The following is a 288,358-nucleotide window of genomic DNA, read 5'->3' on the forward strand; positions in this document are numbered from 1 at the left end:
CAAGGCACAGCTGGAGCTGAACTTGGCAAGGGAAGCAAAGGGTAACAAGAAGGGCTTCTATAAGTGTGTCAACTAGAAAAGGAAGGTCAAAGAAACTGTACCCCACTGATGAGTGTTCACCCCCATGGCGACCTTAGATCAACAGATGAGAAGGCTGAGGTACTTAACAACTTCTTTGCCTCAGCCTTCACTGACAACCACTCTCCTTACCCTTCTTGGGTCAATGGATAATAAGAAGGGATAATAACCTCTCTACTGTAGGGGAGGATCAGACTTGTGACCCCCTGAGGAACCTGAACTACGTCAATGGCTTTTCAGAAGTCCAGATAGATTGTATCCGTTGCTTTTCCTGTGTCCATCGATGTGGTCACCATACTGTAGAAAGTCACTAGGTTGGTCAGGCAGGATTTGTCCTTGCTGAAGACATGCTGGCTGTCTCGAATCGCCTCTCTGTATTCCATGTGCTTTAGCATAGGCTGGACATTAGGAAAAAATTCTTCACAGAAAGGGTCATTGGGCACTGGAACAGGCTGCCCAGGGAGGTGGTTGAGTCTCCTTCCCTGGAGGTGTTTAAGGCACGCGTGGACGAGGTGTTAAGGGGCATGGTTTAGTGTTTGATAGGAATGGTTGGACTCGATGATCCGGTGGGTCTCTTCCAACCTGGTGATTCTATGATTCTATGATTCTATGAAAAGTCTATGGGACCTGATGAGATGGATCCCAGAGTCCTGAGAGAATTTGCTGATGCGATTGCCAAGCCACCCCCCATATTTGAAGAGTCATAGCAGTCAGGAGTGACCAGAAGAAGGGCAGCATTGTGCCCATTTTTAGAAAGGGTAGAAAAAGATGACCCTGGGAACTACCGACCTCCCAGCCTCACTTCTGTGCCTGGGAAGATCACAAAACAAATCATCCTAGGTGCTATGCTAAAGCACATGGAATACAGAGAGGTGATTTGAGATAGCCAGCATGGCTTCAGCAAGGACAAATCCTGCCTGACCAACCTAGTGACTTTCTACAATATGGTGACCACATCGATGGACACAGGAAAAGCAACGGATACAATCTATCTGGACTTCTGAAAAGCCATTGACGTAGTTCCCCCACAACATCCGTCTCTCTGAATTGGAGAAATATGAATTTGATGGGTGAACTGTTTGGTGGATAAGGAATTGGTTGGATGGTCATATTCAGAGAATAATGGTCAATGGCTCAACGTCCAGATGGAGATCCATGACAAGTGGTGTCCCTCAGGGGTCTGTACTGGGGACAGTGCTGTTTAACATTTCCATCAATTATATAGATAACTAGATTGAGTGAACAGTCAGCAAGTTTGCATATGACACCAAGCAGAGTGGTGCAGTAATCACACCAGAAGGATAGGATGTTATCCAGAGTGACCTAAAAAAGCTGACAAGTGGGCCTGTGTGAACATCATGAGGTTCAACAAGGCCAAATGCAAGGTCCTACATCGGGGTTGGGGCAATCTGCAGTTTCAGTACAGGTTGAGGAATGACATGAAGGAGAGCAGGCCTGCAGAGAAGGATTTGGGGGTGGATTGGATTGATGAGAATCTTGACATGAGTTTGCATTGTGTGCTTGCAGCCCAGAAGGCAAACTATATTCTGGACTGCATCAAAAGGAATGTGGCCAGTAGTTCAAAGGATGTGATTCTCACTCTCTGCTCTTGTGAGATTCCACCTGGAGCATTGTGTCCAGTTCTTGAATTCCCACTATAAAAAGGATACGGAACTGTTTGAGCTGGTCAAGAGGAGGGCTACAAAGATGATCATGGGACTGGAGCACCTCCTGTATGAGGACAGGCTGAGAGAGTTGGGGTTGTTCAGTCTGGAGAAGAGAAGGTTCGGGGGACACCTTATAGTTGCCTTCCAATATCTGAAGCGGGCCTACAAGAAAGATGAGAAAGGACTTCTTACAAGGGCATGTATGGGTAGGACAAGGGGGAATGGCTTTAAATTCGAAGGGGGAAGATTTGGATTAGACATTAGGAAGAACCTCTTCACTGTGAGTGTAGTGAGGCCGTAGAAAATGTTTCCCAGGGAACTTGTGGAGTCCTCCTGGCTCAATACCAGGCTGGATGGGGCCTTGAGCAGCTTGGTCTGGTGGGAGGTGTCCATGCGCATGGCTCCAACATGTCCCTGCACATCTAGCTCCAACGACCTAGATGATCTTTAAAGTCCCTTCCAACCCAAACCATTCTCTGATTCTATGATTCTACATGCAAATGGGATAAGTAGGTTAACATGAGGGTAACTGTTTCCCTAGGATTCTGTTAAGCACCAAGTTTTCCCTGTAGGTCTGATTAGTCTTCTCGAAGGGAAGTTTTTTTACTCGATGTAACAGGAATGAATAGGACCAGTGGTGTGGACCATTTGACACTGATCTTTTTGTAAATGTCTTTTTGAGGTCTTAAGTAATTTTCATTTTCATTTTCCCTTTCAAGTCAGATTTTTTTTCTTTTCTTGAATATGTACAGTTCTCATTTTATCTTGCTATGACATATTTAAATATTACTGTCAGTATTGGTGACAATTTTGTGGTGAGAGGTACTGAGTACATGCTTTTTCTCTATCTCTGAAAAATCTTTTTCTTATAGGTAGGTTAGGAACAATATCAAATGTTCTTATAAAGCTTTTCATAATTTTCACAGTAATACAGGTTTAGGAACTTAATGAAATCTTTAGGATTTTGATTAGGAAGGCATACTTGACATACCTGAATGTGTATAATAAATGTACACAAGATACTGGATACTACGGAAACCATGGTATCTACCTCTGATGACTGATTTTTCTCTGACATTATTATTACATTGATAAACTCTTTGTTAGGCTCTCTACTGATTTATGTAAAAGGAAGAGACCAGGAAAATAAAACTGCCATGTTCTGACCCCCAAACATCTTATATGTGAGGGTGTCCTTGTTCCTCTTGTGGTAAGAAAACCATATATTTTTACTGATGGGAACCATTAACCTATTAATCTTCAAATTTATGTTACTTCCTTTGTAAACACTTTCTGATTCTACCTATAACTCTCTGGTAAAAAATATTAATATTTGAGCAACTGTGTTTTGATAGCTGATGAAATGGTATTTTTCATCTTGTGTCAAGGGCTTTGTGTACTCTTTCAGTGGCTGAGGTATCAGTGTGTTAAGTACTGTTCATTTAGGAAATAAAATTCAAGTCAAGAAATATAATCAAAATCATTTACTCCTTTGTACCTAATTCAGCTGAACCTGTATTAGAGGTTTTGGTGACACAGAGCTAATAGTTATTCTTATGAATTGCCTAATGCATTACAGTAGGTAGGCTGAAGTCTGAGGAAAAAGGAGTAATTTATCTTTATCAGACTACAGTTACAGCTGTGTTTGAGAGAATCTGAGAGGTTACAGCACTCTAAATGGATTTGCTGTTGTATTGACTGAATCCTACAAGAAGACACCCCTCTTGCCCAAAAAAGTTAAAATAATAAAAAGAAAAGACAGAAAATCCCTGGGGCTCTGTGCAGAATGGAACAGGGGAAACATAACCAACACCAGATAAAAGAAACCCCTTAACTTTGAAATCTACAATGGATTTCCATATATGTTCAAAATCCACTATTAAATGTCAGATTTGCAAATAAATTATCCCTTTTTAATTGAACTTGGCATCACATTTTTTAAGAAAATATTGCTTAGGCCCCACCTGAAAGTGAAATTAGGAGTCTTTTCAGTTTCAAGCCATCTGATCTTTCTTTCAGAGCCCAGAGAATTGATGCATGGGAAATAATTGAAAATTTGTCCATTTCATATGCTTTTGATGCGTAATATTGAAACTACAATGCCTTAGTCAAAGTATTTGTACATACTGTGCAATATTTGATAAGGATAGTGGGAAGATGCTCATTTATTCAGCATCTCATGATTGCTAGTGTTCACTAGTGAAAATACAAATATGCAGTCCCAGTTTTTACCTTTACATCCCTTCCTGCTGCAAAACACAGTTCTAATGTTAGTGAAGTTAGGCTGGGAGTGAGAACTACACAATGCAATGAGATGGTGTTGAAGATGGTTTTGAATAGGAATGATGGGGAATAGAGATATGTCAAGGGCAATTGATTAGGCAGAGGCAGCTGCTTTGTAAGTAGTTTTCTGTGATGTACAGGAGGTCAGCCTGTACAATTTTTGGCTTATTAAGAAAGTGTAACAAATAAGAGCAAAAGTATATCTAGTTAAAGTACAAAAAAGTGTTAATGAAAAAAATGCACCAACAGAAAATGGATAAGGCAAAAGTTGAATGTGCATGGAATAGCTGTAGAACATTTTAAAGGTAGAGAAAAAAAGTTTGATTTTTTCACTGAAGGAGGTGAAGAGTCACGGAGACTAATGTCTTTTGATGAATATATTTTGGAAGGACTAAAAGATCTTCTTAAAAGAGGCTCATTTCAGAGGATAGTCACCCAGCCAACAGTGCTGTGACCTCTATTATTTACCTGTACATTGTTGAAACATTTATTCTTTATTTCATTGATATATCTTTCCTTCATTATCTCTTTAACTTACAGGGCATGTGAAAGAAATTAGGAAACTATTATGATTCTTGTGTTCCTTTCAGTAATACATTCAAGTGATCTATAATGTAGGTGATAAGTCATTTTGCTACACATCAGGTTCCATTCGTCTACAACATGTTTGTATAATATAATACAGAGAAGGCTCATTGCTACTTTTACAGCCTAGTAAATCACAAACTCACAATATCACTGAGGTTGGATTAGAATGAGGAAAATATTTAGGCTTCATCACCAATTCCTAAGATTCATATCAGTAGGATGTTATAGAACCCCCCTCTATCTGTATTATGAACTTTTCTGCTTCACTTAGTTGCGTTTACTTACATATGTGATCCAGTTTTTATCATACAGAAAACCAATTTGCAGACAAGTGAAGTAGTTCCCAAGTAGAAGTAGCACCACTTTCTGAAGAGCTTTTTTTCTCTTTTTTGCCCCTTAGGATGCAACAATCAGATCTGAATGAATAGCTGAACAACTATTCAGAGCATAGCACAATGCTAACAAACCCTCTTTGCTGAGACCACACACAAATCCATAATTAAATCAACCTGCATAGTCTGATCATTTATAATTTCATTACAAATTACTTAAAAGTGAAGTACTACCCACATTTTTATCATACTGTGTTTCGGACAAACAAATACATTCAGTACACAATCTTATTCCAAATAGTTTTCCAGAATTAAATATATGTGTTAGATGCCCTAACAGCAAAAAAGACATGTTGCCTAAGAAACTGTCTTGAGTCTGCCAGCAAAGGTTTACAGCAATATTAGAATTACAGCCACATTGCCCCAGCAATGCTGGTGAAAATAGACCCTTGGGACTGAATGATTTCTCACAGAACCAACATTTTGTATATGTAAGATTATATGAAGTAGGAGCACCAAATTTAAAATTAGGAAAGCAGAAATGTGTACTCTAATTTTTATGTAGAGAAATGGCTTTAAGCTGTTCTTCTGCAGTCTGACTGCAGCTCCTATTTGATTGTACCACATGCAATAATATCAGGCAATAATCTACAGACATACGATTTAGGTGACAAAATTGCTAGTTGTAGATAACTAATGTGACTGAAGTGTATTAGTCAATAACTGGATATAAACTCTGATTCCAACTTGAATGATAGGCATAATAGTCAGTGGTGCAAATAACAAAAGTTTCTGAGAAAACTAAACTAACACACTTAACAATATGAGGCAAATGCTGTATAATTTTGGTGACTTAGGCCTCTGGTATAATTTAGGACATGTTTCCATCTCTTCTTATTCTGCTTTGCTCTGTGATGCTTGAAAAGCTTTCTAGTCATACAAACAGTCTTAACAACGGAAGGACGGACTGATAGTAGTAGCTGAGACTGTGTGTTGCATATAATGAACTTGTTTTTAGAAAAGACCGGGTTGATACCTTTTGTATGTCTCATTTCCACTTGCAGTGTAAGCTGGTAGAGAAACCAGGAAGGCCAAGGCTTCCTGCTAGACCCCAGTTACTTTCTATCACTCTGCTCAGAAAACTTGGGCTTGCTGTCAATGTGCTTCAGGGAAGTGACATTCTGCAGCCTCAACAGCATGCTGCTCATTGCGGCCTCTGCTCTGCTAAGAATCAGGTGCAAGATTACACTTTTTCATTTTCCCTTTTTCTCAAGCTTTTCTCTGGGTTTTAGGAAATTAAAAGGATGAGTAGGTAGCTGCTTAATTTATTTTGTCAGCATGACTTTTTGGATTTAGATTTCCAAAGCTGATTAGGGGATTAAGCTGCACAACTGCCATTAATGTCAACCTCCTTTTAGTTAGTTTGAATCTTAAAACATACTTCTTTGGGTTTTGCAATTTAATGATGGTATAAATTTTATATACAAATTACGGGATTCTGTAACAGGGAACGTTTGGGACCAACTTTTTCTCAGTCAGTTCTACAAGAAACTTCTTCTGGACAACTGAGAGAACAGGTCAAGATGAAAGGAACTAGAATGTGTCCACAAATAATAAATTAATTAATACAACTTTCTGAATGTTTGCAATATATGTTTACTAGTCAGAAATAAAATTTCATTCACTCGTATCAGTGATAATTAAACTACTGAGAACCCATATAAGAAATCCTGATTTTAGGAAAGCTTTGAAAAAATTATGAACATAATTTTGTAATAAAATATTTAGAAAATATGAATCTAATTTTAAAGATTGTTGTCCAAATGAAACAAAAAAACGGCTTCTGTAATGAATCAATATTTGTTTAATTTATTTTATTTGTATTTTGTCACATTGATCATACTTACAAATGTCACACTTGGATCTATATTTTCAGGTTCCATAAGAAAGGTTCATCAAACAAACATTGCATGATTTGACAGTACAGTACTCTTTTGTTCCTGAAGTTCAAAAGAATAATTAATTACACTGATGCCTAGGATGTTTGACTTTTCATTTGAGATGTTCCTATTATTTCAATAACATTTCTTATTTATCGTCGGGACTGCCATTGGATTTGAATGCAAAGAATGAGAAGTCTGTTTTGTTTTTCTGGCCATCATTGATACAGATGATTTGAACTGTTCCCTTAGTTATTTTTTTTTAAATATATTAATATCCTTTAAGCCTATTTAGCACAATAGAGCACTTAATTGCAAAGAATTCTGCCTGAATGTCTTTTTTCCTTTCCATTCATCATAAAAGGTTATTTTCAATGATAATGAAGTAGCACATGGAACAACAGTTTAACCTCATCATTGCTATTTAGAAATGTCAATTAATCATTGATAGTTTATTATGGAGAATCACATTAATGTACTTGTACATATCAAAAACTAGCCATTATTTCCATGAGATGTTCAGAATATTTTACAAAGCTCATATAGGGAAAGAAAATAATGAAAATACTTTGGTAATGTGTTTGGTTCATGTGTATATATACATATAGGGGAAAGTAAACGTTTTGAAGTGTGCATCCACTTCAGTCTGTAGGAACGATGTACACAATATACAGATACACAAAATTAAACAGCTTCGATTTTGAGATCAGGCTCAGACTAGAAGAATATTATAGCTACTCTTTGTAGCAGGATGCTCTTCCTTCATACAAACACTTTATAAAAGATGAAAGTGTTGTTGATTTTATTGATATTTTTAGGCACTCAGCAAATTAATCAGGAAGTTAGTTTCAATGAGAAAGTGGATCTTATATTAATTTGCTTAGTTATGGTTTCAGATCAGTATTCTATGAGCATATTTTGACTCATATTATGGTGATGAATTTTGATTTTATTTTTTATTCTTATGCTATTAATCCACAGCGAGATTCCTCAAATTATTGCAATAGAAATTATGTCATGTTTGCACAGAATGAAATTTTTGGAAAGGTTGAACGTCAAATGTACTAAAATTTAAACCAATAATATTGTAAGTAAGTGCAGTTGTTTCAATTGGTAGAACAAAAGAGAATCTTTTCTCAGTCTCTGGGAATCTATCATGAATTCTGTGAAGTCCTCAACAACACTTTGAATTTCAATTTCAGTTTCACAAATAGAAATTAAACCCTGGGTTTTAAACTAGGAAGCATTACATTTTTTTCATTAAACTGTAGAAAATTAAACTAACAAAAGAGCAATTTTATACATTACCTTAATCTGACATTTTCTGTTGAATATCAAAAAAGACCATTTTGTACAAAAGACATTTTTTGTACATTCTGATGGGCAAAATCTTGTTGCATTATGTACCAACAGGATACTATGGATGATATCTTGTGTTGTTATGTTATTATAGGTTATACAAGGCAAGCTAAACCAAGTTGCAAATCTAAGTCTACAGCTGAAAAACTTCGTATATACTTTTATATCAAAATATTGTTTTCTGGAAGCAATGGCATTTGTAAAAATTAAATCATGTTTTCACAATATTTTGAAAAAAATAGATATGTAATAGGAGGCAAGAATACAAACAATAGTCTCATGAAGACCACAGCTCCTCACCCCAGTTCCATAGAGCTCCAGGAATACATCCTAGCACTAAGGGAGGTGAAAATAGCTCTAGAACAAGAAGCAAAACAGTCAGATTTGAGTGCTATAGTTCTGTCATCTACTAAGACCTCCAGACTACTGAACATGTATCACTTAGACTTTCAGAGCTCATATTTTGAGGGTTGATTTTGTGCAGCAGTTTCACCCAGGACCTTTTATTCTACCATTGTCATGGTTGTTGGGAAAATTAAACAAGCAGTAAAGGTTTTCTGTTGTGTTCAATTATTTTTTAAGTGGTGTTTGAAACTTTTCGCAGTGAGATTAGCACACATGACACAAAATTAATTTTACCATCTTATGGTTATCAAGGGATCAACTGCATTATTCTTTAGAATTTTTGCATTAAAATGTACATTTCTATATATGTCTATGATATCCCAGTCTGTTTAACAGACCTCTCTCCTTTTAGACACCTCTGAAGTCAATCCTGTTTACACTTTCATTATGAAAAATAACATTCTAGTTTGCAACTTAAAAGTGGATGTGGGCAAGATGGAAAGTTTTGGAGAATCTTTAATATACAAATAAATGAAATCACAACAGTAAGTCAGGATCAGCCTTTTTTTTCCACAAGGCATGAATATTACACTCTCTGAAAATAACTCTCAGAAAAAATTAAAATCAGGGTTCTGGTACGTATGGTTTCAAGTTACACAGCTGCAAATCCAATTTTGGTTGTATGTTGTGTTCTATTCTCCTTAAAAAAGGCCATCTGCAATAACTCTGACTTGTTCTGGACATTTGAACAAATTTTGCACCTTGCAACAAACAGTATCTACTCCTAGTACTGTGCGGACTAGTACTGTGTGACCTCTATGAAATTTAAAGTTCTGCAAGCCACAGCTGCATACCAGTCATCCTAGGTACATTTTAAATAGTCATGATTTTGTGCATCCCATTATAGCATCTGCCCTTCTGAGGAACACAAAGCAAAACAAAATCTCCTTTTTCCTCTCAGGAGTCTCAGCTAGCATGTCAGACTGCAACGAGACTAGCACACAAAAAAGACCTAAATCTAAACTGCATTTCTGTCCAGCCAGCGCCTGCCCTGATATGCCTCAGCCTCTCTTTTCTCACCCCACCTTCCTCCCAGCTGAGTGACCTCATGCATTCTCCCTCCTGGGTACAGTGGTTTTTCTTTTCTGTTCCCTGAATAATGACTTCTTGTTTGTGAGAATACTAATTGACACAGATTAAACTTGTGGCGAGGATGTGCAAATAATTAATAAGTTTGAACCACCAGAAGCCCAGGCCCTAGACAGAAAGTTCACCACTCCCTACATAACATACCTTCCCAGAACTCCTCCTGGCTGGCTGAAAGCTTTGCCCTACTTTACACTAAAAGCTTTTGCTTTTAAACCTCCTCATCTTTGCCAAAACCATTTCTATTCTCCCAACACCTGTCTGTTTCCTCTATCCCCCCAAGTTCTAATTCTCCAGAAATTCTGGATAAAAATAACGTAACCTCCTTGTTGCTTTCCCTTGCTGTTTCTTTCATTCATTTCCCAATCTTGTCAGTGTTTTGTCATCCTGTGAATACATAGCGTCTTTGTGAGAAAAACTATATACATTGACAAGTTGCTTCCCAAAGCTAGACTACACCATAATACGCACAGATTGTGAAGTCATACAAGAAAATGATTTCGAACAACTGCTTTCTCTGCTTCTGCACAACATGATTAAGGCCCACAATGGGTCACTAATTTGAGTTACCCTGAGGCCAAAGTAGAAACATACCTTATAGACAAGTAAATCCAAGAATTTACTGTTAGTGTAGCTAAAATCTGAAGAGTGTAGTCATTATTAGTGCACCTTTAACTGCTACAGAAAATGAAGTAACATTGCAGTTTACATGCTGCTTAGTTTCCTCCCCTTTTCCTGGTTTTATGCCTACTATCTCCCTCTCCCAATGCTGTTCTGCATTATATGGTTGGTAGTTTCACTCTGCTGGTGGAGGTCAGAGGGTATTTTGATTTTTTCACACTATTTTTACCATATCAGGACAGTGTACCATTAAGGAGCTTTTCTAGTTTTGCCAGAGCTGCAGCAGACTTTAGTGGTCTGTATACTGATATTGGATCTGACAGTATACCACAGCTATCCTCCTCAGTATCTCATGATATCCCTGCCACTGGCTAGAAATTTATGTCTGAGTAGAAAGATGGAAGGACATTGTTTGTTTTTTTTTTTCTGGCTAGAATACCTGGCTAAGCAAGACTTTCTGGCACAATTGCCTAACACATCTTACATATCTGTAATATGCAAGTCACATATCAAGGCCGGCTGCATCCAAGTGGTGACCTCACTACTCTTGTCTCCAGATCTGTGTGCCATTGTTATTATTGCCTGTGTGGAGCTATGCATGAGCAGTGAGAACGAGTTGTAACAACAACCCACCTCAGTAATTTTCATGTATTTCCTTCAGCTCTGAGTGCATGCGCCTATCTATGTAGGATAGCTTTATGAAGCTTTTTCTGCTGGTACTGAATGATTGCAAAGTTTCCTGTTTATCTTAGTTGACTTTGCATTGACTCCTTGATGATTCTTAACTTCTTATAGTATATAACTCCTTATACCTATATTGCTTAGCTGAGCCAGATGCATATAATTTATTTGCAAGTCTGAGATATCTTTAATGGATTATACAGAATTTATACAACTACTCACCATGCCTCTGAGCTGAAAGTATGCTTTTTTCTATTATTATCTGTTATTACCTGTGACTTCTTAAAAAAAAAAGCAATAAAAAAACCCAACCAGAGCCATCCAACATTACAAATAATAAAACTTGTAAAGCAGACCACAGACACAACTTTACCACACAGACTTTACCACAAGAAAAGTATATATTTTGAAAAAGAAGAACATTTTGATCTGTAAACTTGATCTTCCATTCCCTTTTCAAAATTAAACTGTCTGTTTCTGTCAGTCTGTATCTTCTTTCATACACCTCAACACTGTGTTCTCAGACCAAGCTCCTTCACCAAGGGTGCTTCCATGGTGTGGTGCCTAAATATACTTGGAATATCGATTAAAAATGTGAGGCACTACTTATCTCTATACAGATAAGACAGCATTGAAAAAGACCTCCTAATATTTTCCTGTTTACTCTATTAACTAAAACAAGAACAGCATCAAGAGTGTCCTGCAAACCACAGACTTACTGTTCCTTTTTTTTTTGTCTTAAACACTTTTTCAAGCCATGTTTGAGAGATGAAGTGATTGAAACTAGCTTAAAAGAACCAAAACAACGAGAGTGGTTTTCACACCTGTTAAAGTATTTGCACCAGCATGGCAAAGAGAGATCACACATCGATCACTGCAGTTTCAGAAGGGGCTCAAAGGTGATCAACAGTAAACTAATTTTAAATATCAGAATCTACCTTTTCCACGAAAAGATATTTATTGATTCACTTGTAGTTAATGTGGAGGATATACATCAATGTACATTATAGGTTTCGGATTTCTGGAAAGTGCTTCTTTTATGTCAATATGGAATGGGCAGATATTGTTTCTAATTTGTGTCCCTACTTCTGCTTGTAATTCACTAGCACAAAACCAGCCTCTCTATACTGAAAAATGTGAAAGGAAGAGTAAAATAACAGATATTAAAAAACCTTTAAAGATTAATTTATTAACATGAAAAATAGTCAAAAATATTTTTTATACAGATGTTCATACTTAGGATGTAAATTGAACATTTATGAAAATTAGCCAAAAATACATTATTTTTTATTCTTGGATTTATATTGAAAGTCATAGAATCATAGAATCATAGAATAACCAGGTTGGAAGAGACCCACCGGGTCATCGAGTCCAACCATTCCCATCAAACACTAAACCATGCCCCTCAGAACCTCTTCCACCCATCTTTTAAATACCTCCTGGGATGGTGACTCAACCACCTCCCTAGGCAGCCTGTTCCAGTGCCCAATGACCCTTTCTGTGAAGAATTTTTTCCTAATGTCCAGCCTAAATCTCCCCTGGTGGAGCTTGAGGCCATTCCCTCTTGTCCTGTCCCCCGTCACTTGGGAGAAGAGGCCAGCACCCTCCTCTCTACAACCTCCTTTCAGGTAGTTATAGAGAGCAATGAGGTCTCCCCTTAGCCTCCTCTTCTCCAGGCTAAACAACCTCAGCTCCATCAGCCGCTCCTCGTAACACTCGTTCTCCAGCCCCTTCACCAGCTTTGTTGCTCTTCTCTGGACTCACTCCAGAGCCTCAACATCCTTCTTGTGGCGAGGGGCCCAGAACTGAACACAGTATTCGAGGAGTGGTCTCACCAGTGCCGAGTACAGAGGGAGAATAACCTCCCTGGACCTGCTGGTCACACCATTTCTGATACAAGCCAAGATGCCATTGGCCTTCTTGCCCACCTGGGCACACTGCTGGCTCATGTTCAGTTGCTGTCAACCAACACCCCCAGGTCCCTCTCCTCCAGGCAGCTTTCTAGACAGACTTCTCCTAGTCTGTAGCACTGCACAGGGTTGTTGTGCCCCAAGTGCAGGACCCGGCATTTGGCCTTGTTAAAACTCATGCCATTGGACTCTGCCCAGCTGTCCGGCATGTTCAGATCCCTTTGCAGAGCCTCCCTACCCTCCATCAGATCAACACTTCCACCCAGCTTAGTATCGTCTGCAAACTTCCTAAGGGTGCACTCGATGCCTTCATCCAGGTCATTGATAAAGACATTGATCGGGGCTGGACCCAGCACTGAGCCCTGGGGAACCCCACTTGTCACTGGCCTCCAGCTGGAGTTAACTCCATTTCCCACCACTCTCTGGGCCCGGCCATCCAACCAGTTTTCCACCCAGGAGAGTGTGCGCCTGTCCAGGCCAGAGGCTGACAGTTTCTCAAGCAGAATGCTGTGAGAAACCATATCAAAGGCTTTACTGATTTCCAGGAAGAGGACACCCACAGCCTTTCCCTCATCCAGCAGCCAAGTCACTTTGTCATAGGAGGCAATCAGGTTAGTTTGGCAAGACCTGCCTTTTGTGAACCCGTGTTCTGTGAATATATACATATATATATACATATAACAATATATATTCACAGAAACTGTGAATACAGCCAAGAAAACACAACAGCAACCGTATTTTGTTGTCACATTCAGTACTAAATGTGCTATCCAGTCTTCACTGTATCTTTATTTTTTTAAATATAAATCTTTACACAGAGCCTGAAAAATAAAATATCATAAGTGCCTTTATCCCATCAACAATAATTCTTATCTCTTAGCATAGAATTATTAAACATTGAATTCTAAGTTGTGTACACACTGGGTTTCTCTGGTGCCAGTGCATAGCAAATGAGAAATCATCCTCTACCTCCATGAATATTTCACAAGGCCTCCATCTTTCCAACTGCTTTCCAGTTATAATAGCTACTGCATCTCAACTTGCAAGCAGTTGAGTAATATCTTTGCAATTTTTTATCCATACAGCTTCTTCCTTCAGCCTTGAAATTTTATCATAATTCTTATACCACAAGTGATATTTGAATCACAGTTCCTCAGGTTTCAACGAACGTGCCACAGATGCTCTCTTGGTTTTTGCATTGCTTCACATGCTGTGCCCTTGAGAGCTTTTATGTGCATTCCCTCAGTTGTCTTCTCGGTGCCTCTGACTTCCTCAGGAATGTCCCATGATCCAGCATTCCTGGTCACTGTACAATATCACCAATATTCTCCTTTCACCAGTGGTCCATTCAGGGCTCCAAGTACAGCTGTCATCACTGTGCTATAAATGACACTAGAGTAATCAGACTCATCACAGAACAAAGAGAAGAGCTTGTGGTGCTGCCCTAGAATAGACAGATGCACAAAAGGCTGGAAAAGTTAGGCTGTCTGTTCTTTCCTGGTATTATTTCAATTATTACTTCTATTTCTGACTATTACAGTCCCTGTTGAAGGAACTGCAAAATTCCTTGGGGACTGACATAAGAAATTTAGACTGTTCCTATTTGGAATGTTTCTAATGTAAAACTAAGAATAATTAAATCAGGGTTCCCCTCCCTCCGCTCCCTCCTACTCCCCACCCCCCACCCACCCCGTATACTTCATGCAAACACCGTATTGGTCTAATAAATGAAAGGGATCTAAATAACAGATACTAAATTTTTGATTATATTCTAACATTACGTACTGATGCCTCTAAAATATGTATATGAGGGACCAGCTTGGTATTTTCTTTATTAGCAGTCTTTCTTAGATTTCCTACTGCAATTCCAATTGACTGTGATGTTCACAGAAATGAAAATGTAGATATAGAAAAAGTCTTGTTAAGTTCTGTGGTAAGTCCATCTGCCTGCCAGTATATGGTTATGCATTTTATAGTGACTTTTGCAAGCCATTTGAAAATGATTCAGACAATAATATTTCAGCCGTTACTATGCTGGAAACAAATAGAATTGCAGGCAAGTAACCTTCTCCTAGTAATTCCCTCTTCTTTTCTGAGTTCCCTCTAATCTGCTGCTGCTTGTCCTAAATTGCTGGCATATAAATACTAACATATGCAAATATATATATATATATATACACACATGCCTCATTTATACTTTCAAAGTAGATTTCAGTTGTTGCTTAGGTTATCTGTAAAATTTTGTTTCTTTATTTGTCTTTATAAATCAAGCACTGCAGTTTCTGATAGCTTTCTTATGCTTAAGAAGAAAACACATGCAGCTTCAGCTTAGTGTGCTCTCCTTCACAAGGGTGTGTAAAAATGCTGAGGGAAAATGTATGGTCAGCTACTGTGAGTCAGAGAGAGAGAGAGAGAGAGATCATTTTATAAGAAGATAAATACTTCTGATTGTTTCAACAATCCCTTTCTTTAAAGAAATTTCAGAAATGCTAAAAAGCATATAACACTATGTCACCTGGAAAATATTGGTGAATATATACATGAGAAAAAATATAAGCTTTCCTCTGCTTCTTTTTGTAACGTAGTTATATTTAAAGGTGAAATCTGTTATAATGTTTATAATTACTGGCATCTTTAAAAACTATGAACTGTACTCTAGCTAAATGTTTATCTCTGAACATAGTCACAGAGATACTAGATTAACAGTGAATACAAAAAATTTGACACATATTTAAATATCATAAAAATCTGGTTTCATTCAACTGTGATACACATGTGAGACCATATTAAAAGAAACAAAAGGTTTTTATTTTCTGTATAACAATGAACTGACTCTAGAAGACAGTAACACCCGGTTTATTCATTTTCTTTTATGACTTAAGTAAAATTTTTGTGGAAAATATATGCATATTTATTGAGTTAAGAACTCAGCATGTTTCCTCTGGAAACTCAGTGATTTCCCAGTAGTGAAAGCTGTGCTGCTCTTACATGAAGGTGGTTAGAATGAAAAAGGAATAATAATTAAATGTGGGCATCACTTTTAATGCAGACTGATGATGGAAATAGAATTAGCTTTTAGAATTAGCAAAGGAAATAGTTTTCTATTTATAAAAACTTGCTGCTCTACACTGTGCAATAAACCTTATTACACTGAAGACATACATTGAGACTACTGTTTCTTCCTAAGTGTGAAGAGATGGCGTGAAGTGCTAAGATATTCCCACATTGACCAGAAGAAGAATAACTGCAAAAGGTCACTTACTTATTTAAAAATAATTAAAATACTTTTGACAAAATTAGATAAGAATTTTCAAGTGGAATTCGCCCTTTGGTAAAAGAGTTGGTCCTTTACCACGGTTCTTGAGGACTGCAGTTACACCTTGCTTATCTTCTGTGACTCTTAGGCATGACTTAAACTGACTTCCCTTATCATTTCCACTCTATTTCTCCCATTAGTTATTCTCCACAAATACCTATAAATCCAGTGACCTTCCGGAAGATATTTTGAGTTGATATAAAAGGGTAAAAGTATGATACTTTTTTCCTAATAAAAACAAATTAAAGAATCTCAAATAAACTGTGGTTCAAAGTTTACAGATAGGAGAGGATACATCATAAAGTCTGTTTGCACATTCATCTAGAAGAAAGAGAACCTGGCAGCATATGGTTTATTTCTTCAGAATAAGGAAATGTGGGGTGATGCTGGCATGTAATTTTGGTTAGTAAGTGAATTCAGGACAAGACACAAGAACACACAAAATGGTCAGATGAACTCAAGGTTTGTCTGCTTAAGCAACACCTGACCAGAAATAAGTTCTTTAAAGCAGAGTAGGGAATAAAAGTTGCAGCATTTCCCCAGACTGTCCTATCAGCTTCTACCGATCAGCAGTTGAATGTAGACAGCCATATAAAATCCTCTTGGTGCCAAAATTGAACCACAGCTACATATTTAATTTAAGAACAGGAAATAAATTCAGGAGAACGAGGGAAGGGAAACATTACATGACAGTATGCTGGAAAAAGAAAACATGAGAAAAAAATTACAGTAGGAGAAGAAACACACAGTAGGAGCGTAACTTGGGTGCGTTATAAAATTCTGTTTGTTAATATTCTATTGTTAATACACTATTGCTAATCTGAAATTTTATTAAGATTTGGAGCTCCTGTATCTCTTTATTTCCCAAACATCAAATGCTTGTCCAGCAAAGGATTAAGCAGTAAAGATAAAATACTAAAAAAAAAATCTCATATTTTGTCTGCCAAACAAAACTTACATTAAGAAATGCAAAAATTAAGGGTAGGTAAGGCACCAAGCTCACAGAAGTGTAATGTGGCATCTAAGAAAATTTAAATGTACCGGGTTTTATCTTCTTCACAGACATGAGGAGTCAGCCTGGTACATTTCTGATATGAAATTTCAGATGAAATTACAGCTTAGGTTTTATCAAATGGTTTATTTTGTACCTTGAATTGCCTGGAAGCTACAGAAAATCTAGTGTGCAGAGGAAAGGCTTGAAACAACCCTAACTGCAGCTGAAGAAAGGTATGTCTTTCTTGCTGAATAGTCAAAAGGCAGAACTTTCTGCACTTGATGGCCTTGCTACCTCTCTACTCATCTCCCTGAAGGGAAACATTATGTTTCTCAGCATGGCTTGTACTACAGCTGTTTTCAGTAACTATGGTTTTTACCATCGGTCATGCTATGTTATTTCCATCCATTTCCTTTCTCATTTATCCACGATACTTTGTTACAAAGATGATCAAAGGAATTTTAGTAAAATTCTGAGTTAAAATCTATGGTTCTACATATGCAATCTATACTACTAGATTATAATTATAATAAAGTTGCGTTTCATCATGTTCTTTTCTGTTTCTAGTTAAGGCGAAGCACTTCAATTTAAGCGTATGGTTACAAGAACAATGTAGATGTATAATTTCTTATTTCTGAGAGGAAATCCAAGGTTATATCTGAGATATGGAAATTCCAACATGCATGATGTTTTCTGCATTTACTCTAAAGAGGTATTATTAGGTAATACATCTGTGTATTTTTCAGAGATGACAACTGTCAAAGCCATGATGCAACTCGTAGTTAACATTGACTTAAGTATATTTCTTCTTTCAGATATGAAATGTTTCTTTAAAACACAGGATTTGTTAACAGAGAGAAAATGAAGATGAAAGGCAATGTCTACATGAAATGCGAGATACCTACAGAATTTATAGATATAACAGATTAGTTTGTGTACCTTTACAAAGCTGCTTACTATGCACTTAGACATAAACGTACGAGTAGGCCAGGAATGTATCTTGCTGATGTAGCTTGCTGTTTAACCATTATATATGCATATATTTTTTAACATAATATATGAATAAAAATACGATTGATTTAGTGGTCACACTTCTGTGGTTCTTTTATATGACAGAATTATTGTTTGCTCATAAGAGGTAATTTTATGAATTTTTTCTTTTTACCTAAGAAAATACATTTTTGTGATAGTTCAGTGCTAGGTTTTTTTTCCATCCTGGAGGGTACCTGAAAATGAATACCATTTCTTTCTGGTAACTTTCAACAACATTTTCCTTGCTTTCTCCTGAAACAATTTTGCACAGTTGATTTCTATCAGGCATAGTGAACCATTAAGAAACATAGTAAACTATTAACAGAAATAACTTATCAAAATCCTAATCTTTATGTTTATAGAAATTTTATTTGAATTATATTAATTTAATTCAAAACCATGAACGTGTCACAAGTCATATGCTAGACCAAAACCATTACAAACGCACCTAATAAACAATAGATATAATTTCTAAACCCATTGCTGCAGTAGGTGCTATCAATAATTTAAAAATAGTATTGTTTTTCTTGTGTTTACACTCCATTTTAATTTATAGAGAAAGGTACGCCCAGTTAGGAAAGGTATAACATTGACTAAAATGGCATAAATTAGCAGAAGGGACAGCAAAGAGATTTAGTATTCATGAGAATAATATTCAATTAGTGAAAGCCAGTTTCCAACTGGAAAGGTATTTAAAAAAGCCATGGAGAAACAACTGAGACATTTATACTGTAATTCAGGGATCTTTAGCATCGAAATTATACTAGGAGTACCAGCATCACAGATAAAATCGTAGGAAGGAGAGAGCAAAATATGCTGAAGAAGCAAGCATGACTTGAAGTATCTACTGCTTAAGTAAAAAAATTTGTAGGAAAGCTTTGTAACTGAGCTGTTCAGTACAAATGAGAAATGAAAAAAATAAAACCAAACCCCCAAGATTAGATTACCGTTTTTGGAGAGTGAAAATGGACTTGTATATGGAATGTAAAGGGATTTTTGAAGATCAATGCTAAAGACCACCTGATATCCCCTGAATTTTGATAAAGATAAATCAAATACAATAGCAAATAAATTTCTTAGGCCAATACTCATTAAACTACCTGAACTGCAGAAGTAATTGTGAGGCTTTCTTCGTGCAAGAATGTTGAGATTTAGGAGAGCATGGATTGATATAGCTTATAAGAAACAGAAGAATCATTAACGTTGTAATTTACATTGTAACTTACGTTTTCTTATTCAAACAAAAAATGTTGAAAATATTGCAAGGCTAATAAAGTCGATTGGGAAAAAATAACCTAACTATGAGAAGTCTTGAAGTCTTTTTCTTCAGTCTGTATGTCAACACTGGGCAGGAACTTACATCTCAAAGAACTGGCGAGGATGGTATGCAGGTCTGCCTTAAGGCTACCTAAAATAAGGAGTCAAATCTGCTGGTGAAAAAAATATAATACTTACCAGTAAATTACACTTCTTGGGAATATGAAATTTACTCAGAAAATTCTTTGTTTATGTATTAATTTCTTTTATGTGTTGTAATTGGCTTCTTGTATCCAGAAGTATGCACAGTGGAGTTGTACTCCCTGTGTCATTGCAGACTTCTATTAAGCATCAGTCATAGGCGAAAGGGGCTACATTTTGATAACAGAAAGGCATATATAAAAATACTGTATGTATTGTGTTCAGTTTAGATTATGTCTCCATAGGATGGATATAAAGGTTAATTTGAACCTCCGTGTCCACCATTAAAACACTATGGAAAAAAAACAGAAGGGCATTCTAGCTTTTTACCAGTGAGGCAATCTGTCATCACTGTAACTGCTGATGTCTGTTCTGCAGTTTTCCACTGCCAGTCCTATGCTCAGTTGCCATTTGTCAGTCCTCATTAATTGCTATCCCGTTTATACTACTACTCACTCATTTTTCTTTTAGGTAGCTATCAGTCAAACTTGCTGATGTTTTTTAAATTATCAGGTTTGAAAACACCTCCTAAACAAAACCTGAAATCTATTGAATTTGGGGATCTGGAATAATGGGATTTTTGGAAATTCATGGTATATGAAAAGGGAGTTATGTGGTTACTATAATTGCAAGGCACGTTAATGTCTTAGATGCTATAGTGTAAAGAACAGACTTGAGCTTCTGACTGTTGTTATGCGTGTGTGTGTGTTACACCTGCTTCCCCAAACAGATGACTAGACACTCCCAATATATGAGGAAACCTTCAAAGGCCAGCAGTACACACTTGACTAGTTGCCTTATCCAGCAAGACTAGTCATGAGTTTTTGTAAAGGGTGGATTTGTGATTTTAAGAGCTCCTGTATTGCTGCAATTCCAGATCGAGAGAATATGCCTTTAGGATCTATTGATAAATGGCAAGAGATGAGGAAGCCCATAGATTTCTCTCATTTATCCCCAAAACCAGACAGACCCTAGGCGTCTCACTTGCCGGGTAGTTTGAATTTCAGAATCTATGCCTAGATTGCATCACAGGATTTTGTCTTTCAATTGAGCTTATGAATTTCATGATTTGAGATCAACTAAAGTAATTTTCTGGTCACCTGTCTCTACTTTTCACATCCAGCAGTTGGAAATGAGAAAGGCTGTTTTATTTCCTGTGTATTATTTCAATTAGGTTTTGAATAGTTTATAGCAAAAAGCACACATTTTATATTTCTAGTGTGTAAGAGGCATACCAAGACATTTTCATGCTTGATCACGAGTGTTCCACATGTAATAAACCTAGTAACAGCTAGATGAACCAAAAGCTCTAAATTTGCAATTGAACATTCTGCATAACTAGCTCTTCAATTTTTATGCATCAATTGTATAATACTATGAGCTTATATGCAATTATTTTGCCTTAAACCAGAATCAAATTAAACTTACACTCTCGAGTAGAAGTTGTCTTTTCTAATGTGCCCTGAAGTCTATCCAACTAGAAGTTAAAGAGCTAGTTGCAGAGCTTGGCAACCCAGCCTCTAGTGAAGAAGCTCTTTACCATTTGTACCACACTTAAGCCAACAATCCCTGGTAAGTCATGACCATTTCTTGCTCTCAGTTACTGCAGGAATTGAATATTTTCTTGCCTCCTACACTCAAACTATTTAGGGCTGTGTAAGCTAAATAAAACTGCTACTGGGTACTCAGGCACCAAGAATTACATGATGACTTTCCTTGTGTAGCAAAGTCAATTTTCTCCTAAATTGGTCGCTGTTTTGGCAGATTATTAAAAAAAAAAAATTATATTGCTGGTTCTCTATGCAGGGCAGAGTCTAGAAATACATTGGTGTTGACTTTTCCTGTTCCTGATCACCCAGATGGAGTCAGATATATTTGGTATTCTTTGACACTTGGAGATGAACACTAGTCTGAAAACTGACAGAAACAAAAAGTTTGACTTCATTTCACTCTTACCAGCTTAGGTTAACAAATGCTTCCACTGACTTTTGCATTGCAACCCCAGCTTTATCCAGAGCTTGTTATTCTAAAAACTTCAGCCTTACCTTCCTGTCACGTAATTCAGAAAAATTAATTCGTGATCAATTCACATAAATATTGCTCTTAATCTTTACAGATATTGTGAGTAGACCAACTAATTACAATATATGTAAAATAAAGCATTTGTGCCAGGCTTTATAAAATAAAGACCAATAATGTTGCCTATCTATAAGCCAGGACTCCACAATCTAACTCAAGATCATTAAATATTTACCAAAAATAAAACCATTAGTCGCAGCTTTAAAATGTCATTCTTCAGCTGGTATGGAAAATGAGCCCAACAGATTATGCAGGGCAAAAGATTACACTAACAAATTACGTCCCTGTTTACTGGAATCTATCAAAAGGTAAAGAATTTGCTATTTCTTTTGCAGATGCTTCAAAAATTAACAGGATTATTAAAACTATATGTGTTGTCATAAATTTTTAATCTATCTAGTTTTAATTTCTACCAACTAAGAACTCTTGAATTCCTTTAAATGATCGTCGTTGGTGAGGTATCTGTGAAGATACTAATTTAAATCTTTTGAGACTTCTCTTTACATTCTCTGATAATTGAAACACATGAAACTTTCTATAACTTTTACTGTAAAGATTTTTTTTAAGCCAGTATATTGTCTATCAATGGCTTTATTTCACTGACTTTAGTCTTTCAACATACTTTTTAAAGTGCGGATGCTACTTCGCTACTTTCACTAGCAGTTTCAACTGTTCAGTATATTTTATTGGATCTTTTTTCCTATCCCTGTTCATTGTCCTTTGTCTCCAAGTCTGCAGGATGCTTTTTTTCTTTTTGCCAGGGAGTTGGCCAGAGTTATTACTTCTGAACCTATAATAACTGTTCTGAAGAATATTCCATATTTTTCTCCATCAAATGATTTGTCCTTTTGCGAGATGTTATTATGGTGATTGAAGTAAAATGAATAATAAATTTGAATAACAAATTACATAATTATTTTTTATCTGATCTGAAAATTGGAAGTTCCAAACAAATAGAAAACTATGGAAATGTCTTTAGCTTCTGATTGTCTGGGAGATGTTTTCAGTTTGTTTATAACAATCTGTAAAAAATGCATTGGCAGACTCTTTGAAATGTTTGTTATAGGAGAATTTAACAGATAAACAAAGAATTATTTTGGTTTTTTGAGCTGATGTATTCTAAAAATCGTGCTAATAAATATTCTTAAAGAGAACTTATTGCTTACCTTTTTAATCAGGATTTTTTTCTTTTTTTTGTTCATACATGATACTACAAATGGAACAGGAACAGGAAAAATACTAAACAAAGCCTTTGCTATCTGGTAAAAGCTCCCTGTTACCTGGAACCATAAGATACTGGAACATTTAAATTAACTCTGGGCTGGTTCCTTCATGCTGCTACTGATCTGTTTGGGATGACCAATCTCTTAAAATTGTGGGTACTATAGTGAATGGATATTTCAGGGTTTCATGGAGGCAGACTACTCTTCTCTTGACATGTTAATTTATTTGAGACTGCTGTGAAAATTCACAGGAAAGACTTTTTATTATCTTCTAAATACAGTTACTTACAAACAGTGAGTCATACAAGAGTTGCGTGATGCTGGTGTTCTTAACACACCTCTTTTGAAGCTGCAAAATCAAAACTAAAGTGAAATAAATGCAGTTGTTTTCACACAGTTAAAACTCCTATGTAGAAAGAATAGAATTTTCTTGGCTGAATATAAATAAAAATAATTCTGTCATTTTCTTTATTGAAAAAATAAAAAGACCCTCAAGGTGCTGCAAGATCATTCCTATTATTGTTATAAATTTATCAGACTTAGTACACGATTGTTCCTATGTAATCCAGAAAACATAGTTTAGGCACATATCTCTATCTTTGTGAATCAAGAAAAGATTCGTAAATTCAAAGTTTAAAGTTAAATCTGTAATAGATTTAATTAAATCATTTTTTTCTTACTTCCCCAAATTATAGTACCAGTAAATATTTTACTTTTCTGGCGATAATCAGATTCTGTTGGCACAGTGTTATTTGTTTTAAATAAACAAACAAATAACAAACCTCCCAGTCTGTACTGAAAGTTTGCTTTGTCGAACCTTTTTTTCACATCAGCTGTGAGAATTATGACACTGGTACCCAGAAGGTTTAAGTATCAAGCTGTAAGATGTGTGTTTTTAAAGCAAAATATTCCTCTGAAAACTGGCATTGAAACTTTTAGCACAACTCTGCCAATGCTGTTTTGAAGAAAGTTTTCTATTACTTCTACTATTATATACAGTTTCCCCTTACTTAAGAGTCAGTGGCTCACTCAGTTTGATTGCACAAAAAACACTTACCTGTTCATTGCTACTTGTTTTCCTGAACCTCAATCCTACCAGTTTTTCTTCTTCCTTTATCTTCAAGCAGTCATTAGTCTTCACTTCCTTTTTTTTCCTTCCATGCGTCCTTGAACAAATACTTCTCTAAATGTTGCCTTAATTTCCAAGCAAATTTCTAAAGTTTCATTTCATTCTTTTATGTACACTGGTTAGGTCTCATTCATTTTTTTTTCCAATTTATGTTTTTAGTATGCTTGTTTTAAGAAAGAATGTATTTCATGCTTTTCTTATTCCCGAATCTTTCTCTAAGGTTGGAAGTCTCACAAACTTATCTAGTTGGTGCTGAAACTACTGCCTTTGAAATTTGTTTTTTGTTGTAGGGATCACTTGTGCTTTTCCAGCTTCTCAGTTCCTATGCCATAGATGTCCTTTTCATGTCTAATCTTTTTCAAATGTTTACTCAATATAAACTATCTAAGTCAAACCCTGAGCATAGGTACAAATCCCTTCATGCTGCTCAAAGTTTCCTGTTCCATCACTATTGCTGGATTTTCCTATAATAAATCATTTCGGTGGTTGCAAATTCATATAAAATCTATTTTGCTGTATTATGAAATTTCTCTAGTAAAGAATTAATTAAAATTGCTACCACTTTCATAACTCAAATTGCTTATGTGCCTGTCACCATGTTGAATATATAATTGCATAAACATTGCCACTATAGCTGATTGTATGTAGTTTGATCCTGCCACTTGAATCATTCCATTCTGACTGTAATAAAGCTCATGCTTTGTCTACATGTATTGGAAATCCCATTTCAGTCATTGTCAGGCATAACTGTCAAGTTCCATCAAATGCCAACTGTCTTGATGAAGATAAAAAAATATATTGAATGATCACCCAAATTACTGAGTGAATTAAGGAGTGAAGTTTCTTATGATCCTGAGCACTTATTCTGTTTCCCATTATTCATATTCAGCTGATATTTCCTGCTGATTTTGTTTGAATTCTTTCAATATGATTCTACATGCATATAAACACTGGGGGATGGGGTGGGGTAGTGGAATATGCTCACCCTTTCCAATCTGTTTTCTTATTTTACTTATTAGTACAATTTTATTTATTAATAAAATTATTCCTTCTTGTCCTAGTATTGTCCTGCATCCATACAGATCAAATGAGGCTCTGCATTTGCATGCAGAGTGAGGAGGTCCATTATGTAGTGAATGATCTCAATATGTAGTATTTTGTTCTTGGTCTTCTAAATCGTGAGTCCTCTTTCAAATTTTAACAATAGTGATACAATTTCTACTGATCAGTCAATGTTACGGAGGAAAAAAATCAATGTTAGATATAATATAAAGTAAGAATTTTTATCTTTATTTCTCACTATTTTATCTGGAAAGAAATAATATCACTGAAGGGAAATAATATCACTTTAACTCTCCTTTCTAGACAACAGTAAGATTTTTAAATACAGTTCTGGCAAATCGTAGTACTCCTCTCTGCCTTTCCTTCCTTTCTATCTCTCCTTCTTCCTCACAACCTTTTCCTCCCCCTCTGCTTCCATTCCCCATCCCTATCATTACTGATACCCATAAAACTTGTTTTTACCACATGCAATATTACAAGTGTATATATTAAAAATACTTCACTTCTAAAACATGCATTGAAATATTTGCACTGTCGCATGTTCCAAAAGACAACTATGGAAAACTGTATCTGTCAGGTGGATGAGTCGCATCGCTTTTGTTTTACAGCATAACTCATCTTTGAAGCACTTAATTTGGACAAAAAAATGAAACTGGCCATTTTTTGACAGAAAAGATAAATGCTTAGAATATTCTTAACGAGTGTTCTTCAACAATGCAAGTCTTAGCCTGCTTCATAGTTAACATTTACGTATTCAGGAATATAGTAAGTCTGTTGTCTCTTAGTCAGTCAGTTTTCTTCCAAAATTCAGATTGTTGTTTTCCACTCTTCCATGGCTCGCTATCATGATTTTAAAAACTCTTCCATGACTTAATTCTTTTAGCTGTTTCAAGTCTTTAACAAGTCCTTTTTTACCTTACTTTTACTACTCATTGGTCATTTTAGTGTCATTGCCTTTTCCCAGGACTCACTAGCACTCTTCTATTATTGTATATATACAGCTTTTGGGTTTAGGTTAACTTGTTTAATTAGCAACAAAAATAATTTATGAAAGAAACATTTTCTGAGTGTTAATTTAAACTAGGCTTGTTCCAAGTTCTGACTTTGCTAAGCAATAAATTTGCACGTACTTTCCCATGGAGTGGTGGAATCAGTTGAATGTGATGCAGGAATTAATACAACGAAAGAGATGTAGCAATTTTACATTTTTCTGCAGAAGGAGGAGGAGAAAAGAAGAAAGGCAGTGTCTCTATGACCTTTTGACTGATTCTTTGTAAGCATAAAATTAACAGCCTTTTAAAAACCTGTACTTTATGCATTATTTTTTGGCTTCTTGACTAACAAAAATTCAAATGTGCTTTTTTAACTTTTTGTGAATCAAGCTTTTTGTATCATAGAGATTTTTTTGTGTTTTCTTTGAGAGAGATAAGAAAAATCAAATCGTAAATGAAGAATTTCACCAAAAGTAACACAATTAAATGAAAAAAAAACAAAGACTCAGAAAGATTTTTGAAAATTTTCTTGCCCAGTACATGAAACTTCTAATTCAAAAAAGCATTGTCAGATATTTGTATGTTAGGTTTCTAGAAAAGAACATTAAACTTAAGAACAAGTAACTTTTCTTCTGGGTGAGTCATAGGATAAATGAATCTGCAAGTTAAAAAATAGGAAAAATACAACATAAAAGAAAAAAATCTTTCAATAAAATAGAAATTTTACCTTCTTTCAGGAGCTTTTGTCTTTTATAAGGACAGAAAATGACATCAAACACAGCAGGAGACTACTTAGAAATAACTTTTTAGCTATTGTCTGAGAGCTCATAACCTTGATACAGACATAAAATATGCAGAAATTCAACAGATGGAAAGAACCCACATTAACTCCAAGTCTTAAGTATTTCTTTTTGTATTTTATTAATGTCAATATGCAATTAAAATGGCAATAATATTTCTGACATAAAAGATACAGTATTTCAATAATTTATTGTTGCTAGGAGTAACATGATATAGTCTTCATTTAGTTTAATTAACAGAGAACAGCTCCTTTAATAATTTCATGACAGCCAATTCATTGACAGCTCTTATTGAGAAAAGACTGTATTTTCTCTACAAACTACATGAACTAATCATGATTATGAACTAATTGAATTGCCTAATAAATCACAGTTATTTTCATTTCTGACAGTTACCAAAAATGTGTATCTTTGTCAGTAATATCACTAAGTACTGAGCATTGTGATCGATAGCTGTAAAAAAAAGGAAAGGTAAACTTTGTTTTATTTTCTAGATTTGGATATATTTTGTTTTTCTGCTGAAGATCTGAGTGTTTTAATTCAGATGTTGTCACAACTCTTCATAACAAGGGCAAGAATATGTATCTTTGTACTAAATTGTCCTCTTGTAAGTTATTTAAAAGAGCTGGTTTTATCTGTTACTTTGTTAATCCACTGAGAATCCATGTTGATCAATTGCTATTGTTTCTGAAAAACTGTGACAGAATCCTGTTATCCTGATTTCTTCAGCACAAGACCATTGACTGCACTGAAATTGCTATTTTAAGACATAAAACAGAATTGAAATTTTCTAAATGGGACACCAGAAAAATGGCATCCATTGATTAGACTGAAATTTTACTGTTCTTGTAGTGGAAGAGAAAGAAGTGAGTGAGTTCAGTTATCTGAGATGTTATCAAAGATGGAGACATCAGAAAATAATCCTGAAATAATCCTTTGAAGATCACTTGTCTCTTTTGAAGGTACAGGATCTCTTGAAGGTGAAGAAGTGTAATAGATATTATTAGATACTTTTCCCTTTTAGGATTTTCTCTACCTGAATCTTTGCTAAAATAAGATTCACAATGGAAGAAGGCTGTCTCTTTTCAGAGCAGATAACGCTGGAGCCATGCTCTTATCCTATGCATAATAAACAGCAGGATGGAGAAGTTGTTAGACGAAGAATATTGCACTCCTCATTCTGAGGCAAACACGCAGCAAAGGGAAGATTGAACAGAGGAGGGGGAAGAGGGCAACTTCTGCTGATCCTGTTAATCCAGTCCAGTCTGCGGCCAGTGAAAAAAGAGTGGTAATGGTAACAAGAAAAGAAGTCACTTTGTAACATAACTTAGTGGACATGCTTCAACATGCTTCTACAAATCAAGTCTCCTATGGCACACATAAGCTTCCTCACCACCAGTTTATGCAGAAGATTGCTGATATTGCTGTGTTTGATGCTGATCTGCCTACATTAGCTGCGCAACAGCACCTGAGGCAATACATAGACATCTGCTTCCCAGAGAGCCTCCCGTGAAGCATGTTAGTCAAGCCAGAGACTTAATCTGGGAAACTAAGTAAACCACAGAATTTGGAGGTGAATGATTGTAGTATCAAGTTCAGACAAGATCCCAAATAACAAACTCTTGATTTCTGAAATACATCCCACCTATGATTACTAAAAATACACAGAAAGCTCATTGTGTTCTGCTGAGATGTATAGATGAAAATTAATATGGAGACAATAAGATAAAGCTGATTTTTTAAAGAATGTGCGTGGTCAATGGCCTCAAGAAAACCAACCAACCCTGCTCCAAACCATTTCTTATATCTAACAGCTCTATGTTTTGATAACATGATTTTTTGAAAATAAACAATAACTTTAGTGCTCAGTCATCAAGACTACTGCAGAAATTTTGCTAGTTTTATTTTTCTTAGTGCTTCTACAGTAAGGTAGAAATCAGTGGAACAGTAAGAGTAATGAGAAAGTGGATAACCATGGAGGATGAAGACTATCAGGGGAGGGAAAATAAATAAGAGATAAAGAAAAGGAAGAAGCAGAAAGAAAGGAAAAGGAGACTTGAGTGAGCAAAAGAAGAGAGAAAAGAGATTAAGAAAAAAAATCAGTTGCATAGGGCTGGAAGATAGAAGATAGTGAGATACTACAGTGTTATAAAAGCTATAGAAATGATTGTATAGGCTATGCAAGAAAACAAGATAAATAAAGTGAGACAGGCTCAATGGGAAAGAATGACAGCTCAGAAGGGAAGGGAGAAAGAAGAAATCTCCTTTGAAAACTATGAAAACTATGGCCTGTAAATCTTGAGAGCAGATTTCAACATTCACTTGCTTTCCTTAGGATAGGACTGAGAGAAAGAATTTTAGAGATTAAAAACTTACAACTAATGAATACCCAAACACACATGCTCAGTGACATATAATGCAGATGTAAAAGAAAAAGGAAGCAACAAGTGAAAGAGAAAAGAGAGAAGATGATGTCTTGAGGAAAATGCAGTAGTGTAGGAGATAAAAAGGTAATGTACTGTTAAGTTTTAAGGCTAGAGTCTGATCTTCGTGACACTGGCGAAAAAGCTGACTAACATCACAGCCCATTCCATAAACACCCTCAGACTAACCCTAATTGTTTGAGTTGTTAAAGGAGATTGGAAGCAATAGCAGATGTCCTGCTTAAAACAAATTAGAAAAATGTACTGTTCCAACAACCTGTACTAGAACAGGACAATAAATGCATTAACTATTTTTCTTTGCACGACAACAGAGGAATAGAAAGTACCCAGGTTAGTACAGGGGAAACTCAGTAGGTATGATATAAGTAAATAAAACTTCTATGACTATCATAACAGAGGTCCAACAAGGTGAAAAGTTCTGGTAATGCAAATCATCTGTCAAAAATTCCATGCCAAGTGTATAAATGTTAATTATTTTGAGATGTTATAATTATCTAAAATAAAAAGTAAATTCAAAATATGCAGAATATAAAGTCTTGTAAAGATTTGCATGCTTATAAGTTGGCACAGCAATAAATCTACTAAGTAACTGTAGAGAAAATGAATGGAAAATTACAAGAAACCAGTAGATATTGCTGGGAAACAGATGCGTCTGTGTGGGAATGCACCAGGGACGGAAAAGGAGAAAAATTCAGAAACTTTTGTACTTTCCAGAGGAGAAATAGAACTAAAATGGTGCCGAAGTATTGCAAGTGAGAAACTAACCCATGAAGAGAAATTTGTGAATAAACAGTCTTCTAGAAAATGAATGTGTCAGCTATGCTAAAAGAGGGCACAAACAATACTGTGGCTGTATACTTCATATGGTCACAAAAACACTCTATAAGAGCAAGCGACTTAGTATTTAACTGGATACTTTTGTAAAAGAGTCAAGGAAGGATGCATCTTGAGTATAATTTCAAGCCCAATTCTTTTACTAGAGTCTCATTGGCATTAACACAAGGTTACACACGCTCTCATGTGTTAAATCAAGCCTAAAAGAGATAGCTGCCTGGAAAGCAAAAGAGTAAAACTGGGGAGAAATTGCTAGAAAAATGGGTGATTTGAGTTTCTAATGTAATAGTAGGCCTGTATGTAAACAGTCACCTCTGAAAAGCAAGCATTTCCCAAAGAGAATATTTGATGGTGTAAAATCACTATACTACTGTATGAATTAGGAAAAAAACCTCTCTTTTGCCCCCATAGCTTTGTTCTGCAGTCCTTATCAACTACGAATAGATCTAACTTACAGTAAAACCTTGAAGGCACACAGAATATCCGTGTGAGCAATTCCTGAATGTTTTCTGCTGCTTCAACAACTTAGGAAGGGGAAAGGAACATAAAGTGCAATATTAAATGTCAGATTTAGTTCACATTTCTTTTTTATTTTTTAAATTATCATATTTTTCCATGAATTTAATTCTCAGGAAGATAGGCAATTGAAAGCTTTGAAGACTTAAGTATGTGGTTTAGCACAGAAACAGTATACCATCTCCAATTAATACTGAGCAAATAATTCATGAACAGTTTAGAAAGTTCAAAGAGAGGTTGTCATCATCTAAGTTTGGTGCAGAAGGTATAGACATCTGAGAAGACATAGGCAACACTTTCACTGATTGGCTATCTTCCCTATCTATATATTAATCCTACTTAATATTGGCCAACATGTAATCATATTACAAAGTTTTAGTCATCGAATCAACTGCAATGGTTAACCTGTAGCTTTTGTAAGTCTTTCTTCAGCACTCCATGCACTTTATGTAATATGTACAACAGGGACCTGGAATTACTGTATTTGGCAGATTCTTGGGAAGCAGTTTTCTAGAAAGGCTTGTACATCATAGTGTCTCCTTCAGAAGGCTGGTTAAAGATGACTTTCCTGACCTTCAAGTATAGCACAGTCTCTTTCATTTCCAATAGATTTATCTGTGTTTATGTGTGTTGAAAGAAAAGATGATTTAGCATTCTAGTGGATAAGAAACTTTCTTATCCAGTAAGTCACAGGTAAAGACTATATTTTGTATTTCACTTACCTATTCTTAAGTTCCTATATCTGGACCAATATATCAGAAAGTGAGTTTGTATGTTTTAACATTAGCACCTTCAAATTAATATAAGGTGGGCTTCTGTTCTTGGATGTGCCGACTGTGCTTAAAAGTCTGCTTTGCAGTTAATCACCCAGAAAATAGACGTAACATTGAAAAACTGTAGACTTGTCAATATTTAGGCATGTAATAGGGTGGCGGGTTTTGTTGGTTTGGAGGTTTGTTTCTTCCTAGAAATTTAAATGCAAGTATCATTTTCATAATGTGTATTCCATCTATATTTAGCTTCACAGCCCCAATGCCTGAGGAAGAAGACAGAATCTGTGTACTGTATTGGACATATTCTTGCCTTACAAGGAGGCATTCAACAATGTGCAGGAGCAGATACTGCCACATCCTGCAGTACAGAACACAACATGGAAGATATCTCTGTATACAGCAGTCTGGCAGAAGCTAGTCCTGTGTGTCTTTCGTGTGTCATTGATTCCAGATTATTGCGAGTGCGTATGTGTGTGTGTGTCTGTCTGTCTTTTAAAAACAAAGCAGATTTTGTTTCCATTTCTCTCGGGTTTTGTTTGAATTGAATCTAGTTCGCAAAGTTCCAGGTTGTTGACAAGAAATTCTGCAGACCAAAGCTGCTATCTCATTTTCTTGTTTTGATTTTTCTAGTATCTCTAGGATATTCTGCAGGTCACTTTTCAGACAGATGCTCAAATATTGGTGTCCATTTCCATCCTCTTTAATAACTATGAATCTCCAGCTGAACTGACACTTTATTGTGACACTTTCTAAAATAAAGAAAAGATTATTTATAATCAAAGAACAGGTGAAATAAGATGACTGCATAAGTTGTTACTTGTTTTCATAGTTGTATACAATTGATTTAAATTGAACTGATCAACTTGACTCTCCCCTCCCCTAATTTTAAGCTCCTTTTTTTTAATAATGTGTGCCTTTAGGGTAGGAAGTTGAAGCTCAGTATCTGAAGCTGCAAAGAACTGCAGGCACAACTGGTGCAAATTAGCAATTCAGAAGAATGTCACAGTGGCAGTCAAGTAGTTAGAAAACTAAATTAGATCAGTTGCATCCATAGCGTACCTACCAATACGAGAGAGAAGAAAGGGTTATTTGAGACTAAAAAAATTTGATCTCTCTTGCATATTAAATTCTAGAGTTGTTCACACAAACTAGAGCCTTATGTGTCTACCTTTGCCTCTTCCTGTACCATTGCTTAGCTTACATTATCAATCAGCCTGGGATAAACACTGTTCATGTACCTAGAGGTATAAAACCCCTTCTAATTTTCAGGGAGTTGCTCTTTTACTTGTTTCTGACTTATATAAAAATACATAAAACCAAAACCAAACCAAACACAACATCACCATGCCCCAAAAACCAAAACAAATCCCAGATATTGTCTCCAAATGATTTTGGGGAGCTAAGTATATCAAAATAGAGGGGAAAACATTCTGCTTCTGTAAAATTTGAGGGGAGGCAGATGTTCACCTCTTATAAGTCAGGTATTCTTTCTGTTTTGTTCTTTCAGCTAAGGTCAAACACTTCAAAGAAAGGAGTTCAGATAGCTGAGACTGAGTGAGTAACAAACTGCATAATTAGAATGCTCTGTTTTGAACAGCTCCTATATATTTGACACAAGTGAATATTTATGCTTTAAAACCATATTTTGTGTTGTGCAGCTCCACTGCTTGTCATACAGGTTTTCAGTATTTCACATTACAGCATATATTTGCATTCAGAGTTCATTATGAACACATCACAAACACTACACAATGGCTGAGTTTAAACAAGTCTGTTTCTGTAGTTTTGGATCAGATACAGCTGGCAGACTAAAGTACAATGAAAGCAGCAAACCTCAGTGATAGCTGAGCTGCATATTCTGAAATCTACAGACACTTCCAATTACAGAGTTTTCAAACAGTTGTTTAACTTATACAGCTGTTTTGGGGAGCCCACGTTTTTGCAAGTTTTAATGAACAGAGCCTTGCAAAAAAATGTCAACAAGAAAGTAATAACAGGAAATTTTTCTTTTTATCATGTCTCGTGGCACTTCTCTTTAAAACATCAAAAATTAAAAGGAATAAGATGAACCCCTAACCCTTTTAGTGTATGAGAATCTGCCTATCTTGAAAAGGACTTTTGTCCAAAAATACAAATAAAAAATGTGGAACAAAAAATCTGATTTGAGTTTTCAAAAGTAATTAATGAGCAGGTTTGATTTGAGTTCCTCTATAAGAGAAGCTTACTAATCATTCCAAACCTTTTCAGAGCCCCAAAGGAACAATCAAAATCATTTGACATTTTAGGGAGGGAGAGAAGAGTAAAATTGTGATTTCTTGCCCTAATGGATGCAACTACTCTCCTCTGCTTCCACTAAGAAGCTATAATATGCACATTGCTGTTGAATGAGTTGAAATCAAAGGTCAGTACTTAAATTCACCTAGAATTACTTCAGCTTGTTGTATCAAGCAATTTCATTTTCTACATTCCCCTCCTTCCAGCTCTTCTAATCCGAAGTGCTCCAAGTCACAAAGCAGAACAATGCAAAAAAGCATGGATCTGTCATCAAAGAAAAATAAAATAAAAATTAAATGACAGAGAAATTATTAGAATTACAAAACAATAATCCTACATATTTTTCTAAAGTAGTGCCGGCTAATGTAGCATATACCACTGAAACCTTGATCTTAAAAATTTGAGGAGTTTTTGGAGGAAAGCAGGTAAGCACTCCACATAAAAGGCTTACTAAAAACTTATAATGCTGCAAATAAACACCTGCATAAATGCTTGTCTAGCTGTGCTTAACTGCTTCTCTACCTGTGCAGTGGTCAGACATGAAAAAAGAAACCAATTAGATGGTCATTTTTAAGAAGAACCGTCTCTTTAATAATGGCAAATTCTGCTGCAGCACAAAAGGATTAAAATGAAGGGCTTTTGGGTAGTCAGTTTTTTTCAGCTTAGTTTTCTGGGAAGCCCTCTGAGCTAGTTGAAATTATATAGCTCATCTAGACATTAAGATAATCACACTTTTCTGTGAAGCCCAAATGGAGGATATTTTTTTTCATTTTGGTGAGCAAAGTCTGCATTGAGGACTAGATCCTCAGAGGAGAAGCTTTTGTTCACCATGACAGCAGACATCAAACACATATGTAGGGCTCAGAAGTGCCATTTCATGGTCACTTTGCTGGGAAAAGAAAAAAAAACACATGTAAATCACTCCAGAGCACACTTGCTTTTCCACTGTGTCTAGTGTTCCCAAAGAATCACACCTAAGACAATAAAACTTATATAGTTCTACAGGAAACAGGCAATTTAAGTACATTTTTTTCCTGTAAAATTTAATACACAGAGCAAATGGACAGCATAAATAATCCAGCAGCTGCCTTCTACCTCCCTTCCTCTCTGAGAGCAAGTTCTGGAAAGCTTTTAATGTAGAGAGATGCTTTTTATATACTAATGCAAAACATATATTTAATGAAATTATCACCTTTAAAATGATCCTTAAGAATCATAGAATCGTAGAATCACCAGGTTGGAAGAGACCCAGCGGATCATCGAGTCCAACCATTATTATTGCACTGGTTTAGTGTTATACAGAGAGAAAAGAAAAGAACAGATCTATTTCAGCCATTTTGAAATATGAAACACAATATTTCTGGCTACTTCAAAGACAGGAAAGATATAATTTAATAGTGAATGACAGCTAAAAGCATCCATATATGGGATTTCATACTGTAAATTACATTCTACCTGGCTTGACAAACATCAGATAAATAATGTATTTTTACTTTATTTGCATATTGGCTTGCTAAGAAACTAGTGACTGTGTCTGTTTGTGGAGGGGGCTTTTCATAATCTGTTGTGTGCAGCATTTTAATTGTAGCAGTCATTAACATTCAAGATTGTGAAGTAACCCCATCATCTTTCCTTATGTAGCAATAGATTTCTATCTCAGGACATGCACAGAAGCTATTTTTGAGGTCTGTATGAAGTGGGGTTGCTGGAGGGATTTTACTACTAGCTGGAAAAAAAGTCAGATTATTCCCATGGTTTTGGTTGCAAAACAATGATGAGCTAGGGAATTCGAAACATATTCATATTTCATTATAAAGCTCTATGTATTAATACATGGTGTCAATGTTATTTTATTTATTCAAGTGCAGTTAAAAAGTGCAGAGAAAAACAGACAGTGTAACCATGCATAAAAACTATGGTATTTATTAGTTGTTCTTGAAGATTTCACAACTGAGTGAAAAGTGATACATGACAATTTTTTTTCTTCACACAAGCAGCCCATATCCCAGCTGGTTTCTTTTTTCTTATTCCATTTACAGATGAATTCTGAAAATATGGTATTGGAAGACCTTTATCAGAGATAAATGAGGACTAAGCCACACATGGAACCTATGATAAAATTCTTTGTATAGTATGACTTTATTTTTATATTTTTGTGTTAGAGCATTTCTGCCTCTATTCTGGAAAAGGACTATTACCAAATATTGCATAGATGAACTTCTGCTTACTGGACTTCTTGCAGAGTATTATTTCATATTTATGCCTATGGAAGTGATGAGAAAGCATCCCCCAGGACCTTCTTGTTCCCTTGAATTTAAGATTAACTTCTCAGAGAAATTATTTTTTATGAGAACGTGGAATAGAGTTACTTCTGAATCCTGAGAAGCTCTAGTAACTTGATAGATAGGCATATAGATGTGAGAGTTTTGAAATTTTGAGATTTGCAAGAGCCTTATCTTTGTGTACTGGTGAGGCTATAACTTTCTATATAAGATACAAAATGGCTCTCTCCCAAATATTGATTATAAGAATGTCTGTGTTTGAAGAACCTGAAAATTTGTGGGATTTTTTTACAGTTGTTAAGCCAATGCTTTGCTGTTTTGGTTTCACAGATTTAATCATGAAAAAGTATTTTTTTCTATGATGAAGTTGGTAGTAGTTACTCATACGAGTCCAGAGAAGAGCAACAAAGCTGGTGAGGGGGCTGGAGAACAGGTCTTACGAGGAGCGGCTGAGAGAGCTCGGGTTGTTTAGCCTGGAGAAGAGGAGGCTGAGGGGAGACCTCATTGCTCTCTATAACTACCTGAAAGGAGTTTGTAGAGGGGAGGGTGCTGGCCTCATCTCCCAAGTGACAGGGGACAGGACAAGAGGGAATGGCCTCCAGCTCTGCCAGGGGAGGTTTAGGCTGGACATTAGGAAAAAATTCTTCACAGAAAGGGTCATTGGGCACTGGAACAGGCTGCCCAGGGAGGTGGTTGACTCTCCTTCCCTGGAGGTGTTTAAGGCACGCGTGGACGAGGTGTTAAGGGGCATGGTTTAGTGTTTGATAGGAAGGGTTGGACTCGATGATTCGGTGGGTCTCTTCCAACCTGGTTATTCTATGATTCTATATTTCTCTGAACTTGGCAAGGGGTGAGAAAGAGTTGGTTATAGTAGACAACATATTTGATAGAAACCACTGTGGTAAGGGAGATGGTACATAGATGGAGATCCGTGCCTTTGAGCACCAGAGGCAAAGAGTTGGATGGCTGGAGCTCCCCCTTCCCTCATTCATACTAAAAAGAGAGAGTGAGCAACAACCAGTCTTGTGTCTAGACTCAGATAAAAATGCTGTGTATTGAGTTCCTGGAACAGGATAACAACTCCTACCACTCTTAAAGCTTTCTTTGGGTCAATGTTTGGATTTATTTCATAGCTGACAGCCCATATTATTCTCATCAGGAAGAGAGTCTTCTGGCATTGTCCTTTGGATTTCCAAAGCCTTCCTTTTAAAAGAGATAGACGTCTACAGCAGTGGCATTTCTGCTGTGACATTGCACACTGCTGCAAAGTAATAATGTTTAATTTGGACTCTAGGAGTTGTTTAGTTTACAGTTTAAGCATTAGAATCATTAAACCAAGACTGTCTTTAATTTGTATATAAATAAAATATTGACAACAAGTATTAGACTACTATTAAATGTGCTTAATCTTAAAAATTCTTAATAATCTTGTATCTATTTTCAGCACATTCTAGAAAGTGTGATACAGTTCTTTTTCTCAGGAAACATGAAGAGGTTTTGAGAAAAACTATGCTGAAAAGCTCATTTGGATAAGCACATGGAAGTAACTTCTTTGATGACTGTTACTGTAGGAGATACAATATTTGTATTTGGCATGTTCACTGTCCTCTTGCAGCTAATCCATCTTAGATAAATGGGTTCATAAAATTTCCAGGCCAAATAGAAAGGCTTACTGAGCACAGATTAGAATTTCTTAAAGGATTAAATATCTGTCTCACGTGTTTTACAATTTCAACAAGATCTTCTACTTCTGTCCCTCTCACACAGGCATAAACATACACTGAAATCAACCCCTAAACACATCAGATTCATTTCTGTGTATATGAATGTGTAATCTGATCAAGTCAGTGAGCCAGCTCATAGCATATTTGTTTTTCTAAAATAATTTATTTATTTATAAAATAATTTATTTTATAAACAGTTATTTTGAAAGAAGAAAGTAGGGTCCAGGTAGTCTAGACATGAAAGAATATGGTCCATGCCATAAGAGTGGCTGCAAAATTTGTCCCTTATTGTAGAAGGTAAAATATAGGCTACTGAATCGCTTATGTCATGTTTGAATAGGATGATTCTAATCAAAAGATTTGAATTTTCCTCTCTGATATGCAAGGCAGATCTCCACTCCAATATTATTCTTTCCCCATATGCATGGAACTTCAAAGGATTATGTATGTAAGAAGAGAAGAATATCTTAATCAAGATCAGCCATGCACATCTTGAGAGCAGAGTTTGCATCCAAATGAGGACTGACTGAAAAGTGAAATGTTCATTACTGTGACCAGAATTGTGTGTAAAATGGAGAAGGTAATTTATGCTGTCAAGTTCAAAAAGGAAATGGACAAAGCATTTCAGAATACATGAAAGGGAGCCCTCTTCTGTTGGCATAGGAGAGGACTAGACAATCCAGCAGACAACTTGAATACCTGTGAGATAAATTGTGCCTGTAAGTACAGCCCTGAGCAAGGAATAGTGTATACGGTGAACCACCCTGAAGGATATGTGCCTCCAGGTATAAATCTCTGAGATGTAATTGCCTCCTCATTGCTAGTCTATAACTGAAGCAAGTCATACCAACCTGTGCTGCCTGGAAGACAGATTGGAAGACAGTCTAACATTGATGAAATTAAAAAAAAAGTCTCTCAGTCCTTTCCTCCAGCTCTCTGTTCCTTTCCTGAATGCAAATATGTCAAATGACTTGTTTCGTTAAGGAAGAAAACCATACTGTACCTGCTTTTAATAGCATCTATCATGGAGAATTGGTTAACATGCAATACAAAACCCTGTAGACATGTGAATAGTTTTAACTTCAACACCTCAGAAAGGTCATTTCACTGTTGTTGAAGTTATGATATATACCTAACCAAACTAATTCAAGTAAGTTCCAGATTAGTCACTGAACCCATCTAACCGTCTCTGGCACGAACAGCATACGGACACAGCCTGATGTCTTCCCTCAGAGACGGGCTAATGAAGCAAGCCAGCAATGCAACTTATGATTCTGGAAGGGTAGAGAGGATTCTTTAAAACCCACTTGTTTGGGTTTGTTTGTTTTTTTTTTTTAAATGGTCAGTTTAATATATTAAAAATAATAGCAAAGGAAAAGAATTTGGAATTTGTTACTGAACAACATAGTTACATGCATGAAGATATATTTCAGCACTAGCTAGTCAGATCACAGTCAGATTTTTTAAAAGAAAGAAATGTTTGTTCTTAAAAGTATTAAAGTATTTATTTCCTTTAGCTCTGTGCTAAGTTGCATTCAGTTCAACAGGTAGTTCCATACCAAAAGACCATCTGCCATGCAAGATGTAATCAATCCTTTTAAAAGGATAACAAAAATTCCCCCTTCTATACTGGCACTCTTTAGATAAACAAGGGCATCCTGCGTCCTTTCTGCTCAGCCATGAGGAAGAATAAGGAATTATTCATTCCTGAAATAATTTGCCCAGTAGAGGCTGAAGGCGTGTGAGTATACCCCACTGATGTCCAGAGACTTTTGGAAGACAGAGGTCTCTCTTCAGAGCCAAGAAGCAATGAGTTGTCACCTTTGGTGCCATGGCTGTACGTGAAGAAAGGGCATACATATGGTGCAGCATCATTGCAAATTTCGGTTACATAAAGCTTTTGTGACAACCCATACACAACGATGAAATAAAAAGTGACATCTTAAGGTAACGGGCATCATAAAAGAAAAATATGCAGAGAAAGCAGCTGTTCTCCCACTGATGCCTCATCCTTCTTTTGCCAATCATAAAGTTTTTTCCTGTTTTATTCCAGAAATACAGTTATTTTATGTTAACCACATTAAATTATCTTATGATAAATAAAAAGACATTAAGCAAAGAAAATGCAAGCATCTGTATGAGCCCAGAATTCAAAATAGAAGATTTGTTTTCACTCAAGCTTTCTCTTAACACAAGCTTAAAATCATTTGAAAATACAGTAAGACCACTTCAAGATTCATTTGATGTAGCCTATGTAGCCTATCCACTCTGCACTTCTCCAGATTTTTTTAAATAATGTTTTAATTTTGTGTTTTATTTCATGATTTCAGGGCAATAAATGACTTCAGAGTTTAATGAGAAGTGTTCTCTTACAGAAGACTTGCAAGCTTTTGTGCTTCTGTGTTTTAAGTTCCTTCTTCTTTGTGCTTATTCTTCCTGTTTCACTCTTCTGAAAATAGACAAGTAAGTTTAAGAACATCTAGCATCTCAATAGTTTCTACTTAAATCATAGGTTTGCTGAGGCTAGCTGTTATGCTGTGGTGGATTAGCTCAAATATCATATTTTAAATTTCCCTGAGGTGTTAATCCTAAGGGGTTAACATGGGGGACCTTTCTCTCCCTCTCTCTGGAAAGGAGATAGAATGCTTTTTTAGAAGTGCAGAGAGAAGAGTAGAGATTTCTTGATCAGGTTTTATACCATCCTCAATAATATAGTGGATATCCTACTTTGTACTCAACTGCATCTGATCTGTAGATGGAAACCACTGAAATCCATGAGAAGCTTGCAATGACTAATTGTTCCAGGCCACTTGCTGCACTTTAGTTTATAAATATTAGCACTACACTCAATGGATGCTGCAAAAAAAAAAATTAAAACAAGGTCAAGTTAATGATTCCAGCACCAACAGAGATAGTGTATTTTTAACGCAATTATTATGTATTTAAAAATGAATAAGAACTTTAAAGATTTACAGAGGGAGGGAGGTGCTGGAGGAAAAGGATTTGTTTCTGCTTCAGAGTATCATGATAACTATTTATTAAATATTTGTGGAAGTTTCAGTGATGTACTGCACTGCTAATATTCTTGTGTGAAGGAGCCATGTACTTGAGAGAGCACCAGTCTCCATCAACTTTCTTTGATCTTTCTGCTGTGACTGTGAACTGTGGTTCTATTTGTGACACAGATGCTCAACACTGGGACAAGTCATAAGCTCACACGATGCATCTGACAGCTTCTTTTGTACTGCTCTGTTGAGGAATCAGAGAAGACTGTTTGCAACTCAATTCTAAGTTCATTTTTTGGGAGAAACACAAGAAATCAGAGCAGCCCATTTTCAGACTTTCCTTGTCCTTCCTGGGCTGAGGACTCCAGAATTGAATACAGTACTTCAGGAGGGGTCTCACAAGAGCAGAGTTGAGGGTGAGAATCACATTCCTCGACCTGCTAGTCATAGTTCTTTTGATGCAGCCCAGGATACTATTGGTTTTCTGGGTTACAAGCACACACTGCCAGCTCATGTCCAGCTTTTCATCAACCGGTACCCTCAATCCCTTCTCAGCAGAATTACTCACAATTTATTATCCCCTAGACTGTATTTATATCAACGATTACCCCAATCCATGTGCAGGACCATGCACTTGTCCTTCAATTTCATGATTTTTGCACAGGTCCACTTCTCAAGTTCATAAGGGTTTCTCTGGACAGCATCCCTTTGCTTCAGTGTGTTATCCATCTCACACAGCAAAATTACAATCTATTCAATTTGAAGAAGAGGTGAAATTCACTGAATAAATTATTTGTTATGAATTATTCATGTAAATCTAGTAAATAGGCAATTCCTTCTAATTTTTAGTAAACACTCTAACGTTTGGTTTTCAAAAGGCATTAAGTAATCTGTCAACATATCAGCTGCTTTCATTTATTAGTTGAGGGTTATGGAGAGGTCCATGAGCCAAATTCAGAGCTCTTTCCCTTCAAAGAAAGCTTATATTTATTATCTTAAGGTCACTGGAATGTCCTTGAATTCATACTTTGCATGTTAAACTATAACCTTGCCTTTTCTCTAATCAGTTTAGAGAACTAAACAAATTTGTTGTAAGGATTGCTCCAACTTACATGATTTATGTATTTTAAAGACCTTTTTCCTGTTAGCTTTTTTTTAATATAAAATTATCAGCAAAAAATAATATTCAGTGTAAGAGTGAAAAATGAGTAAGTTGTACAGTTGTCAACTTCAAAAGTTTGCTGGTTGCTTTTTTCATTGCTATAAGAACTTATCAAAATGATATGGAAATGCCAAAATGGTCAATATTGACCAGCTCAGTGCTGGGTCCAGCCCTGTTCAATGTCTTTATCAATGACCTGGATGAAGGCATTGAGTACACCCTAAGTAGGTTTGCAGATGACACTAAGCTGGGTGGAAGCATCGAACTGCTGGAGGGAAGGGAGGCTCTGCAAAGGGATCTGAACAGGCTGGACCACTGGGCTGAGACCAATGGCATGAGGTTTAACAAGGCCAAGTGCCGGGTCCTGCACTTGGGGCACAACAACCCTGTGCAGTGCTACAGACTAGGAGAAGTCTGTCTAGAAAGCTGCCTGGAGGAGAAGGACCCTGGGGGTGTTGGTTGACAGCCGACTGAACATGAGCCAGCAGTGTGCCCAGGTGGCCAAGAAGGCCAATGGCATCTTGGCTTGTGTCAGAAACAGCGTGACCAGCAGGTCCAGGGAGGTTATTCTCCCTCTGTACTCGGCACTGGTGAGACCTCTCCTTGAATCCTGTGTTCAGTTCTGGGCCCCTCACCACAAGAATGATGTTGAAGCTCTGGAGCGAGTCCAGAGAAGAGCAACGAAGCTGGTGAAGGGACAGGAAAATAAGTCTTATGAGGAGCGGCTGAGGGAGCTGAGGTTGTTTAGCCTTGAGAAGAGAAGGCTAAGGGGAGACCTCATTGCTCTCTATAACTACCTGAAAGGAAGTTGTGGAGAGGAGGGTGCTGACCTCTTCTCCCAAGTGACAGGTGCAGGACAAGAGGGAATGGCCTCAAGCTCCGCCAGGGGAGGTTCAGGCTGGGCATCAGAGAAAAAATTTTTTACGGAAAGGGTCATTGGGCACTGGAACAGGCTGCCCAGGGAGGTGGTTGAGTCACCATCCCAGGAGGTATTTAAAAGATGGGTGGATGAGCTGCTGAGGGGCATGGTTTAGTATTTGATAGGAATGGTTGGACTTGACGATCCTGTGGGTCTTTTCCAACCTAGTGATTGTGTGATTTTGGCCAATTGTAAAGAAATTCAGAAAACTGAAAGGAGGAATTCTCAGTCTTGAAAACCAAACAATCCACACCATAGGCTCATTATATGTCTAAGAAGTTTCCTCACTGAAATTTCACTGCAAAGAGCCTAATATCTCCTGGTAAAAACAAAGCCGTCTTAAGAACTTCTGTACTCACACCAGGGAATGCAGAGCTAGCCAAATAATACTGGATCTATAAAGACAGAAGGACCTATCTGAAAAGACACAGTAGTCTGGAAAATTTCCATACTCAGAACTTCAGTGAAACAAAAGAAGATTTCCACAAGAGAGGCCTTGTGAAATAGGCTCATGATTTCTTTTAATCTACTGTACAAAAATGTGTTAGTAGGAAAACTTCATTTCTCTGGTGATTTCTCTTGCTCAGTTATGCATTAATTACCATTATAAATTCTTACCTTCTAGCTATTAGATCTATGCATCATTATAATGCCCTATACTTACCACATTTGTTTGTCCTTTTTCCCCCAGTTTCATCTCTTATCTGGTTTATCCTGGGAAGTTCAAGTGAAATGGGAAATCTGCCAACAGTTTGATTTCCTGGTGGAACATGATGAAATTGAAATTACATGTTTTAGTAAGTGGCAACAATGTTTTCACTTTAAAACAACAGAATGTAATTTGTTAATTTCTTAAAACTATATTGGGAAATTTGTTCTTTATTACATAGGCCATGTCACTTCAATTCACTATGAAGCAAAACACTGGCATGGTATTAACTGTAGAAATATGTCATATGCTTTGGTCTATTCTGTAAACAAGATGCTCATATGACCTCTTGGTATAACATAACTAATTAGCTTTGTCTCTTTGGGAATACTGACTCCAGCTACAGTACTTATCTTAACTAATTATGTGTGTACTGTCTTCCATGCCAGTATCAATTGTGTAAGTGGAGAGCTTTCATAACAATGCTGCATAGAGTAAAGGAACAGAGTGATTGCAAGAAATCTGGATCTGCTGGAGGGTAGGGAGGCTCTGCAAAGGGATCTGAACAGGCTAGACCGCTGCACTGAGACCAATGGCATGAAGTTTAACAAGGCCAAATGCCGGGTCCTGCACTTGGGGCACAACAACCCTGTGCAGTGCTACAGACTAGGAGAAGTCTGTCTAGAAAGCTGCCTGGAGGAGAAGGACCCTGGGGGTGTTGGTTGACAGCCGACTGAACATGAGCCAGCAGTGTGCCCAGGCGGCCAAGAAGGCCAATGGCATCTTGGCTTGTGTCAGAAACAGCGTGACCAGCAGGTCCAGGGAGGTTATTCTCCCTCTGTACTCGGCACTGGTGAGACCGCTCCTTGAATCCTGTGTTCAGTTCTGGGCCCCTCGCCACAAGAATGATGTTGAAGCTCTGGAGCGAGTCCAGAGAAGAGCAACGAAGCTGGTGAAGAGGCTGGAGAACAGGCCTTATGAGGAATGGCTGAGAGAGCTGGGGTTGTTTAGCCTGGAGAAGAGGAGGCTGAGGGGAGACCTCATTGCTCTCTACAACTACCTGAAAGGACGTTGTAGAGAGGAAGGTGATGGCCTCTTCTCCCAAGTGACAGGGGACAGGACAAGAGGGAATGGCCTCAAGCTCCGCCAGGGGAGATTTAGGCTGGACATTAGGAAAAAAATTTTCACAGAAATGGTCATTGGGCACTGGAACAGGCTGCCCAGGGAGGTGGTTGATTCTCCTTCCCTGAAGGTGTTTAAGGCACGGGTGGATGAGGTGCTAAGGGGTATGGTTTAGTGTTTGATAGGAATGGTTGGACTCGATGATCCGGTGGGTCTTTTCCAACCTGGTTATTCTATGATTCTGTGATTCTATGATTCTATGATTCAAAGCTCATGATGACCCAGAAGTTCAGACACAGAGTACTCAAGTAAGCATTGGCCTTACTTCAGACAGATCCACTGACTTTAGCCTTTAGTCTAACTATAAGGCTGAATCATCTTCAAATGATGCAATTAGAAACATTTCAGTGTTGTACTACTTGAAAAGTTTTACCTCTTTGGGCTTCATTTCCTTTATACAGGATTGCAGATGCTCTGAATCACTACCATTTGTTGTTATACCCTGGTAAAACAGATTAATATTCTAGTGATGTATTGGCATTCATTTTAGTACTTCTTTTGTTCATACCCTGCATACAGATCCAGACAACAAAATTTAAATTACAAGTTTATATCCGTTAGGAATATCTCCAACTGATACATGCTTGAATATTAATACTTTATGTGACTTTAAATTTACTTCTCTTCACAGAATAACGTTTACATCTAAAGTGAGAGGATATCCAACAAACATATTTGCAACCCATGCAGAGAGTGCTTACTATTGAAAAGGCATAAAAAGGGCAGCTGAGTGTAAGATCAGAAGAATTCTTTGAGGGTGTGGAAACTAAGTATACAGAAAGCAACTGTTTCTGAGAACAGTTTAAGTTTTAGAAATGGTGTTCTTATTTCTACTCAGTATAATTGTGTTACTCAGTTCCAACTTTGTTTTTTTGGCATTTAAAGAAAAAAAGATAGCTCTAAAAGGATGCTGAGGTCTCCAAACTCCAAGTGGTACTAAGGGAATATCACCCCAAGCAAGAAAAAATCCCAGAAGTTTACTTATTCTCATAAAAGATAATAAGAAAACATTTTAATATTTCCACACAGGAGAGCTGATTATGCCTTTATTTTTGTAAATGTAAACTTTTTCTACCATTGCACTGAAGTTTGATGTCATTAAATGAATTAGATATAACCAGGCAAGGACTTACTGTGTCAACAATACTGTGTCAAGTACATTTTTAAGGTTCTGTCACTGGTGAATGAAGAATGATGGTATCAACACCCATAATACCAATGACTTTTGTATTTAGGAGTGGTGCAGAAACTTGTAAGGTCTACATCTTGCAAGTAAAGATAAGAAAGCATCAACAGAAATGGAAGTAGGTATGCTGCAATGATTGGAAGCTACCTGTAACTTCCATAAAATGGCAATGCTTCCAGATTCAAAAACTTCATTTCTCTAAAAGACATGGTGAGATAGGCTCATACTACACTGGCCTTTACTTGTTTTATTCTTCCTGACTGGCATCCAAGTGAGCACAAGTTATGATGAGCATGCAGCATAAACAATTTTCTTTATTGTATAAGCTAATTCACTGGGTTGATCACATTTCTTAAAATATAACATGCATGAAGTTCTTAAGTACAGAATTTTTCACAGGGAAAAATAATAGCTACTGCTGCTATTGATTTGTAGCTGCCACTGCTGAAGACAAAAGATATCTTTGGACAGTATTATTGTGGATAAATTTAGACCTGACTATAAAAGAAAGACATTACAAAGCTCCTGCATTACTTAGCACCCACACAATATTTTTCAGAGAGACAATACTACTACTACTAATACAGTCCTGAATTTTTCATATGCTCATGAAATGAGAAGTGGTCAAGAACACCCAAGAACTTTTAGTTCATTTAGGAATATTACTGTGCAGATGAATCATTACTTTTCACACAATATGTTGTTCAATACAATGAATAGAATTTTAGAACAAAATCCTTAATATTCCCTGCACTTACCTGTGTATATAAAATAACCTAGCCAAACTAAATCAAATTTTGTTATGAAATTTTTTTTTGTGGGATTCAGCTTCGCACTAGCACACCTAAATGCAGTTCCCCGCATGAAAGGAAATCAGTTGCCTAAACATAAGCATCCTATACTTCCTGAGGTACACTAGTGTATGCAGTACATCAGAGTAAAGCCATCAAGTATGATGCATGACTGCATACATCTGTATTACAAGTTCAAAAGCAAGTGCAAACCTGTCCTTTCACCAAAAAAATGACACAAGATGCCCTGGTTTTAGGCAGCTGAATCCTGTCCCCTATTCCCAACAGACGGAAAAGATGTTAGTTGAATTGTCTCCACTTGGATTTCCTGTATGGTCTAAGATGCTCAGGAGTACCCAGGCTGGTCTCCTGATAAAATGCTGGATTTAAGCCATGAACTAGCTATTATACCAAATACAGTGTGTGGCTGCTAAAGGACTGTTGAACTCTAAACAAATACCACTGTCTGGCTGGTTGAATAACTCTAAGTTCCTTCAGCTTTACTGGCCAAAGACTTATCATTTACATATGCTTATACATCCAATGCTACTTGATATTTTTTAGGTTATCTGAGAAGTCTGCCTCTGTGTAGCAAATATGACAGGACACATATTCAACTCATGACTGTCTGGAATGACAGCTGGAGACGGGTCGTAAGTTCATACAGTACTGCAACTCAGATGGCACTGGATGTCTTTGTGTAACTATTTTAATTGAGAAGAAAAATTTTTGAACTGTAACTATCAAAAAAAGCTAATAAAACAATGAAACTACGTTGCTCAGAATTCCAAGTCCATGATATTTTTTTTTTCTCCCTCTTTCTACACAAAACCCACATGAATTTTTGGCTTGATACCTATCTCATGCTGCTATAGATTATTTCAAATAATTAAACATAATCAGTCTTCCTTTGGGAAAAAAAATGGGAGACAAGAACTTCAAAGATTGGGATGATAAAGTCATATGTGGTAATCTTACGGCCACCTCATATTTTTTGTACCTGAGACAATGGAATTGTTGTAAAACATTTTACTTTATCTTTCACCATACAACCTGGGTATAATGTTGTAAGCACACAAAAGAAAATTATAAACATAGGACAGCAAAGGAGAAACTGATCTTGCATTAATGAGACTTCAGTTACATGTCTACCAAATTAATCCTGAGTAGGAGCAAACAGGCAAGGTCAAAGAGACATTAAGCAGCTAATTGTATGCTTTTAGTATATAATATCACCACAAAACAAGACATTTTTATTATATCTGGTCTACCCATCTTTTTATAACAGCACTGAGAGAAATGCAACAATCTATAAAGGCATTTGAAACTGTCATATAAGAATGATGTTTTTGGAAAATTGTGGTTATGGTAGGAAGAGAAAATATAGACAACACAAAAGCTGCTTTAAAGTTTGGGGAGTTTTAAGGTTGTACTTTTTTAGCTACAGTGTTGTTATGAATCAAGGCACTTTCTTCTTGCACTATAAGGATATTTTTGAACTAAATTTGCTTCAGTACACCAAAGCTAGTTTAGAAATTCAGTGTCTAATAAGCAATTATGTTCATATTTCTACACTCAAGCAAGTGACTCCCTTTATGAGTTCAGAACCTTGTCATAAAGTCTAACATTTGAAATGTAAAAAGCAGTAGGTTTGATAGACTTAAATAAGCCCAGTCTATCAGGCACTTAAGGAGAATTTGTTTCTTTGACAGAAGAACAGATACAGATACAGATTCTTGGCTTTGACAGAAGCTGACTACAAGGCTGACAGGAGAGTGGGGGAGAAATGAAGAAAGAGAACAACAATATCCTAGCAATACCTAAAAGTCCACTGTTTCTATTGTATGAAAATATTATCAGGGTATCCCTGTATGCACTACTCTGTCTTTGAAAGATAACATTGATCAACTGGAAGACCAGACATTGAGTAGAGATACCTTGTCATTGTTAGAAACCAGGATTTCTCAAGTTGAAAAGGCAGTTGACATGCTGTAAACTTAGATATTTCTTCATACTTACAAACAGGTAAGAACTGTTCAGGTATGTATAAGTTGAGGGTAATTTCTGCTGCCAGTCATAATGAGATAGTAGGGTTTAAAATCATGACAGGAAGGAGAGAAAACAGGATAACAGCTCTTGAAATCAGGAGAGTGGACTGTTCACAGGTCTGTCAGGAGGAATCCAGTGGAAAACAAATCTGGAGAGAATCTGGAATCATAGAATGATAGAATGGCTTGAGCTGGAAGGACCATTAAAGATCAGCGAGTTCCAATAGCCATGTCACAGACTGGGCATCTTTCGCTAGGTTGCTCAAAGGTCCATTCAATCTGACCTGAAACACTTTAAAAGATGAGGCATCCACAACTTCTCTGGGCTACCTGACACTGGGGATTGCCCCAAACCAAGTGCAGGACCTTGTTGTACTTGTCCTTACTGAACGTCATGAGGTTTACGTGGGCACACCTCTCAAGGTCCCTATGAATGGCATCCTTTCTCTCTCTCATATCAACTGCACTGCTCAGCTTGGCATTGTCTGAAAACTTGCTGAGAGTGCACTCAATCCCACTGTCTCCATCATTAGTCAAGATCTTGAACAGCAATGGTCCCAGTACTGACCCCTGAGGGACATCAGTCAGTACTGATCTCCACTTTGACATTGAGCCATTGCATGTAACTGTTTGGACATGGACATCCAACGATTTCCTTATCCATCCAACAGTCCATCCATCAAATCCACATCTCTCCAATTTAGTGGCAAGAATGTTGTGGGGGACTGTATCAAAGATGTTACAGAAGTCCAAGCAGATGACATCTGAAGCTCTTCTTCATTGGACAACAATGATGCAGTCACTGCATTGTAGAATGGCAGTAGATTACTCAGGCATGATTTGCTCTTGTTGACATGTTGGCTGTCTTTAACCACCTGTCTCTTTACCAGATTTTATAACATATTTTCCAAGAGGATTCATTCTGCGATCTTAGTGGGCGCTGAGAAGAAGCTGACTGGTGGGTTGTAAAGCCCAACTTTGCTTCTTTCTTTACCCTAAACATTTTGTCTGAAGGCTGGCACCAGCAATAGTGGAGGTGATGCAGTAGCAGACCTCCCCAAGGACTGACCTTGGGATATTGCCTAAGGGCCTCATCTGTGGTGCTGGGTTCAGCGGAGGGGAGGTGCAGAAGTAAGCACCGCTCTCCTTCGCCTGGCTGAGTTTAAGGTCTGGAGCGACTGCTACAGGGGGAGGTGACGCAGGGGCAGGCACTGCCCTTCCCTTCCAGTCCTCCACCCGCTGGACTGCCCAGGCCAGACCCTCCTGACAACACATGGCAAGACCTCCCAGGCATGTGCTGGTGGAAGTCAGATGGGCCTTATAAAAGAACTCGCAAGGAACCACGTGGGATACTCTCACTCCCGTGCTCTCACTCCTGCACTCTCTCTCTCCCAACTATCACTTCAATCAGACCAGCCTGGACCAGGCAGTCTGCAAGAAGCTGCTGCGACCATGCATTCCTAAGGAACTGATGCTGCCCATTGATGTGGTGATTTCTTTCCTTTTCCCTTCTCTCTCTTTCTCTCACCTGTTACCTTATGCTGTGTGTGTCAGATCAGATCTGAGTGACCTTGGTTGCCTTCAGGAATCAGATTGTCATTTAAACAGGTTGGGATTTGTTCCTGTAGCTCTGTCAAGTTGTACCCCTATATCTTGGCAGTGCACCCAAGTATTTTGGTTTATGTTTTCCAGAGCCAGAGCAAATATTTCTTTCGATTTTTGCCCTGAGAGTGACCTTATCGGCCTCCGGATCACTGCACAGATAAATGAACCCTCCCCCTCACCAGTCAGGCCTAGATGTGAATGTGTGGCTTGCGGGTCTGGGGCAGAGCATGGGTAATTCCCAGGGTCCTCCTTATTACTCTTTTTAAAAATGAGTGTGATATTCCCTTCTTTCTGGTAACTGGGAACTTTGACTGCCATTGCTTTTCAAATACGGTGGAGTGTAACATAGCAACTACATCTATCAATTCCTTCAGTTACCCTGAATGTATCTCATCAGCTCCCATGGAGTTTTGAATGTTCATTTTCATCAGATGGTCTTGATCTTGACCTTATTTTCTGATGGGAAGAGCTTAAAAGCTTCTGATCAATAGCATAGGGTCTAACTGTAGACTTGTCAGTAGTCATGTGCTCCAGGGTCAATGATGGGCAAAAAAATATTTAGCATTTTCATTAATGTACAGTATGATGCCACAGAGCTCATCCTCAGCAAGTCTGCAGATGATGCAAAACTGGAAGGAGTAGCTGATAGACCAGATGGTTATGCTGCCTTTCAGAGGGACCCTGACAGGCTGCAGAAGTAAGTAAATCGGAACCTTATGAAGACAACAAAGAAAGTGCTGCTCCTGGGGAGGAATAACCCCATGTTTTAGTACAAGATGAGGGCTGACTATCTGGAAAGCAGATGAGCTTGGACTCCTGGTAGGCAAAAAGTTGAATGTGAGGCAGTAATGCCCACATAGTAAAGAATATCAACAACATTTTGGACTCAGGAAGAGCACTGTCAGCACATCGAGGGATGTGATCCTCTCTACTCAGCACTGGAGAGACACTATCTGGAGTTCTGGGTCCAGTTCTGGGCTCTCTGGTACAAGAGAGACATGGGCATACTGGAATAAGTCCACTTAAGGGCCACAAAGGCAATTAAGGGATGCGATTAACTAACATATGAGGAGAATCTGAGAAAGCTGATATTGTTTAGACAGTAGAAAAGACTCATAAAGATTTTGGTAAAAAATTGCTACGTGTTTTAAGAGTTTACCAAAATGTGGTCACAATCACAATTGAAGTCTTTCATCAATGCTGTAACGTAAATTTCAAACAGTAATACAATCAGCAGAGTGAATATGACTAGTTTGTTAAGAAAATAATAAGTATGTAAGACAAACACCATATGAATCCTTGGGCTGTTCTTCTGTGCCATAAACCATCATAAACCCCACCCTTTTTTACTTGATCGAATTGTAATTCAGTTACTTGTAAGCACTGAATGCTTGCGGAAGACATTATTGTATGGTAGAATACTTTTTAAGGATTAGGGTACAGCATTAATTTTAGCAATATTAATTAATATTTATAAAGAGTACATCATATTAATATTTTTGGGTTTTTTCATTTGTTCTTAGAAAAATTCAACATTATCTATTTAGTACATTTTTTCTGTTTTTTTTAAATCACATATCATTCTAATGGTAAAACTTAATTTAATATAAGAAATTATATTAAAAAACAACTTTTTTGGGGGTCCGCTAACATCAGAAACTATTACAGGTCTTGGTATTACTCCATGCATATTAAGTATTCAAACAAATATTCTGCTACTGACTCTTGCTTAATATTATTTTTTCCAGAGTGGAAATTCACAGTGACAATACTTCCATCTATAATTTCTGACAACATTATGCTCATTTATGACTGTATGAGTAAAACACGGTCAAAAATGCTATGACACTGGCATTGTTTCATATACTATTTTACTTTTTCTTAAAATAACGAACATTTTAAGAAAATTAAAAGGAACCAGGCAATATACTGTGGAGTGCCTGCTAGAAAAAAGTTTTTAAGCGGTGTTTGTAAAACATTTTTTAAATCCAAGATGACCTGAGCTTCTTAATTGCAACATTTGTACTTTCATCCATTTGCTTGAAATGTCTTACTCTTTGCTATCATAAGGTTCTGAGAAAGCAAAACATTTCATATCTCATTTGATGAAGAAGAAATAGTACATGTTTTAGCCACAGATTTTGCACATGTGAGGGAAGGATCATCCACAACTTCTCTGGGCAACCTATTCCACTGCTTCATCAACCCCACAGGAAATAATTTTTTCCTGATATCTAATCTAAATCCCCTCTTTCTGTTTGAAACCACTACTCTTAGTCCTATCACTACACTTCCTGATAGAGACCCTTCCGTCTTTCTGGTAGGCCCCCTTTAAGTACTGGAAGACTGCTACTAGTTCTCTCCAGAGCCTCCTCTAGGCTTAACGATCTCAGCCTATCCTCATAGGGGAGGTGGTTCAGCCCCTTCATCATCTTGCTGGCCCTCCTCTAGACCCACTTAAACAGGTCCATGTGTTTCCTATGCTGGAGACCACAGAACTTAATCTAATACTCCAGGTAGGTCTCATGAGAGCAGAACATATGGAGAGTCACCTCTTTTGACCTGCTGGCTGCACTTCTTTTGATGCATCCCTGGATGACACCGGCTTTCTGGGCTGCAAGCACACATTGTTGGCTCATATTCAGTTTTTTGTCTACCAATACCTCCAAAACCTCAGCAGAGCAACTCCCAATCCATTCATTACCTAACCTTTGTCCAACTTTGGGATTACCTCAACCCATGTGCAGGACCTTGTTGCACTTGGCCTTGTTGATCTTCACTATGTTCATGTGGATCCATGTCTTTAGGCCATCAAGGCCCCCTGAAAGCATAATTTCCCTCTAAAGTATCAACCACATCAATTAGCCTGGTGTCATCTACAAACTTGTCAAGAGTGCACTCAATCCCACTGTTCATGTCCCTGACAAAGGCATTAAATAATACTGATGCCAACATGGACCCCTGAGGGATACCACTCATGACTGGTCTCCACCTGGACATTGAGCTGTTGACTTCAGCTCTTTGAGTGAAAACGTCCAGCCAATTCCTTATCCACTGGAGTGGTCCACCAAGTGGTTTTGTTATGAGATACTTGCAATTGCATCAACAATTTCAAGCATGTACATTTTATGTGTGGCATTGCTTGATAAGAGAATTTGAACCCCTTTTTCTTTCCTTAAACGAGTTTACTTTTTCTAAAGCAATAGTTACAACACAACCTAACAGTAATGTTCAGTAGAATAGAACCAAACCAAAAAAGTGGAAAAGTATACCTAACGCATATTAACATCATTAAATCATTAGTAGGCACAAGGGTGGAATGAACTCTGAAAGGCAATGTGTTGATGTTTTGAGATTATTGAAACTCAGCAAGATATAGGCTATCAAATGGGAGTCAAGCCCACAGGTGTAGAATATATTATGGGTTTTCAATTCTAATTAGCCCATTTGCACTAGAGGAGTAGAAAAGTATGCAAGTTTCAGCTTTCTGATCTAAATTTAGCTTTGTGATTTTTTAAAGATACTGTATATAGCAGCTGTTGATGTACAAATTAGGCTATGTAATTAGACAGCTGTTCTAGTATAATAGTAACATCATAAAATATAAAGGTACTTGGCATGCCTTTCAACAAGAATGAAGGAGCTTCTGCCCACATAGGTCTTATTCAGACCTTCTTTATCCACAAAGAAAGAACTTTCCTACAAGAAGAATATGACAAGTGTGACACACAAATTAATTCTTCGTTTTGTTCACACAAACTGGCTACCCTCCAGTAGAGGCACAGAATATCTCCAGTAAAAAATTCCTTTCCATTGACCCAGTAGGGTTTCAACAGCAGTAGAAAATATTCAAAGAAAAAAACCCAAACAAACATACAAAATCTTGAGAAGTTTTTACAAAGCACAAACCTTTTATCCAACTGGAAGATTGTAGTTCCCTTGTACCTATACCTTTTCAAACATATCAGCCCAAAATGACCGCTCCAATAGAAAAGAATGCCTAATTAAAAGATCAATGGCTGTTCCACACAGTTGGGTGTTAAATGGTCCTATAATGTAATTCCAGCCTTCAAATATACAGTTTGGGGGTCTTTCTTATTCCTTCCTTCAAAATGTCACATAAAACTGACCGAATAAATTTACAGAATACCTAATGAGAAAACACTACATCATTTTTAACACAGAGCACAAGCAAACAGTTTTATTCCTGTTTGTGCAGCTTAACCTTCTGCAAAAGTAATTAGGTCTATAATTAAAAAGCTATTTGGAATGATTAAAACTCTGTTATCTAGTGGCATTTAAAGACAAATGCAAATGTCAGAGAGGATGAATTAATTAAAATTACTACTGAAAAAAAGAGTATATAGAGGATGTTATTTAGTGAAATGTTACAATATGAGGTGAAGTTAGATGTTCAGAGAATATGGTGAAGGTTGAAATACTTTTTCCTGGGATTTTGTAATGTGATCTGCTGCCTTTCATTAATATATATTGTTAGGTGCGTATATAGATATATGCCTCAGTCCCCATCTGTAGATTAGGAGCATAAAAATTGCTCACAGGAATCCTATACTTCATATCTATTTTCTAACCTAGAGCTGAAACATCAAGGGAGGACAGTCACAATGAGGTCATACTAACTAACAGAGATCTCCCAGGGCAAGTGCTGTGGAAGTATTTCCTTCCTTCCTTCCTTCCTTCCTTCCTTCCTTCCTTCCTTCCTTCCTTCCTTCCTTCCTTCCTTCCTTCCTTCCTTCCTTCCTTCCTTCCTTCCTTCCTTCCTTCCTTCCTTCCTTCCTTCCTTCCTTCTTCCCTCCCTTCCTTCCTTCCTCCCTTCCTTCCTCCCTTCCTCCCTTCCTCCCTTCCTCCCTTCCTCCCTTCCTTCCTCCCTTCTTCCCTTCCTTCCTCCCTTCTTCCCTTCCTTCCTCCCTTCTTCCCTTCCTTCCTCCCTCCCTGCCTGCCTTAATATGTGGACAGAGTGTGAGAAAGCCAAAGTGGGACATTTTTGTCTCAAAGATAGCTAAGCTGCTGCCATTTGCAGCCAAAACTACAAGTCAGTGCCCTGCATGGAGACATGCGGTCATTGCATGCAGAGCAAGCTGGAAACACAGGGTACCTAGTGCACAAGCACAGGTAGGTTAAGATGTCCACTATATGTTGTATGTGATAACCTGAGCCAAGAAAAAGTACAAAAGGGCCCATTGAAAACCCACTCATACCTCTGCCCACCACTGACTCTTTGTGGGACTGCAAGACACTGCTCCTTGAAGATGCTTCTGATGTGGGGCTAGGGAGCAGGGGGGCTAACAATCAGTGATATTTAAGCTTTAACATTTAAGGTTGAATAGAATAACGATTATTTAGTTTTAATTTTTTAGCAACTATTCAGCTCAAGGACTCTGTAGAGAAGCTCCTGATAACACAGCACCAGCCCCTGAAAAGGAGCAAAACTTGCTGCCTTCAGGCAGCAACTCAAACTGGTCTAGAATGGCCTTGGGACTGGGAGGAATGCCAAGGACCCAGGGAGCATGTGGAAGGAATAAGATTACTGAAGTTCACAGAGAAGGTATCTTACTTCATCTTACTTCATTCCTGAGACCCCAGGCCATGACCACTAGGAGACACTGCGCCTGCACAAGTATGGGAGAAGCTTCTCAAATCTAATTATAATACGAAGCAGGGAGAGGCCATGGATATGTAATAGACATTTATGAATAAGCATGTCTTTACACTATAAGTACCTGTTGCCAAACAGAACAAGTTAGGATTATTTAACACCCTCGCACCCACCAGCGAATAAACACATACCTACTTTATAACCCTTGATTGAGTTTCACAGTGAATTTTTTAGATTATGTTCAATATGAGGTTTAAATGGTATTTTCCAACCTGTTTTTTAAAGGCAACGATACTGATAAATAATCAAACTCTCTTCCTACTGCATTGTTAAAGCACCGTGGCCAGCAAAGACTAATTTTCAGTACACAATCTCAAATGTTAACACAATAGCCACCCAAGTTCCTATTGCTTACCCAGAGGCAGTAACCCCTATTCTTTCACATGACTAATTTTAACAAATCTCTGTCTATAAATCTTTTGTCTTTTCAACTTCATTATAAGGTCTTCATGAGATACTTGATCCAGAGTCAGCCTGATCCTCAGCAGAGCAGCAGACCTGGCACACAGGGGTTTTCCTGAGGCAGGAAAATGCCAGGGCAGTTGAGAGATCTGCTAGGAGCCAGCAGCTCTCATGGGAGACACCGATGATGCATGGGCATTGCTGCAGCAATGGCAGCCATCGTCCCTCTCCACCTACAAAAAGCATCCCAGGGAACTCTAGTGACCGGGAGTGCTGGGAACAGGGTGAAAAAAAAGGGCATGGCGCATCAGACAGTTGGCATGGCAATTCACCAGGAAAGGCATGTGGGAAGGTTGTAGTCAGCCTGCCAGCAGTGGTCATCATCCTCTCAGGAGAAACTTGGCTATGTTAACTACCCAGGGGAAAGCTCTGTCCTCTATACTCAACAAAAAGGATGTGTCAACTCAGACAGAGCTCCCATGAAAACATACAGCCAGTCAGCCAGCTCTAAGTGAAAGGCCTAGAACAATGTTGTGAGAATTTGGAAAGGCTGTCCACTCATAGGTGGGGTCTTCAAAGATTGTGGGGAAGTGGTTGAGTATATATCCCTGGAGGGTTTTAAAAGATGCTTGGGGACATGATTGAGTGATAAACTTGGCAGTGTTAGTTTTGCAATTGTACTTGTTGATTTTAAGTGCCTTTTCCAACTTAAACAATTCCATAATTTTGTACTTCTATGATCAGAAATGACTCTGTGTTAAAAAAAAATCTGTGGGATAAGAATGTTCAAATAACTACAGCACAGCAGTTCCGAGTGTCTTGAAGGAACATTGTATCAATGACATTATTTCTCAAAAAGTAAAATTCATATAAAAGAACCATAAGATTTAAATTATTTAAAAGAAAAGAAAAATTTCTGACGTAAAAATATAACTGTGTTTTGGACTAAAAATTTCAGGATGTTTCCTGACACTATCAATTACCCATAATCCTAAAAGAAACATTTTTTTATTGATTAGAATACATAATCTCTGGAGTCTTTCCATTCCAGTTGCATGCACTTCAATATATTTTTATTATCTCACAGCAACTGTGAGGACAAGATAACTTCATGCTCAAATTTTTTTTCATAGAAAACAGGTATTTACATACATGCGCGCACGCACACATAGACACACAGACACAGACACACATACACACACTCGGCACCATTATGGATTCATCAGAGGGCCAGGACATATACTCATGCCTGGAAACTCAGTGTGTGCCTCTGTATATACCCACAAAACCTAGCTGAATCCATGAGGAGAGTATGGTAGAGTCTGCTACATAAGCATAAATGTTAGGCCTTTATAAATCAGATGTTTAATGTGCTAAAACTACACTGTTGTCATCATTTGAATGTACCTGTGCATTTTCTGAGTTAAATAAATGTGTGAAAATATTTACTGTATTTATTTTATTTTACTAAGTCTGAGATACTGTGGTTATTGTTCTGATAGATTTCTGGACTTCTCACAACTGTCTGGCCACAGCTGTTACTAAATGTTTGTTTCCTAAAGCCACAGCTAGGGTCACAACTCTGAGTCAAAGAAGAGTACTTTCTTCATTGCTGAAATCAAAAGGGTTCCACTGGCTTTTCACAACTAGGGATAAAATACCAAGCATGGAAAAAGAGTGTATTTGGAAGGATTTTGTTCATTAACTTTGTTTGTATTAAATGTGTTTAAAGCAGCATGAAGAATTCGAAGAGACACCCACCACTAACTCACTAATTTCTAATATCAGTGGATCACTGTTGTGCTGTCAGTTTTAGGATGTGCTTTCTTTGACTCCATGTCTGTTTTCAGTTTGCATGTTAGCCCTTTGGGGCCAGGGCTAAAAAGTACAATGAATTTTCACAGTACCATTCTGACTCAGCTTAAAGCATTTAGATAATACTGTAATTTAAATTGAATCATTTTAAAGTAATAAATTAGTTAACTAATTTCAGAACTCTCACCAGAAAAGGTCAGTGAAAGTGTGTCCCCTCATTTCTCTTTGCTGTTATTAAATAATTTGATTAAATTTTAGCATGTTAAATATATTACTGTTTGTGTGCACCAAAGTAATCTTTCTGCAAGTCTTTGTACAGAGCACAGCAGGGAACACAATGCCATTAAATTTCAACCCTAGTGTTAAGTTACTGCTTTATCTGAACATAAGAAAGGTTATGCTCTAGACATAATTCTCTGCAGTGAGGCCTTAATTCAAAAACTCATTGCACAGTAAACAGAAAATATCAGAACCGGTCAGCTTAGTCTTCATGTGAGAATAGCAAGTTAGATAGAAGGCACTTGTAATTCCCAAGGAACTTGTGGTTTTGCTCCCTTCATCAGGAAAAAACAAGAAAAGGCAACAGAGAGTGTTTGAAATGTGGATGGAAAACCTTTGAAAAATATTCTGTATACATGCAGGTGCTAGAGAAGGGTTCCTTTGTTTGGCCTCAATACTGCATGTAGAAGGGTGTCCTTTTTCTTTTTCTTTCCTAATCCCATTCCTGTTCATCATTTCAGGCAAACATTTTTACTTAACTGATTTTGCAGCATGCATCTGAAATTATGTCCTCATTGTGTGAGATGGGGATGAAATAAAAATGACACAACTAAAGGAGCTAACGGGAGTATTTGGTGTATTCCATTGATGTCATCTGCTTGGATTTCTGTAACATCTTTGATACAGTCCCCCACAACATTCTTGCCACTAAATTGGAGAGATATGGATTTGATAGATGGACTGTTGGATGGATAAGGAATTGATTGGATGTCCATGTCCAAACAGTTACATGCAATGGCTCAATGTCAAAGTGGAGATCAGTACTGACTGATGTCCCTCAGGGGTCAGTACTGGGACCATTGCTGTTCAAGATCTTGACTAATGATGGAGACAGTGGGATTGAGTGCACTCTCAGCAAGTTTTCAGACAATGCCAAGCTGAGCAGTGCAGTTGATATGAGAGAGAGAAAGGATGCCATTCATAGGGACCTTGAGAGGTGTGCCCACGTAAACCTCATGACGTTCAGTAAGGACAAGTACAACAAGGTCCTGCACATAGGTTGGAGCAATCCCCTAAACTGATGAAGATTGGAAGATAAATGGATTGAGAAAAGCCCTGCTGAGAAGGACATGAGGATATTAGTAGATGAAAACCTGAATATGATTCAGCGATACGCACTTGCATCCCAGAAAGCAAATTATATTCCGGTCTGCATAAAAAAAAAGCCTGTCCAGCGTGGTAAGGGAGGCTATTCTCCCTCTCTGCCCTGTTCTTGTAAGGTCCTACCTGGAGTACTGCATCCTATCACTACGTGCCTTTGTAAAATGTCCCTCCTATCTTTCTTGTAGGCTCCATTCAGGTACTGGAAGGTTGCTATAAGGTCTTCTTGGAGCCTTCTCTTCTCTAGGCTGAATAGCAACAACTCTCTCAGCCTGTTCTCATATCAGAGGTGCTCCAGCTTTCTAACCACCCTTTTAGCCCTCCTCTGGACCCATTCCAGCAATTTCATATCCTTCTTAAGTTGAGGATTTCAGAACCGGACATAATACTCCAGATGAGGTCTCACAAGAGAAGAATAGAGGGGCAGAATCACCTCCTTTGACCTGCTGGCCATGCTTCTTTTGATGCAGCCCAGGATACGGTTGGCCTTTTGGGCTGCAAGCATGCATTGCTGGCTCGTGTTGAGCTTCTCATCAATCAGTACCCCAAGTCGTTCTCTGCAGGGCTGCTCTCAATCACATCATCCCCCATTCTGTACTGAAACTGTAGATTGCCCTGACCCATGTCTAGGGCCTTGCACTTGGCCTTGTTGAACCTCATGAGATTCACACAGGCCCACTTCTCCAGCTTGTGCAGATCCCTCTGGATGGCATCTCATCCTTATTGTGGTCTTCTTCAATATACATATATATATAAAATAGGGCTTATAAGAAAGATGGAGAGAGGTTTTTATTAGGAGTAATGATTTTAAAACTAAGAGAGGATGGATTTAGACTGGGTACAAGGAAGAAATTTTCTACAATGAAGGTGGTGAAACACTGGAACAGGTTGCCCAGGGAGATAATCGAGGCCCCATCCCTGACAACATTAAAGGTCAAGTTAGATGGGGTTTTGAGCTACCTGGTCTAAAGATATCCCTATTCAAAAAAGTTGTGGATTCCCCATCTCTGTAAGTATTCAATGTCAGGTTGGACAGGCCTTTGAACAACCTGTCTAGTGAAAGATGTACCTGCCCATGACAGGAAGGTGACTGACTAGATGATCTTTGAAAGTCCCTTCCAGCCCAAAGCCTTCTATAGTTCTCTGATTTTCTGCAAAACTAGAAGTCCAAGGATTTTTTTGGGGGGGAACTGACAAAAATAATCCTTGCTGTTAAAGTTTTTGTTTATTTTTTTTCTCTTTGAATGAATTCTGCCATAGCTCCTGGAGTCAGAAAGCTTTCAACTCAAAACTGATTTGTAGTGCGTTATGAGAATACATTAAATAAGGGCTCCAGAAGTCTTCTGATGTATCTTGTAAGGAAAGGCATTGTCTATGTTTTCATTAGATGTATATTTGTCTATTTTAGGATCTAGTAAAGTTGGTGAGATCTAGGATATAGTAAAGTGCGGCAAGAAGATGCTGCACTCCTTTTGATAACAGTTGGACTGAGTCAATTTAGGACAGAGGTATTGCAACCCAGTTTTTCACTTCCAGATTCTGATTCTTCCTAAGTACTCTGTCATCAACCATTCTGGACAGTCTCCAAGGGGAATAAGGCAGTGGCCATGATGACCACTAAATGGTCAGGTACTTCAGGGTGAGAGAGGTAACTTCCAGGCTGTCCTTGCATTATCTGTGCAGCTGTACCAGAGTGGGCATATAGTAGAAGGCCATAAAGCTGGGTGAACTGATTCACACTTGTCCTTTTCTTTGCGAGAGCGCACACTCACCCAGCTATGGGGTTTAATATAAGAAGGGCCTGGTTTTCCCTGTTTTGCCAAAGTGTGTTTTAGCTCTGCAAGAATTTGTTTATTTAATTTTCCTTCACACTACAGGTGTTGACTTATCTGATATGGACTATTCTACATGTCTTTTCGTATCACTGGCCCAATAGATTTCCCAGTAGTGGAGTATGACAGGGATTATAGATCACCTTTTTTCATTGCTTTTTAATGTAATAGACATAATATACCTTCCTATGGATGTTATTTTTTTAGTCACTAGTTTTGTAGCTGTTTGATGGGCTTCTTGACCTCCCGAAATGTATAAGCAATTATCTCTTCACTATGGCTAGTTTTTTTATTTCCATTGAATATGTATATACTCACATGTGTTAGGATAGTTAATTATTAAACCAATAAAACTGACAGACCTCTAAGTACCAGATTTATCTTCAGCTGCAATATTCAGAAGTAAAGGTAACTAAGACCATAATTCATGTTGACTTAAGGGACAAGTAGGTTATTAAAGCAGTTTTGGTGGCAGAAAAATTATCTGCTTCTACTTTATGCTATAAATATATACATAAATATATATATATTTGTGGCATTACGTGAAGGCCGCACTATGGTATTCAGTAATGACCATTTAAAGCTATATCCGTGATGTGGATTCTTTGGAGTTCTGTGTTGTATTAAGATTATTGCTCCTTTTTTTTGTTTTTTTGTTTTTTTTTTCTCATACTGTTTCTATCCCCACTGACTATTTGTTCTTTTTAGAAAAAAAAAAAAAGAAGATGTATGGGTGATTACAGAAGAAATAGGACATTCTTTCAGTGATGGGAAAGGGCAAAGCTACCAGCAGTTACAGTCAAAAGAATCAGTGCACAGCAGCCATTTAAATGCACACACTCATCTTTTTTTCCACAGGTGAAGAATCAATGAATTAACAAGTCACAGCTTTACAGTAAGGGAAAAGAAGAAAAAAATCAGCCAAATGCTTATTCTGACTGTAAAGATTTTAAAAGCAATGCATTTCATCTTGCTTCTAGAGAGTCGTCAATTTAAATGGCATTAGAAGCAGACCTATGCAAAGCTACATCAGAAAGACACAAGAGAAGTTAATGAGAACTGTGATCTAGAACTATTTCAGAAAACATCTGTACTTAAAACCTGATGTTTAGGATGTTAAGCCTTTTCTTTAGTATGTTCTGGACGACTTTCATTAAGGTGTCACAAGGAACAGCACAGTAATATCGCAAATGATCATCAGCAACAGATGATGTCTAAATCATCTAGTTTTGCCAGCCATCCAAATTAATCCTAAATATAGTACCACACCAATATGTTACCCTCTTAATGAGCTGAGCTACATTCCAAATTTTCACTCAGTCAGACACTTGGTCACAAAATGATCCTGTTAACTGCAAGGCAGAAGACTGGAGATAGACACTGATGAATTACTTTTTTCTTTTTAAAAAAAGGTAACCATTTAAAAATGATAAAAGTGTGATGATGTATTCAGATTTAAAAAGAAGACTTAAGAACCTAAATAAATTAAACATAGGCAGGGACTACAAATCTAAGGTCATGAACTTGACATCAGCTGACTTATGAAGGAACCTCAGTTCCATAATAACTACAGTTAACGTTTTAGTCCCTGAGTGCCTTCTGCACTAGTGTCTCATTTTCAATACACATGAGTCCAAAGAGGATCCCCAAAGTAGGTATTTGAATGATTGGAGTAGTTAGGAGAATGCCCAAATCTCACTGGCAAATTCACAATGTAATGAGACCTGCCAATTTGTTTTAAATCAGCCTGAGGTGAAAAAAAAAAAAGAAAAAAAGAACCCTCCTACCGCTTATCTTCTTCCTTGTTTTATGAATTGAAGTAATTAATCACTGTAGGATAGTAATCAAAGCCTGTTGAATAGGAGCCTGCATTCACTGTCTGACTAGTACCAAAACACTGAAACTGACACTTTTCAGGAGGGTGTCTAACTTAGCAGGGATATGGGAATATTCACCTCTCCTCTCCATACCACTTCCACAACATCTCTGGGCAACATGTGCCAGTGCTTCATCAGCCTCACATTAAAAAATATGTTTCTTGATGTTCAGAGGGAAGACCCGTGTTTCAATTTGCTTCTAGTCCTGGCTCCATCCTCTTTGCATCCTCCCTGCTTGTATTTATATATTTATTATTTTTTATATATATACACAATCTATATATGCAATATCTATATACTTTTTATATATATACACACACTGTAACATAGTATATTTTATATATGTATATTATTTATGTACTCATTATTTAATAATAAGACCCCTCCTGAGACTTTTCTCTAGTCTAAACAGTCTCATGTTTCAGCCTTTCCTCATGAGAAAGCTGCTCCAGTCCCTTCATCATCTTTGTGGCCCTTCATTGGACTCTCTCCAGTATGTCCATGTCTCTCTAGTACTGGAGCCCAGAACTGGACGCAACACTTCAGGTGAAGCCTCAGTAGTGCTGAGTATATGGAAAGGACCACCCCCCTTGACCTGCTGGCTATACTTTGTCTAATTCAGCCCAGTATAGCACTGATCTTTTTTATATCAAGGGTATATTGCTGGCTTATGCTCATGTTCAGCTTAGCACATTGCCAGCAGTTTCTTTGTTACTATAAAGCTCCTTCTTTTCTCTTTACCTGCTTCCAAACTGCACACAGGTCCAGGTGTACCAGGTTGTGTCCAGAGGCTGAATGCACCAGCAGGATCGGCAGTCTTACCACCTTCCTGGGGGCTGGCAGTTAGTGTGCAAGGTCAGTTCTGTTTCATTGTAGCTGTGTGCCTGGGTCAGGCTGCTGTGAAAACATGCTAAGCAAGCTTTTGGAAAATCTTCTGGGGCCTTCACACCTGTCTTGGTAGATGCTCAAGTCCTTGCCTTTGTTCCCTGCCTGACTTCCCCTTGCTGACCTGGCCCTGAACCTGCTTGGAGATCTGGTCTGTGCCTGAGCTTAGCACAGGCAGACCTGCTCTACTCTTCTTTTTGGAGTACCTTGAGGGTTCTTCCTATGGGGGTGAGGACACTGCCCCGCTTACAATGTTCCCAACTCCCCAAACCCTGCACTAGTTACCCTGCTGTTACATGTCACTAGGTAAACTGTCTCAGGGCCAGAGAACTGATGTACCACACCCAGATGGTCTGTAGGTTTCCTACCTTCCCTCCTCACACCTCTGATAGAAAGGATAGGGACTGCTAGACCTGCATCATGGTTAACATAGTCATACTTCTGAATAGTTTTACCATTCATTAATCATATATATAACATTGGAAGAGCTTCAAGTGAACCAGATTCTTTAAGGAAGTAAAATAAGTAAACTGAAGAGTATTTTACCTATTTTCATATTTGTTTGCTCAATATTTACAGTGATGTGTCACTTGTCTTTGTGAGAATTTTTATATCTGTAGAAATATAATTCACAGAGAAGAATGTGCCAAATCCCTGAAATAGTACTACCTAAAGTAGCAGATTGCTTGTAAGAATGAATGTGACCTGTCAGTTTTAAAGAAGTCAAACAGATACTCAACAATCCTGTCTGAGTTTCACTTTTCCAGTCAGATTTACTTTATTTGAAATGCTTAAAAATCTATACTATTCCACTACCATGCTCTGGCTACAAACAAACAGGATCCTCGCTGGTAAGGTTGGGGTTTTTATTTTTCAGCATTCAAACTACTTGGCCATGGAAGACATTTTATCAGGGAAGGAATTGACAGAGTTTATTGACAGAAATCTATATCTTTTTCCTAGTTAAACAGTTGAAAAATCTAGACAAAATCAATAAGTGTGACTAAAACAGGTAAAATCAGCTCTTATCAGTTTGGCAGATCACTCAGCTTTCTTTGTCTGGATAACTAATGCTGTTGTACAGTCATAAAAAACTTGTTTAATAAAACATAGTCATTGTTATCTTTCCTTGATTTAAAGAAAAACATTGTACGACCTTTTTCTAGTTATATGGGGCATGGTGAAAAGAAACACTTTCCACATCAGATTTTATGAAATTTTTAATAGATCATTGAAATCAATACATTATTTTGTTGCTAGTAAGAACTTCTAAAATGCCATATAGCGTCATCAGTGAAATGTATATAATCCTGGCCTGAAATGGACTGGTATTAGTTATTCCTTTAACATGAGGCTGTGTTTTGTGCCAGCTGATGTAAGATTCGCTGGACAGATCCTGAACCACTAGTGAAAAGGTGTTTTTTCAGTGACTTCAGTGGGGCCAGAATGTTCCATCTCTTTTTGAAGGGATGCTCTGCAATATAAAGACCTTCCTATATTTTGAGCAAGCAACTTCTGCATACTTTTAGCATAACTTTATTTATACGAGTTATTTTTCTCTGTGTCTCTGGGAATCCTACCAAAGTGATGACAGGGTTAGTGCATATTTTTCCCATTGAAGCAGATGCAGGAATATGCCGTAGATGAAAGAAGGACAAAGGAGGGGAGCTTTTCATTGCAGGTTTTTTTTTTCTACAGCAATCCTTATCTGTTATTCCAGAAATACTCCCCCAGGTGTACAAGTTTTTAATGTTCAAATGTCAAAAAAATATTATTAGACTGACATTGCTCCTTTAGTGGATATGACAGTTAACTTAGTTGTAAAATCAGTGTGATTTCGTATTTGCATTTATGGAATCTTTGTAAAATGGACCCACTTATATATATAAGGATTTAAACTTGGATTTTAACATATCGAATCAAAGAGATATTTGCATTTCAGCTGTGGGTATCGTCTCTACCAACTGAATATTTATCAAACGTTTTTACTGAAAATGATCCTGCAGGAAAAGCAGTATCTGGATAGAATTTAGACAGAGCCCGGACATGTTCACCTGTTAGTTCAAGCTGTTCCTTAGCTAAAGTAAAACAAGAATTTGATTATTCTGGAACTGATCTACTAGGGTCTTATTAAATCATTACTCTCTTTTAATAACACCTTCCAAAGCTTCAGATGCTTTCACTGAAAAAAAAATGGCAAGTTTCCAAGGTGATTACTACCCAGTGAAGTACCATAACTGCTTTTCTAAAAAAGTAGGGGGCTTGTATTAGAATTTTTTAAGTTAGGAAAGGCATATGCATATTCCCATTTCAGTTTAGGCTACATAAATACATTCGTAGCTTAACTGGAAATGTATGTGAGAATTGCAGCTTTAGATATTCACAGATACTTAAGTATTATCCAAACAGTGGCAGCATCTGCAACACTGAAGGATGCCTCTGCAACACTAAATTTTGAAAAATATTCCAGTAACAGTCCCCTTGTAGAACTTTATTGACAGTCCTGGAGCATGGATAGATGAAGTGATGAGATATACTTATGTACAAGAAAACAGCACTCCTCCTTTCTTGGTATAAAGGACAATGGAATAGTCTTCATAGGTACCATTTTAGGAAATAACAGACTTCTGATAAATGCGAACAAAAAAGTTTTAGCTTGTTATATCTCTTAGGAGTTATGTTTAGAGAAAATGTTTGTAGCTTAGATGATTTTCTACCAAAAAAAAAATCAATTTCACATTAGGAATCATTTAAATTAAACACACTTTTCAATGACTACTGGCTCTTATTTCCAAATGTCACATTCAAAAACACTTAGAACAGAAGGTCCATGCCTACAGAATAATGATTTTTCATGTATATTTCCAATAAGATTTAACAGAAATCAATGCACATGTTAATTGTTTAGAGATTGCTGAACATGATACATGCTCACACTTCAGTAATCAAAATTATTTATTCTAAAGAGCAAAAGAAATCTGCATTTATTTCTTTTGCACATAAAGCTGTTTTATTCTGAGATGCATGTTGAAAGCAAAATTAAAATGTGAAGTATATGTGTACTGTTGCCAGAAGATGTCTGAATTTAGAGAAATTAATTGGTTATGCTAACAATCAGTTAAAAGGAACATAAATCTAAATTTACAGTATCTGACACCTGAGTCTTGTTGAGAGATTCAATTTATATATAGTCACCATGCATTTTACTACTATAAACTCCCTTCATGAAAGGCCTCACCAGACAAAAGGCAATTCTTTCTCACTTATTTAGTAAATAGCCACACCTAAATCCTCAATTCAATAGCACTGGCTGTGGCCACGGAAATTGCTACTTTCAGCATAACCATTGGCTCATACTAAAATCCATGCTTCCTTGTGATAACATTTCTTGCAATTAAGCCATGTGATATGACAGGATGTATGTCATCTTGCCTCAGGTGGCCTATTAGGTTTAAAGCTGAAGGCCAAGTGACACAGCCATCTGTGCATTGGTAATGTTTCTGTGTGATATCTTCCCCCATGCCTCTACTCCAAGGACTTATCCTGGTTACCAAATGTCCCTGAGTTATAGATATATAGATATATAGATATGTAGATATGTAGATATGTAGATATGTAGATATGTAGATATGTAGATATGTAGATATGTAGATATGTAGATATGTAGATATATAGATACATATATATATAAAATTTAAAATAAAATAGCAAGTGATGTAAATTTAGTAAACTTATTATGGCAATCCTCAGAAGCTGAACAGGCTTGATGCCTGTACAAAAAAATGCAATTTTCTTCAACTATGTATATTTTCAAAGCCTTTAGAACTTAAATACAAATTGTATGGATGTAATACAGACTGTAACGTCTTATTAGCTGTTTCCATAATGTACCAAATAGTATCAAAAGATGACTAGAAATATCAATGTGTTATTGAACATATTGTAGGTCTTATGTACATATGTAAATACAGGTTTGGTGGGTTTTTTTATTATCAAACACAAAAAGAGGACAGATGGATAAGACAGAAGAAATTGGTTTTATTTAATAATTTTTTACCCAGAATTACCCATCCTTATTCCCAAAATAAGCCACAAACATGGAGTACACCAAATGCAAATGCAAAAATCCTCAGGAACAAACATAAAACTCCAAAACTCCAACGACTGAATCCCAGTTATCATTTTGGTCAAACTCCCTGCCATGGGCTGGGAAGATGAGACCACCTCTTGATCTTTCACCAGTACATGCTGACAAGTAGAAGTCCCCAAGATCCAGACACTGGGGAAATGCCAAACCTTTTTTTTTTTTTTTTTTAATGCACATATTGAACTGTGTCATCCTTTGAGGTAAAGCTACAATCATGTTCAGCATAACAAAATCTCTTTCATATGTCTAATTAGCCTATGAAAAATCAGAGTATTTGCCTAGACACTGGTAAGGGCAAAAATAGCCTTTACTGTACAGCTGAACATTTCAAAAGTACGTTTTCAGCTTTCTGTTGCATCTAAATTCGTAGGGTAAGCAAAGCCATGTGATTTTAGCCAGGCAGATTTTGGGTTCAATGGAATAAGCACGGCACAATCTTTTCTGTTAGCCTAATTATGCAAGGGATGCTGCAAAATATGGTCCAGTGCCTCATTAGCAATACTTTGAATGGTCATACTTTTCAGTTTTATCTCCTTTATTTCGTTCTAGTTCACCAAAATTCATTTACCAGGCCTTCTTTTGTATCAAATTTGTGCTATTTACCACCAGAAATTACATTTCATTTGAAGAACATTTTATTTATGTTACAGGTTTTATTTTTTTACTACTTTTAGTCTTCTGTTGATCTTCATTAATAGAGTGCTTTATCTGGAAAATGGAGAGTTTGGCAAAAACCTTCCAACAGTATATGGTGCAATGCTTATTTTAAAAAATTATAGTAATCTATAGTCTGTGGTGATTCTGTGGGTTTCAGTCTTCAGCACTGACAAAAACAGCATTTAAACAACCCTTAGAATAGTGAGCTGCTCCCATGTATGTTTCTCTGACATATCTTTCTCTTCTTTTTCCTGGTAGAAATAGCACCCAATCTCAAGTCAAGTTTAATGACAAAATGTCACACATGAAGCTGTAAAAACTTTGCCAAAGGGACTTTTTTTCCTTACAGAATGTCAGAATTGAAAGACTTTAGCCTTAACTCTGATTTCCCATCCACACCACCTGTCTTGTTCAACTGACAAGAAGTTCCCCAGGTAACAGAATCACGATGAAAGTTTTTGCTGTGTGTTTTGGGAATAAAGGACTGATAAAGACAGATAGGAAGAGCTAATATCATCAACATTTTGTTCAGGACACCAAGGAATAGTTTCTGAATCCCTTGCTGTTTTGTTTGTTGGAGAGAAATGTAGTTCTTTCCGCAGCTGCAGGTCTCCTGAGGCATCAGAGAACTTGTGCTGAAAAGAGCACAGTCCTTCAAATAACAGGTTTTTTCCTTTGTGCCTTGACCACATACCTCAAAGAAGCAACTTGAAAAAGAATTGGAAGGTTTGTTTTGAAGAGATATACCTTAAGAAACAGTCTGTAAAAGTAAACAGTAAGCCTCCAAATAGTCAGAAGCAGTAAATGAGTGCATCAGAAGAAAAAGGTGTTTGAAATGAACACCAGACAGGTTCATTAAAGCTACACCTCTACAGTAGGAAGAAAGGAAATCTCTTTTCTCTACAGACCACCACCGAAAGTCCAGAAAGAACAGAACAGAAGCCTTAAACAGGTACAGAAAAACAACAATTTAGAGAAGAAAATAAGGAAAATGTTGATGTCATAAAGGCCAACAAAAGTACAAGGTAGAAGTTGCAGAAAGGTAATAGACTCATGTAGACACAGATAATTTGATTTGAGTAGAGCACATATCCATCTTACAGGAGAAGTGATATAAATCCTGGAACATTTGTTATTCTCCTGTCCATTAATCATGCTTATATTGTAACTGCAGTTAGCACATTTGGTTTTTAGTTTTCATTTTCTTTGGGCCACTCGTGCCACAGTCAAATCATCTTTTCAGTTCCCGGTGCTGTTGTTGGGATTGTATGGCTATGCATGCAACAATAGAATAAAACCTCCGTTTTGTTACCTCTTTCACAATAATCTTTCTTTCTCAATACTCTTGTTCCTCCCTGTTTTTCATTGGTCTTTAGTGACAATATTGCTTTAAAGATACAGCTTTCTGACTTTCCATACTTCTGCCTTTTCAAAAACATATTATGAACATTGTTCTAGACTTAATATTATTTCTGTTCTAGTATGTTTTCCTTTGGGGGAAAACAGAAAAAAGGTCTGATCATAACAGCTTCTGAAGATCAGTTGGGAATTATGAAAAAATATATTCCACATCTTTTCTTCAAAAACAGCTTTCAAAGATTATCTTTCAGTTGAGTTTTGGAAAAGAACATCATAAAAAGGGAACATCATAAAGGGAAAATGCTTTTAAATTGGAGGAGGGAAGGTTCAGACTAGACATTAGGAAGAAATTATTCACAATGAGGGTGGTGAAACACTGGAACAAGTTGACCAGGGAAGTTGTGGATGCCCCTTCCCTGGAAGTGTTCAAGGACAGGTTGGATGAGCTCTTGAGCAGCCTGGTCTAGTGGGAGGTGTCCTTGCTCATGGGAGTTGGGTTGGGACTAGACTATCTTTAAGTTCCCTTCCAACCCAAACCTTTCTATGATTTCATCATTCTATGATTCTATGAAAGTCTGTAGAGATAAAACTTGTGAAATTAGTAGCCACAATATTATAATTTACGCTTTTTGAAGGTCAATTAAAATCAAACTAGGATACAGCTTAGGCCTACCTTGCAATGGTCCTCAATGGTTTTTCTACACTTACCATTAGGGAGGCATTCATTTCACTTAAATTTAGCTGTCTTAAGTTAATTGTTTAAGCACTTGTACAGCCAAGAGAAGAGGAGAGGTGGAAGAGGCAAACATTTGAAGGACAACTGTACTCATTCTAAAAATGTGTATAAAATGGCTGTTATTTTGAATCATGCTCTGATGGGTCTTCTCTATATTAATTCTGTCTTCGGAATTAGCTGAGCGCACTTTGAGTTTCCCACTGGTCTTTGATACTTTCAGTCAGCCAAAAAGAAAAAATACCCACAGAAAAACAGGAATGGGGGCTTCATTTGCTACGAATGCTGGTAAATTTTAATAGATAGGCTACAAAGTGAGTGGCATGTTAATCGGAGCCCATGCATGACTGAGCAGAGCTGAGTCAGTCGTAGCGAAATGCAATATGATAGTGTTGGTAGGTTTACAGTTTGGATGTGGGTATATCTCTAGAGGTGACTTAAAGATTTATTCTAATTCTATGTCCACTGATGAAATATCTCGAAAGATCTAAAAGCAATTGATAAACATTTGTTAACTGCATAGAATTGCAGTGCAATTGCAGTGCAATCTATATTACATTTGTTTTTCCCTTTCCCAGTAAATGAGAAGATTGGAAAATGAGAAAACAGGACAAATTAACAAGTTTGCTTTCGGAGATTAGAGTAATCTTCAATGCTTCATAGTGTGATAACAAAAATTATCACCAACAGCTTACCCCTATAGTATATCTGTGTCTTGATTCACTAAGGAACATTACATAACAGATTTGTACTTTATCAGAACTTAATTTTGGTAACAAAACAATATTCTTTGTGTACCTTATTATTCTGCTTTTGCTTTTTATTTCCTGTGTTACTTACAACTCAAGCAGCAAAGCTAAAAATTATGTACTTGGAAAAAATGAATCTCTGAGTCACTGCAAAACAAATTATATGAAAATTGGAAGAGCTAGAATTTTTTTCACATGAGTGAATAGTTTCTTACAGAATAAATACAAGGCTGCTTGAGTGGAAAAAACACTGATTGCCAAAAGACAGGAGAAAAGCTGTTCCTTTTTATGTATAAATGAAACAGATTCTTTTTTTTTAAAAAAAAACAAACAAAAAAGGTATTTAACTCATAAAAACAGACTGGTTAAAAAAATACAAAAATACAAATCCAACAAAAACCTCAAAAGCAATTTTTGATCTAATTAACGTGTCCTGTTCAGCTTGTTACAGTGAAGGAGTCTGTAAAAAGGCAATTTACTGTGGATCCAGACCAGTGTCCTCTGAAATCAATTGAAGGTTTCCCAGTTTTGCTTGTTTTTGTCTAAAGCTAAGGCTTCTGTTGTTTCACTAAGGTCTTATTCAAACTCTACTAAAGAAAGTAAGAATCTGCTTTACCTTGCTGTTTTTTAGATTACATCTTATAAAATATTGAGGTGATCTAAAATAGAAGGAGGAAAAACTACATTTCTAAATGTCATCTCTTAAGTGTTTTAGACTTATGTTTCACTCCTACCAGAATGTTTTGGGGATTTTTGACATTTATTAAGATCTTATCTCTACGCTATTTTATAAGTTTTTGTGCTTTGAGCTCTTATCCTTATCAAACACCTGTAGCTAATAAGTTACAACCTGCTGCCATTTTCCTGGGACCAGTGCATTTGTCTCAGAGCTCCTTTGCTACAGTTATGTTTCTTTTGACCCATAACAGTAACGTTTGGAACATTCAAGTATGTGACTGGTTTTGTGCAGACCTGTGTTACACAGAGTTATGTGCCTCTCTTTTATGTTCTTTGCTCTTCTAGTGCTGAGGACGATGGCCTGGTGAGTTCTTGTGATTATCAATATGCTATCAGTATGGTGTAAGTCTGCAGTGATTTAAAAAGTTAGTGTTGTAGTAAGTGTTTTAGAAGAAAGAGGAACAGTGTGATCCATTATTCCTCCAAACAGACAAGCGTTATTCCCGCAGGAAGACTAGTTCTTATGGTGTCTTTTTTTTTTTTCTGTTCAAATTTCCACTATACCACATCACTTTGCATCATATTTTTCTGAATCATGCTAACATATATCAAGTCATATCACATAAAATACAAGCTAATGTGACAAGACATGGGATAGCAGGATGAAAATTGCCAGGGTTTAGAATTATTTTTCTTTCTCCCTTTTACTTTTTGTCCACTGCCCCTAAAGGATGGTTAAACCCACCTTGCCGTAGTCTGGGTCCAATGTACATTTAAACTTTTTGTAAAAATTGAAAAGTTGCCTTTGCCACCTCGTGTAAGCTTTCTCATTGGAACTTTATCCCTTCTCAGTGCTGAGAATCTTGTAAGATATTTACCTTTGATTCCAAAGTACAAGCTGAAGATTTAATCTCCTAGTTTTAAACCTGCACTGCAGCAGTCATTCACCCATTCTGCCTCTTAGAGCTGTCTGCCAGAACTTGTATTTTGATTCAACAGTCAGTGAAATGAATCCAGAACCTGATTTCAGAGATGCTAAGTGTACTCAGTCTCTCCAAATGGCATTTGCTATTGCTAAATAATGCTCCTACTGTGTGTGGGGCCAATTTTCTATTTTATCTGACTTCTATTTTGGAATATTTTTGGGTTTAACCAGCTTGTAATTTGAAAGAGATTTTGTTTTAAGAAATTTATTTGTAGAACCATAACTGGCACAGAGAATATTTATCTTTCTTTTGTGGTCTTGTAGCCACTAGTACGATCGCCTAGTGGAAATGAATATTTGATTTGCTATTAACAGAGTAATTCACAATGATTTAAGGCCTTAAGTTTGTGCAATGACATGAAAAGTCCAAATTTGAAAGCCCTTTCTCTGGGCTTCCCATCTTGAAAAGAAAACTGTAGAGCATCCTGTAACTCATTATGGCCAAACAGATAAAGCAAACTCTTCCACGAAGCTGTGCTATAACAAGGCACCAATGGATTTAGCCCAGGGATACTAAAATGGCTGATATCAATGTCTAATCAACTTATAAATGAATTCTACTCCAACCTCACAGAGTGTCCACAATTTTCAATGTCTCCCAGATTCCTATGGAGACTGTTTTCTAGGGAACAACTACAGATTTGTCACAGTTCTCAGGGAGAAGGCAGTACTTTTCTCTTTTCTGGAACATCTGATATACTGTCTTGTTATATCTGGATATATTACTTCCTCCTCATACAACTTTGGTTAAAATTACCAAGAAGACATCAGTAAAAATAAACTAAGGAAACTTGATCTAACCTACTGCACATTGAAAAACTTGTAATGATGGAAAATAGCTTCTGAGAAAACAGAAATTAAAGTGTTTTTTGAAGCATAGTGAATGAGAACAAACTAAAAGTCTGTAATACCTCTAGGCTTGTTCAAAGTGTTTGATAGGAATGGTTGGACTCGATGATCCGGTGGGTCTCTTCCAACCTGGTTATTCTGTGATTCTGTGAAATCAGGCATCCCAATTTTCTTTCACAACCCAATAGAGATTTAGAAGAGGTAGAACAGTACGAATTTTACGCAGCTCATTTACCTGTGAAAACTTAGCCCTGGCAGAATATTCTAGTAAATATTTTTGCCATCAGTAGCTCCTCTCCATGTAGATCATATCTCCACATTCCTCTAAACCAAAAAGTTAGTTAATAAAGGCAGCAGCAAATTCAATAGGGCCTGAATTACCTTCGGCCAGTCAGAACACTATATAAGTGTATTTTGCCCTCAGATTTGATTTGTCAACATATTTAGAATATTAGTAAATCACTAAAAAGAAGCAAAAAATACTGCCCCAAAGCCCACCTTCCCCAGACTAGATGCTTCAGTAAGCTACATTACACTATGTTTAAAATAAAAGGCCAGATGTTTCCATGCTGACTTTGTTCACATCATGTAATCTTCAAAGATCTTTGCTTGTGAGATCAAAAGGCCTAATTTTCACTCCTGAAAAGCTATAGAGCCTGCAATTTGTTACACCTCATATCAGGAAAAATTTAGTCTCTGTCCAAAGTGGTTTGACCGTTTGCAGCAAAGATAGAAAGAGGGGAGGCAGTGTGAGGTGATAAAAAAGGCTACTTAGGTTTAGGCTGCATGTTTGGGCCATGAAGCTTGAAGAAATCCAATTTTTCAGTTCACCTCTTCCTCATTATTCAAAGGTCTCCAAGCTCTGAAATCTTTTTGATTCATACTCCAATGAAACCACATTAAACTAAACAATGTAGAGGCAGGGTCCCAAAACAGAAATTATAGAAAAGGTTTACGAAAGATCTTAAAAGCACCTCATGTTTTCAGACATTTGGCTTGGGCTACACTCCTCTCCAGTAGTTTTAGTCTGTAATCTGCAGTGACATATTAGATGTTCCCACAGAAGTGAGACTGTGAAAATACCATATTGAAATAGATCGCATACATTCATATGCTTCTAAAGCCTAGCCACTGGAAATACATAAATTAGGTTTCTTCTCTGTGTTTGCTAAACATTAATGCAGAAACATGCAAATAAAGCAATGTTAAGAAAACTCAGAGATGGTCATGTAGATCAAAAGGTGCCACAAGTTTAGACATTGGTGTTGCACCCTGCATAGCTGTATTTTTCCAACTTTATCTCCCATGATACTGAGACCAAACCTGCTTTAAAACATTCCAGTGATCAGGGACAAAGGTCAGAGAGAAAGAACACCTACACAGTTTCAGGAAGGAGTGTAAGTTCCTTATGAGCTATTGCTGGACCGCCCCAGCACATATGTGACTTTTCACAATGTACAGACACTTCTATAAGTTTCCTGATTATTTTTTTTTACGTATCATAAAGCCTGATTATTCTTGACTGAAATCAGTGAAAATATTGTTATTGATTTCATTGGAGGCAGGTCAAGCTCACACACAGTTCTTGCTCCAAACCCTAGAGAAGTGTAACTAAATGGCAAGTCAGCAACACAGGAACTTGAGAGGACAAGCAGAATTACAGTGCTAACAGATGGAGATTTAACAGATTCATACCAGTAATACAATGTTTTCAACGAGTGAATTATTCTATACTTCTTACATTCTGCTCAAGGGTAGATGATGATGCCTTTTTGCTTTCCTAAATATCTTCTGAATAATATTAACATTGCCTTTGATGTGGACTTTATGATCAGTTGCCTTTTTTCTTCTGAGAATAAAACCATTTCATGGTATACCTCAATTTAACCTTAATTCCAACTGATTTGCTTAGTTTTGGTGAGACTTTAAAATTCCACAGTGATTAAAGAGTAAGGCTATTAGTTACTTCTTATGGGATTTGCAGGCCTAAATAATTTGTGGGCTTTTATGTAAAAAAAACCCTTATTTTTATATTTTCATATTCCACCTTAATGTAGCATGGTAAGACTGCTTCTTAGCCATTCAACCTCTTACATATCAGCCTGTAAATTCAAACAACAAGAGTAGTGATACTGGTAGAAACAATTACAGAAGTTCTTTCTGTGAAGGAGATATTTTCTATATAAATTTAATGAAATTCCTTCTTTGAATTGGGGTTTGCAAGGGATGGGCAAATGGCTTGAGAAGCCTCCATTTTAGCACTATTTTACTTGATAGTCTTGTAGGTGACTTGCCTGTTAGCAAATGTGTGTGCATATAGCTATCAGTGTACAAGGGTAATTTAGCAGGCAAACAATTTAAAAGTGCTTGTCAACTGGGCTGGCAGAGCTGCTCCATTAGCACATCTGGAAGAGTTGCTGCTTTGAGATGCAACATGGGGATGGATGAACTCCAGAGTAACCAAACTTCCCACATGCTGCAGGAGCCAGCAGGACTGCCTGTCAAGCTCACTAGGTTCATTAAGCTCAGTAGAACCCTGCAGGAAAAAATAATTTTTAAAAAAGCTTTCAAAGGCTCCCTGGGTTTAAAAGTTGTAGATTCCTTTCCATCCCACCATGCAGAGAAATCTTTGCTTCTAAAGCAAAATTTATATCCCTTGAATAAAGAAAGAGAAAATATCTTTTTGGTCTGTTTGATGCATGTGATCTGGCATGTTGTTGGAAGTAATTTATCCTATTCATCAGCTTTGTTCACCTAATTCTTGAGTAGAGATTTACAAGCAACCAAAATGTAGTCACTTTAATGAAAAAATCTGTATCTCTCTGCAGTTCTGGAAGTGCTCAAAACCCACATCTTGAAATGCTAGGCTGGGTTTTCATGGTCATACTTTTTACTAACATATTTTTGTTGATCTTAAGAGCTCAGGCTTTTACTGTTGTTGATGTTGGGATTGGTGGTGAGAAGCCAGTTGCCAGGACAGGAACTGAGAAAAAAACCCCTGTCTTCTAATTTGCAAAATGTATTCTCTGAGGTACACGTACCTTTTCTTCTTTTCAACTAAATTATCAAGATTAGCTACTTATTTCATCCCTTTCTGTCACTTCAGTAAGGTAAGGTAAGTATATAGATTTTTCACAGACTAAGTAGAGGTATAGATGTGATCTTGCTGTGCTGACTAACCTTCTGATTTTACTTCAAAGTATGATGCAGTTCTATAAATTGCTGAACTCCTTTATAGCAAAGAAAAGAAATCATTGAACACCTCAGGTAATGAAAGATTAAAAAGTTATTAATAGTTCTATACCTCGCTCCCAATGCTACAGTGACAGTCTTTGTGCCACAGGAATTGTTTCTGCATATCAGGCAAATGAGGGCTGAAATTTTTAAAATGTACTGATATTGTTAAAGTTCAGTCACTGAACTACAGCTGCCTCATGCATGTAAATTCATTATTTTAACACTGGAGGTGTTGCTGTATAGTAGCTGGAGTTTTCATAGTTGCTACATAGTTCTCTGTTTCTCAGATGACAGGATGTTTCTTCTTGTCTGTTTTGGCACCATTTCATTTTTTCACTGTCATCCCAAGCCAGCCGACAAAATTTTAACTCATCTGAAACTACCTATATGTTAACATTTAAAGATAACTACATGCCCTTGTAAAAAGTCACTCTCCAGCTTTCATGTAGGCCCCAGTTAGGTACTAGAAGTCTGCTATAAGGTCTCCACGGAAGCCTTCTTTTCTCTAGGCTGAACAACCCCAATTCTCTCACCCTATCTTCATAGGGGAGGTGCTCCAGGCCCTGATAATCTTCATGGCCCTCCTCTGGATTCACTCCAACAGGTCCATGTATTCCTTTGATTGGGGGTCCCAGAGCTGGAGGCACTACTCCAGGTGGGGTCACACAAGAGCAGAATATAGAGGAGGATCATCTCTCTCACTATGCTGGTTCATGCCTCTTTTGATGCAGCCCAGGATAAGGTTGGCTTCCTGGGCTGCAAGTCCGCACCGATGGTTCACGTTTAGCTTCTTATCAATCAGCACTCCCAACTCCTCCGCCATGGGGCAGATCTCAGTCCATTCTCTGCACAGCCTGTATTTGTTCTTGAGATTGCCCCAGCCTAGGTTTAAGAACTTGCACTTGGGTTTGTTTAACTTCATTGAATTTGCACAGGCCCACCTTTCAAGCCTGTCAAAGTCAATCTGGAGGACATCCCTTGCCTCCAGCACACTGACCATGCCATACAGCTTAGCAAAACTTGCTGAGGGTGCCCTCAATACAACTGTCATATCTCCAACAAAGATTTTAAATAACACCAGTCCTAATACTGACCCCTGAAGAATGCCACTCGTAACAATCTCCACTTGGATATTGAGCCATTAACCACAACTCTTTTAGTGCAACCATCCAGCCAATTACTGCCTTATCTACTGAGCGGCCCTTCTGTCAAATCAATGTCTCTCCAATTTATAGAGAAGGATGTTGTGTGGGACAGCGTCAAGTGCTTTACACAAGTCCAATTATGCATTTCTCATGACCCACACTTTACTGAAACTTCCAATTTCCATGAACAACTGTGAGTGGAGCACTTGGTGGCCCTATAGTTATCTTGGTGTTAAAAGAGAAATAAATATTTTAAAAAAACCCAAACAAATGAAAAATAAACAGAATTAATTACTTTTAGGCAAGTAAAGCTCCATTAATACCTTAATATATAAAGAAACAAATAAAAGCACAGGTAAGTGAACAAGCCACTCACAGAAAACATATCTCACAGAGCTTAAAGCACTGCTGGATGATGCTGAGATGTTATAATAATTACAGTGGCACAAGAAACTCTATCATACAGAACAGGATGTATGTTCAAAGCCATGTGTGGGAAATAAGTCATGTGATGCCTATTAGTGTCACTAAGAGTTTTACAGTGAAAGCCCCATGCATTTCTCAAAGTGTACTTTTAAATGTTTAATACAACACTTTTAAGCAAAATTTAGCACAGGGGCAGGGTATCTATGCTGATTCTCTGTGTCTTATCTCTGTCCTTATTGTGCTTTTGTTTGTAGGAGTTCAGGGTTCTGTATCAGGCCAGACCTGTTCTCCCATCATGCTTGTTTTAGGCTGATGGATTTCTCAGGACTTTGGATACTTTAATATAACATGTATGGATTGAATGACAGAACAAATGTGTGCTAGCAGAGATATTGTTTCATCAGTGGGAGCTTCTACTTAAATTTATCAAACTTTTGAAAAGTGTTTCTGCCTTATGAAAGATCTTGACAGCTACCAGGTCAGACACTGAGAGTGAAAGGAATGAAATCAGAGATCTTTCCACTCTTCCATTCTCTACATATTCTGTGTGAGTAAATACCTCTACCTAGATATGCATGTACTACTGATAAAAAGCTATTCTTGTCACATATATTTTTATCCAAACTAAGTGAAAAAAAAATGAACTTCCAGAATTCTCAATTTTGTGCTATAAGTAAAATCCCTCTTCTTGGCTCAGCATGATGTGAGGGATAATATCATCTTAGCTAAGTGTATACAGTTCCAGTTTTCATAAAGCTCCATGAAAGCTGATGCTTCTGTTTGTGAGACATAGACCCCATTTGAATCACCTTAGCTTCTTAAGGATGACTTGACTTACTGGCATGTTATCGCTTGCAGAATTAGAGTAATTTTATAGGTAAAAAGTACAGAATGAGACAGGAAGTACTTAAGCAGACTGGTAGGATCAGCAGATATGTGGCTGACAAGGCCTGACTAGAAATAAAAAGGTGAGAGGAGAAAATGAATACAAACTATGGTAACAAATGGCAACAGCTATGAGAGAGGGGGATATCTCTCAGATTTGGAGCACGGACGCTATTCAAGAAGAAACAGAACAGAGGGATTCAAATCTGTCTGATGCTACTTAAAATACTCAATAAAAAAGGAATTTATTTTATATCTGCCATGAGAGGTTACCACCTTAGAGGAAGTGGAGGATAGCAATTCAAGTGGCAGCAATTGGCAAGTGAACTGACTAGAGTGGCTGCCCCACTGGATCTGTTTTTTGTGAACAGAGAAGGCCTTGTAGGAGATGTGACAGCTGCAGGATGTCTAGGGGAACAGCGATCATGAGATGATAGAATTCTCAGTTCTAGGAGAAGTAAGGAGGGCAGGTCAGTAAAGTGGCCACTTTGGTATTGTGGAGGGCAGACTTTGGACCTTTCAGAATGCTGGCTGAAAAAGTTCCTTGGGAAGCAGTCCTAAAGGGCAAACAAGCCCAAGAGGGCTGGATGCTCTGTAACAAGGAAATCCTGGTGGCACAAGAGCAGGCCATCCTCACATGCTGAAAAATGATCCAATGCGGAAGATCATCTTGGCTGAGCAAAGAGCTTTGAGGGGATCTTGGGAAAAAGAGGAAACTATGTGGGCTTTGGAAGAAGGGGCAGGCATCTAAGGAGGACTACAAGCATGAAGTAAGGCCATGCAGGGAGAAAATCAGAAGGGCTAAAGCCCAGCTAGAACTTAAATTGTTCAGTTCTGTGAAAGATAATAAGAAATGTTTCTAAAAACATATCAATACCAAAAGGAGGGTCAAGGAGAATCTCCATCCTTTACTGGATGCAGGGGGAACAATAATGACAAAGGATGAGCATAAGACTGAGGTACCTAATGCCTTCTTTGCCTCAGTCTTTAATAGTAAGGTAAGAGGTTCTCTGGGTACTCAGTCTCAAGGGGCAGAATACAGGGAGGGAGAGCAGAACAAAGCTCCAGTAATCCAAGAGGATGTAGTTAGATTCCTGCTCAGCCAGTTACACATTCACAAGTCTATGGGTCCAGATGGGATCCACCTAAGCCTATTAAGGAAGCTGGCAGAAGTGCTCACCAAACTCTTTTCCATCATCTTCCATCCGTCCTGGCTGACTGGGGAAGTTCCACTTGACTGGAGATTGGCAAATGTTACACCTTTTTACAAGAAGGGCCGGAGGGAGGATCCAGGGAACTGCAGGCCTGTCAGTCTGACCTTGGGGCTGGGAAAGTTCATTGAGCATGTCATCTCGAATGCTATCACACAGCACGAACAAGACAACCAGGTGATCAGACCCAGTCAATATGGGTTTATGAAAGGCAGGTCCTGCCAAACTAACCTGACCTCCTTCTGTGATGAGGTTACTTGCTTAATGGATGACGGAAAAGCTGTGGATATAGTGTACCTGGACTTTAGTAAAGACTTTGACACCATTTCTCACAGTATTCTGCTTGAGAAACTGGCCTGGACAGGCACATCCTTTGCAGGGATAAAAACTGGTTGAATGGCTGAGCCCAAAGAGTCATGGTAAATGGAGCTAAATCCAGTTGGAGTCCAGTCACAAGTTGTGTCCTCCAAGGCTCAGTGCTGGGTCCACTTTTATCTTTATTTCAGTGTCCTTCTCAGTGATCTGGATGAGGGGATTGAATGTGCCCTTAGTAAGTTCACATATGACGCTAAGCTGGGAGGAAGTGTCGATCTCCTTGAGGATAGGGAGGCTCTACAGAGGGGTCTGAACAGGCTGGATCAATAGGCCGAAGCCAACAGTATGAGGTTCAACAAGGCCAAACGCTGAGTCCTGCACTTGGGACACAACAACCCCACGCAGCGCTACAGGTTTGGGGAAGAGTGGCTAGAAAACTGCCTGGCAGAGAAAGACCTGGGGGTGGTAGCCGACAGACAGCTGAATGTGAATTATCAGTGTGCCCAAGTGGCCAAGAAGGCCAAGAGCATCTTGGCCTGTATCAGAAATGCTGTGGCCAGCAGGACCAGGGAAGTGATTGTGCCCCTGTACTCAGCATTGGTGAGGCCGCACCTTGAATCCTGTGTTCAGTTTTAGGCCCCTCACTGTAAGAAAGACACTGAGATCCTGGAGTGTCTTCAGGGAAGGGCAACAAACTGGTGAAGGGGCTGGAGAACAAGTCATATGAGGAGTGACTGAGAGAACTGGGGTTGGTTAGCCTGGAGAAAAGAAGACTGAGAGGAGACCTTATCATTGTCTGAAACTACCTGAAAGGAAGTTGTAGAGAGGTGGGTGTTGGTCTCTTCTCCCAGGTGATTGGCAATGGGATGAGAGGGAATGGCCTCAAACTGCACAAGGGGGAGGAGATCAGATTAGGTATTAGGAAAAATTTCATTAAAAGACAGGTAGATGAAGTGCTTAGGGATATGATTTAGTAGTAGACAGGCACGGTTGGACTCAATGATCTCAAATGTCTTTTCCAACCTAGTGATTCTATGATTCTATGATTAAGCCCTTTGATGCAGGGTTATAATTAGAAGGTTTTTTTCCAAGAACTCAATAAATAGGAAGATATTAAATCAAAATATCATATTAAATGTTGATAAGAAATATATTGTCAGGGTCAAAATCATCCATCCTGAGTCTTCAGGCTAGAGTCAATATTTTTTTTTCTGAGAGTTTTGAATTTGATTTAATATTTTTGCAGGAAGAAATAGCAATGGATGTCTGTGGTGTTAACATCTAATACAACTACAAGCATGTCTGTTGTGAGAGTAGATGCTTTCATAAGCTTCAGCAAACTCAAACAGTTGACTTTCTCTGTTTATGTAGTCAACAGAGCTCTATTCCCTTCTGTCCTGCCAAACTTGACTACTGATCGCTTTCTGAACATTTACACATTGTCAGAAGTTGTATCAGACTGAAGATGGAGCAATTACTTTCTACAGGTTATTTTCAAGGAAACCTTACAAAGAAATGTCATCCATTAAAGCAGCATGTAAATTTTTCTCAGCACCATAGGGACGGCTGAAAAAATACCTGAAGTGCACACAGTGATGTTTCTTCACATGTCAGACCCAGAAGAACTCAAGGCTTTATAAAATATTTGAGAAGGAAGAAATAAGAACATAAAAAGCTTTTGGCACAGTTTGCATACACAATCAAGAGGTACAGTGACCACAGAAAATTCTGTTTATAAAAGCCGTTTCCACCTCATGGATAAGCTAAGAAAACTGTGTAAAGTTTCAGTAATACCTTGTTTTATGTGATATGAAGTTACATTAAACAGCCATTTGATGATTTAACTCCATAATTTATTGTAAGCCCATAATCCATTCTTAATCCATTCTGAGCCCAATAAAAATGAGTACCAGATCCTGAACAAGAGACCATCAGTAGGGATTTATGAATCAGGCATCTTCTGCCTACAGAAGTCACTGGAATCCCTTGGTGGGTTTTACAATCCCAATCCCCACTATGCACTGGGGGCAGCCATGGGTAGAGATTAGAGAAGACTATGGGCAATTTAGTCCAGAGAAAAAGCTTGTATGGATGAATGAAAGCACACCTTCATAACTTTTCTGGAGGAAAAAAAAACCATTTTTTTCCCATGTAAATTGTATATATCCAAGTAACTCTTCTTTTCCAGGGAATATGGAAGAATTCTCTGTGTAGAGAAACCCTTACATAGTTGAAAAGTAGAAATGGTCTTTTTGAACGAAGCATAATCTCCTGTACTTTATTTATTCATTTATCACATAAAAATCAAATTACTGCTAGTATTTAAAAAAGAACAGGGACTTGCTTTGATTATTTTCTAGGAATTTCTGTATCTGTGATATCCATTCTGCATTTACATCTGAGACACAACTATGAAAGAAGACAATAAATGTGCACATTGCATTTTCAAAGGCAATTTCAGTACACTATGTGGAGAAAAAGTCCTACTGTTTAATTGGTTTCTTATATTGCGAACAAAGGAAAATGTGCTGAAGAGATGTGACTCATAACTACCTGTTGGCTGACATTCAAACAACAGCACCATTAACAAAACGATTACTATAAGTTTCAATATCTTTTTGACCACAAGAAACTGGCCTTTATCACTTTCATAACTGTGTACTACATCCTTACCATTAATATTTCATGGAAAGGTATTTTTCACACAAACATATTCCTTCTGATTTTGAAGGAAGATGAATGTTCAAAATATCAGAAAGTTAAATAAAGCTGAAAATATTTAATCAATTTATTACAAACATTGATTTTGCTGTATTTATAGAATTCAGTGAACAATTCAGCAACGAGAAAATTCATGACATTTCCTTGTGATAATGCTTCCCATAGATGAAAATATCCTCCATTTTCACTTACATGCTAATTCAAAATAATAGAGGGTTCAAGTGCAGATGGGCTAAGAAAAGAGGAGCTCAAGAAATGAACAAAGAGTGTTCATGATGTAATTACTATGAATGGAAAACACAGAATGGAAATGATTTGCATTTCGCATCAATTTACAGATTGTACGTGTGAAGGTAAGAGGTCAGGGAAATTGCATAATATGCTTAGTAATACCTTTCTCAGTTAAATGATTTCCAGAGTAATTTAGAAGTCAGGCTTCAAGCTGCACAGATGTGTATGAAATGTAGGTCCAATGATATTGATAAAAAACCACAAACGCATACACAAAAATATGAGCAGAAATTGAGGTTACTGTAAGTGGGATGAACTTTTTTTATTTCTGAAAGTTATATGTCAGAGCATATACTTGACTGGGGGTTCCATTCTCTTTCCTTTGAGTAGTACCTACAACCTGCATAAAAAGCATATATGAAATAGCAGTGGTCTGGAAAGTCTCAGCCAGAAGTCCTAAACAACAGGGAATATTTTTTAAGTTGATGGGGCTGAAGTATCACATCATACCTCTTGAAAAATATCAAGGGGTTTTGTGGCGAAGTTAGCAAGCAGATTGGTGCTCTGCGTCTTTCTTCTTGTCTCAAATGGCAAGCTTAGTACTGTAACTATTTTTCACTAGGTCCAACATCATTTTGAAAGCTTTGCTATAGACTGTCATATACAGAAATCTATTTAACTGTCTGTTAAATGGTTGACATAATACTCAAATCCTTTTTACTCTGAATGGGAGTAAGGTGGCTAACCACTAATGGTTCTGTTTCAGAAGCCTGTCACTAGCTTTCTCTCAAACAATTCCCTTTCCCTAGATGCTAGTGAAGCTACAGTGAGATAAATAAAGGCAGAAGACACAAAAGTTGGTTCACTTCATTATAAGATATGATGCAGCCTGGCAAGATAATGAAAATGTTATATTGTTTCATTAAGAACAACCAAACGTAACTGATTTAAGGGTTGTTGGGAAAAAGCTTTTTTATAATATTAAGCTCATGAGAGTTTGTCTTGTAAAAGTAATTTCTTCATTAAAACTGTAATTGAAAGGGGACATGCTGTTCAACAAGTTCAGTGTTTTATATATGCCATAGAAATCCCATGATGCATCTAAAAAATGAAATTCATGTTAATCACTGACATTCTAATCCTCTTGATATAAGATCTGTATTCAGGGATATGTTCTTTTCTGAAACACCAGAATCAACTCTGAAAATGAGATTTTTAGATTAGGTCTTTAGATAGTCTTCTCATAGGCTCTTCCATATGAAATTTGCTACGTGCTTTCACAGCATCTGGGGATAAAGATCTCCTCACAGGGCCCGTATTTGTCATACATGGTTAGAAAGCTAAGGCACCATTCATACACTTCACTTTGTAGTTCTTCTGAAAACATCAATCACAATCTGCCACCCTTTCCTACAGTGATTGGACAAGTCAATGTTCTGAACAGAGCATAAACCTCAAGGTCATTTTTTCCTAGTTATTTTGTTCTACTCAAGAAACTTCATAAAAAGTTCATGAAAACATTTGTGAAAAAGGCATATTTTTAGAAAGAGACATTTTATTTTTTATTATCTGTCATCTTTATTTCCTGTGCACTGCAATTTATTTGTTCTTTTGACTGCATTTTAGAGCGAGGTGCAGATTCCAGTAATAAATCTGCATTAAAATTCCCTCAAAACTGCCGTGTGTATGCGTTTCACTATAAGCAGTAAAGGTACAAGAGCCTATGTTATTTTCTAACTCCTTTCTCTTTCACTCTGCATTTTTTGAAAGGAATTTTTGATACAGACTGTCTCCTCACATTTCACAGTGACAATACAGGTAATAAGAATTTGCAATATGTGAAAGGGTCTTTCACAAAGTAATCTGCAATGCTGAGGGAACTTTTCAAATATATACAAGAGCCAGTCAAACCAGTGAATTGGGTTTGTTTTCCAAGGAACAAGCTTGGCTAGAAAAATACAAATATTTCAATCCATAAATAAGAATGAGGTATTCTGTATTGGACAGAAAATTTGTAACATTCAAAACTTTTAAAGTCATGTCAAAATAATTCTATCCAAACTTTACAAAGCAGAAATAAATTTAACATCAATGGTGTTTTCCTTTGTGTTCATATTTCCATAGTAAGTAAATACGTTTGCACTCTGGACAGGCATAGCAGGAACATGATTGGTACAATACAACTGTACCTCCAAGATGTTTTAGCACCTTCAGTATAGCATTTGTTAAATTTGTATTGTCTTAATCGCTTTCTCAGCAGGCTTGTAAAAAGTACAAAGCTCCATACTTTCCATAAATGTAAAAAAACATTGGGAAAGGACCTTTATAGGTTGTCTAGCTAACCCACAGAAGTAGGGACATCTTTAAATAGAGCAGGTTGCTCAAAGCCCCATCCAACCTGACCTTGAATTTTTCCTGGGATGGGACCTTCACTACCTCCCTGTCCCAGTGTTTCACCACCCTCATTGTAAAAAATGTCTTCCTTGTATCCAGTCCAAATCTACCTTTCCTTAGTTTAAAACCACTACCACTCACCCCGTCACAGCAGTGTGTCGTACAGCGCCCCTTATGTACTGGAAAGCCGCTATAAGGTTCCCCTGTAGCCTTCTCTGCAGGATAAACAACCACAACTCTCTCAACCTGTCCTTGTAGGTGAGGCACTCCAGTCCTCAGATCATTTTCGTGGTGCTCCTCTGGACTCGCTCCAACAGCTCCACGTCCTTATGCAGAGGGCCCCAGACGTGGACACGGTACTGCCATGAGTTTTCCTCTATAACCATCCTGTCTAAGGAAGCAGATTTTCTGCGGCCTGCAGTTAACTTTTTTCCCATGGTGGCCCAAATACATAGGAAAATTCTCAAGCTAACATCCCTTTGTTTGTCATCATGTAGGATATAGGTGACATCAGCTCTAAATGGCTGATTCCATATACCTGCAGACAGGTAGTATCTGCTGGCTGTAAGGAGGACTAGTAAAAGAGGACTGAAAAAGGTAAAGTCAGAGTTCAAATGTGTATGTCAAAAGCTACCCTTTTAAAATTATAAAGTGCTCTGCAAAGCCACTAGAAATTTCCAAGAGATATATTTGTATGCATAACAGGTAATACAAGCTACACAGTACATCTCATTCATATTCCTGCCATCAAGAAAACTTTTCCTTTTTGTTTGCATAGTCATATATTATCATTCCTGGGTGGTTTTTTTGAAACAAGAACTAGAAAGCACACAGTGCAAAAAAGAAACGGACTCTTGATCTCCAGGGTGAACTCAGAGGAGGATGGTGGACATTTAAGGTAAAACATTATACTAGAAAAAAGCCATATTTTGCCTCGTGCTGGTCAATTCAAAGAACAATACAGCAAATTCAATTTATCTTACGCCATTATAATCCAACATAACCATTCATTAAACAGTGAATTTCCTCTTTTATAAATAGCCATGTTAATTTATCCTGAGTTACTGATAACTTATACTCTCTCTTTCTACATTCTTTTCTTTACCTCATCATGGATAGTAGCTCTACTGCAGGGGGTCACAGGGCATAAGAGCAGAAGATGATAAGCATAGGAAAGAAAAAAAGGAATTGAATTAAACAGAAGCACAGAGCATTATCGAGAGACTAGCAATCCATCTTTCTTCACAGACCACAGCCAGGGGTAGATATTTTTCTTTTGGAATGACACATGTATGTGTTTGAAATAACTTATTTGAAAGCTGTTCTCCCTGAACTAATCTCAGTTGGAAAAGGGCATTGTTCACCCTGCTGCTGCACAAAACACACTAACAAAATCCCTTTTGATTCAAGATGATCACTGCCTTTGGCATTTCTTGGCCTAAGATGATTATGTTTCAGATTCTGTCTATGGAAGAATCATCCTACAAGAAATGCATTCAAGCGCATAGTTAAGTTTTCACACACACTTAAACCATAATGGGGAAGCTTAAAATTAAGCTCTAAAGGTCAGATTTTCAAAGAAATCAATATAAGTTAGGCACCTTACCTTATTAAGCATTATTTGAAAATTCCATCTGTGAATTTTGGCAGCTATTTTTTATCAGTGAGGATCTAGACCTAATTACTTTCCTGCTCATTGGTGACCTCAAAAAATCTAGTGGTTAATTGTTTTCCTGATTTGGGGCATGAACATTGTGACCCCTACATGATACTGAAATATTCTGGCAAAGTTAAGGACACTTTTGTGGATTTATGATGTTTAAAATGTAAATGTCAAATTTATTACAGAGGTCTAGAGCCTGCACAGGAGGTAAATAGCTGTAGCTCCTTCAGTTGTGGTAGAAATGAATTGATTTTCATGAGTTGAAAGTCTGACTCAAATCCTTTAAAGCTGAATTAATTATCAATCTATTTGCTAGCTGTGAGACTGTCACACAACTGCCTGCACAAGTTCAGCACATCTCAACATTTAGCTTTTGCCAGAAGTGTTGCTACTAAAAAATATGTGTGTGTGTGGTACGCCTGGTAGACCTGCTTCCCTACTGACCAGCTCATGTGAAATAAGATGTTCTGAAGGCACGGGGGAGGAACATGAAGGAAATCATAATTTCACAAGGAAGAGAAGCAAATGAATTACTATAGCTTCCAATCAAGCATTTTAATAATGTTATTCATTATAATTAATTGGGGTAGGAGGGATATTGCTTCAATTCATTTTAATCTAGCTGTTACAAACCTTGCACAAGAAATGTGAGATGGCTTTGCACAGATGTGGAAATGCAGAAAGGCTGTTTTGTTTGTAAGCTGTGACTCTGTCTTTTCCTTGCCCTTACCCCCTTGGGAAGAAACAGCCTGGGTTTCCATGGTGCTAATGCACCTGCACAGCTTCAGTGGGACCTGGTTTTTCAAACTGATGAGCATATGAGGAGCTGAAACGATCCAGTAACTTATGTAGGAGCTTAGCACTGTGTGAAGTCAGGAGACTTTTAAAAAAATAAAAGAAAACGTGTTATCCTACATGGTGTGAATGAATGTACATCCCTGGGAATCCACAAAATACACACTAGTTGGAACAAAAGCCTTTGTGCTGCTGAACATGTGAAAAAAATCCACTTACTTGCCAACTGAAGCTATTGAAGTTTTATACAAGGTGGCTAAATCCCTAAGTGCTGTACAGCTCTTAGTTTTATACCACCTGATCCACATCACCAGCAAATTAAATAGGAAATCAAGGGAGTAGAAGAGGATCCTCAGGAACAGTTTCTCTTGGCAGAGGCCTGGCCCAGTGATATAAAACCAGCCCTGAAAAATCACCTCCTGTGCCTACGCTCCGTAAGGAATGCCTGCAGTAAGTTGTTTTCCACTAAAATACTCGGCCAGCATTTCATTTGCTGTATCTGGGCTAGTTCAAGCCCAGACCGCTCCATCCTCAGAGGGAGAGCAATTTCATAAGTAATACCCTTTGGCAATATATCCCCCCATGATGGAAGTGTGAATTTTTAAAACAGTTTAAATGATCCTGCGAACTGATTCTTACCTGCCACCAAACATCATACATGAGCACTCAGGTTAGATACTTCTTCTAAAAGACCTGTTAAGCTTTTGTGTCTATTCTCTAATCGTCTTCTACATCAGAAGACAATAACAATTTAAAGGAGTGAAATAACTTATTTTTCTCTTCTTACCAAAACTTCTTTATCATTACTGCAGCACAACTGAACACTTCTCTAGTGGGTTCCTGATTTAAATTTTTAGAAGCCATGTGACAACTAATGAAAATAAAATTAAAAGAATACTCAAACATTAATGTAATTATGGACAAAAAAATATCACATAAGCTTTAAAGAGTCAGTGATGCAGCCAAATAGGCTGAAGAAAGCCTTTACACATCAAAAGGAATTATCTAAATGTACATGATCCTCTGCAGACCCAGTGTAAGAAACAAAAAAAAAAAATCCCTACTAACATACTCTGGTTAAGATAATAGAAATGCCATCAGGCATATGAGGCTTTTTTTGGGTGATCTGGCATACTAAAGATACAAAATTCACCACATGAAATTATGAGACAGGACATGTGGAAAGTCTCAGCAGTTTCTGCCTTCTAGTTATAAACTTCTCACAGCTTGGTCATCTCTCCAGCTCCTTTGGAATGAAAATTATTCAAAATCTCAGCTTTTCTTTTTAAAAATGTTGCCACAAATATCTTCAAAGTATGATTTAGATCATTCAAAAGTATGATTTAGAAACCAGAAGGCAAATGAAGCCTCTACAAATGTACAGTTAAGTATGAAAACCATTGAGACTTCCATAAGTTCCCTTTTCCAACCAGGGAAAAGAAATGATTGTTATTTCTGTGATATTTACAAGGTTTTCAGTTAACAGTTCTGACTAAAGCCAGTAAACCAGTAGAAAATATATGTCCAGTGTTGCAGAATTTTAATGGAAGTACTCATACCTCCTCCTACTCTTTGTTTAGAACGATCATATGAATGACAGTAGAAAAAAGTTTTGAGCAGTAAGCCACTGTCTGTGCTTGACTGACCCCATGCCTCACTCTCAGCCCTTACACATCTGTTCACGTTCAGGTTGAATTACAGCAGTTGTCCTGGCAGCCATGGGGCTACTTGTACCCAAAGCAGAGAAACTTGGAACAGGTAAATTCTGATGAAAGAAATAGTGTGGTGAACTTTAAATCCACAAGCTGCTTCCTGTGTGTTCAACTAGACTAGAGTTAATGCATCTCAATAGATATTCGTATACATTCAAGGATTTAAACCACTGTGGAATAGTAGATAGAAGTCATAAATAAAATAATGGGTGGAGAGGGGGATTGTCTCACCCATTAGTGTCAAATGGGACCACTTGGCCTGAAGGAAGTGTTCTGCCTCAGAAAGCTGCTTTTCCTTAAGCCCACAGGTCTCATTCAACTAACCCAAGCAAAGTCTTCATTTTTTAGTGTTTTCAAGTGCAGTCTTTAGTAACATCTATTTGAATTAAAAAAAGAACACTATATTTTTACTTTCCAGTTTCATTAAAAATACTACAACAATCCTTCACAAACAATGATTGCAGTTTTTTAGCTCAAACACTTATGCAAAGCAGCAAAAAATTAAATAAAATTCAGGTAAGGAGGAGGTAAGGAGGTTTTATTGCTTGTTTCCTGGTATCTGTTCTTTCCGTGAACATATTTTCTTCCAGATTCACACCTAGAATATACATTAATAAATCTACAGTGTTGCTTGCATTCAACTTTATTTGTTATTAAATATACATAAGATCTGAACGTGTGATAAAAACTGTATTTTCTTTATGTTGTACTTACCAGTACTTAAAAAGGACGCAGACTCATCGAATCATAGAATGGCTTGGGATGGAAGCAAACTTAAAAATCATTTAGTTCCAACTACCCTGCCATGGGCAGGGACACTTTCCACTAGGTCACGTTGCTCAAAGCCTCATCCAACGTGGCCTTGAGCACCTCCAGGGACTGGGCTTCCACAGCTCTTCTAGGCAGCCTTTTCCAGTGCCTCACCACCCTCATGGTAAAAAATTTCCTCCTAATAGCTAATCTAAATGTGCCCTCTTTCAGCTTAAAACTGTTATTCCTCATCCTATCGCTATACTCCCTGACGAAAAGCCCTTCCTCATCCTTGTGGTAGGCCTCCTTTAGATACTGGAAGGCTACCATAAAGTCTCTAGGCTAAGCAAGCCAAACTCTCTCTCTTCATATGGGAGGTGCTCCAGCCCCCTGGTCATCTTCGTATCCCTCCTTCAGACTAACTATAACAGGCCCAAGTCTTTCCTGTGCTGAGGAGTCCAGAATTGAATACAATACTCCAGGTGAGATTACATGCTAAGCATATAATCTGGATATCAGAATTATTTAGTCCTCCTTCCTGCTTTTACTCTTTTTAATTATGTGATAGAAGTGTGATGATATATCCTGAAGTATTTAGTCAATTTTTGCTTAGTTTTCAGATTGTTCTCTTCGTAACTATACTTCTTTGAATGACTCTCTAGGGCCCAAAAGGTTACATAGGTCAATGTTTTGTTATATCTCTGGAATTTTACATATGTTGGTGTTTAGATCTAGTCTGAATTTTTAGGGAAAATTTTGAAAATAAATATTAATTAAATGTTAATATGTAGAGCCTATTCTCATTTAAAAACTTATTATTGCTATAGAAATAGCATTATAATAGTAGTAGTAATACATCATAGTAGTAGCAATACTACATTAACAGAAAGAAGAAATGCCATCTTATGGTTCATCTGGCATTTATGACACTGCTTAATGATATGAAAAAGTCAGAGAAGACTGTCTTCAGCACATCAGAAAGCAAATGAACGTTTATTAACTTTTCAATGATTTTTTTTTTTTTAATTGTCCAATGGGCACATTAAAACCCTTTGCTTCAAATTCTGGCCCAATTCAGATTAAAGGGGATGTTATCATTGGCTTCCAAGAGGCCGGGATTTTACATGAAAAATTATTCACGAACGCCTTCTGATCTGAATGCTAAACATACTTATAATTATTCTAGGCATTAACATTTTAAGATTCTTTTTCCTAGTAAAGTATTAGTTAATTACTTTCCTGACAAGTATTTTGGTGATGAGAAAATGGTGATATGTCTGGTTCTAACTAATGCAGTAAGACATTGTCACTCTCCCTTAAGAAGGGCTGGGGGTTGTGCATTTTTTATTTTTCCCATTTCACTTCCTCAGTGGGCAGCCAGGTGATAGAACATACTCAGCTGGTGAAAACATGCATTTTCTTTGGTTGTCTAAGCAGCATCACTATTAGCATAATGGGGCTGACCCAGTGTTTTAGAATAAGAATGTGCTATGTTTCATTTCTGAAAATAAAGTACTAATAATGCCCTGCAGAAACACATTAGGTGATTTTTATGAATCACACCCAGCAACTTATTGTAAGTTTGTACCAGATGGATTTCTGGTTAGGTTTCAGCTAATTTAGGAGCCTCTCTATTCTAAGAGATGTCTGTTTAAAGCCTGATAAAAAGTACATGGTATGATCAAGTACCAACACTTGTAATTTGTTGAGTATTTCAGAAGACCCAGGAGAAAGACCTTTACAAAAAGCAGATCTCTTCTGCTCAAAGAATTTTACACTTCTTTTGTGTTTCACGGGCTTCCCTGCTGGTGGCATAGGTAATCACTGATAAATTCCTAAAATGTTTCCCTAAAGGTATTTGCTGTCTTACCCACAGAAGAATAATATTCCTTCAGTAAATGAACTCAGTACAGAGCTGAAGGTGGATAGAAAAGCAACATCATGTTTATTTCAGGAAATATTGGTACAATATGATAAAGTCAAATAAGTCATCCTTTTCAGTTTACTTGTATCCTTTCAAAGCACAGGACTAAACCCCAGATTTACTGCATTTAAAAATTACTGCTTGCTTACAAGGTTTCCACATGGGGTTTTCAAGAGCAATTAGCAGTTTCTAATTGTGGCCAATTTAGCAGCTTTTTTTGTCTTCTTGCTTCACATCATAAAAAATAACTTCTATTTTTAACTCTGGATAATTTCTTTTCTAGTCCGATATTTCACAAGCACTTCTATTTTAATCTTATTGCTCTGATTCTTTCTAAATTGCTACTAAATCCCAAAATGCAATTCATATACTTCTAAGTAAATTACTTGCCTTAAAAATACAAATTTCCCTTGGTATTTCAACACAGGAGCATCTCAAACACATAAAGATGAGAAAGAACTCCTGTGCCCAAATTACCACACTACAGGTGATATGCACAGCATGAAAAGCATAGCTTTTGTAGTTATATTTTATTCTGAATAGACCAATAAAATCTGGTTGGCATCATCAAGCCTGAGAGTTATTTTGAGCATGAAGTGAATTTTGAAACCTCGAGATAGAGGGCAACCACAATTCCATTAAAGTAGGGAATTGAGTCAAAGATGTTCCCATTACTACTGCGCTGATACAACAAAATGAAATATGGAGCTGTTTCCACACATTTCTGCCATGATGTATGATAGTATAAATGCAGATGAACCCAGAATAACACAAAGCATTTCGGTTTTATGCCAAGTAGAAGTTATGGGAAAACTCTGATTCTTTTAGATCACAATTTTAAAATATAAGAAATGAGGAAATAAATATTCACCAGAATGTTCCTAATAGACTCCAAGGGATGGCAGATTGAAGATGACAATGTGCGTTGTTTCTGGGGGAAATTGCTCTCATTAATTTACCTACATCACCAATTGGTGGTATTACTTAAACGTTTCACTTTCCAACAGGAACTGGTTTAACATTCTCTATACACTAAAAAATGCACTATTAAAATTCAGATATTACAGTTACTCAGTGGAATGTTTATACAGATTACTGTTGATTGGTTTAAGAACAGGAAAAATAGCACAAAACCTCAAGTTAATTTAATGTTAATCCTTCAAAATTGAGCTTTGAGGAAAATGAGCTTCTAAAGAAAAAGACCCCCTCAAGCATTAGCTTGGCCATGTTGCAGAAAATATCATACATTAAGACTGAATTTATGATACTAAAAAAATTAATATAATTTGAATTTAATTGGAAACATAAGAAAGAAAGCCAGTCACATTACTATTCATTGATTCACTGATTGTAATGCTTGAAGAAACCATTCCAATCATTTGTACTAACATCACAGGACACGGAATTGTGCTCAATAATGTCTGCATCAATTTAACAGTTTATAATTGAGTATAATAGGCATTATTCTCTATAAATCTATGTTATTCTGTGTCTTCTAAAAGGACTAGAGATCTTTTTAGAAGTTCTCAAGTGATGAAGTTATATTCCAAATTATCAATATGATCCTATGTAATTATTCATGCAAAACTCAGAGGCCCAGGCTGAGCTCTTAGCTTTACTGAGCTTGGCACAGTGCTAGCATGCTCAAAAAAACCAATTTCTCTTTCAAAGAGAAGCTTGGCATCAAGTAGTAGATAAATTAGAGGTATATGAATTGCCTGAAGGTCAGAGACAGGACTGGAAATAGGGAAAGAAGTGTCATTGTAGTGCCAATTCCACACTGACTTTCAATGAGACATTCAAAAACCTGCATATCATACCTCCACTTCATGTATCAGTCACACTGAGCCAGCCTTTGACAGTTCTCTCACAAAGAAATAGTTCAGCCTATTTTTTATTTTTATAACAAAACAAAACAAAAAATCATTAATATATCATTATATATACAGTGCAAGAAAGAAAGAGAGAGGGAATAATAATAATTTGTTTCAATTATTCATGTTTGTATGACAAGAAAAGATTGTGCACTGCTGAAACATAATAAGGCCTGACAAAAGACAGCCTAGTGCACAGTAAGCAAGTTTCTAGTAAGAAAAGTACATCCAGGTCTCCTTGTTGGTTACAGGCACAACTCATGACAGTTCTTGCTGGTCTATATAAAGACTACCAGTGTGTGGTATGTATACATCTGTGTGGATCCTCCTGGAGTCATGTGTTTGGGGGCTTGTGAGACTCCCTCAAATCCAAGAACTCTACACACATCTTTTGGGGCAGGAAGGAAGTGAGTGGTCTTTTATTGTAATCTAGCCTACACTAAATGACAAGCCTTAATTTCTGAAAAAGATTTGTAGTTCTACAGTTTTGTGTGGCTTACCATTTGTTTGTTATGTTTGTTTTTTTCTAATTTATTTGGTTTATTCCTGTTGAAAGCAATGACCACATAATTTTGCCCTCCAAAAATAGGTCAATGCTGAAGCTTGTTATGCTGGAACAAAGGTGATCAAAATAACCCTAAAATTGCAGTAGAAGTCTGTATTATGGTTTTTCTAAGGGGCAGCACATATGAGGTTATTGTAATGGGCTGAAATAATTATTTTAATGAAGATTTAAATTAATAATCACAAATAAATACAGGCTGAACATTTAATATTTCAGACTATTAAATATATGACCACAGCAGTGTAAAACTAGACAATATGTCACACTGAATTATTTTGTTATTATTATATTTTAAAAAGAGAGAACATTAGATAAGTATATTATTACCTAAAATAGAATCAATGAATATTTAAGGCAAATATAAATTAATTTTAAGGACCTATAAGCTGTTAAGTAAGTAAAAGAGTTTGCAGTAACTGTGTATTTTTTCAAAACCAAACTGCAAAAAAAATGCTATGAAGAATTCAAGGCAAATCTATCGAGGTTCAGAATTAAGGAGCCTCGGGGCATGGGAAGGCTTCATGTAATATATATATATACACCTATACTTACACATATCTCTGTGTGCATGCATATGTATGTAGGCACACTGTATAGATGAATGAAATAGATTTTCTTAGCTCACAACCCATATGTCCAAAGAGTGGCCAATTCAGATACGAGAAGTTTCATTTATCTATTGTACTTACAAAACCAAAGAGGTAATTTCTTCAGTTTCAGGCATACTGAAATTCTAAGCCTGGAACTTCTGTAGTACTTGAATTCATATGGAAAAGTGGATGCTCAGTTTTGGAGCAAAGTTGAAGCTATTGAATTCAGTGGACCCTACACTTCATAAACTGTTTTCAAATTTACTTCAGGCTTGTATTTTGTAGTAGTTAATGTCTGAAATGCACTTGAAAAGCACTTCCTCTTAAACACGTAATTCATGTGGGATATTATATACATCCATCTTTAACAAAGAGAAACCAGTATCTTAGTATCTTATTATTTTGTAAAGCATAGCATGTATTAGGAGAGGAACTAAAGAGATTTTCAGCACTTCACATTGGAAGAAGTATGACTATTAGCAAGAGATTTCAGAACTTTCCTATTTATATTATAGTCCAGTTAATCTCCCTGGAAATAAATGAAATGACCTTTATGGCAACTAAATATGAACAGCATATGTTCCTCAACTCTTAAATGTACTGGCAGTTTTTACTTTGATTTTCCTTCCAATTAAATATAAGGCCTCCGACCCCCCATAGCATAGTGAACATAATGAAAACTGAGTTTGTCTGATCCTTTGCTTCCCCCATCTGTGGAGGGTAAATGTGTATTTATTAATGGCAGTGGCTGCAGAGGAGGTGGACTGGATCTCCAGGAAGCGCGAATCAAGTGCAAATCAATTTAAGTCACAATTTATGCCAGCTGAAAAGCATTACTATCTTATTTAAATTTTTACAAAGAAATGGGACGTTATTACTGAGGAAAAAAAAAAAAAAGATAAACAATAATTACTGTGTGATCAGAATTTAATTCTTGTCAAAATCTGGCTTGCAAATTAATGGTTTGCTTTGATATTGTGATGTTCTGGGATATATTATCTCCTTCCCTGTCAGTGTTTATCCAAAATTACCAGACAGGCTACAAGAGAACTTCAAAATGTAATGGTTCAAGAGTACATACACATATATATCTTTCCTAAATAATTTCTCTTAGTATAGTGAAAATGTAATTTTCTGGCATTTAGAAAATGTAAAATGTTCTCTAGTGTACAACGCCTAATTTTACTGATATGACAAAATAGAAAAAAATATGAAAACATTTTTACAGGGTGCTTTGAGGTTATGATGCAGTAATCTGCTAAAAAATTACATTGACATCACATTTCCATTAATAAAAATAAGACAAAATCGTATCTCTTGTGTTGAAATACTGGCTGTAAATAGATTGTTAATGGAGTACCAAACAAAACGTGGATTTTCCTCTTTCTGGTTTTAGAGGCTGAAGTCTCTTCCAGGTAACCACAACTACTTTAACAATGGTGGTCTTTATTAACTAAATCTGTAACACTTTTCATGATGAATTGTGCATTTCAGATGAGTTATTCATTATAAAACTGATGAAAGTATGTCACTGAGAAACTAAGGACCTAATAAAATACTCGTCAATTGTAAAAGCCTACAAATTTTCTTCTGGGCAAGCGTGTAAAGGATTGTCAGAATGTCAGAATTCTTAGCTGTAGGCAAAACAAGTAGCTCATTCTGTTTTAACAGCAATGGTATACATCCTAGGCAATCAATTATAATCGACATTTTGTTAGAAGTATCCATTGGATACAGAATAAGCACTTTCCATTGTCAGTTGCTAATCAATTCCTTCTGTAAATCTAACTCAGAGACTGTGTTTCTGTTCTAATTTTATTTTAGATGCAAACAGCTAACCATGAGTAAAATGAAGTAGCAATTCTGATTATTGTCTCCCACTATTAATGCAGTAGAATTACTTGGTTTACTTTCATGTCCACTCAATGATGTAACGAAATTTTTACAAGTATATAAAAAATTTCAGAATTTAACTGTGTTAATGACACAATGCAGTTTATATAAAATGACAATAAAATCAGGTTTGTTCAGTTACCCTTCAGATCAGTAGTTTCAGTTTGAACAAGTGACACAGAAAAATATTCTAACTTAAATGTAAATGGAGTAATGTGGGCCACTGCTGTAATTTTCTGTTAAGTATTTTGGTGTCTACATTTAGACATATTATAAATTCAAGTTTCAACTGAGTTTTGTTCCTCAGAGATAAGAAAGAATGTTTGTGTGCACATAAGGACATTAAGAGCAGTCCATACGTACAGCAGAGTTCATAAGAGTTTTTTTTTTTTTTACTTTTTGCTTCAAATTCTTCCAATCATACTAGAATAGGACGATTAAAACAAGACATGGACTGGCAGAGAAACTCAAACAATAATAACAGCTTTGGCACTTTGAACCTTGATTGTGGTCTTAATGAACTTAATTGAGATTTGCCTTAAAACAAACAACAAATTTTGTCCACTTTATTTTGATGACTCTCCTAATGGAACACAGCTCCAGCATGTTGTGCCATCTCTATTAGCTGGCTTCTTCCAGCTTGAAGAAACTTTGTTTTATCTATATATTCACTAGAAAACAGCCTGTTGTCGCTGACTGGTGTTGATCTTCTTTATGCCTGCTGAAGTTTCATCTTGCTCCTTTGTTTTAAACCCATGAGATCAGCTTTCCTTCTTTTCTTATTCCCTTAATCACTTTCTGAAATTCTTTATTTTGAATTTCTTTTTCTTGAATACAGATCTTCAAAATCATGCACAAAATTGCCAATGAAGTCTTAGCAGATCTTTGCACAAGACAGGATGCTTGTTTTGTTGGAAACATGAACACAAGGCATCACAGGATTGCGTCAGCCCTAGAAACATAACATATTAGTATGAAAACAAAAAAATAAATTGAATTATTTCTTGATACAGAAGTAGTCCACTAAAATATTTTTAATGAAAAAAATATATTTTTTAAGAAAAAAGGAATATTTTTAGGCTGTTCTGTACATAAAAATCACATATGCTACACCATTACCTTGTCAAGTCACAGAACACAGCTCTCGCTCAGCTCACTCTATAAACTGCAAATCCTTTTCAATGATTGATTTCCAATAATAACCAGCCAACAAAACTGAGTTTAAAAAGAAAACAAAATGGAATATTCTTTTCTACAAATGACAGATACTATCATCAAAAGCCAGCAATAGTTGTGTTCCACAGAGGAATTCTGTAGCATGGCTGAAAAGTGAACATACTTGAGTAAACAACGCAAAAGAAAGGAACTCTTCTCAGAACAATTTATTAGCTGCCCATTCCTTCCAGGAAAGGGCAGACCTAGCCTGGAAAACTGCACAAATGCAAAGCCTCTAGTACATGAGCTAAACATGGAGCCTGAACAGTTTGCCCAAGAAGATGTGCTGATCATTTAAAACAGACGACAAATGAAAAAAAATAAGTTGGTAACAACATCGACTCTTCCTAGTAATAAATAAGTCAGTGGAGATAGGTAAACTCCATGTCTATTTCTAGCTATTGTTTGATCTTTTTAACAGATTGTGGTTAGCACATTGTAATAGCTAAATTACAAAGATGAAGAAGGAATATGAGGTCCGACACACAAAAAAAAGAGATTGTGAATGTAACTCTTTCTTTAACAAATTAAGAAAATCAGCTATGATCACCTTCAAAATAGTTCCTTTCTGAGTTGACACACAGCTGTATATGATTCTGTCAATGTTCAAAGCAATTCCACAGACCACTTTCTGAAGGGCTGTTGAGAAACTGTCTTTTTTCTTTTCAAATCTTCTGTCAACAAAAAATGGGTTCCTTTGAACACCAACCTGATCTTTGGGATTTTTTCACCATAAGCCTCAGTCGATAATTGAAAAATTTCCATTGTGGGTTTTTTCAGTTTCCCAAGAAACTTTATATTAATTTGCTGTTCAATCTTGCACATCAACATTTTCCAACCAAGGCTATGAAAATATCTACTTGAACATGCGTCCACTCACACTGAGTGAAGAAATCAAGCTGAGTCTTGTCTCATTGTGACAGGTTTAGGACATGTTCTGTAACCATCTCTTTGTCTATCCTCTCCCATTCTTGGTTCCTGAGGTACATGTAGGGTTAGTCTTGGGTTTTTGTTGAACCTCATCAGTCACAGTGGAGCAATTTTTTGCATTGCCTACTAACTTGGGACCGTCAAAAGCATCATTTGAAATTAGGCTAATTTACAAAAAAGGACTGTGAAAGACATGGAAAACTACTAGTTTTCACAAATCCAGCATAATTATTTTCAGCTTTTCTCATGATAAGCCATTAACCAGCTCACTCATATACATGGACTACTTAGAATGATGCACCACAATGTGTGTTTACTGTCGAAACATAAAGTTGTGTGTCATCAGCACAATAAAATTCTTTCAACCCATAAGAAGTAACACTCTGAGTTGCTTTATATACCTCCCTGAACAAGAGATCTGATGGGTTAGATTCTCAGCATGCACCAGCAACACTCCAGTGAGGACAGAAAGTTGTTTGGTATAGTTTTCTCTGTCTTCTAGAAAACAGTGAGTCTGGATCTGAGATGTAAAGCATGAAAGTAATTGCAGGTAGTAAGTAAAGATTGCTGCTTGATTAAAATATTCAGTGAATATGTTTATTTTTAGTCTTGGACACTTAGGCTGTGCCTAGTGTAGTAAATTACAAATACTTGGGATTAATTCCTGGCACTGAAGCCAGCTGGCATGGAATGGCCTCTGTCTATACTATGAAATTTTCTTTTTCTCATTATAAGTGTCATTTAGGCCTGTGCTAATTTCCCAGCCATGCTCAGGATTTGTCTGCTTAGCGTTAGCTGGCCCAAGCCTGAACCATGCAAGAGATTTTTCTGACAATTTAACAGTATCGACAATCAAGTTCCAATGTCCTGAAACTATTCACTTTCTTAGCACTTTAATATATGCATTTGATTTTATTGTAGATAAGTAGTCCAATGTGTCAGATTCTTGGTTCTGCTCTTGTTCTATTTAGGAGCTGACAATAGAAGTGTTACATCCGACCATGCAGATGGATGTGGTTCAATAAAACACTGTTCTGGGTGGTGAATTAAACTGAAGAGACACTACATGGTTAATTTGAGCTAATTTATTAATTTTAAGGCAGCTTGCAAATATTCAGTAATCTATTAAAGTAAAATAATTATTGATTCATGATGAAGGCAAAGATGTGTACATGTACAAAACAAATAAAGCAATATACTGTATAAATATGCCTCTCTGGAAATGGAAAAGCAAAGAGAGAGAGAAGGGTTAGGAAGAGAGACAGATTAAAAAAGAGGGAAACAGAGAATTAGTGGAAAAAATATAGTTTCATCTCCCTGATGAATCACAGAATAAGGATGCCTATATCCTTGGGAAAGGGGGAGTGTTCAGTTCAAATAAGAAGACTCTCCCCTTTATGCGGTTTGGTGCCAGCTAATCATGTCCATTTATGTCCACTGGGCATCCCTCAGGAGGAGGCTTTTGTTGCATAAACTGTCATGTGCTGCTTCCAGGTGAAGATGTGCAATTCATCTCAGGAGCATTGCGTACCCTGAACCCCTCCTGAAATTAGTTACTGATGTGTGACCTCTCTTCACCTGCTCAAAGAATATTTTAACAGGTACAAAAATAATCACAGAACGTAAGACATTATAAGACGAGGCATTACAAGCATGAATATATGAGACTGTAAACCTTTAGTAGCAATGCTTTATGCACTACAAATATTTTACATTATCTACACAATGATTTTTTCATCCTGACACATTTGTTTTAATAGACTGTATAGTTCCCACCTCATTTACTTATCAGCTCAACTGAAGTGAAGAAGAAAAATAATTTAAAGGCCAGTAAACTGTAAACTTTGAAAATACGCTTTATTGAATTTACTGCTGTTTGAAACGGAAAGAAATTGAAGAGGCAATATGCATCCTGGCTTGATTTCTATTCACCATTACAGTGTTCATACGGGTACAGGTAGAACTTCTCCTGTCAGTGTTATCACAAAGACTCTACATGGCCTCTTTTTCAGTCCTTCTGGAAATAAATCATCAGAACCAGGTGCCACTACTTTTCTGCTCAGTGTGTCCTGAGAAGCAGATGCAGTAAATTCTACATCTGTGACCTTTTCAGTATTCTGTGTTTTGACTGAGCATCCATTCTAGTCACAGGTTGCTGAGGTTACAAACAGAAGAGGATAGGAATGGCAAGCGAATCAAATTACAGAATACTAAAAAGGTCAGAGTAGTACCATTTATATTACCCTTCACAGAGCAGATCAGGCAGAAAAAGTTATATATCTGTCTCACGATAAAAATTGTAATGATTCAGTAAACAACAACAGTTACACATTCACATTTGTGACAAACATTTACACTATAAGGAAATAGATAAAATATCCAATGTTCACATTCTATACTTAAAAATGAAGTCTCTTGGAAGTTCTGTTGTTTTGCAATAGTGCCATTAATTTCAGAAATAAACTTGAATAAAATCTTCTGAAAAAAATTACAAAATTATGTTCAGCTAAAATAATAATAACATAACAATAAATTGACATGTTTCTATGTCATGACTTTTTCCAGCTATTTTATACATATCATAGTCAGATGAGCTATTTTGCATAAAAGATTGCTTTTTTTTTGATTGAAATTCTTAGGTGGCCAATAGTCCTCCTTTGAATTTCCAAAAATTACTACCAACCATAAATTTTTCTAGTATGCTTTTGGATTTGTGTCTGTCAGTACATGTAATTAGGATGTTCTACCTCATTGAAAAGCCTTTAATCTTACTTGCAGTCCACAATATCAGCCAAATTTCAGAGTCAGTTTCCAATACATTTATACAGTCCATTATTATTTTAAAGATTTTCAAAACTCTTTAACAGATGCACTGATGTGAGAGGGTTCTTACATTTACTGTGTGACATATTTACCCATTAATCATTTTCCTTCTTTTTCTTTACAATAGTTAATATTATAGAAGCAAATCTGAGTTTCAATTATTATTTTTCTTTTATTTATTTCAGGAAGCTTTTCTTTTTATCAAAACCGCAACCATGTAATCTGAGTAAAGCAGCTGCTTGCACGAAACTCTTTGTAGTCTAATACAAATGGTGACCAGACAGCCATGGAAATGAAGCTGGTTATGACTGGCAACAAACCAGCTCTCAGCAGCACAGATTTAGCAAGCATGTTGTAAGCAGGTTTTTTTTTACTGAAAGTATGTAGCTCACAGTAATGCAGAATATCCACTTAGTATTTGGTGCAATTTATTCTGCTTTACACAAAGAGGGAACATATTTAACATAGTTTTCTCCTAGTTCTTATTTATTATATTTCCTTCCTCCAGGAAGCAGCTTCTAAGTTAGGTGTGGGAGAAAAATGTGAGCATGTTTTGCCTTCTGAGCATCAGTTGTAAAGGTCTAACAGATTTAACACCCAGGTGGTCTTATTTTTACTACACTTTGAACCGCAGCAGTGATTAACATCCAAATAATGTTACTGAAAAAGGAAAGTCTTTTTCCAGGAAAGTAAATTGCTCTTAAAAATTACTCATCCATTTATACCTAGTGAGCATAATTCTATATTCTTCTAAACAATCAACATGGCTTACTTAAAAAGTAGTTCTCTATATTAAGCAGATTACTGCTTGACATAGTAAATATACATAGATCAACAGAAAAAAATTCCTCTTATTATTGTTTAACACGTATATCTACCTCTGCTTTTCACTCAGTGAGTCTCAGCACTCAGGGGAGTTTAGGAAAAAAGCACCAAGGAGGATGCCAAGAGATTGAGAACATTAATATAATCTATGACAAAGAAAAATCTCACACCACAGCTACGCATGTAGCCTAATCTTTCAAGGCCAAATATTACCTGCCATAAATAAACTATAAAGGCTGGCTTTGTCTGTATTTTTTGTTTAGAAGTAAGTATGTCAGGAACATTTTATTTATTTCTTTTTCATTTCAGATTGAGAAGATATCATTTTACTTAGGCATCAGGTTATCTACAGTTTTACACTGTCACAGGGTTGTTCTGGGCATACCTTCAGGGTGAGATGATTCTGGAAGAAGTTTCTGTCCTCTGAAAATTAAACCTTTATGAACACATTGTCCACTTTTTCTTAGTAATACCCACCAATGTATTGTATATCTGAACAAATGCCATTTGCTTTTCCATTTTTTTATCCTTATGCAGTCCCCAGTTACAGTTGGAATAGCTCATATATAGATAGTAAAGAGATTTCACTTTTTCATGAGTGATATTGGCTCTTTTTTTTGTTTTGTTTTGTTTCCTTCAGGCAAGACAACCACCTGTTCCCTTGTTCTTTGGATCATATTACTTCTAACATTTAAATACCAATGATTTGTTTCCCAACATATGTTTTTCACTGTTTCCTAATAATTCTGAACATATACTATTCAATCTGTATTACTAGATGTTTCATATATAGTGAAAATTTCTTTAAGAATAATGGATTTTCCTGTACAAGATCTTCCATGCTACGTGATTCATAAACCTTGAAGAGGGAACTACACAGGCAGTGCAAGCAGGAATGGGTAACCTGGGATGTGTATAGGGACGCTGCCCAGATGTGTAGGGAGGAAGTCTGGAAGGCAAAGGTGCAGAAGGTCCTAAGCTTGGCAAGGGAAGTAAAGACTAACAAGAAGGGCTTCTACAGGTACGTCAGTCAAAAGAGAAAAGTCAAAGAGAACGTACCCCCCACTGATAGTTGGGAATGGTGACCTCGTATCAATAGATGAGGAGAAGGCTGAGGTACTCAACAATATTTTTCCCTCAGTCTTCACCAATAACTGCTCTCCTCGCCCCTCCTGGGTCATGGGACAGCAAGATGGTGACCAGGGGAATGAGCCCCCTCCCACAGTAGAGGAGGATGAAGTTTGTGACCACTTGAGGAATATGAACATACACAAGTCTGTGGGACCTGATGAGAAGCATCCCAGAGTCTTGAGGGAATTGGCAGATGTGGTTGCCAAGACACTCTCCATGTTATTTGAAAAGTCGTGGCAATCAGGAGAAGTTTGTGGTGACTGGAAGAACAGTAACATTGTGTCCATTTTTAAAAAGGGCAGAAAAGATGACCCTGCAAACTACTAACCTGTCAGCCTCACCTCTGTGCCTGGGAAGATCATGGAACAGATCCTGTTAGAAGCTATGCTAAAGCACGTGGAGGACATGGAGGTGATTAATGGCAGCCAGCATGGCTTCACCATGGGCAAATCCTGTATGACCAGCTTAGTGGCTTTCTACGATGGGGTAACAGCAGCAGTAGACACAGGTAAACCGATGGATATGATCTATCTGGACTTCTGTAAAGCCTTTGATATGGTCCCCCACAACATCCTCTTCTCCAAATTGGAGAGATATGGATTAGATGGGTGGATGGCAGGGTGGATAAGAAACTGGTTGGAGGGTCGTATTCAGAGAGTAGTGGTCAATGGCTCAAAGTCCAGATGGAGATCTGTGACAAGTGGTGTCCCTCAGAGGTCCATACCGGGACTGGTGCTCTTTAATATCTGCATCAAGAATATTGACAGCAAGATTCAGTGCACTCTCAGCAAGTTTTCAGATGACACCAAGATGAGTGGTGCAGTAGTCACACCAGAAGGACATGATGTCATCCAGTGGGATCTGGACAGGCTGGAAAAGTGGGCCTGTGAGAACCTCATGAGGTTCAACAGGGCCAATTACAAGGTCCTAGACCTGGGTCATGGCAATCCCCATTTTCAGTACATGAAGGGGAATGACGTGATTGAGAGCATTCCTGCAGAGAAGGACTTGGGGGCGCTGGTCAATGAGAAGCTCGGCATGGGCTGGCAATGCATGCTTGCAGCTCAGAAGGCCAACCATATCCTGGGCTGCATCAAAAGAAATGTGGCCAGCAGGTTGTGGAAAGTGATTCTGCCCCTCTATTCCTCTCCTGTGAGACCTCATCTGGAGTACTGTGTCCAGTTCTGAAGTCCTCAATATAAGAAGGATATGGAACTGTTGGAATGGGTCCAGAGGAGGGCTACTAAGGTGATCTGAGGGCTGGAGCACCTTCCCATAGGAGTACAGGCTGGGATAGTTGGTGTTATTCAGCCTGGAGAAGAGAAGGCTCAGAGGAGACCTTATAGTGACCTTCCAGTACCTGAAAGGAGCCTACAAGAAAGCTGGAGAGGGACTATTCATAAAGGCTTTTGGTGATAGGACAAGGGGGAATCAATATAAACTGGAGAGGTGCATATTTAGACTAGACATTAGGAAGAATGAGAGTGGTGAAACACGGAGGCAGGTTGCCAAGGGATTTTATGGCTGCCCCATCCCTGGAGGTGTTTAAGGCCAGGTTGGATGGGGCCTTAGGTAACCTGATCTAGTGGGATGTCCATTGCCCATGGGCAATTCCACTCACTCACTGGAGACCTATCACTACTGGAAACACATGATCACTTATAAATCTGAAGTTCATAACCTGAACAAATAAAAGCAAAACAAAAAGTTTATTATACCAGTTTTGCTTTGCACCCTCATCACTTTGTTACTTTTCCACCTTGGTTTTGCTTTTTTAACTTTAGTCAGTGACAGTTATACTTTGCATATCAAATCTGCTTGGTTATGTCCCACAGAGTGTAAGGGGTATAGAACTAACCAGAGCTGGCAAAATGTAAAGACTGCCTGTCAAGAGCAGGTGGGACTGTTATCTGTGTTTTATTCAGAAATTTCCTGCTTTCTGAATAATAGTTTACAGATTTGGAAATGCTACAGAAATATATATGTATATATATGTGTGTGTATATATATATGTATATGTATATGCACGTGTGTATGTAACTACAACATTGCCTTGCATGATAAGTCTAAAAAAGAAATCTACTGTCAACCTGCAACAGAAGAGAGTCTGTAACATCAGTCAAATCCCTACTAGCATAGAAGTGCCTTCTATAGGACAGTGATGTGCACAGGTTATTTCTTAGAAACTGTACTTTGCATAGCTGTGGTCTCACATTGACTTTAAAAACAAGTATTGGGGAGGTGGGAGGCACAAATAGTCTGCTACAGCACCAAGGATTTACAGGTCATTTGACCCCTCCCCTGCCATTACCCATAGCAATTCATCTGCTATGACTGAACAGTCAGGTAATGGTTTGGATACCACATCAGATGTTGCCCCAGGGAGGACAGTGTGATGTGGAAAAGTATGGCCCTAGTGAGAGATTTCTCCTTTCTACAATATTTATGTCTGTACCAGAATACATGCAGGAAGCTACCACTTGATACAGGCAAAACAGGTGAAATGTTAGTCATCTCTCCACATCATCTGTTTTGCAGCTAATTCTCCGACTGTTTTTGTTCGCCTGCCCTCTTATGCACTCCTACCTGTTTCGATGTTTTACTTTCTGCTTGCTTTATCCTTCAGGCCCCAGTTTGAACTGGCATCCCTGCATGAGCTTAAGGAAGATACTGTTAAGGAAAAGAAGGCATAACACAGCACCAAGCACTGTGGACAATCTGAGCAACTTTTCTTGAAATCAGATTTTAACTTGCGGGAACTCTCTCCATCAGGCTGGGATTTCTCAGAGGACATCAGAATGCCTTTCCAACAAAGGACTGGGAAGAACTGGACACGCAGATGTCTTGGCCTCCTTTAAAAAGTACCTTCAGTAAGGACTTCACACTGCGTCCCATGCAGCAGGAACCCATCACTGAAGTTAGCAGAAGCTAACACTGGGAGGGGAAAAGAAATCCAAACAATGTTTGAAACCATGTATAGATTCAGAGTGGAAACAGAGAAACAATTCATCTAAATGTTGACTGTACCTGACTTTTCAAATGCCACAGACCAGTGGTTTTAACATTCATAAAACAAAGCTAATCTGGGGAGATGATATTTTCTCTTGATTATTATGCAATCCTCTTAAAGTCAAATCCCCTTTCAGGTAAAATGTCACTGGAAGTAATTTAATTATAGCAAGAATTATAACTTCCACAGAAAATTTCTGATTTTATACAAAATAGTTTTAATAAAACTAAACTAATGCTGAGGTCACAGGAAGCAAATACCTGTGCTGACATGGAAGCAAGGGGAAATAGATGAACATGATCCAAAACCACTGATGTGACAGTTAGACTGTGCAAGAAATCTAAGGACATAAATCAACACCTGGCTCTTGTGGTAAACACCTCGTGTATACTTGAAACTGACACTGAGGTCATCTGGAATCATGACATTGTAGATTTCTTTTGATTCACCATCCCACACCAAGCACGTGCACCTCTGGGCTTTGTTTCTCATTACCATTCCCTTTTCCAGAGGGTAGGAGGGCTAGTATTCACCCCAATTTAAATGCCATCTCCAGACAGACTCCTGATTGTACATGACCAACTTTCCAAATTGTTACCAGAAAAAGAAACATTTTAAAGCAAATGCCACTGTGGTCCTATGTTCCTCCCAGTGGTGACACGTCTTGACTAATGTGCAGTCTTCACAAACCAATAATCATCTTCTAGCTCTGGAGAATTAGGGATACAGAGATTTAGGAATTACAGGTTAGGGACTTGAAGCTGTCAGTGAAATCACACAAAACACTGTCGGAAAGCAATGCAATGTGGATCAAGTATGCTTTTCTACCTTTACTCAGTAGGTACTCCATTTTTGCCCTATATTACGGTACTTCTCCTTCCCTCCAATAATACCTGGAATGACATAAGACTGACACCAACTGAAGAGTGTACATGGAAAGCCAAGATATTAACTTACTAGTTGGGTATAAACCGATATTTTATGTAGTTGATTTGATTGAAGTGTGAGTCTGATTGTGGTCTTGTTTCGGTTTTGGTTTTGGATTTTTTTCAAGATTACATTGTTCATATGGGAGGGATGCCTGAGATTTAAGATTTGAGATTTTGACATCCATGTTACCCTGTTATGTTCTCCTTGTGTTTCAAGCTCTTGTTAAAATCCAGTGAAGCTGGAAATTAAGATAAATAAAAGAAAATGACAACACGCTGTACAAGTCCTTACTGGTTTTAGAACTCATTTGAAGTTACATAGTGCAGTTTACGTGTATATTTAAAAGATCCATAGTAATTTCTTAAAATAAAATACGTAGCATTTAGCATTCTCTGCAGTCTTGTTTGTGACTGTTGTCTCTCTCTAATAGGATGAATTACAGACTCTCATTACAATTACGTAAGAACAGTGCATCACTGTACAGATGCAATGCCAGTCTACGGTGTTTCCAGCCCAGTTCAAGAATTTTTGTACATACTACTCCTTTTCCTTCACTAAGAATAGTTCTCCCATACATTAGTTTTAGCCATTCTGGCCAGCTTTCTGGGAAAATTAGGAAGTAAAAAGCCATTCCTTCATTCCTGGCCATTCATTAGTATCTGTTTGGAAATAACAACTGAGCAGAACCAGTCTGTCTTTATATGGCAATTTCCCCACATATCATATAAGGAAGCATGAAAGAAAAACTGTCTGGCTTCTACTTTATCTATGCTTGAATCCCAGTTTTTACTCTTTCTTTCTTTTAATATTGTTCTTCTTTTGCATTTTCCCTTTTTTAATATCTCTATTCTTCCTTCTTTTCATTCCATTTCACTCTTCATATTTTAATTTGTCTTTCCACACTTCTTTCCTGCCACTTTTCCTACTCCTTTTCATCTTTCTACCTATCAGTTTTCTTTCTAATCTCTCTTATTTCCTTTAACATGTCAATTTAAAGCATTATTTTTATATTTTGTTGAGAAACTTTTCACAATGTTAAGTTATCATGTAAAATAGTACTGTGGAGTTTGAAAGTACATACACCTTGGCTTCCAAATTAAATTTTCTCCTCTTACAATTGAAGTAATTTCTTTTTGTATTTTGTATTTTTTTTAATTAATCATTTCCCGAGCATAATGTTGATAGGAAATACTCTCATACACAATTCTGACTTCCTAAAGAATATGGACAATTAAATTACCAAAAGGTCCCTTCTGATTTTTAATCTTGTCTCCTATGGTAGTTGTTAACTTTTTTTCCACAAGGATCAAACTCTCACCAATTTAATTCTTAATAAGACACTAGGATGTTAGCCTGTCTGAGACCTCAGTCTCTTTACAGTTGTATCTAAATTGGAGAAAGTATTTTCCAAGATATAGGCTTTGGGTTGTTTTCCCACAAACCCCAGGACTCTAATTTATTTGCAGTTCCATAAACATAAATAACGGTTTCATAAACATTAAGTGACCTTCTCTTTTATTCTGTAATATCAGACCCTGTAAGCAAGTACTTTAGTCCTTTAAGTTTCAGTTGCAAAATATAACCCTAAAATTGGTATTCCAAAATGCCTGCAGATAGATTCTGATCTGTGAGATTCATGTCTAGCACACTCTTATTTTTCATCCAATCCAATATACTATAGATAGCTTTGACAAAGTAAACTAAAACACACATACAAGGAGATAGGGTTACATTAACGTTTAAAAAAATGACTGGAGCATGGACAGTGTGGAAATTTTCCATCCTTCTTGAATGTCAACAGTGTGCTGCAGTCTTGTCCAATGCCACAACAATATTGCAGCAATCTGTGAAGTATATTAACTTAGCCTAGCAGTATAAAATTTTGTCATGCATAAGATATCAGAAAAAGTTGCAGCTTGTCTAGGTGTAGTGCATAATAGTTGTGAAGATAAATATGGGTGGATTTTTAAAAAGGAAAATAAAAAGATCCAGTTCCACTCCTTCACCTAAAACCAAAACATGCGGTCATTTTCAGGTAAAGATCAACTGCAGTACAGATAATCCCTGATTCTATACAATCCAATTAAAAACAAAGAAGAAATATCAAGAAAATGCCTTTGCCTACAACAACAGTGAGAGCAGGTCATGGGTACTGAATGTTCTTTCTCTTTTGTGTCAACTTAATTGTGATTTTCCTGCATGACATCCAAGTTACATAGAGATCAAAAGCCAGTTTAAGTTTTGGTTATTTCATATAATGTAATTTAATATAGCTTGCATACACTAATGTAAAATATGACATTTTTACTTTAAAACATAATATCCTGAAATAGAATGGGTCTAATCCACCTGTGAGCAGGAGTTGTGCAAATCGTTGTCCCTTTGGCACATTTAGTTTTTGTAAAAGCTGAGAGCAAAAGCTCAGTCATAAGGGCCAAAGAGTGCTGTTTTAGCTCTACAGACAACAGAGAGCTCGTATCGAGGAAGAATTTGGTCCTTAAAGTTAGTACAAGACACATGTACATATCAAACAAAGACCCCCCTCGAACATACTGCTAAGGCAGAAATGTGCTCAGCTATAATGACATTATAAAGGTAAGCCGTAAAAGCAGTCACCCCACTGACTAACAGGAAATATTAGGTTGGTGGGATAAATCACATCTTATGCTTAATTCACTGGTAAATTGCATTAGAGGTGTACAGTGTGGGAGCAGAGAATGCACACTGAGTAAAAAGCCTTGTTCTATCACTTAATTTCCTGGAATACTCAAAACAGTTCTTTGAAATTTGCTGGTGTGTGAAATCCTCATACCTACATGGTACTGTGGCTTATTACAAAAAGACCACCTCATTATCACATCACAAAGTATCCTACAGCAGAAGAAAAACATCCTCTTGCCTTTCACAAAACCACCCCATTTGTTTAGACATATTCAATGCCAACACTTCTGAATCAATGTCTGGAAATGTTTCCAAATGAATGACCACCAATTTTGCACAAAAGGCTCCAAGCAGGCAGTCATGCTAGGACAAAACAGTGTTTTGAACAGCGTTCAGAAATCTGTTAAGCCAGTGGTCAGTTGTTTTGCTTTGTTTTCTCTCCACCACAGTTTTTTCCCCCCCCTTCCATTATTTTATCATCTCTCAATGATAAAGTCTGACTACCCTGGCAAGGGTTCAGGAAGCAATACTGAGTACCCAATAACGTCTGCTGCTGGAATGAAATAAGTATCTATTCCAGCTCTAAATGGCTTTCTGTTCCACTGGTGCTGAAACTCCATGTTATCTATAACTTTGTCATCTAATGGGTATTTTATCTGGAGTTGTTCTAAGAATAGCAAAAAATGATTCATGTACATGGCAGACTAGGTCCTAAAATGTAAGTTGTAAACTGCACAGCTTAAGGATATAAGTTGGAAGACGAGAAATAACTCTGTGACCCTGAAGATACCAGCATACGCATCAAAAAGTGAATGGTGCCATTAAAATTCCAGGCTCACAGTATCCATGTTGTTTAAATACCTTACACATCTTCCTTTTTATTTCTTTGTTTGCTGTTGCTCCAGCTCTTTGATTTTCAGTTTCTTGCAGTAAATCCAGGACCAGAAACAGCAGCATGGGATACTTCAACTTTTGCTCTGTGAATTTCACGCTCTGTACAGGATGATGACTAAAGCTGACAAATATTTTCTAAGTTATCAAATAACATCACCCAGCTTCATACATTGATTTTGTTTATTTTATTAAGGACTATGGCAACAGATGTTAATGCGGTATAAATGAACACATCAAATTTCTCAGTGATGACAAGTCTTAGGGAAGTTTACTTGCATTCAACATGATACGTGACCTTTACCTGTTGCTCTCTGTTATATCAAATTACTCTACTTCCATAAAAAGATTTTTATATCCTACTATAGTGTAACATAAGGCATATTTCTTGAGGAGGATTAAAAATCTCTCTTTCCTGCTTAGCTTTATGTTAAAACAAATTCTGTCTTTCGCTAACACTTAAGAATGCTTTCTTTCAAGGGCAAGAGGAGTGTAAAGATTCAACTGGCTTACTTTGAATATAATTTATATAATTTTTTTTAAAGCAAAGACCCAATTATTGCTGTTGAAACATCAGCTTCACAAGTAGAATACTAGTTTAGTCAGTGGATAGTGTTTAAATTGACTCTTGTAGATTTAATATATAGGCTTCTGAGCATACTGGCACAACTTCAGCAATAGTTTACAAGTCTTTCCTGTTACTTGCTACACCAACATTGCAGAAACTCAATTGATCATAACATTGATATTTAGTGGAAAAAATATCATATTTCACTATGGTGGGGTTGTTAGGGTTTATTCACCAATGTTTTTTTCGCTGATCTGCTCCTAGCAGTTGAATTCTCTTCACAGGGGTGAAGGCTTCTATGTATCCCATGATAAACCTTCTAAGACACAGTGCACCTGTAGAGATGACTCATGCATTCGGCTTGTTGGACTTGATTTGCAAATGGCTCAGAAGTTGGTCATATTTCCCAGAAGTTAAAGCACAGGAGCTCTGAAAGGTTAATTGAAGAAGGGCAAAAGGATAGCTGAGAAACTAGAATAACATTTTAAAAGTTGCTATTGATGTTTTGAAAACTTTGCTTATTAGAGGATTATAATAAACTGTAATCTCAGTTGCATAGCCTCTGATTCAAACAAAATTGCTCATGTATCAAAACCACAGCAGGTTAGAAGGAGCACTAGCACAGACAAGAGAGTGTTCATTCTTTCTTGGGGCTTAAAACCAGTAAATTTTAAAGCACTGTGTGTGTTTTCCTTCCTCTCCCTCAAGAAATGTTTTGGGTTTTGTTTTTTTCATTCAGGCCAAATTTTCTTTTGAAAAAGTGCTAAATAACAGGCCTTTCAATTTTCCTTTTGTCTGTGAACTGCTGTCACTAATGATGCCAGCAGGAACAACTCCAGCTATACACATATGGATCAGAAGAAATGTTGAACTGCTTAGGAGGCATTTATGGGGTCCACTTTGCTGTGGGTTATATGCACCCATACAAGAATGAGTACTATGCATTTTGTGCATTCAGAAGAGACTTCTAGGGGCACAGTTACTGATGTTAATTTTGAGAGGTGGAAAGCAATTGCAATAGAGGGAAGCTCTTAAGCACAACAGCATGTAGTCTGTGTAGTCTGTGTTTGATGATGTGTTTATCCAACAGTGTAAGTTAATGTCTCAGGTAAAAGTAGCAGCATGCCATTTGTTAGAACAGAATTTTCAGCACATAGCTACTGGGGATTTAAAAGGCCACTCACATGTAGCTGTATGACTTTATGTTTATACCTTAACTAGTTAACTAAACTATTTCGGCTATGTCTGCATTTGAATAGGTAAACTTTACAGTTGCAGTCATATAAATGCATACCAGGCAGCACATCTGTGACTGACATTAGTGTCTCCCAGTTGCCAGCATGTGTTTTTCATCATAATACTTTTGAAAGAGAGAAATACACTTCTGAGTCAGAGAAGCTTTCCCACATTGGGTCTTGTATTGCAGAGAAACATATGAAAGACAGTTTTGCTAATTAGAAACCTTAAACAGTGCATAGTTATGCCTCTCCATCATCTACAGTTTGAGAGTCTATGCCACATTTTTCAGAAAGATAGATTACTAAATATGCATGTACACTATCTTCCACTTCTTTCTGCCTCCAATAGTTCTTGGGTCTATTGGCCCATTTCAATTGCATCTGAAAGTTTCACAACTCCCAATAACATTAAGTTTTTCAGGTTAAAACCCATGGTAAGGTAGAAAAGAGACAGCAGGCAGTAAAACTCATCAGTTCAGCAGCAGTTGCGCCAGTCAGTGTATGCGTACAGGCCAGCTAATCAGCTCATGTGTAGATCCAAACTAGTCTCATCATTTGAAGACTTCCTATTGATATGTGCCGAGTGGAAGGAGAACTGTGTTATTACGTGACCTGTCTCAATCAGATGGAGAAATCTATGATATACACTACTGGAAGACAGACTTTTCTTTAAGAATGAGCCATCAAAGTGTAGGCATCATGATTGCATAATTCAGTGACTCTCTTAGGAATAAATAATGAAGATATGCTCAAGACTTAATGTCAGATAGTAAATCATTGCTGGGTTTTTGAAAGATAGTGATCTCAGCATGGTTTCCATGCATGAAGCGGTTCTGCTGCTGTACTACAATTCTATGAATTGCATGGGTTTATTCTGTGCACTATTTTTAAATGCATGTTACTCTCTACTCTGCTTTACACAGTTGTAACATCACTTTGGGACTGGAGTGACTGACAGGACTTCACAAGTTTGTAAGACATTAATCATGTTTTGTTTTGATTAGATCCCAGTGTTTGGAACCCTAGAGTGCAATCAAAGGCAGTACCTAAACAAAGACAAATACATTAGCCATTTCTCCACTCAGAAGCATCCACAGTGCTGATAGGGTTAGGCTCATTGAAGTGTTCAGGATGCAGTGGGCAGTTAGCATCTCCAGTTTTCCACTAGTGGATTGATTATTCTGCCAGCTAATAAAAGTTTGCTAAAGATACTGCAGTGCCAATAAAATTCCTTAGGAAAAAGTTTGTTTCCAGATGACGACCAAGCCTGTCATCTTGGTCACCTAACATCTCCTTGAAGTACTTCAAGCAATGGGGCTGTCACTCTTAACTCTATGTCTTTCCTTTGAGATTATTTTAAATATTAGGCAGGTGGTTTACTTTTCCTCTGCCAAGTCCGTTGCTTATAGCTAGCTTCTCTCTTCTGTTTGCAGAGTTTTGCCTTCTACTTAGTTTGCATCTAAATTTCACTTCTAATTTATTTCTGTGTAGCTCTGGCTCCCCAGTGCTGCCCGAGGACATGAAAAGACGATACAGTACCATTAGTGTATTAATGTACAATAATACTGAGCTTACAGTATCAAAGTAATCCTCATTGATTGGTGTCTCTGAAGACACAAGGCAGAGAATAAAAATATAAAGCAGTACATTTTGCATCCAGTGGGAGCTTTAGTTCTTAGTACACTGCCAGGGACCGCCTCAGTAGCTGTATTTTGGAGAGCAAGTAGCCTCCTTGCAGAAAATGTTTGCTTCCATTTCTTCCTTGCCTACATTACTGTTCCCCATGATGGCAGTATGTAGATTATATCCATTACATTCTAGTAACTTGCTGCCTACAGGTACTTTTATTGTTTTTTAATCTCATGTGTTTATTAATTTATATTGTCCTTGCTTAGACATTATGTTTTCCCCTTGCCCCTCACTTTTTGTCCTTCTCTCAGCCTGCAAAGAATCACCTTAACTACAGCTGCAATAGAAGACAACAGTACCAAGCGCATTTGCAGTTTCTTGGGCAACTACAGATTTTGATCACAGGTGCAAAACTAACCAGAAAAAAAAAAACCTAAAGCAGTCTCAATCTTTCTTCTTCCAGAAAAGGTGTGGAATTGAAAGAAGTGTTTATAAGCAATGCAACCTGTACATGTTTATAGCCAAAGGAGACAACAGAACCAATAAAAATTCTAGGGAAAGGAGACAGCAGAACTTTAGTTTCAAGAGCAGCACTACATCAGGAGCAAATCGCTGGAGAATCTAGTCAACAAAAATTTGTATGTCATGTCAGGGAGCAGCAGGACTGGCTGCACTGTAAGGTTCAGGGAGCTGGAGTTGGCATCGCACACAGGAAGCAGCCCTGTGGTATAGCCCATCAAGAAGAGTAGAGCAGATCCAGTGATAGTACCAGAGTCAGTTGCAGCCCAATGATTGCTGGATAAGTGTAGAGATGAGACAGGTCTAACATCAAGCCAGAAAGTCAACTCAGAAGATAAGGATCAACAAGGTACATGACAAACATAACTGCAGCACGGTTCTGCTAGAGAAGTGATCTGCATGTAACTGCAGCTCCCAAGCAAAGGAACAGTGGTGAGGACCAGCAAGTCTTCTCCCGGCTCACCTTGTAGACATCTTTCATAACTACCTGATCCCATGACTACTGTGCTCTACAAGAGCTGCTGAGGCACACTGATAACTCCCCACTCACAGCTTTAATTTTGTCACCATTTGATTGGTTTGTGAATTACAGAATAGAGAGTAAGTATACACTGTATTATTTCATACAATGATAAATTTTAAATCAAAATGTAACGCGATGGTAAGTCAAATGCATTTATCAACATGATCACATATAAAACCCAAACTTATAAACTTGCCACTAGGAAAGGAATTTGTCTGAAAACTGTAAATTTCTAGAAATCCTGTTGACTGGCATTAATTTTACATTTTTAAGTTCTAATTATTCTATGTTAGAGAACTTAATTTAGACATCCACTATTTTGCACAGCCTTTATTATTCTTCCATTACTGATGACTATATACAGAACTCTGGGTCATCCCTTTTACCAATCTAATATTAAAATTATGTTAACAGTCCTCTAATCTCTTGAAATTCTGACAGTATTTCTGGATTTGTGAAAATCAGCACCAGTGCATGCAGCAGGGAGAACTCTTGTGCAGAAGCAGCTTGATTTTCTATCATGAATATAAGAACTCATAAACCAGTTCATTTCCCCACACAGAGTATACAGGAGTACATGAAGAATACTCTTTAACATGCCTTCCCTCCATCCACAATTTTCTCCACAGACAAGGGATGACTTACTAACATCTTCTACTAAGGTAAGTTCTAGTGTTGATCTTCAGCTCCTGCCTTTCAGTCTGCTTTCTGGAATGGTATTTCTTGTTGATTAGATTTTTAGTCCATTGAAGATGGGATCCTTTCTATAGGATGCCTAAATGGACAATCATTACTAACAGAGCTAGGTATTCTACGTTGGGATATATGACAGTGTTTTAAGAATTTTCCTTTGCCATCTTTCTTTTCAAGCATACTTAATCAACTGTCTCTGTACAAGTGCCAAGACCTTAGAATCACAGGGCAAATTCAGTGAATTATAGCCCTTATACACAACTAGTACCCTGTCCACTAACTAAAAGCCCTTAGTATCTTTGCCCTGTATATTCTTTAAAATCTCCAGCATCTAAAGGGTCCTTAAGTGTCCTCTTTTTCTCATAGCCTATATTGAACCTTGTTTTTTGCTTTAGTAGCCTGCATCCTCTTTTTTCTTTATTTTTCATATCTACTGGAAAGAAACTAGCATAATTTTGCTGTTAGAAAGGTCTTTCCTTTCTCCTTTCAAGCTTTCAGAATTTCATCTGGCTTCTAGAGCTTCACACGACTATCATTAGGTTTGCTAGGCCAGATCACAATTATGTGTCAGTCTTCTCACTGTCTGAGGCTGACTAACTGCTCCATCCTAATTATTTGTCATCTGATGAATCTTCTCTAGATTTTTCCTAAGACAAGTAAGCAGCTCTTCAAAAACTTGAAAAAAGCCCTTCTGTGATAAAGGAGAAGGGAATACAGCTTACCAGTTTTTTTCCTTTGTGTAACATCATTTGATGGTACTTTAAAAGCTGTACTCTGTTATCTCAGGTCATTTCATAACTTTGATGTCCTGATTATTTCTGGAACAGATCTTTTATCCTGTTGCTTTGCACCCAACACTGTCAAGAGATATATGCATCTGCCTCATTCTGGACTTGGTGGTGGATAGTTCATCTTTTACCCCCTGTGGAATTCATCTTTTGTCTCCAGTCATCTCAAATGATCTGTCTTCATGACTGAAGGGCTGAGAGGTAATTCAGAACTGACAGGCAGCTGAGTGAAGGAGCTGCTCTTACTTCAGAGTTCAATTCTATCCCTTCAGATTGTGAACAGAGACAAAAACATTTATTGTTTAAGCAGCACACTATTGAGAAACAAATAAATCACCTGTAAAATCAATAACCTAATTAACTAATAAACACATTACTACTACTAAACTACATTTAGTATTTTTGCCTAATACAACACACAATTTTAAATCTAAGATTTTTTATTAAAAGCTATGAATCATAACTGCTATTGAATTACATGTTCATCTACTATGCCTCCTATACCTCTTAGTGCTGGGGTTCCAATCTTCAAGTCTATCCATCATTACTCCACCCTTTTACGCCAAATTGCTTGAACATAAACCTGATTGAGGAGGTGAATGAGGGAGTGACCTGAGGGATTTTCTCTTTGGTGTCCCAGTGGTCTTGCATCCACAACTGTATTCCTTGCCATAGACATCCACAATCATAGTAGCTAAAGATTCAACCTCTTGTTCTTTACATGATTTTTTATCTTGCTTCCCATTTCTTCAACCTCTGGACTCACTTTTTCACCTCCTCCACATCTCCATTTCTATGCCTAAATTCCTCCCAAAAAGACAAAAACCCTCTAATTGGTTTTTTTTTGAGTTTTTATCCCCCTTGTTATTTCCAATTCTGCTACACCTGTTCTTAAATCTGGTGTTTCTGCTGTTGTTTCTCCAGAAATAGAATAGTAGAATCACAGAATCCTAGAATCATAGAATGGTTTGAGTTAGAAGGGACCTTAGACCTTAAAGATCATATAATTTACCCACCCACCCCCAACATGGGCAGGGACACGTCCCACTAGATCAGGCTGCTCAAGGCCCCATCCAACTTAGCCTTGAACATCTCCAGGAATGGGGCATCCACAACTTCCCTGGGCAACCTGTTCCAGTGCCTCACCACCCTCATTGTGAAAAAATTCTTCCTTATATCTAGTCTAAATCTGCCCCTCTCCAGTTTATACCCGTTTTTCCTGGTCCTATCACTACATGCCCCTGTGAATAGTCCCTCCCCAGGTTTCTTTTACGCCACCTTCAAGTACTGGAAAGTTGCTATAAGGTCTTCTCAGAACCTTCTTTTCTCCAGGGTGAACAAGCCCACCTCTCTCAGCCTGTCCTTATGTCAGAGGTGCTCCAGCCCCCTGATCATCCTTGTAGCCCTCCTCTGGACCCGTTCCAAGAATTCCATAACCTTCTTATATTGAGGATTCCAGAACTGGACATAATACTCCAGGTGGTGCCTCACAAGAGAGGAACAGAGGGGCATATCTGCTGGCCACACTTCTTTTTGATGCAGCCCAGGATATGGTTTGCCTTCTGGGCTGCAAGTATGCATTGCCAGCCCATGTCAAGATTCTCATCAAGCAGCACAGCCAAGTCCTTCTGTGCAGGGCTGCTCTCAATCACATCACCCCCAATCCGGTAATGAAATCGGAGATTGCCCTGACCCAGGTGTAGGACCTTGCACTTGGCCTCGTTGAACCTCATGAGGTTCTCACAAGCCCACTTCTCCAGTCTGTCTGGGTCCCACTGGATGACATCATGTCCTTCTGGTGTGACTGCTGCACCACTCAACTTGGTGTCATATGCAAACTTGCAGAGGGTGCACTCGATCTCGCTGTCTGTATCACTGATGAAGATATTGAACATCACCAAAGGCCTCTTGCTCACAGTGGTGATGGGCCACTGGACCAGATCTCCACAGCAACTCACACAATGACTATCCTGAAAGTTTCTGGGTTGCCATCTTAACCATCATAACCTCAGGAATATTATGTCAATGTACTCTCTATATGCAGACCTTGTGTGCCTGTTCAAATCATTGCGTATAGCAGAATCATAGAATGGGTTGGATTGGAAGGGACCTTATAAAACCTTATAGAAAATCTAGTTTCCTCCCCCCAGCCATGGGCAGGGACACCTTCCACTAAATCAGGTCTCATGAGACTGGAGTAGATGGAGAAAATCACCTCCCTCAACCTGGTGGTCATGCTTTTGATGCAGCCCAGGATATGCTTGACTTTCTGAGCTGCAAGAGCATGCTGCCAGCTCATGTTGAGCTTTTCTTTCACCAAGTCCTTCTCTTCAGGGCTACTCTCAATCCATTCTCTGCCAAGCCTGTGTTTGTACTTGGGATTGCCCTGATCTAGGTGCAGGACCTTGCCTTTGGCCTTGTTGAACTTCACAACGTTCACTCAGGCTCACCTCTCAAGCCTGTCAAGGTCCATATTGATGTCACTCATTCCCCCACCATGTCAACCACACCATATAGATTAGTGTCATCAGCAAACTTTCTCAGAGTGCCCTCAAATCTCACTGGCTGTGACTGTGACTACATGCTAAACAGCACTTGTTCCAATACAGACCATGAGGAACACCACATGTCACTGATCTCCACATGGACATCAATCCATTGACCACAACTGTTTGAGTGCAATCATCCAGCTAGTTCTTATCCCTGCCCACACTGAGTCAGAGCTGCTGCTTGCTCTTCAGGACCCCACCCTTTCCTGCTCTGGGAGGGCTGGAGAACCCTTTCTTTCCCTCTGATTTTGATGCTACAGTTTTGCTGCAATTTTGCCACTTTAAGAGTCATCCCCTGGCACGATTGTTCTGGAGCCCTTTGCCTCAGTGGCTTTTGCTGAAAATGCAGCTCACTTCTGATTTTTATTTCTGAGTCTGCTCAACTGAGAATGTTAAACTGTGCAAAACAGGGGTTTGTGAACATGGCATGGAGATGCCAATAAACCTTGATTCAAAGTGAATTATTTTTGGTAAGAAGTGCCTGTGTTCTTTCATTCAAAAAGAAGTACTGACAAGCAACTCTAGCAGTCCTAATATAAGCAGTTCTCACATTGCTGCCAGTGTAATTCTGACTGCATAATGAGGTGTTATAATAAATAAATGTTTTCAGAGTTAAACATTGCCCCTTCCCTGGAACTGTTCAAGGCCACGTTGGATGGAGCCTTGAGCAGCCTGGAATAGTAGGAGGTGTCCTTGCCCATGGCAGGGGGGTTGGAACCAGATGACCTTTAAAGTCCCTTCCAACCCACACCATTCTATGATTCTATGATTCTATGATTCTAACACTAATCAAATTTAAAACATGTACTAATGGTAAGTGATTTTAACTTAGCACTCTAATTATATGAGCAGATGGCACAGAATCTTACTTTAGGCAGTAAATTGTTAAAAAATACAAAGGAACAATCCCAGCAAAACAATAGATTTCTGTATAATACCGTATACCACTGCACTTCACTGTAAGCGTCCACAAACTTGAACAATGAACACTTTCCATAATAAGATATATGGCATATGAATCAAGAAGTTAAGTGAAATCTTCCCTCCTCTGTAATAATATTTGAAGTTCATAGAGATGGAGGTCTTACCAAAATCATCATGCCATTTTATTCCTGTTTATTAGTTATGGATGCATGTGGAACTGGAAAAAATAGGCCTATTATGCCAATGATGCCATGTCATGTTCCCAATGTAGAAGAAACAAACAATATTGAATTATGAGAGTTCATTCAAAGCTACATACAGGAACTAAAGTGAATTTGGTGGAAATTGTTTAAGCAAGAAAAGGCTATAGAAACTGCAACAAGTTTGCTTTCTTACTTTTTGGAGGAAGGAGAGGAATATGAGAAGGATGAAAAAGCAGAATTTTCCCAGTATGTTTTATTTCTGAATGTTTACACCAGTCCAAATAATCTTTTCCTAGAGGGATGATTGCCTGTGTGATCACTAGTTCTCTGTGCTGATTTACAGGACAGAATGCATCAATCCAATCAGCAAGTCACTTTTGTGTGTGTGTGCTGTACAAGCTGTCTGTGAAGTGCTGCCTGTGCCACTGGATTTAAAAAGCAGAACAGCTTCAGGAGTTTTTATCTCTGCATGACTGCTGGCTAGGGATTTGAACAGAAAAGAAAACTGCAAGAGGAAATTGTTTTGGACAAGAATAGCTTCTGTACATAATTCTTATTAATTTGAAGATGAAATGCAGTCTCTTAGAAACAAAAAAAAAGATACTGTATGACGGTTTGCTCAATATGGTTATTGCTACAGGATTCAGCTCCATTTTCTAAGGTTTAGAACTGACTACACAGCACTGTGTTTTTACTGGGAACAGAATTACTGGAATTGTTCTTCTTGGAGATGAAATGTGCAAAGAACAAAAGGAATCAGATAAGAGTGAAACTCTGTTTCCCAGTGCAGAAGAAATGCATGGCAGCTTCAAGGATGAAAGAGTGACTCCTATTTTTAAATTTGTTACATTTTTAGTTTTATTTTGAACATGGTTTTGGTCAGGAAAGCTAAATTTGATATTGAAGGAAGACAGTACAAAGTATAATTTGACTTGAGCATAAACACCTACTAAAACAACCAAAATAAAATTTTTATTCTGGGGCGGTGTTCAAAGATTTTGTCCTCTTCTTTTTACTTAATAAACCACAGTAAATATTTACTTCCATATCTAAGTGAAAATAGACTTCTGAACGCATGGTAGAACAAAGTCTCACTGCCAGTTTCTGGGGCAGAAGAAAGTGAGAAAGCTGTGTATGTCATAGAATCACCAGGATAGAAAAGACCTCTTGGATCATCGAATCCAACCATTCCTGTCTGCCACTAAACCATGTCCCTGAGCACCTCATCTACCTATCTTTTAAATACCTCCAGGGATGGTGACTCCACCACCTCCTGGGAAGCCTGTTCCAGTGCCCAATGACCCTTTCTGTGAAAAATTTCTTTCTGATATCTAGTCGGAACCTCCCCTTGCATAGCTTGAGGCGTTTCCCCTTTGTCCTGTCCCCTGTCACTTGGGAGAAGAGGCCAGCTCCCTCCTCTCTTCAACCTCCTTTCAGGTAGTTGTAGAGAGCAATAAGGTCACCCCTCAGCCTCCTCTTCTCAAGGCTAAACAACCCCAGCTCCCTCAGCTGCTCCTCATAAGACTTGTTCTCCAGCCTCTTCACCAGCTTTGTTTCTCCTCTCTGGACACTCTTCAGAGCCCCAGCATCCTTCTTGTAGCGAGGGGCCCAGATCTTCCTGATTAACCAAGCTGGGTTTTTCCCCTTCTGGCTCATTTTCTGGCACATGGGGACAGTTTGCTCCTGCACTGCCATGGTTTCCTTCTTGAAGAGTACCCAGTGCTCATGGGCTCCCTTGCCCTTAAGGACTCACTCCCATGGGACTTTATCAACTAGCCTTCTGAACACTCCAGAGTCTGCCCTCTGGAAGTTAAAGCTGGTCGTTCTGCTAACACCCCTCCTCACCTCACCTAGAACTGAGAATTCTATCATCTCATGATTGCTTTGCCCCATGTGTCCTCCAGCCATCACAACCTCCACAAGATGTTCTCGGTTCACAAAGAGCAGGTCCAGGAGGGCATCTTCCCTTATCGGCTCATTCACCAGTTGTGTAAAAAATTGTCTTACACACACTCCAGGAGCCTCCTAGACTCCTTTCTCTCTGCTGTATTGTACTTCCAGCAGACAACTGATAGATTAAAGTCTCCCACAAGGACAAGAGCTATAGCGATCTTGAGACTTCTCCCAGTTGTTTGTAGAAGAGCTCGTCAGCTTCTTCTTCTTGGCTGGGTGGTCTATAACTGGCTCCCATCACAACATCTGCTTTCTTGTGGACTCCTCTGATTTTTACCCACAGACACCCAATCCTGTCATCACCATAATCGAGCTCAATGGTATCAAAGCACTCTCTAACATAGGCTCTAACATGTCATAGGCTTTTGAACAACATTTCTGTACTGTTTATATATATATATACACTTTTGATTTCTTTGGCCTAGATGATTGATGTCTGCACATGTCTCAGTAAGAGTAGTTTCCAAACAGTAGAAGAAATTGGTTCTATAATTTAATGATATAAGTGGTATTCTGCTCTTAAAGGTGAAAGTTTCCTTTCTCCTTCTTTTATTTTACTTTCTCTTCCTCAGTAATTTAAAGCAATTTTATAAGTATCAAAACTTAGCACAAGAATCATATGTGTGTCCTTTGCCTGATCATAAAGTTATTAGTTTGAGAATAAAATATTGCATTCTACATAATATACCTGTTCGTTTGATGAGTGATTCACTGTTACCAAGTGCAATTAACTACTAGTCAAATGTAAAGATCATGAAAATAAGAATAGAAGCATAACTGGAGTGGGCAATACAGGCAAACAATAAGAAACCCATTTTTGGACCTGACAGGTACCTAACTTTAAATATGCCTGGCTATTCAAGCAGGGAACCACGTCCTATGTCATACAAAAAATTTATTATCTTTATAGTATTTTCTGAAGCTTTTGTTTAAGAAAAAGCAGCCAGTACAGTAATTTAGATGAAATTACTTACAAAATAAGAGAACAAAATAAGAAAAGTTATTTTAAGATATCATTTAAAAGTTATTATACCTGAAAGATGCAGAAATAGCTAAATAGACTCATTCATCCAGCAATCATCATAAAGACTGCATGAAATCTGGAGCACAGATGGGTGCGGCTTCTCAGGATAAATTATATGGGTTCTTCTAATTATAGTCATTCTACATTTCAAATACAATTCCATTTAGAGGAAATTGTTCATGAAAATTGTTAAATAGATGGTAACTATACAGACCTACTGACCCTGAATATAAATGATAAGTCACATGACCTAATGAGAATTCAACCTGATAACTACAGATAATAAAAAAACCTTAAGTACAAATTATCTGTGAAAAGTTTCCATCGAATTTTGGGGGTTTTTTGCTTTGTTTTTGACTTTATTTTGTTTTTAAGCAAATGTAACCACAGGGACTATGTGAGTTAGCGAAGATTGCTACATTAGCAGTATTTTAAACTTTGCCTCTGTTTAACATTTTGATTTTCTCACAGTACATATGTTTGATGTTGACCTAAAATCTCATGAGTGATGGTAAGCAAATTTTAAGATGACCAAAAAGTCTTCAAAAGAAAAAGAATTAATAGCTCCTGTAAAGAAACATATCATAAACCAATACAAACTCTTTGATTAAGAACATAGAGTACAAATATGGCATGCAAAATGAGAAGAGAAGTATTTATAAAAAGTATATTAAGAATTAAAATTCCTTTTTAAAAATATTATAATGTATTTAAATAAAGTTTAGATTCTGAAAATTCTTGGTGTACATCTTTTCAGTTTGGGTGTATTTGGTTAGAATGCAAGTATAAATAGCGTAAAACCAAAAAGAACCATTGCTCTTAGAAAGACATGTAATCATCATGGTTTATTTCCATCCCAGCTTGATCAGCACCCAAAGATGAGCAGACTCCAAGGGAAAGAGAAAAGGGAAATGAGAAAAAGAGACTTGTGGGTTAGAAGGTAAAACTAAAACGAATTTAAAGAAACAAGAACAACAATAATAATGAAAATACTACTAATAAGAAAATAAAAATATATACAAATACAAGAAACTACTGCCTCAGTCCCCAGTGATAATGTCACCACAAACACTGCAGAGGAGGCATGGGGAAAAGATCCCTGGCTTAAATCAGAGGCAGGAGGGAGCTGGATTCAGGAACTGGATTCAGGAACACAGGGATCTGGTATCAAAGGCAAAAAGACAGATGAGATGCTGACTGGATGTCAGCCATCAAAGAAGAGCACCTCACTCCCATGATCTCTCAGTCTTGTACCAAGTATGATGTATATGGAATGCAATAATCTGTTGGTCTGTTTTGGGTCACCTGTCCTGTCTGTTCCTCCCTGCAGGTACAACTCTTTTTTGCCCCTTTCACTTACAGCATTTCACCAACTTGAGGATGACCTTGGTTTCTATAGGAATAAGTATAAGGAACTGCCCTCCTGCATATTAATGCCCTGTGCTACCACTTCTAGAGAGAAACATTGTTGGAAAATCATGTAGTTAACTTTCAGAAAGTGTAGCTATTTAGATGAGTATTAGCTGAAAAGGTAGAAAAACTGCTTCTGCTTTAGCTCAAATCAGAACAGTAATTCAACCCTCAAGTTTCGAAAGACATCTGTCAGAAGCAAGCCATAGACTTATCCTGACTTTGTAGGTCTGCTTTTTGAGAAAGACCAATAAATAATTCAGGAAGAGACTGATAACCCTATATTTCTTTCTGGGTATTCATCTATAAAGTACCTTTAGACCTGCCTTTTCTCTATTATTTCTAGGTGTTGATGGAGAATTTTACTAGCTAAGGCAATACAAAGAGTATTCAAATGTTTCCATCATATTCTTCAAGTTTTCTTTAGGACATACTTTATTCAATTATTGATGATAAAAAGGTTCTGAGTAATAAAAATCTTTAAAAATTATTTGCCTATTTATATCACTTGGAAAGAAGCAAAGCAATCATTTCTGACCTTCAAAGCTTTCTCTCCATATTTTTTTTTATCCATAACTCTCCCTACACTACCATAGTTCTCCCTACACTAGCGGAGAATTAGGACTAGCTTTAGTTATATATACTAGCTTTTAGCTAAAATAGCATGGTCGTAGTATGAACTCTTGTCCATACAAACTCAAAATGTCAAAGCTTGGGAGAAGATTCAGGAAAATGGCCTGTGCTTAGGAATATGTTCTTTGTATTGCTGAAAAAATTCAAGACCCAAATCTAAGCTCACCAGTATGTTTCCATTTACTTTCACCCACGGCAACACATACACACAATTATATTAACACATATTGACAGTGACAGAAAGGGTGTATCAGACATTTTACATGCCGACATACACACAAGGAAAGCATTCTCTTGGAACAGAATATGATTGTGTATAAGCTATCTCATGGCTGTTTAAGCCATATAGTAAAATCAAGAATTTAAAATTGTGATCTCTATTTCCTAGCTCAGTATAAACTTTAAATTAGATTATTACTAGTAGGGTAAGCTGCAGCGGTATAATAAAAAAGAAGTTACTGAATACAGATTAGAATTGTAACTAAAAGATCCTGAGTCTGGGAAAACACTGGCCAGTACCTTCAGGTCTTACTGGCCATTGACACCTTCATGACTGTGGATATTGCTTGTTTGCCTTTCAGCAGCTCCTGTATGCAATGGCAGATGCTACTTCCTTTGGCCTTCCTTTCTCCCTTCTCCCAGGTTTGACCACTTCTGGTTTTGAACCAATGAAATCTTATTTCACAGTGTATAAAAAAAATAGACACAAGTTCAGAGAAGTTCAACAGTGATAAACTGTGTTTTGCATAGGAAGGATTCCCTAAACTGCATGAATCCACAGATACCTTCTGTCCACCTACCTGCACATGATTTGTGTCTCTTTACCCCTCAGTCGTAAGCTACAGTACCTATGCGAGATGGTGATCAGCTCAGTTTACACCCCATACAACAGCTTTTCTTCATGATTGTGTAGTCCTGTTCATAAATGTGTGCCAAAAATCCAAATCACACCTGTAACTCCATTATGACAGAAAGACTAGAAGACAAAACTCCTCCAGTTGCATCCCCCTGTTAACAGCATTCTGTACCATTTTCCTCCCCCCTGTTGTACCTTTCTCTCATCCAGATTCCTGCATGCTGTTCAGTCTGACCTTTAGTGTGTGAGGGGGAAAGGCTCTGTAAGGTTCAAGGAGCCAGGACTGTGAGGACTTCTGGCAGGGGACACACACAGGAAGCAGGACCATGACACCCCAGCGAGAAGAGTGCCCAGAGTCAGACAGCACTGCTCAAGCTCGGGCTGAAGGTCCAAATCAAAGGCATATGTGGCCAAGTACAGGCACCGGTGCAAAAATGGCTAAAGCAAGAGCTTCTCCTGAGAGAAGGGGAACAAACCCACACAATGGTTTTGCACAGCTCTTCCAACAAACAACTCTATGCTTCAGGGTTGGACTTCCTCACTATCATAGCGGGCCTAGAGCACAGGCAGCCAAACCCTGCACATCCAATGCCTGACAGTTAGGCAAAGGTGTTGACAGGAGTTGACATTTGGTTGCTGCTCATCCCCTGCAGAGCTAGCTGAAGCAGAATAGGATGAGCTGGCTGAAATCTGAGAAATTCTCTTTCGTTTTCATGTGAATCATGGTTTACCAAAGGTTTAACCGACTTTACCTTTTTCCTGTTTCCTCCAAGAACAGTTATTAAGGAAAGTGACCTTATTTAACACGGTGAATAGATTTGTAATATATTAAATCGCTTCTATGTTGAGACATCATCACAATTGTCACAAAAAAAGTCCTTAACACAAGGCTTGACATTCAAGAGAAGATAAAATTCTGTGGGCTGTATAAAAAATTAAATTTCCCTGTATGGATGGGAACCATTCCTGAATTAGCAGCTCTGACAGAAGAATGAATGCAGAAATAACAGGTTAACTTGTAAGAAGTCACCTTCCATTTTTCTTCAAGTCTTATAATTAGCCAGTCACAATTCTTTATCCAAGGGATGAGAAGAAAATCCATGAAAAACCATTCTCAGCAAGTAGCTTGTTTTGTGCTGCAGCACAATTTCCACATTACAAAGCACTCAGGCCAACCGCTGTAGTCAATGGTTGACTAACTGTCCTACTGAAAGAGAGAATACTACCCATACTTCCACCTTCCAAAAGAATTTGAAAATATTTTCATCATCATAAAGGTCCAGTGCATATACTCTTTCTGACTGGCATCACTCTGGTTAAAAAGCTGTCACTGAACTAAATAAATTTTCACTTGTCTGACAAAATGCTTCTCAGCTGCCTTGGATCATCTGAAAATCCAGTTTCAGCAGAGAACCCATGGGTGACTTTAGAATAGCTTCTTGGCAAGAATATAATCAGCAGTAGGGCTGTGGGTGAGTATTTGGACATAATGTTTTATTTGAGATTGTTACTTGAGAACTGTTGGTTTTGTAACACCGTATTTGTTGGCATGCAAGTGCAGGGATTTCCCCATCTTTATTCAAAAGACTACATTGAAGTTCTACACTGCTCTGAGATGAAAGCTGTTGGGAGGGTGATAAGGTCAGTTTTAAGATTTTGCAGAGCACCATAGCCAGGCACTTCTCACTGGATATTGTCTGTCTGTCTTAGTGCTTTCACAGCAGGAAACAATGCTTTTGAACTTGTCTTCCCATTCACTGAATGGTTACAACTCTTTTCTAGATGAAAAATGTTGTGATTTCCTGAAAAATGGGCAGAGGAGCATGGCACAATCAAGAAGATAAAAAGAAACAGGTAGGGCCTTCTGGAGTACTGCAGCGCATGACCCGGTTTTGAGTTTCTAGCTTTGTTTCTGTTAAGCTCGTAAGTCTGATTATATATATAATAGAAACTACTGAATTTATCAGATTCACTGTTCACACCTGCTAGGACTACCATCTGTGGGAATTACATCTAATCTGGGAACGTCTGCAGTAAAGGTTTGCTGAAAAACCTGACCAAGTTTTACCCTCAAAATCCACACAAGAAGAAGAATCTCTAATTGAAAGCTACTTGTCAGTGTCTCATCTTGGCAGTACAGTCACCCTTAATTAAGCAAGCTACCATTCCTTTTGGAGAAGGTTTTTCATGTATAGGAATAAAAAAAATCACCAAGGAAAGATGAGAGGAATAGTCCCACTTAACTTTGATACTACCTTCTCACAATTAATCTTGCTAATAGGCTTGAGAATAAGGTTGCTGCTATAGATATTAGCAAAAGTCAATGAAAATGATGTTTTAATGGGCAAGCCTAACTTCTTTCTATAAAAATGGAGATATTTAGTCTAGAGAAAAAAATTCTGGATTATTTCCTTTTCCACATTTTTTTCCAGGTATTTTATTTTATTCAGAAAAAATTAGGGAAAAGTTGTTTCTAAAAAAAATAATATAACACATAGTCAGTTGCATTGTGCTGTTTCATGTTGATGAAATGAAATTATAGTCTTTCAGGTAAGAAGTCTCAATATTAATATTTTACAAATAAATTTTAAAAAAAATAAAAGATCTGTTCCAAAAATGTCAAACAGAATATTTCTTCAGTCACACACTACTTTTTAAATTTTTAAATGTAGTTTGCGTAAACCAGTACATTTTCACAAATATCTCTCTTTGAGCTAAATATTTTTGTCAATACAAAATCTACTGGAAAATGTCTGATCATATCCAGAGAGACAAATGCATAATGAAAGTAAATTAAAAGTGAGAAATATTTTGTAACAGCCTCAAAAATGCTACTTTGAAATTTGTTTAAATTGTGTTAAATTCTGGACTCCATCCCCAATGGATCATATAGACAGAAGAACCACAAACAAAAGGAAAACAAGGGATTTTTTCCATCAAAATAATGTTTTATTAATCTTTCATTAATTATCCAGGAAATAGAATGGACATTAAATTTGTAGATGAAACAACCATATAACAAAATGTGCTCCTTTTTCAATTTGCTTATATGTAGATTTTTCCCACATCCATTACATATTTCTTTTTGGATAATTATGAGGACTTTTGCCCTACAATATTTAACAGCTTCAAAGATGCACGTACATTACCATCAGGAAAATCCCATGGAATGCCAGAGTTTTCTGATTTGTCTTTTAAATTATATATTCATTTGGGTAATTTTTTATTTCTTGATGCTTATGTGTACAAATGTATCTGGAAGACATTGAAGATAAGTTAGAGCTCTTCTGCATTCAACAATGACAAAAGAAATAGCAGCTAATAATGATAACAGTCCAGCTCTAGAAAACCACCTTATACCCTCTACGTAACTCAAACGATTCATTTTTAAAACACTTTTTTCCTAATGCTGCCCAATCTTCCAGCAGAAAGCCAGGATTCTCAAACAGGAATTTTCTGTCTCCTAGCAGACTCAGAGCAGGCATTTAGTGCAGGCATTTCGGATCAAACAAGTGTCTTGGTTAAACCCCAGTCAGACACTGAGCCCCACACAGCCTCTTGCTCCCTCTCCCCACCATGGGAAAGGGGAGAGAAGATAAAATGTGAAAAATCATGTGTAGTCATATAGACAGTTTGATAGGTAAAAAGTGAAAGCCATGCCTGTAAGGAAAGCAAATAAGGAGTTCGTTCACTTCTTCCTGTCAACAGACAGGTCTTCAGCCGCCTCCAGGAAACTAGGGCTCCATCATCTGTTACTTGGGAAGACAAATGACATAACTCTGAACATACCCCCTTCTTTCTTCTTCCCTCAGCTTTATATGCTGAGTATGACATCATGTGGTATGGAACATCCCTTTGGTAAACTGGGGTCAGCTATCTCGGCTGCATCCCCTCACAGCTTCTTGTGCACCCGTAGCCAAACTCGCTGGTTGGGTGATGTGAGAAGCAGAAAAAGAATTTGACTGTGTAAGTGCTGCTCAGCAGTAACTGAAATATCCCTGTATTATTAACACTATTTGCAGCACAAATCCAGAACATAGCCCTATACTATCTACTCAGAGGAAAATTAACTCTTTCCCAGCTAAAACCAAGACAACAAGCTAGCTTTAGACTAACTAGCAAGTACTTGGACTGCTAGTCTGTCTCTCCTGCAGATCAAAGATGAGTGCAGGCTAAGCTCTGTGTTGCCATGGCTACATTGATAGGAGTACCCAACCTGGTTAGCTTAAAGCTAGCGTATGTCTCCTGCTATGAGATATAGCTTCAGTGGCTGCCCTGAAGCCATGCCTGAATACTTGCTCTGTAAGAATTCAATTTTGCAGAGCCATTGCAATGTGATTCAGAATTAATGGTCCCATATGTACTTCTAGGAGTACTATTCCCTGACTTCATCAGGGCAATGTGCAGCTATATAGCAGGTTGAATACATTCAGGTTGTTTTCACAGTTTAGTAAGAGAAAAGAAGATTCTTCATGATGATTCTTGTGCTGTGGTTAGCCCTCTTGAGCCTCAGGGTATAGCTGATTAATGGCTACACAATCCAGTATCCTGATTTCAGACATAACAAAAAAACTGCACAATGCTTTCCATGGCTCTCCACACCTGCAGGGAGAACTGAGGATGTTGGCTGCTGTTTTCCAGCCAGATGTGTAAAGTTACTTAGTAGGACACAGGTGCCCAGGGGAATATCCTGTTTCCTTTCTTCCTTTCTCCAAGAGAAAATTGAGGTTTTTGTACTGTTTCATCTACCTCTGCTCACCACTGCCACAGCTTAGAATTTTTTTTTTCAACCATAGCTTTTAAACATTATTTTTAGAGATCTTAAGAAGGGTGACAGTCTTAAGAAGGGTGAACCATCCATTTGAAAAGGCGCACACTCATTTCTGTGTAGAAAATTAAAATTATATGATGGGTACATAGAAATATTTGGGCAAAGCCCTACATCTGCCAAGACTCATGCTAAAATCATTGTATAGGAGTAACTATTACAGCTGGGTTGACTACATTAAAATATTTTTTCAATAAAATCTTTTCTCTTGTAAATACTACAAAAATATGTGTGCCAAACTAGTACACTGAACAATCAAGTCTTAACCAGCAATCAGTAGTAGTTGAGAAAGTAGCTTTGGGTTTTGGGTTTTTTTTTGTTTATTTTGTCTGAGTTTTATTTATTCATTTGTTGAATTTCATTTGCAGAAGCAAGTCTCAGTGTTTTCTCCTCTGAGGTTCCTCAATCCAGACATTGGTTTGCAAGTATTGATTTTAATGGGTAGAAATTATATTATATAGAATTCCCTCTTCCTTTTTCAATACAAGAGAAAGATCATTTGCAATGTAAAATATCAAGACACGTATTTATTTCTTCTTATTTTTTTCTGTACAAAGCTTACAGAGAAGCATCAATCTAATAGTCTTTCTCACAGTGTTCAAGTATTATAATAGCTGTCTTTCTAAAAGAATTGAACAGAAAATAGGTGGGGATTTCTGAAGCAGTCATTGCTTTTTTTAGTCCTAGCTTCCTCAAAATGGACCAAGAAAACAAGTACCCCAAAAATACCCCAAAGGGAGAAGAAATATGCTTTTAGTGATGCTTACTTCACTTGCAGCTTCTCTGTTAAGAAATAAACAAAATAAACAACCCAAAACAAAACCAAAAAAAACAAAGGAGAAAAGAAAAAAAGGAAAACCTCACAACTGTATAGCTTCTGTAACCTGACAAAGATCTGCAAACTTGAAGAAGCATAATGTTTGAGGGAGAGGGATTGTTGTTGTTTTGCAGGATTTTTTTCAAATAGTTTTTAGCTGCTGTTATGGTCACAGATTCACAGCAGTGTTATGAGAGTTGAAATCTTGCCCAGCTATGCCTTATTAAGCACAAGAGAAAATAAAAAAATAAAAAAAAAGAGAGAGAGATGAAATAAGAAGGGGAAAGTAATAGACACACAAAGGGGAGTTACAGCAAGAATCATTGCCTAGCACTAACACAGTGGCAGGATTTTAGGATTTTGCTCTAGCTTGTAGGTAGCAATTAACGTGCAGAAATAGTTGCTTTTTCTCAAAAACAGAAGGGCCTGTTATTTGAAGGAATCAACGATCATATTAATCACTTCCCCTGGAAGAAGAGGGGTTAGAAATTTAAAATTTACTTAGCAGATCTAGGCAAAAGTCTTGATTTTGCTAATCTTTCATCATAAGTCCTTCATATTTGACAGCTGATGTAAGTTTTCTATGAGCGCCTACTGTCAGAATTTTTCTTTTTTAATAAATAAATACTCACTGATGTCAGGAATCTTGAACTCTCATATCCTAATTAAGTGGTCAATACTATCTGTCTGCTACCTTTCCTATAGTTACATTATCTGTTTCTTTCTTCTGGCTCAATAAATATTTAACAGAAATGATAGAAAACTGTGAAGGTAAAGTGTAGAATTCTGATTCTGTGGAGACCGCTCCCTGGGAATGTAAAGTGCCTAGGAAAATGAACTATTAAACTCGGTGTGCTATTTCCCAATATGTTATCTTTCACATTGACCAGTCTGAAGCTCACAAAACATTTTCTCTGTCATTTTAAGCAAACAAACTTAAAAAATCATTCTTTCTGAACTCAGAGACGAATTTTCATAAAGTATTCTGATTTCAGTGAATGATCCCTTTCCTACAATAACAAATCATAGAGATTTTTTCAACTAGTTCTAGTGACATATGATTTACTTCCCTGGCCCAGAGGAGTTTTAGAAACGCTTATGCGAATGTGGTAGGAGTAATAATGTTCATTACTTTTAAACCATCCCTCCACCTCCAGAAAAAAAATTCTTTTTTCTTAATCAGGGTATGTTCCTGTAGGTGTAGCTTTCTAGTTTCTAGGAAGTCCTAGTTCATTTTCTGATCAAGTAATGATTTTGGAACAAGACTAAATCATCTTGTTACAATTCTATAATGCCTAAAAAAAATGTATCAAACTCTGTTTTTTTCAAAATTTGCATTTTTAAAAGAATGTTATTAAGATATCGGATAAGTAGGATTCTGATAACCTTGAACCACTTTAAAAAATCCACTTATATTTGGGAACTTGTTCATATGATTCCTTAGGTGGATCTGCAGGAAGAATACTAATGTGAAAGCTGGAAGCCTGGAATAACACAGAGTTTCAGGAGCAGAATTAATTGCTAGATTGAAAGAATATGCAGATAATGTTTTGTGGTTAAAGATTTGTTGTGAGTGTTGGAAAAAGTAGATGTGACAAAGCAGAATGAATGGATGGGTGACTGACAGGTATAAGTGAAGAGCGTATTAGGTTAAAAAAGGGAATTCCATAAAGAAAGAAAGAAGAAGAGAGGCATACCTTGCTTTGCTCACCTAGTATTAAATTTGACATTCAGTGCCATAACTGATATAGAAGAACTGGTGGAGTAAAGAATCAAAAATTCCAAATCAATTTACTTCTTGTAATAAACGGATGACTCAGATATAGGGTATGATTTATCAGTGTGTGGTTGGACTCAATGATCTCAAAAGTTGTTTCTGACCTAGTGATTCTATGATATGCATTCTATACTGTATCTCCAAAATGATGGTGCTATTAAAAAGATCCTGCAAAACTGAAGGCATACATGGTACTTTTTGGGGTTTTTTTTGTTTGGTTGGTTTTTTGTAACTACATAACTCTTCAATGACAAACTGCAAGTTAAAGGCGTTTGGAGACATGTAGTATAAAAATGATGGAGTTTAGAAGTCTTGTGACCATACAACTATAAAAGATTTGTAGGAATGTGGGTCCTAAGCTTTGTGTTGTGTTGAGTTATGTGGAGAAGGGGTTTGGACTGGGTTGTAAGGACTTTTGTTAAGGAATGCGAGAAAGTTATGGGAGACCTGGTCAGGACCTAAGTTTGCACAAGAAATGGCTTGGGTAAATAAAGCAACTCTGTGCATCTCAGTATACAGGTGACACTTTTCTTATGGGAAATTATTTGCTTGCTCTTTCCAAAGGGGTGGTAGAGGATCATTTTTGGTACTTTCTTCCCAAGCAACAAGAAAAATTACTTTTAGAAAAAACAAGTACTTTTGAATTATTTCAAAGTAACTTTCTTGCATGAATGTGTCCTAAATCTGCCAAATGAAGATAAATAAAGATTGATTTAAGCTGAGAATTTTGAAGGATATTGACAGCTGTAACAGAAAAAATAAGGACTGCTGTGATTTGAGTGAGCAACTCTCTACATTACAGTAGGCTAATATGATGCTTCAAGTGGGTAGTAGCAGGTTTCAGTGACCTGGATGAGGGGTGAGGAATTTTCACGCATATTACATTATTCCTATTTTAATCCTAGAGGTGGACTGAATGCATGTTCTGACTAAAAAGCACATGAAAAGATGAAACATTTTACAGAAATAAAACTGAAACAAGTATTACCACATAAGAGAACCAAAGTCATCTGAAGTTGGAGAACAGTGGGTAATTAATGAACATCTAAAGCAGCAGTTCCAGAATGTTTCAATACAAACCTATTGCTCACCCACAAAGTTGTAACAGAACTACTTGTAGTCCTGAAACAGACCTTGCAAAACTTGAGGCTATCTCCAAGAATCTGCTTCATTATGTGCTGTTTGCAAACTCATGAATGTTTTTGCTATTTATATCAAAAATAAGAGCTATAGTAAATCCCAGGAATACTGTTTGACTAAATTTTGTGGAATAGACTACATAGGAAGAGTTTCAGTAAAGATTACTTTTAATAAGCTACTCAGAAATTCAGTCTCTGAAAAACTGCAACAGACTGAATGTGTAAAGAAAATCCCATTGAATTTGTTTCATGAGAAGATGGAGACTCTTCATAACAATAGGCCAGGTGAAAGAGGAAAAAAATATTGGGGAAGCTTCTTAGAAACAGAATGAATATTTTGGTCAGAAACAGACAGAAACAGGCAATGTGGGAACGTCTGGCTTTTTCATGTGTCCATTAAGTACCTTTTGCTTTTTAAATCTCAAAAGCTACTATATTTGTTCCATATTAAAAAAAAAAAAACCAAACACCGAAGAATCAATACTTTTCTTACTACAGTTTTATTTTCTGGTAAATGTTAATGACTTAAATTCCCAGTAATGGAGTTTTGTGGATCTCTTTAGGATACTGAAAAGAAATTTGTTCCTTATATGGAGATATCTTATTTCAAGTGTTAAAAATTACTTGAAAATAAGAAAGGAAAAATTATTTGAAAGATTTTTGAAAAATTATTTGAAAAACTATTTGATCGTTTTGGATGAAGTGCCGAAATAATAACAAGTATAATCAGTTCTACAACCAGAATTAATGTTGCAATTTGCAATAAGAAAATGCATGAGAAATTACAGAGAATATGTTCCTTGTTTCACCCTAAGGTCATTCACTTATTATGTCAGGCCCTATGTCATTCATCCACTGCAAAAAATGTCTGTTCATCAGTCTTTTAGTTTCAATGGAAATGTTTGCCAAAATTAGCTCATCACAGGAAACAGCTATTATATATTATGGCGATTTCACTATGTTTGAAAGATCAAAGTATTTATTCTTTTTTTCAACAGGGACTATCTGACATCGTGATATAGTACTAGGAGAACATTATTCTTCTATTCTAGAACCTAGAACTAGTCTAGACCATTCCTTGTGTCATTTGGTGAACTACCTAAGTTCAATGCTTTCCACTACTTTGATAGTTTTCTCCGTTTAACTTCCCTACTAGGACTGAAAAGTATGACAAGTGATCTGTCCAGTTTTTCAGTACATAATTAATGCCAAAATAACACCAGCAGAGATTTGTTAGGTGTTTTGATCCTATTTCTTTCTACACAGGTCTCTTTTGAAGTGCATTTAAATATGAATTAGACACATAAAAGCTTAGGAAAATGCAAATTATTCAGAAACATCAGTGTTATAATTCTCTTCATCCAGGTATCAGAAGGTGATGAAAGGCTGCTTAGAAAAGCAGCGAGAATATGCTATCTATATGCTGTAACTGATTTCCTTACATAGGCAGCAGACCTGAAATGCTAACCAAAAGAAAGGATATACTATATTTGCAGGGTTATACTGCAGTTACTTACAGGGTTACTGGAAGTTTTAAATTGGGGGGGAAAATGGTAAATTATTTTGAAAATTTGGGATTAATTTTCTCTCAGTGAACACGTACATACTCCAATCTATTTTTGTCTCGATAAACACAAAGGAGTAAATAAGAAAATAATCTGAACAGTCACAACAGTGACTGCAAAAAAGCTGTCAAAAGGTCATGGAGAGGTTCTGGACCCTTGATGAATGTTTCTCAAATTTTCTTAATCCAAAACAACTCTTTTCACCACTAAAATTAAAAGATATGCTGCAGTGCAGAAGCTGCTATGTCTTGGTGCCTGACTTGTGATACACAGCTGCAGCATGATAAACAAGTATTTATTTTCCAGAAAAAAATCACTTCACTGAGAGTAGTAATGACTCAACACTCAAAATGAATATCTGCAGCATATCTTAAACTCTGTGGTTTCAGAATACAATTTGACACAATCTATCTGCTCTAATAAGTAAAATAATCTGACCTCATGATTCAAACTGTGCATCCAGATTGCAGAGAATGATAGGATAACTAAATAAGACTGCCAAACACTGTTCTATGAAATTTGGGATATATTTTGAATTCATTTACATTATATGATGCTTGGTTTCAAAAAATGTTAAAGATTTAAAAGGCAAGCATAGAAAACCTTGTAGCTGGATGGCTTGTCACAAACAAAAGCAATAGCTAATTTTTATATAAATAACACTTCTTTCTATTTTTTTTCATTCAAAAAGACATAAGTAACATTTATAAATTATGTGAAAAATAATCCCTGCATTTGAAAATTCAGGAAAATCCCTAGAATGGAACACGCTTGAGGATTTAAAATTAATGCAAATAATAGTATAGAATTATTTAAATAATAATTACCCACTTTTAGTTATCAGTTGGTTATTTAATGGCCCAATTCAAAGCACTGTGCTTTTTTTGGCTTGTTGATACATCTGTCATTTATTTGTGGTTAGTAACCAATTTCCATGCATTTTGAATGTAGAAGATATTCCATTAAACTTATAAATTCATTAAAGTTCTTGTACACCAGATGGCATAATATAAGAAATGTTTGAAGCACTCCATAATTAAAGCTTCTAACATGTAATAGTTGTTACATACATAAAAGCTTAGAATACTGAAGAATGTTATGTAAATAACAAAATAATTTGTAATGTCTTGGATTTAGATTCATTCAGATAGAAAAGATCATGACTATAACAAATGCATATTCTGATTTTTGAGTTCAGTGTCTTCTTACTATTCAGAAGGGCAGGTGTCATCATGCATTTTCACTGCCTATTAAAGCAGCAGAAATACATTTTACTGAATTCATTATATACAGACATCATCTATAATGTTACAGAAATGTTATACATATAGGCAAAGTAAGGAATAATGGCTCCTTCTGGTGTGCTTTCTTTTCAGGTTCTCTTCTAGAGTGCCCTTACACCTAAGTGGTCAACTGCTTTTTCAGCTTTGTAGAAGTGACAACTGTTAAAAAGCTGCTGGAATCTGGTGAAGTGACTCGTCAGGACTTTAGAGAGATTGGCTTTTTTCCCCAGTCCTCAGGCAAGATGGGAAGGGCAGAGAAGATTTCATTCCCTGGATAGAAGCAAGAGCTATGGCTAGAATTGCAGCCCGGGAGGATACAGTGCACTTCAACACTTCTGGGATGTATATTTCTCTCTATAAAAAATATCAGCTCATGTGGCTAGGATAGACCAGAGGAGCCACAGGGAAGATGATATCTATTCTCAGTTTACTCTACTTCTTGGTCAGTTAATCTGAACAGTGGTGTCAGTGGAGACCAAAGGTGCCAAGTCTCTCTGCTGAAACACAAAGGAAAGACTTGACAATTCTATTACTCGATACTACTGGTTATGTAACATTAGATGCTGCTCCTAAAAACACTTAGTGCTCTTAAACATACACTCCAGAGTTTTTCTCTACACAGTGGTGTCTTACTGTCTCATGTAATAATTAAGACATTATTGGAAAACTTTGCTATACCAAATCTTGTTTACTTTGATTTTAAAAGTTCTAAAATTGATTCATATTCATGATTTTTTTCTTTTATTCTCTCAAGAGTAATAGGACTGCAAAATGATCACTTCACTAATTAATGTGTTAATTGCTGCAAAGTAACAGTAGAAAATCTTATAGCTTCCTACAGAGGGCTTTCTCTAAACTGGGATTGCACTTAAGTTGATAACTCCTCTTGTTTTCCTGACCTTAGTTTTTGTAGAAGCTTTCACTAATGTGTCACCAACGCCTCAAGGTAACTGAAGAAAATGATATAAACTTTCTTGTACTTCTGAATCTGCATTGCTCAATTTCAACATTTTAGGTCATCTTGTATGAAGAGCTGTATAACTGAAAGTGACAAACCCTCAGACTTATTATACTGAAGTTTCAGGATTAAATGATTGACTTGATGTGTGGCGTCAGCATTTAGCCCTGTCATACTGACAGATTGTGCCTAGTTCAGAAAAGTCCTGCATTAACCTACTGAAGTCACTGGATATTCCTAGATTGTAGGGCTTCTTGAAGTCATAGGAAAGACAAGGAAAAATTATCAGTCAGAAATTGAAACATAAATTTTAATAAATAATCTTCCCTCTGTGGATCTCTCTGAAGTAAATAATATCATTACAGAAAAGACTGTAATACAGAAACTGAGAAAGTATTGGGTTAATTGGTTCAGCTGTCAGCTGGACAATAGCCATGATATATAGTATAGGTAAGAAGTTTAGATAAAATTCCTTTTTGATAGCTATTTTCATATATTTCTTTTTCTCTGCATTTTCTCCTCATTATGCATTTTGACAGAAAGTTTCCATGAAGCTTTCCATTTTAAAATATTCTTTACATTGGCAAAAGTTTGAAAATAACTACTTGAAAAAATTGCTGAACACTTTTATTCTAATATAGCATTTAAACTTGATCTTTTAAATATCTCTGCACTATTTACATTAATAAAATAATTCAAAATACATAAAGAACTTTTAAGGGTGTGTTTTGAAAGCAAATGTAATATATTTGTAACATATTTATTCTAAAAAGATAGTGTGTGATTTTTCGTATACTAATATTAATACAACACTAATTTGTTTTCTGAACCTTCAGTATGCATTTGCATGTATATGTGTTATATAATCATTTTCTTTATTCTTCATATTAAATCAAAGTAGGCACTAGGAAAACTGAAAGTAGACAATAGTGGTCTTTCAAACACATATTCCATTTTCCTTTAATTTTCTTTTAAATCAGAGTCTATCTGACATTAGTAAGTACATACTCAGCTATTGTAGAGTAAAGGATTTTCAATAAAATATCAGGTTGACTTTGAGATTCAGGAAATCATAAGAAAATGAACTTTGGCCTAGGTTTTTCTTTTTATTAAAGTCTTTCCAAATGGATTGGCTTTGTTAAGTGCAGGAAGAAGGCTTCCTAATTTTTACTGCACCTTACTGATGCTGAAACTACAATTTGGTTGTCTTCTTCAATTTCTGCTCTTATTTTCATTAAGTGGAATACACAAAGTTTCACTTGGTGATTTCCAAAGTAGAAGACGATTTTCAGTTTAGGATATCCAGTGAGGTTTTGTATAGCTGTTTCTCTCATGACTATGTACTTTCTTAAGCATAGATGCTGTACTTCTTAGGTTAAAGATTTATCGCGTAAATGTTGTAGACGTAGAACATAAAAAAAAAAAATGTAAAACCTTGTTAAAACTTACATAATCTAAGCAGAACATGATACATCTAAAGATCAAGAATTAATGAATTGTGTATCATTAGACAACAAGGTATGTTTTGATTCACCTTGGCTTTTTTTATCATAAATATTAAGGAAGAGTTTTAAAGAGAATATACTTGGTTTTAAGTAATGGTTCCTACTAAGGAAAATGGTCTTAGTAATATAAATTATTTTAATACCTTATTTGAATATCTTACACATGTTAAGTGTGTAAAACAAAAGTTTGATAATGTTTTGAGAAGATATTTCTTTTGAAGTCAAGATTGAAATTAGGTAAAAAATAACTTGTAATAGATTTAAAAGTCAGCAAAGAAAGATTAGGTATAATACTATTAATTATAATAGAAAAATAAAACTGAAGTGTTTAACAGATTCATAATTATATTATAACTGTTATGCATAATTAATTCTTGTGATGAAGTAAGAAAACCATGAAAAAATGATTATATTATGCTTTGAAAATATTAATTTATCTTAAGCTACCTAGTTTTCTCAATCTTACTTTAAATGTACCTTGTTAGAATAAGAAAGAAAATGACAAAGACGTTAAAAAATATTTTTTCTCTTACACCATGTCCTGGTACCCAAGGAACAATGCCACCTATCTTTCCATTTGTCTTTGAAAGCTAGAAGGGGGATACTGAGATCATAAGTTGGATTCAGGGAGATCTTCTATACCATACTAGTCAGTAGTACATGGGCATGCTACTCCCTAATATGTTGTAAAGACTTTCAAGTTTCTTAACTTGGTATAGTTCTCATTAAATTTATGTATTGGGGCAAAGTGTGGGAAGTTCATAACTCCCTAAATATATTTCTGACTCTTTGGAGAGATACTAAAAGACACAAATGTCAGTAATTTTTACATGTTGGGAAGTTAATATATATAAAAGCTTATCTTTCAAATGACATTATTAGCAAAATTAATCTTTCCATGTGATGAAGTTTCTTTGATAAAAAATTTTTGTGGAGGGATTATTAAAACTGTTTGCTGGCAGCTCTCTGTTAGTGAGTAATAGTGAATGGATGGTTAATGTGAATAAATAAACAAGTGACAAGGATATGAAAACTGTAAGAACGGAGTATGTCAGATTTGTTCCAGGTTCTTTACTTAGATATTAGTTTTCTAGCTACTTATAGTGATAACTACTGCCCCCTTCTGATGTGAGTTAGAAATAGCCCTTGTTTTCTCAGCATCCAATAACTCAAACCTGCTTTAAAAAAAACATGTTCTGATGTCTCCTTTTCTTTTATACACACGTAAAAATTGAGATAGCTTTTATAAAAAGTTAGAATATTTTACGTTCAGAAGGATTCCAGTGGATGTGTGGGCTTTCACAGCTGCAGATATCTGTATTCCCTTTCTAAAGTCTTACGAACGTGTACAGTGCATTTGTAGGGTACTGAGATTTTTTCTTTTCTTAATGTAGCAAGCAAGTGTGACCTTCTTATAAGCTTGCATAAGTAAGAGATTATCCTCAAGCAGAAACATCTATGATACTAATATTTTCCAAGTATAATTTTAAATAAATATAACTTTAAGGAAATATGAGGACAGGTTGAGGGGGTTGGGGTTGTTCAGCCTAGAGAAGAGAAGGCTCCAGGGAGACCTTATAGCTGATTTTCTTAAAGGGAGGAGTTCTTCCTTTAAGAATTTCCTTAAAGTACTTAAAGGAGGCCAACATGAAAGGTGGAGAGGGACTCTTTATCAGCAAGTGTAGTGATGGGCAATGATTTTGAGCTGAAAGAGGGTAGATTTAGATTAGATATTAGGAAAAAATTCTTTACTGTGGGAGTGGTAAGGCACTGGAACAGGTTTCCCAGAGAAGTTGTGGATGCCCCCTCCCTGGAAGTTCAAGGGCAGGTTGGATGGGGCTTTGAGCAACCTGATCTAGTGGCAAGTGTCTCTGCCCATGGCCAAGGGGTTGGAACAGCATGATCTTTGACGTCCCTTCCAACCTAAACTGTTCTATGACTCTATGAAAGAACAAATTTAAAACTTACATTACAATATGACAGCAGAAAACATTCTTTTTTTCTTAGATCTGTTATAACGCTCATTAGACTCATTGTTGAAGTCATCCTGGAGGCCAAAAAGCTCAATGTAACCCTTAGTAGTCCAAGTTGTACAAAGATGTGCATCAACCGATACCCTACTTAAAGGGAATAAGGAGAAGCTACATCTCATAGCACTCCAAATTCACTAAGTTTGGAGGCCCCTGTAAAAGAAAGGGAAGGGCAGGGTGGGAGGTTATTTGTCCAAATCTGAATCCTGTTCTCAAGAGCCAGAATTATTGAGTATAGTTGCAGCTTGAGTGAGTGATGTAGGAGACAAAGAGACCGAATGAGGATTTAGTTCTTTAGAAGTTCAAGTAAATATCAAAAATATAATAGCATTATGAGCATTTCTCAAAGACGGTGGCCTGTGAAAGGTACATTTAATATTCTCCTAAAATTAGAATTTTGTTTGTAGATTCATATGTACTATGCTTGTAATACTATAAAAGAATTCAGGAATTCCACCATTCCAGAATTCATAAACTGGTTTCAGCATTTTCTTACCATGTGTAATTTATTCCAGCAACATAAGGGAGGATTTGTGTCACTACATCGTCCTGTTTCCACTCTGCCAGAGTCACAAAGCAAGTAGGGAGTTCCGGTCATGTACTACCTCAGTACAGAGCAACATTCTACTCCCATGGAAGCTGAAATGACTGCTCAGTTGTCAGTTCCTGCAGTATTTGATAAGCTCCTGAGTCAAGGTCCAGAACACCTGCTGCAATTTGAACAAATAATTCAGCTAAAAATGGATTAATAATTTAGTCTTTGCAGTTCCTCAGTCTTTCTTAGATGTCCCTGTGTTTCCTCCATTCTATGGTGTTTATCACTTTCGGGTTTTCCTTGGCATCATGGCAAGATGACAGCTTTGTGTGATGGCATTGGCCTGTTCATACTCTTTATGACAGTTGTTAACAAAATATAGCTTACCAGGAAAAGTTTAATTTCACGGACCTTTGGCATTTTACCCTGCTTTACTCCTGCAGAATTTTCTCTGAAGTTTTGAGCAGTGTTAAGGTCACCAGAGTAGCCATTAGCCTATCATAGTTGCCAGTATTAGATATTAGCTATGTTATTTACTTTCCAGGCATATGGACCTGCCCCAGTTTCATCAAGTTATTAAAATATCACGGCATGACCTGCTCAGTTACAATGCAACACTATGAGAGTTGTTTGTAGCCCCTGGAGGTGAGTCTGCAAGCAAGAGGAGAGCAAGGGTCCCCAAGACTTTGTTCAAGCAACATCTCTTCAATCAGCATAGCATCAAGGGGAGGAGCAGCAGGTGAGTTAATATGAAGACCTGTGATACAAACCCAGACTTACTATCATAAGATTGTCAATAACATCAGAGTGCTGTTTTGTTTATCTCATTTGCTAGTCTTCTTGGCTTGGTCTGTGCAGGGGGTGGGGAGGCATTGGAGCCATTGCAACATGATGAAAATTAATTATTTTAATTGTTTATTCTTTTTCAACTAATAAGACTATTATTAGTTACTAGACAATGTCATATGGAGGGTTAATGTGAAAAATAATGTTGAATTTAATGTTTTGCTTATCTTATTGTCTTTGCACCAGGACAACTTAGATTAAATCTCTATAGTTGTTATGGGGCTGTTAGTCTTTTTATTTTTGTTTGGTTCCCCTAAAACAAAGAGATAAAAAGTTAGTATATAGTTATACATACAAATGGCTTCCAGCAGATTTGCTAAGTTATAGTGTGTAATATCCAAACCACTACCACTCTCTCGTTAGGATTCCCCCCCCATCTTTGGGGTTTTTTTTAATTTAATAACCATGAAGAAAAGCAAACTAATTGAAATTATTCCCCCACATTACCTAAGTTTAGAGAATGCAATTAACTATGGAATACACATCAACACACGTAATTCTGTAAAATACTAATCTTAGGTAGAAATATTGTCATTACTAATTATAAAAGCATAATCTGCAAGAAATAATGATTGAGAATAAAATGCACAAGCAAATTGTATTTAAAAAATGCAAATAATGTTGCAGAATGAATTACATGTAGGAAGAAAGGGGATTTTAAACTTCAAGAAATGATCTGTGATACTTCTGTATTATTTTCTGTGGCATGAACTGATTTGTACTTGATTCAATATAAAGTCTGCTTATGAGAAACTCTTAGAACTTTATAATTCTGCCTCTCCAGCTGAAAAGAGATTACTTGTTGGAATTTCATGTCATGCAATATATTCATCTAATGTTTAAAAAAAAAACCCAAAACTTCAAATTCCTGCTAGCATATATGATATGTATTACTGTTAAGATCCAGAATCTTATTTCATTTTCACAGGGTTTTTTTTCATTTAGTCTAAAGAACTCAGCATGGGGCAGGAACACTGATTCTAATCAGTCTTTGCAATTTGTCTGCTCTGTGAGCTTGAGGTGGTCACGTCATCTCTTTGTATTGCTGATTTCATTGAAAAGCCCAGGAAAATCACTGGACTTTTCCAATGAAGAGACAGAAAAATATTTTTGCAAAGTACATCATTTTTGCTATAGGTAAAATTGACTTACATAGGTCATGCCTCCAGAGTGACTTTTGTTCTCCGTGTAAGCCTTCCTCCACTCCCTGTCTTTACACAAATTTTATCTTATGACTTTAACTCATGATCTCTTTGGAACAAATGGGTATATAATTTTACAAAGTCTAATAAAATAGAAAATTGTAAGGATCCAAGAAGAATTCTTGTTGACTACGGTTCACCTGCATTTCACACTACATTGCCAATACATGTGTCATTTCAGCGGCTCCATTCACAGTGACTTATAAATTTGTCACACTTTACATGGTATTGTATTCAGAAAATTTAAAAGGAAAAAGAAGTTCACCCACTTTGAAAACAATAGAAGCTGAGTCTGTTTTATTGTCAATATCAAAACTTGTTTTTTAAAGTTTTTTTAAGCTATGAATTGCACATCTGAAACAGCAGGAGAACTATGAAGTGAGGAAAATGAAATCAGACCTCTGCATGTCTTATTAAAACCACACCAATAAATTCCTTTAAAACACCAGTGTCAGTTCTGTGTCCTCCTTCTGCATTAAATGGAATAATCCCACCTCATAGTTTAGTCAGAAGATGAATTTCAGTGGAGTAATTAAAAAAAATGACAGTGTTTTGATGAATGACAGGTGACATCTGTAAGAAATGAATAGTCATATTCTGAGCAAGCTTTCAGAAATGTAAGCAGTCATGGGGCCACACACAAAACACAGATAAAACAACTGCTAAAAAGAAAGGCACTTTCCTAGTATCCTCTGTCAACCTACTCTGCTAAAATGCATGAATATTATATGGAAAGTTGTATGTTCTATATTCATCTAATTAAATACAGCCCCAAAACAGCAATGTAAAAGGAAGCATTATGTTTGTGTCTTACTCCTGGTTGTTTGTATGTTTTCAGTGCTCAAATGTTATAAAGAAATAACATTGGCCCATAACTTGATGAACACGGACACCTCATCAAAAGGGATTTAGACAAAGCAGAGACATTTAATGCTTTTTTTGCCTGTCTTCAATACAAGTGATGAGCTCTTCACTCAGAGGGTGGTGGAGCACTGGAACAGGCTCTCCAGGGAAGCAGTCATGGCACCAAGCCTAACAATATTCAAGAAGAATTTTGACAACGCACTCAGACATATGGTGTAAATTGTGGGTTGTTCTACGTAGGGATAGGAGTTGCACTTGATGATCCTGTGGGCTCTTTCCAAGTCAGGTTATTCTGTGATCCTGTTATGTTCCACAGTAGGCAGCACTGAAATGGTAGAATTACTGTGGGTAATACTAATTGCAGTATTTTTGGGTACTGTCATTTAGTGCATTTATTATGACTTTCATACTTATTATATAGAGAGAAAGATTTTTTTTGCCAATCATGTCTTGCCTGTATTAAATTTCATATCTACATTAAGAATAAAACTTCTTTTTCTGATATTTTACTGGTATAATAAGGTGAGAATCAAGGCCCGCTGTGTAAAACTTTATTTTAAAAGTTATTTAAAATACTATATATTTAATCCTGCAAATCCTTTTGAGACATCAAACATTACTTAAAGCAGTGGGAGCTGAGGGACATGTTTCAGGATGTTTTGCTATCAGCTATACTTGAGAATATTCCCTTCCTCTTTTAAATGAAGTAGTGATTTTCACTGCTACTTTGACCATAACAAGAGGTAGGTATGTTATTTCAATCCTGTTGTGAGGATATTTACATCTGTTTAAACTTAAGGAAATCTTGTGTTGGTTTTGTCTGGGACAGAGTTAATTTTCTTCACAATAGCTGTTAAGGGGCTGTGCTTTGGATTTGTGTTGGAAACAGTGTTGATACTAGAGGGATGTTTTAGTCTTGCTGAGGAGTGTTTGCACAGTGTCAAGAACTTTCCTGCTTCTCACACTCCTCTGCCAGTGAGAAGGCTGAGGGTGCACAAGAAGATGGGACTGGACACTGCTGGGATAGGTGGCCCCAACTAACCAAAGGGATGTTCCATACCTTAGGACATCATGCTCAGCTTACAAAGCTGAGAGGGGGTGACGTTCAGAGGTGTGGCATTAGTCTTTCCAAGTAACTGTTATGTGTGATGGAGCCCTACTTTCCTGGAGGTGGCTGAATACCTGCCTGCCAATGGGAAGTAGTGAATGAATTACTTGTTTTCTTTGCTTGCATGTGCAACTTTACCTATTTAACTGTCTTTATATCAATCTGTGTTTTCTCATTTCTACTCTTCTGATTCACTCCCCTATCCCACTGTGGAGTCAGTGAACAAGCAACTGTGTGGGTCTTAGATGCCAGCTGGGGTCAAACCAAACCAAGTCTTTAAAAATGCACAGTCCTTTTCCTCAGAATTCCTGCTAAACATTCTAATGCTGAGATGCTTTGGTCTCTTCTGCTGCAGTAAGAACCCAGAAACCTCACTGAAATTAGTTCTACTGACAATGCACAAGTAGCAGCAGTCTAAGAAAAACTAATTTTTTTCAGCCTGTGGATGCCAGTGAATACTTTCAAGGACATAAATTATCTTCTGGGAAATCTGAGTAATTAATAGGAAAGATTAAATTGTAATGTGGGTTCAGTTAGGCATTACTTAAGAAAAAAATCAGATGAAATATATTAGAATAGCTGAAAGTCTATCAGAAGACAAAGACATAACTCATATAAGAAGGAAATGTTGTTTCATAGCTGGAGGCTAGGACTAAAATCTGGCGATACTGTGAAAGGCATTGTAACCTAGTTTGAAACAGTACCCTGATTTGGCACTTCAATAGTACCTTCCCCATATATTGGGAAAACATACAGTCGCTTGGGAACTCCTAAACTCAGTAAAACAACATTAATCTTTTCTCTGCCTATATATCATGAGTCTGCCTGTTTTCCATGTGTGGAAAGATAGGTGGAGCTTTTATGTTAGTAAGAAAAACACAGCGATCAACTGCATCAAAACCATTTTCTAAACTGCATTTTCCACTTTTTGTTATTGTTTACTTCCATTCTTGAAAGCTTCATTTTATTCAGCAGTTTTATTTTTGTCTTGTTTTTATATGACCACCAGCAGTACTTCATTTTCTATATCTTCTGTTTGTCTTCACTGAAGTGTTATTTTTATGTTTTGGGTTTTGTTTTGGTGTTCTTGTTTTGTATTTTTAAAATAAGATCAGCTACAATTTATTGTAAAAAAAAGGATGCTGTCAAACTACCATTTGTGGCAGCATGTGGGGGTTTTTTTACATCACTTCATACAGAATCACTTGCTAAATAAACAGGAAACATCATCAGATTTTCTTAGTGAAGTTCTGAAATGGAAAACTTAAGAAGTGAATATTAACAGTCAAAAATCTAAACATTGCTACAACAAAGTTCAAGCTGACTGCATTTCAAGATCCTAACAAAATGTCTGAGCCACAGATCTTTGGAACAGCCTTTATTTTCTTTCTCTTATTATAGCTTTCCATTTCAGGATTGCGTGTGTTTATTCATTGAATCTGTGTCACGATAGGAAAGATGCTTTCTTTTTCCTGCCACAAGAACAGTAAGTAATGTAACATCACCTCCTTAAAATCTCAGTCCATTCCTTGAGGTTCCTTTGTAGACTTGGTGTGTGCAGTCTTTAGATATAGATATATAATCTGCTTCTAGTGTTTGCTGGGCAAGTGAAAATAGCAATTGATATAAACAACCTCTGTTTACACTTAGCTTTTTGTTGCTTACAGTCCTGAACGAAAAGAAGAGCAATGCATGAAGAACAACAAGGTAAAGCACTACAGTACAGGGAAATAGTCAATCTGCCCTTTTAAATAAACTTACTTCTGCCAATACATAGACTCAGAGAGTTAGAAGGGGCCTCGAGGTCATCTAGTCCATTCCCCTGCTTCAGAGTGTCATCTCCTACTCCTAGGCGTTATTCCAAGGATGTGCCTCCAGCCCTGTTCAATGTCTTCATCAATGATCTGGATGAAGGCATCAAGTGCACCCTGAGCAAGTTTGCGGACGACACTAAGCTGGGTGGAAGTGTCGATCTGCTGGAGGGTCGGGAGGCTCTGCAAAGGGATCTGAACAGGCTGGACTGCTGGGCAGAGTCCAATGGCATGAGGTTTAACAAGGCCAAATGCCGGGTCCTGCACTTGGGGCACAACAACCCTATGCAGTGCTACAGACTGGGAGAAGTCTGGCTAGAAAGCTGCCTGGAGGAGAGGGACCTGGGGGTGTTGGTTGACAGCTGACTGAATATGAGCCAGCAGTGTGCCCAGGTGGCCAAGAAGGCCAATGGCATCTTGGCTTGTATCAGAAACGGCGTGACCAGCAGGTCCAGGGAGGTTATCCTCCCTCTGTACTCGGCACTGGTGAGACCGCTCCTTGAATCCTGTGTTCAGTTCTGGGCCCCTCACCATAAGAAGGATGTTGAGGCACTGGAGAGAGTCCAGAGAAGAGCGACAAAGCTGGTGAAAGGGCTGGAGAACAGGCCTTATGAGGTATGGCTGAGAGAGCTGGGGTTGTTTAGCCTGGAGAAGAGGAGGCTGAGGGGAGACCTCATTGCTCTCTACAACTACCTGAAAGGAGGTTGTAGAGAGGAGGGTGCTGGCCTCTTCTCCCAAGTGACAGGGGACAGGACAAGAGGGAATGGCCTCAAGCTCCGCCAGGGGAGGTTTAGGCTAGACGTTAGGAAAAAATTCTTTACAGAAAGGGTCATTGGGCACTGGAACAGGCTGCCCAGGGAGGTGGTTGAGTCACCTTCCCTGGAGGTGTTTAAGGCACAGGTGGATGAGGTGCTGAGGGATATGGTTTAGTGTTTGATGGGAACGGTTGGACTCGATAATCCGGTGGGTCTCTTCCAACCTGGTTATTCTGTGATTCTGTGATTCTGTGGTTTAACTTGTTCTTAAAGATTCCTTGGTGACAGAGTGCATGTAGACCTCTAGCATCTCTTCTAACTTTAATAGTTTTCCCTTAATTTCTATCCTAAAGGTCCCATGTGTCAATCAATATCCTTGCAACTTCTCCCATTTATCTGAAACACAGAGAACAGATTATAAATGCAAGTGTTTAGGGCAAAACTTACAGCAAATTCCCCCTGCTCACAAAGGCTTTCTTTAAAAGGGAAACTTCTTTCATTGTTTCTTTTCTATGATATTTCTTCTAATAAAGTCCTGTGAAGCAACCAAAAAGGAGGAAGTGCAACTAATTGCTTCTGTAACTCTATGATATGAATAGAAGTGAGGAGTTCAGTCCCATGTTTAATGAGCCTTTTTTTGGGAGGTTCCTCCTATATGTTGAGCTGAAAATTGTCTTAATATTTCTTGTGTTGATTTTCTTACTGCAGGTTGCATTAAGAAAGTGAGAACGTTTTCTATGAATAACACATTGTCTCTTGACTAAGGAATCAGCAGCTAATGGAATACTTTTCATATTCAACTAAACAAACTACTTTCTGGATCCAGAAGTGAGACAACTGACTCATATTGTTTTCAAAACCAACATTTCTTAGAGTCTCTTAATATTTTCCTTACTGCTAACGTGACCAGATTATGATCGCACATAGTTACTGGTTAAATTAATTTGATTTTTAATTCTTACTGATTCTTTGAAGACAACATGGTCAGTATCACTTTACTGAAGTTTATATGTAGTGAGCCCTTATTCTACTGCTGTGTTCAGTTTTACTTTTCTTATTGAACACTTTCAGAAGGCATTGTAAAAGATAAGGCTGTAAGATATTTACCTCTGCACGGGTGCCTAAATAGGTGAGCTTTTTGGACAAGATTACACATATCTATGTTAATTACATATTACTGAGCTATGTATCTGCACCAAAGAACAGCAAAGTAAAAAGAAAAGACCCAATTAAATTCCCTTCTCTTGAGCAGTGGATGTTGCTAGTCAGAAAAGGAAGTGATGTGCTTTTCGACACTTCAAAGGTGGTAACGAAACAACACAGTCCATGGCTCAAACTGGGTAGGCAATGGTAAGATCAAAACAGAACTACACATTACATCCAAAATACAAGCAAAATAATCTTGGATTAGTTGAAAGATTTGAGCATGTAAGTTTCTGTGAAGTTTCTGAGCTCCTGAATGAGATGGTTCTGCAGCTACACTTATAAAGGGGGCTTTTTCCCTTAGATAACTAGAATTGTAAATCAGAGTATGCTCAGGCCACAGAGTGTTTAAAGAAAACTTCAGTTTTACTTGTCTTTTAAGATCTGCCCAGTTTTGAGTATGTTGTAGAATATATTCAGTGGGTGGCTCTCAGCTCCCTGCAATATCAACCTTTTAAATTCTTCAAGAAAGTGTATATGCTTATAGAAGCAAAATCAATTTGAGTATGTTTCAAGGTGCCAGAACCTCCATATGGCAGTTAAACCATATTTCATAGAGAAGGAGTAGACTATTACCATTACCCAAGCTCAGCAGAGGAAATCTTCCATTAAAGAGGCACTAGCTTATTAAAGTATGCAAGCAAGCATTTTAGCTTACTGTACTTCTGCTCTACTCTCTTTGTTTCCTCATGTAACAGCTTTTTGCTTGCCTGATAGCTAGTCTTACATTGTATTTCTCAGGTGAAATTTTCATTGCCTTCAGTGAATTCACAGGGCATAGACGGCAGGTTTCACATACAATGTTAGACTCAAAAACTAATTGCATGTCAGGCTGATTCTTAATGCTTTCTGAACAAATCCTGTGCAGAGTTTAGGACATTGTTTGATATTAAATTTGTAACATAGAAATTAAGTTTTGATACTTCTTTGGGGGGGGGGGGGTATTTTTCCTGAGGTGTACATTTTAAATCTATTTATAATTTATCAAATTTCAGTTGTTCCACACTTAATTTTAAAACACCTTAATAATTTCTGTAATATCATTACTCTTCACTAAATTAGAAAAAATAAAATTCAACCACAACAGCCTTCATCAGCAACGACAACATTTAAAAATGCTTCTGTATAAACCTAGCAATAACCTGTTCTCACCACAGATCTACTTAATTGCTTCTGCATTTGTAATAGACACAACAGATGATTAATGCTTGGTACACTGAGCAGCAATCTTTGGGAATTACTTAAATAGCTTTCGTATAATACCTTAGGCCATAATTATAAAGGTTTATGTAACTTGCAAATGATGCAAATCATCTTTTCTGCAAATATTTAACAAAACAGCAGCAGCACAAACTGTGCTTCTGAACAACTATAAACTACTCTTCATTTATTTGGGGCATTCCATAACTTATGCTAATTATGGTTGTTAGCTGTAGATAAACACATTACTAAAATACCCTTTAGTGCCTTCAAAAGAAGAAATATGGAAGTTCTACAGTTATTAAATTGCTTATGAAAAAAAGATTGGGAAAATATGTTTCTTTAGAAACTTGGAACAGAAGTGATGCCCCCAGCACCTGTAAATTTTAATTTCCAAATGTCTATCTTTAACAAGTCAATTATTTATTTGAAGTCATAGAAATTATTATGAATCTATATTGACACCTTGCGGATAGCTTTGACAAATGCAGTAAGCAAGTTTCCATATTTATTTATCTGGGAATACATTAGCTGTCTCAGAAGTAAGCAGCGGGCACTGTTTCCGTTGAAAATCTTGAAGTAGCACTGCATTTTATAAAAGGTATGTGTTTAGCAATTCAGTTTGTAGCTGCTACCAAGTTGGTGTGCTTGATAGGTGAGGGTAAAAAAAATATTAGCGTGAGTTGATACCTATAAATTTTAACCTGCAAAGCTCCTTAAAATCAAACTTAGTTTAATTGCTTAACTTTAGATGGGAAAAACACTATATAGAGTTTATACTAAAAACACTATATATAGTTCATACTAAACTCCTTTTACTGTTAAAGATAACAATGTCTACCAGCCTACTAAGGAACACAGGAGATGCTGTGCCATTTTTAATGAAGATCAAGTTACAGTTTGCTCAGTGCAGAGTGTGGTGCTGATATGGACACCAAAAATTCTATCAGTCCCCTTACTTCACAGATATGTTTGTGTTTGGAAACGTTACTTATCGTGACCTTATTGTGCTTCTTATTTCATTTAGTCTGATCCATGTATTTCTTTGACTTTGCTTTGCTGAGTATTAAAGGAAAAGTAACGCAGACTCAAAACAAGTTCATATAGTTGTTTTTACCTACTATATCATAAAGTTTTTTCCTACTATATAAGACAATGCTCACAGAACAGATGTAGAATGGAATCATAGAATGATTTGAGTTCGAGGGGATCTTAAAGATAATCTAGTTCCCACCCCTCTGTTACAGCCATGGTCACCTCTCACTAGACCAGGCAGCTCGAGGCCCTATCCAACCTGGTCTTGAACACTTCCAGGGAGGAGACATCCACAATTTCCCTTGGCAACCTGTTCCAGCTTCTCACTACCATCAATGTGAAGAATTTCTTCCTTATGTCTAGTCTAAATCTTCCCCCTTCCAGTTTAAGCCATTACCCCTCATCCTATCACTGCAGACCCTTCTAAAAAGTCCCTTCCCACCTTTCCTGTAGGCCTCCTTCAGGTATAACTAATCTACAGTGACAAAATACTAAAAAGATTTATCTCAACATAGTTTGGAACTGTAAAACGTAATTATTTTTTCCTACATTATACAGGCTGAATATAAAGATAACATGGCAGCATTTTTTTTTTATTTTTGTTTTCCATGTGATATTCTGAAAATCCTTTTCCAAGAAATTTTTGTGTCTCTAATCCTGCAGAATCCATTATAACATACAGAGATGTGCCATATGTATTAAATGGCTTATAGGTCACTTGCAGTATATGAAGAATTAGCTGTCAATGGCTCAGTCAAAAAGGGTATTCCCCATCCTTCCCATGGGTGAGAAGTAACAGGTGACAAGTTTGCTTCAGATAGTGACAGATACCTGAAGCAGCCTGCTGAAGAGCAGTAGGAGCTGAGACCAAGGTCCCTACTGTGTCTTGCCTTGCCTTGCCTTTCTTTGCCTTATCTTGCCTTGCCTTGCATTTCTTTGCCTTGCCTTACCTTGACTTTCTTTGACTTGCCTTACCTTTTCTTGCTTTTCTTTGCCTTGTCTTGCCTTTTTCTTGCAGTTTCTAACTGAATGGAAAACAAAGTGATGTCCTTTCAAAGAACTGCATTCATAAATCATGCAAAATCATGAGATTAGGACTAGGTTTATTTTACTAAACAAAAAGTAAACAAACACCAGTGCTCTACCAGATATTATGGTCTCTGTGAGAAGCAAAGTGTTTGTGCATTTATCAGAAATTTTTAGAAAACATCACTACAAACAGAAATATTTTTATTTTAAATCTCAAAGGTTAATGTTGCTTTGGACAGAGTTGTCCTCATCATCACTGAATTAGAATCTGCTTCAAATTACTTGACAGTGCAACTAGATAGCAACATTGACATCTTCAGGAGGGATGGAGGGACAAAGTTAACACCTGTTGGATTTCATATCTAGTCTAGGCCTGTGCTACATAGATTCATAGTCCAGTAATGCAGGCCAACCTTTGACTAACATGATTTATCAGGACAGAGGGGAAAGTGTGTTGTGAAAAATAAAGAACATCATAGAGGGGATAAAATGTATCTGTAAAGTCTTAGTCTTTATTTATCAAAATAAACATATTGATTGTTAAGTAGTTTATTCTTTCATTTAAATGCCAGATAAACAACTTGATAAGAGTGTCTGAATATATGAATATTTGAAATATGTTTGATATATCTGTACCATATATAAAAATGCTAAATTACAGCTTTGTTATTAACTTGGATTCAGTATTAATGCCTAGGCAATAGAACCTCTTTTATTTTGGCAACATAGATTCAGCTATATATCAACTTAAACATTGAAATCAATACTTATATAGTCATGTTGGTGTCAAAAATTTTTAATACACTTCAGTAAATTAAAATAAGTGTAATCTTAGGTCAAGCAAGTGTTAAGTAGAAGATGTTGCTCAACATAGTGGAGTCTCTGTCCCTGGAGGGGTTCAAAAAACATGTAGACGTGGCACTTTGGGACACGGTTTAGCAGGCATGGTGGTGTTGGGCTGATGGTTGGACTTAATGACCTTAAAGGTCATTTCCAACAATAACAATGATTCTATATTCTTAAGCAATTCAAATATGTATACCTGAATTCCTTCCATAGATTAGAAGAATTGTGGTGATGTGAAGTTATAAAAAGAACCTATTGGGATTGTATTAGCAGATTTTATGGGAGAAATTAGCAACACGTACCCGATTAGCAAATTGATTCCTTTGATACAAAACCAAACCTTTGAACAGATACTGATGCGATCTGAAACGCCAGTGAAAGGCATTATATTTTTTACAGATGCAGGAAAGAAATCTGGTAGGACTGCTATTACCTGGCAAAAGCGAGGACAATAGAACCAGAAGTTAATATTTACACAGCCAGGTGATTCATTACAAACTATGGAGCTACGAGCAGTGGTTTGGGTGTTTCAACAATATACATCACAGCCTATTAATATAGTTTCTGATTCATTATATGTTGTAGGTACTGTTTGTAGAATAGAACGGGCTATGATAAAAGAAGTTAAAAATGCAGTTTTGTATGCCTTATTGTTACAATTTCTGTACCTGTTGGAACAACGAGAGCATAAGTACCTTATTACTCATATACGAAGCCATCAACCTAATTTTGGCCTGGCAATCGGGAATAATCGTGTCGATCGCCTTGTTGCTGCAGTTTGGAATGATCCTCGAACAAATCTCTTTTTACAAGCCAAAGCCTCACATGAATTTTTTCACCAAAGTGCTAAAGTACTTAAATGACAATTTAATATGCCTCTGTCTGATGCAAAAGGTATAATCAATTCTTGTCCAGATTGTCAAAAAAAAGGTATGGGATTAGGATTTGGAATAAACCCCAGAGGGTTTCAAGCCTTACAATTACGGCAAATGGATGTGACCCATATTCCAGAGTTTGGGCGATTGAAATATGTGCATGTCTCAGTAGATACTTTTTCTATGGCCATATGGGCCACGGCGCAGACCGGGGAATCTGCAAAACACGTAATTAAACACATGTATGCTGCTATAATGGCATTAGGGATACCTCAAATGATAAAAACAGATAATGGGCCAGCTTATGTCTCTCAAAAATTTAAACATTTTTGTGTTCAATGGGGAATCCATCATAATACGGGTATCCCACATTCTCCAACGGGTCAGGCAATCATTGAGCGTTCTCATGCAACCTTGAAGTCCCTTTTGCAAAAACAAAAAGGGGGAGGAGATGTATTACCCCCTAGTGAAAGAATTGCAAAAGCGACTTATGTGTTAAATTTTTTGTGCCTCACTGGAACTAGGAATAGGCCTCCAATCGTAATTCATCATCGATCACTGGAATCAGGATTGAATAACCAGGACCAGCAAGGTATTAAGGTACAAATACAAAGACTGGGACTCAGGTGAATGGAAAGGACCTGTTGAACTAAAAATGACAGGAAGGGGTTATGCTTGTGTCCTAACAGATACTGGACCTCGCTGGGTGCCACAAAAGTGGATCAAGCCCTGGAAAGAAAGGAAGACGACGGAGCAAGAGGACCTCACATCTGAAGAGGAAACTGGGGTGGTCTTTTGACAGAAAAGGGAATTTGGAATAACGGTTCTGAAAAGGCTCTTCCACCCGGATATTTTCTAATCTGTGGTGACAGAGCATGGGGCGGAATACCCAGCAAACCAGTTGGTGGACCTTGTTATTTGGGAAAGTTAACGTTGTTTACACCAAGTATACAATACGTTTTTGGAGTTTTGAGGAAAAATTTTTTGCCGGTTTATTAGCCCCAGGAGTTGCAGCTCTTGAAGCTGTGTCACAAGTCAAGAAAATGGCTTGTTGGAGCGTTAAAACAAGGATTGTTTATCTTGATTGCCATTATTGTAGTTTTAAGTGTTTTGATGCTTTTAATGGTGCTTGGGTCGCTCAAAAAGAAAACGGGGGAATTGTTGGGTGGTAGCATACAAAGAGCAGCCCAAGCACCGTGGCCAGGAGGAGTTGGGAAGCCATAGCCAGGGCCCTCAAGGTTATAAAAGGTTATAACGACTCTGTTGTGTTATGCAAATTAGAAAGCTGGCTGTTGAAGGTGGGCTAAGGTTAAGCAACCTATAAAAGCAGACAACGAACCCCAAATAAAGCAGCTTCACTTGGTCCTTGCATGTTGTCCCATTTCTTCCGTCAGATGTGGAGGTTTAAAAGGGTCACTAGTGTCTAAAAGACCTTTGCCAGGATAATTGCTGAACAAGCTCTCTGGATGCTCAGGCACACTCTAGGATGCTGTCTGCTTCCCCTGCCCAAGTAGAGCGACTCAGCAGTGCTGGGTCCAGGCCTGTTCAATGTCTTTATCAATGACCTGGATGAAGGCATTGAGTGCATCCTTAGCAAGTTTGCGGATGACACTAAGCTGGGTGGAAGTGTCGATCTGCTGGAGGGTAGGGAGGCTCTGCAAAGGGATCTGAACAGGCTGGACCGCTGGGCAGAGTCCAATGGCATGAGGTTTAACAAGGCCAAATGCCGGGTCCTGCACTTGGGGCACAACAACCCTGTGCAGGGCTACAGACTAGGAGAAGCCTGTCTAGAAAGCTGCCTGGAGGAGAGGGACCTGGGGGTGTTGGTTGACAGCTGACTGAACATGAGCCAGCAGTGTGCCCAGGTGGCCAAGAAGGCCAATGGCATCTTGGCTTGTATCAGAAACGGCGTGACCAGCAGGTCCAGGGAGGTTATCCTCCCTCTGTACTCGGCACTGGTGAGACCGCTCCTTGAATCCTGTGTTCAGTTCTGGGCCCCTCACCACAAGAAGGATGTTGAGGCTCTGGAGAGAGTCCAGAGAAGAGCAACAAAGCTGGTGAAGGGGCTGGAGAACAGGCCTTATGAGGAACGGCTCAGAGAGCTGGGGTTGCTTAGCCTGGAGAAGAGGAGGCTGAGGGGAGACCTCATTGCTCTCTACAACTACCTGAAAGGAGGTTGTAGAGAGGAGGGTGCTGGCCTCTTCTCTCAAGTGACAGGGGACAGGACAAGAACGAACGGTCTCAAGCTCCGCCAGGGGAGATTTAGGCTGGACATTAGGAAAAAATTTTTCACGGAAAGGGTCATTGGGCACTGGAAGAGGCTGCCCAGGGAGGTGGTCGATTCACCTTCCCCTGGAGGTGTTTAAGGCATGGGTGGACAGGGTGCTAAGGGGCATGGTTTAGTGTTTGATAGGAATGGCTGGACTCGATGATCCAGTGGGTCTCTTCCAACCTGGTTATTCTATGATTCTGTGATTCTATGATTCAGTCACAAACCCCCTTCCTTCCCTAATCTCACCTTTCTGTCATGGGGGCAGCCAGATGTAAAGCTGCCTAGAGCCTCAAACACATCGCAGTTTCATTTTGAAACAAATGTTTAGGAAATATTAAAACAAACCATTAGAGACAATTGAAGAAACTGACTCTTACATAAACATAGGATGCACTGTTCAAAAAACAACTACCCAGAGGCAATCTACAGAAACAACTATCAAATATTTGTAAATATTTACCAGCAAAGATATGTGAATTAGGATTTTTCAATTAACAGGATAGGCATGAGACATATCTGTAACATCAATTGAAGCAACATAGTTTTTCTCTAGACATTTTTATGTTTAACTAAGAGCAAATCCTCTCCCTGTCTGTGGATGCCATGTGTTGAGAACTGCAAGAGCTTGCATATCAGGCTCTTTCTGGTTTCTTTGCTTTGGTGATTTTTTTTCCTAGGAAAGAAAATTCAGGTCAGAGGTCAGTACAGAATTTCTGGTTCCACTCTCTATCCAGACATTTAAGGAAATCTAATTCCTTCTCCTGTACCTGAACAGTCATACTTATGCAAGTCAGAGTATTAAAGAATTGGCAAAAGCAAAAGTGATATATTACCTGTGATAGTGAAGTTTGTAACTCACAAATTTCTTCACATTTTATGTGGATGAATAGAGTGCCTACAGACTCTAAATCCCTTCAATGCAGGTTGCTTGCTTTCACTTTTAAGTGTCATGGCTATGCAGTAATGGAGCAAGGGGTGGAGACTGTAGAGTTTGGTTCAGATGGAGTTAACTTTCTTCATATCAGCCAGTACAGTGCTGTCTTTTGTGACTATGGCTTAAACTGTGTTGATAACATGCCAGTGTTTTGCTTATTGTTAAGCAATGCTTGCACAGCATGAAGGTTTTCTTTCTTCTCCACTCTGCTAAGTACTTCTCCTTCCAAATAAGTGGGCTTGTGCGAGAGGCTGGGATAGCCAGGATAGCTGAACCAAATTGACTTCAGGGATATTCTATACAATACGACATCATACTTGATAATAAAAGCTCAAAGATATACGTTCATGTCATGTGCATGGGATCCTTAATTGAGGAATCAGAAAATACTTTATTTATGAGTTTGTCTTTATAAAATGGTGATAAAAAATATGTTGTCAATAATGTCATCAACACCCCATATTGAGAGGGAAAAAACCCCAATGACAAGCCTTGATTGTTGTTTAATCAGATCTCTTTTAACATAAAGCAAAAGTAACCTAGGATGAGATCAGTTTTACACCTGTTCAGCCTTACTCAGTGCTTCTAAGCTTTTACCTCCTTAGCAAAAAGACAGTGATCAAAATTCTGATCACTATATAAACTTTTTTGATGTATATTTAATTAAAGATATGATTCAAGTAATGTTTAGGGAAATGTTTGGGTTTTCCGCTTTGATTCTGGAAGAGTAAATTCATATGTTACAGTCTCACAGAAAATGAGATTTGTAAGGTCAAATTCTCAGCAGATAAAAATCAGTTTAAGCTAACTTGTATATACAGATGTCTTTGAACACATATTCATGTCAGATTTCCAAATAAAAATGGTAACATTAATGTATAAATAATAGTGAAATATAAGCCCAGACAGTTAGGAAGGGTCAGTTGTAAAGCTTTTTTAATTCTAGTGGAATTTTTCTTCCCTTGTTCAGGACTTTGAACAAATTTGTCTTAGAGTCTACATAAGAATAGATTGTACCAATTATAACAGTCACTGCCTGCAGTTTTTGATGAGAAATTAAATTATTTAACTATTTCTCTGAGTTTCTGGTACGTACTGACTACACTGCAAGGATGAAATGACATATTGTATGATACGTATCAGAAAATCAAAGAGCTTTATGGAAGCTAGGCAATAGTCTCATATATTTCCATGCCCTATGAGGAGCTTTTCTTTAACAGATTTTTGATGTATTGTCAAAATCAATCAAGCAGATAAAAATATATGATAAGATTTTTCTCTAATCATAAATTCAAAAGTATACTTCATATATGTAAAGCTGGATTTTGATCAAGTAGCAAGGTTCTGGAATAAGCAATAGAATATTTCTACATCTACTTATCTGCAAGCTATACTGGCCCCTGCTCCTAGAACACACAATGTTTCAGGGGAAGAGTACAAAAAACCGAGTTCTGACATTTTTATCAGCAGCACTTAAGATCTGATTCTTAGCAACTGTGCAGTTTTTAATTCTTTATCTTCCATTCCAGAATTTTTTCTCTTAAAGAAGTGCGAACAAGCTCTTGAAAATCTCAGTTCTGACTACATAGTTAACATATATTATTTATCTTCTACTCATTGGATCTTTTTGAAACCACCAGATGCACACAAAGGAAAATGCTGTGAATCGCTTCACATAAGTAATGAAAAGATTAATTGCAGTAGAAAGGGCAAAAGTGAACTGATCTCCACACTTCCAAATGTAGAATACGTAAAATATTTTTCAAAGTAAATTATCACTGACTTAATGAGCTGCAAGACAGAACTGCATTTCCTGTGAACTGTCTTTATCTTGAAGACTGAGCATAAGAATAGTTCATTTGCATTAAAATCTAAACTGTAGATCTTAACATTAACTGCTAATTGAGATTAAAATTTCAATCCTTGAAAGCAAGTACATTTTCTTCTGAAGCTATTTTTTACATCTTTGGTAAAGATGCTGAGAACTCTTTGGAAATCATTTTAACAGTGTTAAACTGGTACTTCTTTACACATCACTCCCCTGGGAAAGGCTAATTAGGAGCATTATCTACAGTTAGGACTTTGAACTGCCTCCACATTCATGTGAACCTATTTCTTCCGAGCACTGAGAATACAGTTTGCAATAGAATGAAACATGCTGATGTGGCAGGCTTAGACAAGTCAAAACTAGGAACAAACTCCTGCATAAATAATATTAATTGTAAATAAAAGAAGTATTTTCTGCTTCAGTTGCTTCAGGAAAATAGACTTCTTCCCCACCATTTAAAGTGCAAATGAACAAATGCAGTAGTGAAATTTTAGCTGCATTTTTATTATGAAACTATAAATCGCCACAAAAGTATTTTATTATAACTAGTAGGGGAAGCTAAAGAATATCACAGATTCATATGTGTTTATTTGTGTGTGTGGTATTGTAATTTTGCTAGCCAGTGCTACAGATCTAATTTTTCATCTTGGTTGGTTGGTTTGGTTTTTGTTGGTGGTGGTTTGTTGTTTTTTTTTTAATTGGAAAATGGATTAGTTAAGCATATAGGAATGACTTGTTCACTAGAAGAGCTCCTTACACTCAACTCTCTTCTTATTTATCTTTTGTGTTCATGCACTTCTAATAACAGTAGAGGTTTGTTGAATTTTAAACCTTAAGTCTGATTTGGGCAAAATGATGAATCTTACATTTTTGCCTTGTAAAGATGGGTTTGCCACATTATTTCTCAGAACTACCAAGAAATTTTACCACTTTCGATTTGGTATAATATTAATTTATTTATTTTTTAAGTCTAAGAGTGTCTTTGAATGAATATTTTCCTGGGTTTTTTTATGGAGACTCTTGTGCAATATTTACAGGAGAAATGGTTTTGTTTGGTGGGGTTTTCTTGTTATAGCAGTGCACCCATTCCTTCCTAGGACATAAGGAGATTTTTTACTGCTTTTTAAACTAGCAATATTTCCTTTCTTTGAATGGTTACTGAAGTTCAAAACACTATTTCAGAAATCTCATTTAAAGAGGTGCCTGGATGATATTGTCACTCAGACTATCCAGTTGAAGTCAGAGTTTGGGGATTTTGTCTCCAAGAGTACACTTAACTCCATGTGTTTATTGATATCCTCCAGATTAAATGTAGCAAATGCGGGGTGGGTGTCTTTTTATAGGCTTCAATACCCTTTGGATAAACTCTTAGAAGTGGGTTTAAAGTAATGGTATTGACCCTCCTCTTTATTATTTGAAGTCTTCAGAAGTCTTTCAGTGACTTCTCAGTGTAGGCAGACTAAATCCTCTTCTACTTTTTTTCTTGCAAGCAGAAAGATTCAATGTGAATAGGTGCCTTTCTAATGACTTCACCAATTCTTAAACATTTTTAAGAATTTTGATGTTAGGTGCTTTGTGATTTGAGCTTGTTACAATATTTTCAGGGCTAGAGTAACAGATTTTTGTCCTGAGGGTTTTTTTCCTTCTTTCCTTGTTTGTCATTATCTAACACAGAACAAACAAAATAAACATTACTTTGAGTTCAACAGCAGTTTTAGGGGATAGCATGAGGATGCATGAAGTTTCACCAAGAGACAGTCAAACTAGTCTGATCTTCTACTGACATTATTCTAATAAACAAGTTAGAAATGTTCAAAGCCCAAGAAGCTGAGAACAATACCGCATTTTGTGGCTCCAGTTAGGAATATTTCTTCAATTAAAAGCAACAACCTATCAAAGGAATATAATGTAAAGAAGTAGTTTAATGTAAATCCAAGGGTCTATATCATGTTTTTTTCTTGCTGAGCTTATTAAATAAAGGCAGTTTCATCTATTAGTTACATTAAAGGCATGAGTAATTTTGATTCCATACACTTTACTTCCCAATCCCTGATTTTCAATTACTTTCCGAATGTTTTTTGTAGCAACTATAACAATCTTTCCTCTCTCAAGTTACATGATGGTACTTGGATTACTATTGTTTTAAATTGATCTTACAGAATAAAACTTCCTTTACAACAGAAAGGGAGTGGTTTCAAAAGACTTATGTAATTATTCCCTTGAGATCTCCATTCTAATAGCAGTTGAAATCACATATACAACAAAATGGATAAAATCTGAATATATAATCATTACGGGTGCTCAGTCTTCAGACAGCAGAAGCCAGGAAAGTAAAGGTGAAGATCTGTGTTGTGTTCCACTTTCTTCCAGGAAATGTCTGGCTTGGCAATTATGCTGGAAATTCTGATTTAGATGGCCAATTCTTACTGGTTAGTGTGTGAGACAGCAGCAGCAGTTGATCTTGGTACATGCAACTGGGAATAATATGATCTTATTAAGTCTGCTGTTGCCATAGAAATTCCAGAGTTCTTTAATAATTAATGTATTGTTAAAAGTGAAAAGTATTTAATGTATGTGGCTGTTGTGAGGTATTTGTTTTCAAGACAGGATTTTTGAAGCTTTTATAACCATTCCACAAAAGATACATATAATCTCAGAATTTACCCACACTCAAGGACAGTGTCCCAGTGAAGTAAATACTAAGAAAATGTTTATGCCTTGATTTACAAGAAACACAAAGATTAAGCTCTTTTACATCTGTACTGTGTAAAAGGAAAGCTACGCCTCTAATCATCGAAGTACAGGTAGCTAGTTAATAGGAATATAGGACAGCATTCTTTTTTTTTTTTTAATAATGCTCAACAAATCGTGATCATAATTTGCACTTTGAACTGCCAAACTCTAAATATCTTTATATTCTGTGCCTCTTCTGTGATGAGCATCCACAGGAGGTAACTGCAGTATTTTTTCTTAAGATATATAATATTTTTCAGAGTTACACTTGTCAAAAGATCAATGTACATACAACAGTGATGTGAGATGCAAACCGATGTGATCCAGTTCACAGTATTGCATTTGTAGGAAGAGAAAAGCCCTGTGCAGATGCATGCCATTCAGTGCATGTGTTTAAATTGTGGTATGGATAAGAACACCATCCCCTGAATGCTGTTTTAAATCTGAAAGATTAAAGACATTTGTTTGACTGAGGGATGCTCAGCCACAATAACACAGTAGAAAGCATGAAGCTGAACACTACACCAGGGTATAAAATACCATTTATCCTGCAGGATGCAGAGAAGAAGGCAAATGGTTACTTAAGATTATGTAGGACATGTGACTGCAACTGGGTTCAAATCTTGCCTTTTTTTACTTTAACCGTACACATCCTTTGCCAAAACAGGTTAAATTTTCCAAGATTTAACAGCAAATTAAACATGTGCCTTTCAGCCTGGGATGGATGGTATTACCAGCACCACTTCCCTCTGTAGCCACCTTCCCTGCTTTGGCCAGCCCCCTGCTGCCTTTAGTCAGCTGTTGCATTCACTCAACATATCCTGCCACCTTCACCTCCAAAGTCCCCAAGACACAAATGGCTGGAGGTCCAAAGAACATTTTGGGAAAGTAGCACTAGAGGCCTGCTCAGACCATACACCTTTCCCTAAAGGTTTGTTTTGGGTCACTTGCAGATGCATGTTAAGGGAAGAGTGAGATTTATACCTGTCCTGATGTGGTTGTCTGAGGCACAGATGCAAGAATCATGGGGTTCTTTTCTCTTTGCTTTATTTGGTTTGTTATTTACTTAAAAGACTAGCAAAATTTTGAAAACAACAATAATGTTGAGAAAAGGGTTTACAGAAATTTTGTGGGATTCTTACTTCTTATTTTGGTATGCCCTTTGCTCATCACTCAAGACTGTAGATGGTGATCCTTGGCATGTCTATTTAGTCCCCCTCTCCCTCCTCTCCTTCCTCAAAAAATCCTGTGAACTTATCTTTCCATTTCATGAAGTACTGAGAAGCCCTGAACAATGAATTAAGAAGTGTTTTGCTGTATGGTACTCAATAATATATATAATTTTAGTGGATATTGGGAGGGGTATAGCTTTTGAGATCATTATAATATCACCCAATTGAGTTAGGATGTTTGGTTCAAGACAGGAAAACATAGTGTTTGCTGACTTTTGTGCATTCAAGGTATGGTATTATGAATATCGTACAGATATTTTTAGAAGCTCAGCCTGTGAAATTCAACAGCTTCAATTATAAACATTTTTTAAGGAAGACTTTCTGTCATTTTGCCATGTATTGATTCTCTTTTTCTCATTAAACTTTATGAATGACAATCTGGAAGGAAGAGACAATAATCAAAATATTTGTTATAGTATCAGATCATCTATTCCCTAATTATTTATATCATGCCTAAGGCTGATCTCTGTTCAAGGTGCATGGGAAAACCATGTTCATCTGTTCTAGCTTAGCAACTGGGAATTGTTTGTACCTCAACAAAGGAGCAGCAAGTAAAGGAAATAGCAGGGAAAAAATAGAACTGAATATATGATTGGACGATAATTTGTAATATAAAAGCTAGGGAAACAAGATTTTGTTTCTCTTCCAATAACCTTACTCTGTTTTCATCTACAGAGTAGGCAGTATGCAACCTTATAGACCAATATAATAGAAATATATAAATACCACAATGGCTCACAAAGATGATTAGAGAGCTGAAGCACCTCTGCTACGAGGACAGGCTGAGAGAGTTGGGGCTGTTCAACCTGGAGAAGAGAAGGCTCCAGGGAGATCTTATAACAGCCTCTCAGTACCTGAAGGGGGCATACAGGAAAGCTGGAGAGGGACTTTTTAGAAAGGCATGTAGTGATAGGATGAGGGGAAATAGCTATAAATTGGAGAGGGGAAGACTTAGACTAGACATTAGGAAGAAATTCTTCACAATTGGAGTGGTGAGACACTGGCACAGATTTCCCAGGGAAGTTATTGATGCCTCCTCCCTGGAATTGTTCAAGGACAGGTTGGATGGGGCCTTGATTGGTGTGATCTAGTGGGACGTGTCCCTGCCTATGCAGGGGGTTGGAACTAGATGATCTTTAAGATCCCTTCCAACTCAAAACACTCTATATGGATAGTAGTTAAAAAGCAATTGAATCCCTAAATCACAGGAGTTTATTTTTGTACCATGACTACACATTTGTTTTCATAATGGTACTGCAGGAGTTATTCTTGTTCATCACTTGCTTGAAGCCTCAGAAGCTACCTGATTAACAACACCAAAAGTAATCTTCTTCCGCTACTGTGTGGACATAGATAAAACTGTCAATTTGTGAGCCACAGATAAAGCCCTGAATTTCTTGGCTACTGCATCTTTCAGATTTAGAATCACTGCTTTAAACAAATATGAAATGACACCATATAGAAACTATTACATATTGATTTAAATTTCTATCCAATCTATGTCAGATATGCCTTCATTTTTTAAGAGTATAGTTTTATTGCTCTAGCAGCAAATATCCTACAAACTGTCACATTGGAAGCGCTTGAAGAGAGTTGTCTCCTGTTCTGAGCTGGGCATGATTATTCCCGTTTCAGTCTGAAGACTGTATTTGCACACTCTGTAGGCACTGCTTCTGACAGGTGTGTGAAGGAGAGATCCCCATCAATGTTTTGTAATCCTTTCCTGAAATTCAACTACTAATCCAGAGGAAAACTTCCGAGAAATGTTGCGTTTCTTCCTTATGTTTTGGCATAGTAAAGAGGCTGGTGTTAACGCAGATTCTTTGTTTTGCTGAAAATCTGTCATTTTCACTAGGGAGTACCTGGTTTTTGGAAATATTTGTTTCAAATAATCTCCTTGCAGAAATTTCTTACCTTCAAGTTGGACTTATTTTTGAAATAATGAAATAGTAAGAGGTTTTCATTTGCCAAAGAGTTTACAGTGAACCTGTGGCTTAAGGTACTTATTCCTTCTACAGGGTCTGAGTCAGGAAATACGGATACAGATAAAGTTAAAGACTACTGTCCAGTTTAAAAGCTACCCAGAATAAATGAACTAATGGTTTTTCTGGGACCTGCCTCTCAAAAGAGACAAAAGTATCTTCCCACAAATTGAAAAATTGTATTGGCTAAGCTTCTTAAATAAAATTACTGTTTTCTGGGAATCTTAGCATGTGTGCTAGTTTTGAGAAAATATAACCAAAATGTTGTGTGACCTCATTTCATGTGGCAGCGTAATAGTACATAGCCAGAAGTAATTACAATTGTGGTGGTTTTTCTAATGCAGACTGATATTAGATGTACAAAAAGGTGTATACAACTCCTTGAAATGTGTTTAATTTTTCTTCTTTCAATACACCTCTTACCAGAGTTATTACTAACTAGTGAAAAATAAATAGAAAAATTAATATTTTCAACAATTTTGAAGTGCTTGGAAAATCAGAAATTTCAGCTGCTGTGATTTGGTGCTAAGCACCAAGTTAAAAATATTACAGAAGGAAATACAAAAAATGTGAAAGAGATTAAAGAATGCTATATTACATATGAAAACTAAGTTATGATGACTACCTTTTTTATAGAATCACCCAGTCCCACCCTAACTGGTTTGGAATAATACATTGTAATATTTTCAAAGGTTTTAGACTGAAATTACAAAGAAGGTCAATGTATTTAGATTTGAAGACTGAAGGTCAGTGATACAAACAGATAAAAAAAGTTATTAACCTAACTTCAGCAATGGAAAGATATTCATGTAGTTGGAGCCAGTGATGATAGTTGAAACCAGAAGACAACTTATTTTTCAATGCTATTCCAACATCAGCTGTTACTATTTAATTCTTTCACTAATAAGAATTATTTAAGAGTCATAAATTGTATGACTATCTCTTCCAAAACAAGGCTAAGCTAGAGACATACATTTGGAACTTTTATACTTCAGGCTAAGTAATGAAAAAATAGATTGTGATTAGCTTCTGAAATGTATTTCAATATCTTTCTAAAAATACTGTATTGATGGAAGAATTGATAAATGCATAGCTGATTTAACAATATTCATAAATAGTTTAAAATAGACATTATAATTTCGAATAGTGGAATGATCTTAAACTTATTTTGTCACTGATACCTGGAGATGCTTTTATATTCCAGAATAATGCTCTTCAGTAAAAGTTCACTCTAATCAAAGAGATCATGTCACCACTTAAATAACTATGAAGTACATTTTTCCCCTTAAGTAACAGTTTATCATATTTTTTCTCCTTTATTAATGCTTCTTCTGGTGTCTTCGACACCCTATGCCAAATCTTATTGATATTTTGATGTTAAATGAGCACAAGATACTCTGTTTATGAAGATATATTTCAAAAATCATTATTTGCTTTGTGTGGAGAGAGTTGGAGGCAACAGAAGTAATTATAAAATGCAGGGAAAGCCCTGAATGCCTGGTAGAATGCACATTTAAAACTGTCTAGATGTTGTACACAAAGAATTCTACTTAATCCTTAGAATTTCAAATATCATGGTGTGAATAATAAAAATCAAATGCATCTAAATCTGGGAGGGTGAGGAAAATGGAGCAGTCTCTGGTTGTTTACTTGATGAAATGCTACTGAGTGGTAAATATTCTCTTTTCTCTAGGAAATTGAGTGCTCCTGAAAATTATTTTTAAATTAAGAAAAACTTCAATTTTGAGAGTTTTATCATCTGAATTCATAAAGTGGAAATAGTTCTAAAAAGGTGAGCTCTTTATGGGTCCTGGGTTTTGATTTGTGAAAAATTGAGAATTAAAATGATCAGAAATCATGTCAGTTCTGTACAGATAGCCCTTAACTTCCTTAATTGTCTCCAGTCTTTCAGTAAGAGAAAATGAGTCACCTAAAGCTAGTGCCCCTTAAGAGAAACCCTACAACAAACAAACAAACAAACAAAAAGCCTGTGGAAACCTTTTACTAAGATTAAATAATGTCTTTTCCCAATGCTTGCCAAAAAACTTTGACTACAAAACATGTATGCTGATCTATCATACTCATATTTGAGCATAATACATTTTCCCCACATCTTTTACCCCCCCTTGAAAGATCAATTTTTTTCAATGTAAAAGGATCGAGTTTCAGTACCAGCTCAGCTATCATTTCTTCACTTGCTTGGAGTACACAGAAGTGGCCCTGGAATTTGCATTGGCCCAAACCAAGGTTGAAGCTAAACAGGTTTTGCAGAGAACGGTGTGGACTGACGTATGCATTCCCCCTGGAAGCTTAAGACAAAAGTAAGCAAAAGCTGGTATGTCACATTAAGCCTTAACTTATCATTTATCAGGCTGTACTCAACAAAGAATGGGAAGCAAAGTTTTTTCTTTTTTCTTCTTTTTTCTTTCTTTTTTTTTTTTTAATTTTTATTATTATTAATGACAGAGAGTATAAGAAAATTTGTGACCAGATTGCTTGAATCAACTTCTAGGTGCAGAATGCTACAGCTCTCTAGTATTGGAAGAATTGTACTTATTTCATCATTCTCAATCTGATCCTGAGAGACTCTTCTGTGCAGCCTGACCATAAATCTAAGAAGGCTTTAGAGGAGGATGCTGGAACTCATCCTACAGCAGGATGGTCACTGGCAGAAAGCCATAGCTCATGTCATGAAAATTCATTTGATTCGTGGCCAGACACACAGAGCATATGTAACATTTTGGCTTTTTCCTGTTTAGGGCAAATGTAACTTGGTGCATGAAGATGATGTGCAGTGGATAAATGTGTCCCCTTACAATAACCATATCTGAGACAATGCAAGAGCACCGCCCTGCATTTCTGGCCATGGCTAGAGGATTTTTGTTCTTGCATTATTTTTCAGCATAATGGCACTAAAATATACTTTGTGTTTAAGTATCTTTAAATCATACTCATGGTCACTCTCACATGGTTATTTGGGATTTTTATTTATCCTACTAAGGTTTATGTAAGACTTCTCCATGACAAATTATCATTAGTTTGGCACATTCATTTCTTCTCCAATTCCCACTAATGTTTAGAGGTTTTGCTTTCTTTTTGGGAGGCCACTCCATTAATCATCATTCTGGATTTAGGTCTGGCACTGTTCTTTCTCATCTATATCAGTTCAAATTTCATTAAATTAAAACATTCTTCTTTGGACAGGCCTTGTTTACAAACTAAGGTCAATTATTTTGTAGTGCTCATTCATTATTCCACTAATATTTGTGTCACATGTAAATTATATCAACAATATTTACTTTCAAATCATTTTGTTGGTCCTTATTGTCTGTACACAACTTCATTTAGATGTTTTTTTTTTAATTCAGTTATTAGCTACCTGTGTACAGACAAACCCCCAGAAAAAGAAACATAAGTATGTGAGTATATCCTGCATGAGGAATGTGGCCATTCCTATCTGGTAATTTTTTTGTTAAATGGCAGTAGTAGGCAAGAGATTCTTGCTGTGAGTACTACATGTTGAAAAACTGCTTTGTTTAATAGAAGGCAGCCCTTCATGGAACAGTTTACTCACCTCTATAAATACTTATGTGATAATTATTTTTTTCTCACTTGTGATACCTGTGGTATCACAGGTATGTCTTTTATTTTTTTTTTACATATACAGTATGTCTTTTACATTTTTTTAAAACATTTCCTATTGTGAAAACAATAATCTTTTGTGTCAAAGCATGTTCAGAATTTTTAAATAATAAGGAACAGTTTCAAATGACAAAGATTTTAAGGAAGTTTTGAATGCATTGAGGGTTTGCTTTCAATTTATAAAGAAGCCAACCTGAACTTGTAACCATAGAATTATAGAATAGTTTGAGTTGGAAGAGACCTTGATGATCACCTAGTTCCACTCCCTTACCATGGCCAGGGACACATGCCACTAGACCATGTTTCTCAAAGCTACATCCAGAACAGCTTTGAACACTTCCAGGGATGGGGCATCCACAGTTGCTCTGGGCAACATATTCGAGTGCCTCACTACTCTAATAGTGAGGAATTTCTTCCTAATATCTAACCTAAACCTCTTTCAGTTTAAAACCATTACCCCTTGACATATCATGACATACCCTTGTAAAAAGTCCTTTCCCATCTTTCCTGTAGGCCCTCTTTATGTAATGGAAGGCTGTTATAAGGTCTTCCAGAGCCTTCTCTTCTCCAGGCTGAACAACCACAACTCTCTCAGTATGTAGGAGAGGTGCTCCAGCCCCTTGATCATCTTTGTGACCTTTCTATGGACATGCTCCAACAGGTCTATGTCCTTCTTATGCTGGGGGCCCCAGAGCTGGACGCAGTACTACAGGTGGGGTCTCACAAGAGTAGAGTAGAGGGGGAGAATCACCTCCCTTAACCTACTGGCCATATTTGTTTGATGTGGTTAGCTTTCTGGGCTGCAAGCACACATTGCCAGGTTGTGATGATCTTCTCATCAACCAACACATCCAAGTCCTTCTCGTCAAGGCTACTCTCAATCCATTCTTCACAGAAACTGTATTTGTGCTTAGGATTGCTTCAATTTATATGCAGAACCATGCACTTGTTCACTCTCATGAAGTTTGCAAGGGTGAATCATTCAAAAGAGTTAAGGAAAGGTAAATTCAGTGTATATTAAATGACTCGTGTGTTGCACATTAGAAAAAAGATATCATAGGACAAATGACCATTTATAGTTTAATAGATAGCAATAGATTATGTTAAATTATTCATAATAAATTATGAAGAAACAATCAAACTGGATAAAAAAACAAGAATTAACTGCCAGTGATTTATTTAAAAACAGAACTGTATTTTTAGGAGAGGCATTTTATCATCTCTGTAAGCTCATATTTTGCATATCACCTTCTGCTGATACTTGTTCCATAAAGAAAAAGTTCCACCTGATTTCTTCAGGTCCTTTTATATCTTCACTTGTGAAAAATCTTTTTATGTAACCTTTGATTCACAGAAATATCTTCTTTTTTCTTTCTTTTTTTTTTATTTCTTTCTTATTCTTTCTTTTCCTTGGAGACTGTGATCTCCAATAGTTTATTTCTTTCATATAAGACTTGATGTGACCAAAGTTTGTCATTTAACAGATCTGCAGCATTTCCAGTACACATAGAGAGATCTAGTCAAAGATGCGGTGGTTTTGTTCAAAGTAACTTTTTGGAATGTATGTTGTCTGACTTTCAAGCCTGCCTCTCCCTAAGGGTTTTTTAAAATTAATAAGTTTTGAGCAAGTCAATACCAAAAGACTGGAACTTTTTTTTACCTCCCTGTTCAGTTTTGTGCCACTAAAAATCAGTAAAAGATCAACTGAGCCTTTAAGGTACTGGCCCGTGCTGGGAATGGTATGGGTTTGCAGCACTTCAGTAAGTGCTCTGGGAAGCATTATGCTTCAGGTAAGCACAATACTCTGCATAACTACTAAATGTGTGATGGGAGCACTGCCTGCTGCTACCTTCCCTAATTGTTGCTTATGTGCTCACGTGCTCCCTTTCACAGCTTGCTACTTCTGATGATTACTGAGTGGAGACTATGACCCCATTTCATCTGCACCCCTTTTAGGATTGCTGCTGGTAGTAGCACTAAACAGAAGCTTTTTATAGTTTATTTTATTAAACATATGGTACATGTCAGAGATTTACAGTGTTCTGCTTCCCTAGAAGTAAGTTCCTAAGAGCTTAGCTGATTCATTAGGGTATATATGTATTATTAGAGATTTAACGCTAGTACAAGAATAATTAGAGCTTACAAAACAGGCATGCAAAGAGCAGAAAGATTTATTATTTTCCTTTCACTGCTCATTGCCTTGTAAAATGTTAGCAGTAAGGAGAAACACTGAGTTGAAAGCTTTTAGGTTCCCACTTTCTGGATAGGCATCAAGGTAAGTCACTTTTGGACATTCCCGATCCTTCTGATGAAATTTTCTAGCTGATGTTGCAAAAATACGGATTGATTTCTTTGAAGATCAGCAATAATAAATGGGGGTGTCTGTACAAATATTTTAGGCACTCTGGTCATGAGGTGCTGAAGAGGAAAAAAGTATAATTCAAACTGAAAGACTATTTCTCTTTAAAGCCACGAGAACTGAACCATCTCACCATTGAAAAAATATGTAATTCCTCTTCTGACATGGGGAAATAATTTCTGTGAAGATCAATCAAGAAACAGCCAAAAATAAATGATAACTGGAAGGTTTGGAGGTTTTGTTTTCTTGGAGTCTTGGGGAGAGAGGTTGTTTGTTTGGTTGTTTGGTTTGATTAAGCAATTTGGGAATGCTTATTAGCTTTCCTAGCATTTGGTAGTTATTCACGTTCCTTACCTCTTCATACAGGGGTCTAAGGTATGGTGCAATTACCACTTAGACAGAAGAGACTGAGGTACAAGAAAACTTAACAAAGATGATCTTCAAGGACTTTGTTAGTTTGAAGGAGGAATGGGCTTAACAAATAGTAGTGCTGTGGATACTTCAGAGGTTGTAAGAATTTGATAATCAATTTTGACAAGAAAAAGAACCAGATAGTCCTGTCGAATAAATAAATAAATAAATAAATAGGGTTTACCATAGGAAACACTGAAATCAATCAAATAAAATTCTGCTAGCTTAGGATGTTTCTATCAGTAAATTGAAAAGTGATGAAATCTCTTTTCCTGCAAAGAAATAACTTTGGCAAAGGCATTCATTTCCTATGGAAGGTGTCCTTAATGCATACAAAATGGCATGGTTGGTAGCGTTGGAGGAGGTAGGTGATCCAGGATTCATGAAAGTGATGCCAATGCTCAGTGCCTCAATTGCTGGCAGTTATTTCAAGCCCATAGTGTGCATTACATGAAGTTTGTGAAATCAAGTGGTTTGTGAATTGTAAAGATCCAGGGTGAGTAGTGCCATCATGGAGCTTTTTAATGGAAGTTATTTTCTGTCTTATCTTGTAAGTGGCTAGAAACTGACTTCGAAATGTGAAGGGATATTTGCTTACATAGGAATGATAGCCTCAGAGGAGCTCTACTCTCTGAGTATAAAATATTGCTTTAATAAAACACTCAAGTTCTGCTCAGAAAAGATATTTTAGAGCAAGTTAACTAGCTTTTGAATTCACAGATGCATTTTTTGGACCCAGATATTTAATACAGTGTATATAGTTAGCATTTTAAATGTACAGATAATTAAAAAAATTCTTACCTTAATTCTTAGATTTGTGAGCCAATCTGGTCAAACAGTTTTCCAGTAAAATAAGTCACTTTTAATTTACTGGATCACAGAATCATGGAATCATTTAGGTTGGAGAAGATCTTTAATATCATCAAGTCCAACTGTAAATCTAACACTGTTAAATCCACCACTAAGTCATGTCCCTAAGTGCCATGTCTACAGATCTGTTACTTGGCAATAATTCATTACAGTTCAACTAACACTAGAGGCAATGACTTCCTTCACTCCAGGTGACTAATTTACTCTAATGGTCACTTTCCCTAGAAACAGACTGATGTTAAGGAAAATCCATTAGATCCAGGATAGACCTTTTCACAGAAAGAGCAGATGCTAAAAACAGTGGCACAGAATGAAATAATTTTGAGTTCAGGTTTCTCATTTAGTCTCTTGTCTCAAGCTTGTTCTTGAATGAATCAATATTTATTTATAATAAATAATAGTAAGAGGGAGAAAGGAAAGTGGACTAGACCTTTTCCCTTACAAGAGGATACCTGAACATGCATCTATGTTCACCTCTTGCTTTGCTTTAGCAGAACATTAGTTTGAATTTGTATTTCTCACTCAATACCACTGGGTATTGGCTATTAAGAAATGAAAATCTCTCAAGACAAATATCTATTACTTTAATTGTTATGAAAACAGAAAAACTGTTGTAGCCTGTGATCCATTTACTTTCTGTAATATCTATTGTTATTATTTTCTTATATCACAGGATACTTACTGTTGGTCTTTAACATCCAGTCATTGTCTGCAATGTCAAAAAAATCTGTCAAGTGCACTTAAGGTTCTTCTTGAAAGTTGTGTTAGAATATAGAGAATGGAAGTAAAAACCCCCATGCATGGTTATTCACCAATAAATAAAATTAATTAAAATAACCAAAGGATTTAATGGTTTAGAATACATGTGTATCATGAAAATGTACTGCTATTGGAAAGTGTAAGGACAGGAAACAAGCATGAATAGAAGTAGTTCTAGATATTTAATTATTTTTAAGTTCTAGACTTTGAAAATTTGTAGTGTTATGTTCCCTTCTAAATGAGTATTTTCAGGCTGCTCTTTGTATAAGGTGTCTGTAAAACTACTCTTATTTGCTTTTTTTCTCAGCAAACTAATAGTACCCGTGGGATGGTAAATGAAACTATTTAAAAATCATAGAAACAAATTGTTCTTCTGTGTAACAACTATGAAAAAAAGTAAGATACACTTGAATGTATGTGAATATATAACTAATTACATATACAATTACATGTGGTTTTTTCTTATATGGAGACTACACAAAAGTAGAAATACTGAGGGACTGAATGAATGAAATAGTCTTTTTGTATGCAGATGGAAAACAATGTGTGTAACAATGGGAGTGTAGTATTGTACTGAATGTTTCTAAAAAGACTTTCCATACGTTTTATGACTGTGATGTGCAATTAAATTTCATATGAATCAAATATGGAAAAGTTAAACAGTTATGATTTATGTCACCTAAATAAGTCTCAAGAGCAGAATGTCTGGTCTGTAGTCCTGTGTCTGTTTCAAGCTAAGATTTACCACATCCAGGCAAGGTGGAATTATGTGCATATGCTGTTACCCAGCAACATCCCAGTTCTTAGCATCCTATATCCACATATTGGAAGCCTCTGCATTGAAAACAACTAACAAAGGGAAGTTGCCGTAATTCCAGACTGTGTTTGAAAGTCATGGAAGTAGATGCTGTTTGTAAATGACAGGATAAACTTCCTGAACAGGAAGGAGAAAGGCCAGCGAAGTTAAAAAAAACCCAAAACCAAAGAAACCCTAGACTGAGCAAATCCACCTCACCAAAATTACACACAAAAACACACCCATGAAACCAAACAAAAAATAACCAACACCCAAACCTTCTTAGCAGTATCCAAAATTTTGTTTGCATATCTATCTCCTGTCTACAGATACCATCTCTATTCTCAAGCAAATAGTTTGGTCAGAAGACCAAAGAGCTGACTGCCGTTACCCTGAGCGTATGAAAAGTGCCATATTGAAAATAACAAGGTATACTTCTTTAAGAGCTTGGTATTTATATGTGGAGATCAAACTAAAACAGCATCACGATCTGCCACTGTGACATGTTGTGATTCCACAGCATCAGTGTAGAGTCCTGAGGTGTGTCAGTGGGGAAAAAAGGAGGAGAAAGAGGAAAGATGCAGAGTCAATATACGAATTCAATAAACCCAAACCATGAGCGTACTTTAAAGACAGTCTTTACAATGGAACTTAGGGGTTATACTTGCTATAGTCTCAACCTATACTCTCAAAGTTTGTAATAGCTGCTTTTTTGTATCAACATAAACATGGCTCTGCCTCATCCATTGTTCATTATAACTTTTTTTATATATGGAAAATAACACGACAGCATGTCCGTAAAATTTTCATTCTATTTTGTTTGTTTGCCCCATCTAAACCTGCAATATGTGTTATTTTAGAATGTGACAAATTATGCAGAGTACTTCATGATCTTCTAGAATATGGCATTAGATTGCATGTTTAGAAAAGAAATATGCAAAAATTCTCCAAGTCTAATACTAAATAGATAGTGCAGATAAAAAGTAATGGCTTAACACCATTATGTGTATTGGGAACATAAGGGATTAATAACATAATACTTTTCTTTTGGCTACTTTAGAATATATTTTAGTTTGGTTTAAAGATTAATTTTATCTACAGCTATTACATCTTTTCTGTTTTCATAGATGGATGTATAAGGTTTCCAGCAATCCTTAGGATAGTATTTAAAACAGTATTTGAATGCTACCTGATTTCAGGTAGCATTCTTTAGCTAGAATTCCCATCTGGTCCATAAATAGCAGGAAGCTTGTTCAGTGGTGAAAATGGTTACATTTAAACCTGATTTATAATGTTTCCTATGTCAACCTTTTGTGCAATATATCCATATATCCACAGACACTGTAACATGAGGAAGTGAATGGCATATATGACAGGGGGACATATGAGTGCAAAAATTCAATCTGAGTTTTGAAAAAAAAATCTCAATACTAATTAGTGTTCAAAATAGTATCGATACTTGTTTTTGCAATTTTTTTCACGTCTGTGCTTTAAGCAGTACTTTGAAAAACATCCAGCAATTGATAAAGAAAACGTTGGTGAGTTAGAAACACATGAAAGCTATCAGGAAGCAAACATGAAGGAAATTATTACAGTGAGTGTATGCTAATAGCTTTGATGTTAAGAGCATTTGAAAAGAAGAAAGCTACCAGTGTTCAGATTCTTATGTTCACTCTGACTATGCCTTTTTTAGTGGCCAAAAGGAGCTACACAACAAGCTTTAATCAGCTCTGTGAAGTTTACCTTGAAATAAAGTACATCTAAATTTCCATCAGCTTAGGAACCTAGAGTGGCAATACCCTGTTTTCTTCAGTGCTTTGCAGAACAAACCTGGAAGCATTTTCAAGCAATCCCTGTAACTTTAGAGTCTCCTCTGGCAGACACCAGAGCAGAAAACACGAACATGAATTGAAACAGTGTCACACACACCAAGCAAAGGCTTGTTTGGGCTGATCCTATTTTGGCTAATGATGAGGAACAGGTAAGGACTCCCTGTACTCACATAAACAAAAGAAAATAGAAAAAAGTTTAGTTTGAAAATGGTGACAGTGTACTTTACAGTGGTTATTCTGTTCATAGTAGGTGATTGCAGGCAGGTTGCATGTCTGAACCAGCAGGATTTTCCATCACAAACAGGAGTCGCCCTAGAAGAGATTCCCTTTGGAAATTTTCCATGCTGTGTTTGGCTGATACTTCAAACTTCAGAAGACTCGATGGCTCAGACGAGGCTCAGCTAGGGATTCTTACATTTACTTTGAATACATAGTCTAACTTTGGAACGTTTGATAAGTATCTATAAACATTTTTGAACTCTCCTACTAATCTAAGATTCTGCAACTGGAGAAACAACATTGGTATCATTATATGTTGAGGTAGAAGTAGTTTTAACAATATATCTTTCATACTTAAAGATTATGTTTAAAAGCCTACACCATCAGTTTAGGATTTGGAAGGATATCAAAGTCAAAATAGTATGTACATTGTGAGAAGAAAATATGGTTACTATTCTACTTTTTTTTGAAATAGATGTGGGGTAATGCCTGTGTTTTAAATGAAAATATCTTATTCTCTTCTAGAATAATTGCATAGGTTGCAATGAACTATCTTGTAGGAAATAAACCTTTCCATAGCTTCTCCAGCCCCCCAGAAAATCCAGGCCTGCTGCATAAATACCCCTGAAGTGTTCCCACACTAAAATTTTTAGCCTTAGTTTTGCCAACAAAATGCATGCCAAAACACCATCAAAGAATCAAGAGGTTTGTCTGTTGGGCTACAGGTGTACTTGAGTACAAGAGTAGGGATGCTGCTTCTAGTCCTAATTCTGAATATTCAGAAAAGCTTTCCAAAAACTGATAGTCACTGTAAATGCTTCATACCTTTGTTGGACTAATACGTATTGTGGATTCATAGAAAAAGACATTAGTAACTACATTTTTGTTTGACCAATTTATTAGATGGACCCAGCAAACAAATAGCAGAATTTCACAGATGGATTATTTATTCTTTCTGTTCTTTGACATCGGAGTTCTAAAAGAAACCTCAGGAGGCATAGTTTGATGAGGTTCTCCTACTGAGCATAATACAGCTCTGTGAATTGTATTGTCAGAAATTTAAGTGAGATAGCAGGCAACAACCCAGCAAGACAAGTGACAATTTTGCCTTTGTGTCTGTCACAAAAAAAAAAAAAGCAAAATCTCTCACTCTCCTAAGATCATACCATCTCTATACCTTCGCTAGTTAACCTCTTCTCAGATAGTTGTCTAATAAAAAAAATCTTTACTAGAAATAATGCAATAATGGAGTATTTCACACACAAAGGAAAATCTAAGGAGACTGGCTTTGAAAAGCATTAAAATAGTAGTCTACATTAATAATCAGTTATGCATCAATAGAAGAATATTGATAAATTTTGGATTAGTATTGCCTGAGGAACTGTAAACCTGGCTGTTTGGAGCTGACTGAGTCAGAAAAAAATAGCCAAGTCAAAAATCATTTACTAAATGCTCGAGTTTGTATAGATTATTCTGTACAGTATGGAGGATTAAAGAGCTTCAGTGAGCCTTTGAAGCATATACAGAAAGGGTTAAAAGAATAAGTTGAAGATTGCAATGCTATTGCTGTTGAGATTGTAAATAACTTTATTTTCCATATAATGGTAAACTGTTACTGTAAATATAGACCTTATTTTTTTCTCTTTTTCTCTTTTTTTTTCTTTTTAATCATGTTACCAACCTAAGGTTTGTAATATTTTATGTTTTATTAAGTCATGAGGTCCAGATGATTCCATGTTGGAATTGGACAATTAAAGTAGAATATCAGTGTGTAAAACCTCATAGAATAAATAAATTAAGAGAATTCCTTGAATGATTCAGCTAATTTAATATGCATAAATGTCTTCATCTAAAGCATATGTCTTAGTAGCTTGACCCTTCCTTATTGAGTTATTCTTGAAGCATTCTGAGGCTTCTGATGCAATGTTGCCTCAATGAGAAGAAGAGAGAAAATTATCTGATGTAACTCAGTAGATAATGCAGGGAGGAAAAACATTGCCCTTTCAAAAAATGCAAGGCCTGTTATTAATCACTTAATGATGTCTAATAGTTTCAACTTTACTGTTTAATTTGATTCATTTTCTTTATTGCCCTCATATATGCAAACTCAGGGTCCAAGCTGCTAGTTTTTCAGTGGCAAGTCCCAGAAAATTTCTGCAAAAATATGCTTTCTCCTATCATCTCCTTCATAAGCCCAATAAACGAAAAGGTAGTTTGTCAAAAAACAGCTTCTCTTTATCATGATTGCTCTAATCAGACAAACATCACAACTACTTATTTCTATAATGTAGTCTCAAGGTTTATTGGTATATTATGTGCCAAAGACTGTATCAATTAATTCAGGAATTTGGTCCACTTCTGTAATGACTGAACAGAAAGCAGTTGTCTCTCTGTGGGAAAGCAAACCCCAGGAAGAAGGCAGTATCTGAACAAAGTCTGCTTCAGCTTTAAACTCTAACCACAAAACAAGATTATTTTTCTACATTGCCTTTTGTAGTTATAGTTCTTTTGTTTATGCATGCAATAATAAATAAGTATTTTATATATGGTATTCTGTCTGTGATAGCTGTTCTTTCCACCTCCCAAAATGGGAGCTACAGTTGATTGCTTACCAACAAGCTTCTTGGGTCATACACTTGGATTAGTCAGCAAATTAACTCATCATTAACTCAACAAAGTAAGGCAGCCTTGGCAAAGTGGGTGTGATTTGAATGTGAGGAAAAATTTTCTCCTTCATTTTTATTCTCTAATTGAGGATTTTTTCTGTGTTTTTAGGCCTAATTCTCTCTTCTGCCTAATCAGTTTTGTGGTGGCATAACACACTCTTGATGGTGTAAATCAGAATTCATTCCAATTGGAATTGAATATTTTTTTCTTATTTACATTTCTTTTCATCAAATAATTTGCTTTCTTCTTCCATGAAAAGCTGTTACTTCAGTGTCATACATCTGACAGTCTGTTTAATTGTTTGGTTGAGCATGAGGAGGCAAACAAAAGTGGTGCACTGGGAGTTGCAAACTTCCACTTGTGCCCAGAACAACATATGGATCAGCAGAGAGTCAGGCAACTTTCATTATTTCCTGTTAGCTGTCTGTTTTCACATTATAGGAACAGCGTACATCTAAAGCCTGCTTCCAGAGCCTTTCTTGTTTTTCAGTTGTGGGATTAAATTTGGATTGTATCTCCCATATTTGTAAGCACTCTGCAGCAGTGTTTACATGAAGAGGCCTTTGTGGACTCATCCTGGTTTGACTAGATTGCTACTAGAAGCTATCAAAGGGCTATAAAATCCCCAGAACTGGCTTTACCTTTCCTGTGGGCATTGACCAATGTGACAGTTACTTCATATCACAGCTGCAGCTGCAGCTTTTCCCTTTCAGCTCCTCAAACTGCTCAGCAGCAGGGATGGCAAAGCCTGTCTGTTCCGACCTGTAAAGCTTCTCTCATTTCTTGCTGTCTTTGCGCCTGGGAGAGGATGTAACACTAGCACAGCCTCTGATTAGACACAAGGCCCCAAAGAGCAGCTGACTCTAGAGCAGAAATGCTGAAGCAAAAAAAAAAAAAATTGATTTCTAGCACATGGATCTGAAATCTAATCAAATTTCAGTAATACCAGCCCATGACCTTTTTTCTTAGTGAATTTATGCACAGCTTAGTCCCTGACTCCCTTATCACTTTGTGTGTGCTGGTGCTGTCTTCAGCATAATTATTGGAAAATTTTGAGTGTTAATTGAGCATGATTGAATTTTGGTATGAATTATGTCTACAGTATGCGAGAAGAACAGTGTGCTTGCATTTTTCTTGGGGTAGGAAGGAACTGGTTTTGATTTTTCATGATCTAGTTATTTTAACGTAGTTCCATGAACAGAAGTATTGTGACATAATGCCATGTGGTACAGTACAGGTTTCACTTGACATCCATAAAATGTACCACAATAAGGTTCTTTGCAGTATTGGAATGAAAGCTCAGATAACAGTATGTTTTCTAAACCCTCTATTTTCAGTTGTTTCTCATAGCCGTTAAACTTTACTTTGGGCAGAAACTCGAATAGCTTTGTTAAAAATACACTTGAAAATACTATTTTTTGGAAACGTTTTCCAAAAAGTCTTGTTTTTCATTTCTGAAATTGTATGAAAGTTATGGCCTCTAATAATTTGCTGAGTGTTTTGATGCTCAGTCTGTACTACAATTTCAAAACTTTTGTTTTCTTTTGCTTGTTTTTTACTGTCTGTTAAAACTGGTTATTTTGTACTTATTGGTGCAGATGCTGCAGTTTAATCATTGAAAGGGTGCATTAGATAAGTATTTTAAAGTGGTTTAAATTAAAAATACTATATATTAGAGGCATTAAAAATAAGATTTTCAAGATTTTCTTGAAAATTTTTAGAGTTTAATCAGCCCTTTATGTAACATGCTTGTACTTAAACTCAAACTTTCTCCAACAAACAAGGATTAGGAACAATAATTTTGGTTCTGCAAAATAAAATAGTTCCATTTCCTTTGTAAGTATTTGTAAATATGCTAAAATATTTCTCTAAATCATTTAGACATACTGTGCAGAAAATTGATTCAGAAGATGGCATTTGTGCAATTTCTGCATATTTAAGCTTACTAGCTAAGTACAAGGTAGGTCTTAAAATAGTTCAGTTATTTTTTCCCTGTTCTGTTTTCATTTTGATTCTAAATGTTATTTTCCTTGGAATGAAATAAATTTGCATTTGAAATAAGGCTGGATTGAGACAATATATTGTGAAAAACACAGGCTTGATCATTTTTTCTTCATATATTTAAGCCTGAAGTTTAGGTGAATATCCAAACTTACATAGAAGCTTATTAACTGAATGAGTAGGTTTTAAGTTAAAGCAATAAATCAGATGTGTAATCTTAAAATACCATTTAATTCATGTAAGCTAGAGATCTTTTCCAAGAATGCAGGCTTTTCAGCAAAAAATAGTTGCTAATTATTTTAATTTTACAATTTTATTGTAAATTTAAATTATAGGGTTTCACATTGTTTTTTGACGAAAAATGTACTGTTTATTTCTGCTATTTAGCAGTTCAAAGATAAAGTCAGCTGAGGCTCGGTCATTCAAAAATGTTTTCCATGCTCTAGAAGATTCACCTATGGAGTTGGGGTTGTTCAGCCTGGAGAAGAGAAGACTCCAAGAAGATCTTATAGTGACCTTCCAGTATGTGATAGGGGCCTACAGAAAAGCTGGGGAGAGACCGTTTACAAAGGCTTGTAGTCTTAGGATTAGGAGCAATGTGTATAAACTGGAGAGGAGCAGATTTAGACTAGACATAAGGAAGAATTTCTTCACCATAAGAGTGGTGAGGCACCGGAGCAGGTTGCCAAGGGAAGTTGTGGATGCCCCATCCCTGGAGGTGTTCAAGGCCAGGTTGGATGGGGCCTTGGGCAGCCTGATCTAGTGGGATGTCCCTGCCCATGGCAGGGCGGTTGGAACTAGATGATCTTTAAGGTCCCTTCCAACCCTAAATATTCTATGATTCTATGAATTTTTATAAAGTAACTAGATGCTCATTTCTTGAGCAAGTTATAGAAAAAAACATGATTACTAGAAAATTACTCTAAAACAATATCTCAGAAATATAAAAGAACTGCCTATATAGATTATAATTACTAGACTGAAAATTATGCGGACATTTCTTTTGTAAGTTCAAACTAATCATAAATCTTTGTTTGGATTGTGAGGAAAAATTTAATAATATCAGCAAACATGAAGAAATACGAAGGGAGAAGCTTTTGTATTATATATTTTCTTTTTTCTTAGTTTCCAATGAAATAATTAGAAACATCCAGTTCAGGACAGCCAGGTGTCCAAGAGGCTCAATGATAGACATCCGTTGGTGATGATAACTGTATAGTAATAATTTCTTTTAGAACTTTTTTTATTCTATTTAGTATTGTGAACTAACTGCACTTTGCCAAAGCTAAGATTTCTGCAACCTGATTTGTCCTCCTTCACTTGTCATGCACAAGTGAATTGTTACAAGGAGGACCATTGGGATTTCTGTCTCCGTAAGATGGAGGAAATGATGGTGACTAAATAAAATAAAATGCACAGTTATTTTAAGCTTCATGTCTAAAGTTATTCAGTCAGGTGTAATAAAATGTTCAAAGGACCAATGCTTTGAATAAATGGATAAGAAAAGATATCTGTAAATGGTTGGATTTCAAATCCAACTCATGCTGTCATTTGCCTTTCTCACATTACATAGGTTTGCATTCTTCACAGCAGTAGCAACACAGATGAGAAACTTGTCTTCCTCAGAAGAACCTGAAAGCATTTTTTCTCTCCAGTCAGGGATCTGGGTTTTTTTTGACCCTTTGAATCTCATTTTTAAGTATCTCATTAATTTATAGTGGCCTGGTAATAAGATGCAGTTTTTTCTTGAGAACAGTTCATGATAACACCTTGCAAATTCTAGCAATGGAGTATCTTTACAGTGACCACCGCTTATATCTAATCTAAATCTACCCCTTTTCAATTTAAAACCATTGTATCTTTTCCTGTCACTATAGACCTGATTAAAGAGTCTCCCTCCATCTTTCTTAGAAGCATCCGTTATATTCTTAAAGGCCACAATAAGGACTCTCAAAAGGCTTCTCTTCTCCAGGCTCAACAACTCCAGCTCTTGTCAGTCTTTCTCAGAGGAGACGTGTTCTGTGATCATTTTTGTGGCCCTCTTGTGGACCTGTTCCAACAGTAGGTCCATGTCTTTCTTGCACTAGGGACCCCAGAAATGATCAGTCATGCTAAAATATTTCTTAGAATTAATTTTTTTTTTCAGTTTATTAGCTGAATATCAATTTATTTTCTATAGGTACCCAGTGACGCCGTTGTAGGGTCACTGCATTGTAGCATCACAATAACTTCACAAATATTATATTGAAATCATTGACATTAAAGAAGCCTAATGTTTTAAACGACCTAAAAGCTAATATGAAATTACTCTAATTGAACTGAGAAAATTAAAAAGTTCCCTAATTAGTAAAAAGAACAAAGAAAGAACAACCTCAGAAAACCTTTGTCTTCTATCTTCAAAGCAAATTATTCTTACCATTTTAATTTCCATTAGAGTTGATAATATTGTTCCCAATGATGAATGCCTAAAGGAGCAAAATTTTAATTTATTTTTCCAAAATGAAAAAGATATAAATAAATAAATATATTAAAACATGTAAAAAATATAATGACCATAATATTGAAATAAAAATTTCATGTATATATAAAATACAGAATATTTGAAAGTATGATTTTTCCTAAACTCAGTAGGTTTTTGAAGAGAGAAATTTGTTATTAAAAGTGTAATAGAAGCAGAAATTGCATATTTTGGCAGCTACAGAAATTTTCAGTATTTAGGTTTTGTGCTATTATCATTAGTTCATTTCCAGTTTTGTCTTTTACTAGTTTAAAAAATCAGAAATATATTAAGTGCTTTTATGAAAATAATGTTATTTGTGTTGTGTTCTGATGGTGTACTAGTTAAAAGTTGTAGTCTTTCTACTTTAGGAAGTCCACTTCTGAAAATTCAAAAGCATTAAATGGAAATTGAGGAGATGTGACAAGAAAAAACTACAGTATGGTTCAGAGCTTGTATGATACCTGATAGTTAAAGGAAAATGAAAAAAAAAAGATGGAAACATTTCTCAAGGTTCATTTTTACCTTTATCCTGGGGAAAGACAGGGATGGGCAGATGTTAACCTGGTTTAGCAGCCACAGAACCCATGGGATCAAACAACAGTGGAAATAGAAGATTTCTGTGCTTCTTTTCAGGGATCTACATAGCACTTTCAGGTCCCAAGATATTGAATAAATTGCTCTCTTAAAAAAGAATTGATATCTGTTTTCTGTGTTGCATTTTGAGCTGAGATTTCTGCAATAGTAGTTGAGGAAATTGTACTAAAAGAAAGCAGTTCATAACTTCCTATGGACAGCTCAAGAGGTTAAAATTAAAATCCCACACTAATAGTTCAGAAAATAGGTTGGTGTAATTGTATGCAGAACAGTGCAGTTTGCCATGAGCCGTATAACGTATCACTGCTTTTAGCAGAGCTTGTAGATAACTGAAGGACTCTGCAACTCATACACAGCATACACAGTATGTCGTAAGATACTTCCCGTGTTTCTCCTCTCTGCACATGAGAACACTAACTTCGACATCTGTAGCACAGATAGGGAAAATGAAAGGAAATAAAGATTTTTGTATTTCAGACTGCATAATTTTGTTTTGTTATGGCAGTTTGTAGGCAACATCCTTGCTGAGAAAAAAATATATAAGAGATATCACATCCAAAACACTTCATTTTTTTCAAAAGCATTTCAGTTACTCTGAAATACTTTGATGTCGTAATTTCTGTGACAAGCTGTGCTGTGCTCTCCCAGCAGAAGGAGCAGTAGGTCTGGAGTAACAAGGCTGTCTTTCCTTTTGATATCTCCAAGTGCTATATTGAAATAACTTTAATGCAAAGTACACATTGAAATGCTGTCATTTGAGCTCAGCTTTTCTGAAAATTCCCAAATCCTTTAAATGTCACCTTTGTATACAGAAGCCTAACATGAAATAAATTGACAGATCCTTTATAGAGTAGGGATGTATCTATTGAATTCCTTGAAAGCTGATTTTTAAAAAGTACTAGGTAAGAAAAGTAGATTAATGGGTTAAATCTCTTTTTGCATTATCACTCCAAAAGGCAATCTTTCATTTTCCCTCTGGCAAAATCATTATTCTTAGCTTTCTTTTCCAACAGCTGTTAGATTTTTCTGAGTCTGGAGGGAAGTTGAAAGACTAGACGATGACTAGGCTGGGTGACAGAAGATTCAATTGTTTTACTGTTTTAGGCCACCACCAGTCAACATGGAACACTATATATTACATATGATGTTGCACAGTGGATTACAGATCTGCAAATAAGTTATTAAGAGATTTCTGAGTCTGGAGAATTTGGGGTATTTTCTGCTATGGTGTTAGGTTGGGATGAAACTATTATCTGATGGCAATGTCCTTCTCATGCCTATGCTCTTGTGTCAGTGGACCTTAAATCATGAACCATAAGATCTTATATCCTGTCACTTGTCCCCATTTTCTCATTTCATAAATGATCTTTCTTAGTGTAAACAACCATAGGGCATGTTATTTCCTTTCTTTTATATCTTCCAAGTGTTTTATTATTATGAGCTCAGACAAAACACTTCTTTTCACTTCCTACTCCTCTAGTTCTGCCTGCTTATGCCATGAAACTGTACTTTGTATTTCACAGAGTATGTGTTTCCTCTTTCTTGGCCATCAGAAGCTGCCACAGTTATACATTTCTTAGAATTTTGAAAAATAGTGTTTAGACAGTTCATTCACAACTAGTACTTAAGTAGGTTAATTTTTTTTTCTCACTAAGGATTCTAAAGATAACTTTCTGTTTGCTTTGTGATGTTTGGAAAGCTAGGAATTTGTCTTTTTACTGTCTCAAGAACACACATTCTATCAGTCTTGGCACAAATTCAAATTAGATTGTGTATCTGAAAATGTTCTACCAGATCTAGTTTTTTATTCTGTTTTCTATTCCGTTTTTTTATTTTTCACTTCCTGCTCACAAGAGATTCCTCCATTCCCGGGGTAACATATGGAGATATATTCCTGTATTTTGTGCTAATTTAGCAGGCTATTTCAAAAAAGAAATTTCTGGAAATTAGTACTGTCCAAGAAAAGTGTCATTTAGTGGTTAAAGTCCTGGGAGATTTTACAAAGATTTCCTTCTACTTTTCCTATTCTAAATTCCACATCCAAAAATATACAGTTATAAATAGAAACACACACATATTGATATCTGTATATTCCAGCATTTTCCTGGGATATCTGCTATCACTACAGTGATTGAATGACAATTCTGATTTTGTGTGCAAATGTAATTTTCCTGATAATTTCTTTTCCTTGATTCCTTCATGCATTTCCCAGTGTACATAAAACCAAAAGTAAACAAAAAACTCCAAACAACCATAATTATGGGGTTTTTAGCCTGGATTTATAAAATAGCCCTCTAGATGACATAACTTAGAAGCTAAGAACACTAGAGCAAAGACAATATTGTTCAGATTCTTTTAATAATGTGAACATAATTATTTTTCTTTGTATCCTCACATTACAAAATACATTAGTGGAAATTCAAGGTGCTTTAGTGTATGAATTACCTTTACATTATTTACTCTGCTGGTTTACTTATGCAGCAAACAGTGGATTATTTCCTAGCCAAGTTAAACAGTTGTTTCAAAGAACAATCCAGACATTTTGGTTTCCTACACACTGCCAGATGAGTTGGTCAGAAATGTTGCCACGACATCCGTGTAACAAAATATCATTGAAAGAAGTTCCTCCTCTAGCCATGGTAGGTGTAGCGTCACATCTTTTCATATTCATACCTCACAGGTGAGAAGGCATCGTTTAAATAGACTGATGAGGTTAGAAAAGATACAGAAAAGAGGAAAGCTCCCTGGAAGTTTCCATAATACAAGAAGAAAGCCCAAACAACAAGTTACAGTAGTCAGCACTGAGTAGAGAATTATGGCAGAAAAGAATACTTAAAAGAATTGTTCCTGTCAGTTCTTCCAGCAGACATGAGACTAGGTGTCCAAAAGAAAAGAAATAAAGAATCTTTTTGGGCACCAAGCAAATTCTTCTCCTTCTCTTAAAGGTTTATTGTCATAAGCCAACATTTTAAAGTAAAAACCTGGAATAAATTGCTGTTTATCAGGATAGATAAATGAAAAAATCAGTAGAACAAAAAGAAAAATAGACAAGTACATCAGAAAGAATATCTTCAATAAAATCCCTTTAATGATATGTTTTCAATTATTTGAAATTAAATTAAAAATACCAGTTATGCTTCAACATCTCATTTTAAATAGATGACATCTCAGCAAAGCCATGAGTCTTTTCAGCATCATATATAAGTCAGGAATCTACCTCATTATCTAACAATGAAATTAACAATGATATTACTTGTGCAGGAATTTATTTTTTAATTGAATACATTGTACATATTCAGGTTATACGGTGCTATAACATTAAAAAAAAACAACTAATGAAAATAGGAAGAATTAGGCCAATTCATTTTTTTTTCCATCTATGTCTTTCTTGCTTTAGTAGCACTTATTCCATGATGTCATATGCTGCTCATTGAGTACTTCATCATCAGTTAGAGTATTTGTCAAAATTAGCTAAAAGACAATAGATGTGATGTATAGACAAAGGGCAATATAAGGTTACTGAAAACTAAGTAAAATAAACTCTTATGCTACCAACCTCACATTTCAATCCAAATTAAAATCTAATTTAAAAGGAGCCTAAATTAAAAAAGCTTACTTTATTCCTTCAATTTGCAGAACTATTCCATTCCATTAGGCAACTAATTTCTACCTGTCAGATATAGAATGAAAATGGTCTCTCTCTGGAGGAATCTTCCTTCTACTTGTAGTAATTAGGTATGAAGAACCTGGGAAGGTGCCTATGCTTTGATAGTTGCTTGTGCTTAAGTCTCAGAGCTCATCAACTCATGGGTAAAAGCAATTGAAGTGTCAGCTTCAATAGTTTCATGCTACTGAGGGCTAAAATGAGGTTACATATTTCATAATTAAATAACAAAATTACTTTAATTTTTGTTAGAGGACCATGAAAGGTTACCTTTGTGAAATCCATGTATATAAATCCCTTTTGTTGATCTGTTATTTTAATAAGCTTTTAGAGGCAGTATGAAGAGGTCTTGATTGCTATTAGAAGATAAGAGCCAGGAGAATGTAAGTAATGAACAACATCAAGGCAATGATAAACAACATGAAGCTAACAGAACTGTGCAAGCAAAATAAAATTGCTCATCCTGCAATTCTCTTTGGATTGCACCTCTATTTATCTATCTGTTTATTTCTTCCCTAAGACTACCTACCAGAATAGATGGGGGGTGGGGGGAAACAACTCTACAATTTGCTGGAGAAAATGGAACACCATACTTGTCATTTAAAATCACATCTCGGTGTGATTTTAATAAAAGAAGAAAAAATATGTTAATCAACATTCTTGTATTTTTCATAGTGTATTTGCATAAAGATAACCTATTTCTGGATCACATGGAGATTGACATGTCCATCCTTCAGTCTAGAGCAGACAGTATATTATTCTTCTGCAACTACATTATGCTTTATTATAAAGGAAAAGGGGGAAAACTAATTACACTGACTTATTACATTGTTTAAATTTAAATCAAGACAAATGTGAATTTGTAATTTTTAAAAGTCCAAAGTATTATAAAATTGTTTGAAGGTGTATCAGTGAATTAAGGGGAAGAAATTATTTGGAGTGGAGAAAAAATTTGCTTTATTTTATTGTCTTGTCCCTGGAGTATTTTAATTTTCTAACAATGTGAGCATTAAGCTGACTGCAAGTCCCTTTATGGGTGAACACAAGCTTTGCAAAGTTTAAGTAGGAAAATCCCTGTATACCTCTGTTGTTTAAGAAAACAAAAACACCTTCTATCTGTTTCCGTATAAAAGGAAGAACAGTAATTTTTATATTCCTGCAGAGTTTCTTTTATTAAATTGTATAATTATCTCAAAAATAGGTTGATATTAGATCAATTAGTGTACTCAGAATTCCACAATGTACTTTCAAGAATGGCAGATTTGGAAAACAGTAACCTTTTATTTTACATTTTCTACAATGCTTACAGTAAATTCGTTAATACTGTAAAATTTGTTCCATCAGTAGGGGGTTATGATCCCACAGCATCAAATTAGCATAAGCGCAACCCTATTACATACAGTCGAGGACAGAAGGGCCTTGTTAGGAATTTATGTCAGGAAGAAATAATTGTTTTGTCCTAGAGGGGAATGAATTCTAAAACATTCACCTCAGGTTAGCAGAAAAAGTGGGGCTGCCTATGGCACTTCTACGTGAATTCTTGATTCTCAAATATTGATAAAGGTGAGTTTAAAAGGCTACACTGGCTGGGATATAAAAATAATTACTGTTCTTTTATGAAACGAATTAAATTGTTGTTGAGAATGCTGAAACATACAACCCTGTGCATTTCATGCTCCATTCATCTGGATTTTACATATACTGCTGGTTTTTATTCTAAGCAATCTCTATTTTTTTAGTTTTTTGGATGTTGTTTTTAAAATATGAATATGAATATGTATATGTATATGAATATGAATACATCTTCACTGTTCAACTGTTTTGAAAATATCTTAATGACCACTTTCTTCTGCTGACAAACTCCTGGTAGATATGAAAAAGAAAAGCATGTGAAAAAGCTTCACATTGCTAGACTGGAAATATGTTTCTTAAAAAGGAATGGAGTCTGTGTTTTCTAGTCATGGAATCTGCTCTTGCAGGGAGCTGGGAGAGTGTTCCCCAGTGATAGCTTGAAGTCAAATAAATATCACAGGAAAATAAATATCACAGGAAGGGCATATCCACTAGAACAACAAGAGGAGGTACTTTTCAGAGGTGGATGAAAATATTTCACAGGCAATAAAAAAGCCAGGGTTATGGAAATCATTATGCTTTATGAGGAGATTTCAATCTCCACAGAATTATTTCAGATAGATTCCTTTAAAACAAATGTAGTATTTTCACATCAGCTGAATATTAGTTTTGGTTTGGTTACTTAACTTTTGCATTATAACAGCACCAGTTATATCAATATATTTGATTATCTATATTGTATTGAATATTTCTACACTATAAATGGTGTCACCTAATTAAAATATGGAATTTTCTCCTTATGTGGGGAAAAGTGTCATTTCTTCATTTTGTCTTGAAACAAAAAGAAATTTCAATGCATTAGAAGATGGAGAAAGAACTGGAAAAGATAGCTGAGATCTATCTTTCAAATCACTTATAGGTGACAGATTTTAGCAATTTGGAAACAATCTTTCATAAAAGTAGCCTGAAAATTGAAGATATTACTGTGTGAAATAACATGATATAGAACAATCAAATAATAACAGGCAGAAAAATAATAAAACTAATCTATGTATTTACTTTTTCTCAATTAAATGTTTCAGTTGAAAGAAGGAATAGAAATTGATATTGAATTGCTACACATTTTGAACAGAGATGTGTAAATAACTTTTAATTTTACATACACAGAACTTGTGAAACCAGTGAATATACATCCTCTAAATCAAGGAGCTTCATGTATTTCATGCAATGAAGGGTTTATAGGGAAATACTACTATTAGTGATCCTCTGCAACGATCTCATACACATAAAAATTGAAAAAAAGTTAATTTTTATTTCAGTTATGATAATATTCACCTTAAGCAGTGGCATTAGAATATAAATATTGGAGAATGATAATGCAAACATTTTTCATGTCATCAGCTAACGACTAAAATCAGAGGGATTTTAGTTTTTGTTTGGAGTGTTTTTCCTTCTTCTTTTTTTCTCCTTATACTTTAGGAATAATCTTTTCTTAAAGTGATACTACCAGCAGCTGTTTTCTTGTACCTTCCCAATAACCTAGTTGGGATCAGCGTCAGAAAGACTGGACAGTATTAAATGATCAGTGATCTATACACTCATCATTTCCAATATTTTCATAATCTGCATCTTCATCAAATAGAAGCAAAACACTGAGGAAATACCATTGTATGTCCTTTATTTATTTGACCTACAACAAGAAAAAGGAAGGATCTCTTGGAGGCATATTAAATATTTGTAAATAGTTAAAAGATATAAAAAGCTATTTTAAAGTACAAAATGTCAAATAAATGTAAATGTCACCTAGTCTGCTAGATTTGGCTGGATAGAGTTGATTTTCTTCAGACTAGTTAGTGTGGGTTTGTGGTTCAAATTTGTGCTGGAAACACTGATAACACAGGCATGTTTTATTCACTGCTGAACAGCGCTTACACAGAGTCAAAGTATTTTCTTCTTCTCATACCACACAATCAGTGAGTAGGCTGGAGGTGCATAAGAAGTCAGGAAGCGACACAGCCAAGAGAACTGACTCAAACTGATCAAAAGGATATTCGATACTATGTGACATAATGCCCAGCATATAAAACTGTGGGAAGAAGAGGGAAGGGGGAGGACATTTAGAGGTTCAGTATTTTCTCTTAACAGGTAACCATTACGTGTGATGGAACCTTGCTTTCCTGGAGATGGCTGATCATCTGCCTGCTGGTGGGAAGTAGTGAGTGATTTCCTTGTTTTGCTCTGTCTGCGTGCATGACTTCTGCTTTACCTATTAAACTGTCTTTATCTCAAGCCACAAGTTTTCTTATTTTCATTCTTCCAATTCTTTTCTCAATCCTGTTGTGAGGGGCATAAGTGAGCAGGTGTGTGGTGCTTAATTGCCAGCTGGAGTTAAATCATGACACCTGGGTAAAAAGAACAGACATTAAAAAGCTAACATGAGAACGCTAACAAAATAAGTTCAATTTCTATTAAATTTACAGAATCCCTACATGTACGCATGTCTTGTGGTATTTCAGTTAGAAGCTGAATGAAAATTTTGCAAATTAGTGATGGTCCAGAATTATCTCAAGCTACACAGAAATGAACAGAAATTAATCTAGATGCCTGTTTTGATTTCAGTGGTGACATTACTGAAGAAATAGCTGCAGCAACAATTAGAGCACTTTAGAAAATCCTGTCAATGATGCACTTTTAAAATATGCAATATTTGTCTCAGGAAACGTGGATGCACAATCTGATATTTTACCACCAAATATTTATTTAGATTAACAAGATATTTGATTGCTAAGCCTTAGTTAAACAGCATGATGAATGCGTGATAAAATGTCTAAATATGATAGTTGAAATCTTAACTTCAGAAATGTGGTTTGACCAGTCAAATGACATATAGGCTTCTGTAACAACCACTATGAACTTGAGAGAGCACATTTATGCTCAGGGCTGTATTTCAGTTTCTTCTAATAATTCCTAATTATCTTTCATTTTTTAAATCAAAATAAAAACCTTCCATCTAATAAAAAATCTCTCAAATATAAGTCTCGTGATATTTTGGTTTTTTTATAGGTTAATTGGCCTAGGATTTGGGGAAATCTGTAAGTTTGGCAAATGAACTTGTGATATATGTAAACCCATCTGGTTTTAAATGCCTGAGGCACTGAAATATTACAGCATTAAGATTGCTCTTGTAAGACATACAAACTTAACATATGCTAATGATAAGTTGATTAAGTGTAGATTTATACAAAATGGACTTCTCAATCTTTGAACAGTTTGAGAATTCACACAGAAATTCAAAAAGTCCTTATGAATCTGGCAGGTGATATTTGTGTGAATTCTGAAAGTCCTTGACTGGTATCAGTATAAGAAAGATGAGAAAAGCTGTGCTGCTGAAAAAGTTGTGTGTGGTGTAACAAAAAGAAGGCATAAAATGTCCTGTACAATGAGATGCAAGATGATTTATTAACACATCTTCAAGAACAAATAGTGTGAATGATGGTTTTACAAGTTTTTGCCTTATGTACCTTAATTAAATATAATAAAACTCTAAGATAATAATAATTTTTATATCAAATTTACAATCAAATTTATGAGGAAAAAATATTTTTATAAAAATGCATAATCCAAAATAAAAATGTTATAACATTTTCGTAGATTGTACAGAGTTAGAGAAAATAGAAAGATCACAGTACTAGCTGCAGATACTATTTTCAATTGAGAGACTTTAAATAGTATTTCTGAACTAGTCGTATTAAGTCCAGGATGCCTATGAGACATGATTCTTTCATAGAGGTTAATATATTTTATAGGTATAAATCTATTTTGTAGCTTGGTTTGAGAGCACTTGGATGTTCTTGGGAATCTGGAGAGATACCAGTTGACTGGCAGCTGGCAAATTTTGTCCCAGTCTCCAAGAGGGGCAGCAGGGATGACCCCAGTAACTACAGGCCTGTTAGTCTCACTTCAGGTAAGATTACAGAGAAGATTATTCTGGGAGCTATTGAAAAACGCCTAAAAGACAACATAGTCATTGGTCCCAGACAGCATGGTTTTAGAAAGGGAGGTCCTGCCTGAAAAACTTAATTTATATCTATGACAATGTTACCCATCTAGCTGACCAAGGGAAACCAGTTGACGTAATCTTTCTGTATTTCAGCAAGGCCTCTGATACTGTATCTCACAGTATCCTCCTAAACAAAATGTCCAGCATGCAGCTGGATAAACACATAATGCAGTGGGTGATCAACTGGTTGACTCATTGGTTGGGCCCAAAGGGTTATAGTAAATGGGGTTACATTGGGCTGGCAACCAGTCACTAGCAGGGCTCTGCAGGCATTCATCTTAGGACCAGTACTCCTTAATACCTTCATAAATTACCTGGATGCAGGACTTAAAGGTTTACTAACCAAGTTCAATGATGACATGAAACTGGGAGGAGCTGTTGACACTGTTGAGAGCAAAGAGGCCCTGCCAAGTGACCTACACAAATTGGAGAGCTGGGCAATCACCAGTCACATGAAGTTTAACAAGGGCAAGTGCTGGATCTTGCACCTGGAAAACGGGACCCCTGGATATACATACAGACTGGGGAGTGAGAGGCTTGAGAGCAGTCCTACTGTAAGAGGTCTGGGGGTTCTGGTCAACAGCAAGTTGAGTGTGAGCCAAAGGTGCGCCCTTGCAGCCAAGAAACCCAACCATGTCTAAGGTGCTTTAAGCACAATATTGCTAACCTGTCAAGGAAGGTGATTGTCCCATGCTACTCTGCACTGGTGTGGCCCCACCTCAAGTATTGTGTGCAATTTTGGGTGCTGCAGTATAAAAAGTGTACCAAACTACTGGAGAATGTCCAGAGGAGGGCCACAAAGTTGATGAAGGGTTTAGAAGGAAAGTCACATGAGGAGTGACTAAAGTCACTTGGTCTGTTCAGCCTGGAGAAGAGGAGACTGAGGGGAGACCTCATTGCAATTTACTGCTGCCTCACAAGTAAAGGAAGAGGAGCAGTCACTGATCTCTTCTCTGTGGTGACCAATGATAGGTCACAAGGGAATGACAGGAAAATGTGCCAGAGAAGGTTTAGGTTGGATATTAGGAAAAGGTTCTTCACTGAGAGGGTAGTGGAGCACTGGGATGGGGAAGTCACGGCTCCAAGCCTGACAGTATTCAATAATTTGGGCAGTGCACTCAGCACTCAGACACATGGTATGAATTTTGGGCTTATCTTACGCAGGGAGAGGATTAGGACTAGATGATCCTTGTGGGTCCCTTCCAACTTAGGTCAGGTAATCCTGAAAATACCGGAAGCCTTCATTTCTTATAGAATTATCAGGAGCATAACAATGTTTCCAGTACTTTCACAATGGCAGTGAGTATCACTAGTACTCTTTACACATAAAAGACTTCTGTAAGGAATAATCTGTAAAACATACTTGTTGCATGTAGTGTTGAGAAACACTTGTTTCATTACAGTAGAGTGCTATGTTCAGGATCAAACTGTCATGTATATTTTTGCATTTAAATGTTTATGTATATATTCCACTAAGCTAAGAAAACATTCAGATTGAATTGCTTTATTTATATTCCACCGAATATATGATGGTCTTCTTACTAAAAAGTACCATTCTGCTCACAGGCGGCTGTCATTTCAGTAAGCCATGCTAATGCCATGAATTTTAGTACTCGTTTTTCTAAATTATGTTAAATACAAAAATAAAAAGCATAAATACTGCATCTTTGAAATGCATCAATATGTATTTCATGTGTCAATATGATTATAAAATAGGTAATACCATCAGTATAATTATCATCATCATGAGTATTAAAATGGATCATAGAATGACTTTGATTGGAAGGGAACTTCAAAGATCATCCAATCCCAACCCTCTGCCATGGGCAAGTGCATCTTTAACTAGACCAGGTTACTCAATACCTCGTCCAACTTGACCTTGAACACTTCCAATGATGAGGCATCCACAATGTCTCTGGGCAACACATTCCATTGTCTCACCACTGTCACCACAAGAAAAATTTTCTTTATATCTAATCTAAATCTGCCCTCTTTCAGTGTAAAACAACTACCCTCTGTCCTGTCACTATAGGCCCTAGAAAAATCCTCTTTCCCTCTTCCTTATAAGCACCGATTTACATACTGAAAAGCCTCAATGAGGTCACCCCAGAGCCTTCTCATCTCCAGGCTGAAGAACCTCAACTACCTCAAGCCTTTCTTCACAGGAGAAGTGTTCAAGTCATCTGATCATTTTCATGGCCCTCCTCTAGACCTACTGTGACTCGTTCATTTCTTTATTGAACTGGAGGCCCCAGAGCTGGATGCAGTACTCCAAGTGGGGTCTCACAAGAACAGAGTAGAGGCAGAGAATCACCTCCTCGACCTGCTGGCCATACTTCTTTGTATGCAGACCTGGATTCATCTGTTCAATTTTTCTTCTTCTTTCTGAACATCCTTTCTCTGAATGGGAGGATAGAGAAGAATACCACCTGCACTCCAGATCCTTTTAGCATTGCTCCAAGTGATATCTAGTCTGTTTTGATGGTTCCAAGTTGCCTCGTCACTGTATCATTAGACTATAAATGGAAGAGTAGGATCAGATGATAATCTGTAGGGTTCACCGGGCTTGGCAGCCTTTCAGTAATATCATTAATATGAGCTCCTGGTAGACAGCAAAATTCTCTAGAGAAATTGTCTGGATGGCAAATAGATGCTTTGATGTCTTTCAGCAAGGAATCTCCAATTACTAATGCCTTATGTATTTTCCTGGTGGCATGGGTTCTAAGAAGGGAGGATGGTTGGATGAGCTTCACATGGCTGGTTTCTCCTGAATCCTGTCTGTTACTCACATGCTCTTCATTCCTCAACACCAAAACATTATATAATGAAAATTCACAGAATGGAGGAAGGCTCTTCTTTCTATCTTCAGCAGGCACAAGGGCCCACTCTCCTTCATCTCATGAGATATTTGTTTCAGTCAGCTCAAGTTTGAATTCAGGCTTATCTTTCTCTTTAAAGTCTTAATGCAGGGCCATTGCTCACTCTGGGCACAATATCATGTATTTATCTCCTGCTCCCATTCCTGGATACTGTGCTTCATGTTGAACTCTTCTTGTTATTTAATGTACGTGACCTTCCTGTGTGGCATAAATGTATTTATTATACTATAATGAAATATTCTTTCTGAAATATGACATAGTTCTTTCCTTATTCTTTAAAAAAATTTCAAAAAAATTTTCATAAGTGAACTCCAATTACTGCTCATTAAAAACCTTTCATGAAGAATACTCTCTTATTATTACACAAATTCAAAGCAGATCAATACAACTCGTAAAAAGCAATAAAGTCTTCAGCTGACTTCAGCAGGTCTGCAATCTGAATTACAATACTTTTTATTGTTTCAGCAAATTGGTGCTGGGAGTCCTGGGAAACATCACACTTCCTTTTTTAGTCATCCTCCAACCATTTAACTTTGTCTTCTGCTTTCTGGAAATGAATGGGCCTCGATGGTTCTAGAACTGAAAGTGTCAATCTGATGCTGGTACAAAGAGGAAGCTCCAGGCAGAAACTCTGGAGAGTTGATTTACCTATCACTTTCAGCTAGCTAACAGAAAGCAGTTGACTAAAGAAGTTGTTTCAAAAAAAGAAAAAAAAATTACAAAATTGTCTGTGAAATATGTTGGGGGTTTTTTTGGCAAGATTTAATTCCACATTTCCCAGTTGATGACATAAAACTTTTACCAGGCTAGGTAATCAAGACATTTTTTGTGCATAAGTTGAATTTTAATAGCTCCCACAGGGAGACATTGCAGAAATTATCATACTGTGTTTGATCACTGTCTCCATCGAGGTTTGACACTAAGAGAGGAAGGAGACATACCTGCTGTTTTAAAGAAAGTTAAGTCCTTCCCATTCCATTATACACTATCATGAGTAATAATTATCACGCCTGTTTGAATAGGAGTCATTCTCTACACCAACAGTGAGAATTTACATTTTCAGCTGTAAGATTAGATTCTGTTTTATCAGGGGTCTTTTTTTCCTAAGGTTACAAGTGTTGTTAATAGTCATAAAACTGTTAATTCTTTTTAAAAAAATATTTTTTCCAACAGTGTCCATTTGTAGTTTTTAATCTTACAATTTAACATTAAAGTGTATAGAGAAATACATAGATATCTAGGTCATCAAGCAGAAGTATTTTTTATTAATGAAAATAAAAAGAAATGTTGCAGTTTATTTGTCTTTCTTCTCCTTTCTAGTTCTCTAGCTTTACATTACAGGAAAGAAGTGTTTCTTTTTTTTTTTTTTTTTGTTAGTACAAGATATTGATGCCATCTCATAAATGTCTGACTCAACTTCACTGCATGTATGCAAACACGTAGCACAGGAAACAAATAAGAGGTGTTAGAGATGTGATCATGCTTGCAGGGCTATGATCTTATTGGCATCATAGAGACATTGTGGTGTAGCTCCTATGACTGGACTGTTGGAACGGATAGATTTAGGGTCTTTAGGAAGGACAGACAGGGGAGACAAAGCTTGAGTGTGCTTCTCTTAGGTCAATGACCAGCTGGAATTCATGGACCTCTACCTAGGGATGGATGAGGACCTAACTGAGAACATATGGGTTAGGTTTAGAGAGAGGTTAGGGACAGGTGACAGTATAGCAAGGGTCTGCTACAGTCCAACCAACCAGGAAAACTGAGTGGATGATGCCCTCTGTAGACAGATAAGGCCAGCCACGTATTCACAAGTCCTCATCCTCATGAGGGACTTCAACTACCTAAATATCTGTGTGGTGGACAACAAAGCAGGGCATAAACCATTCAGGAGGTTCCTGGGATGCATTGAAGATAACTTCCTTCTCCGAGTGATAGAACAGCCAACAAGGAGAGGTGCTATGCTGAACCTTGTTCTCACCAGCAAGGAAGGGCTGGTGGGAAATGTGAAGCTCAAGGGAAGTCTTGGCTGTAGTGAACATGTAATGGTGGACTCCAAGATCCTTAGCACAGTGAGGAGGATGTGCAGCAAGCTCAGTACCCTGGATGTCAGGAGACTTTGGTCTCTTCAGGGATCTGCTTGGTAGGGTATAGATTCATAGAATAACAGAATCATAGTATAGTTTGCATTGGAAGGGACTTTAAAGATCATCTAATTCCAACCCCTCTGCCGTGGGCGTGGGCACCTCCCACTAGGTCAGACCTTCCAAGGTCCCATCCAACCTGGTCTTGAACAATACAGGGAAGAGGGCATCCATAGATTCCCTGGGCAACCTGGTCCAGTGCCTCACCACCCTCATTGTGAAGAATTTCTTCCTAATGTCTAGTCTAAATCTTCCCCCTACAAATTATAGCCAGTCCCCCTCATCCTATCACTACATGCCTTCCTAGAAGTCCTTCTCCAGCTTTCTTGCACAACCCCTTCATGTACTGGAAGGCTGTTATAAGCTCTTCCTGGAGCCTTATCTTCTCCAGGCTGAACAGCACCAACTCCCTCAGCCTGTCCTCATAGCAGACATGCTCTAGCCCTCTGATCATCTTCATAGCCCTCCTCTGCACCAATTCCAACAGCTCCATAGTCTTCTTATACTGAGGACTGCAGAACTAGACACAATACTCCAGGTGGGGTCTCACAAAAGTGGAGTAGAGGGGCAGAATCACCTTCCCTTGCTTGCTGCCTCCACTTCTTTTGATGCAGCCCAGGATACGGTTGGCCTTCTGGCCTGCAAGCATGCATTGCTGGCTCATGTCAAGTTTCTCATCGATGAGGACCCCCAAGTCAGTGCAGTGCAAGCAGGGGCAGGTAAGCTAAGAAAAGTGTAGGAACGCTGCCAAGTTGTGTAGGGATGATGTCAGGAAGGCCAAGGCACAGGGAAGTGAAGACTAACTAGAAGGGCTTCTACAGGTATGTCATTCAGAAAAGGAATGTTAAAGAGTATGTATCCCCAGTGATGGTTGAAAATGGTGACCTCATATCAACAGATGAAGAAAAGATTGAGGTACTTAATTTTTTTAGTCTCAGTTTTCACTGACAGCCGCTCTCCTCACCCCTCCTGGGTATGGGACAAAAAAATGGTGACCAGGAGGGTAAACTCACTCCCACTGTAGAGGAGGATCAAGTTTGTGACCGCTTGAGGAACCTGAACATATAGAAGAGAAGGCTCTAAGGAGGCCTTACAGGGAACTTCCATTACCTGGAGGGAACCTACAAGAAACCTGGATATGGACTGTTTACAAAGGCCTGTAGTAATAGGACTAGGGGCAATGGGTATAAATTGGAGAGGGGCAGATTTAGAATAGACATAGGGAAGAATTTCTTCACTATGAGAGTGGTGAGGCACTGGCACAGGTTGCCCAGGGAAGCAGGAATGCCCCATTCCTGAAAGTGTTCGAGGCCACGTTGGATGGGGCCTTGGGCAGCCTGGTGTAGTGGGATGTCCCTGCCCATGGCAGGGAGGTTGGAACTAGATGATCTTTAAGGTCCCTTCCAGTGCAAACCATTCTATAATGCTATGACTCTATGATTCTAAGTCATTCTCTGCAGGGCTACTGTCAATCACATCATCCCCAATCCTGTATTGAAACTGGATTGCCTAGACCCTCGTGTAGGACCTTGCACTTGGCCCTGTTGAACCTCATGAGATTCACACAGGTCTACTTCTCCAGCTTGTGCAGGTCTCTCTGGATGACATCCCATCCTTCTGGTGTGACAACTGTACCACTCAGCTTGGTGTCATCTGCAGATTTTCTGAGGGTGCATTCGATCTCCCTGTCCATATCATTGATGAAGGTATTAAACAGCACTGGATCCTATATAGATCCCTGAGGGACACCTTTTGTCACTTATCTCCATCTGGACTTCGGGCCACTGACCGCTACTCTCTGAATGCAATTATCCAAACAATTTCTTGCCCACCAAACAGTCCACTCAACAGATTCACAGAATCACAGAATCACAGAATAACCAGGTTGGAAGAGACCCACCGGATCATCAAGTCCAACCGTTCCCATCAAACACTAAACCATATCCCTCAGCACCTCATCCACCCGTGCCTTAAACACCTCCAGGGAACGTGACTCAACCACCTCCCTGGGCAGCCTCTTCCAGTGCCCAATAACCCTTTCTGTAAAGAATTTTTTCCTAACGTCTAGCCTAAACCTCCACTGGCGGAGCTTGAGGCCATTCCCTCTTGTCCTGTCCCCTGTCACTTGGGAGAAGAGGCCAGCACCCTCCTCTCTACAACCTCCTTTCAGGTAGTTATAGAGAGCAATGAGGTCTCCCCTCAGCCTCCTCTTCTCCAGGCTAAACAACCCCAGCTCTCTCAGCCGCTCCTCATAAGGCCTGTTCTCCAGCCCTTTCACCAGCTTTGTTGCTCTTCTCTGGACTCTCTCCAGAGCCTCAACATCCTTCTTATGGTGAGGGGCCCAGAACTGAACACAGGATTCGAGGAGCGGTCTCACCAGTGCCGAGTACAGAGGGAGGATAACCTCCCTGGACCTGCTGGTCACGCCGTTTCTGATACAAGCCAAGATTCCATTGGCCTTCTTGGCCACCTGGGCACACTGCTGGCTCATATTCAGTCGGTTGTCAACCAACACCCCCAGGTCCCTCTCCTCCAGGCAGCTTTCTAGCCAGACTTCTCCTAGTCTGTAGCACTGCACAGGGTTGTTGTGCCCCAAGTGCAGGACCCGGCATTTGGCCTTGTTAAACCTCATGCCATTGGACTCTGCCCAGCGGTCCAGCCTGTTCAGATCCCTTTGCAGAGCCTCTCTACCCTCCAGCAGATCGACACTTCCACCCAGCTTAGTGTCGTCCGCAAACTTGCTCAGGGTGCACTTGATGCCTTCATCCAGGTCATTGATGAAGACATTGAACAGGGCTGGACCCAGCACTGAGCCCTGGGGAACCCCACTTGTCACTGGCCTCCAGCTGGATTTCACACCATTTACCATTCATAGCTCTCTAATTAGGAGAGGAGGGTGTGGTGGGGAATCGTGTCAAAGTCTTCACAGAAGTCCAGATGGTTTACAACCGTTGGTTTGCCTGAGTACTCTGACATGTTTACCCCATCATAGAAAGCCACTAGGTTGGTCAGACAAGACTCTCCCCTGGTGAAACCATGCTGGGTACTATGGGATAAAGCCCTGGAAGGGAGAAGGACTCAAGAAAAGTGGTTAATATTCACAGATGACCCCTTCCAAGCTCAGGAGTAATGCATCCCAACATAGAGGAAGTCAGTCAAAAACAGCAGGAGGCAGCATGTATGAAAAAGGAACTCCTGGGGGAAAAAAGGAAAACAAACAAACAAAAAAAAAACCTACAGAGAGTGGAATTATGGACAGGTAGTCTGAAAGGAACATAGGGAAACAGTTGGAGCAGCCAGGAACCAGGTTAAGAAAGCTAAAGCCCTGATAAATCTGTCCTGGGATATCAAAGGCAACAAGAAAAACATCTGTATGTCTCAGAGCTCTGAGACAATCTGTCCCACTGAACTGCCAAAAGGGAAAATCTTCTATGCAAAGAGTAACCGAAGACTGACTGGGATTTTATTCTAAACTTTGTGAAATATTGTGCCCCAGTTGCCTTAATTAAGCTGCAGTATCTAAACAGCAAGTTCCCTGCATGTTGCAGAGCTCCTGTGGAGTTCTTCTGTAACTCTTTTCCTTAGAAGTTTAGCAGCTCCAAATGATCCTGGTGTTATCTCTGCTATGCTGCTAATGGCTGCCTTGGCTCCCAGTGTCACCAGTGTCACATCAAGTAACTGATGTTAGAAGATTGATGCAACTGGCATTTGTAACTGGAATCTTTTTGAAATTAGTCTTAGTGTCCTTCATTACCAAGGGCCATTTGGCACCATACCACTCATGTGAAAGGAAAGAATAAATACAGGATTTTCTCAGTAATTTTCCTTAACTCTGTGAAGGTGTTCACAGAGTTACCTTTTTATTTGTGTGTAGCCTGATGGGTTGTGGAAGATTGGTATTCCTTCTTGTTCAATCCCCTTTTTCTCTGGCTTTTTTGTGTGCTACCCTTATGAAGACTTCAGTAAAGAAATAAGTGAGCAAAGGGTATATATATCATGTGAGTATGACAGAAAAGTCATCCTGTAGAAAATCTATGTGCCAATGAGCTTTGAAGGTACGCTTATTTGCCTGGTAAGCAGGCAAGTTACACTTCTGAGATAGCTTATGGAAAGGAGGAAATGCTTGTTTCTTCAGCTCCTGTTGGCCTGTTTTTGAATTGTAAACCAAGAGGATTTTTTGCTGTCGTTGTCATTTTGAAGTTTTAACAAGATGGGCCAAGTCACTCCAGAGTTTTATGAGAGACAGAGATGGTCATTCCAGTGGAATAGAGAAATTTTACAAACTGTTTATCAGCAGTCATCTAGTACTTTAAGGTCAAACTATCTTCAACCTCCACTCTAACCAATTATTTTGAAGGCATTTATGTTGAGTGCTAACAGTTGAATATCCAGCATGATGAATAAGTGAGATTTGGGAGAAGTTAAATTCTACAAAAAGCTACAGGCAGACTGGCCTCCAGGCCTCTGGAAAGTACTGAAAGGCTCAACATATTTCTCCCAGAAAACACATATCATCCGAAACTGAAGGAAAAAACAGAGAAGCTTACAGACTTTACTTCTTTGGCAAAGTTCTACTTGCCTGCATACCCAGTTTTGATATGTTTCTGAAAACCAAAAGATTATAAGGTTAAAATTGTCAGCCAGTATGATTTTATCACTGTTTGTAAATATTTTGAGAGTGTTTTCTCTAATATTTTTAACTGTCACAAGAAATATCATGTAGATGTTAATTACTTGAAAAAAACATTTTAAAAGTTTAAATGTTGACCATTGGAAAGAAAAGTAAATGGAAAGGGTCACCTGTCTTACATGTTAGTAAACAAAACAATGGTCCTTTCTGCCACAAGTTCATTGTCTGATTAGCTGTCACTTAAGAGGTTCAAAATGTCTGACAGTTTAAGTTTATAGAAGTTGCATTAAAACAATTAGATTATAAAGGGATTTTAGCAGTGAGCTTTCTGACAAATGGTCTTATAACAACAGTTGATCACTGTATCTCCTTTTCTGTCAAGTATTCACCTTCAGTGAAAGCTTTGCATGCATTTTAATTTGCCTTAAATTTATGCATAACTAGATTAGCAGTTCCTGGCAATAATTTGTTTTGCTTTTTTACTCTCAGCCATCTCTTCTTTTTTTACCACCTGCTGTATTTGTCTTCTGCCTGGAGTGTGCTGTTGACAGTTACTAATAATGCAGATTAAATTTACTTACTATAAAAGACAAAACACTACGTAAAAGCAAAGCAATAGATTCCCACATTCTTTTTCTTTGTTTTAGTGTTGGATTAAAAACCCAAAATGTAATTGTAAGAGCATTAATTCATTAACAAAGCAGGTGTTTTATTGAGTTTAATATAGACAGCATGTAAAGCTGACAATGGTGGCATAATACTACGAGGTTTCTAAGAGGTGTGCATGTATATATATATATACATATACATATACATCAGAAGTATAAAATATATCTACAAGACAATTTTGATTTCTTGGAGTTCATTAGCATTCACTACTAGCTAAAATGTGGATGTTCTTAAGGGATGAAAATTAGCTTGATTTGGATGTTGTGCTAGGATCAATTCCTATTTTTACTATTTATTTACAGTCTCCAAAATGACTGTCATTCTTGCTCATGATTTAAAACAAGCTAAAAGGAAACTATCTGCAGCCTTTATAGTATGGCAAACAAGCCCAGACAACAGCTGTGTTTATTATGCATCTAAGATGTGGTTAGATGGTGACAGAAGTGATAAGTGTAGCAAATGACTGCCCTCTGAACCAATGTATCATTGACCTACAGTATCCTCCACATAGCAGCCTGGTAAACCTTCTGTGTGAATTGCAGCAATCTATGCCTTTTCCATGTAGTTAGTTTGGAAGATGCATGAATTACAGTGACGATACAGAAAAAAAATGCTTCATGCTGCATTATAATAGATTGCTCCATAACTGGCATTGTTAATGGGAAGAGATTTGGAGGTTTTTTTGTCTGAATCTAGGTCAAGATAGAATAAGAGTATTAGACATAATTTAACCCAAAGATACAAATATAAGAACCTTTTTACATGGAAATGGAAATCATTTAGGTTATCAGCGAATAAGAAAAGATGACCTTCAAAAAGATGAATTTCTGTACAGACAGAAACAGTACCTTACAGAATATGTATATACCAGTGATTCATTGGTAGTCAACTATGCAGAATACCAAATAAGTTGGAAATTCACTGCCTAAAGTATTTTTAAGAAAGAAAAAAAAATAGTTGTATGACTGTAAAACTGAAGTTGTTTAAAGATGTTATTTTTCTTTCCTGCTGAGGTGTTTTCCAAAGGCTTTCATTACACCTACAGTCTGCAATGCATAATAGTCCATTGTAACTAGAAGATGAGGATTTTTTTCTCAGTGTCTACATTACACATGTAACTTGGGACCCTTGGTTAATTGTCTAGGCTTATTATATAGCCAAAGAATAAAAATAGTCATTTCCAAAGGGCATTTCAGAGCATCTCAATTAGGAGGCGTCTGCGTCCCTTTATAGACAGAGCTGATGCGTTTAGCTATACAGATCAGCTTTCTTTGCCTGTGCACAGGGACTGTAAATCTTACTTTGAATGACTGGATTTTTTCAGGAGGTAGATTTCCAGGAAACTAGTTAATTGTCACCTGTTGCAAATAAACATCCAAATTTCTCTCTAGCTGTCATTAACACAGAGACCTCATGTAACACCAACAAGCTCATTTAATACTTGATGTAGCATTGATGAAAGGACAATAAAATCATCCAACTTTGAATATTAGCAAAATGGGATTTGTTGTTTTTAGCTGAGGAGAATAGTAAAACACACGGAGGCACTGTTAGAGAGCATGGCACAGTGCTAGGGAGAAGGAAGCCACCTGCAGTAAGAGGCTCTACAGCAAAGCCTAGTCTAAAGAAAGTAAAACAGTTGAAATTAATAAGTGTTTTCGTTACTGTCATAGAGTCTTCAAAATTTGTGAAAAAGTACTAGGAGTGGCCGCTGCAGAAGTTGCAGTAAGCAAGTAGGTTTGGGATCTCAGAAGCTGGCGTACAACATACAACAGACAAAAAATAAAGTGCTGGAAAAGAGGATTCACGAAACGTCTCTGGAAAAGCAACCTCCAGCAGTCATTAAAACTTGATGGTATGTGTTAGTGGATATTACAAAGCTACAGAATTCTGCTTTAAAAAAAATGTCAAAATGCTCATGTTTGCACCTGGAAGAATTTAGTAATACTGTAAGGCTGAGTAACTGTGGTCTGGTATATAATTCTTGTTTAGAAACTCATAATTACGTAGCTTGTACAGTTTTGTGAGTATCTGAAGAAGCTATGAGTATCACTCTGAAGCATTTACAATAGGAAGGGAGAAAAGGAAACCATCAAAAACGACTGAATACATATGGGACAATATTTTAGGGAATAATAACCCAGACCTGGGGAAAAAAATAAAGAGAAAGATCAGGAATGTTAAAGGAAGTGCTGAATCATATTTAGTGATGACATATTTAAAAAATATCAAAAAAGTTTTCAGAGATAACAGAGATTGTAGTGACAGGGATGTAGGATAGAAAAAGGGAAATAAAGCACAAAGGAGAAAACCAAATATGCCTCCTGACATAAACAGATCTATGAATCTAGGTTGAAGCAATCAAAATGGCATAGCTTTATTGTACATTTTACCAACTGAAAATAGTTGTGATTGATACCAGATGCCAAAACTTTCTATCATAGTTCCTTGGTTTATATTGACAGGGTATCCTAGTGGATAGCAATTTTCTGTGACACCGATGCAGGTAAAATTTTGCAGAGTTCTGAATTTCAGAACGAACTGACGCAAGTTCATATTAAATCCATGTCATAATGTGTTCTCATTATATGTGTTCTTTATGCATTCAGAACAATTTCTGTCTCCTCAATACACAAGGTGATTAACTATTCAGAGCCAATACTAAAGCAAAACTCTATCTTGAAACTTTAATGCATACACTAACAATCACAACAGAAATTGGACAAAGGATAAAACTGAGAGACCAAGCCTTCAGAATTTAATGCTTGGTATTTTCTGCAAACTCATATGCATAATACAATTTATATTAATAAGAAATGAAACTATTATGTCAAACATACCACCTCCTCTGCCACTGAATTTCATTTCCCTGTAAAAGTCCACTTGTTACTTTGTCTAGCTTTGGTCACAGTTACTGGATATGGAGCTTTTCTAAAATTTGCTACTCTATTGTAAATTTTTTTCATGTCTATGATCTGACATATTCACTTTTCTTTTAAAGCTCAAGTCAGAAATCTCAGAGACTCTCACATATTTCCCCTAAACCGGTTTCAGTATTAATAACAGGTTTTTTGATAGTGATTTGGTACTACGTGACTTTTCCAAAGAATTCTTAACATGCAGTAGATGAGAATCCGTGCTCTCTGTGGTCATGTTTTGCAACTCTATCTTCAAAGTCTTCTGTCATCTTGCAGTTGAAAGAAATGCTACAAAACTCATTGTTTTTAATTTAAAATTGATTCATGACCAGATAACTAAACACAGTATGTAAAAAGCCAAGACATCAATTTAGACTTCTGGATCTCTGAATGCAGATTAAAAAAGATGACAATTAGACAAAGAATCGACAAGATGGAGAAGTTAGTCTAACATTATTATTAATATTTTCTAAAGACAGTCCAAACATGAAAGGAATTAGAGAAGAAATGTGCAACACCGTTAGCTTTTCTCTTTTATTTGCTATGAGAAACAGCCTCCAGAAAGAACTTTGAAAGATTCAGGCACAATAATAGTGCCCTATTAATAGAAAATACAACAGCTAGATAAAGGAAAAATCAAGAGACAAGGAAAGGAACATGAAAAAGAAGGAAACAAAGGAGACAGAGAATGAAGAAAAGAATTATAATTAATTGCATAATTTCATTCCTATCCTTTTATTTTTCTCCTTCTATCATCCTTTGTTCTTTCTTTGTGGTATTTTGAGATATGAAGATTAAGTTCCTCCTTCTGAACACTGACTAGCCTGCTTTGATTGGCATATCATCTGACAAAAGTTTTGCAAAATTTAGCTGTATATCATGTATAAATTGTCTTGCAATTGGCTTCATAAACTTGCTATGTTGCAGTTAAAAATTTTCTAGAAACTAGTTGTAATGGCAACATCTGCCTACAGATAAGCACTGAAATGTTTTTCTTTCAGAATAGTTGATTCATCTTTCATAATTCTATGAACAATTCATTTGCAGTTGGGCTGTAAAATATTTTGGTGTCATTTTTATTTTCCTTAATAACTTTCTCAGTCCCAGAGAAACATAATAGACAACACCAAATCCTTTACAGAACCAGTTATATATCCTCTATTAATGGCACTGTGTTGACTGTACAGTTCCATTGTTTGAAAACCAACCAAAAACAACAACAACAAAAAACCCTAAACAAATAAAGCCCCAGCTCAGTAACACAGGAGTGAGAATTTAGCCTTCTAAAACATGTATCAGACTCATTATTCTCAAGAACCAAGCAACACATTTTTTTCTCTCATTAATGAGGAAAATATATTTCTGTGTGAGAGGTCTTAAGAGTGATAAAAATGAGTACTGAAGTCAAAACTGTAACTGTCTTTTTCAGGATAACACAGAGTATGAGTTTGCCCATACAGTTTTATTTCTTGGGACTTTTTACCTGTGTTCCTTAACACATAGCTGTTTTTCAGAAGAAAAAGAATAACTCTCCTTTGATCACTGACAACATTTAATTTAAATGTATTTTTAATTCTAATGATGTTCATCTCAACCTCACTTTATTCCATCTGAATCTGAGATATACGTAGTTTCTCTGCCCTTGTGGAATAGGTGGTCTAACAACCCCTTTTAAAAATATGTATCTCTGTTATGGTGGCCACACAGAACTGGACTCAGTGTTCTCGATAGCATCAATGAGCTTTCTGTTCCTACGTCAGCCTGTGACATCCAATTCTTCTGATTTCTTGATTAGCTATAGATACTGCACTTTTCATAACTCTCAGTGTTTAGAACACTTGGAAGTGGGTTAAAAACTAAGGAAAAGGCTTTAATACCTGCAATGCTATTTCAGTTCTTTAGAAGGCACCTCAAATCCAAGTACAGATCCTTTGGTAAGTACACAAATAATGTTGTGGTCCATAGGAATTACAATACCAGCATTCGCTAAGTAAGTACAATAGTTCGTCAATCATTTGCAGCATTTCAGACATAAATATAGTAAATATTCCATTGCTTCTTCGATAAGGATATTTAAAAAAGTGGAAGGGTAAAAGCTGGTCCTGAACTAGGGACTGCAAATGGGAAAAAAGCAATTAATAAAATATGATATGAACAGGAAATATGTTGTCTGTTTTCATAACAGGAAAAACCTAGTGTTCCTTACATTGACAAGCTTAGGATCATAGATGCAGAAATTCACATTTTCATTGACCACAATCTTGATGGCAGTTTGGGTGTTTAGCACCACATATCTTTATTAGCCACATTCAAATAGATAAAGAAAGTAAATATGAATCTAGAACTACTCTTTGCTCTGAATTTCTCCTGAAATAAACATACATTGAAACTCTATGACAGCTTTAAGTTGTAACAAAAGTAAATACAGGAAAAGGACACTCAAGCTGCTCAGAGGTCCTGTGGTCACTGACATAAGTGAAAAGGGAAAGAAAAAAATATTTGCTTTAGCTCAAACCAAGAAAGATCAGTGATACTAAAACAATGTATTTGAAGTCATACAATGAATGTGTAGCCCAAAACCTAATCCTTCCGAAATCAGTCTTTTATCAGAACATAGAGGGGTTTTAATTTTTTTTTCCATTTTGTGAAGTGTCTTAATATTTTTTCACCTATTGAAATTAATCCTTTAGTAAAGAATAGGACATAACTCAAAGGAAGTCCCTTAGATAAGCTGGTATCTGGAATTCGGGGTTAAAAAAGGGAAAATGAGAGGAAATGTTAATTAACTTACACAATTCATTTTTTTATACTCAATGCATGGTAGGGACACACAATGCTTATTTAGCTTGCTTCTCTAGGTAAAAATACCATATATTAATTTCAGACAAATATGTAAACACTTTTTAAAAATAATATTTTTCAAAAAAAAGAATTTTGGAGATCTCCTTCTATATCCCCTTCTCTTTTCTTGAGTATAGTATTCCCTTACTGAAAATGCCCAGCAGAGACTGTGGACAGAGCTAATAAAATTATAAGTGCCACCAGGATAAGCAGAAACACAGGAGGCCATTACTCCTTAACTGTTTAGTATGTACACAGGCATCAGATCTCTTACATCATCTTCCCCATTAAATGGAATTTCATAGGCTAATAAAATGTCTAGTATCGAGCAAATCTTTGAACTGCAATTACGTTTGCAAAATTGTGATAATATCAGCTGAGACTAGCAGTAATTTTGTAGAATTCTGAGTGTTTTTTGATATGCTTCATTTTTTGTTTCAAAGTTTTTAAACTCTAATAAACTTAATTTTGTTTTAACTTAAACATTTTCCTGTAATATTGTTGATCTTATAAGAATATTAACCTAAATATCCCTGAAAAGTGACACCTAAAGCCAGATGTGAATTTTGCAACCAACTCTATTTTCTGCAAGTTTGAGCCTTAGCTTTACACATTATCTCTATCTCACTTCAGGTTATTTAAAAGCTACATTCAAATTTGCTTGTCCCATCATTTCTTCTCAGGCGTACTTTTGGAAGAGAACAGGTGATCATTTTAAAATGCTGCAATCTAGACTGTTCAGTCTGAGTACCTCATTGTTGGTAACAATGACAGTTTAGAAGGGCTCTCTTTTCTCTCTTCAGAATCCTTTTGATTATGCTGAAATTTCTAGTGCATAATTTAGCTCTGGTGAATAGTGAAAAGAGAATCTTTTGAAAATGAAAGAGAAAGAGAAAAACACTGATTTTTCACAGAAGTGCATTAAAAACTTACGCATACATACCTAGAGTCGGATTTTGAAATATATTGAGTTTTTTTCTTTTGTTGAACATACTCAGCTTCTAGTAAAAATCAGCTGAGCCTGCACATTGTAGCAGAAAAAGTGATTTTTGACAGGTTTTTCTTTTAGAACATCTGGCAAATATAAACGACAAAGAGTCATAAACAAGGCTATAATTCTATTGATTCCAAAGCTCTCTAAAATACATAATGCTACCATATTTCTACATATTGCCAAAACTAAATAAAAATATTACATATTAGAAGTGTACCAAAAAGGTTTTCTTTTGAGTACAAAAGGAAAAAAATATTTAAGCAAAGCCTTTAATTATTAAATTTAATGCAAAGAGTTAAGTTCCTGCAAAAATTAGCTCCCTAACTGGGAAAGCCTTTCTGAAACAGAAACAGTGGACAAATCTATTGCAAAATTCTAGAATCCATATTTCTAGATATTTTCTGAAAGTAGGACAGTCGAGTACACTGCACAAGAAAGAGGCAGTGAAAAGGGGTGCTACTTCTTTCTGGAGCCCTCCAAGGGCTGCCTCTGAACTTGTGTCTCAATGCAAATACAGAACATGGACTGAGGGGCCTGTACCTTAAAATTGTAATAAATGTATAATTAATTTGGTTACTGATAAAAGATTTACCTTTATTTCCTGTTTTAATTCATATGAAACCACTCCAGAGTTTCAAAGTGAAACAATCTTTTCTTCCAGAGGTCAAAATACACTGACTTGGTTGCTTCTTTTGAAGAAGCTGTTGAAGGTGTTAGCCGCAGATGGCAAAGGAGAAACCAAATGAGTCCCTGTGTTGGGTATGAATCACTGATAGGGGATACTGACAGTACTATAGAGTGTATATTCCAATAGTAAAGACTTAAAATTTTGCAATTTTTTTATTTGTAAGTATCAGCTTTTATGGTACTGTGTTACAAGGTTAAATGTCTACTCTTTACAAATCATTGGCCTTCACTAACATTAATCAGGCGTGTGATAACAATGAATTAGATTATCATGACATGGTGTGATGTATGTTCAGAGGACAAATGCCATGATGCAATTACTGTTCTCATGACAGGTGATATTGAACCTTAAAGATCACATATGCATTCCTACAAAGTCAATGTCTAAATGCCAGGAACTGAGATTCGTATTATAATGTGTGCTTCTATGTGCAATGTCATTTTATGGTGCCCGTGATTGCTATGCATAATACTTCAGTTTTCACAGATGTTCAGAAATACAGAAAATAGAAGGCAAAAGTACAACAATTGCATTGCTAAGTAAACACAAGGACTATCTAAATCCATTTTTCATGGAAGCAGAAAAGATTGGAGAACCTTTGGAAGAACTAGTCTTATTTAAAAGCTGTTATGTAGAGGTGGCAGGCAGCCTTTCATAGATTTTTTCAAGGTTTCAATTAAGTATGGTTTAGATTGTTCATTGGTGTGACATGGGGGTTGTGGGGGTGTGGGAGGGTGAGATGGGGGGTGGGGTGAGAAGCAAACCAAACCAGAAAATACTGCCAATAGCGCTTGAAAAGAGAAAGGATCAGAACGCATATATTGTACTTTATAGGGCACTGAGAATAACTTCATGCTGATACTGCTAAAAATGTTATTGATATCAAGTTCCCTAGATGCACATTAAAGGCATCTTGAAATACTCAATTAAAAAAAGCAACTAACCTATCATTATTTGTGTAATTATAGCAAGGTACAAACTTTGTGATTTGCAGCACATAAAATTTTCTTACAGTCTTCCCATTTGTCTTTCTGAAAAGAGCAAAACTATTAGGTAGGAGATTTAGAGCAGAGGTCTTAAAAATACATCCAGCAGCTTATGTGGCAAAAAAATTAATAACAGCTTTTAAAGCTATTAAAAACTTTTCTTCAATAGCTAGAGGCTTCTTTCCAAACTTGTTAAAATATATTCAGAATTTCTCTCTTTGTTCCTACCAAGCCTTGGAGGCTTAGAGTACAATTTTAAATACTAAAGTTTTATTTTATCAGGCTCAGAGATTCCTTGAAGCCCAAGCAATTCGTAGGACAATCAAATTCTCTTGTATATGACGTGACATAATTACCTTAAAAAAAGAATTAAAATGATTCCATGAACTGTACTGTCTTTGACATTCACCAACTCTTGCAGTAATGATCTGTCTCAGCCAAAGACTTTTGGCAACAAGAATTGGTATAAATCACTACAAGCATTCTTGGTGCTTTTTTAATTAGCTGATTTGTAGCATTTACTGATTAATATATAGGTTTTTGGTGCCTTTTCTCTCTCTGAAATAAGTTTTACAAGGCAAAAAACTTCTTGATACCTGACAAGAGTTGTTTTTAATCACTTTTATGTAAAATAGTTTCTTTTTGATATCACAGTCTAATACATAGTCTCAACCATGTCAGACAAAAACCCATGAAACCAAAACTAAAAAGCCAAAAAGCCAGTTTTGTAGCTTCGCTGCAGATTTTATATGCAACTTTTTTGATTCTAGATTACATTGAAAATTCAAGAGATTGAAACCCCTTTTGTTGACCTGTCAGTGTATATGAACTTGAGTTTATTAAAAATCCACCTACTTAGTACTGACACTACCTGCTAACATTAACTTTCTTGTTAAAAAGCTGTTTGTTTATGTGAAAACCAGAGTAAATGTGACACTAATAAAAACTGCATTGTAATATGCTGAATCTTTCAAGTCTGTTGTTTGTAAAGCAAAGCTGTCATTAGGATATAGCAACAATGTATGCTTCAAGCTGAAGATCTTTTATGATGATACATCAAAGAAACTGCCTGATAAATCTGATTCTTAGGTTTTCTGCAAAAACCTTGCCAAAATCCTAGGTTATTTGGCACACCTTTACTAGATAACTTCTTGATAGGTGCTGTAATTTGGGCTTCTGTCTTTATTAAATGAAAATTAAATTTATTACAGGAAATAGCTACCTTTTTTAATTATTTTAACTAGCTGAATTCTATGTAGGAAAAATGTGTTTTAATGTTTTGAGATATGATCTTTTCCTGAATTCTGTTGATTCAATTTTTAAGATACCCCTTGGGCCACATTAACAAAACTGTAGCAATCCCTGACAGACTGTTCAGGAACAAAGACCAATTATGAACTGAAAAAATGAGGACATGAATTATAGTATTCTTTCCTGGAAAGATGGAAAAAGAGCATTCCTGTTCCTCTTCAAAGGTTAGTGTCTCTGTTGCCGTAGTGTGCTTTTGTATTATGCTATAAGAAAATTTCTTAATGCCACTGTTTTTCTTTTCCTGCATATATTTAATTGCTGCAGTGGCTCATATATGGAATTTCTGTCTCTAACACCCTTGAGATGTAATGGGAAACAGCAGCAACCTCACAAGTGCATTCACCTTCTAGTTCTCTGCAAATAAACGTACGTGCTGCTACATACAATTTACTTATCTGCATATTTTAGAATAGAAATAAGAAATTGGACTTGATCTAACTGAACGAGACTATTACTATTTACAAATTCATGGGGCTTTTTTCCATATCCTTTCTTTGGCCCCAAAACCCATAAACATATGTCCATTAAGTGGCAAAATTTCAACAGAAGGAGCAGCAGAGCCATCTTCTAGAGATACATTGCTAGCTATATATTAATATAAATAAATTACTTATATTCTCATGTGAAGGGAATTTCAAGCAGCCTTTCTCCAGAGGGTTATGGAGCTGTGAAAAATATGTCTTTTTGAAATCCAAAATTAAGATTCAAAACTCTGGAGCAGTTGAGATATCTGGGAAAGTTTTTGCATGTCTACCTAAAGCAAGAAGTACGCTGCTCACTGTGTTAAACTCCAAACTAATGTGCTTAACATTGCCAGCATTATGTGAGGAGCTCAGGCATTCAGCCCTGGAGGTGTCAGTTCTGCTCTGAGAATAAGTTCTTCAGCGTCAGCATACGCAAATGCCATGTGACGATGTGACATAGGTTGTCAGTTCTGTGTATTCTGTCATCTTTTTCTATTGTTCCCTAATTATAAAAGAGATTCAATATAGCCAGGAATGTAAAACCTTTTAGGCGTTGCATTGATAATGTACAAAAGCATGTTCAATTTAGATAGGATAGGATAGGCTATGAGTTTCTGCAACTCTTCTGTGGCCTTAATCACTAAGTTTATTATTAGAAATTAGGAAAGGGAGAAAGAAAGATAATTAAATTTGTCATAGCTACAGGCTCTATCAAAGATATGTTAAAAATAAAGCCACAGAGATATCTAACAGAACTTTTTCAAGATAGAAAACTAGTTAAACAAAATGGATAAATAACTCCAACTTTTCCTTACAGATAAAGCATACATTATGAGTACTTTGAATTAATTCAAAAGTGTTTTACATAAAAAATGAAATGCAATATGAAGAACTAAGAACATGTTAGTGTGCTTATCTATGTAAATTGCCTAACATCTGTCCTCTCATGCAGAAGAGTAAAAAAGAAAAAAAATCCAACTGAATTTCTGATTTCACTGCACTTTCTTTTGTGTCAAATTCATCTTTTCTGAGTCTTTTTTTCATGATATCCTGACCTCCAGTCAGTAGCAAATGAGTCCAGTGGTCACAGCCCGGTTTTTCTCCCACTCCATTAAACTATAGAGAACATAGCCATGCAGCATTCACCCATCCAAGTGAATCATCATTATAATTATGTATGTTGTAACTATTATTAATTGATCACAGCAAAACGCTAATTCAGAGGAACTGTTTTATGGAACTCATTTGGGTTTTTTTTTCCCCAGTCTTGAGCTTTTTTGGAGCAGCGGTGTCTTACTGTTTTGTGGCATTTATAGCTTCTCTTCCTAACATTAGTAAACATCCTCATCAATTTAAATCATGTTCTAATCATAGTCATGCAGACACTCAAGGCCGTACACAATGAGCACTTGGCTGCACTGCCTGTACCTGAGGGGATGCACTTGAAGGACCTGTTAGAGCACAGAGACTGTCACATCTCATTGTTTAGATGTGACTGACTGATGCACTACCAGATAATGCTTTAATGAAAAACTTTCAGAATCCACTATTTACTTAAGAAAATAGATTAATTTTTAAAATATTATGTCAAGATTTCTTTTTTTTTTCTTGTTTCAGGGAAGAAAAAACAACAGCTAAAGTGGCATTCATTCTATACATTTTGATGTTAGGGAATAATCAAGTATTTAAAAATGTCCACCATGGGCAGTAATGGTGCTATCTGCTAGTCATCCTGATATTTTATCTCAAAGAAAAGGTAAGGTTCTCAGTCATATCTTAGATGCATTTTCCACCATGCTTATCTGTTTAGATTTGAAGAGGCTAAGGAGTACTTATGATTAGTATCAGTTACAAATAGTACTGCTGAGTTCTAGTCAGAAATAGTCTATGCATTTGTATTTTTCTGTGATTCTACCATTCACACAGCTGAGAAATGGCACTTCTTATAACTGGCAAATGGTTTATTTTAAAAGTGAAAGAATAAATTAATACAATGACTAAGTATTATGCAATTGGGCAACTTTGAACTCAACTAAGTTTTTAAACTTTCTGTAACATTTCATGCTATAAAACTTTAAATATAAATAGCTTAAAGTAATACTAGCTCTTGTATTGCACAGCTGATACAGTGTATTATTTTTTTCTTTATCCCTTTCAAAATATGATCCGTTCATTCAAGAAGGCAGGTTTATAAAAAGGATGATGTTTCCTCCACACAGCATGTTTCCTTTGTACCCATCGTAGCATGTGCTTGCACTTGAGTGATGGGTTTAAGACAAGACTGGAAATCCTGCTTTGCTTCAAAATCTCCATGCAACTAGTCAAGCAGCTTCAATGATGCTTATGCGACCAGCAGAGAAGATGCCTCCTTCTCACACCGTATTATTTTTAGTTTTTTAACCAGATGCTTAGAAATACTGGACATGAAGCAAACTCTTGTTTTATTGAGAGACAGTAGCACATACCATTTTTGTGCTTTATGCCAGCTCAGCCTCTGTGACCGGTCCTGTAATTGTACCTAATTCTTTCACTCAATATAGTTTTCCTTAGAACTAAAAAAATCAATGAAGTTTCATTCTTTAGGGTGTCCTGATCGGCTGCTTAACTGAATTCAGTCTCTGTAAGGGGATTGTTAGGGTTTCAAAAAGTATATAACTTGTCCTAGAGAGATTGTGGGGATTTGGGGGTTTTTTTACCTCTTTCCTTGGATTTTTTCTCCTCTTGTTTAACTTCCAGGAAACTTTTCAGTGCATAACACGATTGAGGCATGAGGGGAAAAACAATAGTTTCCTCAGAGGTAAGCAGTGGAGAGTAAATTCTGGAGATCTGTTTTTTACATTATGCCTGATTAACATATTAAACTACTTTCATGTCATACTAGAATAGAAAACTCTAGAATAAATAAGGTAGGTAGAGCAGTATGCTGTTTGAAGTGATGGGTATAATTTGTAACAGTAGTCAGTGGTCAAAAAAATTGTCTTTTGAAGACTTACCTAAACTCCAGAATATTCAGTAACAGTCATTCTGTTTGACTATTCTTCTGCTTAAATAATCATTCTGATGAGACGGAAGGAGCTGGAGGATGCATCAAAGTGGAAGATTCAGCTAAATGCAGCATTTTCATGGGAGTGTGCATACTTTCAACTAATAGCTGAACTTTAATGTATATTTAATATTCCAAGTTTTAAAGATAACCTGGAGAAAAGCAAAATAACTGTGAAATTCTAGTATGGACAATGGGTATTCAATGTTGATTCAACTTTTCCAGTTTCAATTTGTCATTAGAGCCAGCGAAGACTTTTTATTTTCATAATAGCACAAATAAAGGGGGCATGTGACCCATATTATCATGTTTTTCAGTGACCTCGTGTTAAAGAAGGCAGAAAAATTTTATTTCTTTTCCATGAAAATTTGACATGTTATGACAAAGATCTCTTTTTGTTTTCTCTTGCTACCTCACAGACACAAAGATTCATGCACATTTTAAAACCTGTAATGTATTTGCTATTTAAGATGCAGTCATTATGATGACAACATATCACAGATGGGAGGTAGTAAAAGGGACAGTTTTTCAAAAATATATACAGAAATTTCATTTATGCAAACTGACAAATATATGCAGCTGCAAGGTCAGCTTATATATTCCCTGTTCCCATTTGTGAACACTCACATAGGAAGCCCCATTAAAGCCAGCGAAATAATTCATCTGGATAGCTTTCAGCATCTGCAAAAGTTTAATCACCTGATAGAAATCAGTTTATAAATGATTTGACAAATAGAAAACAAGGATTACAAAGGTACACAATTTACAGTAAATAATTTTGTCAGCCTCACTTCTGAGGAAGTGTTATATTATTAAAAATGAAACAGGGTTACCGCTGTGATGAATAAATAATATCAAGGGACAAAAGGGCACATTTGAAGGAGGATATAAATCCACATATCATAGTGAACCAAATGGTCTGTCACAGAAGAGTATCCATCAAAGCAAGTTTATGATAGTGAGGGAAAAATGCTCTTGTCATAGGCTTAACAGACTTTATCAGAATGTGCAAGAAATCCTTTAAATGCATTTTCCTTTTTTCCCTATCCCTGTACTTTGTGTCAGGAAATGTCACCACTATCTTCCCATAACAGAAATAAAAGTAGAGATTATGCATTTGCATTAATAACTTTTCTCAATAAACATGAATATACACATCTTTATGGTGTTTATGAAAACTCTGGAAATTTACAAAAAAAACACATGACTTCTGAAAATATTGAAAGAACAAGTAATAATTTTATATGTTCACTTGAATTGTAAACAAAATATTTATATATATATTTTATATAAATTTTATTTCATGAGAGTTATTTTGAAGTCATGATGATGAAGCTAAATACGAAGTTTACACTCAGAGTGAATTTGACCTTACCTCACACTCAGAAGAGGTTATGTAGAAAAACCGGATCAATGGCTCACTGTTGCTTCTTTACATAACATTGTGCTTAGACTAAATTTTGCATTACATAAAATTTTATGCACTTTCTTTCCCTGATACTAAGAAATTACCCTGATAGTGACTCTTAGTAAAATGCAGGATTTTTTCTGTTTCTGCAGCCATGGTTTATTACAACATTTTTATTCTGCTGTAACTATCATCCTGTTTCTTGAAAATGTAAGAAAAACTTATGGAGAGAGAGAATTTTTGTAAAACTGACTCAAAATACCAGAAGAAAGAAATATTGCCATAGGTCTCAGGTTTAAATTCAGATTTTGTATCTTTGGTTTACCTTATACTCCAAAGACAAAAAATCTTATAATTCTAGTTGTTTGTTAATTTGGAGTGCTGGACTTCGAGATGCAGAGTTGTTCCCCAAGAGAACAGCAAATGCCCAGGGAATTCTCTATGTAGAATCCATGAGAACCATGAGAACTGAGAAAGATTTAGTCTTTCATGGAGATTGTGAATATGCCTGTCATTTTGAATTACAAAAAAAGCCAAGTTTTAAAAAATATTGAAGCTCTATGTGATACTAAAACTTCCCTTTACCTTTTTGTCTCTCAAACACTCTTGAAGAATGTAACTAATTAGTGCTGCAGAGTGAGAAAGCAGAAAGTGAAAGTTGTTAACGGTTTCTATTTTTACATGGAAATAAATTGTATAACCCGGTGGGACCATACAAGAATCTAGGTGGATAGACATCAGCAGTTATCTTGCACATCTAGAGTGGACTTGATCATACCCAATGCAATTATGAAATTATTTTAGCTATTAAATAATCTTTTGAAGCAGTGGTTACTGCAGAAAAATAAAGAAGTGGGTTGAAAAAAAAAATAGATGTCAAGTTTTTCCACAGCTGCCAAGCAATACAGCGCTAGGCATCATTAATTTTCAAGAAGCAACTATCCTGTTCCTGAAAAGCCAATATAATCTTGACTCAAACATTTACTAAATTCAGTATAAGTATGTAAGAGTATTGAAAATAAAGCATTGTGAGAGCTGAACTGTTTTTGTTTATATAAACTTCTTCACAATCGTATACTTTAAAGGAGGAATAGTATGCCCAAACTCTTTTGAAATTTGTAAGAACCTTCTGAAGACTCCCTAGTTTAAGATCTGCCCCTGTTTCTTGCATTGCGTGCAGTCACCTCTTTGTTGCTTTTGGTATATCTTCACTTTCATCCTAAGGTTACACTTCAGTGGAATAAGCAGCTTACAGAGACAAAAAACATCCAGGTTTACCACAGTGAACTCAAATGTTGTTGCTGCTACAGCATAAAGCTCAATCCAGGCACCCAAATTCACTAGCATCCTGGGATAGTACTCAGACTGACGAACTTATCTGAGACCAGTGTGGTCTACTCTTACCTGCAAAGCTAGACAGCTGAAAGCAAGTTTGCATGTAGCCACAAAGTCTGCCCTCATTCCTACTTTTGAAGGTCCTGACATATCTTAAAGATGGCAGTAATCTTATAGACAATACCCAGAAGAGTTATCTGTTCCGGGTAAAAATCTCACAAGAATAACTCATTAATTTTGATGTAGGAGCCACTGGAAGCAGCTCTTGTAGGAACAGCCATTCATCTGGTTTGACAAACTGATCATTCATAGGGTGTTCTGTAACCTTCATTTAGAAAAAGAAGGGCAGAATGACTGAGCCTAATTACTAACAGGGAGATCAGTTTTCTGGTATTAGATTTGACTCATAAACAAATATGGAAAGGTAATACGTACTTTGTAACCTCAACATTAATTGTTTCATTTAACTTATAAATTCACTTAGGATGCATTTTATGTAAAGCAGAAATACTTTCTTTAGGGTTTGTGGTTTTATACTTCCCTCTGAGTATTTTGGCATGGCACTGCAGATCAGAATGCAGGTTTCTACATTATAGTTCCAAGTATTGGTGCTGGAAACCTGCATGAGCTTAGTATCCATCAACTCACAGAGTAAAAATGGGCAGTAATACCTAGGTCCAGACAAAATATTTTATGTTTCAAGTTAAGCAAACCCAGTAAATATTCCATCTTACATCCAGAAGCACCAAGATGCTTATACCAGAAAAAAATCAACAAATTGTGCCTGCATAATAGCAGGGAAAGGTGAGAATCAGATTCAGTGCTTTAACACTTAGAATAAATGAAATCAGAATTTAGCCCTTGCACAGAATGAACTCTCAGCATGCACTTCCAGTCTTTCCACTTCTCTGGAAATATGTGCAGATGGAGGATATCTTTCACTTACCTTGCTCCATGCTCCAAAAATCGTCCTCCTACTAAGTTACTTCCTCTCTTCACATTTCACCCATAACCCTCCTTTATCACTTTATCCTGGAACTGAATCCTCCCTCCACTTGGCACAGCACACCTCCATTCTGTGCTTACTTTGGGATAAAGGAGAGCACTTGCATCTCAGCACTTCAGTTTCAATATGTGTTCTTTTACTTTTCTGCATCACCATTCAGTATGTCATTTCCCCCTAGCTATTGTAGAAGAGTAACTACAGTTAGTTCTGTAAAACGTTTGCTCTTTATTCTGCCTCTCTTTCTGTAAAACATTTTATCACAGCTTGTATAAAGACCTTTAGAAAATGGGGAGAAAAAAATAAAGCAGACTGCATTCATTTTGCTTCTTCACGAAGAAAGCTGAACATATTCTCATACTTGCTTTCCTTTAAAGATGTGACGAGAGATTATACCTGCCATATGCACAAAATCTTATAATGTTAATATAGAGTAAGGTCATAACTAGCTTTCATGAGCCCTGCACCCTACAGAGCATCAGATCCATTCACAGTGGTATCCCAGCATTAATAGACTGTGGAGATTTAGTTGGTCACATGTTTCCTCTCAAGTGATTTTTATCCACAGCCATGGCAAATGCTAAGCCTTTCTTGTTCACCTTTACTGACAATGAAGAATTCAACAGCTACCTGGAGCATAAGGGCCACAGATAATGCAGATGCAGCCAGAAACCTCTGAGAAGTTCCTGTCTCTCTTATAACTCAGTATCTCTGATGTTGTCACTTTGTATTATCACATATTCCCCTTCTGGTAACCCCTGCAAGCTGCTTAGACAGAGGTAAGAACCCTTTTTCCAAGATTATTCAGTTAAAAAGAACCTCTACAGGTCTTAGTAAAAAAACAGAGATCTCTGGATCCTCAAATCTGACAATATGGGTTGACTTGAAATTTCCTTAGACAATTTATTGAAATTGATTTATTAAATCAAATCAGTAAAATGGATATTGCTTTGCCATCTAGCAAATTACAGCTAGGCTTAAATGATTTGATGCGGAGTGAATTCAGATGGGAGTGAAACAAAATATTCTATACTAGAAGGCAGTAATTCTACTTGTTAATTGATGGGTTGTAGGTATGACTTTAAATAACTTGGCAGCTGGCTGGAAAGCCTTATTCAGAGGGTGAGCACATATGATGTATTGATATTTAAAAGGATAAATCTAAAAGAATCCAATTATTATCCACATAATCACACTTTTTGCCTCTTTTCAGCATCTGACTATTTTTTTTGTACTGCAGGTGACTAATTCACTGTACATGGAGAATTGCTAGATGCTGTCTGAGATGCTGACCTGTGTCCAGTGGCATTATCGGAAATAGAATCACCTCTTTTAGAGGAACCCTGGAGTTGCAATGACTTGGTGTGTAATGTCAACTGTCATTCGTTCCTGTTTGCACTGTATAAGTCTGTGAGTGTGTAGATTCATCACCTCTGAGTGTCTCCGTAGCATCATTTGAGTTCAAATTAGGAAATATGCTTTGGAAGACACTTACCCTGCCCTACCTTGCAGCGCTTCAGTCCACATTGTGAGCATATCTGAACTGAACTGAATTCCTTTAGGTTGTAAGTGTCTGAAAGATGTCCTGAAGGAGTCTTCCTCAACACTCTGCAGCCCTCAAAGGAGTATTGTAGGGCTAGTCTAAAGCAGGACCTCCTGAAATGTACCTCAGACAGATGCTGGTCATCAGCACTTGATTAGGTAATGCCTTCTTTCAGGCACATGCTTTGTTTTGTAGCATTCACAAACTGAATGGATGGCTGTCTAGCTAATGTCATTCTTATACGGATATTCACTACATATTCTGAATTAAAATGGATTCCCGGTGAGAATTCTTTTAAACAAATTATTATAAATTCATGTGGGACAGATCTATGGAAATTATAATGATTCTTCTAATCTGAACAGTATAGATGGAGAATGACAGAGAATAATTCCTCCTGCTTTTCTACTGCTCTAGGATAATGAAATATGTCATAAAGAGGAAAAACCCAATAATGTTTCCATTAGAGTGGTGGGATTTTTTTTGGTGTCAACTGTGACAAGAGAATGAATAGCTTCCAAAAGTTCTAGCATAAGGCATTCTTGATGAAAGTTCCATGTTCAGGGCATCTCGAATTTTCTCTTGAAATTTGACATTAAGCACATTACCAATTTTCCTAGCAAGGAATAACTGGTGGTGAGGAACTTAAAAAACTTGGAATTAATACAAGATTATTCATTTCTTTAATTTGCAGTTTTATGATGGAATTTCTCACTGAAATGAAAGTTTCATTCTTTGAGGTGAAATGTTTAAAGATATCTGCACAACTGTAATAAAAATATTCAAGGTGATGAAAGACCAAGAAGATGATGAGGTTACTGTAATTATTGCAGAGCTTGCAGGTGCAAGCCATCTGGCAGAACTGTTAATTTCTTAGCAGCATATCCTCTCTGTGTGCTAACTTTGTCAAAAGCTTTGAAAGTCAGTATCCATTTATATTCTGAGCAACTGTTTGCAAAGGTCACTCTCTAAAATGTTCACGTAAAGACAGAGAGAGTAGAATAAACTGAAATGTTTATTCATATATTAGTTACACTTGAAAGGCAATTCTGAATTTAACTGGGAGAAAAATGCAACATCTATTCAATAATCCATTAAAAAACACTGTGCTGTAGCTCTTGAAGATGTCTTTAAACATTCTGATGGGATAGTTCTATTTTATCCAGAAAATACTTACATGTTAGTGATTTATTTAATTATAGACAATTTAATTATAGACAATTATAGAAAAATATTATTTAATTATAAATATTTGATTGTCTCATAACAAATATCCTATATAGTTTGTTTTTTGAAGTGGATGAAAATTTTTTGAAGGGGCAAGGTTCCATCATAAAGTTCTAATTTCAAATGACTTAAGAATTCTAAGGAAACAATGTGATTCATATCATTTATTCCCTGACTCTCCAAAGACTGCTGCCTCAACAGACTACATAGCTCCCCAGAGAGAGGGCCTGAATAATAGTGTAGCCATGAACAAACAAGAACCTATTTCCATTCCCTTGAAATAGGGTTTCTCTAAAATTATCTGTATGCGAGCACATCATGGTTTTTTTACTTCTCATCTGAAAAATAAAAATCAGATAAGAATTATTAATTTCTTTTTTCTTAGGAAGGAAGATTTCCTTTGGCAGCAATCTCTGTTGATATCAATAAAGTGTTATATTATATGGCCAATGTAGAATAAATATTTAAATATTGCCATTGGGGGACTTTATACTTGGTATACAGTTTGCATTAGGTAAATACATTAACAAATCCAGGCACATTTTTTTGCGTTGTTTCTAGGGGCTTCTATACCAAAGACAAATTGGGTTGTATCTGTAATTACGTTCTTTTCTTTTTGTTTCCTTCTCAAACGTACCTATTTATCCACCTTCAGGCATTCGTGAAGAAAAGACTTTCATCTTTGACACAATATGAATATTCCACCTTCAGATAAGTTTCAAATATCTAAAAATAGTTTATTAAAAAACTAGGCACATACAGAAATTTAAAGCCTGTAAACTGAATGTTTCAAAGACTTATCTACTGGTACTCTGATTCTGAAAAGAAAAAAAAAAATCTTTCTTTTGTCTGTGTACAGGTAATTCTAAGTTTAAGGCTTCTATTCCAGAGGAAGATTTAGAAAGAAACTCATTTCACTCATTTGCTGTGACAGATTTGTTGTTCACACTTATCAAGGAAGTGTCTGAGTTCCAGCATGAAATATTCCTGACTCAAAGAGTTTATAAGAATGTGAAATATAAGCAAATGAGGCATATAGAGAGCGGAAGAAGTGTTTGATGTACAAAGAATAACCAGTAAGTATCATCTTGGAAGAATTATATATAGGTTTACTTGGTGGAGTCAACCACAAACAAAATGGAAGACAAAAGAAAAGGAAATAAGAATGGACAGAAGGATAAAGGAAAGAACAATGTGTAGGGAAAAAGAAAATAAGGAAAGATAAACTGAAAGATAAATGATCAAAACATCACAGATAAATTGCACTTAAAATTCTAAAATTTTTTTGACAAGACAAAGGCCCATTCAAAAAGAAAGAGTGGACCGCAGAGAAGCTGATAAATTTTTTTGACTGATAGAGAAGACTAAGAGGTTAAAGGAACATGCATGAACTTAGAAGGAGATATCTATATGCAATAACTATGAAAGACACAGTAATGGTGAAATAAATTATAGTCAGGAGTATTAATATACGGTTACTTTTGCTATTTTAGGCAGTAAATATTCTTAGAAACATCTATCAGGTAACTGACTATTTCTTAAAGTTTCTGTCAGAATTTTTGGCAGGATGTTCTAGTACAAAAATTAAAGTAATTCTGGGAGCTGTTAATTCTCTGCTGGAAATGAAGAAGAATCTTCATGCATACATGATCTATATGAGAAGCTACTCTTGTTAAAAGAAACTTCTAGTAACTGAACCAATAGACTATAAACTATACAATAGAGAACTAATAAGTTACAATCATAGAATAGTTCCAGCATCCTTGGGACACCTCCCACTAGATCAGGCTGCCCAAGGCCCCATCCAACCTGGCCTTGGACACCTCCAGGGATGGGGTATCCACAACTTCCCCAGGCAAACTGTTCCAGTGCCTCACCACTCTCATGGTGAAGAAATTCTTCCTGATGTCTTGTCTAAATCTGCCCCTCTCTAGTTTATACCCAAAGTTCTTTCTGTGCTTAATACAAAACATACCCAGAATTGATGAAAAAATGTGACAACACTGATTTCCATGCATGCTATATATATGCATCCTAACTAAGTAGAAAAGGGCTGAAAATTTTGATTTAGTTTGTGATTTGTAAAACCAGAACCTTTTCAAAATTGGAAATTATCACAGAAACAAGTACTTCTGAAAATTGCTGCAGAACTTCGATATAGATATAAAAGGATTAATATTGTTAGATCTATAGCCTATGTACGAAACCACTGAAGTACAATAGGAAGGACAGTTTTTTTCTCATGGATTGTACTTATGTGTTTATATCCTCATGCTTTTCTGGAAAACTGCATCTAGATGGAGTTGCTGAAAATATCCTAAAATTGATACGAAATCTTTGTGGAAACTCTCATGAAAAAAACACGAGCAAAATAGTTGGTTTAACTTGAATATAGATATAAGACAAGGTTGTCAATTCCACTGATCTGCTTTAACTGTTAAGAAGAAGAAATCTTAAAAAATGTGCAGACAGAAACTAAAAAAAAATAAAATAAAGTAATGTAATCATTATTTTTAGATGGAAAGTATAGTCACCTTTTCTTAATCAATGATAGTGCCCTGAGTGGACTTCACAGTGGAATTTCAGGCAAAGAACAGCAGAAACATAACAATCAAGTCTACAGAAATGTGAAAGTACAAAAAACTATATATAAAATTATTACAACTCATTGTAAAGATATGATGAAGTATGCTGGGCTCTTTGATTCCAGTAATGAATGATATGATCACTGGGGATGCTAATCATTATGACTCTCAAGAGCTGCTCTGTGGAAAATCTGCAAACTTTGGAGGCAAGAATATGCTCCCATAACATCTTTTGAGGAAGAAATGAAACCCTTTGTATCTGTCATATTTCTACAGATACAGGAATGTGAACAGTAAGGGAGGAAGTCCCAGCTAGAAGCCTTGAAGTATCATTACTCCCGAACATTATAAAATTACATCATACTTCTGCAGTTCAGCATTCACTCAAAGTTGCTGTGGAATTGAGTAATGCTTGATATACAGGTGCTATAAAAAAACACCCCAGGTAGTCAGGATCAGCTAAACACCATCAACTATGTAAATTGAACAATTAAAATTTCAAAGGGAATCGTGACTAACAGAGATAATGTATTCAAACTGATTTTGCCCATGTAGGAATGCCATTTACCCTGCACCGTATATCTAGATACTGTTTGATGTGTACAGTTAAACATTTATGTCACTTATTGATATAATTATTCTGTGTCTTTGGAGAATTAGTGTGCACTGATCAATAGTTTGGAGGTTAATCAGTACTTTACTTGATGTTAAATTTGGTTTAGTTAAACAGAATTGATGCTAATTACTGTCCTGATTAAGCAGAAGTTATTACCATATTACCATTCACTATCAGTAGGATAAATCAGTTTCCCAAGAGGCATCTCAATAAAGCAGCTACAGTGACAGAGCATGCCCCAATTAAACAGTGAATATTGTGAGAGCATATTTACACAGAACTTCTCATACTGGTACAAATTCAAATCATGTAATACTTTAAAGACTAGACAGCATATAACCAGGACACATATGACTGCACATTAGTGAAAAGACAGAAAAGTGTATGAATTGATCCTAGAGCAAATTTCCATTGCTCCTATGAACAAAAAGACATTGTATTTTCAAGACTTAGTTGAATAATGTACAAAGAAACCTATGCCCACCTTCAGGAAAGAAAATAGAAACTGCTATTTTCTGAAGCAGCTTTGGTATTTACAAATTTTATTATTTGTTGAGTTTTTCACATACAGACTGTGTGTTGTTCTTTTTTCCCCCCCTTCTTTTTCTGTATTCATTCTGCCTGTTTAGGAATAGAGCTTGGACATAGGTGTTGGGATCAAATCATTGCATGAAGAGGCATTTGTTCTACTCTGACTAAATGAGGTAAAAGTCCCAAAGAAGACAAAATAAATCTGTGTCTACCTGTCTCTTTGTGAACTTCTACTGAAAATCAAACTCACAATGAAACTTTCATTCAACACCCTGACACCATCTATCATATTCTGAAAGACTTACAGAAGAAGAGGAGGAACTATGTGATGAGAAATGTACTTATTATTCTATCCATAGCTGGGCTAATCTCGGGATTAGTCAAGTCAAGCAGACACTCAGGACAGAGTCTTTCTGAACCATGAAGACGTCGTGATTGCTTTTGGCTGCTGATCATCACTTTTATGTAAATAGCAACAGCAAAACAGAGATTTATGATGCAGACTCCATCATATTGGTTTTAGATAAACTGTCTGGGTTTGGTCTTGTTGTGGATCCTTGTGACTTTTTTAGAATTTGCCTTGAGTCTAAATAAAAACAGCAAGCTATTGGCTGGGCTTTTCTATTTTAGAAAAACAAATTATATAGGAAAATCTGCAGTTATGTATACATAGAGAGAGCTGCTTAGTGCTTAATTTAGGGATGGTGTTCATGTTGAGAAGTAAGCAATACAGTCTTGTTGGAAAGGAAGAAGAAATGCAGGCATTCTCAAAAGATTTTTGTGATTCATATAAGCTTATAATAAACAGCAATACCTTTAGATGCTTAATTGAACCACAAGAAACCTTTGAACCTTTAGAGGTGCACAGAGCACAAACTCTAGTCAGGCTTCTTCTCTGATGTTTAAGTCATTTAATTAATTGTTATAAACCTGTTGGAGCTTGATGGATTTATAAGAAAATTATGTGCTTTTAATGTAGTACTTACATCCCTGTGGGATTTTTCTACCAAATAAGTGTTTTGGCAAGATTTACTTTCTTGAGCAACTGGAATGATTTGCTGGCTTCTGGAATAATTTTCACTCCTACTAGCTTTTATGGCAACTGGAAAAAACTGGTGTGATACAAGCCCGTTACGATAGTACTTTGTAAAAAGCAAACTCAAAAAAAAGATATGAGCTGGTTAGTATAAAGCTGTGTAAATGAAAGCTATCTTGGATACTTGTGCTTTTGATACATTGTATCATTGGAATCAATACAATTATGTTATTATAGTTCAAAATGAGAATGATTAGAGGACATACATGTTTGTGTGTGCATGTGTCTGAGCACTTGGCAGGTTATATAGAGCTTTGAACAGTATTTGCAGGTTATGGTTGCTGATTATGATGGCTCAAATACATGACTCTAATGTAATAATTCACTTATTTGCAAAGCAAATTTAAGAAATATAGAAAAACTATCTGATGACGTTGAGCAATCAGATGTGACAGTCTTGTTCTGTCCTTTTTAATGGCATGTTCTCTTCCTTTCTTAACCTATAGGGGTTTTAAAATTGTTCAAGGGCTCCTCAGTACTATTCTTGTATAGAGGAGAAATCTGTATTAGCAGGAGACTGATTAAGGCATACCACGGTCTGGAGGTTATGAATAGGAAGAACTGCTGAGATAAATTGGAAAAGATGATGGTGATGTTCTGATTTATGCAGGGACAGCAGTAGGCTTTAAAGTCTCTAGTATCAAAGAGTACAATAATAAGGGTGCTCAGAATCTATTCTTCTGTTTCTATGTCAAAGTCTTTTTCTCTTTCATTTTCTTTTTTTTTCCCCTATATCTTATGCATGTGAATATCCAAAATGTCAGTGAAAAAATTTATGGGTCATTTTGTTTTCCAGAATAATACATATTGTCATATTAAAGGCCATGGTAAGCTCCGGAAGCAGCTAATATATGCATTAACTGCACCTGTATTTTGTATAGCAAAGGTCTTAATTTCTGCATAAAGAGAGGCAACTATTTTCTCAACTAGCATACTGGATTATGTTGTGTCTTTAAATGCATATTTAATTTCAAGAGCATCTTAAACATATTAAGCATCTGCTTACCTTTTATTAAGTTTAAATAGGCTTTTCACAAGGTGGTTATTTATTGCACTATTTAAAAGCTTTCAGAAAAATCTTTTTCAAGTAAGCAAGCAACTCCAAGAAATAAGGTTCCAAATACAAACTTTCAATTAAAAAAAAATTAAAAAACCCCAAACAAATAAAAGAGACAGATTATTAAATCTAATTTCTCTTAGCTTATTCCAGGTACATATTTTATTTGTGAACAACAGCACCATGAGCTATCATACAGCTCAGAAAGCTGTAGGATTTACCATTTTGTGTTATGTTTAATTTGGCAAGTCAGCATACTTTGTCTGTGGCATTAGATCTTTTGGGGCAGCAGATGGAGGCAGCAATTTTTGAGCTTTTTATCATTGAAGCTAACATTGTCTGACATAATTTTTTAAACTTGCAAACTGTTTGGAAAAAGGGTACTCAAGTGCTGGATTTTTAGAATAATAAAAAAGCAATCTGCCTTTAGTAATGTTATAGTGTTGCAGCAACACAGGCCTGCTGCTCGTTAACAGCAGTGGATTGAAGAAGTCTCTTGTCCACATTTCTTCATCCTTTTGAGAAATCTGGGACAATTTTTGAAATCACTGCAGCATGCCCTGAAGAACATCTGTCAGCTGAAGCATCAGCACAATCAGTTTAAGTACCTGCATTAAATTAAAGGGCCAGCAAAATAACAACTCTGCTTGGAAATATTAAATGCATGTTAAAGTATTACCAGGCTGTGGTATTTCAAGTTATACGGACTAATCCTCTGAAATATTTTGGAAAGTCATCATTAAAAAAATAGATGAATCATATGTAAAGCAAAGTACCCAGAAAACATATCTTTAAGGTGGGCAAATTTCTCATTCCTTCTACATTTTTAATTTATTTTCACTTACATAAAATGAAGGTAAAGGTCAGATTATAATGGTACGCTGTTACACATTTTTTGTCAAAGATAATTTCCACTCCAAAAATGGAGTAGCAAGGACTAGGGGCTCCCTGAGAGCTGCAAGGGAATCCTCCAGGCTGCAGAGGGGTCCATCCCACTGGCCCAGCTATTGAACAGAGTGGGCAGGAGGCAGCAGAGTCTGTTCCAGCCCCAGGCATTGGGCTGTTCCTTGGGATAGCAACAGGCTTCTAGTAAAAAGGAACAAGAGTTCCTATTTCTAGAGGGAAGTTAGAAAAATTTAATCCGATTTAATGTCCCAAACCACACTAATAGGTAGAGTGAATCCTTGAGCAGAGTGCAGGTCTCCCAGGGCCCCAAATCTTAATCAGTGTGCAACTCTCACAAGCTTCTGACTAGCACATATCCACAATCTACTGCAGGTCAGGGACTTCCTCAGCAATCATTCTTTGAAGAAAAATTTGCCAACTGCAAAGAGATTTCCTCCACTACATTTTTTAAAAGATAAGGTACATTCAAGTCCACAGAGATTATTAACCTATTAGAAAAACATAGATTTGTAAAAGTACAAAGCTGTTGCAGTGTTGAAGCACTGAAACTGTTTAAGCTTTGACAGTTCAATGTGAACCGCATTTATTATAAAAATTGTAGTACTTTAAGATTGTCTAAAAAGATATACTAGCTGACAATTTGAGATGAGAATTAGTGATATTTCAGCAATCCTGCAGACTACTATGATCGGAATAGACTGAACTGTTACAACATTTATTTAGACTCAAGGGAAAGAAACTGACTAAAAGGTTAAGAGTTCCTTCCAGAAAGGAGGGTGCCAGAGAACCACAAATGTTTATGTAGATACATTAAATGAGCTTTAAAAACTTAATTTTAAAAAGTGTAATCTTAAAAATTTCAAAGTTTAAAAATTGCATGTCCACTGAGAGGAGAAAAAGAAAGTTATAGGGGTGATAATATTAATTATGATGTTATAGGGGTGATAATATTAATTATGATGTTATAGGGTTGATAATATTCAATATGATTAAGAATGCCCCAAAAACATTAACTCCAGGCACTCTGCAACTAACAGTTCCATTAAAATTGTACTGGAAAAATATCCATACCAATTCAATCATTCATTAGCCCATTTTATGACAGTGAAAACTAAACTGGTGCAATTGCAATTGTAACTGAGCTGTGTATATATGGACATTGAAAATCAGGACTGAAATGTTTCTTCATCAAAGGCCAGAATATACAACTATCACACTCCAGTGCTGTGAAGGCTGCATTGATTCTGGGTAGAATTTGATGTGTCCTTATTTGTTATTTTACTATTCTGAAAGCAAAACTAGTGCACGGATTAAGTTAGTTGAAGTGAGAAGGGCATATATGGATATATTCTCACATTTGTTAAAATTAAAATCTGAATAAAGACTAATTGGTGCCTCATAGTGACAACACTAATGACAAGATTAAGATAAATGACTGTGGATTTTGGATCTTTTAGTTATCTTTCTATTTTGTATGTTGTATAAGAGATCAATTCTCTCCCCTTTTGTTTCCACTCTCCTTATTATTCTTTCTTCCTTGACCCTGTCTTCTGTTTACAAACCTCCTGAATGTGTTTCATGATACAAGAAAGTGTGTGCATCAAATCGCAAGGCACTTTGAGTTTGGTTTGTATAGTATTATTGATTTGCAAGGTATATTACCCCAGTTGAATGGAGTAGAATTTCCAACAAGTGATTATTAAGAACCTCGTTAAAAAACACCTGCATATAGATCCCTAAGTGTAGAAATTGGTATAACCAAAGTGATGGTGAAGTATGCTTGTTTTAGTTTAACTATCTGACTATTTAAATGTATGTATTTACTAAAGCCTCATCTAAGTCTTTTCCCTCTGGCATCTCTACAGGCAGGGCCAGGGCACTTCTTTTATGGTACCCAGGGTGCTCTGTGGCCGTTCATATTCCATAGATTCTGTCCCAGATGCTCAGTCACTGCAGCCTAATAGAATGTAAATTAAGGATATTTTAATCCTAGTCTAGAAGTAGATTCATGAAGAAAAAACACCAGCAAAAGTGGCACCCTCAGTCTAGTAGATGAAGTCAAAACAGAAACCAAGAATAGGAAAGGGAAGTTGAATAATAAATTCAAACATAACCTCACTTTCAAACAAAAGGAAATCACCAATAATTAAGGTAGATTTTTTTCTCAGGTAATTTTTAAATAGTGAGAGAATGCTTTCCCTGTGCTGCTGTCACAAATCCTGATTTAGTGTCCTGCCAGCTTCACCAATTTATAACAAATGGGTAATTTTGATCACTTGAAGAACCACTGTCAAAGGTATCAGCAAAAGTGGATTTAATATGATGTTGTAAAAGCACCAATTTTACAAAGTGAATGGAATTTGCTATGATGAAAACAGCAACCTAATTAAAGGTTCAAAAATGGCAAGGTTCACACTAGACTTAGTGCAGGGTTTCCAAACACACAAACACAAAGACACATAAGTGCATAGTCACACAGATGCTAGCCTCTAATCAAATTTTCCGTCTTCTTGAGTTTATTGAACTACTCAGCTTTAATGCATTAGCATTCACCAACAGGCTATTATTAAGTATGAGAAGTCTGACTTCACCTTTCTCCTTCATCGGCTTTCTTAGCAGACAGTCTTTAAATTTCAAGAACTCTACATCTGACAGGCATCCCAGCTTGGAGGGAACATGCTGATCGCAGTGCACTGTGATACAGGAGAGCTCAAAGGATCACTGTTTCTAGGACAGCAGGATGATTGACTTTGTTCAGTATTTTTGTTCATTTTGGCCACAAAACCTCCTAGGTAACTATGGTATCTTCTAGTGTACAATTCCAGTACTTTCCAGATTGTACAGTTCTGGTACCATTCAGATCTGGCTACCATTCATGCAACAGGAGTTCCACAGGTGGTCAGGAAGAGCCTAACCATTCCAGTTCTTGTTTCAGCTCACTGCACTTGTAACCAAGACAAAAAAAAAATCACAAACAATAAGAGTTTCCTCCAAGACAGGCATGGCTTATCCTGAGATCACAGAGTGGGCTGGGGAGATATCACCACCACAGATGCATAGCTTAAACAAGAGTTATTTTAATAATTTCTGTGCCTTGTGTTGACAGGCAACCAGACAGAACAAGTGGGTCCTCTCCAGTATATCATATATTAGTTTATTTTCCTTCCTGAAAGGAGGAGTGACTTTGAGTAGGCAAGAAATTCCAATGAAAAATATATTGTACAGAGACGAAATCTTTTGAGGCAACTTACTCCATCACTCTCAGGCTAATGGAAAATGTTCCTGCCTGTTACTATAACCAAGATGGACAAGTGATTTGTCTATAGCAGTGAGGACAGACGGACAAGAACCTGCTCCTGTCATAGGGAAATTGCATAAAGTGAGATTTGCTTTGAAAGTGCTGCGTTATGCACCCAACTGAGTTAATAAGCTTCGTTTATAGGCAAGAAATATGAGTTGTGCAGCTGGCACTGTCAAATGTCTTTCAGGCAAAATTTGGTTCTTATCTGCACCCTTAAAAATTGCATTATACATGTCTGAGAAGATTTATACCCCAATTGTGAGAAAGATTAAGAGAAAAAGAGTGGGTTTTCACCTGTTATGGTTCCAGCCTGTCCTTGCCTCCAAAAGAATTCACAACTTTGTGTTAGTCCTGTGAACTTGTTAGCACTTCAGAAATAATCTGTGATATTCAAAAAACCTCACTCACAATAGCTTTATATTTGATATAAAAAGTAAAGTTCAGCTGCACAGAGAAGGAAAAAACTATTTCTGAGAGGATTTCTCTTTTCTTTTTTTTTTCCCTACCACAACCTGAAATAAAACACAAATATAACATTTTAAACTTCTATAGGAAAAAGCATGCATTTCCAGTACCCTAAAGCCTAGTGGATCTCCTCAGGAAAGCCACATCCTTGAAGCCCAAATTCCAGAGTAGTGAAACATTAATGTGCAAGAGATTTTGAAACTCTGTAGAATATAGTATAAAGTTTGGTGAAACTGAATATATTTCTGATTTCCTGAATTGTCAAATGCCAAGTCTAAAAATGGAAACTGCTTCTTTAAATGTCAAAAGACAACTAAATTGTTTATTGAAATCAATGCAAAGAATTGAAAAGATTGAATATCAATGTTTGTAATGTGGCTTTAGTATTTGTAAATTCCTGCTGTGGGTCTTTGTCTTTAACCACACCCAATATGCAAAATATTAACAGAGAAATAAATGAGATAAAGACTTTCTTGCACAATTTTCATTCAAATTACATGCAACTCTTATTGCATCCAGAATATGCATCTTGTGAGAAGAAAAACTATAATTTTTATGTTTAAGACTGCCTAACAAATTCACTACAAAGCTAGACATGGCCTTCTACTTAAAAGCTCCTGTAATTTATTAAAGGAATCACTAACTTGATTTTTTTCTGCATAAGTCAAGAGACTAAAACAAAGTTTCTAATCTATATTGATGTTCTAGGCACAACAGCTACAGCACAAAGACTCAGTGGCTTTGTTGACTCTCGAATTCCTGTAGGCAGAGAAATTCCCTTAGGCAGAGAAAATATTGTACTGATTCCTTACTTTTTTTTCAGTTTTTTGGAGAGAGGATGAAGCTTGGAGTTTGGGGAGGAAAGTGGCTTTCTGGTAGATAGTTGTCTTTTTTCTCTCTCCCCCCTACCCTCATGGAAATTAGTTACTCTATACAGCACTAAATCATTGAACAGGAGTTGAACCTTACAGTGCATAGCAATAAATAAATAAAAAACTGCACAGAGAGGTAGTAAAAGCTAGATTTGCTATTTTGCGAAGCTTCATGCTACACTAGGAGCATAAGTAAATACTATTTTGGTGTCCTTATCTCCATATTACACACAAGTTGAGGGGTTGTCAATATTCTTCTAGGTTCTTTTGAACGTTTATGACTCAGAATTGGCAGCTGTGACAGGATAACTGCTCACTGAATACCAAATGTAGCAACACAAAGCTGTCATTCTTCAATAGGTTATTACTTTGAAATGATTACTATTTACGATAAGTTTTCTATATATAGTTATGTCAGACTTTCCACCATCTCTGAGTTCTAGGAGAATGTAAAATACTTTAATGTAAGATGTATCTGTAAGGAGTACATGTAATATTAATACTTCTGCATAATTGGATCTTTGTACTGAAAAAGGCATTTTATTATTCCCTAATACGTCAAGGTCATATATATACACTTCTATTTTTATTAATTTTTACTATTAATAAATTGTAAATATTTTGAATGCAAAGTCCTGCAGAGTGTAATGACATTCTTGGATTAACATATAAGTTTTACGTATTTATAAAAAAATCCAATTTTACTTTTATTACACAGAAAACCTGCACCATGCTGAATGTATTGAATGTCAAAGTTAGAGGTGAATAATTTCTCCAGGACTTGGAAATGCTTACTTCACAATAACTTAGAAGCTGAATAAGGGTGCAGTGGAGAAGAAAAATGCTTATGCTGCAGAATTATAGATGTGTACTTAGAATAGAACTCTTGCCCTACCATTACACATTTGTAGATCTGAAGTGATCTTTGTTTCTGTGAATTCTCCACCACTGAAAGTGTGAATGAAAATAACCCAAGACCTGGAGATAAATTTTATTTTCATTTAAGAAAACCCCAATCTCATTGAAAGGTTTGTTAATCATCCCATGTCAAATAAAAGACAATGATGGTATATACGCAGTGCACAAAGTATCTGGCTAAAAAATGAAAAAAATGAACTCGTTTTGTTGACTACAAGATACGCATTTATAGCATATCTTGAAGCCACCACTCCATCAATAAGATACAAAGAAATTATTTAATAATTAAATTGCTTTGGGAGGGTGCTGGAAATGTCTCATATATACTTTAGGGTATTTTTTCTTTGTGTTTTCTTTGTAGAAATAATGTAATTTAATGGTAGTAATTAAGACGATCTACTTTCTTTTCTCTTACAAAAAGAATGCATTCATAAAATAAAAAAAATGTGGTTTCAATGTCTAAGAAAATAAATTATTAAAAGTTTCTAGGGAGTGAGGGTAACTCATCTTTTAATATGTATAAAGCAGTATATGCTATAAAATGTGCCATACAGCTCATTGAATTTTTTATTTGGCACAGTTTCTATAATATTTATTTGATTCAACAAATGATAATCATAGTATTTTGTTTTTCTCTCAGTTAATACTTCAAAATCATTTCAGTTTCATTTCCCATCACTATTGTTTTTCCCATATCCTTAGTACTATCGCAAATTTTTTTGGCTGCTAATTGGCATTGTTGCTGTTTCTTATTTAGGTAAAGGCTATACTTATACACTTTTTTCATGAATGTTCATGATACTGGAGCTCTATCAAATGAATACAGTAAGTAAGAATATGTAAAGGGATGCATATACCTTCAGAGCAAATTCACTAATAATGTGAATAAATACTCCTGGGAATAACTTCATAGCATTTATTCAACTCTAGTCTTGTTATATTACATCTTGGAAACAGTAAACTAAAATCTGTTGTCTAACTTAATTGGGCTTTTTCTTTTTAATCCAGCTTGTATTTTATTGCTTATCTCCAGACCTCCATTGTTAAGATAGAAAGACTTTAATTATTTCGTGATTTGCTTGTAAAAGCATCATCATTAATGACATTACAAAACTGAAACCAGCTTCACTCTTTAAAGTAACAAAGGATTTGTAGTCCAGTCTTTTAAAAAAGGAATCCTGCATCCACTTTCTTTTATCTCTGTGCATCTTAACTGACATGCCATTCTATACAATAGAAATTAAGAGGAAAACTAGGGCTGATAGAAAACATCAATTTTGAATCAAAACCAATTAATTCCTCCAACTGTCAACTGGGTGTTCGTATTGTTTGTTTGTTGTTATTCAGGAATCAATTGAGTCATTTATGCAAATATCTATCTCCAAGAGTTCAGAGAATCTTAGAATGAGTAATTAATTGTGCTAAACTTCTTATTTTAAATGGATTATTTGACATTTTCCCACTCAAAACTACTCTTTTTATCATCATACTGCACACGTGCCATAGTCATGCACTAGCACATTTCTTAGATAGGCAGGCTGTAAAAACTGCACACAGAGCTTGCCTAAAGAGAGAACAGCCTAAATGTAAGCTAAAGGGGCACAGGCAGACCAGGAGGACAAAAAGAACATGAAGGTTATTAGGAAATCTCATTGACATATCAGCAGAAGGGCTATTTTCAAGCTTTTTATTAGATTTTGCACTGAAGGGAAAGAATTTTGAAAGATGAAAAGTGGTTAGTCCTGCTTCTCAAGATACAGTCTCACAAGTGCTAGGAATAGTGTCTGTAAGTACTTGAAATTTAACACATGAGCAATAGAGGGAGGCATAAGCAGAAGAGAGAGCCAGTAATGAGTGAAAGGTGATAATATGGAGGGAGGGACATAGCTGTGAAGGGCTCTGAAAGTGAGGAAAGAAGCTTATGTTTGATTCACTGGAAAGGGGCAAGGAGCATAAAGGGTACAGATGATATCAAAGCTTAGGAAATGGCCTTCGCAGCAGCATTAAGAGTGGGACAAAGCCATACTTATCATCAGACAACTGAGGTGAAAAAAGCCTGAGTGTGCTAGCTGCATTTGAGTTTCTCAGTCCTTAAGGACATCTGGCTCTTAAGGAGAGGGGCAGCTAAATTATTTGTCCTGCAAAGCAATGAATGAAGGGAATATAAAGGCTTGGGGAAAATATCTCTTGGAGGGGTAAAATTTTGTTGGTTTTTTTTGTTATTGCTTTTTTCTATTCTTTTATCTGAATCAGACTGATTTATTCTGGAATAATTCAGGGAATAATTAAGAAAAGCTTTGATTAGAAGATTCCTTTACATAAAGGGGTTTTTTGTGCGCCAAATGATATTTTACTGGATGTCATTAAATAAAATTAGGTTTTATTTAATTGAAAGTAAATCTTCACTGGGAAATCATTCCAATGAATAATCTTGACCTATATTAAAGTGAAAATTTTGTAATCCAGTATAAAAATGTTTTCAAACAATGAGATATTTTGTATGCGAACAAAACTGGGTCATGATAACTTGATAATGAAAAAGAGCCTGCCTTTATGTACTCTTAGTAATGACTAAACCATTAATATTTAAGAAAATATTCCTGAACCTGATTCTTTTTTACTGCATAAATTCTCAAAAAATTACTTTGCGGAATAGTCAAATTGTAATCTGTAACTGTGATGAAATTACCGTTCTGTTTCTTCATTGCCAAATTTCTTTTTCTTTCCTGGTGTAGCATAAATGCATTCAATGAATAAATGCACAGAAAGCATACTCTAAGTAAAATATCTCTATTATTGCTACCTTTGTGCACTGCCATGGACTATAGTTAAAGACAGCATCCATAAAGCTTCTTTTAAGTTACATGAAGTAGTTTTAGAAATTCATCTGTGATTAGGCGATAATAAAAACGATGAAGTAATAACTCCTCTAGATAACGTGAAGAGAGCAATAAAGAAAATAAAGGAACTGGTAATCATTTTTCTTACTGTTGAAGCTTCGAATCACAATGTTTAGCCTGTCACTAGTACTCGGTACTGAAGCATCGCTAACTACCACCTTAACTGTCCTAATCTGTGATGGGTTTTACTTGGTTGGAAATATTTGTCATTGTTAGGTTCATCTTTCATAAAATCACAGAATCATTTACATTGGAAAAGACCTTAAAAACATTGAGTCCAATCACAAGCCCAAGACCTCTAATAAACCACATCCCTAAACATCACTTCTACACATCTTTTAAATTCCTCCAGGCATGGTGACTCAACCACTTCCCTGGACAGCCTGTTCCAATGGTTAATAAAACTTTCACGGAACAGCTACTTCCTAATATCCAGTCTAAATCTCCCCTGCTGCAACTTGAGGCCATTTCCTCTTGTCCTAGAGCTTGTCACTTCGGAAGAGACCAACATCCACCACACTACAACCTCCTTTCAGGTAGTTGTAGACAGTGATAAGGTCTCCCCTCAGACTCTTCCAGATTAGCAACCTTAAAAGATGTGTAGACAAGGTGCTCAGGGACATGGTTTAATGGCAGATAGGATTGATTGGACTTGATGATCCAAGAGGTCTTTTCCAACCTGGTGATTCTACAATTCTATGAACCTAAGTTCCCTCAGCCACACCTCATAAGACTTGTGCTCCAGGTTCTTCACCTCCTTCATTGGTCTCCTTTGCACATGCTTCAGCACTTCAATGTAGCGAGGAGCCCAAAACTGAACACAGTATTTCAGATGTGGCCTCATCAATACCAAGTATGAGGGGGAAATCACTTCCCTGGTCCTGCTGGCCAAACTATTTCTGATACAAACCAAGACATTATTGGCCTCCTTGGCCATGTGGGCATATTGCTGGGTCGTATTCAGCCAACTGGCAATCAACATCCCTAGGTCCATTGCTGCCAGGCAGCTTTCCAGCTTCTCTATGGCTTAATAAAGTTTGAATTCCAAATCCACTAGAAATTCAAAACTTGTGGGTGTTTATTTCAGGATATTAATGTTATTTTGCATAGACTTCCTTCCTTCTTAGACTTCTTTGTCTAGCCAACCTACTTTTCTCTTTTGTGAGAAACATTCTTCAAGGATAGTTATTGCCTTGTTCTGTGTCTTTTCCTGTCCCGGATATGGTGGGACTGGTTTGCAATGGCAAATGATACACTTCATGAAAGAATTTGTCTTCCTTTTTTTTCCGGCAATGCTTTGGTGGGGATGACTTGAGACAGATGTGTTGTTTTAATTGTCTACTCATTCTGGGGGTAAACCATCACTTTGCATCCTACCATAATAAGCTCAAAAACCAGTTGCCAGAATAGATTACATGCCAGAATTATTATGGAATCATAGAATCATAGAACGGATTTGGTTGGGAGGGACATTAAAGATCATCTAGTTCTAACATCCCTTTCATAGGTAGGGCACCTTCCACTAGACCAGGCTTATCAACACCCCATCCAACCTGGCCTTGAACTCTTCAAGGGAAGGAGCATCCACAACTTCCCTGGGAAATCTGTTCCAGTGTCTAAACAACCTCATAATGAACAATTTCTTCCTTATGTCTAATAGAAATCAACCCTCTTTCAGTTCAAAGCCATTACCCTTTGTCCTAACATACATGCCCTTGTAAAAAATCCCTCCCCAGCTTTCTCGTAGGCCCCCTTCAGGTACTCAAAGCTCCTATAAGGTCTTCACAGAGCCTTCTCTTCTCCAGGTTGAACAACCCCAACTCTCTCAGCCTGACCTCACAGCCCAGGTGCTCCAGCCCTCTGACCATCTTCATGGCCCTCCTCTGAACTCGTTTCAACAGTTCCATAACCTTCTTATGTTTTGGATTCCAGAACTGGAAACACTGTTCCAGGGAAAGTCTCACAAGAGCAGAGTGGAGAGGTAGAATCACCTCCCTCAACCTTTTGGCCATGTTTCTTTTGATGCAGTCCAGGGTATGGTTGGTCTTCTGGGCTACAAGCGCATGTTAGCAGCTCATGTCAAGCTTCTCATCAACCAGCACCCTCAATCCTTCTCCTCAGGGTTGCTCTCAATCATGTTGTTCCCCAGTTTATTTTGAAACCACATTTTGCCCCAACCCAGCTGTAGGATCTTACACTTGGCCTTATTGAACCTCATGAGATTCTCACAGGCCCAATTCTCCAGCTTGTTCAGGTCCCTCTGGATAACATCCCGTCCTTCTGGTGTAACAACTGTACCACTAACATCAGTGTCATCTGCAAACTTGCTGAGAGTGAACTTGAACTTGCTGTCTGAGTTACTGATGAGAATATTAAACAACACTGGTCCCAGTACAGACCCCTGAGGGACACCGCTTGTCATGGGTCTCCTTCTGGATATCAAGCTGTTGACCATTACTCTATGAAGGATGGTGAGTTCTGCAGTGGGGTGGACATTTTGAGGCGGTGGGAGCTTCCCTGAGCCTGGAAAATCCCAGAAAAACCCAGGCGGGGGCGGGGCTCCTGACAGCCGGCACATGCTGGTCCTGCGCGCTGCCTGACGGGAGGGGGCAGTCCCGGTGGCTACCGCGGGAGACTTAAACGGTGCCCTGGGAGCACCGCGAAGAGGAGTGCGGCAAAGAGGAGTGGGGCAGTTTGAGCGGCACTTCGAGCAGGCAGGGCGAGAAGGCAGGGTGCAGAGAGGACCTAGAGACTAGACAGAAGACACTGAAGACCATGGTGGCCACCCGGTAGAAGATTAAAGCTGCTCCGTGTGCTGCAGCAGGCAGGATGGATGCTGCCACCCAGACAGAGCCACAGTGGGTGCAGGCAGCTACCCAGACCCTGGGCTGCAGGCAGTGCCCCCCTCCCACACCAGCTCATGTCTCTGTTACTGGCTCCACTTGTGAAAGCTGCACTCAAGTGGGGGAACTCCGTCGTATGGTGGAGGAGTTAAGGGAGGAGGTAAAGAGGCTGAGGACCATCAGGGAGTGTGAGAGGGAGATAGACCAGTGGAGTACTGCCCTCTCACTAACTCAGCAGCCTGCTGGAGCTGGTATGTCTGAACACCATCCACCTGCAAACTGCAAGGTTGGGGGAACAAGAGATGGGGAATGGTAGCAAGTTCCTGCCAGACGAAGGAAACCTGCTCCCCTCAACCAGACACCAAAACCCCAGATCCCCCTGGTGAACAAGTACCCTGTGCTGCAGGTGGAATCCAATCCTGAGGATGAGGATGATGGCTCCCACAGCCTAGAATCTTTCCCTAGGCCACACCATCTTCAGAAAAAGATAAAAACATCCTCCATTAAGAAGAAAAGGAGGGTGATTGTTATAGGGGACTCCCTCCTAAAAGGAACAGAAGGACCCATTTGCAGACCAGACCTGCTCCACAGAGAGGTCTGCTGCTTCCCGGGGGTATCAGTGAAGGAGGTAACTAGAAAACTTCCTTCCCTGGTCCACGAGACAGACTACTATCCTCTGATAGTAGTCCAAACTGGTAATGATGATCTAGTAAACAGAAAGACCAAAGCCATCAAGAAAGACTTCAGGGCCATTGGGAAAATGACGGAGGGCTCTGGGGCACGAATAGTACTCTGCTCCATCCCAAGGCTAAATAGAGAGAAGCTGGAAGTCAGGAAGAAGAATTCGATTAATGCCTGGCTCCGAGCCTGGTGTGAGGAAAGGGGCTTTGGCTTCTTTGATCATGGAGTAGCTCATGCACCCCCAGACTTTGTTGCTACGATGGAACATGTGTGTCTCCAAGGGGGCTAAAGCCCTTGCTAAAAACCTAGCTAAGCTCATAATTCGAGCTTTAAACTAGATGTGAAGGGAGAGGGGGTTGAGACCAGGCTAGACAAGAATGAGCCTGGACATGGGGCACTGGTGATTTGGAGAGGGTGTGCTGGAGAGGACCACCAGTACATCACCACACAGAAAGTGGGGGTGAACACACCTGGGGGTGCTAAGGGAGATACAGGCACTCTGGCGCTAGCTATTCCAGTTACCAGGCAATTGGGAATGAACTCTGTTCCCTCTAAGAGGGCTGAAGGCTTGGCAGCTCAGCTGAAGTGCATTTACGCCAATGCACACAGCATGGGGAATAAGAAGGAAGATCTGGAAGCTGTGGTAGAGCAAGGAGCCTATGAAGGAGCTGGCGGATGTGCTGGCCAAACCCCTTTCCATCATCTTCCAACAGTCCTGGAAGACTGGGGAAGTCCCACTGGACTGGAGGCTGGCTGATGTTGTGCCCATCTACAAGAAGGGTCACAGGGAGGATCCGGGGAACTACAGGCCTGTCAGTCTGACCTCAGTGCCAGGGAAAGTCATGGAACAGGTGATCTTGAGTGCTATCATGAAGCACATGCAAGAGAACCGGGTGATCAGGCCCAGTCAACATGGGTTCACAAAAGGCAGGTCTTGCCAAACTAACCTGATCGCCTTCTATGACAAAGTGACTCGGCTGCTGGATGAGGGAAAGGCTGTGGATGTAGCCTTCCTGGACATCAGTAAAGCCTTTGATACGGTTTCTCAGAGCATTCTGCTTAGGAAACTGTCAGCCTCTGGCCTGGACAGGCGCACACTCTCCTGGGTGGAAAACTGGTTGGATGGCCGGGCCCAGAGAGTGGTGGGAAATGGTGTGAAATCCAGCTGGAGGCCAGTGACAAGTGGGGTTCCCCAGGGCTCAGTGCTGGGTCCAGCCCTGTTCAATGTTTTTATCAATGACCTGGATGAAGCTATTGAGTGCACCCTTAGCAAGTTTGCAGTCAACACTAAGCTGGGTGGAAGTGTTGATCTGCTGGCAGGTAGGGAGACTCTGCAAAAGGATCTGAACAGGCTGGACCGCTGGGCTGAGACCAATGGCATGAGGTTTAACAAGGCCAAGTGCCAGGTCCTGCACTTGGGGCACAACAATCCTATGCAGTGCTACAGACTAGGAGAAGTCTGTCTAGAAAGCTGCCTGGAGGAGAGGGACCTGGGTATGTTGGTTGACAGCCAACTGAATATGAGCCAGCAGTGTGCCCAGGTGGCCAAGAAGGCCAGTGGCATCTTGGCTTATATCAGAAACGGCGTGACCAGCAGGTCCAGGGAGGTTATTCTCCCTCTGTACTCGGCACTGGTGAGACCGCTCCTTGAATCCTGTGTTCAGTTCTGGGCCCCTCACCACAAAAAGGATGTTGAGGCTCTGGAGCGAGTTCAGAGAAGAGCAACAAAGCTGGTGAAGGGACTGGAGAACAGGCCTTATGAGGTATGGCTGAGAGAGCTGGGGTTGTTTAGCCTGGAGAAGAGGAGGTTGAGGGGAGACCTCATTGCTCTCTACAACTACCTGAAAGGAGGTTGTGGAGAGGAGGATGCTGGCCTCTTCTCCCAAGTGACAGGAAACAGGACAAGAGGGAATGGCCTCAAGCTCCGCCAGGGGAGGTTTAGGCTGGACATTAGGAAAAAATTTTTTTACGGAAAGGGTCATTGGGCACTGGAAGAGGCTGCCCAGGGAGGTGGCTGATTCACCTTCCCTGGAGGTGTTTAAGGCACGGGTGGACAGGGTGCTAAGGGGCATGGTTTAGTGTTTGATAGGAATGGTTGGACTCGATGATCCGGTGGGTCTCTTCCAACCTGGTTATTCTATGATTCTATGATTCTAATGTGAACATCCAATCAATTCCACATCCACCAAACAGTCCACCCATCAAAATCATATCTCTCCAGTTTAGAGAGAAGGATGTTGTGAGGGACCATGTCAAAAGCTTTACAGAAGTTTAGATGGATTGCATCCATTGCTTTTCCTGTGTACACTGCTGTAGTTACCCCATCATAGAAAGCCACTAGGTTGGTCAGGCAGGCCTTGCCCTTGGAGAAGCCATGCTGGCTTGAATCACCTCCCCGTCCTCCATGTGCTTTAACATAGCTTCTTGGAGGATCTTTCCCGTGATTATTTCCAGGCACAGACATGAGGCTGACAGGTCAGTAGTTCCTATGGTCATCTTTTTTACCCTTTTTAAAAATGGGCACAATGTTACCCTTTTCCCAGTCACCAGGGACTTCCCCTGACTTCCATGACCTTTCAAATATTATGGAGAGTGGCTTGGCAACCACATCAGTGAATTCCCTGAGGAATATATATATATTCAGAACCTGCATGAAAAGAAAATAAAAGAAACTACACCAGCACAGTAACACATGCCAGTGAATGTAAAAGATCCTACCCCTTTCATAACCATCTTGTGTTTAAAAACATGCTCCAAGAGACTCAGATCTGGAGAAGGTGGTAGAAGTACAGGTGAGTGTCTTACAACCTTTAATTACCCATGATATCCAGAAGGGCTAACCACACTCTAGCACACAGATGCTTACAAAGTTTGTTACTTGTCCTTTTCAAAGACTAATTATCTGCAGAATGATGAAAATGTTGTCTAACATACAGAAATTTTTATCATTATTGTTATAATCTATATAAAATTTAAAAATCATGAAATAAAGACATTCTACTCTTTGATTGTGGTTTTACTTATGTTTCCCCATCACTGAATGCATTGCATAAAGATTGTATTAACACTTGAAAATATTAACTTGAATATGTTTGTGAAGTGTTTTCACTGGGGCTTCTTAATCTCAATTACATGAGACACTGGTGCATGAGATCTTTCATATTATTTGGTGCTAAAGGAAGTAGGTGAAGCCTTAAGCAGCACAGTACCACAGAATTACCTAATGTGACTATATCCCAAAGCAATGCATGCCCTGCTACATCTTTTGACTAAATTGTCTCATGAATATGCACTCTGGTTAAATTGTGGAGAATGCAAAACTATTTACAATTCAAAAACCATCACTCAAATGCATATTAAAATTAATGACTTTTGGATAAATGCTAATGAATAGGAAATTATTCTGCTTTAAAAAAATAAGAGTATTCATACATCAATAATTGATGTATTTTGCTTTTGAAACTAAGTAACTTCATTTCCAGTTAGAATGGAAGGAGTGTCACGCTAGTTATTTGTACTAAATGGTCTTTTATCAGAACTTATATTTACACCTACAAATAACTTCATGTTGCTTTTCTGCTTCTAAGCATGACCTTATTCAGAATTATTTTGTGCATAATTAACTTTTGCATGCACAGATCAACACCTTGGTGCAAACTTGATGTATGACTAGATTGGGCACGCTAACTGTCAAAAATTCATAATACAGGTATTGACCAACAAAAGATGCGTGAACATGCTTCAACATGTTTCCTTGTGTTTGTTATTTTCAGGGATGGATGAAGTTCTGATAATGAGAAGAAAAAACATGAAGCTAGGAATTTTCTAAAGTTGTTATCTTAAAATATACACAGTCAACACTGGAATAGTACAAGCCAACATTTATCGTATGCGATGTTGACATGTTGAATTATTAACTTGTTAACCACGCCTTTCTGCTTTTCTTATGTCAGATTCTTCAACATGCACTTTGTGATGAGGAAAAGAACGCATTACCAGCACCAATATGCAAAATGGTTAACTGCTATACCACAACTCAAATAGATTATCATGTAATATGGTCCAATAAAATAGGGATTTCTGTAAAATACCCCAATAAGAAAGCAATGGTTGAAAAAGTCAGAGTCTAGTAATTCAGAAATGTTCATAAATAGCTTAGGATCATCAAGAATCATGAAAAGAGGTCCTTCTTAACTAATATACTCTGTTCTGCTTTTAAAATTCCCAGTTTAGGATGGATTAAACATAATTCTTGAATCACTTTTACTGAATAGATAAAAAATGGCAGTAGAGGGCCTGAGTGAAATATAAGGTTCCTTAATTTCACTTGTCATTAGAACTGAACCTAAATCTCTGATTTAGAGAAGTTGTTACTTTCTACTCAGGCAACTAAGGAAACATCAGATTTTTAGAGGTAATTCAGTCTTCAAAATCTCTTCATAATGGTCTAGACAGACTTTTTAAAGAATCAAGACATAGTAGAAAGAGACATTTCCATTGAAACAGTGATGGAAATCAGCTTGTGCACTTATTGTACTTTGTCTCTCTTAGGCTTCCTGCCTCTTCAGCTCATAGGTCCCAAGAGCGCTAGCTGCTAGAAGAAGGCAGCTCCCATGCAAGCTGTCTTCTGAAACGATTGCATGGAATCAGGCACCTGGGAACAGACTGCAGATTTCTATTCCTCCTTAGCAAGCTGTTCAGAAGCCTTTGGGTTTTTTTAATCACGTATATGTGTTGACTCAGTTCAGTTCTATTAGGCTGCACTGCCTATCTGTGCTTCGGCTATGAATTTTAGAAGACTGCTCTTCTATGTATATCCATAATTTTCCTGCCTACAAATGCAAAAAAAAAAATCAGTTCTACCTTCACTTTAGAGAAAATTAATAAAGTAGTTTGACATTACGCACTGTATAGAGGAAAAGTCAATTTTTTCATTGTACCTGGAAGCAAGTTACACCTTACAATATAACAATTTTAGTCCAATTGTTAATGTTGAAGCAATGCCTGTTTATCTCACTGGAGTGATTACAAACATGATTTATACCAAGTATTTTTTTTGTAACATGCAAATATTTCTGATTCAAGTTTTATTATTCAATGAAAAAATCAGTGAAGAGCAAATTCTGGAAAAATGACAATAATTTATGAAATCACTATCCTCCATCTCCATGTTTTTCCTTCAGTTAGATATAATAGACTGACCCTCTGCAAGCTGTACTGAACTGTGACTACATGCAAAACTGAGCATGAACAGATTGGTACTAAAATTAACAGTAAAGGATCACTAATTTATCATCCACCATGCTGCCTTCGTAGCCCATTCACATTGTGAGGTGGAAGAAGAATATTTGTGCATTTATATTTTGAAGTTTTCTTTCTAGATATGTCTTAACTAGAACATAAGGCTGGCCTCTGGATGCATGTTTCATAGTGGAAAAATCAAGATCACTTATACAGATTTGGGATCACCGGAATGTAAAAGTTTCTAAGGGATCTCTTACTCTTATAAGTTACTTCCAGACCTAAGAGTGCAACTCATAGATGAGACTAAGTGATTGATGCATTTCACAGTTTATCTTAAATGCCCCCCCACACACACACACGCACACACACAGAGGCAAAAATCCCACAACCACTTTCCAGAAAAAACAAGAAAATATCCCTAAAAAAATATATAATCTTTTGAAGGTACATTTTGAAAAAAAACAATCTAAAACCAGTCACAGTTCTCAAATAAGTACTTTATTTTCTTGTTTCGCGTTAAAGCCTAAATACTTGCAGCCACTTATAATAATGTCACTTTTTGTGGTTCACTTGGTTTAAGCAGTAAAAAAAAATATACTCTCTACACAGTAAATATGCATAATTAGAGTATATATATGTCTGTATAGTCATTTCCAATTTTCTTTTGTATATGTTGGCAAAGTGCTGCTGAATTTTGATCATGAATGCAGCAGGGAAACATTCAAATCCAAAGGATTCTCTTCATGTTAAAATTTAAATCATAAAAATATATTCTGGAGATATTAGGGCTTATGATCTTGGAGAGCCTTTCTTGAAAATATTTGGCTTTCCAGCAGTTTCTACAAAAAAAATATGTACATGATGACAATATGTACATGATCTTTTTTAATTGAAATATATTAAATCAAAATACGTAGCTGATTTATTGAGAGGCAGAAATAAACTCTCTCATCTCATTTTTTTACAGAAAGAAAATGTGTCTGTTTTAATTTTGTTTCATGACCAGAAAGGATGCCTTCAGTAATCCAAATCTTTGATCAGATAGAAACTGGTTGGAGACCATGCTGTCCTTGGAGACAGAAATAAATTAAATGCCTCCAAACAGCTGAAAACCAACTTACTCACTTAAAGGACTGATAAAACAGGTTTTGAATTTGATTTCACTAGTGATAAAAGTACTCTAATAATCTTTAAAAAATTGCTGGGTATAGAGAAAACTCAAGCACTGAGCAGGTCATTTCAAAAAGCAACAAGTGTAACAGATTAGTGAGACTGAGTGATTGTATGACTCAGAAAATGTGCTGTAGTAACACCTCTGCAATGTAATGAATTGATATGCAAGTGGTTACTTTATAATGCTAATTTCTCTGATCCATCTAAGGACAGTTTGATATACAGAATGTTATCTGTGGGCATTGCACTCCTGCAGTTAGGTTTCTGCTTGCCATTCTTGTCTGTATTTTGTTATTGTTAGAGCAGAAATGTATTGAATTTAATACTAAATTATTATAAAGCAGTTTCATTAGTATGTGTCAGTGCTATTCAAGACACTGTCGAGAATAAATAAAAGAATTAAATAAAGAGGTATCCTTGATTTTTTTTTAATGGTGTAATGTGAATATAACAGAATGAAGGCTCAGTTTATTTGTGGGTGTTTATTTCAGTGGGTTTTTTTTTCCTTTTCTAGGTAGTCCTAACCTAACACAGTGTGTGTTCCCTCAAAATACTGGAACAAAACAGAATGTGAAAATTGTGCCATTACACCTTTCAACAGTATCTTGTCAAAATGCTGTTTGAAGCAATAGTGTTGGCAGGAGTAAAATCTTAAGGCACCAGTAGTCATATTATAAGTGCAGATCCTTCAATCTCAGAGTAGAAAACATTTTGTCATGTTAGTCTGGACTCTATTAGGGCTTCAGCTGGAACTTTGCAAGTTTTCAAGCTGACCAGCACCATTAGGCGTATTTTTCAACTTTTGCTAGGAGCAGAATGGGAATAACTTACACAGATAACATTGGCTAATTGTTAAAATCAATGCCTCTCATCTTGCCATCATTGTACAACTTAGAAAACAGCTGAAAGTGGTAAAACTGAATGCGGTATAGAAAGGCTGGTCTCTGTCATTTAAGAGTCTGAATGCAGCAACAATTTTTACGGAGTTATACTGGAAATAGGCTTTTGCTCTGTCCTGTTGTCAAATCTCGGAAATGCATGCAAAAGACCAGGTTATTGCGCTACAGTGTGCAATTTGACAGGTATTTTGGAATACGCAAGGTAATATTTGTTACTAACATGTCCTTTGCCCCTTTAAAAATGTATTCCTACTCTGGCCTTTCCTTTTTATTCTGTGGTAAGCATTCAATACTCTGAATTACTTTTGGTATTTGTCATCAAAGTCCAGCAGACTAAAGGATACAGAGGACTGTAAGTTATGTATGACAACAAAGGTGAACATGAAACCATAACAACCTAACAAACCCTCATAGGAGTCAGTGCTAATTAGCACTATGTCATGCCAAAGTGAAAATCTCTGCTGCTTTGGCCCTCAAGTTAATCCCTATGCAGATTCATTGGCGTACTGACCTGGGAGCTTCTCACCAAGCAGCATGGTCTAAATGCCATCCAAAGATGTAGACAAGGGGATGCTTACACTTCTATCCCAATGTGTCTGTCTGGAGGAGAGTGCAGAGTAAAATATAATACTATAATATTATATAATATATAATAAGCATGAACATGTTAGAGTAAAGCATTTGCATTTCTGTGGGTTAAAGCATAATTACATTTGCTTGCATGATGTAGACAAACCCATTAGCCTAGTTTTCATTTCTTAATTTACCTTTACTTTTGGGAGGTACTTTGAGACATTTTAGAGGGTTTTTTTTTCCCTCCAGCTTTGAGTCTTCTTCCATATTTAAAGAAGTTTTCATATAAAGTTGTCATTTGATAACCTCAAAAAAAGAAAAGCAGCATATCCTCTTTGCAGAGATGGATGTATCAGAAGCATAGACACGCAAAATGACCTCTCAGGGTTATATGATCTCTCAAGGTCCACATTAGATGGCAGGGAATAGATTGCAGCTCAGATCTTCTGACTTTCAGGCCACTTTGTGTTTCCCTGTTCTCTTTAGACTAGATTCACTTTCACTGAATGGGAGCTGTAAACCAGCACAGACCTTTATATTAGTTTTCCCTTGTTATAATACAAAGTTAAGTCAAGCATCCTAACATATCTACCAGTGAACAGTTCATAATTACAATTTGAATTCATGTTCTAAAAGTTTTAAAATTCTTGTTAATGACAGCAACAGCAACCAGAGGTGATAAACAAAAGAAATGATGAGGTACCTGTTGCGTAAGCTACAGAAACAAGAAATTATGGCTTATCCCTAAATTTTTGGCACTTGGGTAAATAAACCTTTTGGAACAATCCCTCAGGGATCAATTAAAAATGTGCCCCAAATTATCAAATGAAGCTCCAAGAGTTTTTATGCTTAAGTCTTCTACATTCAAGTAGAGACAAAAAGAATATACACCAAGGACTAGATTCATTAAATGCCAAACTAACCTGATCACCTTCTATGACAATGTGACGTGCCTACTGGACGAGGGAAAGGCTGTGGATGTAGTCTTTTTGGTCTTCAGTAAAGCCTTTGACACAGTTTCTCACAGCATTCTGCTTTGGAAACTGTCAGCCTCTGGCCTGGACAGGCGCACACTCTCCTGGGTGGAAAACTGGTTGGGTGGCCGGGCCCAGAGAGTGGTGGGAAATGGAGTTAACTCCAGCTGGAGGCCAGTTACAAGTGGGGTTCCCCAGGGCTTAGTGCTGGGTCCAGCTCTGTTCAATGTCTTTATCAGTGACCTGGATGAAGCTATTGAGTGCACCTTTAGCAAGTTTGCGGATGACACTAAGCTGGGTAGAAGTGTTGATCTGCTGGCAGGCAGGGAGGTTCTGCAAAGGGATCTGAACAGGTGTTCCACTTGCCCCTCCTCCCCTTTTTTAACAATCTAAGGAAACACTTGTCTAAGTAATAGGTCTCACAATTTAGAAATGTGTAAACTGGAAAGCAGACCGATGATATGTTTTCATTTTATAGAGGCTGTAGCAATTATAATAATAATTTTAGTGTTTGATGATTTCAGCCAGATTTGAACTAGTGACCCAAGCAGGAGAAGATTAACTACCACTGAACCTTTTTAACAGTGTAAAACATGGAGTTATAATAGATCATGTTTTTTTCAACTAAAAAGCCACCACTGCTGACATTAATTAGCTCGGTGAAAAACTCTATTTTGAATTTTCTGACCTAACATTTGTTTTCTGGAGATTCTTTCTTGCAGTAAAACTATGTTTCAAATTTAGTCAGAAGGATGTAGATTTTTTTCCTCCTTCATTCCCCCAATACTGCAGAGATTAAAACATGCAGTGATGCAGGAAAGGAAACACTATTCCTACAAAATAATTTAGTCTTTTACTAAAATTATTTCATTATAAATTAATTAAAAATAAATATAAATGAGACATTCCAAAGGAGTTTACCATATGAAAATTAGGAATCATGGAATCATAGAATCACCAGGTTGGAAAAGACCCACTGGATCATCGAGTCCAACCATTCCTATGAAATGGAAGGAAACACAAGAAATGTCACAATTATGCTACCAAGTGTAATCAGCAGAGTGTGTTTTTATTTCAAGCCTACTTAACTCTGGGACTTGAGTGATTCAGCTTTGCCATATGCCATGCTTGCTTATTGGAGTACATCATGTCTGTACCGTCCCTTTCTCAGCTGTAAAATGGTAATAACTACTTCTTTATCTCAGAATTATAGTGAATCTTAATCTATTAATATTTTCTTTAGGACTTCGGTTGGAATATGTGCACTGTGCCAAGAACAAAAATTGTGTCATTACTTTTATGGCAGAGGAAAACTGGGACCTTAGACCACAAGCCAACATCAGCCTGGTTCTTATTCTTGTCAATTCTTTCACTTAAGGAACTGAGACTTCTCTGTGTATCATGGACATCTCTATTAAGGGTTATATGAGCAATTTTTCCGAAAAGACTCTCCTCCACAATTTCATGCACTGCACCACAGTGATTACCTCTTGTACACCAGTGGTTCTCTGGTGTATCAACATTTTGCTTCAGCGGGTGATATTTGTTGAAACTGGGTTCCAGTCTTTATTGCCAGCATCGCTGATAAGAATCAGGAAGTTCACTTTGCTCTGCAGAGCAGATCAGTCTTTCTTGGACTAGCTTCTTAACAGAAAAAAAGAAATTCTCCATACTCAACCAGCATTTTTCACTCTAACAGTCCCACCAAAATAAGTGAACAGCATCCATGTGACCCAGAATCAACTGTCAATGCCAGTGGAAGTCCTGTAACCACACATGGCACAGAGATCTTCTGTCTGGAAAAAAAAGAATAGTTTGGGGGTTCTCCCCCCTTTTTCCATTAAAAAAAATAACAACAAACAACCCCAACACATTGAGGAAAGATGCATGATGTATCTGCCCCTAAAATGGGGAGCTGTGCTTCCAGCTTAGGCTGTTCTGATGGACTTACTCACATTTCAGTTCAAGAAAACTTATGGAAACTGTGATTCAAAATAGACTCTTTAAATCTAATTTATGAAAGAATCAACACTCTCTATGAACACAGGCAGAGAAAGCAAAAACGTTCATCTTCTGCACACCCTTCCATTCCTGCTGAGGTCAGCAGATGTTTTATTCACCCAGTAAATGCCAGATCGTGACCCAGATTTTTAACTTTTCCTGAAATTTGAAAATATTTCAGACATTTCACATGCAAAAGCATTGTTAAAAATGTAGAGTTTGACTAAAACTAACTGTGTTTTATGGGAGCAAATCTCTGAATTTAAGTCCCACAGGGGCTTTCAGGCATTCAGAGACTTCAGGAGGATTTAGGTCTGAATTTTTAAATGAAAAGAGGGTATCACTCTCTAAATGACTGTTGCAATAAATGGAGCACAACTGCAAAAACTGAAAAGGTGAACTGCTTTATGCTAAATAGGTTACAAATACAGAGTAAGTGTGAACAATGAGAAGGATTGATCTGCCTCATATAAGAAAAAACAAACAAACAAAAAAAAAAACAACAAAGGTTTGAGTGAAACAAAGGACCCCTGCTTATTCCTGCAGATCTGTGCTCCCTATGGAAAGCCTCCTAACCTGAAGAATATAAAAAAATATCCAAAGTAGAAAAGGTCACACCAAGTTCCAGTAGAGTCTTAAGGCTTTGCATTCATGTTAGCAGCAGAAAAAAATAGCCTCATTCTTCCATGGTAGTGACTTAGAAAGAAGCTTTTAAAACCAGTACCCAAAATATAAAAATGAAATTCAAAGACAGGATGGCATTTTCAAAACCAGATTGAAACAAGATTAATTAATTAAAAGAGAAAAATTAAAAATAGGAAGTAGGAGATAGTAGAGCTGGAACCAGACAGGAAAAAAAGGGAGCAAGGGGGCGGTGGATGTAAAGCATGTCAGTAAAAGAGAAAAAAGAGAGATGAAAAAGTTCTCAGTAGATGTTGACATCAAACAAGAAAAGATGTGGAGATTTGGAAAATAATTTCTTAAAGATGTGTGGGCTATAATTTTAACAGTAGAAATTGCATTAAGTAGAGACAGAAAGAAAGAAAAAGCTCATTATCAGAGATAAGCTTTGAAGTACGCAGCTATGACAAAGGTACTGTAGTGGATGAAAGTCAGCTATATTCAGGGCTTAATAATTCAGCGTTTCTCTCCAAGGCACTCTCTAAAATTGTATCAATCAAAACAAAAATGCATTTAGAAACAGGGTACATATAAAGAGCAAAAGACTATGAAAGGGCTCTGAATACAGAAAAGCTGGAAGAAGTCTTGCTCAACAAACTTAAACATAATTCTCATTAAATTGCTGAATGTGAGTAACTAAGTTTATGGGCAGTGTAAGATGACAACATGTAGTCTCTTTTATTTTTATTTTTTTCCTCAAGGATTAGGAGATGGGAAAGAGGAATAGATTAACATTCAAATGAAAGAACTACAGTGCATAAGGCTGAAAGTTTCACTGGGATCAGTAGGTCCAGTGGGACCCAGATGCAAGGCAATTAGGGTGTAAAGTGATCACAGTTCACCTTATTTTTCGTTTTTCTGAGAAAAATCATCTTTATTTCTCCTCTAAGGCTCAAAGCTGAATAATGTGGATGACGATTTCCCATCAGACTGTCTTGAAAAAAAGAGTTATGAGGTACTAGGAGTCTTGTAGCTGAACTGCAGGCTGTCTCACACTAATAATTTTACTTTTCCAAAACATTCTTAAAGCAAGAACAAAGCACTACTGCTATACTTTCTTGGCTAAGTTCTACAAAGCTATTGAATAGGAACAGTCAGACAAGAACATCTTTTCCAAGCCCAACTCGATAATTACATTACAAATGAAGGGCTGTACATGCTTAGAATTTCTAAAAAACAGGTCCTTTGTCTGTTCAACCCAGAATTTTCCATAACTACTTTCCTGTGTGTCTTTTAGTCAGAAAGACCATTTATCCGTCCATAACTTTCTTTCCTTGACCCTCTGTGGTTTGTTCTCTCTTAACTTCCTGATTTTACATATTTTTCCTCTAGTTCCACTTTTTTCCTCTCTCCTCTGTTCTATAGTACTATTCTTGGTGGAAGGTCCATTCAGGCATTCTTCTGACTACATTCCATTCTGCTGAACACAGCCATTAATGGCAGCAATTTCTTTTATTTTCTATCTTCTCTCTAACAGTGTGAGGAAAATATGGCAAGACCCTTATCAGACAGGTCGGGGTTTTTTTCCTCTCCTCAAAGCATTCAGTGACATACCAGTTTATCACAGAAGTATATAAAATGATTGCACATCTTTAGGAAATTCTGCTCTAAAGACCTATCACAAAAGATGTAATTGTAGTTGCATAGGTAAACTGAAGACACCCCATAATCCTAGCCACAAGACAGTCATCACCTCTTTCACTCTTCTTATTAATATACAAGGTATTTAATGGAGCAGATCTGTCACTGGTGTAATAGTCATATGCCCACTTCTATTAACTTTGTAAATCTGTAGCCAAAAATCTGTAGCCGATAACTGGCTGCTTTATTCTTAGGTATTATCAAATTTACACCAGTTAACCAAACGAGGATCTATTAGGTTTTATTTATACTTCTTGACATTGAGTAAATTGATATTACAGGAAACTTTTTTGGCACACACAAGACAGCAAGACCCCTGCTCTTCTGAGGATCTATCAGACAGTCACAATCTACTAGATGTGTGTCAAGCATATGTCAAACTCTTCCAGTATAATCATAGAATGGTTTGAGTCAGAACGGATCTTAAAGGTGATCTATTTCCAATTCCATTGCCATGGGCAGAGACATCTCCCACTAGACCAGGCTGCTCAAGGCCCCATCCAACCTGGCTTGTACACTTACAAGGATGGGGCATCTACAAATGCTCTAGGCACTCTGTTCCAGTGCCTTACCACCCTCATAGTGAATGATTTCTTCTTAATATCTAATCTAAATCTGCCCTCTTTCAGTTCAAAGTTAGTACCCTTGTTCTATCGCTACACTTACTTGTAAAACATCCCTCTCTAAGTTTCTGCAGACCCCTTTTAACTACTAGAGGGCTGCTATAAGGTCTCTCTGGAGCCTTCTCTTGTCCAGGCTGAACAACCACAACTCTCTCAGCATGTTTTCATAGGAGAGGTACTCCAGCCTCCTCCTCATCTTCATGGCCCTCCTCTGTACTTGCTGCAATAAGCCCATGTCCTTTTTATGTTGGGGACCTCTGAGGTGGATGCAGTACTCCAGGTGGGAACTCACAAAAACAGAGAGCTTCTTTTGATGCAGTCCAGGATCTGGTTGGCATTCTGTGAACATATATTGCTGGCTTATGTTGAGCTCATCCACCAACATTCCCATGTCCTTCACTTCAGAGCTACTCTCAATCCATTCTCCATATAGCCTCTCTTTGTATTTAGGGTTGCCCCAACACATGTGCTGGACCTTGGACTTGGCCTTGTTGAACATCATGAGGTTAGCACAGGCCCACCTCTCAAGCCTATCAAAATCCTTTTGAATGGCATCCTTTCCCTCCTGTACATCAACTCTACCACACAGCTTGATGTTGTCGGCAAACTTGCTGAAGGTACACTCAATCCCTCTGTTTATGTCTCCAACAAAAATATTAAACACTGGCCAATACTGATCCTTGAGGAACACCACTCAACACTAGTCTCCTCTTGGACACCGAGTCATTGACTGCAACTCTTTTGAGTGTGCCCATTCAGCCAGTTCCTAATTCACATAGCGGTCCATCCATCAAATCCATGTCTCCAATTCAGAGGCCAGAATGTCAAGTGGTATAGTGTCAGATGCTTTGAAAAGAAGAGAGCGAAGATATAAAACTTCTTTACTTGGACAGAATGTTGACATAGTCCAGATTCTTCTTTGCCAGCATGATGGGAAATAGATTTATACAAAGAAAGATTTGAGCAAAAGCAGCTGAGGCCAAATCTTGTGCTATATTAAGGACCTCAAGTGTAGAAAGAAATGTAGCTCCACGAATTCTGAATAGAAAGAGAATGAAATAAAAAAAAACGTGTTTAAAAATAAAAAAAATGTTTAATAATAGGTGTTGTTTTTTTTTTAATGGAGTCTCTTTATGTTCACTTTTCTTTTTAGGAAGCTGGTGTATTACTAGGCCCTGGAGTTGGACATGCACACGGATAACTACTAAATAATTTAATGCAAACCACCTCTAGGGAGATTTTGATGGGATATGTCCCATGTTTGTCAAGATTATTATTTCATAAATAATTTACAACTACACAAGAAGTAGTAAATCTGTATAAATTGAAAGATTCTACCAAATACTTAGTCATTAGTTTTCTGAAGCTCATTTCTGTTCCTTAATTGTTTGTTTCCTTTCCCTTTTCTCACTGTCAGTATTTACCCCAACGCTAAGACTAGACTACAAAGATGTCTACGCAGACACCATACCCTCAAGCCCTATGAGATATCCTCTCAAGCCTTGCTCTCAGAGATCTAATACACTCACCTAATTAGAATAGGAATGTAGACTTAGACCCTACCTGGAAATCTGGACCTGAGCTCTAAACACTTGTGCCCTGGGGCTACCCATGGATGTACAGTTGCAGAGCCACTGGTACTCAGACTGCCTGGATACACTGCAAGAGGCTGATGGAGAAACTGTTGCTTACATGAAAGGATGCTGCCTGCTTATGTTGATCAGTAGTAACTTGTTTCTGAGAAAGACTAGGATTTCTGGGTTCCAGCTCCTGCAGGAAAGGCAACAGTGATACTACCTCTTACTGAGCAGGTACCTACTTTTTTAGCGGGCACAGCTCCTGACTCTTAAGTTCTTTGATTTCTGATTTACAGAAGACATCCTTTTTCCATCAGTTCTCAGCCATAACCCAAAAAAGGGCCAGGTTCATGCTTCAGCCACAGCCAATGTTTCTACAGGATCAAACTGAAGATAACAAAAAAAAAAAAACCAAAAAAAAAAAACCAAAAGAAACAAAAGAAAAAAAAGAAAAAAGAAAGGGGGGGAAAAAAGAGAAAAAAAACCTGCTGGATCAAAGTGAATCAGCCTAAGGACCGTCATTATAAAACATCCAACCCTATTCACCACTTTAAGAGGATTTGATAAAACAGAGCTTTACAGGTAGGAAGAAGAATGGCTCAGCAGCAATGTGAGAAGGTGCCTTGCTTCATTATTGTTGTCTGTTATGAGATAACAAACAATACTGCTTCAAATTCAAAGCATAGAGAGTGCTGAAAAAAAATATTCACAAATAGGTTGATTGGGCACTGGAACAGGCTACCCAGGGTGGTGATTGAGTCACCATCCCTGGAGGTATTTAAAAGATAGATGGATGAAGTGCTCAGGGACATGTTTTAGTGGTTGATAGGAATGGTTGGACTAGATGATCCTGGAGGTCTTTTCCAACCTAGTGATTCTGTGATTCTGTGACTACCTAAGGGTAACCTGGAGCAGGTCCTCACAATTGTATGGCTTGATGTTATTGTCTTCAACTACTAAAAGTATTCTCACTGTCTAATGAGAATTTTTTTCCTGAAGTATATCTGATCTTGTTTTGGTTTGGTTTTTTTAAAGGGGAAAATAGAATTTTCCTTACATCTTACTCTCTTTTAAAAATATCGTTCTGTTTCCTTTTAATACATGATTTAGAATTTGTATGGGATACTTAAATCTATGTACCAATTTCCATGTGTGAATATACTTAAATTCTTATTAATGAATAATTCTTAAGTAAATTAATTGTCTTATATTTTAAGGAAATTGCTAATTCTGTTGGAATGTTTGACTCATATATGGAACAGGCAAAATTCCTTTGATGACTTAGCCTTTTGGGGGAAATATGTAGTGCAATCCCTATATGGAAATATACTTGCAGAAACAGCATTAGCTGTCACACCTCCCAAAGCTGTCGTGATGATTGGTGATAGAAGACAATGGGTAAAACTCTGAGCCACTTTTCTCACCCTCATTAAACTTTCTCTTGAGCAGCATGTGGCACTGCAGGTAATGAGTTCCATCTGTGTGTCACCAGTCTCACCTACAGAGAAAAAGCATTCAGATGTTGGAGGCAAAAACTGACTTCAGAGAAGCTAAAGTTTTCAGCTAAAAATAAACCTTTACTTCCAGAGTTCTGCAGAACACCCAGGTATTCCAATTACTGTTTCATGTTTAGTACTCAGAAAAAGGGGTTTATCAAAAATGTTATCAGATGATCTAGCTAATTGGTGAAACTAAATACAGATAATTAATAATCAGCAATAATTTTCTTCAACTTTTGAATTCTTGAATTTGTGAGTTCAGTCATTCAGAAAGTAGCAAATTACATCAAACTGACAATGTTTTGCTGTGATAAGTGTTTAGTTTTAAAATGAAGAAAGTAGGTAATAGTCAACCTTAGTGATGAATTGCAGACACTATTTTGAAGGTACAATCCTGTAGTAACCTAGACCCTGAACCAGCTAAAATTAACTTCTCGGTAAAGTTAATGTGTCTAAATGTTAGGAACTGCAATTACTAACAGCGGTATGTGTTAACCCTAATGCAGTAAAACCATCCAAAAATGAAATGAAAACGTGACCCTCTTATATGTCAGCATTTCTGCTATTGCCCGTTTCATCCCTCTGTAAGACGTGAAGGCAACTGTAATGTTGATTAAAGCAAACCTCCCCATCATATGAGGTAAAACACAAACAGGCATAAAAGTAGAAAATTTGTGCAAGACCAGTAGTAATGTGCTTTGACTGTCAACTGTTTTTTTCCTGATTTTGTAAGCTAACAGAGAATTTGATCTCACACTCAGACTTGCTGTGAGATTTGCCCCAATCTAGTAAAGTATGGATTCAAACAAATTTTTAAGTTGCAAAATTTGATTGTCTTCTGTTGAGAAAAATTGTATTTAAAAAAAACAAGAGTAGGCTAATAACCCGTTCTGTTAAGTCTTCAGACATGCACCAGGACATACAAGGAGCTCATCTGTTTCAGTCACATTTCACTCCCCTTGTTCCAGCAGAACTCTCATTTACTTGAAATTCAAAATTTCAATATGGACTGGAATATTTAATCTGTATATTGAATGGTGGAATTAAGTATGATATTTTCCCTGACATTTCAACACCTTTAGCTGTATGTATTTTGACGGCCTCTGGTGTAACCAGGCTATATTTTTTGTTATTACTGTTTTATTACCAGGATTTTCTCACTGATAACTTTTGATCAAGCTTGCATAATAGAACTGTCATGCATTATAAACTGTGCAGAATATTCTGATAACTTGCATTTAAAGAAAACCAATCTTTTGTGACCAATCAGGTTTGAAGTGTTTCTGAGATAATCAAGTAATCATTGAAATTTTCAAGTTACACCTATTGCTGGGAGAAGAGGCCATAAATTCAGTTCTCTGATCAATAATGCTTGGATGCAAAATCCCTACAGCTTATTTCAACAAGGTGCTTGTTTATCTAGCTTTGGCAGAACCTGGTAAGTCAGTGAATATAGAAGTAACTTTCCAATTATTTAAATGTATAATCATAGCAAACCTAGATATAAATTTTAATAACGTATACTTTAAGGGGATAATATCTCACAGCAGACTTTGGTACACATAGTGTTTAGGTGCTGCTACAGGGGGCTCTCGAATTATTCATTTTCACAGCCCAAGTAAGGTCAGAAATTGTGGGGTTTGCTATCTCTTAGTGTGATAATATTACTTACAAAGTAGCCAATCATGTATTTTTCCTGCAAAAAATAAAAGTGTATCACCTGCTGTGTTGGCATATCTCTAACTAACAAATTAGTTAAACTTAACTTGTATAAATTGTATCTTACTTAAGCTACAAATATCATCTATGGGCACAATGATTTTATTTAATCCAATATAACTGACAGCAAGCCTCTCTAGAAAAGATATAATTTCAAGATCTTCAATTACTATGAAACATTATCTTTAAAGATCTCACCCAGAAAGCTATGATTTTTTTTCAGAAGTGTTTGAATAAGAAATATCTTTTCTTCTATTTCTTCTTTTTATCACAGTCACTGCATCTCAGGTTATCAGCACTGTAATAGAGCTTAAGAACACATGCACGCAGATAACACTTTCCTCACTATTTTTCCTGCATTGATAAGAAAAGAAAGCAATTTTAGTGGGATTTAGATACATATTAGAAAGGCCAAGTAGAGATGATGGGAAAAAAAAAACCAAACAACCTTTTTCATATGTAATAAAACTGTGAATACAGCACTGCCAAGATCACTTCATGAATATGGGCAGTCACACCAGGGGCTAAGACTGTCTGTTTCTGCCTAGTTGTTCAGTTTGGAGCTTCTTTTTTCCATAAAAAAAAAGAAAAAAGACATTCCATTATTCAAAGAATATAGGTCAGATCAGGCCGTTGCAGCCTTTAAAGCCTCATTTTTTGAGCATACAAAGTAGATACCTCATAAAGTCTATTAGAATTTAAAATGTCTCATTTTATTAAAGTATTTAAAAAATTTTAGGAGCCAAGAATGATCAACCATACCCTACCAATATCTTATCAAGTCCCTAATTTTAGTGGGGTTTTTTTACTAGATTTTTACCTCTTGGGTGGAATTTTTTTCCATCTGCATTCATCTCAGATTTCAGTTTTCAACAAACTTCAGACAATATACCTTATCATTCTCTGAGAGTGAAACTGAAAAAAGCCTAGAGATTTCATAACATGAATTATTTCTATTATTTTTCCATTCAGGAGACTGAGTGGAACCATCAAAAGAGGCTGAAATTTTGCTATCTTCTAGTACGATATGTTATTTACAGATGTACTGAAAAGGTTTAGTCAAGGTACAAAATTACAGTTTGCATGGAGTGACTATAAGCTTGTTATAGGCTTATGGCTAGAATCTCCAATGACTGTACAGTGAAAGAGTGCTGATTTACTGCTGAAAAGGCTTGTTTTGGTGTTACAATTGTAGTATTCATTTTACCAGTATTGCCTATCCCTTTATTTTGGCATATTTTGCAATGTTTATCTCAAAACACTATGTATGAATATGTGTGTTTATTTTTTATTACTATCTCTCTCCATTATTAGGTTTGTAAAAAAACCCTAATAATATGAACATAAACGTCTCAAAAACACCTCTGTACATGGGTGTGTGTGTCTTGAGATCGATTCACTTGTGATTTTTCTGTATTTCAAGCTGACCATTAGTCAGGGTCTGTAGGTACTAGTACAATAAAAAATATCTAAAAGCAATAATAACGCAATGTGTAGTTTATGTAGGAAAATTATTTTTTACTGCCTGAATAGACTATTCCATGTTCCTTTTCATCAAAAATAAAGTAGTGCATATTGCTGAATGGTACATTGCACAATACATTATTCTATTGTGGCTTATTTCCTTGACAGACCATCTCACTGGCATCTTTCCTTTTCACAACAGTGTTTCAGGATATGGATGGAAGTCATCATATAAGAACTTAGATTTCTTTGTTCAAAAAGCTTTGAAATCGTTTCATATATATTTTTGTGTCTGATGACATGCCTATGTCATATTGACTAACCATTTTGTTCTATCACTAAAAAGCAGAAATAATTAATTTTTTCTAGTATTTACTCAAATTGCATTCAACCTATCCCCCATTAACAAGACAGGAAATATGGTTAAGGGCCAGTCAGCCTGACCTCAGTGCCATGGAAGGTTACGGAGCAGATCATCTTGAGTGCTGTCACACTGCATGTACAGTGCAGCCAGGTTATCAGGCTCAGTCAGCTTGGGTTCATGAAAGGCAGGCCCTGACTGACTAAACTGACCTCCTTCTATGGCAAGGTGACCCAATTAGTGGATGAGAGAAAGCCTGTGGATGTTGTCCACCTAGAGATTTGTGAAAGGTTTGACACAGTTTCCCACAACATTCTCCTGGAGAAACTGGCTGTGCATGGTTTGGACTGGCATAGACTTCACTTGTTAAAAAAAAAAAAAAAATGGCTGGATGATCAGTCCCAAAGATTTGTAGTGAAAGGAATTAAGGCCAATCGGCAGCTGGTCACAAGTGTTGTTCCCCAGGGCTCAGTGCTGGGGCCAGTTCTGTTTAATATCTTTATCAATGGTCTGAATGAGGAGATTGAGTGCACACTTAGTAAGTTTGCACACTACACCAAGCTGAGCAAGAGTCATGATCTGCCTGAGGGGAGGAAGGCTCTACAGAGAAATCTAGACAGGCTGGATTGATGTGCTGAGGTCAATTGTATGGGATTCAACAAGGCTGTCAGGTCCTGAAATTGGGCCACAATAACCCCATGCAATGCTACAGACTTGGAGACAAATGACTGGCAAGCTGCGTGTCAGAAAAGGACCTGGAGGTATTGGTCAACAGCCAGGTGAATATGAGCTGGTAGTGTGCCTAGGTGGCCAAGAAGGCCAATAGCATCCTGGCTTGTATCAGAAGAGAATGACCAGCAGAACTAAGGAAATTCTTATATCCCTATTCTCATCAATGATGAGGCCTCACCTAAATCGCTGTGTTCGGTTTTGGGCTTCTGACTGCAAGAAAGACATTGAGCTGCTAGAGCATGTACAGAGAAATGAAGATGTCCACAGCTAAATTCTTCCTCCTAATCTGTGTTGAATTGTTCTGTGTCTCTCATGTGAGGCGCATTGTTCATACTCATTTCTGAGTGGAAAACCTGGCCCTTTATTAAACTCATTAAGCAGCACACAATCATAAATCAAATATGTGCAATTAAATTATCTTCTAGAAATATATATTGCTGGTTGATAATCACTTTTATTTTAGGAACAACTATTGAGTATTTTTTTAAACTAAGTATATACCAATTTTTAAGATATCTGGTGTTACTGTTAGGACTAGAAGTTAAAGAAAGAAATGAGTATTTCTGTTCTATAATTTTCTTTACTTCCCAAATGTGTATGTTATGTCCTGTTGGCCTGAATATAATATGAATTTAAATACTGAGGCTGTTTCATTGTTCAATATCTCATTCTAACTCACCCCTCCTCCCCACATGATCTAACTTGCAGGTTAACAACACAGTTGCTTTTCTGAGGGTTGTACAAGCAATTGATATTTCAGTTCACAGAAGAAGGGGAAGTTGTCTCAACAAGAGTGATAGTTGTTTGAATATATGCATTCAGGTTTCCTCCAAATGTGAAAGGAGCACACCAATACGTTCTTTAAAAATTCCTTATTTGAGAGGGCAAAATATCTTCATGGATATATAACATGTGGAAAAATTGTAAATCATAATCTTTTTGTTGATTCACCAAATCAGCAGAAAAAATAATAATTCAGTCATTCCTACTCCCCTATCTGTCCTTGGGCTTTTATTGTCTCTGCCTATTATTTTCTGCAGAATTTCTGACTACGTGAGATCACGTACACTCTCTAAGTTGTCTCACAAAATATTTACACACAGCATTTCAAATCTTAATAGATGCATTGGTTTAAAAGTTTGAATTCTTAAAAGAATTTACACATAATATTAAAAGCTCTTAAATATTTTTTGTTTCTGTTTTGAGCCTTTCTATATTATAAAACTTCACAGAGGCATTAGCACACTGGATCTCACCATGTTCTGGGAAGTTGGGTCTATTGAATCAGGCCTAGTGTGCTGGCCTCAGTTTAATTACTCTAGATTTCAAATGCACCTGATTGTAAAGCATGACTCCAAAGTATCTATAAGTAGATACTAAAATAATGTTCACTCATCCCCATCTACCTAGTGTGATAGAATGTGGAATATCTCATCTCAAACTCATTTATCCTCCCTTGCAATATGGAAAGCCATTGCTGAAGTTCAGAAAGGAACTGGGAATGCTGTATAATATTTGGCCATCTTTACTAGCAGAATAGTTGGTCTTTTATCTGTAAGGCATGCCCAGAGTCCTTGTCTGTCAACTTCAGAAGGTAAAAGGGATGTGGAAGAGAATCATGTGCCCCTCCTTGTGTCTACTCTTAGGAACTTCCAGAATACAGTTTAACTAGGTGTGCCATGTTTCTGACTTTACCTCTAATCAAATAAATGCGAGGGCCCTGCCTATTCCTTCCTCTTCTCTGTTGCTTTTCTTACTCTCTTGTTCTATGAGATGAAGCACCTACAGGATAATACCTTGGCTTTTCCAAAATCTGGGAAATAGGATAGCCCTGAAGTAACTATACAGAAATATAAACAAAAAGCACCAAGAGACCGTTGTACACTTTGATTAGCAGTAGAGATTAAACATTTAGTCCATTTCTTGGTTATGACAAATATGAAATTCTGCAGTATGCAGTGGTCTGATTCATTTAACTGGCATTAAATTCTCTGTAAGTCACTTGGCAGATTTTCTCCCAGTTCACAAATTTCCAAGGCAATTCCTCAGTTCTTTCCCTGATACCCCTCTTTGACATTGAAATGAGAGGGACTGAAGACAGTGTCAGTTAAGACTCAGTCTGCTTTCTTTGAGCTACAGAATACAGCTTTTGCATTACAGAACTCTGTGACAAGGTTTAAAAATACACCTCTGAACAGAAGTTGTGCTATGCCCCTGCTTATATCCCCAATTGTGCTGTAATATAATGCACTTTAACAAAATTCACAGAAATGTTCCATGAGAGCATGTCAGAAAATTCACACAGACTGACTCTGCCATCTGCTACTTCTGATAAGAGACTCATCTGTCTGTTGAGCAGGTAGTGAAGAGACTGAAAAAAAATAGAAGATAATGAAACACTGAAAACATGTTGTATCTCACAGTTACTTGTGGATACGCATCACCTAATTTGGGGTCAAACCAATGTTATTAAGCATTTAGAATGCTTTTTGGATTCAATTTGAGCTAAATATGAATATATGCGGGACATTAAAAAGTAAACCTATTGATGTAATTTGGCCACTGAACTCAACTCTATCTGTTTCAGTGACAAGACTAACAAGAGAAAGTGTAATTGTGAAGGAATGTTATCGCAGCTGTGTCACTCATAGTACAATAACAAAATCCTTAGTCTGCTGGGCATACAATTAAAATAGCTTGAGGATTATCTCCATAATTGCAGTCTATCCTGAGTATGGATGGCATGCGGTTCCAGTGTCCTGAGACTAAATGTAAGAATGACTCATACTTTCTTTTTTTCCAGTACCAATGGAAAAGATCTCCTGTTCTGACTGAGTTTAGAACTCTATTCCTTTCCTTTCCATTCAAGGCAAAGGCACTGAAAGCCTCGCTTTAACTCAGTTCTTGTTTGCTGGTTGCAACTATGACAGTTTCCATTCCACATACAGTATTACAAAATGCTTATAGCTTAATAAGACTTTAATGTTCTTTCACCCTTTATTTCCTTTCATGTTGCCAGGCAAATAGACCTTCCAGAAGCCAATGATATTAATGAAATTTGCTGGTTGTTATCAGATAGCAGTCCATCATTATCATCTGTCACTCTATGGCAAGGGTAACTCAGTGGGGCTGACTGGAAAGGGTAATGCTGAAATAAGTCTTTAAAAGTACCTTAAATACACCCTTGTTGGTGATATCTGAAGAAAGTATTTTCACAGAGATTAAAAGGAAGACTTTAGAGCAGATTATGAAGGTGCATAAGGGTAGCGATTTTTTTCACCATCCTAAGAGAGTATAGGGAGGATTATGGCCTCGAAGGAAGGCTGGAAAAGGAGCTATCATTGGGGAAAATGAAAAGAACAAAAGGTGGGAGCTGTGATTAACTCCAAGTGTGGATCCTTAATGGGAAAGATAAACAGCAGAGGAACAACTCTCTGAGTGGAATAGAACTAACATTAACCTTTTGTTTTAAGTGACTGGAACAGAGGTAAAGCCTGCATGTGAGGCAATGTGTTCTTCAGCATTGTAGGACTTTATTCAGGATGAAAGGCAGAAAGGATTAGAAAAGGGTAGACTTGAGGGAGATCTGACTGAGTGCTAGATACTCCCCTGCTTGAAGTAAGTAATGCCAAAGGGACTGCTCTGAAATGGCAAGTAGTAGAAATAACACAAGGCAGAACGCAGGAGTAGCGAGACACATCAAAAAACTACAGTCAGGAAAGGTTATTCTTTACATCTCTCGATAAAGTCCTTCCATATGCTTCTCATTCCTTCTTGTAAATCTCTGGAAGTCCTCTCTCCCTCAGTGGAAGAAATCAAGCAGGACCTGTCTCCAGGCTGGATAAACTCTTCATGTAGATCTTCCTTTTGCCTCACATATTCTACCACTAACTTCCACAAGATGATTGCTGGTGTTCTTGTCTTCCACTAACCTGGCTGTGACCTGTTTCCAGGCATATCTAGATCTGACAGTCTTAACTGTACATTTTAAGTACTGTTGTGAAGTTTACACACCCCTTTAGACCTCATCCCCAACCCCATAAATGTGGATAGATTTTCAAATCTGGTATGTTGTCCCTACCGGCAGGGGAGTGGGAACTAGATGATCTTTAAAGTCCCTTTCATCCCTAACTATTCTATGATTCTATGATAATTTTATAATAAGGTTGCTAACCAGCAATTATTACCAATGAAATTTAGTTTGAAACAAAAAAACCCAGATGTTGGGGAGACAAGCTACTGTTGATTAAAATGAAATGACATTTTCTGCACATCACTATAGTTTGAAATGTCAGTAGCTATAGTCTTATCTCCCTGACTTACTTTTAGTGTGTGTTAAATTCCAGGAACAAGGTATCAAATAAATGTCTATCTTTGTACTTAGGCAGAAGAATGTTAAATCAGTCCAGTAAAGTGATCTTAAAATACAGATAAACTGTAGAGAACTTGCTGTAGAAGCAAACAACAGTTATAATAATTTTTTTTTCCCTTTTCTGTATCCGATTGTATCTTCCACGAATTTGATTAAGAAGAAATCTGATATATGTGTTGAACCAGCTAGTCCATTTAAGAGCTATATGATTTGGTTACTTCTTACTCAAGAAAATGTGTTTTGCAGAGTGAGCAACAACCACTACCAGTTCAATCCAGTCAAAGTTAGTGATCTTGTTTAGATTGTACTCCTATGTTCAATGACTGGAATAATTCACACAGGAATGCTCCAGGATAACTGATGAACTTTGTACCAACTGAAAGATCACTACAGTATGAGAAATTATTGCAATTCTCAGTGAATTAGTAAATTTCTTAGCACAAAATCTTACTTGTGTATCACCATCAACAATTCATGAATCTTGTTGAAAGCAAAACTTTAACAAATACAGGGAACAAAAATGCTTGTTGAGTTTCTACAGAATTCTAATCCAGGATAAGACAAGGCACACTAGAGAAAGAATCACGCTCTCACAGGCATAGTACCTATCTTGTTAATTAATGAAGATATTAATGGCAAAAGCTAATTCGTGTAGAAACACAAGTTCTTGCAGAAGTACTTTTGCTGCCCTTGAACTTTGAAAGTCTGTTTGCTGTCAGTAGAGTGTGCCATATTTTTTTTGATGGACACCAAAAGGTTCAAATATTCCCTTTCCTGGATTACTGCAGGAACATATGCTGATGTGTCTAAACCAGAAGCTTGACAAAACTGTCCTTGACAGTAAAGCTTGGGAAAAGTTCAATTTTATACGGAACTGGAAAGAAAATATAAAATTAATGAAAATTATTGTCCATTGGAATAGAAGTTATGTATTTTAAGCAACCAGAGCAAGTTTCAGACTTTATGAATGTTTTGTTTTGTTCCTATATTCAGGCAAGATGATGTTCTGTGCATTCTGTGTTATGGGGAATCTCTCACCTCCGCTTTTTTGGTTCAGTTTTTACCTCCACTTGAACAAGAACAGATACTTCAAAGCTTTCAGTTTTCTTTTTCATAGTTCATAATTAAGAAGTGGAAGTATAAAAGTAATATTTACCATGGTGGATTGACTGAGCCTGTCACACTCTCCATTTGTTCCACAGATGGATTGTCCTTGAAGTAGTATTGGGAACAACTCCAACAAGTGGATCTTTCAAAGACCGTACATTTGAGATCTATGGTACAATATACACCCTGTAGATAATTGTGTCAGGCTCTCTGCTGGCACAGGAACCATAGACATATAATTTTTCTTGTCTCTTTTCTTTAAACTCTCTGTAAGAATTGTGAGGATTTAGCCAAACACTTTAGGAGTTAGACAAGCACTTGTGTATTTGGAAGCTATGGACACATCTGTCATAACCAGTACTACCCTTGGTTACCACCCTTGGAAATTGACAGTGACCTTTCTTTATTAATGCTATCCTCCAATATAATGAATTGAGGCTTATGATGATCTGAAAAGAACATATTAATTATCCCCACCACTTCTTTTCTGCAAGTTGTCTTTATCTTACAAGACCACATATGTGACTTTAGAGAATGCTATAAACCCTAATCCCTATGTTGTACACATACAATTAATGAATAGTAAACTACAGTTTCTATAGCTATAGCATAGTAAGTGGTCATTATGTGCTGATATATTAGAATAGTTGTTTATTGTTTAAATGGTTTAATTATCCACAGGCATATGCAGAATATTTGTTTACATAGTTCCTTTGTGTATATGAGAAGCCCTCCTGGCAAAGTTAAACATCCTGACATGCATACCAAATTTTCTATTTAGATTGAGAGAGCTTCATTACATTACTTATAATTACCTTCTTCATTCCTTTTTGTTATGACTAGTCTGAAATCGACATACACAATGGCATTTCTAACTGTGTACTGTATTAATATAAATAAATATTCCAAGAGGCCCGTATTATACATCTTTCACTTATTTTTCCCCTATGGAGATTACTTAGCAAAATCACAAATCATGCAATTTCTGATAATACAGTAAGCCTCTCACAATATTTCGTTTTCATACTCTCATGACATTTTTTTTCTGTTACAATCTAAAACGTATGGAACATAAAGAAAAGAGGGATGTAGCGGGCATAAAAGATATATATAAATGCTATAAAACAAGAACTATTTTTTTTCTATTTGTTACTTTCAAAAAGTATTCCATTGGGGTGCCTGGGAATTTTTCAAAAGTAATGTACCTATCAATTAAAATACAGTTCTTACTCTATCAAAAATTACCTATAGTCATCTTTTGTATTTTGTAACGTTCAAAAATCTATTACATTGTTTTTAGAGATGCATTCAGTTCTCTTTTTAGATAATGGAGTAAGGTCATGGTACCATTGAATTCAAGGCGCGTGCTGAGCTTCATATGTTTATTCTACAGCTGTTAAATACAAATCGAGATAATTGTGGTTCAGGTCCTGATTTTATTATCTATATCATTCTGAACTTAACATTAAAAAAATTATTTCTAATTTATATATATGATATTTCCATAGTCCATATCTTCTGAAGCTGAAGGGACACAGGTTCAAATTTTAATAAATTTTTGCAAATTTGGGATTACTAAAGCAGCTGAAGTGGGGCTGAATAAGCCTTCTCTCTCAACACTGTTTGAGTAACAGAACTGAGTACTAGGATGATATAAGGAAGGAAAGGGGCAAAGATGCAGTTCTGTATAAAACAGCATCTTGCATCAACCTGTCTGTGGTAACCATAGAATCATAGAATCATGGAATAGTTAAGGTTGGAAGGGACCTTAAAGATCATTTGGTTCCAACCCCCCTGCAATGGGCAGGGACATCCCACTACATCAGGTTACCCAAGGCCCCATCCAATCTGGCCTTAAAAACCTCCAGGGATGGGGCATCCGCAACCTCCCTTGGTAACCTGTTCCAGTGTCTCACTACTCTCATGGTGAAGAAATTCTTCCTAGTGTCTAGTCTAAATCTGCCCCTCACCAGTTTACACCTGGTCCCCCTCATCTTATCGCCACAAGCCTTTATGAATAGTTCCTCTCCAGCTTTCTTGTAGGCCCCTTGCAGGTACTGGAAGGTCACTATAAGATCTCCTCAGAGCATTATCTTCTCCAGGCTGAACAAGCCCAACTGTCTCAGCCTGTCCTCATAGGGAAGGTGCTCCAGCCCTCAGATCATCCTTGTTGCCCTTCTTTGGACCCATTCCAAGAGCTCCATATACCTCTCATGTTGAGGATTCCAGAACTGGACACACAACTCCAGATGAGGTCTCACAAAAGAGGAATAGAGGGCAGAATCACTTTCCTCAGCCTGCTGGCCACGCTTCTTTTGATGCAGCCCAGGATACGGTTGGCCTTCTGGGCTGTGAGCAAACATTGTTGGCTCATGTCAAGTTTCTCATCAACCAAGCACGTATATATGTGTGTGCGTGCATGCTCTATCTACAAGGCAAGCACAAAGTTATCAGTGTTTGTTCAGACTACAGTGAAAAGAGGGCTAAACTCATTCAAATTACCTTGCACTTACTTGGCTAAAGCAGTTCACTTGGAAAATCATTGTGGATGAGCTGTGTCTGAAAACTTAGCTTTTTCTTGAATTGTTGTTCTGTTACATGTGTCTCAATTAAGTATTGGTTGACCCAGTGAGAGAATTGTTATTCCAATCCAGTTGCACAATCTTGTTATGAGAAGGATTAATTTGCAATGGATATAAACTGGAACAACTTCATCAGAGAAAAACATTCTTTCAAATTACAAAGCTTGCCTGTTAGTCTGATGGCTAAGATGCTTGCCAGGGATTGAGAGTTCAGATATTCTAATTTTAAGTATTTGTATAGCCACTAGGCAAAAAAAAAAAAAAACTAACACCCTCACTGAGATCTTGTAACTAACATGCTAGTGCTTGTGAGACATTTCTATTTTAATTCCCAGAGACTGAAAAAGCTCTTCTCCAACCAAAGCTAAAATCCTGGTCCTGCTGGTAAAAACAAAATCCCATGAATTCCTAAAGATTGACTACTGAATTCCAGGACTGGTAACTCACTTTCCAAAAATTCACTCGTGTCATACTGTCAGCGGCTACTTACTACTATAGTGTATATATAGTATATTCATTTTTATATTCTACGTGGCTATATGTACAGACATGCTTCACAGGGTCAATGTAACAGGAAATTAATTTAAATCAGGCATACAGCACCAAAACTCACCTAGAGCATTAATAAAAATCAAAGAACATAATTATGGTTAGCACACAGATTTCAGTTTTTTCAAAATGAAATCTTTGTGACTGCTGAAAGAATATCACCGTATTACGACAGAAAAAAAATAGATTTAAACCAGAAATCATAACTTTTCGCCCAATCAGCCTGTGGGGTAAGATACAATACATACAAATAACATACAATGAGATTATTTGCACAACCTACTCTAGAAAACAATTTAGGTGCACATTTGAAGATGACAGTTAAAAATCTGTGTTCGTGTACAGTCAATAAAGAGAGGTAAAATCCTCTAAGAAGGTGATTCAGAGTTCACAAGGCAAATGTCTGAAGTACAAATATCCCACAAAGCATTTAATTCGAGTACCTGTACATTGGACAGATGGCAAACTTATTAGGGTCAGATGTGAATATAAAATAAAGAGTCTGCATTTCATTATGGTCCTGCAACACTAGTCAATATATATAAGTTATGAATCCAAAGTACTTGTGACAGTAGTTGCACATTGGAATAGGCACGGGAAAATAAAGCAAAAATCAGATATCTTTAATATTGCAGGCAAAGCCACACAATCTCAGCTAATCACTTGACTAGTGATCAATGTCATTTCACACAAAATAGGCAAAGGTGAAAATGAAACATTGACGTTGTGAACAGTTGATTAAATCTGGAGCCGGTTAGGCTGGCACAGTTTATAGTGAGAGTACAGGTGGTAAATCATCTCAGTTTTGGGTCAAGTCAGAGAAACAATACAATTACAAAGACAAGCATACTGCAGCCAAGATGATTCCGAGAGTTGAAAATGAAATGCTTGTTAGCAAAGCCTTGACAGGCATTAAGGATAGTGTATTAAATATCTTCTGATTTGGATTAAAATTGTTCTGTGCAAATCTGCTCAGGTAACGTGGAAGTTGTTGTTATTTCCTTCTATTTCTCTATTTAGAATTTTGCCTATAAATTAATGAATTCATTCACAGGGATGAGCCCTGGTAATTTTTTCAAGTAGTCAAGTTCTCTCTCCATATCTGTATAGCCACATTGTGCTGCTGCTTCATTTTCCACAACATTCCTGAATGCTTTACTCTTTCTGTATGTTCTGTTCTACGTAAGTCTTCATTGCTATAGGATCTGGCTTCTTTCCAGTGCTGCAGTATGTATTAGTAAATATGCTTTAGCAGAGCACAAAAGAAACTTTAGTCAAGTGCAAGTGATTGTGTTTGGTGCAATAATAACTGGATGAAATTTAATGTCCTGTATTGTACAGGAGACTGAATAGTCTATAGCTCTGTTCCTGCCTTAACCTCTGTAGTTATATCTGAAGCAGCAGATGCAAGGATATAGTAATGCTCAAAGTCTAATATATGCGTATTTGACACATACCAAGTCCTCTTCATCCTCAGTTCATATCCATGTTTTTCTCTCATAAGAAGTGAACAATATCACAGGGTCTTTAATGACATTCTTAATCTAAGTAATTAGGGAATTAGGACACTGTGTGACACTTTAGTATCTATTGCCACATTCAACCTGTGAAACCTTGACTACGTTATAGTAACTCCTGATTAACCGTGTCTTAGAAATGCATTGAGAAACCCCATCACACCAAGAAGAGGTCTGACCATGCTTAAAAATAAAAACAATATCTCTTGGTTTACTTCAGAGCAATAATTTCCTCTTTCAAATCTCTTGAGCTCTGACAGTAACAAATAGGGCTTTTATAGGGACATCATAGTCAACAGAGAGAGGATGAGTTTGCTTATTGGATCCTTACAGTTGACAACACAAGCTTCAGTGGTTAATATCAGTGAAGCTTTCTGAAGACTGATACTTTTGTATTGATTTTTTATATATACTAAAATCTTGCAGGATTTGTACTGCATTCTTGTAGGCATGCTATTTTTTCGTATTCTTATCACTTGTCCTGTGTTTTGTTTTCTGACTAGCCTCAATTTGCAACAAAATGTCTTTCATCACACTTTTTCATTTGCAAGGTAAGTTAAACAGGTTTAACTAAAGGCCATAAAATGCTCTAGTAAAATTGTTAATTAAAAAAAAAACCACTATCCAGACAAATTATTTTCAGTTTGACACACCTTTCTGTGATATCTGAATGCACACTTCACTGCATTGAATTTGTAATAAATGTTGTTTTCACAGATGAACTGAAGAGATGATTTGTGATTAACTGTGGAATTACTGGCCAGATGTTTCTATTTAGAATTGAAATTGGGTTTGTATACCACTGTCAATATAGTATGATGCAAATAGCTTGTTTAATTCAGCTGAGCCTGTTTGAAAATAACAGTCTGTATTTAGCTTCCTAGTTTCCTTTGCTCTTCTGAAAGACACACACTGATCTTTAATGGCCCTTCCAAAGTAAAGTGACTGCTTTCCATGTCAAACAAAAGCCCTTATTAATGTGAGTTAATGTGTCAGCTACTAAGGAGATTCTGGCATGCTAGCAAACTGATAAATATTCATAAATAAACTTGAACAAGAGAATGCACAGATTCTCCAAAGAATGTGATATAGTCTTAATCCAGAGTGTCTTGTAGTAATTAACAGATAAAATAGGCAGTTCATTAAATTAATATGCAGTGTCATGAAATCAGACCTGTGCATTGATCACTGCTAACTTAAGGATTCTTCCTTAGCTAGGATATTTTGACATCCCATTTATCACTAGCCCTATTTTTAGATTTTTAATTAGCAGATCACCAGCCCTTACCTCATTAACTTAGCTTCTGCAAAAACATTATTTCTAGAGATAATAGCTAGGTCAGGATAATCGCCACTCCAGATTTCTTGAGCTGCAAGGAAGGACAGGACTTCAGCTTCTATGACGTGAAACCGTATTTCCTAACAGGCAAATCTGACCTTGATTCAACAGCATGTATCTTATTTTCCAAGCAATTTCTCTTAATGTATTTTTCTAAACGCATTAACCTCAAACCATGCACCTTTCCAATGACAACTGGAACATTTAACTAATTTATCTTAAATGCTTATTTCTAAACCTCTGTTTGTAAAACAGTTTTGGGAAATAGTTCATCAGAAAATTGTACCTTGATGTGTATTTAACACAGCTTGCTGTATACTTGTATAGCTAGTTTTTAAAGTGATTGGTCTTTATAGTCTCATCATGAGAGGAAATAGCATTTCCAGAAGTCAAAATGAACCAAATAAAGATATATTTACACTTACATCTGTTAAGTATAAAGGCTTAAGAAATTAATAAGAAGCACACAATTGATAAATTCAATGAAATATGTCTTGTATAGATGTTTCCTTGAATTTGAAGTGTTTATTTTATTGCCTATATTATCTGAAGGTATGTTCCACCACTGATGATGGATTGGAGTACACATCATACCACATTGTTTCAAGGCTATAATTATCTCTGTAATGTGCATGCTATATTTTCAACATACTGCTTAAGGCTTAAGGTTTTCCTGTTGCAAGATTCACAGTTAAATCATCTTAATATTGTTGTTTTGCTCTAATATATGTAGCAACAATGAAAACATTAGGCTAGCTTCAATTAGAAGTCCAACGAAGTAAGTAGCTGAACAATATTTGCACTCATGACTGCTGTATCCAATTAAAATTCCTATCAATTGAAATAATTGATTAGTCTCTTCAAGCAGAGAAGCTTTCATCATCCAAGCAGTCTAAATAATTTACATTAGAGCTTTCAACGCATTTCAACTGCTGTCATCTCTGTGCTACGAAACAGTTCATGGCATCCTAAGACTTGCTTTCATTACATGCACCGATTTTGCAATCAATGGTGTACCAGAAGTTCAGAACACAATCTAAGAAGGTCATAGTTCTGCCATTAAGAATGATCTGGGGAAAGGTCACCTAATTATTTTGTGGTTTATGATGTTTATTGCTATGCTCTGGAATGTAGCTCTGTGTATAAGCAATCTCATTACACTTTAATGCGAGCTTCAAAATAAAAAAAAAAATCCATGTATTAAGATCTAATTTCCTCATTTGCAAAATCATTGATTTAAAAAAATTAAGAACAGAACTCTTTGTCAAGATTACACAAATTCTGAAGCTTACCCTTATATTATTAAATTAAAGCAATGGGGGACAAAATGAATTTCTGGGAAAATATCATATGCTATAAATACAAACCCAAAGGATGTGGTATTCCGCTTCATAAAGTCTGCAACATGCACAAAAGATCTTATTAAATTCTGAAAAAAGTGGTTAAGAACAAGATCTCTCACGAAGATTTAAGGTGTCTCAGGAGTTATAGTGGATTTTAATTTACCTGGTGTAAATAGACGGAATCTGAGATAAGCAGGGAGGTTTCCACAAAAAGCATATTTATTTTGATTTTATATTCAAATCTTTGTTCACTTGGACTATCTGGATTTGACGTAATTATGAGAAATTGCTGCCTTTATATAAGCGTAGCTTTCCAGAAATCATTATATTTTCAGACTCGAAAAAAATACTGCTGTTCAAACAGCAAAAAATTCAAAACTTATCAGTTTTCAGTAGGTTATGTGCATACAGATATCAGCTGCTCCCCAGCTTTCTTGGATCCAAAATGCAGAGGAAAGGTGTTGCCAAAATCCTTCAATTTAAAGATGCTTGCTGATTCAGAGCACAGTGGTTATTTACTAGCAAAGCCAGGCTATTAAAAAAAAAAATCTTTAAAATACTACAAATACATATCAGCTCAATTTCTAGACATTTGTGAAGAATTTCCCCAAAAATTGCCAATTCAGTTGTCTCCTGAGAAAATGTCACAGTTTATTGATCTTTTTGATCCTTGTCCTAGCCTTGTCTTTTCCTGATGTAGTTTAGCTTTTGTTTTGTTTTGTTTTATTTTGTTTTTTAAATGCAATAGGCAGGCTTCTTCTTTTCATCCTTACCCTGGGAGATAGCTTGTGGGTAAAAGAGGATGGGCAATCAACGTGTTCCAATCTGAAAGGAATGAGATAAACTGGATCAGTCACCCTAGGTGTCCATTAGAATGTCTCTGTGTTGTAAAAAGGGTGAGTACTGCTCTACGTGCTACTCCTAAGGATAGTCACTCCTGTGACTACCCCATGACTCCTGGCATGTTTCCCAAGCGGGTGGAAATATCACAACTTTTCCATGAGGAAGACATCTGCATCTCAGAACAAAAGCAGGCACCGGTGGACTTCCAGAAGGTGGTCCCCACAAAAACAGCAGCTAACTTCGAACATGCATTTGCACAGCCTGTGGCAGAACACTTGCGTAGTGGCCCTGGAAGGAGATTGTTATAGCAAATGCATTTCACTGCCAACAAATAAAAATAAATGTACACTTTAAATAAACCATTCGTATATCTTACAATATCTATATCAATAAAGGAATCCTAGCATCTGTATAACAACATCTAACACCTACAAAAGAGCACCTGACATCTATGGTAACAAAGGAAAAGGACCTCAGTTTAACAACCAAGCTCAAAGAGCTAGTGCCACTTAGTAGCTATTCAAAAATCTAGCAAGGTACTACATTACAGGAGGCATAAAAAACTGAATACATAAACAACATTACATTGTCTTTGTATAAAACTGTGGGTGCTGCATTCTCATCCTGGCTACAGTACCGGTTGCCTTGACTCAGAAAACATATTGTGAAGGCACAGGCAGAGACAGCTCACAGAGAAGTGATGAATCATAAAGGGCATCTCAGAGATTAAGAGAGATTGAGAAGATTAGAACTGTTTACTTTGGAAATAAGAAGAGAGGACATGATCAAAGTATCCGAAGTACTTCAAGAAGTGTCTAAAAGATGGAGTAGTGTGATTGGAAATTGTTCTTTTCTATGTCTCAGAACAAGACAAGAGTCCACTCAATTAAATTAAAATGGGGGGAATTAAAATCAATTCTTAGGGACCTGAAGCACTAACAGCCCCTTGTGGCTCTGCTCAGCCTGCTGAGTGCCTCATTTCTATAGCCCAGGACACCATTTCAGCTCAACCTTAAGCCATCAGTGAGGTCTCACAAACATCCCTAGCACCCCTGTCACTGGATCATTGCCTATGTGGGCTGACCCACATCTACTGCCTTGATCTCCCTCTTGCTTACAGGGCCCATGGAGACTACAGGTGTTACCACCTGTCCCTTCCCTGCTCACCCCACTGTGGTTCGGCACCCCACTGAGCTGCAACAACCCTCAGCTCCTTGTCCTGACCCTGAGGGAGCTGCCTGACCTCATGGTGCCTTGATAACAAGCCATCTGGAGCTTGGAGCCAAGCTCATGCATCTTGGCATGCAGGCTGATCCATGACATCCCATGAAGCATGCCATTGCCTTCGAGACCATGGGGGATGGTCAGTCTGCAGAGGCAAAGCCTAGCCCTGCTGGCTGCCTGCATGCCCCCCATGCCCAGCACAGCCCTAGTCCTCCATTCCTGATGGACTATCACACACTACGTCCATGGATTTCAGGGTACACCTGCCCCCTTCTTGCCAGGAAGCACCACTACGCCAAAGTGTGGACGTGTTCACTACCATGGCATACATCATCCTTCCCCTCAAGTTGTCTGCAACATCATGGACTGCCCAATACCTTTTACAGCATGATTTCTGACTCTAAAGCCCTTCCAACCATGTCATTACCATGTCTTGGTTCACAGCCAGATGCTGGAGGGAGCTCATGTACCTCCCCATGGACCAATCAGCCTCTTCCTCACCTGACCTGCATGAATAAAGAGCCAGAAAGTGAATAAAAGCTATAAAATAATTCACCATCAAGTGGTCTATGTTGACCATATGCCCCACATTTTCTGTAAATGAGCTACTTGCAGTACACTGTAGTTTTATAAGGATATAGATTTCTGCAGGAATCTCCTCTTGGATTTTTTTATCTAGAGGCAAGCATTTACCAGTCCAAGTGCTTGGACTGTTTAGCTGTAAATATATTATGTCATGGCAATGTGAACTGAAGCTAAATATAGTCTAAATCCTCAGACCTGCTTTCTCTCTCCACCACCCTTTGTCTACACGCTCCTGTAAATCTTGGTCCAAAAATGATCACATTTTTTTAAATCTCATGTTACACTCGTAAATGCAAGCCTGCACGATGAGCAAATTAAACATTATGTAAATCCTTTAGCAAAACCAAAGCTTTTATTTGAAAAATATGGCTTAGTCACTGGAAATCACACAAGACTCCATGACTAATTTGACTTGTCAAATTGAGATGGCTGTGCTTGACTGTGGATATCCAAGTTACCTTGGAATGATCTCAGGTATCCCTGCACTGTACTGCTTCTCTAGATAACTTCCAGAGGCCTCTCAACCATTCTGTGATTCCGTGATACATTAGACAATAGCAGTTTAAAAATGGAATCCTCTACAGATCAACAACCTTTCTATCTACTTTTTGTATGAAAGCCACCATCCTCCTCCTTTACAGAATAAAGAGCAGGCATTATTTTTACTCCATCTTCATCTAAGGCACTACTCCTATGGGACTTCCTTGTTCTTAAAAAGCAGGGTTAGAGAACAGTGTTTCCCAACAGTAGAAAGTTTACAAAGCTAGAAAAAGTTTGTATTTCCTCTATTAAAATGTGTTGCTTCTGCCCTGTAGGACTTGAGAAGCTCTGCAGGATCTTCATAAACTGTTGGAATAATTTATATATGCATTTTTAGTTCACAGTCAATTAACATGCTATGCTCAGTTAAGACTAAGCTCCAGTTATCGTCTGTCAATTTTTGGCTTTCTTGTATGCACCTAAATCCAGTGCTTAAAGTCAAATGTATAATCGAAGTTATTCCAATTGTGAAATGCATTGTTTTGCTTCTTATAAAGAAAGACTATTTATTAAACTAAAAGGAAACAGGTTATTATTGTTGCATAGCTTGAAATAAGTTTGGAATTTTGGTCTTGTGAATCTGATTGTCGCAAAGGTAATGGATGATCTTGTCAGATCTTAATCAAGATTAATTTGTATGTCTCATTCAGCCACATTTCACTTTTACTTAATGGTATAAAAGATGTAGGATTAAATTTTCCATAGGTTTACATGTGATATATGTTACATATAAATTAAGTCTACCAGAGAAGACAAAGATATGGCACCTGGTTTGCCAAAGAAACATGAGCATCTCTGAAAGGAGAAGTGATAGGCAATAGTGTAATGGGGAGAAGGATTGAGACCTCTTAATATATTCCTACTTTTATTAATACTAAGAGTCTGAGGAAAGATACGCATCACACAGAGATTCCATGATTGGTCTAAGAAATATTTGTCTTCCTATGATTAGCATGCTTAACCATTAAGAGGATATCTTTGCTGAACTTAAATGTGAAAAATAAAGGAAAATAAAACATTTTCTTAGGTAGGAGTTGTATAACTAAAATGACTACCTGGCAGTATTTCTCAGATCAGAATCATAATGTACAGGCTTTAGCTGCTTAACTTTATTTTTGCTCAGATATAGTGAAATTCTACACTACACATCAATAAAACCCACACAAATGTCTGTTAAATGACAGTTAGGACAAGTTCTGAAAATCAGGCTCAAATCTTGACAATTTCTCTGCAGCACTTTTCTCCAAGTAATTCTCTTGCATTGAAAGTTTCACTAATAATAATCACAATAAATGCAAGAGTCAAACTGAAGCTCTAAAAGAACAAATAACAATAATCGTTTCACACTTTCCGTGAAAAGGTCAGTGCAATCAAGACTGCAATGTTTTTTCTTCCTTTTTTTTTCCCAGTATGATGATGAAAAGAGAAATCTTTTCAGCCTCAGTAAATATAGACAGGAAAATAGTTATGTTTTGCAAAAACTTGGCAAACTGGAACAGGACCTTTTGACCCAGGATCTTGATGAATCTCTCCATATAGATGCTTGAAAGGACTCTACTAGGGAATATTTAGATCATGTGTTAGGTGGTCCCAGGTCTGAAATGGATTAAAGAGTATTTATTATCCTCTTTACCTTTTTTTTTTCTATCTTTTACTCTCAGTACGTCATATTAACAAGGATCCCAGCATAACAGGTTTGAGATGATGCTTTATCAACCTGGCACCTTACTGCTATATTATTTATAAGAAGCCCTTTCATAAATAATACTTACTGATTGAAGGCCTCTGTTTTCATCCATTTTTATCAGAGTACAAGGTACACAGGAGAAAATGCTAAAAAGGAAGGCCAAAAAAAGGGAGGAAAAATAGAAAGAAGAAAAACAAGACAGACATGGGTTTGGACAGAAGATTTCTGTGAGATTGTTTTGATTCCATGCATTTTTTTTACAGCTGGACTCAAACAGCCTGTCTGCAAGCTTCTACAGAAAGCAGGAATACTTTTCCCTTACTCATATTTGATTTCTTATGCTGGTTGTACTGCCAAAATATTATATATATGGGAAGAGGCCAAGAATAAGTGTGATGAAGTATATTATCATGACAAGAAGGATTGGATTTAACTTCCAGGAATAGTATGTTCTTCAGGGATTGTTTTAGACAACCTACAGAAATCAGGAAGATATTGTTTAAACATATGCATTTTTAATTCCTGTTATTTCTTTGGGGTATTTTGATTGTCTCCATTTCCAATGCAGATTATATGCAATTATTCAAGACTTTTACTTTCACAAAAGCAATATGTGACAAAACACTTTTTCTTTATTTCTTTTCTTATACTCTATAGCTATAAAATGGACCCAATGTAAATCTGAAACTTCTCAAATTAAAAAAAATGAGAGCATAGCTCTTATATTTGGTAACACTGCACTCCACAGCATTATAAATGAGAAGAGGTTTTTGTGGTCTTAGAAGTTAGTCAGCAGAACTCCATTTATATTAAATGCAATCCCCCTAAATACCTTATTTGATGAGGAATTAAATATGTTTTATAGATGTTACCTAAAGAAAGTGCAACATTTCAAGTTAATGATTTAATCTTTGAAATAGTTCAACTACAAGTATTAAATTGTTTAAAAGTAGTAATTATAAAGTGAGTATCATAAATAACAACATATGGCATTGCTGTGAGTACAAGGTTGTAGTAATTCCTGAGGCTCCAATGTCATTCATAAACCTCTCACAGTTTATGGCTGCAGCTGAGTTCTTGAGTGAAATATAGCCTTGTGTTTACTCCAGGGCTACCTATTATGCTGCATGTTATTCAAATGTATTCTAGTGTTGATCCTCATGCTTTGTCTTTGAATTGTTTTCCTCCAGTCATTAAAACAAGCTTGTAACTTTTTCCCTTAATGTATGAGTCCTCAAATTTTTCATGAGAAAGAATACATCTGAATGGAGATACTGCCTTATTGATGCCACAAATCACATATTCCACCAATTCATGGCCTTTCAACATTCATGACAGGAGCAAAGGGAGCAATTTTATATGGAAAGGAAGATTTAGGGATATTTAATTCATTTTTTCAGTGGGATAAGAGAAAAAAAATCTGAGTGGCCAGCTGGCTTTCCACCGATCAACGTTGATTCATGAAGTCTGATAATATAGTATAATATAGTATAATAATGCTATTATATAGATAATATGCTATATATTCTATATATGCTATATAGATACGCTATATAGATAATATAGTATAATAATGCTATTATACCTCCATGCCCTTCTTGATATGGATCTAAACATAAAGCCTCTGGAAAGAAGACTCATCAGACTAGCAGAGACAGCACAAAAAGTTCCTGGTGTGGAGGCCTCCTACAAACACCTAAGAATTCATACTGGCCTGATAGAGTTGTCATATGAAAAAAAACATTAACTGTGCGGTAGAAAAAGAGAAGATATTGTAATGTGATATATTGCAGCACTGTCTATGAAGGTGGTACGAACTAGAATAGCATGTTTGAATGTTTTCGAATGTCTTCTGAAAATTATGTTAAGGGTCAATATAGCTTTTGTAAGGGAAGATCTGTCCTGTTTCATTTTTCTGTCAGAAATATTATAGGAGGTCTACTGTAAAGCTGGCAGAAGGAATCTGAATTCATTCTGCTAAATTGAAGGGTCTTGGATCAGGAAAAAAAATAATAGAATGCAAATTCACCACACTAGCAAAAAGCGTTCAATTTCTATCTTATGAAAACGTATTTTTTTGAAGCCACAAAAGTTTGCTGAAAGTGATGGAAGAGTAATGTTCCTGTCCTGAGTAACTTAAAAAAGAGGTGATAGATGAACAGTGAAAAGCACTTTTGACTGACTTTTGAAAGATAATTTAGCAGCCTGTATTCCATTAAAGAATTTTGGTAGGAGTTGATGAATGCAATCCCTTCCTGCCATTTTGCAGTTCTGTCACTCCAGTTTGAGTAATCACTCATTATTTTAGTTTCTGCCTATTTTTGCAAATTTCATATTCTTAGGAACATTCCCATAAAATAAAACCAACTGGTGTTTAATTGCCCACACCTGGGCTAATCCCTCAACCTTCAGAAATGAGGGCCTGAGGCACATAACCTATGGGAAAGGATAGATCCTTTGTATGTTTATCTCCCAGACTGTATCCGAGAATTATCTGGGAGACTGCCAGTTGGCATGGAACCTACTAATCTCTATTATGGTATCAATACTCTATGTCCAGAGCAAAGCAAATATTTACAAGTTTGGACTGGAAAGGGATTTACTGCAAGTAAGTTGTCTGCATCTTCAGAGACACTTATCCTATTCCCTTCCACATTCCTTACAGAATCACAGAATCACAGAATAACCAGGTTGGAAGAGACCCACCGGATCATCGAGTCCAACCGTTCCTATCAAACACTAAACCATATCCCTCAGCACCTCATCCACCCGTGCCTTAAACACCTCCAGGGAAGGTGAATCAACCACCTCCCTGGGCAGCCTGTTCCAGTGCCCAATGAACCTTTCCATAAAAAAAATTTTTCCTAACATCTAGCCTAAACCTCCCCTGGTGGAGCTTGAGGCCATTCCCTCTTGTCCTGTCCCCTGTCACTTGGGAGAAGAGGCCAGCATCCTCCTCTCTACAACCCCCTTTCAGGTAGTTATAGAGAGCAATGAGGTCTCCCCTCAGACTCCTCTTCTCCAGGCTAAACAACCCCAGCTCTCTCAGCCGTTCCTCATAAGGCCTGTTCTCCAGCCCTTTCACCAGCTTTGTCGCTTTTCTCTGGACTCTCTCCAGAGCCTCAACATCCTTCTTATGGTGAGGGGCCCAGAACTGAACACAGGATTCGAGGAGCGGTCTCACCAGTGCCAAGTATAGAGGGAGAATAACCTCCCTGGACCTGCTGGTCACGCCGTTTCTGATCCAAGCCAAGATGCCATTGGCCTTCTTGGCCACCTGGGCACACTGCTGGCTCATGTTCAGTCGCTGTCAACCAACACCCCCAGGTCCCTCTCCTCCAGGCAGCTTTCTAGCCAGACTTCTCCTAGTCTGTAGCACTGCATAGGGTTTTTGTGCCCCAAGTGCAGGACCCGGCATTTGGCCTTGTTAAACCTCATGCCATTGGACTCTGCCCAGCGGTCCAGCCTGTTCAGATCCCTTTGCAGAGCCTCCCGACCCTCCAGCAGATCGACACTTCCACCCAGCTTAGTGTCGTCCACAAACTTGCTAAGGGTGCACTCGATGCCTTCATCCAGATCATTGATGAAGACATTGAACAGGGCTGGACCCAGCACTGAGCCCTGGGGAACCCCACTTGTCACTGGCCTCCAGCTGGATTTCACACCATTTCCCACCACTCTCTGGGCCCGGCCAGCCAACCAGTTTTCCACCCAGGAGAGTGTGCGCCTCTCCAGGCCAGAGGCTGACAGTTTCTCAAGCAGAACGCTGTGAGAAACTGTGTCAAAGGCTTTGCTGAAGTCCAGGA

At 37.0% G+C, this 288,358-nt stretch overlaps 1 long non-coding RNA gene across 1 annotated transcript; it reads left to right on the plus strand.

Annotated features, from left to right (window-relative positions):
• Positions 1 to 2,853: 2,853 nt before the first annotated feature.
• On the plus strand, positions 2,854 to 129,058 carry LOC138718591 (uncharacterized). The gene is made up of 3 exons (XR_011337111.1): positions 2,854 to 2,955; positions 43,660 to 43,765; positions 128,922 to 129,058. It is a non-coding gene; the product is annotated as an uncharacterized lncRNA (long non-coding RNA).
• Positions 129,059 to 288,358: the final 159,300 nt, after the last annotated feature.

Source organism: Phaenicophaeus curvirostris, chromosome 3, assembly GCF_032191515.1.
Source record: "Phaenicophaeus curvirostris isolate KB17595 chromosome 3, BPBGC_Pcur_1.0, whole genome shotgun sequence".
NCBI classification, from domain to species: domain Eukaryota; kingdom Metazoa; phylum Chordata; class Aves; order Cuculiformes; family Cuculidae; genus Phaenicophaeus; species Phaenicophaeus curvirostris.